Source organism: Oncorhynchus gorbuscha, linkage group LG24, assembly GCF_021184085.1.
Source record: "Oncorhynchus gorbuscha isolate QuinsamMale2020 ecotype Even-year linkage group LG24, OgorEven_v1.0, whole genome shotgun sequence".
Lineage (NCBI taxonomy): Eukaryota > Metazoa > Chordata > Actinopteri > Salmoniformes > Salmonidae > Oncorhynchus > Oncorhynchus gorbuscha.
The window spans coordinates 20,592,692-20,850,092 of NC_060196.1; the positions used below are offsets into that span (position 1 = coordinate 20,592,692).

General features: G+C 43.3%; 7 protein-coding genes and 1 pseudogene across 29 annotated transcripts in view; 3 read left to right on the top strand and 5 right to left on the bottom strand.

Annotated features, from left to right (window-relative positions):
* The window catches only part of LOC124012369 (IgGFc-binding protein-like), a 16,972-nt gene extending 14,001 nt beyond the window's left edge, over window positions 1-2,971 (bottom strand). Inside the window, exons 1-2 of the mRNA XM_046325916.1 lie at window positions 2,948-2,971; window positions 2,660-2,703 (exon numbers count right to left, since the gene is read on the bottom strand). Of these exons, the coding sequence (XP_046181872.1) occupies window positions 2,660-2,702 (43 nt within the window). The 5' untranslated portion in view covers window position 2,703; window positions 2,948-2,971. The remainder of the gene's footprint in view (window positions 1-2,659; window positions 2,704-2,947) is intronic.
* Window positions 2,972-25,793: 22,822 nt separating this feature from the next.
* Window positions 25,794-44,768, top strand: LOC124012612 (phosphatidylinositol 4-phosphate 5-kinase type-1 alpha-like). 4 transcript variants are annotated; one of them, XM_046326438.1, is made up of 17 exons: window positions 25,794-25,816; window positions 27,161-27,396; window positions 28,222-28,259; window positions 28,406-28,495; window positions 28,969-29,099; window positions 29,881-29,998; window positions 30,699-30,851; window positions 31,088-31,387; window positions 37,698-37,897; window positions 38,094-38,177; window positions 38,835-38,883; window positions 38,963-39,047; window positions 39,330-39,488; window positions 39,655-39,790; window positions 39,926-39,985; window positions 40,076-40,175; window positions 41,736-44,768. In XM_046326438.1, exons 2-17 carry the CDS (start codon window positions 27,351-27,353, stop codon window positions 41,736-41,738), a joined length of 1,752 nt encoding a protein of 583 aa, XP_046182394.1. In that variant the 5' UTR covers window positions 25,794-25,816; window positions 27,161-27,350; the 3' UTR covers window positions 41,739-44,768. The 4 variants fall into 4 exon arrangements, with proteins under 4 accessions (XP_046182394.1, XP_046182392.1, XP_046182395.1 ...); XM_046326436.1 differs by lacking the exon at window positions 25,794-25,816 and adding an exon at window positions 26,194-26,704; XM_046326439.1 differs by lacking the exon at window positions 25,794-25,816 and adding an exon at window positions 26,194-26,704 and having other exon boundaries at window positions 28,225-28,259.
* A 9,183-nt stretch (window positions 44,769-53,951) lies between these two features.
* On the top strand, window positions 53,952-65,470 carry LOC124012878 (zinc finger protein 687b-like). The gene is given in 11 exon segments (XM_046326897.1): window positions 53,952-54,060; window positions 54,605-56,992; window positions 57,197-57,492; window positions 58,150-58,334; window positions 58,765-58,941; window positions 59,254-59,416; window positions 59,560-59,638; window positions 59,641-59,897; window positions 62,755-62,867; window positions 63,143-63,239; window positions 63,447-65,470. Coding segments are annotated over 10 exon segments (4,329 nt in total). The 5' UTR covers window positions 53,952-54,060; window positions 54,605-54,618; the 3' UTR covers window positions 64,035-65,470.
* A 5,029-nt stretch (window positions 65,471-70,499) lies between these two features.
* LOC124012184 lies at window positions 70,500-72,975 on the bottom strand (annotated as a pseudogene).
* A 1,059-nt stretch (window positions 72,976-74,034) lies between these two features.
* On the bottom strand, window positions 74,035-88,589 carry LOC124012552 (HCLS1-associated protein X-1-like). Of its 3 annotated transcripts, none has more exons than XM_046326307.1 (7): window positions 88,361-88,589; window positions 87,738-87,994; window positions 87,137-87,369; window positions 86,918-86,981; window positions 76,036-76,166; window positions 75,632-75,746; window positions 74,035-75,321 (listed from the first exon to the last, which is right to left on the bottom strand). In XM_046326307.1, exons 1-7 carry the CDS (start codon window positions 88,432-88,434, stop codon window positions 75,248-75,250), a joined length of 948 nt encoding a protein of 315 aa, XP_046182263.1. In that variant the 5' UTR covers window positions 88,435-88,589; the 3' UTR covers window positions 74,035-75,247. The 3 variants fall into 3 exon arrangements, with proteins under 3 accessions (XP_046182263.1, XP_046182264.1, XP_046182265.1); XM_046326308.1 differs by having other exon boundaries at window positions 87,762-87,994; window positions 88,361-88,588; XM_046326309.1 differs by lacking the exon at window positions 88,361-88,589 and adding an exon at window positions 88,108-88,319.
* A 644-nt stretch (window positions 88,590-89,233) lies between these two features.
* On the bottom strand, window positions 89,234-176,337 carry LOC124013398 (ubiquitin-associated protein 2-like). 12 transcript variants are annotated; one of them, XM_046327714.1, is made up of 30 exons: window positions 176,195-176,337; window positions 169,816-169,962; window positions 159,303-159,380; window positions 154,718-154,828; window positions 154,314-154,488; window positions 153,966-154,061; window positions 150,670-150,724; window positions 146,481-146,525; window positions 143,668-143,774; window positions 137,317-137,379; window positions 137,144-137,196; window positions 134,551-134,636; window positions 132,300-132,483; window positions 127,147-127,339; window positions 126,600-126,892; window positions 126,184-126,356; window positions 125,881-125,989; window positions 125,643-125,679; window positions 125,110-125,308; window positions 113,046-113,112; window positions 112,569-112,890; window positions 109,143-109,243; window positions 99,670-99,723; window positions 99,405-99,486; window positions 98,761-98,972; window positions 97,054-97,159; window positions 95,323-95,448; window positions 91,226-91,296; window positions 90,851-91,054; window positions 89,234-90,730 (listed from the first exon to the last, which is right to left on the bottom strand). In XM_046327714.1, the coding sequence occupies exons 2-30, from the start codon at window positions 169,915-169,917 to the stop codon at window positions 90,635-90,637; spliced, it is 3,600 nt and encodes a 1,199-aa protein (XP_046183670.1). In that variant the 5' UTR covers window positions 169,918-169,962; window positions 176,195-176,337; the 3' UTR covers window positions 89,234-90,634. The 12 variants fall into 12 exon arrangements, with proteins under 12 accessions (XP_046183670.1, XP_046183672.1, XP_046183671.1 ...); XM_046327716.1 differs by having other exon boundaries at window positions 109,143-109,231; window positions 176,036-176,232; XM_046327715.1 differs by having other exon boundaries at window positions 90,851-91,051; window positions 176,036-176,232.
* A 12,455-nt stretch (window positions 176,338-188,792) lies between these two features.
* Window positions 188,793-191,570, top strand: LOC124012710 (protein C1orf43-like). Of its 3 annotated transcripts, none has more exons than XM_046326605.1 (8): window positions 188,793-188,905; window positions 189,042-189,260; window positions 189,689-189,803; window positions 189,956-190,064; window positions 190,179-190,232; window positions 190,350-190,516; window positions 190,591-190,649; window positions 190,800-191,570. In XM_046326605.1, the coding sequence occupies exons 2-8, from the start codon at window positions 189,250-189,252 to the stop codon at window positions 191,005-191,007; spliced, it is 723 nt and encodes a 240-aa protein (XP_046182561.1). In that variant the 5' UTR covers window positions 188,793-188,905; window positions 189,042-189,249; the 3' UTR covers window positions 191,008-191,570. The 3 variants fall into 3 exon arrangements, with proteins under 3 accessions (XP_046182561.1, XP_046182559.1, XP_046182560.1); XM_046326603.1 differs by having other exon boundaries at window positions 189,702-189,803; XM_046326604.1 differs by having other exon boundaries at window positions 188,878-189,260; window positions 189,702-189,803.
* Window positions 191,571-197,702: 6,132 nt separating this feature from the next.
* Window positions 197,703-246,866, bottom strand: LOC124012090 (tuftelin-like). Of its 5 annotated transcripts, none has more exons than XM_046325489.1 (11): window positions 246,734-246,866; window positions 207,894-207,999; window positions 207,717-207,799; window positions 207,406-207,480; window positions 205,363-205,458; window positions 201,304-201,414; window positions 199,371-199,594; window positions 198,936-199,041; window positions 198,452-198,535; window positions 198,236-198,336; window positions 197,703-198,021 (listed from the first exon to the last, which is right to left on the bottom strand). In XM_046325489.1, the coding sequence occupies exons 3-11, from the start codon at window positions 207,747-207,749 to the stop codon at window positions 198,006-198,008; spliced, it is 846 nt and encodes a 281-aa protein (XP_046181445.1). In that variant the 5' UTR covers window positions 207,750-207,799; window positions 207,894-207,999; window positions 246,734-246,866; the 3' UTR covers window positions 197,703-198,005. The 5 variants fall into 5 exon arrangements, with proteins under 5 accessions (XP_046181445.1, XP_046181443.1, XP_046181446.1 ...); XM_046325487.1 differs by having other exon boundaries at window positions 207,717-207,812; window positions 246,734-246,864; XM_046325490.1 differs by having other exon boundaries at window positions 207,424-207,480; window positions 207,717-207,812; window positions 246,734-246,860.
* Between the last annotated feature and the right edge of the window lie 10,535 nt (window positions 246,867-257,401).

Sequence of the window (257,401 nt, forward strand, 5' to 3'; positions counted from 1 at the left end):
TATACTGTACTCGATAACCATCTACTGTATCTTGCCTATGCCGCTCTGTACCATCACTCATTCATATATCTTTATGTACATATTATATTATCCCCTTACACTTGTGTCTATAAGGTAGTAGTTTTGGAATTGTTAGCTAGATTACTTGTTGGTTATTACTGCATTGTCGGAAATAGAAGCACAAGTATTTCGCTACACTCACATTAACATCTGCGTATGTGACAAATAATATAATAATAATAATAATAATAATAAATGCCATTTAGCAGACGCTTTTATCCAAAGCGACTTACAGTCATGTGTGCATACATTCTACGTATGGGTGGTCCCGGGGATCGAACCCACTACCCTGGCGTTACAAGCGCCATGCTCTACCAACTGAGCTACAGAAGGACCACAAACCGCAAATACACTTGATTTGATTTGAGGATAGACCATTAGACAGGTAGACTATAGTGAACTGTGGTATAGTAAAAGTTAGCACATGGAAAAGCGTAGTGCGTAAGGAAAGTACTAAACACCTTGATAAAGGGGAGGATCATGCAAGTAAACCGCCCCCCCCCCCCCCCCCCCAGTAAACAACACCATCATTAAGTTCACAGACGACACAACATTGGTAGGCCTGATCACCGACAACGATGAGACAGCCAATAGGGAGGAGGTCAGAGACCTGGCCGGGTGGTGCCAGAATAACAACCTATCTCTCAACGTAACCAAGACTAAGGAGATGATTGTGGACTACAGGAAAAGGAGGACTGAGCACGTCCCCATTCTCATCGTGGGGCTGTAATGGAGCAGGTTGAGAGCTTCAAGTTCCTTGGTGTCCACATCAACAACAAACTAGAATGGTCCAAAAACACCAAAAGAGGGCACGACAAAGCCTATTCCCCCTCAGGAAACTAAAAAGATTTGGCATGGGTCCTGAGATCCTCAAAAGGTTCAACAGGTTCACTGCCTGGTACAGTATTTGCTCGGCCTCTGACCATAAGGCACTACAGAGGGTAGTGTGTACGGCCCAGTACATCACTGGGGCTATACTGCCTGCCATTCAGGACGTCTACACCAGGCGGAAGGCCCTAAAAATTGTCAAAGATCCCAGCCATCCCAGTAATAGACTGTTCTCTCCACTACCACATGGCAAGCGGTACCAGAGTGTCAAGTCTAGAACAAAAAGGCTTCTCAACAGTTTTTACCCCGAAGCCATAAGACTCCTGAACAGGTAATCAAATGGCTACCAGGACTATTGCATTGTGTGCCCCCCTCAACCCCTCTTTTTTACGCTGCTGCTATTCTCTGTTTATCATATATGTCACTTTAACTATACATTCATGTACATGCTACCTCAATCACCCTGACTAACCGGTGTCTGTATGTAGCCTTGCTACTTTTATAGGCTCGCTACTGTACATAGCCTGTCTTTTTACTGTCGTTTTATTTCTTTACTTACCTATTGTTCACCTAATACCCTTTTTGCACTATTGGTTGGAGCCTGTAAGTAAGCATTTCACTGTAATGTCTACACCTGTTGTTTTTGGCGCACATGACAAATAAACTTTGATTTGATTTGGAAATAGCAATCTGTCCCTTACTATCTAATTTGTAGTATACTATACTACACACTGTAGTATCCCTCAATCATCTAGTGCTGTAGGGCAGCCCCCGAAGTGACTCTTCTTCTCAACACTCTTTGCAAAAGTTTTTATTGTCTTCTCAGGAATTCTCAGGTTGCAGAGGTTCTCCCCGAGTTGATGATCCATTTTACATCATGGCTACAATTGACCACATTTGCCAGTAGAAATGTGTTCAACATCCACTGAAGTAGCTAGCAAGTGTACTACCTACAGTAGTTGCCAAGGTAACCAACCAAACAGACTTCCTAGTTTAGTTAACCAAAACCATCAGACCGAGCGTGCTATTATGAAAATCAATTCAACAATACCAATACTATTTTCAATTCGACTTTTGCTTTCAAAAGCAGCTCAAACAAAACTTGTAAAAATGAACTATGGCCATTGAATTCTACTGTGCAAATATACAGGTAAATAATACATTCTATAGAATGCCCTTCAAGCCAATCAGAAAAAAGTATGCCACAATTCCATGGTATAATTAAGTGATAAGTCCCGAGAGGGTGTGGTATATGACCATTAAACCACAGATTCAAAAATATATTTGATTATTACCATGGCATTGTTGAATACTTATTTCTGATTGGCTTGAAGGGCATTCTAGAGCATGCAATATTTCCCTATAACGCACTGTATATTTGAACGGTAAACAATCTGGAAAATAATGCAATTCCTTGGATGTTGTTCATTATTTTTCGTAGAAGGCATAGCCCCTCGTTGATTATCCCTTACATATACCACGGCTAAGGGCTGTTGTTATGCACAACGCAACAAGGAGTGCCTGGATAAAGTAATTAGCCACGGTATATTGGCCAAATACCACACACCCCCGAGGTGGCTTATTGCTATTATAAACTGGTTGCCAACGTAATTAGAACAGTAAATAGTATATTTTGTCATTTGTGTATATGGTCTGCTATACCACGGCTTTCAGCCAATCAGCATTCAGGGCTCGAACCTCCCAGTTTATAACACAGTATCCTACAGTCATGTGCACAAAAAAAATAGCTTGCTTACTATCTAGTACTTACCACTAAGCAGCAGAACCGCAAAACATTGCAGCGACCCCTTCATCCTTACGGCCAAAAACAAATACAAATGGTTATCCCCTGACACTACATAACAACCTTTGTGAGATTGACAGGAATGTATAAGCAGTAAAACATCTAAAGGGCATGCCACATGGATTCTACATATGGTAGAATACATAACTTCAGAAACATCCCAAACATAGTATTGTCGAGGGAAATGAGTAATACAAAGATGTTTTTTTAGACCAACTAGTCAAAAAACATTTTAAAAAATCTGAAATCTCTTACCTGGATGACTGGCTTGATGGGTTCCTGGGTGCATGCCTTATATTTGGTTGGTCTTCCAGATTACAGCCAATCAGTACAGAGTAGAACCTTTATCAGGTGCCACCTGCCAAGACAGGTGTCACCTCTGTACATGACAAACCCTTCTGTCCAAATGTTATCACTGATCAGATCTTATATAGACATACACCCACACAGTCCGGATGCTTGGTTGCTGTTAATGTGTATTCTATTAGCAACTCAAAACCATTTGCTGTATCCACAACAATGCAGAGTTTAACGGTCCAATGCAGCCATTTTTATCTCAATATCAAATCATTTCTGGGTACCAATTAAGTACTTTACTGTCATTGTTTTCAATTAAATTGGTCAGAAATACAATTTCTTATTGGACTAAGACTTCATTTATTGCCTGGTGATGACACCAGGCTGGCAAAAAATGCCACAGGCTGAAATTTCAGACCGTCTTTTCAAGGAGATCTTACACTAAAAAGGCATTATCAACATTTTCACGATTTTATTCCAATCTCAAAGTGTGGAAGTATACACTCAATTTATTTGGTACACCCATCTAGTACCTTTGCCTCCGGAACAGCCTGAATTCTTCAGGGCATGGAAAAATTACTCAATTGGTATCAAGGGACCTAACATGTGTCAGGAAATCATTCCCCACACCATTACAACACTGGCAGCAGCCTGTACAGTTGATACCAGGCAGAATGGGCCCATGGACTCTTGCTGATTATGCCAAATTCTGGCTCTGCCATCAGCATGATGCAACAGGAACCGGGATTTGTCGGACCGGGCAATGTTTTTCCATTCCTCAAATTGTCCAGTGTTGGTGATGGCTTGCCTACTGGAGCTAATATGCTTCTTGTTTTCAGCTGATTGGAGTGGAACCTGGTGTAGTCGTCTGCTGCAATAGCCCATCTGTGAAAAGGACCGACGAGTTGTGCTTTGAGATGCCGTTCTGCACACCACTGTTGTGCTGTGCTGTTATTTGCCTGTTTGTGGCCCGCTTGTTAGCTTGCACGATTCTTGCCATCTCATCAACAAGCTGTTTTCGCCCACAGGACTGCCCCTGGCTGGATGTTTTTTGGTTGTCGCATCATTCTCAGTAAACTCTAGACACCTTAGCTTGTGAAAAGCTCAGGAGGCCGGCTGTTTCTGAGATACCAGCACGCCTGGCACCGACGATCACACCACGCTCAAAATCGCGTAGGTCACTCCTTTTGCCCATTCTAACGTTCAATCAAACAGTAACTGAATGCCTTGATGCCTTTCTGACTGCTTTATATAGCAAGCCACGGCCACATGAGCAAACCATTTTCGTGAATTGGGTGGTGGACCTAATAAACTGGCCATTATATAAGACACAGGAAAATCACATTTTTGACTGCATTGGGCGTTTAAGTAAAAAAATACTGATAAATATGAAATATAGATAAATTGATGACATTTGGTAGCTTCTGTGAAATGTTATTGTAATATTCAGTAGATGTAATGTAATATTCAGTAGATGTAATATCTAATGGCATATCATCCCCAACAAATAGATTGCAGTTGAGTTGGTCATCCAGCATCCTTATGGCATTCGGTGAAATTGATTATTGTTAAGTGTAGACCTATGTATTACCATCATCAAACTGCTGAAAGTGACCTGTCTTCACAAATTAAATGGGTTAGCCTAGTGGTGACAAGTGACAAGGTGAAAAATCTGTCTATGTGCCCTTTAGCAAGACACTTAACCGTAACCCTAATTTCACCATCCACAATGGCAGACCCTGGCTGTGACCCCACTCTCTGAGGGTGTCTCAGGGAGTAGGAAATGGGAAAAAAAACACAAATTACACACTTGTACATGTGAAATAGAAGAAAAAAAATATAGCACCCACCAAATGAACCTCTAGCTCTAGTTAGATCCCTGTAGGCCTACTCTGTAAAGGGTTCTAGCGTAGGATGGCTTATGGATGGGGGAACACTTTCAGCCCACCTTTACTTGGAGATACATCCTTCATTCTAGATTTGGAAGGCACCGGCATCTTATAAATAAAAGCCTGTTTCCAGTTGCAGATGGAACGACGATAACTAGGAAATAAATCAGAAAGACATTAAATCCACTTTTTGTACCGAGTGAGAAATGCCTCTTGTATGTGTGTATATCTTTCTTATGGCCCGCTGTGTGACTGAAGTGCTGTCATCATCTTCTACATGTGGCTGCATTGCTTAGAAATGACTATTTCCTTCAAAGATTTTTGGACATGCAAGATGTCCAGCAGCTAATATGACAGTTTAAAAACATAGCTTGTCCAAAAAATGTGGTCTCTTGGTGCAACTTACCTTGGGCATGAGGTACATTTACATTTACATTTAAGTCATTTAGCAGACGCTCTTATCCAGAGCGACTTACAAATTGGTGCATTCACCTTATGACATCCAGTGGAACAACCACTTTACAATAGTGCATCTAAATATTTTAAGGGGGGGGAGAAGGATTACTTTATCCTATCCTAGGTATTCCTTAAAGAGGTGGGGTCTCAGGTGTCTCCGGAAGGTGGTGATTGACTCCGCTGTCCTGGCGTCGTGAGGGAGTTTGTTCCACCATTGGGGAGCCAGAGCAGCGAACAGTTTTGACTGAGCTGAGCGGGAACTGTACTTCCTCAGTGGTAGGGAGGCGAGCAGGCCAGAGGTGGATGAACGCAGTGCCCTTATTTGGGTGTAGGGCCTGATCAGAGCCTGGAGGTACTGAGGTGCCGTTCCCCTCACAGCTCCGTAGGCAAGCACCATGGTCTTGTAGCGGATGCGAGCTTCAACTGGAAGCCAGTGGAGAGAGCGGAGGAGCGGGGTGACGTGAGAGAACTTGGGAAGGTTGAACACTAGACGGGCTGCGGCGTTCTGGATGAGTTGTAGGGGTTTAATGGCACAGGCAGGGAGCCCAGCCAACAGCGAGTTGCAGTAATCCAGACGGGAGATGACAAGTGCCTGGATTAGGACCTGCGCCGCTTCCTGTGTGAGGCAGGGTCGTACTCTGCGGATGTTGTAGAGCATGAACCTACAGGAACGGGCCACCGCCTTGATGTTAGTTGAGAACGACAGTTTGTTGTCCAGGATCACGCCAAGGTTCTTAGCGCTCTGGGAGGAGGACACAATGGAGTTGTCAACCATGATGGCGAGATCATGGAACGGGCAGTCCTTCCCCGGGAGGAAGAGCAGCTCCGTCTTGCCGAAGTTCAGCTTGAGGTGGTGATCCGTCATCCACACTGATATGTCTGCCAGACATGCAGAGATGCGATTCGCCACCTGGTCATCAGAAGGGGGAAAGGTAAATTGAGCATAGGAACAGGGTAAGCATGATTAGCCATTGGCTCAACATGCCCCTAGCCAAATGGCACAATTTACCCAAAAGCAACCTTTTTGACTATATTAGCCCACACAGCTACAAGGATTCACTTTCATGCTATTTTCAGGACCTCATATGCAGCTTATAGAGACCCCAACTGATGTATAAAACAGTCTTAAAACTATCTACTTTGGTTGAGTTACACTACTAGACCAAAAGTATGTGAAAACCTGCTTGTTGCACATCTCATTCCAAAATCATGGGCATCAATATGGAGTTGGTCCCTCCTTCGCTGCTATAACAGCCTCCACTCTTCTGGGAAGGCTTTACACTAGATGTTGGAACTTTGCTGCGGGGACTTTCTTCCATTCAGCCACAAAAGCATTAGCGAGGTCGGGCACTGATGATGGGCGATTAGGCCTGGCTCGCAGTCGGCATTCCAAATCATCCCAAAGGTGTTTGATGGGGTTGTCAGGGCTCTGTGCAGGCCAGTCAAGTTCTTCCACACCGATCTCCACAAACCATTTCTGTATGGACTTCGCTTTGTGCATGGCGACATTGTCATGATGAAACAGGAAAGGACCTTCCCAAAGTTGGAAGCACAGAATCGTCCTGAATGTCATTATATGCTGTAGCATTAAGATTTCCCTTCACACAAAACATGACAAACAGCCACAGACCATTATTCCTCCTCCACCAAACTTTACCGTTGGCACTATGCATTTGGACAGGTAGCGTTCTTCTGGCATCCGCCAAACCTGTATTCATCTGTCGGACTGCCAGATGGTGAAGTGGGATTCATCACTGCAGAGAACGCATTTCCATTGCTCCAAAGTCCAATGAAGGCGTGCTTAACATGACTCCAGCCAAAGCTTGGCAATGCGCATGGTGATCTGAGGCTCGCGTGCGGCTGCTCAGCCATGAAAACTTATTTCATGAAGTTCCCGACTAACGGTTATTGTGCTGACGTTGCTTCCGGAGGGAGTTTGGAACTACTGAGTTCCAAACTCCCTCCGGAAGCAACGTCAGCACGTTGCAACCGCTACGCACTTCAGCACTTAGCAGTCACGTTCTGTGAGCTTGTGTGGCCTACCACTTAGTGGCTGAGCCGTTGTAGCTCCTAGACTTTTCCACTTCACAATAACAGCACTTACAGTTGACCGGGGCAGCTCTAGCAGGGCAGAAATCTGACAAACTGACAGATTTAAAATTTGGCATCCTATGACGGTGCCACATTGAAAGTCACTGACCTCTTCAGAACGGGTTGTTCTACTGCCAATATTTGTCTATGGAGATTGCATGGCTGTGTGCTCGATATTATACACAACAGGTGTGGCTGAAGTAGCCGAATCCACTCATTTTAAGGTGTGTCCACGTGCTTGTATACTAAATATTTTGGACCTAACTTGCTTACCACAATGCATCTGCTCACAAATATGTTGTTAAACATAATGTAATGGTTACATCTTACTGTAATATGCATTCATTTCAAAGGATGTGGAACCAATGTTTGGTTCTATTTTTCTGCAATGTTTCCTGACTATTTTCACATGAAACATATTGGTTTTCTGAGCTGGTCTTCATAGACAGATGTGACTCATGGTTTTTAGCTCATTAGCTGCTGAGTAAATTGTATGTGATACTATTGAATAACAATTACAGTATTTATATTCAGGGTGGTGAATGAAAAAATTGTTTTAGACACACCCTACAGGAACTTTAAACTCAACACACACAAATGATCAAATGGATGGAGATTGTTTGACATTGTTAAGAGGAAAGATTAACATTGTGCAGAACACACATTTCATTGTTTCACAGATATTAGGTTGATAACAGAGAAAGTTACTGCAATTATGATCTACTTTCTCAGGTTGCAAGTTCAATATGGACAGGTAAAACATTTAACACACATTTCACTACACCTAGTGGTTAGAGTGACAAGGTGAAAAATCTGTCTATGTGCCCTTTAGCAAGACACTTAACCGTAACCCTAATTTCACCATCCACAATGGCAGACCCTGGCTGTGACCCCACTCTCTGAGGGTGTCTCAGGGAGTAGGAAATGGGAAAAAAAACACAAATTACACACTTGTACATGTGAAATAGAAGAAAAAAATATATAGCACCCACCAAATGAACCTCTAGCTCTAGTTAGATCCCTGTAGGCCTACTCTGTAAAGGGTTCTAGCGTAGGAAGGCTTATGGATGGGGGAACACTTTCAGCCCACCTTTACTTGGAGATGCATCCTTCATTCTAGATTTGGAAGGCACCGGCATCTTATAAATAAACGCCTGTTTCCAGTTGCAGATGGAACGACGATAACTAGGAAATTCAACATGAACAGGTAAAACAACACCTCTCCGGTGTATGTGACAGTAAAACATATATAATTTTATTTATTTGTATTTTGATACAAAGTTCTAACAAGTAGGCTAAATCACAATGTGCTTTCATACAGTTCAGCATAAATATTTGGGTTTGCAATACTGGTAACTTTTTTTTTAAATGAAAAAAATAACTGATGCCATTATGTGTTCTTGCCAGGATGTCAGTTTCTGAATGAGGCCTGTTGGATACTGCCTGCATGGAGACCATGTGAGTGTGCGAGTGAGTATGCTAGTGCTTGTTTAAGCTAAAGCCTGTGTGCTTGCCAAAGTTGTCATGGTACAATAGAAAACTGGGCATTTTGGCACAAAGTGCACATTTTGTTTTGTTTTAGGCGTATAATGACTGAATATTCTTGGAACAAAGTCAAGGAATGCTCGACTGACTAACGCTATAGGTGGGCCATAGAGCGTGTAATTCTGTGCTGTGCACAGCAACCTCCCCCAGTGTAATGGCTCTCGTTGGTGGTAGGAAGAGTGGACCAAGGCGCAGCTTGGTAGGCTTTTTATTGATGACACCAAAAGCAAAATAACGACAAAAAACAAAAGCGTACAGTTCTGTAAGACTAAGAAACTATACAGAAAACAAGATCCCACAATCTATTCAAATTTTATTTGTCACATACACATGGTTAGCAGATGTTAATGCGAGTGTAGCGAAATGCTTGTGCTTCTAGTTCCGACAATGCAGTAATAACCAACAAGTAATCTAGCTAACAATTCCAAAACTACTACCTTAGACACAAGTGTAAGGGGATAAATATGTACATAAAGATATATGAATGCGTGATGGTACAGAGCGGCATAGGCAAGATACAGGAGGCTGAAGAAATTTGGCTTGTCACCAAAAGCACACAGACTTCTACAGATGCACAATCGAGAGCATCCTGGCGGGCTGTATCACCGCCTGGTACGGCAACTGCTCCGCCCACAACCGTAAGGCTCTCCAGAGGGTAGTGAGGTCTGCACAACACATCACCGGGGGCAAACTACCTGCCCTCCAGGACACCTACACCACCCGATGTCACAGGAAGACCATAAAGATCATCAAGGACAACAACCACCCGAGCTACTGCCTGTTCACCCCGCTATCATCCAGAAGGCGAGGTCAGTACAGATGCATTAAAGCTAGGAGAGACTGAAAAACAGCTTCTATCTCAAGGCCATCAGACTGTTAAACAGCCACCACTAACATTGAGTGGCTGCTGCCAACACACTGACTCAACTCCAGCCACTTTAATAATGGGAATTGATGGGAATTGTAAAATATATCACTAACCACTTTAAACAATGCTACCTAATATAATGTTTACATACCCTACATTATTAATCTCATATGTATACATATATACTGTACTCTATATCATCTACTGCATCCTTATGTAATACATGTATCACTAGCCACTTTAACTATGCCACTTTGTTTACATACTCATCTCATATGTATATACTGTACTCGATACCATCTACTGTATCTTGCCTATTCTGCTCTGTACCATCACTCATTCATATATCTTTATGTACATATTCTTTATCCCCTTACACTGTGTATTAGACAGTAGTTTTGGAATTGTTAGTTAGATTACTTGTTGGTTATTACTGCATTGTCAGAACTAGAAGCACAAGCATTTTGCTACACTCGCATTAACATCTGCTAACCATGTGTATGTGACAAATAAAATTTGATTATGATTATGATTTTTGTTCAGTTTTAGGATTCAGAAAGTATTCCGACCCCTTCCCTTTTTCCACATTTTGTTACATTATAGCCTTATTCTAAAATAGATTTTTTAAAATGGCCTCAATCTACACACACACACACACACACTACCATTATGAGAAATTGAAAACAGGTTTAGAAATGTTTGCTAATTTCTTAAAAATGTCAAACAGAAATACCTTATTTACATAAGAATTTAGACCCTTTGCTATGAGACTCGATATTGAGCTCAGGTGCGTCCTTTTTCCATTGATCATCCTTGAGATGATTCTACAACTTGATTGCAACCCACCTGTGGTAAATTCAATTAATCGGACATGATTTGGAAAGGCACGCATCTGTCTGTATAAAAAGGTCCCACAGTTGACAGTGCATGTCAGAGCAAGAACCAAACCATGGGGGGGGGGGGGGGGGGGGGTCGAGCTCCAAGACATGGTTGTGTCGAGGCACTGATCTGGGGAACAGTACCAAAATATTGATGCAGTATGGAAGTTCCAAGAACACAGTGGCCTTCATCATTCAAAAATGGAATAAGTTTGGAACCAACAAGACTCTTCCTAGGGCTGGCTGCCCAGCCAAACTGAGCAATCAGGGGAGAAGGGCCTTGGGCAGTGAGGTGGCCAAAAACCCAATGGTCACTCTGATAGAGCTCCTAAATTCCTCTGTAGAGATGGGAGAACCTTCCAGAAGGACAACCATCTCTACAACACTCTACCAATTAGGCCTTTATGGTAGAGTGGCAGATGGAAGCCACTCTTCAGTAAAAGGCACATGACAGCCAGCTTGGAGTTTGCCAACAAAGGACACAATACACCAACAATTGGTCTAGGATTCTCTTGTCTGATGAAAGCAAGATTGAACTCTGTGACCTGAATGCCAAGAGTCACGTCTGGAGGAAACCTGGCACGATTCCTACGGTGAAGCATGGCGGTGACAGAATCATGCTGTGGGGATGTTTTTCAGCAAAAGCAACTGGGAAACTAGTCCGGATTGAGGGAGACATGAACGGCACAAAGAACAGAGAGATCTTTGATGAAAACCTTCTCCAGAGCGCTCAGGACCTCAGACTGGGGTGAAGGTTCACCTTCCAAGAGGACAACAACCCTAAGCACACAGCCAAGACAATGCAAGTGTGGCTTCGGGACAAGTCTCTGAATGTCCTTGACTGGCCCAGCCAGAGCCCGGACTTGAACCCGATTGAACATCTCTGGAGAGACCTGAAAATAGCTGTACAGCAACACTCTCCATCCCACCTGACAGAGCTTGAGAGGCTCTGCAGAAAAGAATGGGAGAAACTCCTCAAATACAGGTGTGCCAAGCATCATACCCAAGAAGACTCAAGGCTGTAATCACTGCCAAAGGTGCTTCAACAAAGTACTGAGTAAAAGTTCTGAATACTTCTGTATGTTTTTCTTTTAATTTGAAATAAATTTGCAAACATTTCTAAACCTGTTTTTTTTCATCATTGTTGTAACGCTCGAAGAGTGATGGGTGTGGAGTCTGGCGCAGATAGCAGAGGATTCGGGGAAAAAAACGCTTTAATGTCCAACAGAATATCGTACAACTGGTGACACCGAACATAGGCGTAATACACTCTACCCAAGTACAAACTGGTCACTCACCGGACAGCGAAAAAAAAAAAATTATAATCAGGAACACCTCTTCACATAACAGCAACAAGCCCGCACAAACACAGGCGGGCTAACCGAACTTAAATAACCCCAACAAGGAACAGGTGAAACCAATTAGACAAAACCAAACGAAAAGGGGAAAAAGGGATCGGTGGCAGCTAGTAGACCGGCGACGACGGCCGCCGAGCGCCACCAGAGCGGAAAGGGGGAGTCACCTTCGGTGATATTCGTGAGTTGTTATGGGGTATTGTGTGGTTTTTTAAATCCATTTTAGAATAAGGCTGTAACATAACAAAATGTGGAAAAAGTCAAGGGGTCTGAATCCTTTCAAAGGCACTATATTAATGTTGAAATAACTGCATCTAGCATTTGGATCAGTTATGGGTCTTTTCTAGTGAGTTTAGCCTACAAGGTCGAAGGCACATTAGCAGGCCAGTAATATGGTGTATTTTGTCAGGATATATCGGCTAACAGAAACATGCTAATGCTGGGATTTCTAGTGGCGCACATATTAATTATTATAATGCACAAACAGAGGAAATTGCATCCAAAGTTTTCCCATTTGGCTTCCGTGTTTTAAAAGCATTCCAAAATGAGGTGGATTTGTAAGAAAGCTAACACACACACTCCTTTAGGAACAAATGTAAAAAATAAAATACACATTTTAAGAGTGTAGTCCTGAATGTCCAGCAGGTATGAATGGCTAACTGGCTTCAGCTGATCATCATATGGCAAAAGGCCTACCTGTTATTTATGAAGTCATGCCCAAAAGAGAGGATTTGACATGGAAGAAAGGGTAACAAAGCAAACATTTAAAATGTAATCCAAGAGATCTATTTGGCAATTGGCCTATTTGACAATTTTGAGGAAAGACCTTGCAGCACTCATTTGATTAATGGTACTCATCTGTGATGTACTCGGTACATGCTCTCCTTCCTTTTCCAGTATCTACACCCTGCTCGTATCATTTCACATTCATGAGCCTGGCACGCCCCGGGAGATCTGTTGGATAAAAGCAGGTCAAAGATGAGGACAGTACATCTTGGACAAACGTGAAGGAAAGCAGAATATTAGGCAGAACCTCCTAGGCAGAACCTCACAGAAGAGGAGAACTGAGATTTTTACCAATAACAACATCAAACAAAACATGATTTCGGCTAGATTATTTACACGTTCATGGTTACTTGCACTGCAGACTCTAGATTATGCAAAACTTGGACGTATTGTGTAATGTTTTTAAAACATTTTAAATTTAGCAGGTGTGTGTGTAGGCTACTCATATCTATTATTTGTCTGCTATAAAACAGATTGTCTGAATGTATTATGTATTTTTTTCAAGGTCCCCCTCTTTTTCCCCACACAATCTTGCTGCTATAAATCACTATGGGCCGTGTCACACGCAGTATCCACCTAGCTTTTTTCCTCGCTCTGGTCTCAGGTTTTTCAGGCACTGTGGAAACGCAATCAATCGTTTAGTCTTTGTACAGCATGTGCTGCAGTGGAGAAGTCACCAAACAAAACGACCAGATCCTGTGCTGTTCTCAGTAAGCTGTGGGTCTATGATGTGTGTGTGCGTGTTTATTTTATATGAATATTGGATTTATTTTAAGTTATTCTGTACTTTTTCTCTCCGTCTCTGTCCTTGCAGTGTCAGAATGCACTCTCCAGGTTCTGAATCGAGGAGTTTGCCGTAATTACCAGGGAATACTCGTGCTGCAGGAAGAGTGGAGGCGCCAGATGGAGCTGCTTTGACAATGAACTCCCAAACCCCTTTCACGAGGCCACTGCAGACTACGTGGCCTCACAGATGACTCAGGAACAAGAGTTCACATGTTAGAGGCAACATGACCACAATAGTTTTTAAAACCTGAGCTTTAATGTAATAACAGTTAATGTTTCATATAATGCAGTGGTTGGAACAGAACCAGAACTGAGAACGAAAGGGATTTATACTGTTCTGGAACAGAATTGTTATTTTTAAAGCACGGGAACCAGTTAATCGATATTTTACCAGTCCCACAAAAGAAAATGCAACAAAGCTCCTATGCAAAGCACTCACTGTCACTCAAACTTATTCCAGTGTCTGCCTGCCAGCTGAAAATCTTTACCAGTGTGTAGGCTACATGCCCCTCCCCTCCCTCCAAAGCATGCATAGTCTACTGTAGCTACTAATATTACAGTGCTGATTCAGAAATTAGAGTGAGAGATTATTTTATTATTGAACAATGGATTCACTTTTTCAATACTAGTTAAGGATACTATAGTTCTCACGTTTCAAATTGGATTTATTAACTACAAAAAAGGTAAGGTGTTTTTATTTTAATGCCGCTCTGCACACACAAGGTTGTTAGCTAGCTAGCTAGCTTGTTAGCTAGCTCTGGTCTAGCTCTCAAACTGTAGGCAGCATTATGTGTAATGTAATAGAAAGAGTCAGTTAAAATGGATCTGACAGCATTTTAGCAACATGAAATCTTATAAAAATTTGTTCATATACACCCCCAGGAAGAATCTTACTTTTTTTCTGTCAAGTGAGCACTTCACACTTTCATAACTTCATAGAATTTTAGGGAATTACGTATACTAAGGAATTTGTGAAAATTCTCTAGCAATATAGAGTGGGAAAACAGCCGTATGTTCGATAAAATGAATAGACAGTAAATAAAACCTCAAAAACATCTATTGTCCAGGACCGAAGTTTAGACAGACCAGTGCGTCATAGCCAATCAGAGCTACAGTAGGCCTATATGCAATTTGTCACATGGGACTGCCATCATTCACATTGAACTGAACTGTGGGTTTACAGGCAGTAGCAACAGCGTGACTTTAGATCATTAGAGCGCAGTCGCCAAAAACACCTTATGGATTCCTGCAAATATGTAAATAGAACAGGAGTTCTCTTACATTTGGGAACTTCAGTTCTATTGATCAAACAACCATGAAAAGATAGGCAACTGGGGGAGGGAGCATATGTACAAACAACAAGATCAACAACTAATGAGAGCGAGATGAGCTAAATTCTAATATTAACCCTCAGACTTTTTCAGCTAGTTGGCTGTCAAATCACACTGATAAACAATGGGGAAAAGTAGCCTGCTCATCCTTCTGCAGCTTGCCTGCCAATACATTCTTGTACCAACCCACGTTTTGACAACTGAATGGGAACTTGCCTGCCTGTCAAATACATTTGATTGACAACTAGATATGCCAACCGAGGACAAGTCATTCAAGTTCAGTATAGCTAGCTAGCAAAGCGATTCACATTTCCTCTTAGCTCACCAAATGACACCTGCATCTCTAGCTGTAGCCACCAAAAAAACAAAGAGAGTAAAAAGTTGGTCATTCACCCAATCCTCCAATGACATGACATCCTCCCAGCAGCTAGCTAGCTAACGTTAGGCTCCATGTTGTTAGCTCGCTAAATCGCGAAATAGCTAGCTACATAAATAGATCTGCCAGGAGCCACATTGAGAGAAAAAAAAGAAGAAAAAAAAGAAAAAAAAGACCAGACATAACCTATTGTTTTACAAAGAAACGTGCAACTGTGACCCAAACTGGCTATTGTTTTATTAGAAAAATATTACACTTTATAATGCCCACTTATGCACATAGGATGCTGTATATAGCATTTAACATTTGCTGCTATGCTTGTGTGGCCGATGTGAAATGGCTAGCGAGTTAGCAGTGGTGCGCGCTAATAGTGTTTCAATCGGTGACATCACTCGCTTTGGGACCTTAAACTAGTGGTTCCCCTTGCTCTGCAAGTGCCGCGGCTTTTGTGGAGCGATGGGTAATGCGGTCCCAGACTAACCAGAGCCAGACCCAGAAACACTCCACCACTCCAGGCCCAACCCTGCCTCCAACCAAAATACCAAACCCTATCCAGGTAATTAATGTTAAGGATATCAGAGATAGTGACCAATTGCCGTATTGAAACTGGATATGACGGTAGGGAAAATATGTGATTGGCATACATGCGATATACTGCCAAGACATTACAAAGGAAGGACTGTATTATTTGTGGCCATGCTAGGCCTGTATTGGCTACTCATCCATTTGCCTTGGGAAAGGGGGAAGGACGGAGGTGTATACTGGAAAGTTCTTACCATGTTAAACCCAACCCTGACAGGTCAGCTCGGAAGCAGGAACTACTTCTGTCAGAGTATTAAAGATACCGTTAGGTTGTTGGCCAGTTCTCTGTTTGCCCTGCGAGGTGTGACAGAGAGCCCGTATATATACGAAATCCGCATTTACCACTTATTGCTTAGCTAATAAAAAGTACATAGTATACAATCGGTGACTCAGTGTCATACTTCGAATTGACTCAGCCCTTAACACTAGCCAGCCTAGGCTACTGCTAAAATAGTGCTGTAATAGGCCTACATGTTTCTCCTTTGTATTGTGTTTTGATGCAGATTTCTTTTTTTTGGGTTAGTCATTGTCAAATTTTCTAAACTGAAGCCAGACTGCAAAATTTTTGTAGCCTAGTAGACATGCCGGTGGACGGTGGCATGTGTCTGTATAGTGGACGGTGGCATGTGTCTGTATACTTAAACAGGACAAATGAAAGCAGCGCAATTGAAGTTTAATTCAGAGATGCAAGCTCATCAGGCTGTAATTTCATAAAGTAGATGACTCAACTCGCTTGTCTCCTATTTGACACAGATGCTAGCCTATTAGCCACGTTATGACACCCTAATACAACAGCAATCAGTCGATATAATCCAGAACTATCATCAGAAATCACGCGATATGAATCAGACAGTGGGGCGCCGCCTGCCCCACTAGTTGGTCAGAAGGTTCAAGTCAACGTTTCATATCGTGGTGTAGATGTACTGTATTGACAATGATACTATAGCGCAAGGTCACATTTCAAGCATAGCCGACAACCAGACCTATGAAGCAAAATTATAATTAATAAATAATAAGTAAACATTGAATTTGCAGCTTCTAAATTAATAAAAACATTTAAAACATCACCTCTGAACATTGGTAGCCTGTGGGCGTGTTGCAGGTCAACACGGGTGCATTTATTGCTAGGCAGTTTTTGAGCAGTGGCTTCTTCCTTGCTGAGCATTCCTTCAGGTTATGTTGATATAGAACTCATTTTACACTGGATATAGATACTTATGTACCCGTTTCCTCCAGCATCTTCACAAGGTCCTTTGCTGTTGTTTTGGGATTTGCACTTTCACACAAAAGTATGTTCATCTCTAGGAGACAGAACGCGTCTCCTTCCTGAGCGGTATGACGGCTGCGTGGTCCCATGGTGTTTATACTTGCGCACTACGGTTTGTACAGATGAACATGGTACATTCAGGCTTTTGGAAATTGCTCCCAAGAATGAACCAGTCTTGTGGAGGTTTACCATTTTTTTCTGTCTTGGCTGATTTCTTTTGATTTTCCCATGATGTCAAGCAAAGAAGCACTGAGTTTGAAGGTAGGCCTTTAAATACATCCACAGGTACACCTCCAATTGACTCCAGTGATGTCAATTAGCCTATCAGAAGCTGCTAAAGCCATGACATCATTTTCTGGAATTTTCCAAGCTGTTTAAAGGCACAGTCAAATTAGTGTATGTAAACTTCTGACCCACTGGAATTGTGATACAGTGAAATAATCTGTCTGTAAACAATTGTTGGAAAAATTATTTGTTTCATGCACAAAGTAGATGTCCTAACCGACTTGCCAAAACTATAGTTTGTTAACAAGAAATTTGTGGAGTGGTTGAAAAACTAGTTTTAATTTTTCCAACCTAGGTTTATGTAAACTTCTGACTTCAACTGTATATATATAAAAAATATATTTAAAAAACCTTTGAATGAGTAGGTGTGTCCAAACTTTTGACTGGTACTATATATATATTGTACCAGTCAAAAGTATATATATAGTACCAGTCAAAAGTTTGGACACACCTACTCATTCAACAGTTTCTTATGTTTTTACTATTTTCTATTAACTATTAAATAATAAACTGAGCAAAAAAATAAACGTCTTTTCACTCTCAACTGTGTTTATTTTCAGCAAACTTAACATGTGTAAATATTTGTATGAACATAACAAGATTCCACAACTGAGACATAAACTGAACAAGTTCCACAAACATGTGACTAATAGAAATGGAATAATGTCTCCCTGAACAAATTGGGAGTCAAAATCAAAAGTAACAGTCAGTATCTGGTGTGGCCACTAGCTGCATTAAGTACTGCAGTGCATCTCCTCCTCATGGACAGCACCAGATTTGCCAGTTCTTGCTGTGAGATGTTACCCCACTCTTCCACCAAGGCACCTGCAAGTTCCCGGACATTTCTGAAGGGAGTGGCCCTAGCCCTCCGATCCCAGACGTGCTCAATGGGATTGAGATCTGGGCTTTTCACTGGCCATGGCAGAACACTTACATTCCTGTATTGTAGGAAATCCTGCACAGAACGAGCAGTATGGCTAGTGGCATTGTCATGTCAGGATGGGCCTGCAGGAAGGGTACCACATGTGGGAGGAGGATGTATTCCCTGTAAAGCACAGCGTTGAGATTGCCAACAAGCTCAGTCCGATGATGCTGTGACATACCGCCAAAGACCATGACGGACCTTCCACCTCCAAATCGATCCTGTTCCAGAGTACAGACCTAGGTGTAACGCTCATACCTTTGACGATAAACGCAAATCCGACCATCACCCTTTGTCAGTAAAGGCTCATATGGATAGGATGATATTGAAAATGGCATGTTACAATGTATAGTTGTAGCAAACAGACCGAGAAGTGGCACGAATGAGAGCCATGAGCATACAGCCACCGCTTGCTCCTCATGGTCTCCCTACACTGCAGTGGCACGCATCAGTTTAATTTCAGATGATGTCAACATAATTTTACTTTCATGCATTGGAGTAGAATGTATTTCTACAAGGTCACCAGAAGTGACATCGTCACAGTCATTCTATATAAAAAATTTAAAACCAACCCAGGAAAAAAAACACCCCACCCATACCTTTGATTTAAAAAATCCTAGGGGAAACACTAAAGATAATAGGCCAATTTGCTTTATGACCTAAACAAAATCACATTTCAAAATGCAATTGTTGTGCGGGGGATTGTTGCGGTTTAAAATCTCTAGATTTTTTAATTGAGACAAACATGACGTTTTCCTGTAAACACCAGGGGCCTCATTCATCATTATTGCATAGTGATGGGTTTGGATTGCTGAACCACTATTATAACTAATGATTAATAACATTTAGAGACCTGAGGGGTGCCATAGCCGAGGGGCTACACCAGAGTTTAATGGTTATCTGTAGGAGGAAGGTATATGGTGGATGCAATTAAGCTTGGAATGTACAGAGTGTAGGGAAAACGATCACGTGGTAGGCATTGATAAGGGGAGAGCCATGGATTAGTTATGAAGGGGGTTGAGGTTTGGTCACATTAAGGGAGAAGGAAAAGTTTATGGCCTGTATCACTTAGTTTCCTGGCTTGCAAAAAAGATACAATGTTTAGCAAGGAGGAAACTCCACCCAAGGTGGGGTACATATACACCACTATTGTAAATATTTTTTTGTCTGTTCAGCTGTTAGATCCTTTGGGAAGAATAAACTTGGTTTAAGCTTTCATAGGTTCTAATTATCAGAGAATTCAACGGAAACTATCAGTAGAAACTACTCTAAAATACTACATACTAACGGAATTTGGAATGTTCGTACGCATAGAACAAGTGTGATTTATCAAACAATCCTACGAGCGCCATACGCACAACGGTAGGAGATAACAGTTGATAAATACTAATTGTTCTCAGCCTCAGTGCACCTGCACGACCTTGGCTATTTGTATTTCGAAATGCCCCTAATTAACCATATATGGTCAAAATCATCCCTTTAAACCTGTGAGAATATACAACACCGTACCATGAAATAGCCTTCAATGGAGCAACCAGAAAAAGCTTAAAATCGTTTTTTGATACCGCAATAGAGGTGCTGGTGTCAGAGACTGAGCACAACCAAAAAGGTTTTATTTGGCTCACTCAGTTGTAGTTTGACCAGTAAAAACATAGCTACAAAGAGAACCATGAGGACAATTTGAGGTTGCTGTAGCAAATTGACATCAAATGAGTCAAACACTCACCAATAAGCCATCCATCCTCAACAGCTCCCTCCTCTAGGCATATAAGCCAACATGATGTTCTGCAGAAAGAACCATTTGTGTTCTACCTGGCCACCACATTCAGCAGTGTTTTTTGCACATTACATGACCTATCAATTCAATTTGCTTTATTGGCATGATGTAACAATGTACATATTGCCAATATATCACCTGCACATTGAGTGGAAGCCTGTTTTGTACACATACACAAATTGACCAAAAGTATGTGGACACCTGCTTGTCAAACATTCATTCCAAAATCAAGGGCATTAATATGGAGTTGGTCCCGCCTTTGCTGCTAAAACATCCTACACTCTTCTGAGAAGGCTTTCCACTAGATGTTGGAACATTGCTGCGGGGACTTGCTTCCATTCAGCCACGAGCATTAGTGAGGTCAGGCACTGATGTTGGGCGATTAGGACTGGCTCTCCGTTGGCGTTCCAATTCACCTCAAAAGTGTTCGATAGGGTTGAGGTCAGGGCTCTATATAAGCCAGTCATATTCTTCTACACCGATCTCGATAAACCATTTCTGTATGGACTGTTCACAGGGGCACTGTCATGCTGAAATTGGAAAGGGCCTTCCCAAACTGTTGCCACAGAATCGTGTAGAATGTAATTATATGCGGTGGCGTTAAGATTTCCCTTTATTAGAACTAAGGGACCTAGCCCGAACCATAAAAAACAGCCCCAGACCATTATTCCTCTTTCAAACTTTACAGTTGGCACTATGCATTTGGGCAGGTAGCGTCCTTCAGACAGGTGTCCTTCAGACAGCTAGATGGTGAAGCGTGATTCATCACCCCAGAGAATGCATTTCCTCTGCTTCAGAGTCCAATTGCAGCAAGCTTTACACCACTCCAGCCGACGTTAGGCTTGTTTGCAGCTGCTCGAACATGGAAACCCATTTCATTAAGCTCCCGACGAACAGTTATTGTGCTGACGTTGCTTCTGGAGGCAGTTTGGAACTCGGTAGTGAAGGTTGCAACCAAGGACAGATGATTTTTACATGCTACGCACTTCAGCACTCACCGGTCCCATTCTGTGAGCTTGTGTGGCCTACCACTTCGCGGCTGAGCCGTTGTTGCTCCTAGTAGTTTCCACGTCACAACAACAGCACTTGCAGTTGACTGGCAGAGCTCTAGCAGGGCAGAAATTTGATTAACTGATTTCTTGGAAAGGTGGCATCCTATGACAGTTCCAAGTTGAAAGTCACTGAGCTCTTCAGTAAGGCCATTCTACTGCCAACATTTGTCTATGGAAAGTGCATGGCTGTGTGCTCGATGTTATACACCTGTCACCAACGGGTGAGGCTGAATTAGCCGAATCCACTAATTTAAACTTTGTACATAGTGTATTTCAACTGTTTTTATGATGGTGCTTTTATGGTTATGTGGGTGCTGTCTATTGCTCCGTTCGTATTTGGGAACCCATTGATGGCAAAGAAACACCTCTTGATTTCAACCTGTTGTGCGATGGTGTATGCGAATTGTATGTTACAGTTGGTTTTGCTGATGATTGATTCCAAAACATTGGCTCATCGAGGGAAGTGAGATGCCGATCGGAACGACCTTTAGATGCACTATTGTAAAGTGACTGTTCCACTGGATGTCATAAGGTGAATGCACCAATTTGTAAGTCGCTCTGGATAAGAGCGTCTGCTAAATGACTTAAATGTAATGTAAATGTAACGCTCCCGCTGTAAAGTGCCTGTTGCCGAGGCTGAAAAAGATGGCGGACTGAACACAGCAGTGTATATCACCTCAAGATAAAAACGTAATATTCAATATTGGTAAGTTAGATTAAATATTAGCATTTCACAAACTGGTCTAATCTAGATAACAAAACATATCATGAGGCTAGAGAAATGTGCCGACAAATATTACGAAAACAAGCAACACCCAAACATGATGGAGAGTAAAACTGGGGAACCAATCCCGGAAAGGAAACGTGACTCTTCGACAGACAGACAATTTAATATTTTCACCACCGGGAATGGTAAGGGTGGAAACCGATCTGTTAAAATCAATAAATGACAAACTGGGAATACTTTAATTAGTCAGTAAGGATATAAGAGGAGATGAAGGCAAACCTCGAGATGAGTGACGAGAAATCTGCGACATTGGAGAAAGATACAAACAAGCTAAAAGGGACAGTCAATAAGATTGAAACCGATTTTAATGAACCTAAAAATTGAGAACTTATTTCTGAGAGAAGCCTTACTTGAAATACTGTACAGACTAGATCCATGAGAGAAAATATGGTACTTACGGATATCCAATAGAAAGAAGGAGAAGTTCCTGAGGGAGTTCCTCTTTACAGGGAAGCTGTCGACAAAATCCAACTCGAACGTGTACACCGTTTTGGGCAGAGATATGAACGCCCAATCGTTTCCAAAGTTACTTTATGGTTAAAAGCTAGGGGTAAAAGACTTGCTGGCATGAATGATCAGTTCCCGAAAGAAATTGCAGAACGGCGCGAAGTTCTGTATCCAATCATCAAGAGAAATAGATTGAAAGGGAAACGTGTAGCTCTCGTAGTCGATAAACTGTATATTGATAACCAAATGTTCAGACACGAAGTCTACTCCATGGATATTCTAAATTACAAAGTACCCATGGAGGAGTCGAATAACACGCAATACTAGACATGGTAGAGATTGTAATAAATAATAAATATAGAAAAGCAATAAAATACAACAATTGTTAAAGAAATAAACTACACTATACCATTCTAGATGGGGAATGTTAGAAAATCATTCGTTTTAGACTTTCCATTTATAGTATTTCAGAAATTGATAAGACAGCATTATAGAAGACAGGATAATTAGCAAAATAATACATCTTCAAATATAAGGAACTGGAACACAAAAGTACTCAATCAACTCGGTAGAGATAACACAGAGGACATGCAAGGCACAGTATGTGGGTATGTACACATGTATTGTGATGGAAGATAGGGTGTGTGTTTTTGTGTTTGGAAAGTGTGGAGTTAAGTGAGTGAAAAAGGATACGGGTTGCAGAGCCATTGTGTGTTTGTGAGCAGGGGTTATAAGAGCAAGCTTTCAATTTTGTGCAGATGTAACGGGGCTTTTGCAGAGCAAGGGGAACTAGTACTTCAAGGTCTCAGAGCAAGTGACGTCACCGATTGAAACGCTATTTAGCGCGCATCACCGCTAACTAGCTAACTGTTTCACATCCGTTATACTCACCCCCCTTTTGACCTCCTCCTTTTCCGCAGCAAGCAGTGATCCGGGTCACGGCACCAATGTAACAGTATAACTTTAGACTGTGCCCTCGCCCATACCCGGGCGCGAACCAGGGACCCTCTGCACACATTAACAACAGTCACCCACGAAGCATCGTTACCCATCGCTCCACAAAAGCCGCGGCCCTTGCAGAGCAAGGGGAACTACTACTTCAAGGTCTCAGAGCAAGTGACGTCACCGATTGAAACGCTATTTAGCGCGAACACCGCTAACTAGCTAGCCATTTCACATCCGTTACACAGATATGGGATATACATTTTAAAATAAATGATTTATTTACTGTCCTATCATGATTGAACTGTTCCCAACCCTATACCCTAGTCACCCACCTGAGCGACCCATACACTAAGGTGAAGTCCTTATCTGTTTTATTGGCCAACTGTAAGTAGCCTATACACAGCCAAATCAGAAAGATTAATGTGGTCAGAGACCTACTAAAGCAGCACTGCCCCCTCAAGATTTTGAACCTGCCTGGCAGGGTTGGTCCGACAAAGCCAAAGCTCCCTGATGGGAGAGCATAATATACAAGGAAATTATCTAAGCTGCTAATGAGAACCTTGACGACCTTGTATCTAGCCGGTGGGGATTCCGGTCACACTCAGATGGAACAACTGTTGAGCATCTGAGTGTATGGTTGTTTGTGGGGGAAAGGGATTGAGTGTGTTTGTTGCTAGGGAGTAAACATGTTAAGGACAATATACAGGATGAATCACAATAATTGTTTGATAAAATAATAATTGCTTGCCAAATTGTAATTTTTGTAATGGCAATATTGGTAAGAGGCAACAATCCTTTTCTTAAACTACCTAAATTATTACAATGGTTAATTATGGAAATTAAGATAAGCAGGATTATTATCTACAGTGGGGAGAACAAGTATTTGATACACTGCCGATTTTGCAGGTATTCCTACTTACAAAGCATGTAGAGGTCTGTAATTTTTATCAAAGGTACACTTCAACTGTGAGAGACGGAATGTAAAACAAAAATCCAGAAAATCACATTGTATGATTTTTAAGTAATTAATTTGCACTTTATTGCATGACATAAGTATTTGATCACCTACCAACCAGTAAGAATTCCGGCTCTCACAGACCTGTTAGTTTTTCTTTAAGAAGCCCTCCTGTTCTCCACTCATTACCTGTATTAACTGCAAATGTTTGAACTCATTACCTGTATAAAAGACACCTGTCCACACACTCAATCAAACAGACTCCAACCTCTCCACAATGGCCAAGACCAGAGAGCTGTGTAAGGACAGCAGGGATAAAATTCTAGACCTGCACAAGGCTGGGATGGGTAACAGGACAGTGGGAAAGCAGCTGTGAGAAGGCAACAACTTTTGGTGCAATTATTAGAAAATGGAAGAAGTTCAAGATGACGGTCAATCACCCTCTGTCTGGGGCTCCATGCAAGATCTCACCTCGTGGGGCATCAATGACCATGAGGAAGGTGAGGGATCAGCTCAGAACTACACGGCAGGACCTGGTCAATGATCTGAAGAGAGCTGGGACCACAGTCTCAAAGAAAACCATTAGTAACACACTATGCCGTCATGGATTAAAATCCTGCAGCGCACACAAGGTCACCCTGCTCAAGCCAGCGCATGTCCAGGCCCGTGTGAAGTTTGCCAATGACCATCTGGATGATCCAGAGGAGGAATTTTTTTTTTTTTTTAATTTTACCTTTATTTAACCAGGCAAGTCAGTTAAGAACACATTCTTATTTTCAATGACGGCCTGGGAACAGTGGGTTAACTGCCTGTTCAGGGGCAGAACGACAGATTTGTACCTTGTCAGCTCGGGGGTTTGAACTCTCAACCTTCCGGTTGAAGGTTGAGGCATTTTTTTTTGTCCATTAAAATAACAAAATTGATCATTAATAAAAATGTAGACATTGCTAATGTTGTAAATGACTATTGTAGCTGGAAACGGCTGATTAAAAAAAATGGAATATCTACGTAGGCGTACAGAAGCACATTATCAGCAACCATCACTCCTCTGTTCCAATGGCACATTGTGTTAGCTAATCCAAGTATATAATTTTAAAAGGCTAATTGATCATTAGAAAAACCATTTTAACAATGCTTTTTTTTCCTGATAAAACTAGTTCAGTTTCATTATATTATCATATGTCCCAGCTGCCTGCCGTAGTTTCAGTAATTACAAAAAAACAAGACTTTAGGGCATTTTTCACCCTGCCAGTTCCTAAATAGTTCTATTGAGCACTGTGGCACCAATTTGCCTTCCGAACGTTCTATTCCCAGTTTATGGTTCTACGTCACAATACCCGTTTTGCTATTGTTGGCAATGGAGACCTGTCCACATTGTAGTTAAAATGTAAACAAATGACTCATGGAACTCTGAGGTCGTCCCATTGTTTACTATAGGGAAATATAGGTATGTATGTTTATTTCGCAATGTGTATATTTAGATGATTTTACATTGAATACCATTTTAATCATGAGAATATCCTCTTCTAATTACGTTATGCTGGGCAGTGTATTCCGTTGTCATCAAATGCTAGACTCGAAATACCTTTTGCCCTTGGAAAGCTGCGCTTCCCCCATTGTTTTCCTATGGAGAGTCATGCTTGTATATTTTGCCAAATATCTCAATGTGTATATTATATCGATTTTTTTTCAAGACTGACACCATTTTAATCATGATAATCGAATTATGTAAGGCTGGGCAGTGTATTCCATTGTCATCGATAGCTTGACCAGAAATAGTAAAAAGTTGCACCCCCCATACTTCCTCTTTATGTAGACATAAGCACACATGGCACCATCGAGGTGCGGGATGTTTACTTTCTACACGAGTTGTTTTTCAGTTTCGACCTAAGAACAGATTGTAGTGGTAAAATAAAAAGGGATTTTTTTTTGTGCCATTAAGGCTAAATTGAATTCTAAACGTCACCCCGGTCAAAACGGGCTCTGCGATGGGCCTGCGCTGGTGTTCCAGTTTAGCCAACGTTCTTTTGCAAATTTCAGCCTTGGGTGAATTTCGACTTGTTCTATTGTCCAGCCTCCCCCTGCACTTTTAAGACAGTCCCATAGCCGCAAGTGCATAATATTTCCCCCATTGAAAGCCAACGTAAAGTCACTTTTTGAAAACGGAGAAAATAAAGTTTATACCTTGCGCTCTACCATCGGAATTAAGATATCTCTAGGACCTTCAGTTGAAGATGTATTGACGAGCAAGCTCCGAATATCTGCCAACTATCCAAACTGGAAACAAACCTACTGCGGTGAATCTCGGCTGACATTAACTGGAAAACTACGCTAGGTTAGCGTAGCTGTTTGAAAATGATACCAACAAAGGTGAGATGGTGTCGGCAAGAGCAACTAGCTAGTAATTGTTGTAATGAAACAGCAGGTCGTTACATTATATTAAAAAGTAACGTGTTACTTAGTCAACATGTTATTTGTTTAAATTATTATTATCTAGCAGTTGCTCTTACCGACACCATGTCCCATCCTTAGCTAGTTAGCCATGTGAAAAAACAAATACATTTTCATTTGCTAGGATTCAGGAAGCCAACCTAGCTTGCAGTTAGAACCAACTAAAGTTAGCTAGTAGCTGTAGCTAGCTACGTGTTTCTGGATAAGCGCGTCAGCTAATTACTCAAATGTAATGTGAACGTTGGCTAGCAGTGACCAGCCAAGACCGGTGAATCTAACGTCAGTTTGTTAATGTCAGGGGCGTTATCTTGCTTGCTAGCTAACTATGTTTTCTTTTCAGCTGAGTAAGAAGGACCCAACCCCTCAGCTCATCCCAGCAAAACAAGTTTATTTGGCTTGACTACCCTGGATCAGAGCTGTGTTGAAACGCACCAGAACAATCGCTTCGACGAAAATAACGTTAACGCAAGGTATTGCGTTTTAGTCAGCTAGCTTGTTGAAGCTTAGCAAGAAAAGTGCACGTTTCAGAAATGGCCACAGCCGGAACAGTTAATTCCGGTCCAGCGAGTTCCACTGGTAAGTACACATTCTCTCTCATATCTATACACCAAATAGCTAAAGATACTCGTTTTGATGATCAGGTCTTTGAGACTCATCCAGTAGTATGTGGATTGCTCTTTATAAATACAGCCATGTGATAGAACCCACCTTTGCCAAGTACACAACTCCTTGTCCTAGGGTTGGCACTGTTCAGTAGGGCAGAACATATTAGCTACAAACAGGACCATAACCATCCCCCCCCCCCCCCCCCATGCCATCCCATCCCACCCCACAGATGTGCACACTCAGTTCTGAAGGAGGCTATCCTCAGAGGTACCAGTGTGTCTGTGTGAACTGGTTGACATGAACTATTCCGGTTCTGTCAATTTAGGCCTGTGAATGTTTGCATGCCTTGTTGTCTTGGAAACTGATTCAGCTGCCAATAGCTGTAATAATTGGTAACTGATGACATCCCATGTATGCATCTTACTCCTTGGGCAATGTCATTTTAATAATAATAATGTATTCTATTTCTATTGCGCTTTTCGTAACATCAAAGCACTTCAAAAGCAAGCAACAAACAAGCAATACGTCATCGTTAGTAGCCTAGCTATTTATTAATATTTTGTATTCAGAGTCTTAGGCCACAGAATGTGATGTCTTGACACCTTTGCATGTATTCATGGCCAAATCACCTTTGTATAAATTGGGTCTAAGGAGGTTTTTGTGTGTTTTTAGACTGGTTGTGATTGGCATGACCAGCAGCTCTACGATCTATTACACAGTGCTGTGTGTGCGGTAAACAACGGCACTCAACTTTTTTTCTTGTTCTTTCTGTCCCTCAACAACAAAAAATCTCAGTAGGCTCAACTGGGACTCAGAAGATAGCTTCTTTAGAGGTGAGATGATGTACATTGGTTTTCATGCCAATAATTTATGCCTTCAGTAATCCCACTCATGTATATGAAGTAGGCTCACCAAAAGGTTGTATTATGTCCTTTGTCTCTTCCTGTGACTCACTACTTGTCCTCTCTTCCACTCACAGGTTCTAGGGTCCTCAGGCTCGTCTCAAACTATAAAGAAGACGATTGGCCACCGTGGGCTTGACCCCACTGGGGAGACCACCTACAAGAAGGTCAGTTCTTGGTCAACTCCCATTCACACATTGTAACAGACCTCATCTTTCCTACTTAAATGTTTTTCTTATGAATGAACATATTCAGTCCCTTTTGTCAGTTAATTACATAACCGCCAATCATATGTTTAGTCTTGTGAAGATGCATCTGCTGGTTTAAAAATGTCTCATCTATTTATGTTTCCCCATTTGAAGAGGTCATAGCAGTGTATTCACTAGGAACTAAATGTGACAAAATGACTTATCTAAATTTGTCTAATAGGAACACTAGTTTTCATTATATGTGTGTGTATATATATATATATATATATATATATATATATATATATATTTGCGCTACGGTGTGCACCCCAGGCATGCACTTCAAACTCGGAGCACTCCTCTGCTGACTTTAACATGTGCATATGTTCAACCTGGGAAATACGTTCTCTTCCTTTCTATTCAATCTCGATCTCTGCTCTGCCCTCCTCCAGACTACCTCGTCTGCCCTGAAAGGTGCCATCCAGTTGGGCATCACACACACAGTGGGCAGCCTGAGCCAAAAACCTGAGAGAGATGTACTCATGCAGGACTTTGAAGTGGTGGAGAGCATCTTTTTCCCCAGGTGTGTGTGATTTATTGACAGGAAAGTATAGCGGGAGTATGTGTTTCTATTATGTTTTTATGTCAATATTTCAAGTTTGGAATTGTGACAAAGAAGTAGGTTAAATAATGCTCTTCTCAATTTTACCATGGCATTGTTAAATACTTGTTTCTGATTGGCTTGAAGGACATTCTAGAACTTGCATTATTTCCCTATAACACATGGTATATTTGCACGGTAGAATTCAATGGCTATAGTTCATTCTTACATACCCTGTTTGAGCTACTTTTGAAAGCAAAAGTAAAATTGAAAACATTGGCTTTGTTGAATTTTATTTTCATAATAGCAAGCTAGGATTCATGGTTTGGTTAGCTAAACTAGCAATTGTATGTTTACCAAGGCAAATACTATAGCTATTTAGTAAACTTGCTAGCTACTTCAGTGGATATTGAAAAACTTGCTAGCTACTTCAGTGGATATTGAACACATTTCTAGCGGCAAATGTGTTAAATTATAGCCATGATATTCAAAGGGGTATTCAACTCGTGGCCCTAAGCGCTTTCTGGAAAATAATGCAACTCCGTGGAAGGTTAGTTCCACTCTGTTAGCGGGTCGTGGAACATACCTCCCACTTTGTTTATTATTTTCCAAAGAATGCATAGCCTCTCGTTGATTATCCCTTAATGTTCTCTTCTGCTTTAATTTTGCATTCTCAACAAGTGTAGAATTGTGTTTATGTAAGTTCATGTTCTCTGTCTGCAGTCACTTGAGGTATTAATCGCACTCCTCAATTTGTCTTTAGTGAGGGCAGTAACCTGACCCCAGCCCACCACTACAGTGACTTCAGGTTCAAGACCTACGCTCCCATCGCCTTCCGCTACTTCAGGGAGATGTTTGGTATCCGACCAGACGATTACCTGGTACTACACTCCCTCAACCCACCTTGAAAGGCAATACTGGAAGTGGAATTGTCTATTTACCTACCGTAAAAATGTCAGTTGAAAGCCCAGTCTCGGACAGCCGCCTGTCCCTTTTTTAATAGCCGGGCAACAGCAGATATTTCAAATAAACGCCTGGTAAATTAATTTAAGATGATGGCATGAATTTTTTATATGGTTTAATGGTTGATTTGTTGCATTACATAATTCACTAGTGACTCCAAGAAATGATTGCAATCATCTGTTTTTATTGCCAGTAAAAAAACTGCTAGGCATTGGCTGCTAACTAACAGCTTCTGCTAGCTAGCTAACAGCTGCTGCTAACTTGCTGGCAAACACAAAAACACTCAACAACTTCGGAGCACAGACCCCCAGAAATTGGCTGATCGCCCTCTCGTGGCAAACGTAAGAACTGCATAAAATGCACAATCAACGAGGATAATCATTATTATTTTTCTCAAAATAGAGGCATACTAAAGACAAGAGAATGTGACACTGTGTCTAGATGATAACACATTAGTGCAGGAAATGTATTAAAAATGCAGGATTTAACAATGAATTATTAAGGAAATAGAAGCCTGTCTCTAAGTTCCAGTTGTGTCCAGTGATTTAATTAAATAGACTCCTGCCCTATTAATATAAGTTTGATGGTAACAAATAATGAGTACTGTTTTTGTTGCAGTACTCGCTGTGTAACGAGGAACTGATTGAGCTGTCCAACTCTGGAGCCAGCGGATCTCTGTTCTACGTCTCAAGCGATGACGAGTTCATCATTAAGACTGTGCAGCACAAAGAGGCTGAGTTCTTACAGAAACTATTGCCTGGCTACTTCATGGTAAGAGAGTGAGTGTGGGTACGCCTGTGCATGCAATAGTGTGTGTGTCTGTGTGATGTTCCATTGTGTACCCTTTTTTTCCCCTTTGAGTTACCAAGTTGACCTAGTAGTTGCTGCACAATTCAATCTTTGTCCTGAATGTTTCCTGATTTATTGCGTGTGTTGTATTCTATGCTATGAGTGGATTTGATTGACATAGTTGGACCCCAATCCTTTCCCCTCCACTCGCTCTCTAGAACCTGAACCAGAACAAGCGAACCTTGCTGCCAAAGTTCTACGGTCTCTACTGCATCCAGGCAGGGGGAAAGAACATCCGCATTGTTGTCATGAACAACCTGCTCCCGCGCGCCGTGCGCATGCACCTCAAGTACGACATGAAGGGCTCCACCTATAAGAGACGAGCCTCAGCCAAGGAGCGAGAAAGGGCTGTGCCCACGTTCAAGGATCTGGACTTCATCCAGGACCTTCCCGATGGTCTTCTGTTGGAACCAGACAATTACAACGCCCTCAGCAAGACCATCCAGAGAGACTGCTTGGTGAGAGGGAGGGAGAATGTGTCTGTAGAGGTGTTTGTGGGTGGTGGTGTATATTTTAGGGTCGGGACAATACCAGTATTGTGATTAGAGGTCAACCGATTATGTTTTTCCAATACCGATTATTGGAGGACCCCCAAAAAAGCAGATACCGATTAATCAGCTGGTTTTATTTTAATTTTATTTCATATATATTATAATAATAATAATGACAATTACAACAATACTGAATAAACACTTATTAACTTAATATAATACATGAATAAAATCTATTTTGTCTCAAATAAATAATGAAACATGCTTAATTTGGTTTAAATTATGCAAAAACACAGTGTTTGAGAAGTAAAAGCGCAATATGTGCCATGTAAAAAAGCTAACTGTTAAGTTCCTTGCTCCAGAACATGAGAACATATGAAAGCTGGTGGTTCAATATTTCCAGTTCTTCAATATTCGGGGTTAAGAAGTTTTAGGTTGTAGTTATTATAGGAATTATGACGCTTCGACTCTATACCATTTGTATTTAATATACCTTTGACTTTTGGATGTTCTAATAGTATTGCCAGCCTAATCTCAGGAGTTGATAGGCTTGAAGTCATAAACAGCGTGTGAATCAAGCATTGCTAAGGGCTGCTGGCAAATACAGTAAAGTTTGAATGAATGCTTATGAGCATGCTGCCACTTACCACCGCTCAGTCAGACTGCTGTGTCAAATATCAAATCGTAGACTTAATTATAATAAACACAGAAATACGAGCCTTAGCGCATTAATATGGGCAAATCCGGAAACTATGATTTTGAAAACAAAACGTTTATTCTTTCAGTGAAATAAGGAACTGTTCCGTATTTTATTGAACGGTTGGCAACCCTAAGTCTAAATATTTGTTACATTGCACAACCTTCAATGTTATGTCATAATTGTACAATTCTGGCAAATTAGCTCGCAACGAGCCAGGCGGCCCAAACTGCTGCATATACCCTGACTGCGTGCAATGAATGCAAGAGAAGTAAAATAATTTCCCTAGTTAATATTGCCTGCTAACATGAATTTCTTTTAACTAAATATTCAGGTTAAAAAAATATATAGTTCTATGTATTGATTTTAGTAAAGGTATTGATGTTTATGGTTAGGTACAATCGTGCAACGACTGCTTTTTTCGCGAATGCTCTTTTGTTCAATCATCCCTTGTTTGGCGCGGTAGGCTGTAATTCAATGACAAATTAATAGGCACCGCATTGATTATATGCAACGCAGGACAAGCTAGTTAACCTAGTAATATCATCAACCATGTGTAGTTAACTAGTGATTATGTGAAGATTGTTTTTTATAAGATAAGTATAATGCTAGCTAGCAACTTACCTGAGCTCCTTGCTGCACTCGCGTAACAGGTGGTCAGCCTGCCACGCAGTTTCCTCATGGAATACAATATATTCGGCGTCCAAAAATGCCGATTACCGATTTGTTATGAAAACTTGAAATCGGCCCTAATTAATCGGCCATGCTTAATCGATCAACCTCTAATTCTGGTACTTGTTAGTATCGTGGCAAGGAAACAAAACAAAAGAAAACAAAACAAAAGGAAACAAAACACAAAGTGTATTTAACCTCAAACTCTGACGCCGTCTCGTGGCATTTTCTAAACAGCGTTTAATATTGTATACTACGCTAAGTATATTTTGGTTTCAAAATGTAAGTCGATTTCCAAAAAGACAATAACTGTAGCTTTCATGGGAGGTTAACAGGCTAAACAATTGTTTAACCACTCAGCGTTTAACGGGTTCACTTTTTTAGGAAAACGAATCCAATTGTATTTGTCACATGCGCCGAATACAACAGTGCAGTTATTTTAAGTAAAAAATATTTGGTATAAAATAAGCTGAAGAAACAAAAAAAAGACACAAAAAATCAATACGAGGCTATATACAGGTGGAACCGGTACAGAGTCAATATGTGGCGGTACAGGTTATAGTCGAAGTAATTGAGGTAATAATATGTACAGTACCAGTCAAACGTTTGGACACACCTACTCATTCAAGGATTTTTCTTTATTTTTACTATTTTCTACATTGTAGAATAATAGTGGAGACATCAAAACTATGAAATGACACAAATGGAGTCATATAGTAACCAAAAAGTTGTTAAACAAATCAAAATATGAGTTTCTTCAAAGTTGCCACCCTTTGCCTTGATGACAGCTTTGCACAAGCTTGATATTCTCTCAACGAGCTTCACCTGGAATACTTCTCCAACCATCTTGAAGGAGTTCCCACATATGCGGAAAAACCCTTGAATGAGTAAGTGTGTCCAGACTTTTGACTGGTGCTATAGGCAGGGGTGAAGTGACTATCCATAGATAATAAACGGCGAGTTGCAGCAGTGTAAAAAAAGGGGGGTCAATGAAAAGTCTGGGGAACCATTTGATGAACTATTTAGCAGCCTTATGGCTTGGGGGTATGAGCCTTTTGGACCTAGACTTGGAGCACCTGCACCATTTGCCGTGCGGTAGCAGAGAGAACGGTCTATCACTTGGGTGACTGGAGTCTGACGATTTTTAGGGTCCTGGGTGGCAGGAAGCTTGACCCCAGTGATTTACTGCGCCATACGCACTACCCTCTATAGCGCCTTGCGGCCGGATGCCGAGCAGTTTCCATACCAAGAGGTGATGCACCCATCAGGATGCTCTTGATGGTGCAGCTGTAGAACCTTTTGAGGATCTGGGGACCCATGCAAAATCTTTTCAGTCTCCTGTGGGGGAATAGGTTTTGTCATGCCCTCTTCACAACTTTCTTGTTGTGTTTGGACCATGATAGTTTGTTAGTGATGTGGACACCAAGGAACTTGAAATCGCTCAACCCGTTCCACTACAGCCCTGTCGATGTAAATGGGGGGTATGCTCAGCCCTCCTTTTCCTGTAGTCCACAATCCGTTCCTTTTGTCTGGCTCACATTGAGGGTGAAGTTGTTGTCCTGAATCCACACTGCCAGGTCTCTGACCCCCTCCCTATAGGCTGTCTTATCGTTGTCGGTGACCAGGCCTACTACCATTGTCAACAAACTTAATGATGGTATTGGAGTCCTGCTTGGCTACACAGTCGTGGGTGAACAGGGAGTACAGGAGGGGTCTAAGCATGCACCCCTGAAGGGCCCTTGTGTTGAGGATCAGCGTGACAGATGATGTTGCATACCCTTACCACCTGGGTGTAGCCCTCAGGAAGTCCAGGATCCTGTTGCACAGGGAGGTGTTTTGTCCCCCCAGGGTCCTTTGCTTAGTGATGAGCTTGCAGGGCACCATGGTGTTGAACACTGAGTCAACAAACAGCATGCTCACGTAGGTGTTCCTTTTGTCCAGGTGTGAAAGGTCAGTGTGGAGTGCAATAGAGATTGCATCATCTGTTGGGATGGTATGCGAATTGTAGTGGGTGTAGGGTTTCTGGGATTATGGTGTTGATGTGAGCCATGACCAGCCTTTCAAAGCACTTCATGGTACATACATGAGTGCTACAGGTCAGTAGTCATTTTGGTATGTTACCTTGGCATTCTTGGGCACAGGGACTATGCTGGTTTGATTGAAACATGTAGGTATTACTGACTCGGTCAGGGACAGGTTGAGAATGTTCCTTGCTGCACACCCTGTTCTCTCAAGCGATCATATTTTCACTAATCAGACTATTCTCAATTGAATCTTGTCTTTATCTAATATGAAACATGTGTTTTGATTTAGAATGTCCCTTTATGAAATGGGTAAGAACAAGTGCAGGGCGGAAAATACATGTCATCTGTATGCACTCGAATACCAAGTGGAGGCCACTCGGTTTTATAGCAGAGCAGCTGAGAAATAAGTATAATGGCAGCTTGGATCCTCCTCTTTTTAGTGGCAGCCATCAAAACTCTGCTTTCACACGGGATTGCATTGAGAAATGTCTGACCTTATAAGAACACTTATTTCACTTTACGCATTAACCACTGTGCTTGAGGAGCACGCAGCCTTCCTTTGCGCAACAGGTGATATTCCGCCCAAACTGTATGCCACAGGCTTTCTAACCATGTTCTTGCAGCTATCCAATGCTTAATGGTGAAATCTGTTTGGGAACATCGATTGTGACATGTTTTCACAATGAAACATATTTCAACTGTTGACAGGCTCTATCTCTGCGCGCTCGAGAAAGGAATGAAGGAGACGGAAACGTATGGTGGTGAGATTCTGTAGCTAAAGGTATTGGGGCGGCAGCGTAGCCTAGTCGTTAGAGCGTTGGACTAGTAAACCGAAAGGTTGCCAGATCAAATCCCCGAGCTGGCAAGGTACAAATCTGTCATTTTGCCCCTGAACAGGGCAGTTAGGAACCCACTGTTTCTAGGCCGTCATTGAAAATAATAATTTGTTCTTAACTGACTTACCTAGTTAAATAAAGGTCAAATAAAATTGTCAGGCTGATAGTTATGAAAATATAAAAGCCCTATTATTCAAAATCAAATTCACTATAATTGTAAGCCGCCCTGCACAGCATTGCCATAGTTCCTATACGTTCTCTCTGACTCATGGACAGAACGTTTGTAGCGTAGCATGAGGTAACCAGTCCATCCAGTATGCATAAATATTTGGCAGCGATTACAGCCTCAAGTCTTCTTGATTATGATGCTACACGCTTGGCCCACCTGTATTTGGGGAGTTTCTCCCATTTATTTTGTGCAGAACCTCTCAAGCTCTGTCAGGTTGGATGGAGAGCGTTGCTGCACAGCTATTTTCAGGTCTCGCCATAGATGTTCGATAGGGTTGAAGTCCGGGCTCTGGCTGGGCCACTCGAGGACATTCAAGAGACTGAAGTCACTCCTTTGTCTGAGCTGTGTGCTTAGGGTCGTTGTCCTGTTGGAGGGTGAACGTTCATCCCAGTCTGAGGTCCTGAGCGCTATGGAGCAGATTTTCATCAAGGATCTCTATACATTGCTCTTTCTCTTTTCCTCTATCCTGACTAGTCTCCCTGTCCCGTCTCTGTAACACATACCCACAGCATGATGCTGCCACCACCATGCTTCACAGTAGTGATGGTGCCTGGTTTCATCAAGACGTGACACTTTGCATTCAGTCCAAATAGTTCAATCTTGGTTTCATCAGGGAATCTTGTTTCTCATGTTCTGAGAGTCCTTTAGGTGCCTTTTGGCAAACTCCAAGCGGGCTGTCATGTACCTTTTTTGCTGTGGCTTCTGTCTGCCACGCTACCATAACTGCCAGATTGGTGGTGTGCTGCAACGGTTGTCCTTCTGGAATGTTCTCCCATCTCCACAGATGAACTCTGGAGCTCACTGACCAAGTCCTTTCTCCACCGATTGCTCAATTTTGCCGGGCGGCCAGCTCTAGGAAGAGTCTTGGTGGTTCCAAACTTCATCCATTTAAGAATAATGGAGGCCGCTGTGTTCTTGGGGACCTTCAATGCTGCAGACCTTTTTTGGTACCCTTCCCCAGATCTGTGCCTCGACACAATCCTGTCTCCGAGATCTACAGACAATTCCTTCAACCTCATGGCTTGGTTCTTGTTCTGACATGCACTGTCAACTGTGGGACCTTATATAGACAGGAGTGTGCCTTTACAAATCTTGTCAATTGAATTTACCACAAGTGGACTCCAATCAAGTTGTAGAAAGATCAAGAATGATTAATGGAAACAGGAGCTCAATTTCGAGTCTCATAGCAAAGGGTCTGAATACTTGTGTAAATAAGGTACCTTTTTTAAAATGTGTAATACATTTGCAAAAATGTCAACTCGTTTTTGCATTGTCATTATGGGGTATAGTGTGTAGATTGAGGGTGGATAAGGCTGTAACAATGTGGAAAAAGGGAAGGGGTCTGATTTACTTTCCGAATGCACTGTATAAGCTCTAATATGGGTGTTCTACATGCAACGTCTTAAATGCTTTGAATTAATCATCACCTTAGAAAGCACTGTCCATTTCGTTGTTTGGCTCTGAAACACCCACAACCATGTTTTCCACTCAGTTTCAACCTGTTGAGCTTCTTTCTTCAAATTGATCATGGTAAGGTAATGAATGAAATGTAGCCTAACAGTGAGTTTTAAAAGCATGATACTGTTTTGATGTGATTTTCATTTGCATTGATCTCAGTGGTTAGAGGAACAATCAAGCACTGAGTACCAGGCCATCAGCGGCCTGTTGGTAGTTAGTGAGTTGGGTACTACCAACTCATGTCCAGAGTGCATAAGAGGAGATTACCGTGACACGGAATTTGACTGCGGTCATGACTGCCAGTGTGGTGGTAATACGGTCACCGCAACAGCCCTAGTCCTGACTCCTTTATCCCATGTAGCTGCTACAGAGCTTTAAGATCATGGACTACAGCATGCTGGTGGGGATCCACAACCTGGAGCAGGCGGCCCGGGAGCGGGCTGGAGAGGTGGCCGACCAGAGGCCCCCACCGTCTCAGGGCCAAAAGTCCCTCTACTGCACTGCCATAGAGGCCATCCAAGGAGAGGCGCACGGCAAGGGAGCAGTGGACACTGAGGACAAGTGAGTATTATGCATTCTCTTTTGTTTCAGGAGCGTAAACAAGGCCAGTGATTGGTTACCTTGTCCGCTACACATCTCAATTTGATCATTAGACACGTTACGTCTGCATATCTGAAGTAATAGGATATGTATTGTAGGCTGATGATGATAAGTTCATTTTTGTTAGTGTATTCATGTATTCTCTATGTCCTTGAAGCATGGGAGGTATTCCAGCACGCAATTCCAAGGGCAAGAGGATGCTGGTGTACATTGGTATAATCGACATTCTGCAGTCCTACAGGTAACGAACTACTGCTCTTATTGTACGTAGTGGTATATTAATAGTTTTGTCTGCATTTGTGTCTGTCTGAAGTATGTGTGAAACTATGAATACATTAGGCTGTCCCTCCAGGAATTTGCAATGGCAAGAGTTTTTGCAAAATCCACAATTCTCTGCATTTTATGCGAGGACTTACAAATTTGACCAATCAACGCACTATTACCGAATAAAACAGTCAACTTATAACTGTCCGATCACCGCACCACAAAGAGGGCTCTCAGTTTTAAACAATAGCCACACTTTTACATCATAAAATGGTTCAATCAAACAACACGTTAAATGTTTTCCCCCATCAGCCCATTTGTGACAAATTGGACAAAATCATTGCAAATTGCCTAGCTGAATATCTGAATTGCCTCTGCAAAATGAATCATTTTGGCCCACAACTATCGCCAAAAAACGCTGCAGAGTCCTGAAGGAATTGATTAGGTTGATAGCACGGTTGGGGTCAATTCAATTTCAGTAAATTCAGCAAGTATACTGATTCCAGTTCTCTTCAATGTTGTTCAATTGGGAAGAATTGGAATTTGGTTTTACTTCCTGTATTGACTGGAATTAAATTGCAAGTGACTCCAACCCTGGTCTATAGTAAGCAACCCATGTCTTGTGTTTGGTCAGGTTTGTGAAGAAGATCGAGCACTCCTGGAAAGCTCTGGTCCATGATGGGGTAAGAGTTCAGACACACTATCCTCTGTGGTGACCTTTTTCATAAGCTAACTGGTATTTTAAAACCCTCTTTCTTCCAGGATACAGTGTCCGTGCACAGACCAGGTTTCTACGCTGACCGCTTTCAGAAATTCATGTGCAACACAGTCTTCAAGAAGATTCCATGTAAGCGCTTGAGTGTTACTCTACAAAACCTCTACACAATGGCTGCGTCCTGATTCTCTACCCTTCTCTAGAAGTGTGCACTCCCCGTCATGTATTGATAAGGAATTAACTATTGTGTGGATTACGGTGGAAACTCCTTCCAGCCATGCTTGCACCAATACAATGCTTTTAAATACATAATGGGGCGTGACCGAGTGCACACTTGTTGAGAAGGGGAGTGAATCGGAACTCAGCCAGAGTAGCAGTCCTCTCACCACTCCTTCCTCTCCATTTCCCCTCCAGTGAAGACATCCCCATCAAAGAAGACCCGAGTGGGGACCCAGGCAGGCTTACGGAGGGCCAACACTGCAAGCTCCAGACCCTTTCCATTCCCCCAGCCCAGCAGTAGCAGCAGCCTAGGAGTCCCACACTCCCAAAGTACAGAGACTGAGGGAGTCAGCGGTGAGCAATGGGAGGAGGAAGGGAGGGAGGGTTTTGGAAGAACTTTAATGTGATTTTATAAATTTATTAAGGATATAGTTGTCATTGGAAGTTGCAGTTGAGAGCACGTATTAGTGGTTGAAACCTTTTACAAAACAAATGATTAATGTGTTGTCCCTCCTCCCAGTGGTGCAGTCACGATGCCCTGACATACCACCAAATACCCCCATACATGATGTTGTCACCAGTAACTCTGTTGAAACAACCCTCTTCAATTCCTTGTTGGGAAGCTCAAAGCTCGCTACCACAGCTCCCTCCGTCAGGTTTGTTTGTGTCTTTCGCCAAGCTGTCTTGTTATACTGTTGTATTGAGTAATTTCCCATGGTCTCATCACTGCATCACATCTGTGTCATGTTTATATGGTTGAATCATGTGTTTATTAATCTGTCCTCTCACAGATCTGTGGGAGAGGAGGTCCATGAGGCAGCCAGTACAGAGGACGCTAGCACCCCCAAAAGGTAAAGAAGGGAAATGCATTCCCAGACCTTTCCACTATAAGGTATATGCTCTACACACAAACAAATTATCAAAAAATCTCTTGTCCTCAGTTTTGAAGCAGTGACCTCAGTGTTGTCAGTTGATGAGTGCATCGGTGGATGTGACGTCATCTCACTCAGTGACATAGTTCCTCAGACAAGCAGCTGTCATGTAAGTATGCGATACGTTAACCGGTCAATACCTCAACCTATCAATGTCTAACTATGAAAATATTCAATACCTTAACCCTGGGGGGTCAAACTCATTCCATGGATGGCCTAGTGCAGTGGTCACCAACCTATTCTGAGACAAGATCACTTTCGCAGTCAAAAAGCAAGCTGAGATCTACTGCTCAGATTTGTTTTTTAAATATTTACATTAACCTCACACAAACAGTTTTGTAGGAATAAGGTTTGGGCAGTAGGCCTAATACATTTTCACAGCATATTGGCTATGTGATTGGCCTGCCAGTATTGTTAATCAGACCATATTTCAAAACTGGAGCATTTGATAAGAAAATAGATCAGTTGGTTTAGCACTTGTGAGGCACTGTGGAGCATGAATTGAAGTTAGCTTTTTTATTTTACTGGACTGATGGTACCTGCATCTGATGTCAAATCACGACGTCAGTGATCTTCAGGTCAAAAATTGGAGCTCTAGATGTCAGAGTTTGACTTGGAATTCCGAGCTGGATGACTGTTCAAAACAATTTTTCCCAACTGCTTTCTCCTTCCTTTCCTCTGGTGTGATTGACCAGAGAGAGGGGACACTGTCTTCCACCTCATGGTGAAACTTGAGTCGCACCGCATCTGACTCATGCACAAATTCATGTTGTTCCTATGACCAGACAAAGTTAAATGTTCCTTAATACAGCAGCGCTTTGCTGTATTCGTTGACAGTCTCTGGTAATGGTTTTAAAAGTTATTAAATTTAACGTAGGCTAGTAGCCTATTAAACTTGGCTGTGGCCAGGGAAGCTCTGTAGCCACGGTGATTTGAACTATCTGATTGGGCAGCGCAGTAGGTGCACTCGAATTTCCGGGTAGGTGGAGTTTGTCTCATGGGAACACCCTGCTTTCCCGGTGCGCAGGACTTTTGAATCAAGTGCACCTACCGGCATGATGGCTTTAGGAGCTTCTGATAGGCTAAAATCAAAAAAGGCAGGTGACAAGCTTAGGTCCAAAATAAGCCCATAAAAACGCATGGTGCTAATTTTGGACAGGTTTTGGCGAGTGAAACCTCTTGCTTTGCCTCTTCCACTGTTTACACTCAGACACCAAATTTGGAACAAAAATTGTGTTTTCATAGACTTGAAAGCCAGATGGGTGATTTTTTTATTACAAAAAAAGCAGGTTAAAATAGTTTGATCAAATTATTAGTGGGGCTTATATTTAGCCTAATTCCACGCACCCTGAAGTCATTACATTATTGCTGACTGTTTGAAATTCAGTGAATTTTACCTTTAATTGTACAACAAAGCTTCATTTAGAGAAAATTTAAAGATCCCCATAAGTTTGAAAAATTATTTTTAGGCCATATTGCCCACTCCTGCCTCAACCTCTGAAATACCTCAACCTCTCAGTACCAAACAATGAAAATACTAATCAGATGGCACACAGGGGTTGTCTTCTGAAGGTAAGTTCCATGATTGACTGGGAAAAGGCCAAACTGGAGTTCTTTTTTTGTTGTGGTTTGAAACTTATCTAAATCAACCTCTTTTCTTTTTTTGCAGTGAACTATTTACTGTGAAAGACTGAAATGGACTAATGTGAGGACAATTAGGTCAAAGCAAGTCAATGGATGGGATGAGTGTAAGATGAAAAACTTTTTGAAGGCCTTATGAAAGAGAAACAATGGAAGGATAATGCGACAGAGGTAAAGGAGGGAAACAGAGAAAAGAAAGACTAAGAGGACTACATTTGGAATGCTACACACTCCAGATGCTATTATGGGGACCATACATCCAAATTCCATTGATGGGATCCTTCTTGTTTGAACTTTCCAAACCCTGCACGGGATTAGGTAGTACTGTGTCACAGTGCATGGGTGCCTTTTCTATTAGACCACAGTTGGTGGTGTATTAGACAAGTACATCTAAGTTGTAGTTGTTGTGCATTGCATCTCCGAATGGGTGCCTCTGTCAGGACCTGCACATCTCTGAAACTAAGAGACTCCTAGTATTGTTATAGTCGAGGCAGTGGTAGACATGCTACATTAATAAGTTGCCTTATGTGAGAAGAGGCTAAACAAGCCTTCACAAAAGTGACCAAATGGCGTCAAGACTGTTTCTCCCTTTTGTGATTCATTCATCCTGCCTGTGAATTGGATTGCTGGAGATCTTCCATATTGAGCTTTCCTGTACTATCATTACGTTATATTGGTATATATTATTTTATTCCAAACTGTGGCACTATGACAGAATGCCACTATTGGTGTTCAGAAGGACTGTTTGAAGAATTTTTAATTTAAAAAAAAAATCCCTGTGACATATTTAGATGTTTGGCCTTGCTCCACAAACTCACTTCCTGTATGCTGGAATGGCTAGAATGTACAGTGTTTGGTAAACCCATTAAGAAAGCAATTTAGGGCATGAAGCAAGCAGGGCCTATAGTTTCTGGTGTGTAAAGATGGGTTTTAGCTAGCGCTTCGTGGCATGAGACAGTTGGGCTTATAGAACAACATTTTACTATGGAAAAGCACATATACAAGGATCAACAAATAGTTTCTCAACAGGATTATTTTTAGGGTATGAAAGAATACTTCTAATGATCCCCTATACATTTTTATAGCTCATTCCACAACCAGAATCAACATAGAATGATTTTACACCGTTATAATTCCTATGTATAATCCCTACCTTTTCTATAACGGGAAGCAGCCACAGCACTTCTGTAGGTGATACTTGAGGGTTCAGGTGTGGAATGTTGTCCCCTTTTGATGTTTCCATTGATCCCCCAATGACGAAGGTGTTATTTAAAACAATGACAGGTTCAGCCATAGAAGTACACTGAACACTAATATAAATGTGACATGTAAAGTGTTGGTTCCATGTTTCATGAGCTGAAATTAAAGATCCCTGAAATTTTCCATATGCACAAACCCTGTCAGTCAGCATTTCTCCTTTGCCAAGATAATCTATCCACCTGACAGGTGTTGTATATCAACAAGAAGATTAAACAGCATGATCATTACACAGGTGCACCTTGTTGGGGACAAAATACCACTCTAAAATGAGTTCTGTCACAACACAATACCACAGATGTCTCAAGTTTTGAGGGAGCTTGCAATTGGCATGCTGACTGCAGGAATGTCCACCAGTGCTGTTGCCAGAATTGAATGTTAATTTCTCTACCATAAGCAGCCTTCATCGTTTTTGAGAATTTAGCAGTACATCCAACCGTCCTCACAAACACAGACCACATGTATGGCGGGTGCCGTGTTGGTGAGCGGTTTGCTGATGTCAATGTTGTAAACAGAGTGCCCCATGGTGGATTATGGTATGGGCAGGCAAAAGCTACGGACAACGAACACAATTGCATTTTATCGGCGGCAATTTGAATGCACAGAGATACCATGACGAGATCCTGCGGCCCATTGGCATGCCATTCATCCGTCGCCATAACCTCATGTTTCAGCATGATAATGAACGTGTCGCAAGGATCTGTACACAATTCCTGGGAGCTGAAAATGGCCCAGTTTTTCCATGGCCTGCATATTCACCAGACATGTCACCCATTGAACATGTTTTGGATGCTCTGGATTGATGTGCACAACAGCATGTTCCAGTTCCCATTAATATCCTGAAACTTCACATAGCCATTGAAGAGTGGAACAACATTCCACAGGCCACAATCAACAGCCTGATCAACTCTATGCGAAGGAGATGTGTTGCACTGCATGAGGCAAATGATGGTCACACCAGATACTGACTGGTTTTAGTAAAGGGTCATGTTTCTTCTTTTTTAACTACTATATTCATTATCATTCTGCCAGACAATGCATTGTCCCTATATTAAAGAAATTAGCAAGCTATTTTAATATGCAGCTACATTACATTTGAAACCTCTAGAGTAACTATGACACACAAAAGCCTGTTTGTAAATATTTATATTTATTAATATTTGTCTTCTTCAAAATGCCTTCTCCAAAAATGTATTATGTACCGCAGTGATTGTATGCGATATTGAGTAAGAGGTAGATTGCATTTCTCGTAATGAAACTAACATTCAACTGTCAAACTTTTCTAATTTTTCTGTGCTATATTTTTGTAGTGACTATAATTAACATTCCTGTTAAAATGCTTAATGTCAAGAGTTCAACAACCTGGTATGATTGCTTTTCTTTGTATAAACTATGTGTGGGTGTGGGAATCACTGAAATGCCTTTCCATGTTCTTCAGGGCAACTGGCATGTTTTCATACTGTATTCCTACCTGAATTCATTAATGATCAAGAATGAAAAAATTGCCTTGTAAGTGAAATACTTTAGCAGAATTTACTGTGTGCGGTTTATTTTATTCAAAATGTTTGATCAATATGCTTTGTGCAATGATTACACATTTGGGTATCAGAAAAAATCAAGGGTCTTTGAGGTAAAGTGTGATCAAACGTACATCTTTTAGTGGGGTGCAGTGGCGGAAAAAGTAGGTAGAAAATAAATGGAGCCCACATACTCGAGCTTCACCACATACCTACTATTCAGTCCTTCATGTTGTGTTTATTAATAAAGGTATATGGTGTTGCTTGAATAAAGACAGCAGTTTTAACCCATCTTCATATTGTACTGTTTTAGCCCATCTTCATACTGTACAATAGCAATCAAATTTCGGGTGTGTTTGTAAATTCACTCTGGCTATCTACGATTCAGAGCACTCCCTTTTGAGTGTGCCAGAGTGCAGAATAACTAATGAATTTACGAACACACCCCTAGTTCCGGGTGGAGAAAATCGCATACTGTGCATGGTTATCTGCATGGTTGTGCTCTGTATTTACAAGTCGGTAATTGCATAATGTAGTTGACAGTACAATAAGGAGCCCAAAAAAATCTACTTTTCAATAATTAACCAGAGTAAATGTCAGAGTACTATTTTATGGTGTAATCTCAATTATCCGGTAGATGGTGATAGTGAGCCACTACATCCATGACCTGGCTATGCAAGGTCAGTGAGCCACATCCAAAACTGTAGTTCGCAATAAACAACGAGCAATAATATGATAGCCCAGGTGTCCCGAGTTTAGGAAACGCTGTATTAGCCTTTGCACTCATTCATAGATGAAGGATATTAGCCTGGCCCATCTCCCAGCTAGCCCAAAAGGTCCATCAGCCACTCCTTGGGCTACAATACCTATTTTGCCAATCGGCCTGGACCCCCGCCAACCCATCACGACTGGACTACCGATGTAATTCGCCCGAGGAGGTTTATCAACTGGCTCCTCCGTTGCGACATCCCTGAATGCCCATCTGCTAGCCGCGGCCCGCTAGCTGGGTAGAGCATATCGGACTGTTCTCTTAAGAGGACCATCGGACAAATTCTTTGGCCACTATACCTATTTTGCCAATTGGCTTGGACTCTTTTACCACACGAAGCCCTGCTGCTAGCTTGCTAGCCCCGGCCCGCTAGCTGCCTGTCTCCGGCCCGAGCCACTCGCTGGACTCCATGATCACTCCGCATGCCTCTCCCTAATGTCGATATGCCTGTCTTGGTTAGTAATTATTGCCTTATTTCACTGTAGAGCCTCTGGCCCTGCTCAATACGCCTTAGTTAGCCCTTTAGTTCCACCTCCCACACACACCTCACCTGGTTTAAATTATGTTTCTATTGACATTATCTCTCTCATAGGTTAACCGCCACTGTATTCACATCCACTATACCTTTATCTGTACATTATGCCTTGAATCTATTTACCGTGCCCAGAAACCTGCTCCTTTTACTCTCTGTTCCGAACGTACTAGACGACCAGTTCTTATATCCTTTAGCCGTACCCTTGTCCTACTCCTCCTCTGTTCCTCTGGTGATGTGGAGGTTAATCCGGGCCCTGCAGAGCCTAGCTCCACTCCTATTCCTCACCGTTGCCACTTGCCCCCAGCTGTGCCCTGGACACCATATGTGAATTGATTGCCCCCCATCTTTCTTCAGAGCTCGTGCTGATAGGTGACCTAAACTGGGGCATGCTTAACACCCTGGCCGTCCTACAATTTAAGTTTGATGCCCTCAATCTCACTAAAATGATCAATGAACCGACCAGGTACAACCCCAAATCCGTAAACACGGGCACCCTCATAGATATCATCCTAACCAAGCTGCCCTCCAAATACACCTCTGCTGTCTTCAACCAAGATCTCATCGATCACTGCCTCATTGCCTGCGTCCGTAATTGCTCTGCGGTCAAACGACCACCGCTCATCACTGTCAAACGCTCCCTAAAACACTTCAGCGAGGAGGCCTTTCTAATCAACCTGGCCTGGGTATCGTGGAAGGACATTGACCACATTCTGTCAGTAGGGGATGCCTGGTTATTCTTTAAAAGTGCTTTCCTCACCATCTAAAATAAGAATGCCCCGTTCAAAAAATGTAGAACCAGGAACAGATATAGACCCAGGTTCACTCCAGATCTGACTGTTCTTGACCAGCACAAAAACATCCTGTGGCGTACTGCATTAGCATCGAATAGCCACCGCAATATGCAACTTTTCAGGGAAGTTAGGAACCAATATACAGTACACAGGCAGTTAGTAAAAGCAAAGGCTAGCTTTTTCAAGCAGAAATTTGCATCCTGTAGCACAAACTCCAAAAAGTTCTGGGACACTGTAAAGTCCATGGAGAATAAGAGCACCTCCTCCCAGCTGCCCACTGCATTGAGGCTAGGAAACACTGTCTCCACCGATAAAGCCGCGATAATTGAGAATTTCAATAAGCATTTTTTTACGGCTGGCCATGCTTTCCACCTGGCTACCCCTACCCTGATCAACAGCCCTGCACCCCCACAGCAACTTGCCCAAGCCTCCCCATTTCTCCTTTACCCATATCCAGCTGATGTTCTGAAAGAGATCAAAATCTGGACCTCCTACAATTCAGCCGGGCTTGACAATCTGGACCCTCTCTTTCTAAGATGATTCATCGAAATTGTTGCAACCCCTATTACTAGCCTTTTCAACCTCTCTTTCATATCGTCTGAGATCCCCAAAGATTGGAAAGCTGCCGCGGTCTTCCCCCTCTTCAAAGGGGGAGACACTCTAGACCCAAACTGCTACAGACCTATATCTATCCTACCCTGCCATTGTTCGAAAGCAAAGTTAACACACAGATCACCGACCATTTCTAATCCCACCATACCTTCTCCGCTATAAAATCTGTTTTCTGAGCTGGTCATGGGTGCAATTGAGCCACGCTCAAGGTCCTAAACGATATCATAACCACCTTCGATAAGAGACAATACTGTGCAGCTGTATTCATCGACCTGGCCAAGGCTTTCGACTTTGTCAATCACCACATTCTTATCGGCAGACTGAACAGCCTTGGTTTCTCAAATGACTACCTCGCCTGGTTCACCAACTCCTTCTCAGTGTCAAATCGGAGGGCCTGTTGTCCGGACCTCTGGCAGTCTCTATGGGGGTGCCACAGGGTTCAATCCTTGGGCCGACTTATTTCTCTGTATACATCAATGATGTTGCTCTTACTCCTGGTGATTCTGTGGTCCACCATTCTGTATACTTCTGGCCCTTCTTTGGACACTGTGTTACCTAACCTCCAGACAAGCTTCAATGCCATAAAACTCTCCTTCCGTGACCTCCAACTGCTCTTAAACGCTAGTAAAATCAAATGCATGCTCTTCCCGCACCCGCCCACCCGACTAGCATCACTACTCTGGACTGTTCTGACTCAATAAAAACGCACGGTGCAAATTTTGGCGAATGAAACCGCTTGCTTTGCCTCTTCCTCCGTTGACAATCAGACATCAAGCCCCCCCCCCCCCCCCCCCTATTAGTGACTGTGCATTTTGCATGGTTCCGGATAAATTTGGAACAAAAAGTTTGTTTTCATAGACTTGAAAGCTAGATGGGTGATTTTTATGCCAAAAACGCAGGTTAAACTAGTTTGATCTAATTATTAGTGGGGCTTATGTTTAGCCTAATTTCACGCACCCTGAAGTCATTACGTTATTGCTGACCGTTTGAAATGTAGTGAATTTGACCTTTAATTGTACAACAAGGCTTAATTTAGAGAGAACATTTAAAGATCCCCATAAATTTGAAAAAACATTTTTAGGCCATATCGCCCACTCCTAGCCTGAAACTCTGAAATACCTCCTCTCAGTACCAAACAATGAAAATACTAATCATAGATGGCACACAGGTGTTGTCTTCTGAAGGTAAGTTTCATGATTGACTGGGAAAAGGCCAAACTTGAGTTATTTTTTTGTTGTGATTTGAAACTTATGTAATCAACCTCTTTCTTTTTTGCAGTGAACAATTTACTGTGAAAGACAAATGGACTGTAATGTGAGGACAATTAGGTCAAAGGATGGGATGAGTATAAGATGAAATAAAAAATGTGAAGGCCTTCTGAAAGAGAAACAAACAGAGAAAAGAAAGACTAAGAGGACTACATTTGGAATGCTACACACTCCAGATGCTATTATGGGGACCATACATCCAAATTCCATTGATGGGATCCTTCTTGTTTGAACTTTCCAAACCCTGCACGGGATTAGGTAGTACTGTGTCACAGTGCATGGGTGCCTTTTCTATTAGACCACAGTTGGTGGTGTATTAGACAAGTACATCTAAGTTGTAGTTGTTGTGCATTGCATCTCCGAACGGGTGCCTCTGTCAGGACCTGCACATCTCTGAAACTAAGAGACTCCTAGTATTGTTATATTCGAGGCAGTGGTAGACATGCTACATTATGGTAGACATGCAAATACTTATGTCATGCAATAAAATGCAAATGAATTACTTAAAATCATACAATGTGATTTTCTGGATTTTTGTTTTAGATTCCGTCTCTCACAGTTGAAGTGTACCTATGATAAAAATGACAGACCTCTACATGCTTTGTAAGTAGGAAAACCTGCAAAATCGTCAGTGTATCAAATACTTGTTCTCCCCCACTGTATATGATTTTATGGGGGACGACCGCGGCAGCTTTCCAATCTTTAGGGATCTCGGACGATACGAAAGAGGTTGAACAGACTGGTAATAAGGGTTGCTACAATGGAGGCGGATCATTTTAGAAAGAGAGGGTCCAGATTGTCTAGCCCAGCTGATTTGTACAGGTCCAGGTTTTGCATCTCTTTCAGAACATCTGCTATCTGGATTTGGGTGAAAGAGAAGCTGGGGAGGCCGGGGTAGGGGTATTCAGGAGGAAAGCATGGCCAGCCGTAGAGAAATGTTTCTTGAAATTATCGTGGATTTATCGGTGGTGACAGTGTTACCTAGCCTCAGTGCAGTGGGCAACTGGGAGGAGGTGCTCTTATTCTCCATGGACTTTAGTGGAGTTAGAGCTACAGAATGCAAATTTCTGTTTGAAAAAGCTAGCCTTTGCTTTCCTGACTGACTGTGTGTATTGGTTCCTGACTTCCCTGAAAAGTTGCATATCGCGGGGACTATTCGATGCTAGTGCAGTCCGCCACAGGATGTTTTTGTGCTGGTCGAGGGCAGTCCGGTCTGGAGTGAACATTTACATTACATTTACATTTAAGTCATTTAGCAGACGCTCTTATCCAGAGCGACTTACAAATTGGTGCATTCACCTTATGACATTCAGTGGAACAACCACTTTACAATAGTGCATCTAAATATTTTAAGGGGGGTGAGAAGGATTACTTTATCCTATCCTAGGTATTCCTTAAAGAGGTGGGGTTTCAGGTGTCTCCGGAAGGTGGTGATTGACTCCGCTGTCCTGGCGTCGTGAGGGAGTTTGTTCCACCATTGGGGAGCCAGAGCAGCGAACAGTTTTGACTGGGCTGAGCGGGAGCTGTACTTCCTCAGTGGTAGGGAGGCGAGCAGGCCAGAGGTGGATGAACGCAGTGCCCTTGTTTGGGTGTAGGGCCTGATCAGAGCCTGGAGGTACTGAGGTGCCGTTCCCCTCACAGCTCCGTAGGCAAGCACCATGGTCTTGTAGCGGATGCGAGCTTCAACTGGAAGCCAGTGGAGAGAACGGAGGAGCGGGGTGACGTGAGAGAACTTGGGAAGGTTGAACACCAGACGGGCTGCGGCGTTCTGGATGAGTTGAAGGGGTTTAATGGCACAGGCAGGGAGCCCAGCCAACAGCGAGTTGCAGTAATCCAGACGGGAGATGACAAGTGCCTGGATTAGGACCTGTGCCGCTTCCTGTGTGAGGCAGGGTCGTACTCTGCGGATGTTGTAGAGCATGAACCTACAGGAACGGGCCACCGCCTTGATGTTAGTTGAGAACGACAGGGTGTTGTCCAGGATCACGCCAAGGTTCTTGGCGCTCTGGGAGGAGGACACAATGGAGTTGTCAACCGTGATGGCGAGATCATGGAACGGGCAGTCCTTCCCCGGGAGGAAGAGCAGCTCCGTCTTGCCGAGGTTCAGCTTGAGGTGGTGATCCGTCATCCACACTGATATGTCTGCCAGACATGCAGAGATGCGATTCGCCACCTGGTCATCAGAAGGGGGAAAGGAGAAGATTAATTGTGTGTCGTCTGCATAGCAATGATAAGAGAGACCATGTGAGGTTATGACAGAGCCAAGTGACTTGGTGTATAGCGAGAATAGGAGAGGGCCAAGAACAGAGCCCTGGGGGACACCAGTGGTGAGAGCGCGTGGTGAGGAGACAGATTCTCGCCACGCCACCTGGTAGGAGCGACCTGTCAGGTAGGACGCAATCCAAGCGTGGGCCGCGCCGGAGATGCCCAACTCGGAGAGGGTGGAGAGGAGGATCTGATGGTTCACAGTATCGAAGGCAGCCGATAGATCTAGAAGGATGAGAGCAGAGGAGAGAGAGTTAGCTTTAGCAGTGCGGAGCGCCTCCGTGATACAGAGGAGAGCAGTCTCAGTTGAATGACTAGTCTTGAAACCTGACTGATTTGGATCAAGAAGGTCATTCAGAGAGAGATAGCGGGAGAGCTGGCCAAGGACGGCACGTTCAAGAGTTTTGGAGAGAAAAGAAAGAAGGGATACTGGTCTGTAATTGTTGACATCGGAGGGATCGAGTGTAGGTTTTTTCAGAAGGGGTGCAACTCTCGCTCTCTTGAAGACGGAAGGGACGTAGCCAACGGTCAGGGATGAGTTGATGAGCGAGGTGAGGTAAGGGAGAAGGTCTCCGGAAATGGTCTGGAGAAGAGAGGAGGGGATAGGGTCAAGCGGGCAGGTTGTTGGGCGGCCGGCCGTCACAAGACGCGAGATTTCATCTGGGGAGAGAGGGGAGAAAGAGGTCAGAGCACAGGGTAGGGCAGTGTGAGCAGAACCAGCGGTGTCGTTTGACTTAGCAAACGAGGATCGGATGTCGTCGACCTTCTTTTCAAAATGGTTGACGAAGTCATCTGCAGAGAGGGAGGAGGGGGGAGGGGGCAGAGGATTCAGGAGGGAGGAGAAGGTGGCAAAGAGCTTCCTAGGGTTAGAGGCAGATGCTTGGAATTTAGCGTGGTAGAAAGTGGCTTTAGCAGCAGAGACAGAGGAGGAAAATGTAGAGAGGAGGGAGTGAAAGGATGCCAGGTCCGCAGGGAGGCGAGTTTTCCTCCATTTCCGCTCGGCTGCCCGGAGCCCTGTTCTGTGAGCTCGCAATGAGTCATCGAGCCACGGAGCGGGAGGGGAGGACCGAGCCGGCCTGGAGGATAGGGGACATAGAGAGTCAAGGGATGCAGAGAGGGAGGAGAGGAGGGTTGAGGAGGCAGAATCAGGAGATAGGTGGGAGAAGGTTTGAGCGGAGGGAAGAGATGATAGGATGGAAGAGGAGAGAGTAGCGGGGGAGAGAGAGCGAAGGTTGGGACGGCGCGATACCATCCGAGTAGGGGCAGTGTGGGAGGAGTTGGATGAGAGCGAGAGGGAAAAGGATACAAGGCAGTGGTCGGAGACTTGGAGGGGAGTTGCAATGAGGTTAGTGGAAGAACAGCATCTAGTAAAGATGAGGTCGAGCGTATTGCCTGCCTTGTGAGTAGGGGGGGAAGGTGAGAGGGTGAGGTCAAAAGAGGAGAGGAGTGGAAAGAAGGAGGCAGAGAGGAAAGAGTCAAAGGTAGACGTGGGGAGGTTAAAGTCGCCCAGAACTGTGAGAGGTGAGCCGTCCTCAGGAAAGGAGCTTATCAAGGCATCAAGCTCATTGATGAACTCTCCAAGGGAACCTGGAGGGCGATAAATGATAAGGATGTTAAGCTTGAAAGGGCTAGTAACTGTGACAGCATGGAATTCAAAGGAGGCGATAGACAGATGGGTAAGGGGAGAAAGAGAGAATGACCACTTGGGAGAGATAAGGATCCCGATGCCACCACCCCGCTGACCAGAAGCTCTCGGGGTGTGCGAGAACACGTGGGCGGACGAAGAGAGAGCAGTAGGAGTAGCAGTGTTATCTGTGGTGATCCATGTTTCCGTCAGTGCCAAGAAGTCGAGGGACTGGAGGGAGGCATAGGCTGAGATGAACTCTGCCTTGTTGACCGCAGATTGGCAGTTCCAGAGGCTACCGGAGACCTGGAACTTCACGTGGGTCGTGCGCGCTGGGACCACCAGAGTAGGGTGGCCGCGGCCACGCGGTGAGGAGCGTTTGTATGGTCTGTGCAGAGAGGAGAGAACAGGGATAAACAGACACATAGTTGACAGGCTACAGAAGAGGCTACGCTAATGCAAAGGAGATTGGAATGACAAGTGGACTACACGTCTCGAATGTTCAGAAAGTTAAGCTACGTAGCAAGAATCTTATTGACTAAAATGATTAAAATTATACAGTACTGCTGAAGTAGGCTAGCTGGCAGTGGGTGCGTTGTTGACACTACACTAATCAAGTCGTTCCGTTGAGTGTAATAGTTTCGACAGTTTCAGATGAAACCATGGACAACCAGACAAAGACATGACACATATAGGGTTGACACTGACATACGGGAACACAGTTGGATGGACACGAATGCATGATATGACTTACTGATGATGGACTGTCGACAATATCCACAAGAAACCCACAAGCACACACAAATAGACCAGACAACAGTAAGACCAAACTGGGTTGCCACCAGTCTTTACTGCCATTCAATTGAATATGATCTTCTTATCTGCATATAATCTCAGTGTAATAGACATCATTTCTGGTTTCTCACTGATTTACCCTGTCCTAACTGACTTACTTGCCAACTGGCATTATAAGTGGCATTTAATGACAGGTCCCCAAGCTTGTAAACTAAACAGTATCCATCTTTCCTTTTTTTCTGTTGCAATAAAAAAGATGGATGAAGCTTGTTTGTATGAATGTTTTCTTTTATGACCCTCTCTACTCCATATAGCTAGAATAGGAACGTTTTAATAAGAGAACATGTTTCCCATGCCAATATAAAGCCCTTACATTGAAATTGAATTGAGAGATGTGTGATCTGTGGCAATAATTAACATATCTGGTTTTATTATATACAAACTGTAGACACCAGTTTAGTGTCCCATAGAAACGTTTTTGGCACCATTCCCTTGACAACTTATTTTTATGGAATCGGCAGTAAAAAAAGAAATTGCATCGATACAATGATCTGATAGGAGCTCTTTTCATCATGTGACGGGAAGTAAAGGGCTCTTCGTCTGGAGCGAGAGACTATAGTCGGGAATCACAGATCCAGGTAAACAATCAAAATGTGCAATTGAGATTGAAAATACCGGCCCCATCAATTGTCCACAGTGGCAATGATCAACCCATAAGATCACTTTATTGACAATAGTGCATGGTTATTCCCCAGTAACCCGTTATGAATGGATACAATGGCCTCCGCTAAAGAAACCCTCGCGCTGCTTGGGCTCATTGGCCAGTTAGCCTGGCTGAATATGATGAAGGGGAAGCCGAAAATAAACTCACAGCTGCAAGACGTTTGTGGTGTTAAATTATTCATCATTGTGAAGCCATTGTAGGTTATTCCATATATAAGGCATCTCAAAAGCTGCATTTAATGTCCTCACTCAGTGAACTATTAAACAGATCAACAGAAGTGCATTTCTTTCTTAGCTAGCTATAGGAAGCTAGCTATGTTGTAGCTTTTAGCTAGCATTAGCTAGTTGTTGACATAATCGTAGACAACACGATGTCTGTTTCAGAAACGGTATTGTGTTCATGGTACCTCGGCAACATAGCCCCCTACTCACAATGTTTACTGTATGCAATACTTTGAGAAGCTGGCTAGTAATCTTAGTGTCGAACAGTCGTAGCTACCACTGCTCGGGTCAAAGAAATCCTGCTCTGTTGTCCATCGACATGGATCTGCTGCTAACTAGCTAGCTTGCCTAAGTATTAACTAGGTAGCTAGTTATATTTACTGAACAGGAACATGATTGATTATATCCCTTTTTATTTAAACTTTTGTATACATGATTTCGGTACAATGAAAAACACAGGACGTTATCGTGCCATCATGTCACTCATTCGCTGTCTGCTTGGTGTACTCTGTCTTCCAGGAATAGGTCCCGGCATGGGAGACATGAAGACCCCAGATTTCGATGACCTGTTGGCAGCGTTTGACATTCCCGACATTGATGCTAAAGAGGCCATCCAGTCTGCTCCTGATGAGGCTGAGGGCCCACACGGGCCAGGCGGTGCTCCTCTGGGAAAGCCAGACAGTGGGGTTGGTGTAGGGCCGTCTCTGAGACCACCTAGCCCCCCAGACCCCCAAGCTGACACCCCTATTGTCAGCGTTATTGTAAAGAACCGTGTGCGACACGACACCATCGACGGAGGGGATGGGGACACAGACCAGGACACTATGGACAGCATTGCCGGGGTCGCTGTGGGTCCACGGCTCGGTGCCTGTACCCCAGGCATGGCGGAATCTGAACCACTCAACCACAATGGGTTTGGGGTCTCTGGTGTGACCCCGCCCCTAACCCAGGCTCATGCCCAATCTAATGGGGAGCCGTGGTCCGTGTGTAAACCCAAAACAGCTTCAGAGGGTGGAGGATGCGGTGCTGGATCAACTAAATCTGCTAAGCAGGTTGGCAATATATTCAACAGACTGAAGCCTCTCATGGTGCAGGGGTCGGGAGACCCTGTAGGGAAGGCGAGAAAGATGCAGCTTCTACAGCAGCAACACTACCAGCAGCAGCAGCATACACAACAAGAGACGGGCCAAGGAGGAGGAGATGAGGACAAAGCGTCGTTATCCTCCTCTTCATCTGTCGAGTCTGCTCCTCTTGTCCCAGCAGTGTCAGTTGGACTGTCCTCCCCTTTCTTCCCGCCTTCCAAGCCTCTGCTCCTGTCTCCGTCATCAGCCCTCTCTTCACACCCGCTGCACTCATCTCAGCCGTTTAACGGGGCACCTAAAGCTGGCCCGGCATTATTTAGTCCCCGAGACTCAGAGGAGGATGATTCCGATTCACCCCTAGGGCCCCCGCTGCTGATCCAGGAACCCCCTGACTCCCCCTCCCGCACCCCTCCCAAACTGGCACGTCGTTTTAGATCCCCTGCTGCCATCTCTGATTCCACCTATCCCATGGCCTCTTCGGCAGCTCACCCTAAACCAGGGGACACTCCCTCGGGCACTAGCGTGACCTCAACTCCCCAGTCAGGCTCCACCAAGAGTCCACCACAGGAAGACAAACACCCAGAGCATGTTATAGAAGAGCGGGACTCGCCTGAAAGTCCTGAGCCAGAGATACCCAAATCGGCAGCACCAGTAACTGCCAAGAGGTGCTCCAGCCCTGCAGTAGCCTCCACACCGCCCCCCTCAGACCTTCAGGAGCCTAAGGAGGAGGAGGAGGAGGAGGAGATGGAGTTGGGGAATGGAATAGAGAAGGCTATGGATGGCAAGGCAGATTTTGGAAAGGAAGAGGGTGCAAGAACAGGAGAGGAGAAAATGGAGATGGATGATGGCAAGTCTAAACCTCCAACCACCGAAGTTAGCACCTCAATTCCAGGAGGGCTTGCGGCTCCTGCCAGGCCCCTCAAAGTGCGGATAAAGACCATCAAAACCTCCACTGGTGGAATCACCAGAACTGTTACCAGGGTCGCACCCAAAGCAGGTGCTGCCGGAGCCAAGGGTTTGGACCCCAGCAAGGCTCATCAAGGGGGGCGCAAGGCCCCAGCCAACAGGTCCCGGAAGCCTGACACTCCCTCTGGTCGTATGGGAGCCTCCCAGACGCAGAAAGTAAAGAGCCTCAACACACTACCTGTGTCTACACTAGCAGCCAGTAGCGCTATGCTAGTTGCTGCAACCAAGGCTCAGAACAAGATGGCTGCCTCAGACAAAGCCATGGTATCTGCCACTGCTGTTAGCTTCACTAAATCTGCCGCCCTGCCTGCCGCTCCCTCTGTCTCCTCTCCTAAGTTCTCAGTAGCCACTGGTGGGCTGTGCGTACGTCCTGTCGGTGCTAAAACAGCTAACGGAGGCACCGCCAGCGTCCTAGCCGGCACTCACCAGCCAAACAAGCCTGCCTCCATCGTGAACAGTACGGGTGCCGTCATCTCCCGCAGTCAGTCTAGCCTGGTGGAGGCCTTCAACAAGATCCTCAACAGCAAGAACCTGCTGCCCAGTTATAAACCCGACCTTTCGGCTCCTCCGCCCCCAGAGTGGGGGCTTCCTCTACCTGCCACGGGTTACCGCTGTCTGGAATGCGGCGACGCCTTCGCCCTGGAGCGCAGCCTGGCCCGTCACTATGACAGGCGCTCGCTGCGCATCGAAGTGACCTGCAATCACTGTGCCAAACGGCTGGCCTTCTTTAACAAGTGCAGCCTGCTGCTCCACGCCAGGGAGCATAAAGAACGCGGGCTGGTCATGCAGTGCTCTCACCTTGTCATGAGGCCCGTCAACATGGAGCAGATGATTGGCCAGCAGGACACCACACCCATCGGTAAGGCATCTCTTTCGGAATAGTTTTTAGTGACAGTGGCTGCGTCTCGTAGGGCTCTGGACACAAGTAGTGCAAAAAAGTAAAATCCATTTAGGACGCATACAATGTGGCTTCACAAACGATGCTTTATTTCTGTCAGGATGTGGTCAGTAAGTTCAATTCACCTCCATCTTATTTGTGTTCTTGCTTTGCTTTGTTGACAAGGCATGCTCTCCCCTTCTTCAATCTCCTGTTCTCCCCCAGTCTCCTCCCCCACGTCCGGAGTCCCCGCCGTATCGTCCAGCTCCAGCCCACTGAAGGACACACGGTCTACCTCCGCCGCACAGCCGAGACCAGTCCGCCGCGCGCTCCAGAGCCCCCAGGCACTGATGCCTCTCCCTTGCAAGAAGGGCGAGGTGCTGCAGTACCACAACTTCAAGTGTCCCGAGTGCCAGGCCCAGTTCTCTGGCAAGGCCGAGCTGGTTGCCCACTTCCAGCAGATCAGAGCTACCCCCAACTCGGTGAGTCCTTTGATATAGAGCCTGAAGTATGGGTGTGCATTACTTACAGGCTAGTAACGAACTACTAGTGTCAAGCTTAGTCATGTATAATGACTGAATGAGTATTGACTAAGGTAAAGCAGGCCATTAAACATATTAAAGTGGTTTTTCAGACACCGATTAAGCCTCGTCCTGGGCTAAGAAACACTTTCAATGGAGAACCTCCACTGAACATGCCCTTTAGTCCAGGATTAGGCTTAATCTGTGTTTGGGAAACCACTTTAATATGTTTAATGGCCTGCTTTACTTTATTAGTCAATACTATTACAAAGTACTAGTGTTTACTATGAAAACAAGTCATTAGTAATTGCTCAAAATGGTTTTATTAAAACTCCCTCCCCTTCCAAGACATGTGGGTGTGGGTGATGACTGTCTTATTACGCAATACTAGTTTTAGTATTAGTAGAAGTTTTGCAGTATTAGAAGTAGTAGTGTATTCACAGTGTTATGCCGTAGTCAACTTTTATTATACCGTTTCTCCTCGCTATCCAAACATGTACGATGTGCTCCACTCCCATGATGCTGCTAATGTTTACTATGAAAACAAATTATGATTAATGCCTCTGTGTGTACTAAATGTCAATTGTTAAACCTGTTCCCGCTCATCTTCCTGCCCAGACCTGTACCCTGTGTTCCCCTCCCATGATGCTGCCTAACTGGTGCAGTGTGTCGGCTCACCAGAGGATTCATAAGAACCGGGCACCCCACGTCTGTCCAGAGTGTGGGGGCATCGCCCGGCAGGCCAGCTTCCAGACCCACCTGGAGGAGGCCTGTCTGCACTTCGCCCGCCGCATCGGATACAGGTGAAGAGATTGTGTCTGCACTGATAAGTCAGCAACAAATGTGATAGGTCTGCACATGAAGGATGTTGCAAAAAGTATTTTCACTAGCTTATACAGACGTTTCGGCTTAGCAGCCTTTTTCAGTGTGCAAGTAATCTGCACTGATATGCAAACGTACTACAAATACATGCATGTCTACATTCCACAAACTACTGCTTAGATGCAGCATTGTCAGGTGGATGTATGAGTGAGAGAAAACTACAATAATCAAATGCCAATATGTCTCAGATAACATTCTTTGTGAAAAGACACTTTTGTGGTTGAAGATTCTCGCCGTAGTTACATGACAATCAAGCCACCCAATTGTCAATGGACACTATATTAGCAGCATTGACAAGTGACTAAACCTATGTGTTAAACATTTTGTTTTTGTTCATATCCGTTTCTCCAGGTGCTCCAGTTGCCAGGTGGTCTTCGGGGGTCTGAACTCCATCAAGTCCCACATCCAGACGGCACACTGCGAGGTGTTCCACAAGTGTCCCAGCTGCCCCATGGCCTTCAAGTCTGCCCCTAGTGCACAGGGACACATCAGCACCCAGCACCCTACCCTCACCGGGGGACAGGCCAAGTAAGTGCCCCACAGTCACTGAATCATGTTATGTCTCTTTAGGTTTAGAGCAGTGTTTTCCAATCCTGGTCCTGAGGACCCAGAGGGGTGCACGTTTTTGTCCTAGTGCTCTAGCACTAACACACTTAATTCAACTGTGTTCAGGTGTATTAAAACAAAAATGTGCATATTTTGGGTCCCCAAGACCAGGATTGGGAAAACACTGGTTTAGTGTATTTTAAAGCACGTTTCGTCTCAGTTTTTGTCCAAATTTGAGCCCTGATAAAAACGTTACATTCACGCCACTATTTGCCTCTTTCTCTGTATTTGCAGAATGATCTACAAGTGTGTGATGTGCGATACAGTTTTTACCCAGAAACCGTTACTGTACATGCATTTCGACACCCACCTGGCCAAGCAAAAAGTGCATGTGTTCAAGTGTCCTGACTGCACCAAACTCTACGCGCAGAAAGGTTCCATGATGGAACACATAAAGGTTTGTTTAGTTACATTCTAACTCACAGGGAAACATATGATTGCAGTAAAGGAAAGTGATATGTTAGTTGTTCAATGGTATGGTAAATAGTCATTTATATTCGCTCATTTGACATTGGTCATTACTCTCACACTGTTGTCCAGACTGCTCACAGAGGGCTGTCAGTCAAACAGGAGGGACAATCCGATGCCCCCGCCCCTGCCACAGCCCCCACCAACCCCTCCCCCCCCCCCCCCAAAAATCTAAGCCCTCTGAAAAAACAGACAACTCAGATGGAGAGGACTGGGGTCGAGACCAAGAAGAAGAGGAGGAAGGAGAGGAAGAGGGGGATGAGGACTATGAGAAACCTGAGAATCAGTCTAGTTCTATGGAGGCAGGCAGCCATCGTGGGACCCCCTCAGAATGGAGCTGTCAGCAATGTCAGAAGAGCTTCACACAGAGCGACGACTACATCTCTCACATGAAAACAGAGCATGGAAAGGTAAGGTCATACAAATGTAATTAATTGTTAAAAAAGAGAAGAAATAAAATAGTTCATTTGATTCATGTCAATCTCTTTTATTAAACTATTTTGATTCGCTTCGCTATTGTAGTAGTTGGGATTCGGTAAGAGCTCAGTGAATTGAATCACGGGAATAAAAATGAAAAGGGATTTTTTTAGTAGCCCTCCTTTTGGATTATGTTGCTGTTAGACTTGTTTTGTAGATGCATTAAGTTGATTTGTGGGCATTGCTACTAAATAGATGCTAGTCAGCATGCAGTGAACACTTCTAAAGTCAGATAAATCTGACTAAACTAGAATCGGTACATTTCCTGGAGACAGGGTGTGCTTGCTTCTGCTGTCTAAAAATATTTGTATGATTACAGGAGTGGGAGATGTGTTAAATGTAGAATTCTAGCTAAATAAAAGCTGAAGCAGTTCGATATCGTAAAAATAATTCTGATTACTTTAGTAGAATTCTATACACTGAGTATATAAATCAAATCAAATCAAATCAAATTTATTTATATAGCCCTTCGTACATCAGCTGATATCTCAAAGTGCTGTACAGAAACCCAGCCTAAAACCCCAAACAGCAAACAATGCAGGTGTAAAAGCACGGTGGCTAGGAAAAACTCCCTAGAAAGGCCAAAACCTAGGAAGAAACCTAGAGAGGAACCGGGCTATGTGGGGTGGCCAGTCCTCTTCTGGCTGTGCCGGGTAGAGATTATAACAGAACATGACCAAGATGTTCAAATGTTCATAAATGACCAGCATGGTCAAATAATAATAAGGCAGAACAGTTGAAACTGGAGCAGCAGCACAGTCAGATGGACTGGGGACAGCAAGGAGCCATCATGTCAGGTAGTCCTGGGGCACGGTCCTAGGGCTCAGGTCCTCCGAGAGAGAGAAAGAAAGAGAGAATTAGAGAGAGCATATGTGGGGTGGCCAGTCCTCTTCTGGCTGTGCCAGGTGGAGATTATAACAGAACGTGGCCAAGATGTTCAAATGTTCATAAATGACCAGCATGGTTGAATAATAGTAAGGCAGAACAGTTGAAACTGGAGCAGGAGCATGGCCAGGTGGACTGGGGACAGCAAGGAGTCCTCATGTCAGGTAGTCCTGGGACATGGTCCTAGGGCCCAGGCCAGTTGAAACTGGAGCAGCAGCATGGCCAGGTGGACTGGGGACAGCAAGGAGTCATCATGTCAGGTAGTCCTGGGGCATGGTTCTAGGGCTCAGGTCCTCCGAGAGAGAGAAAGAAAGAGAGAAGGAGAGAATTAGAGAACGCACACTTAGATTTACACAGGACACCGAATAGGACAGGAGAAGTACTCCAGATAAACAAACTGACCCTAGCCCCCCGACACATAAACTACTGCAGCATAAATACTGGAGGCTGAGACAGGAGGGGTCAGGAGACACTGTGGCCCCATCCGAGGACACCCCGGACAGGGCCAAACAGGAAGGATATAACCCCACCCACTTTGCCAAAGCACAGCCCCCACACCACTAGAGGGAAATCTTCAACCACCAACTTACCATCCTGAGACAAGGCCGAGTATAGCCCACAAAGATCTCCGACACGGTACAACCCAAGGGGTGGGGGAACCCAGACAGGCCGACCACAACAGTGAATCAACCCACCCAGGTGACGCATCCCCCCCCAGGGACGGCACGAGAGAGCCCCAGCAAGCCAGTGACTCAGCCCCGTAACAGGGTTAGAGGCAGAGAATCCCAGTGGAAAACGGGGAACCGGCCAGGCAGAGACAGCAAGGGCGGTTCGTTGCTCCAGAGCCTTTCCGTTCACCTTCCCACTCCTGGGCCAGACTACACTCAATCATATGACCCACTGAAGAGATGAGTCTTCAGTAAAGACTTAAAGGTTGAGACCGAGTTTGCGTCTCTGACATGGGTAGGCAGACCGTTCCATAAAAATGGAGCTCTATAGGAGAAAGCCCTGCCTCCAGCTGTTTGCTTAGAAATTCTAGGGACAATTAGGAGGCCTGCGTCTTGTGACCGTAGCGTACGTATAGGTATGTACGGCAGGACCAAATCAGAGAGGTAGGTAGGAGCAAGCCCATGTAATGCTTTGTAGGTTAGCAGTAAAACCTTGAAATCAGCCCTTGCTTTGACAGGAAGCCAGTGTAGAGAGGCTAGCACTGGAGTAATAATATAAAACATTAGGAGGACTTGCACTTTCCATAGACTGACCAGGTGAAAGCTATGATCCCTTATTGATGTCACCTGTTAAATCCACTTGAATCAGTGTACATGAAGGGGAGGAGACAGGTCAAATAATAATTTTCAAGCCTTAAGACAATTGAGACATGGATTGTGTACAGTATGCGTGCCATTCAGAGGGTGAATAGGCAAAACAAAAGTGCCTTTGAACGGGGTATGGTATTAAGTGCCAGGCACAATACTTTCAACACCTGGAGTTCATGCTCTGATGAATTAAAGCTGTTCAGAAGGCAAAAGGGTGTGCAACTCAATATTAGGAAGGTGCTCCTAATGTTTTGTACACGGAGTGTATATTATCAATTATGGACACCAATGTAGTTAATTAGGAGCAGACCCAGATCTGACTGGGACTCAAACCTTGGTCCCCGTGACTGTCACTAGGCTAAAATCTCTTGCTGAGGTCACTAGGTGTTTGTACCAAGGTTGTTTAGTATTTTTTACGACTTCTTGATTTGTTTTTTTATTTTCTTCACTTGCCTCAATTTTGTGGCGAAACAAAATCTGTTATACAGTAAATAAAATGTGTATGGTTGAAGTGTAATGTCTGTGTACACACGGGGAGATTACGAAAGGACTCACCCTCTCTTATTTCCTTGTGTATCTGCCTCTGCAGGCTATGAAGAAGTTCCTGTGTCGTGTGTGTGAGAGCTCCTTCTGCACCTCTTCCAGCCTGCGGCGCCATGTACGCGTCATCCACGAGGGCAACAAGAGAGTCTTCCACTGCCAGTGAGTGAACCCCGTACTCATCTATACATCCACAAAAGCACCATATTTGGTTCCCTGTAGCTCAGATGGTAGAGCATGGATAGTGGGTTCAATTCATGGGACCACCCATACATTCTGCTAAATGGCATATATTATACTTGAAAATATCTGTAAGAGTGGATGGGACAAGACAATTAGCAGGGACATTGAGAATGTTATGTTCAGTCTAATATCAGCCCACCTCGGTAAAGTGTACAGCATCCTCAGAGCCTCTGTGTATACATGTGTGTTTGCAGATATTGCACTGAGGGCAAGCGGACCTTCAGCAGTCGGCTCATACTGGAGAAGCATATCCAGGTACATCATCACGGGGTCAGATCCACTGATGGACAGGTCAGTTAGTATCCATTCTTCTTTCCATTACTTGGTGGGGGTACAATTGGACAACTGTGCTCTTGTTTCCTGTGTGCTCTCTGCAACTTTGGTCTATAATGTTACCCATTGTGTGGTGACTCGGATCTGAATATGTTTAACCAAAAATCAAGATAATGCTTTTTGAACGTTCTCTCCTTTTCCAATCGCCCCTCTGTCCACCTGCAGGGCCCTCAGACCAGGAAGCGTTCAGCACCGGGCAAGGGGCCAGGCAGCTCGTCTGAAGCTGACGGGGAGGGGGGGCCACCAGGGGACGAGGAAGGGGGTGGCACGGACAGCGGAGAGGCCACAGACGAGGGGGGCGATGAGGGCTGCAGTCCCGTGAAGAGAACTCGCGCATCAGCGCCTCCCGAGCCCGAAGAGGCCGACAACGTGTTCCACTGCGTGCCGTGCGGCTTCGCCACAGAGGACGCCGCCGAGTTCCAGCGCCACATCCCACAGCATCGCGCCGATGCCGCCTCCTTCCAGTGTCTGCAGTGTGGCGTGTGTTTCGCCTCGGCCGGGTCCCTGGGACGACACCGTTTCATCACCCACCGCGTGAGAGACCCCCAGGGGGAGTCTGATCGCAGGCCGCCACGCACCCCTTCTTCCCCAGATGGCTCACCACCCTCCCCCTTGGAGGGAGAGGACGGAAAGGGGAGTATGAGCTGCAGGGTGTGCAGGCGGCGCTTCAACAGGGCCTCCGACCTTAACACCCACTTGAGGACCCACGGCATGGCCTTCATCACCGCCCACAAGACGGACAAGCCCCAGTAGGTTGAAGCTGCCCCTAGCTGCTGATCCTGGGTCAGTTTTGCATTTCCCCCACTAATGTTTAAGGTTAGGATTGGGGAGAGGAAGCTGATCCTAGATCTGTAACTCTGGGAAACTTCACCCCAGAGCTAGACAAGCCCCAGTATGGAGAGGGGTGAGGCCTCGGGGGTGACGGACAGGCCTGGGAGATGAGGGGTTTTGACTTGGAATCATACTTGGGTAGCTGAATTTGGATGGATAAAAGTAGACCCAGATCTACTTCTGTGCTGTTTTGAGCCATCTGAGCTCTGTGTTTCTTTGTCACTAACTGTGCAGTAAAACTTGCATGCTGACCATCATACTGAGCAGTGGACTGGACACGCATGGGGATGGGAGTTCTGAGGGTCAAGACCACCTGATCATAGCATTTACTTAAGCCATATGTGTCCATCATCGACTTATTATTTTTCTGCCTTTAATATTATTGTATCTTTATGTGAACCATACTATATTTTCTACATGCGTTTCCTTATGTATTGTATGTTTTTCACATTTGTCCATGTCTTTCTTACTAATTTCCTTATCCGAGCCATGTGTCTTGAAAGGTATTCTGTCTTGCATTGCATTGTCAAGCTCACATCCACACACACACTGTACAAAGAAAGCACTCCTTTGGTTGGTCCTAGATCAGTTTCTATGGGTCCATCTCTTTAGTGAGGGCTGGATAAAACTGTTCTCAAATCAGTAACCTTAGAGGTATCTGAAACAAAAAGGGAGTATTTGGAGAGTTTTAAACACTGATTAAGTACTAATAACATTGTTCTATTTATTTATATGAAACACATTGTTTGTGGGAGTCATTTGCCACCAATCTTATATCAAGATGAAATGGTAAAAGTAGTTTGAAATGGATGCCACAGACAGTGAAAGGTGAGATTTATATCTGTGTTCCATACACATTTCTGTAGGAGACGAGTTTACATAGATTATTGTAACCGGTCTTATTTTGAGTGGTACATTGTGTCGTCAATTGTAGCTAGGACGAGAGATTTTACCTGTGGTGCACATTGGTGTATGTTGCGCTGTAAATACATATTATACACTAAAAGAAAGCTTTTTGGTTTTAATTCTTATGAAAATGTGAAATTAAGTATAGTATTTGTACTCGTAACATTTTCTTTTTTTTTACCAATTTGAAATATTTTTATGGAAGGTAGCTAGCTATATTGTCACTCACAATTAAGCAGAGGGAAAGTGTGAGGGGCTGTAGTGTTTTTTGTGTGTATTTTTCTCCCCAATTTCGTGGTATCCAATTGGTAGTAGTTAGTCTTTTCTCCTCGCTCTGCAACTGACTCGGGAGAGGCAAAGGTCGAGAGCCATGCATCCTCCGAAACACAACCCAACCAACTCGCACTGCTTCTTGACACAATGCCCATCCAACCCGGAAACCAGCCGCACCAATGTGTGTACACCTGGCGACCGTGTCAGCGTGCACTGCACCCGGCCCGCAACAGGAGTCACTAGTGCGTGATGAGACAAGGATATCCCTGCCGGCCAAACCCTCCCTATCCCAGACGACGCGGAGCCAATTGTGCGCCGCCCCATGGGCCTCCCGGTCACAGCCGGCTGTGACAGAGCCTGGACTCGAACCCAGAATCTCTAGTGGCACAGCGATGCAGTGCCTTGTGTTGTGCCATTCGGGAGGCCCTGTATTGTGTTTTAATGATGTGTATGATTGATTTCTAACTGCAGAATCCATGCTTGCTGTACCCCACTTTCTTATGTATCCGTCTCAAACCTCGTCACGTGAAAGCCTTTAAAATTATTTTTTTTGATATATTTATATTAGAGAAATAATGATTCCACGAGCTTCATTTTATTATTTTCCATTATGACTGTAGTCTGCTTGCTGAATTCCCATACAGTTTTTGTGCCGTTTCAAAATAAATGTGTAAAGGAGAACTTTTACTTCTGTCCAGTCTTTTGAATAAGCGTTATAGAACTGTTTAGAGTATGGCATGAAATATTTAATTTAGACAAGTTTACATTATGTACAACAATTTTATACAGAAATACATCATTCCTCTGCTCATAATCTTGACACAAACATTATTACCTTTGCAAGACACTAATCTTATACTATAGTCCTTTGGGATATAACTGTTCAAAATCCCAAATGCCACTATTGGATTCTCCCCTTTCACATGGTCACATGGTTTTTTATTTTCTGGATGTACCCCCTCCAGCTCCACCATAGTACTACTTAATTTGTATTTTGGGGTATCTTTACTATTTATATTGAACAACCTTTACTTCACTACATTCCTAAAGAAAATAATGTACTTTTTACTCCATCGATGTTCCCTGACACCGAAATGTACTCATTACATTTCGAATGCTTAGCAGGATAGGAAAATTGTCCAATTCATGCACTTATCAAGAGAACATCTGGTAATCCCTACTGCCTCTGATCTGACGGACTCACTAAACATATACGTAGTTTGTAAATTGTCTGAGTGTGAGTGTACCGCTGACTATCCTTAAATAATTAAAAATAAAATGGTGCGGTCTGGTTTGCTTAATATAAGGAATGGGAAATGATTTATACTTTTGATACTCAGCTATTACATTTACTTTTGATACTTAAAGTATATTTAAAACCAAATACATTTAGACTTTTATTCAAGTATTATTTTACTTGGTGACTTTCACTTTTGAGTGATTTTCTATTAACGCATCTTTAGTCAAGTATGGTAGCTGGGTACTTTTTCCACTACTAGATTCTAGTATTGTAGATTTTGATATTCTACATTTTGTCCTTATTCCCTTACCATAGGCCGACGGTGGCAACAGCCATAAAGGTAGTATCTGGAAGAAGAGATAGAAAGGTAGGCATCCAAGGATGCCTGCCCTGAAAGCAGAGGCTGAGAGACACTGCAGGGTTCAGGAGAGCACCTTTGAGAAAACAATATACAACCACTATTTCAGCATGTATTAATCATTTTGTCATCTACAGTGCATTCAGAAAGTATTCAGACCCCTTGACTTTTTCTACATTTTGTTACACGACAGCCTTATTCTATACCCTATAATGGCAAAGCGAAAACAGGTTTTTAGATTTCTTTGGCAAATATATAAAACAAAAAGCTATACCTTATTTACATAAGTATTCAGACCCTTTGCTATGAGACTAAACATTTTGCTCAGGTGCATACTGTTTCCATTGATCATCCTTGAGATGTTCAAAGCTCATCACTAAGCTAAGGACCCTGGGACTAAACACTTCCCTCTGCAACTGGATCCTGGACTTCCTGACAGGCTGCCCCCAGGTGGTAACAACACATCTGCTATGCTGATCCTCAACACTGAGGCCGCTGAGGGGTGTGTGCTTAGTCCCCTCCTGTTATCCCTGTTCACCCACGACTGCGTGGCCAAACACGACCAACACCATCATTAAGTTTGCTGACGACACAACAGTGGTAGGCCTGATCACCAACAACGATGAGACAACCATGTTTTTCTACAAAAGATCAAAAACCCTTAACCCCAATATTTATCCAAGTTTTCACCATCATTGTGAAGCCCCTAGCTATGTTTTTGCTTTGACAGTCATTTCTGAATATTATTTATTTAATGTGCTTAGTGATTAATTTACATCTGTCCCTCATTTTACATCCAACCCTGCTATATGAAATATACTCAAATTTGAATATGGTGAAACTATTCCTTTTAAAATATTTTTTAAATAAAAGAAACACTTAACATATAATACTCAATCAAATGTATTTATAAAGCCCTGATGTCACAAAGTGCTGGATATGACCCCACCCACTTTGCCAAAGCACAGCCCCCACACCACTAGTGGGATATCTTCAACCACCAACTTACCATCCTGAGACGACGCCAAGTATAGCCCACAAAGATCTCTGCCACGGCACCACCCAAGGGGGGGGGGGGGGACAAGAAGAGGGACAGCATAGAAGAGCACCAGTAAGCCAGTGACTCAGCCCCTGTAATAGGGTTAGAGGCAGAGAATCCCAGTGGAGAGAAGGGAACCGGCCAGGCAGAGACAGCAAGGGTGGTTCGTTACTCCAGTGCCTTTCACACCTTCACACTCCTGGGCCAGACTACACTAAATCATAGGATCTACTGAAGAGATGAGTATTCAATAAAGACTTAAAGGTTGAGACAGTCTGCGTCTCTCACATGGGTAGGCAGACCATTCCATAAAAATAGAGCTCTATAGGAGAAAGCCCTGCCTCCAGCTGTTTGCTTAGATATTCTAGGGACAGTAAGGAGGCCAGCGTATTGTGATCGTAGCGTACGTGTAGGTATGTACGGCAGGACCAAATTGGAAAGATAGGTAGGAGCAAGCCCATGTAATGCTTTGTAGGTTAGCAGTAAGAACTTTGAAATCAGCCCTTGCCTTAACAGGAAGCCAGTGTAGAGATGATCAAATGTTTTGGTTCCAGTCAAGATTCTAGCAGCCGTGTTTAGCACTAACTGAAGTTTATTTAGTGCTTTATCTGGGTAGCCGGAAAGTAGAGAATTGCAGTTATTTAACCTAGAAGTGAAAAAATGGATACATTTTTCTGCATTATTTTGGACAGAAAGTTAGATTTTTGCAATGTTACGTAGATGGGAAAAAAGCTGTCCTTGAAGCAGTCTTGATATGTTCGTCAAAAGAGAGATCAGGGTCCAGAGTAAGGCAGAAGTTCACAGTTTTATTTGAGACGACTGTACAACCATCAAGATTGTCAGATTCAACAGAAGATCTCTTTGTTTCTTGGGACCTAGAACAAGCATCTCTGTTTTGTCCGAGTTTAAAAGTAGAACATTTGCAGCCACCACTTCCTTATGTCTGAAACACAGGCTTCCAGGGGAGGCAATTTTGGAGCTTCACCATGTTTCATCGAAATATACAGCTCTATGTCATCCGCATAGCAGTGAAAGTTAACCTTATGTTTTTCCAAATGACATCACCAAGAGGTGAAATATACAGTGAAAACAATAGTGGTCCTAAAACAGAACACCGACATTTACAGTTGATTTGTCAGAGGACAAACCATCCAGAGACAAACGGATATATTTCCGACAGATATAGATCTAAACCAGGCCAGAACTTGTCAGTGTTGACCAATTTCGGTTTCCAATCTCTCCAAAAGAATGTGGTGATCGATGGTATCAAAAGCAGCACTTGAGCATAAGGACAGATGCAGAGCCTCGGTCTGATGCCATTAAAAGGTAATTTGCCACCTTCACAAGTGTAGTCTCAGTTTTATGATGGGGTCTAAAACCAGACTAAAGCATTTCGTATACATTGTTTGTCTTCAGGAAGGCTGCGCAACAGCTTTTTCAAAAGATTTTGAGAGGAATGTGAGATTCGATATGGGCAGATAGTTTTTTATATTTTCTGGGTCAAGGTTTTACTTTTTCAATTCCTTTCAATTTTACTTTTTTATTACTACCACTTTTAGTGAGTTTGGTACACATCTGGTGGATAGAGAGCCGTTTATTATGTTCAACATAGGAGGGCCAAGCCCTGGAAGCAGGCTCTTTCAGTAGTTTAGTTGGAATAGGGTCCAGTATGCAGCTTGAAAGGTTTAGAGGCCATGATTGATGAAAATAATGTGTCAAGAGATATAGTACTAAAAAACTTTAGTGTCTCCCTTGATCCTAGGTCCTGGCAGAGTTGTGCAGACTCAGGACAACTGAGCTTTGGAGGAATACACCGATTTAAAGAGCAGTCCGTAATTTGCTTTCTAATGATCATGATCTTTTCCTCAAAGAAGTTAATGAATTTATCACCGCTGAAGTGAAAGTCATCCTCTCTTGAGGAATGCTGCTTTTTAGTTAGCTTTGTGACAGTATCAAAATTACATTTTGGATTGTTCTTATTTTCCTCAATTAAGTTGGAAAAATAGGATGATCGAGCAGCAGTGAGGGCTCTTCGATACTGCTGTCTTTTCCAAGCTAGTCAGTGGACTTCCAGTTTGGAATAGTGCCATTTCCATTCCAATTTTCTGGAAGCTTGCTTCAGAGCTTGGGTATTTTCTGTATACCAGGGAGCTAGTTTCTTATGACAAATGTTTTTAGGGGTGCGACTGCATCTAGGGTATTGCGCAAGGTTAAATTGAGTTCTTCAGTTAGGTGGTTAACTGATTTTTGTACTCTGACGTCCTTTGGTAGGCGGAGGGAGTCTGGAAGGGCATCTAGGATCTTTGGGTTGTCCGAGAATTTATAGCACAACTTTTGATGATCCTTGGTTGGGGCCTGAGCAGATTATTTTTTGCGATTGCAAACGTAATAAAATGGTGGTCCGAAGCTTGCATTCAATTGCCCCTCCCTATTCCACACAACAAGCTTCCATTCCCCCCTGTCACAAAGGGATTTATGGCTGAACCCTGTTACATTAATGCACTTACTATATTATTTATTTTTCTTGGTGGGAAAACGTTTTTTTTAATGAAGTTGAACATGTGCTCTTTATGACAATGTTAAAAGTATTTTTTTATTTACCAAGTTACACTACACAAAATGTACTCTATTTGTGAATCGACCCCTGTATGACATATCATTAATGTCGGTTGCCCTATAGTTCATCAATGCAGAAAGGTGAGGGGTGTTCTTTTGTTGTTGTAATCAACAGTATCGTTAAATGGAATAAAGTGATCTATAGATTGCTCAAGATCCAAATATTTCTGAAAATATATGGCTCTGTATAGTTGATAGATAATGTCATAAAGCAGTCTGTTACAAGTTCATTGCATGTCATTTTCATTATTTTTCAAAATATTGTATAAAGTCCCACAGTACCCTTCTATCAACACCAAAGGAAATGTATCTAATATTCTGAACACCATGTTCAGTTATTCAGATGGTTACTTTGCTCATAAAAAGGCTAAAGAATAGATAAAACAAGTATATCCTTCATCTGTACCACCAACTATAATCTCATCCACCCAGCCGGCACTCTCTGTGTAGCAATTGAGCCTGGGGACAAGGTCATGCCAACAAGAACTTGTGGGCCAGCTCTACAGCATTGTTGTTTTTGATGATTTCCATTTTTTTTATCCATGGTCTTGAACTGCAAGTCATTGGTTTAATTTATCTCAGTCTGGTAAGTGCCATTGGACGAAGACCAGGTAGAGCCCAGAGCCACGATTGGGACCCAAAACCAGTAGTTATAGCACCTGTAGGGTGAGAGAGAGTGAGGTTAGTTAGTGCAGATTAGGGAGGTTTTTCATTGTTATGTTGAGCTCTAGACTGTGCACATGGTATGTATATTATATGTCAAATGTATTTGCCCATAAGAGGTGCTGAACCTCCATGCGAGTCCCTTGATCTAAATGTTGCATTATCTAAATATGTCTCACTGCATCTCCTCCATTCTCCCTCCCCAAAGACACTCATGTGTAATCTCTTGTGGACAGACGTACATAAATGTATGTTACTTAATCGAGTAGCTGACATGAGATTTTGGTTCTGGGTTGCTGAGATTACTCACGTGAAGACCTCTGTACCCCATCCTGCGGTCAGAGTGAGGAGGCGTTGATCCCTCCCCCGCAGTTTGAAGACATGGACTGGGAGATCCCCGTGAGAACCACGGCGGTGAGAGGGGGGGGCACCAGGTCAGAAGGAGGAAGGCTTGTTCCGCCGTTCATCCAGGGGCTGGAAGCACATCATGATCATACCTGTGCCCACCAACTGAAGGAAACAACAGAAAGGTATGGATTAGTTACATTTCCAAATAGGTTTTATTTCCTGAGAGGGAAATAACTGTGCGTGGGGAAGGAATTTAACATAACATATAAAACTAAAAGCATGTACAGTGTAAAGGATTAGTTATGAAGTTAGACGTACAGATGTAGGATCTTAATTTGATCACTTCTGTTGCTGAGAATTTTCCTGAACCACAGGAAACACAGATGAGAGTCATGATTGACATAAATTAACTGAAAACACGCAATAACACACGGTTATATTAACAGTATTGCACTTTACATTTAGCCTACTTCTAACCACCAATAAAGCAACATGGACTAAACGTTCAAATCGTGTTGCTGCAGGATTATTTTTCTTGGTACAACACTGGTCAAATTAAGATCCATCTGTAAAATATCCTCAGAGGTACAATACCCACAATCCTCAAGAATGCATTACTGTATGCACTGATTATTTTCCCTCTCTCCTCCCTGGTCAAAGAAGCTGCCCCATAGAGAAGGGTAATCGATGGGTAGGTAGCAAAGATGGAGGCCGTTTCATTTAGGCCGTACAGTCAGGACGCCACCGCTGGAGTCCATAATAGCATATGGATAGAGGGACAGAGAGGGAAACCAAGAAAGAGAGTTAGAAATATCTAAGACAACTGTAATTTCAGCAGTGTTTCCTTCTACACGTTTTATCAGACCCACGATAGTACACGAAGACCACAGCAGCAGCTATATAGGCCCCCAGAACCTGAGACATGCAGTAGGGCAACAGTTTAGACTTAGCCTCCCAAGCACACAACAACTAAGGGAGACAGCTGGGTTCAGGTGGGCTCCTGAGAGAGGGGAAAGGAAAGAGGGAGGGAAGAAGAGGTAAGAGAAAAATCTGTATCTATTTGAAGATGATAAATAATCTGAGAAAGCACCATTTGCACTGTCTACCATATTGTTATGTATGGTACAATATTGATAACATTCAGTATATGTAGTGAGTCTACAGTATAAGGGTCAGGTTACAGAAGAGTTCAATGAAAATCAAGTCAAAGCAGTGAGAAAGTTATCACTACAATTTGGGTTCTCTGTCTTATACTTGGGAAGGGTTATGCATTTATGAGGCTACCGGTAGTTGTCTTGAATTACCACTTAGTAGAGACGCCCCTGGCAATGTACATGGCACTCATGACGCCCACTGAGAAGGCCATATTGACAGAGAGGTACTCGCCCTTGGCCCCTCGAGTCAACTTCACCTGGGCCATCGCTGAGGGCGAGATCGAGGAAGGAGAGAGGGACGGAGTAGGGAGAGAAGAGGAAGGGTGGACGAGAAAGGGGGAAGGGAGATCAAGGTCAAATTAGTAGTCACCATGCATGCTTGCCAAACATCTTCAAAAGACACTGATAAAGGAATAAAGATGAAGACAAAAATATGTAAATTGCAACAAGGTTGGTGAGAACTAAAAGCAGCACGTAGACTTTGTTGTTTTAGTTTTAATTTAACCTTTATTTAACTAGGCAAGTTCCTTGCAATGGAGGAGGTGATAGAAGAGTTAAGTACGTTCTAGAAGATTCCGTTTTAACCCAGGGTTGCTCTGTTCAGTTCCACGTTTCTGGATCTCATTCCAACTTAAGTCTTGACCGTGTCGAAACAAATCTTTGAATGGCCTATGGATTCGACGAACAGCTACTCTAGAGCATTTTGAATATGTTCCTCAATTGTGGTGAGGTAGCTTTTGCTCCCAAGCACTTTCAAACACAGAATAAACAAATTCATATGAGATTTAAGAATGCATAAAACAGTAACAACCCTTGATTATTGATAATATGAAGACATTTTGAGATGAAGTACTCACCATAAGGACGAACATAGCCAAGGTCTCAGCCATTAACTCCTTAAATGGCATATTCCTCACCCTCAGCCTTCCCTTCAGTACCTCTCCATCCTTCGTACCTATCTGTCCCAACTAAATCAATAACCCCCAATTGTTCTCTATCATATCAACCTCTTAGGTCTACGATTGTCTCCTGTCCTGGTGGTCCTGTGTTAAAGCAAAAATACTTACAACTAACTCTAGACTGGTAATCTGGGATTAAACCGGCTTGATTATGCCTGTTGTCATCCCCTTGAGCCTCAGTCTGTCTGTAGAGGCTCTGTCCAGATATCTCAGCTTGTCCATTAAATATGTCCCCTCTATGAACACAATAAGCAGGTTACTGGGAGTAGGAGAATCTAGCAAATAAAGTCTGCAACTATGCTAGATAAGTTATTTGCAGTAAGACAATTGACACTACTGTAGCCAAGCACGAGGTCAAAAACAAACTGCAGATTACATTTTTTATTTCTTAAACCAGTTGAGTCTCTGACCATATAATGGAACAGATTAGGTCAGAGGTGAGCATTTAGCTAAATTATGATAATCATCCATCATCAATAAGATGACCATCCTATCTTTTCTAACAGACTTTACTAGCTCTCTTGCTTCTCAAGAAATAAGTGTATGACTTAAAGTACATTTTAAATTCAGAAACTTGGACTGTTGTTTAACAGGCAACAGTTAACACCACACCTACAGAAGTATCTGGCAAAAACATACACCAGCCATACATCAGATTGTGTGTCTTTTGCAAAGCAAAAATGTGGTAGCAGGTGTCATCATGAAGATCACATTAAAGTTACCCCATATTACAGAGTACATGTAGCAATGCTTTTGTTGAAGGCAGGTCAACAACCTTCAAAATTAGGCAACAACAAAAAGGTACACGTTACGCTTGTTTTCTGGAAATACCATTTCATTTTTGCAAGAGCCTACTTCATTTTAATCTTACCTCATAGAAATGGCAAAACAATTTTTTGGTGTGATCTACAAAAAATGCAAATGCTTCCGAGTAGTGGGACGCAAATTGAGGCAATTGAAGCATTGTAATTTTATTAAAAAAACACTCAGTGTAAATATATTACGCTTCTATTGTTCAGGCATAAATTCACATTGCAGAATTTGAAAAGGACTTTACAAAAATAAAATATGCATATTGACAAGTCAGAATTTTCTTATGCTCGATTTAGGTTGAGCTGTTTCTGCAAACTATTCACAAAAGGGTTATTTCACTCTTCAATTTTGTCCATAATATTTTCTGCCTAGCTCACTTAGTGGGTATTGGTCAATTAAGAATCACACTGCAATGCTACATGTTTTACTGAACAGAAATACTCAGTTATTTTGGCAATCATAGTTGATTCTAGCGTGAGTGCCATTCTGTTGTACCATCATGCCAACTCCTTGTCACTCATTTGTCATGCCAAGTCATTTTTGGCTTGACAATGAGCAATGGAGTTGGCAAGAGCACAAACAGATCTGGGACCAAGCTTAGTTTATCCAGCCTGCCCATAGTTAAGAGAGAGGCAATAAACAACATTACATCCTCACTGAAAATATAACCAACCCTAAACATTACTTTACCACAATTTAATACAGTGAAATAATGTCTAGAAATTATTTGACATTTATTCTTCTTCCGAGCTCCCAATCGATAGGTTCACCTCCTGCCTCCAAAGAATTTTGAAAACAAGGAAAGATCATCGTGCATTTCCGAAAAGGGGTGTGTGCCACCTGGGGGGGGGGGGGGGGGGGGGTGTTTTAATATACTGTTAAGTCTGTTGTACAACGTTCTGTTGGAGGTTGAAAAGGCATTTTACGTATCATCACAAGATACAGTTTCCCCCATAAATACATGGCTGCCAACCATACATAACCATGTAAGGTTCTCAGTGTCAAGGTATTTTCACATACAATTGTGTCAAATCACATGTCTACGGAATTTAATATGATCTGCATCTGCTAAATGACATTATGATATGATACAGTAAACAGGGCATCAGTTTGGTGAATAGAAACATAAACCCTACTGGAGGACACTGACCTGGTGGTAAGAGCGGTCCGGCTTGATCATGTACCCCCTCGCGCCCCCCTATATAAGTCACTGTGGTTTCCTCGTTCCCCTGGCCATCTTGGACTGTGCGCCTCTCCTCAACACTCTAAACAAAACACATTCAAACAGACTGTCATAGAAACTCTATACGGGTTCTATAACTGCATGGTTCTGAACTGTGGATTGAACATGGTGTGCATCCCAAATGGCATCCTATCCCCTATGTAGTGCATTACTTTTGACCAGGGCCTATAGGGGCGCAGAAATAGAGTGCCTCCATATTGACCATCTTGGAAAAAACAGGGAGCACTTTACTGTAGACCAAGATACAACATTCAAAAATAAGTATGCATATTACTATAGTTTACCATTGCAAGGTGAACTGTATCTCTTACCCCATCAGGCTTCACCACTTTGGTGACAGTGACCGACTTGAAGTAAGAGCGCATCTTTGGCTGAGTGGAAGACCAAGCAGGTGGCGCTAGAATCTGATCGAGCCCTCCAAAGGAGACTTGCGAGTCCAGATCTGAGGAGATGATGTTTGGGAAATTGAAATGGAAATCAAACAAAAAAAAACAAGACAGGTAACTGTAGAGAAGGCTGCAGAAGTCAGATATTTTCATCATCTACCTACAGCTTCTTTTTTTTCCTTTTCGTTTCTTTTTTAATTTCACCTTTATTTAACCAGGTAGGCTAGTTGAGAACAAGTTCTCATTTGCAACTGCGACCTGGCCAAGATAAAGCATAGCAGTGTGAACAGACAACACAGAGTTACACATGGAGTAAACAATTAACAAGTCAATAACACAGTAGAAAAAAAAGAGTCTATATACATTGTGTGCAAAAGGCATGAGGTAGGCGAATAATTACAATTTTGCAGATTAACACGAGTGATAAATTATCAGATGGTCATGTACAGGTTGGTGTGCAAAAGAGCAGAAAAGTAAATAAATAAAAACAGTATGGGGATGAGGTAGGTAAAAATGGGTGGGCTATTTACCGATAGACTATGTACAAGCTGCAGCGATCGGTTAGCTGTTCAGATAGCAGATGTTTGAAGTTGGTGAGGGAGATAAGTCTCCAACTTCAGCGATTTTTGCAATTCGTTCCAGTCACAGGCAGCAGAGAACTGGAACGAAAGGCGGCCAAATGAGGTGTTGGCTTTAGTGATGATCAGTGAGATACACCTGCTGGAGCGCGTGCTACGGATGGGTGTTGCCATCGTGACCAGGGAACTGAGATAAGGCGGAGCTTTACCTAGCATGGACTTGTAGATGACCTGGAGGCAGTGGGTCTGGCGACGAATATGTAGCAAGGGCCAGCCGACTAGAGCATTCAAGTCGCAGTGGTGGGTGGTATAAGGTGCTTTAGTGACAAAACGGATGGCACTGTGATAAACTGCATCCAGTTTGCTGAGTAGAGTGTTGGAAGCAATTTTGTAGATGACATCGCCGAAGTCGAGGATCGGTAGGATAGTCAGTTTTACTAGGGTAAGTTTGGCGGCGTGAGTGAAGGAGGCTTTGTTGCGGAATAGAAAGCCGACTCTTGATTTGAGTTTCGATTGGAGATGTTTGATATGAGTCTGGAAGGAGAGTTTACAGTCTAGCCAGACACATAGGTACTTATACAGCGCCTTGCGAAAGTATTCGGCCCCCTTGAACTTTGCGACCTTTTGCCACATTTCAGGCTTCAAACATTAAGATATAAAACTGTATTTTTTTGTGAAGAATCAACAACAAGTGGGACACAATCATGAAGTGGAACGACATTTATTGGATATTTCAAACTTTAACAAATCAAAAACTGTAAAATTGGGTGTGCAAAATTATTCAGCCCCCTTAAGTTAATACTTTGTAGCGCCACCTTTTGCTGCGATTACAGCTGTAAGTCGCTTGGAGTATGTCTATCAGTTTTGCACATCGAGAGACTGAAATTTTGTTCCCATTCCTCCTTGCAAAACAGCTCGAGCTCAGTGAGGTTGGATGGAGAGCATTTGTGAACAGCAGTTTTCAGTTCTTTCCACAGATTCTCGATTGGATTCAGGTCTGGACTTTGACTTGGCCATTCTAACACCTGGATATGTTTATTTTTGAACCATTCCATTGTAGATTTTGCTTTATGTTTTGGATCATTATCTTGTTGGAAGACAAATCTCCGTCCCAGTCTCAGGTCTTTTGCAGACTCCATCAGGTTTTCTTACAGAATGGTTCTGTATTTGGCTCCATCCATCTTCCCATCAATTTTAACCATCTTCCCTGTCCCTGCTGAAGAAAAGCAGGCCCAAACCATGATGCTGCCACCACCATGTTTGACAGTGGGGATGGTATGTTCAGGGTGATGAGCTGTGTTGCTTTTACGCCAAACATAACGTTTTGCATTGTTGCCAAAAAGTTCAATTTTGGTTTCATCTGACCAGAGCACCTTCTTCCACATGTTTGGTGTGTCTCCCAGGTGGCTTGTGGCAAACTTTAAACAACACTTTTTATGGATATCTTTAAGAAATGGCTTTCTTCTTGCCACTCTTCCATAAAGGCCAGATTTGTGCAATATACGACTGATTGTTGTCCTATGGACAGAGTCTGGTCAGGCGTGCGGGTGCAGGCAGCGAACGGTTGAAAAGCATGAATTTGGTTTTACTAGCGTTTAAGAGCAGTTGGAGGCCACGGAGGGAGTGTTGTATGGCATTGAAGCTCGTTTGGAGGTTACATTTACATTTACATTTAAGTCATTTAGCAGACGCTCTTATCCAGAGCGACTTACAAATTGGTGCATTCACCTTATGACATCCAGTGGAACAACCACTTTACAATAGTGCATCTAAATATTTTAAGGGGGGGGGGGGGGTGAGAAGGATTACTTTATCCTATCCTAGGTATTCCTTAAAGAGGTGGGGTTTCAGGTGTCTCCGGAAGGTGGTGATTGACTCCGCTGTCCTGGCGTCATGAGGGAGTTTGTTCCACCATTGGGGAGCCAGAGCAGCGAACAGTTTTGACTGAGCTGAGCGGGAACTGTACTTCCTCAGTGGTAGGGAGGCGAGCAGGCCAGAGGTGGATGAACGCAGTGCCCTTATTTGGGTGTAGGGCCTGATCAGAGCCTGGAGGTACTGAGGTGCCGTTCCCCTCACAGCTCCGTAGGCAAGCACCATGGTCTTGTAGCGGATGCGAGCTTCAACTGGAAGCCAGTGGAGAGAGCGGAGGAGCGGGGTGACGTGAGAGAACTTGGGAAGGTTGAACACTAGACGGGCTGCGGCGTTCTGGATGAGTTGTAGGGGTTTAATGGCACAGGCAGGGAGCCCAGCCAACAGCGAGTTGCAGTAATCCAGACGGGAGATGACAAGTGCCTGGATTAGGACCTGCGCCGCTTCCTGTGTGAGGCAGGGTCGTACTCTGCGGATGTTGTAGAGCATGAACCTACAGGAACGGGCCACCGCCTTGATGTTAGTTGAGAACGACAGTTTGTTGTCCAGGATCACGCCAAGGTTCTTAGCGCTCTGGGAGGAGGACACAATGGAGTTGTCAACCGTGATGGCGAGATCATGGAACGGGCAGTCCTTCCCCGGGAGGAAGAGCAGCTCCGTCTTGCCGGTTCAGCTTGAGGTGGTGATCCGTCATCCACACTGATATGTCTGCCAGACATGCAGAGATGCGATTCGCCACCTGGTCATCAGAAGGGGAAAGGAGAAGATTAATTGTGTGTCGTCTGCATAGCAATGATAGGAGAGACCATGTGAGGTTATGACAGAGCCAAGTGACTTGGTGTATAGCGAGAATAGGAGAGGGCCTAGAACAGAGCCCTGGGGGACACCAGTGGTGAGAGCGCGTGGTGAGGAGACAGATTCTCGCCACGCCACCTGGTAGGAGCGACCTGTCAGGTAGGACGCAATCAAGCGTGGGCCGCGCCGGAGATGCCCAACTCGGAGAGGGTGGAGAGGAGGATCTGATGGTTCACAGTATCGAAGGCAGCCGATAGGTCTAGAAGGATGAGAGCAGAGGAGAGAGAGTTAGCTTTAGCGGTGCGGAGCGCCTCCGTGATACAGAGAAGAGCAGTCTCAGTTGAATGACTAGTCTTGAAACCTGACTGATTTGGATCAAGAAGGTCATTCTGAGAGAGATAGCGGGAGAGCTGACCAAGGACGGCACGTTCAAGAGTTTTGGAGAGAAAAGAAAGAAGGGATACTGGTCTGTAGTTGTTGACATCGGAGGGATCGAGTGTAGGTTTTTTCAGAAGGGGTGCAACTCTCGCTCTCTTGAAGACGGAAGGGACGTAGCCAGCGGTCAGGGATAAGTTGATGAGCGAGGTGAGGTAAGGGAGAAGGTCTCCGGAAATGGTCTGGAGAAGAGAGGAGGGGATAGGGTCGAGCGGGCAGGTTGTTGGGCGGCCGGCCGTCACAAGACGCGAGATTTCATCTGGAGAGAGAGGGGAGAAAGAGGTCAGAGCACAGGGTAGGGCAGTGTGAGCAGAACCAGCGGTGTTGTTTGACTTAGCAAACGAGGATCGGATGTCGTCGATCTTCTTTTCAAAATGGTTGACGAAGTCATCTGCAGAGAGGGAGGAGGGGGGGGGAGGGGGAGGAGGATTCAGGAGGGAGGAGAATGTGGCAAGGTTAGATAGCACAGTGTCCAAGGACGGGCCGGAAGTATATAGAATGGTGTCGTCTGCGTAGAGGTGGATCAGGGAATCGCCCCCAGCAAGAGCAACATTGATATATACAGAGAAAAGAGTCGGCCTGAGAATTGAACCCTGTGGCACCCCCATAGAGACTGCCAGAGGACCGGACAGCATACCCTCCGATTTGACACACTGAACCTTGTCTGCAAAGTAATTGGTGAACCAGGCAAGGCAGTCATCCAAAAAAACCGAGGCTACTAAGTCAGATTTCCAATTCTTGGGGATCTCAGACGATATGAAAGAGAGGTTGAACAGGCTGGTAATAGGGGTTGCGACAATGGCGGCGGAAATAGAGGGTCCAGGTTTTGCCCAGATTGTCAAGCCCAGCTGATTTGTATGGGTCCAGGTTTTGCAGCTCTTTCAGAACATTTGCTATCTGGATTTGGGTAAAGGAGAACCTGGAGAGGCTTGGGCGAGTAGCTGCGGGGGGGGGGGGGTGGCGGAGCTGTTGGCCGAGGTTGGAGTAGCCAGGCGGAAGGCATGGCCAGCCATTGAGAAATGCTTGTTGAAGTTTTCGATAATCATGGGTTTATCGGTGGTGACCGTGTTACCTAGCCTCAGTGCAGTGGGCAGCTGGGAGGAGGTGCTCTTGTTCTCCATGGACTTCACAGTGTCCCAGAACTTTTTGGAGTTGGAGCTACAGGATGCAAACTTCTGCCTGAAGAAGCTGGCCTTAGCTTTCCTGACTGACTGCGTGTATTGGTTCCTGACTTCCCTGAACAGTTGCATATCGCGGGGACTATTCAATGTTATTGCAGTCCGCCACAGGATGTTTTTGTGCTGGTCGAGGGCAGTCAGGTCTGGAGTGAACCAACGGCTATATCTGTTCTTAGTTCTGCATTTTTTGAACAGAGCATGCTTATCTAAAATGGTGAGGAAGTTACTTTTAAAGAATGACCAGGCATCGTCAACTGACGGGAAGAGGTCAATGTCCTTCCAGGATAACCGGGCCAGGTCGATTAGAAAGGCCTGCTCACAGAAGTGTTTTAGGGAGCGTTTGACAGTGATGAGGGGTGGTCGTTTGACTGCGGCTCCGTAGCGGATACAGGCAATGAGGCAGTGATCGCTGAGATCCTGGTTGAAGACAGCGGAGGTGTATTTGGAGGGCCAGTTGGTCAGGATGACGTCTATGAGGGTGCCCTTGTTTACAGATTTAGGGTTGTACCTGGTGGGTTCCTTGATGATTTGTGTGAGATTGAGGGCATCTAGCTTAGATTTTTGGAATGCCGGGGTGTTAAGCATATCCCAGTTTAAGTCACCTAACAGAACAAACTCTGAAGCTAGATGGGGGGCGATCAATTCACAAATGGTGTCCAGGGCACAGCTGGGAGCTGAGGGGGGGTCGGTAAGCAGGCGGCAACAGTGAGAGACTTATTTCTGGAGAGAGTAATTTTCTAAATTAGTAGTTCGAACTGGAAAGTATGACATTACTTTGCAGGCTATCTCTGCAGTAGACTGCAACTCCTCCCCCTTTGGCAGTTCTATCTTGACGGAAAATGTTATAGTTGGGTATTGAAATCTCAGAATTTTTGGTGGCCTTCCTGAGCCAGGATTCAGACACGGCAAGGACATCAGGGTTAGCAGAGTGTGCTAAAGCAGTGAGTAAAACAAACTTAGGGAGGAGGCTTCTGATATTGACATGCATGCAACCAAGGCTTCTTCGATCACAGAAGTCAACAAATGCGGGTTCCTGGGGTCATGCAGGGCCTGGGTTTACCTCCACATCACCCGCAGAACAGAGGAGGAGTAAAATGAGGGTGCGGCTAAAGGCTATCAAAACTGGTCGCCTAGAGCGTTGGGGACAGAGAGTAAAAGGAGCAGATATCTGGGCATGGTAGAATATATTCAGGGTATAATGCGCAGACGGGTATGGTGGGGTGCGGGTACAGCGGAGGTAAGCCCAGGCACTGGGTGATGATGAGAGAGGTTGTATCACTGGACATGCTGGTTGTAATGGGTGAGGCCACCGCATGTGTGGGAGGTGGGACAAAGGAGGTATCAGGGGTATGAAGAGTGGAACTAGGGGCTCCATTGTAAACTAAAACAATGATAACTAACCTGAACAACAGTATACAAGGCATATTGACATTTGAGAGAGACATGCAGCGAGGCATACAGTAATCACAGGTGTTGAATTGGGAGAGCTAGCTAAAACAGTAGCTAAAACAGTAGGAGAGACAACAACAGCTAATCAGCTAGCACAACAACAGCAGGTAAAATGGCGTTGACAAGGCAGGGAGGGTCGGATTAACTACACACAGAGCCTGAGTGCGGCTGGGGCCGACAGATAAAACATAAACAAGCAGAATGGAGTACCGTGATTAATGGACAGTCCAGCATGCATCAGCTATGTAGCCAAGTGATCAGTGTCCAGGGGGCAGCGGTGGATGGGGCAGGGAAGCTGGACTGGCGAGTATTATCCAGGTTTTAAAAAACTGGCTAGCTGTGCCAAAAAAAAGCCGCTAGCAGTGGCTAACAATGACTAAATAGCTTGTAGCTAGTTAGCTGGTTAGCTTCTGGAGGTTCTTGAGTGTGTTCTAAAAATAAAAAATAATAGCGATTCCGTATCACGTTGGGTGAGGCAGGTTACCGGAAGGTATAAACAGATTAAAAAGCGAAAAGAGATTGAAAGTAAATATGGGTCCAGTGAGTGTTTGAGACGCGGCGATTCAGACGGTTAGCAGGCCTGTTCTAACAAGCTAACAGTTAGTAGGCCGGGGCTAAACTAGGTAGCAGTTAGCGGACCGGGGCTAAGCAAGGTAGCAGTTAGCAGACCGGGGCTAAACCAGCTAGCAGGCCGAATTAGCGAGCAAGAAGATAGCAAGGGCTAGAAAGTTAGCCTTTGGGGGGCGTCGCGATGGGGTGAGTCTATGCCTCTTCATGCGGTGACATCGATAGACCGGTCGTGGGTCCGGATATTGTAGCCCAGGAGTATGCTTCGGTGGTAGCACAGGAGCTCTGGCCGGGCTAGCTTCAAGCTAAGTGGGTGGAAACGCTAGCCAGGAGTAATCATCCGGGATTGCGGTTAGCTAGTTAGCTAGTTGTGAAGATCCAGCTGAAAATGTTCCGTTTGCGGTGGGAATCCGGGGATAAAAAAAATAATAGTTCCGTTATGGTCTGGTTAGAGTCGCGTTGTTCGAACTGGCGAGAGCTTTCCGAGTTAAAGGTTAGCTGATGACCGGTTAGCTGAAGACCGCTAGCAATGGTTTGCTGACTGATAGCTGGTAGTTAGCTGGCTAGCTTCAGTTGAGGGGTTCCGGATCCGAAGTAAATATAAATACTTTACAAAAAAATAGCTACATTGGGTGCGGTGGGAGAGTATTTAGAAGTTGAGGTTTAGCAAAATGTTTTAAAAGATATGCGAGGAAAAATATGTTAAAAAACGTAAAAAAACGATATATACAAGGGACACGACATGACGTCTGACTGCTACGCCATCTTGGATCTACTTTATCAAACTACAGTGTTAAAAAGTTAGATATTTGCTAATATGATGAGTGTTATACCAGAACCCAAACCTAAAGCACTTTCAAGGAGCAGGACACTAATAAGAAATCCCACTACGCCCTCAGACGAACCATCAAACAGGCAAAGCGTCAATACAGGACTAAGATTGAATGTACCTATGATAAAAATGACAGAACTCTACATGATTTGTAAGTAGGAAAACCTGCAAAATCAGCAGTGTATCAAATACTTGTTCTCCCCACTGTATGTGAGAATGATGTTAATTGGACGACAGAACAGTGTTCCAACACCATAGTGCCCACAAAGCCCATTACTTAGCTAAGGACCCTGGGACTAAACACCTCCCTCTGCAACTGGATCCTGGACTTCCAGACAGGCCGCCACGCGTAAGGATAGGCAACAACACATCTGCCATGCTGATTCTCAACTCGGGGTCCCCTCAGGGGTGCGTGCTTAGTTCCCTCCTGTAATCCCTGTTCACCAACGTCTGCGTGATCAAGCGTGACTCCAACACCATCATTAAATTAGCTGAAAACAACAGTGTTAAGGCCTGATCACTGACAACAATGAGACAGCCTTTAGGGAGGAGGTCAGAGACCTGGCAATCTGGTGCCAGGGCAACTACCTCTCCCTCAACGTGTGAGCAAGACAAAGGAGATGATCATGGACCACAGGAAAATAAGGGCTGAACACGCCCCCATCCACATCGACGGGGCTGTCGTGGAGCGGGTTGAGAGTTTCAAGTTCCTTGGTGTCCACATCACCAACGAACTATCATGGTCCAAACTAACCAAGTCGTGAAGAGGGCACGACAACGCCTTTTCCCCCCCAGGAGACTGAACAGATTTGGCATGGGTCCCCAGATCCTCAAAAAGCTCTACAGCTGCACCAGAGAGCTACCTGACCGGTTGCATCACTGCCTGGTATGGCAACTGCTCTGCACCCAACCGTAAGGCTCTGTAGAGGGTAGTGCATACGGCCCAGTACATCGCTGGGGTCAAGCTTCATGCCATCTAGGACCTACAGTTGAAGTCGGAAGTCTACATACACCTTAGCCAAATACATTTAAACTCCGTTTTTCACAATTCCTGACATTTAATCCTAGTAAAAATTCCTGGTCTTAGGTCATTTAGGATCACCACTTTATTTTTAAAATGTGAAATGTCAGAAAAATAGAGAGAATTATTTATTTCAGCTATTATTTCTTTCATCACATTCCCATTGGGTCAGAAGTTTACATACGCAATTAGTATTTGGTAGCATTGCCTATAAATTGTTTAACTTGGGTCAAACATTTTGGGTAGCCTTCCACAAGATTCCCACAATAAGTTAGGAGGAATAGGCCAAAATTCACCCGACAGAGCTGGTGTAACTGAGTCAGAATGTAGGCCTAATAACCCGTACACGCCTTTTCAGTTCTGCCCACACATTTTCTATGGGATTGAGATCAGGGCTTGTGATGGCCACTCCAATACCTTGACTTTGTTGTCCTTAAGCTATTTTGCCACAACTTTGAAATATGCTTGGGGTCATTGTCCATTTGAAACCAAGCTTTAACTCCTGACTGATGTCTTGAGATGTTGCTTCAATATATCCACATAATTTTCCTGCCTCATGAAGCCATCTATTTTGTGAAGTGCACCAGTCCCTCCTGCAGCAAAGCATCCCCACAACATGATGCTACCACCCCCATGCTTCATGGTTGGGATGGTGTTCTTCGGCTTGCAAGCATTCCCCTTCTTCCTCCAAACAAAACGATGGTCATTCTGTCCAAACAGTTCTATTTTTGTTTCATCAGACCAGAGGGCATTTCTCCAAAAAGTACAATCTTTGTCACCATGTGCAGTTGCAAACCGTAGTCTGTCTTTTTTATGGCGGTTTTGGATCAGTGGCTTCTTCCTTGCTGAGCGGCCTTTCAGGTTATGTCGATATAGGACTAGTTTTACAGTGGATATAGATATTTTTGTACCCGTTTCCTCCAGCATCTTCACAAGGTCCTTTGCTGTTGTTCTGGGATTGATTTGCACTTTTCGCACCAAAGTACGTTTATCTCTAGGAGACAGAACGTGTCTCCTTCCTGAGCAGTATGATGGCTGAGATCTTGGCTGATTTCTTTTGATTTTCCCATGATGTCAAGAAAAGAGTCGCTGAGTTTGAAGGTAGGCCTTGAAATACATCCACAGGTACACCTCCCAATTGACTCAAATTATGTCAATTAGCCTATCAGAAGCTTCTAAAGCCATGACAATTTTCTAGAATTTTCCAAGCAGTTTAAAGGCAGTCAACTTAGTGTATGTAAACTTCTAATCTGTGTATGTAAACTAAATAATCTGTCAATTGTTGGAAAAATGGCTTGTGTCATGCAGAAAGTAGATGTCCTAACAGACTTGCCAAAACTATTGTTTAACAAGAAATTTGTGCAGTGGTTGAAAAATGAGTTTTAATGACTCCAACCAAAGTTTATGTAAACTTCCGACTTAATAATAATAATAATAATAATATATGCCATTTAGCAGACGCTTTTATCCAAAGCGACTTACAGTCATGTGTGCATACATTCTTCAACTGTATATACTAGGTGGTGTCAGAGGAAGGTCCCAAAAATTGTCAAAGACCAAGTCATAGACTATTCTCTCTGCTACCGCACAGAAAACGGTACCAGAGCGCCAAGTCTAGGTCCAAAAGGCTCCTTAACAGCTTCTACCCCCAAGCCGTAAGACTGCTGAACAATTAATCAAATGGCCACCCGGACTATTTGCATTGACACCCACCCCTTTTGTTTGTACACTGCTGCTACTCACAGTTCATTATCTATGCATAGTCACTTTACCTCTACCTACATGTACAAATTACATCGACTAACCTGTAGCCTCGCACATCGACTCGGTATTGGTACGCCCTGTATATAGCCTCATTATTGTGATTTTACTGTGTTACTTTTATTTGCATTTTTTTAAAACTTTAGTTGATTTATTTATTTTCTTAAAACTGCATTGTAGGTTAATTAAGGGCTTGTAAGTAAGCATTTCACGGTAAGGTCAACCTGTTGTATTCGCCACACTTGACAAATAAAATTTGATTTTACAGGACCTTGCGCCTAAATCCAAATAACTTGGCCGTTTGACAATAACATGCCCATACCTCTGTCTGCTTTCGGCTCCTGCTTTTGACCCCTTTGTAGCCTTCCTCTCCAACTATCATTGAACTGGAGAAAATAAAAGATAATCAAAGGACATGATTAATGAAGAGAATAAACTGTACACAAAAAGTTACCACCCGTAGGATGTGTAGCTCATAAAATTATTATTCAGAATGTACTATATTGTAATTTCAGATGATTGGGATAGATCTCTCCTATACCTTAGAAAAGGGTGTCCAGTAATCAAAGGGTGTGTTGGGGAAGCATGGGCCACCAGATGGAGGGTTCTTATCGACTCTGGGGCCTTCTGATGGTCCTGAGGGTAGCCCAGTCGACCCACACGGGCAGTCATTGGGGCCTTTCAACATGAAGTCCCTCAAGCAGTTTCCACTGGATCCTCCCCCACCTTTCTCTGACCTGTCCTGGGAAAGGGACGCCTCAATACTGGTAACACCTGGAATGAGGGAGAGGTCACAGAGATGGATAGTGTTTAGAATATGAAAAAGTAATTAGCGTAATTGTTTTATTAGACCAGTCTATTACAGAGATGATGCTCAGTTATGGTTATGGCAATCGGCAAACATTAGTGAACACATATTTCTTAGTTAAATAACTAAACCAGTAGTAACGACATGGCTCATCTATAACCATATATTTTTTAACCAGGGAATTTCCTTCACACTATACAGAATAAGCATTCCCCTGTCAATATCAATTTGGTAGGCATATCTGAAGGTTGTCTTGGTTTTGTGTCATACCAACTCTCCTTGTCATGACAAAAAAAATATTGAGACCAGGCCAAGGATGACTGACTGCTCCTACCAAACTGTCCTACTCCAAACTGACCATCGTATCGCCCTAGCTGTGAGAAGATCTCCATCTCTCTGAAGAACTGGCCAAACATCTCAGGCTCCTGGATCCTCACTCCGTTTGGGCCCATGCTGAACCCAAACCTCCACTGATTATCAAACAGGTCCTGCTGGCCACCACCACCCTGTGAACCATCAAAGTAGATTCCATCCTCCTCTTCATCATCATCATCATCATCGTCGTGGGTCATGCCATCGAAGAAGGGGTCCCTGAGCAAGATTAGGAAAAGTGAGCCAGGATAAACTTTAAAGACATGTCACTGTGCATCTTAGCAGCAGTGCTTGTACAAGAAAGTACCATTTAACCTACACTTTAGCCCCACCTGCTGGTCTCTGGCGCAAATGACACGTTACAAGTTATGTCAAATCCAATACTTCTTTCGCGGTAGAAGACAAGCAAATAAAATACGTAACACTAAATACCTAGCCAAACATATAGCTAGTCAGCTATACTAGTTACAGAGGTGGTTTAATTGGCTTCAAAGACACGAATTATGAAGCTGGTTATGCAACGCCATTTATGCTATCCAGTTAGCTAGTCAAATGGCTGAAGCTAGTTGGCTTTAGATATCTCACCTTCGGCCCTCACCACGATCATGGCCTCCTCTAGGTACCCAAAAAAATCCACGAAATAGATCAAATAAACTCATTTGAATCAAACGTTTGATGTAAATGTAGCTACTTCATGCTGAACTAGTCGAAGGACGACTTCAAGACTGCCGTAAAGCCAGACTTCCCTGAAGGATAAAGCAATCGACGGTTTTGGAACACACCGAACAGTTTACCGTAGGGCAATAGTAATGGCGTATTTTTGTAGGCACTAACTCCATGGTTCGCTTGGACAACGCCTATTGGGAAAATTAAGGGCGTTTTTGAATAAAGGACGAAAATAATGTGGCAAACACAGGTTTATGATATTTTTTATGTTTTGTTCTGCGATAATCTCAATTAGCAAACGTAATTTAGCTATGCAATAAAAAAAAAGTACAAAGGCTTCATAATGGTCATGTTAACCGACTTCTATTATCTTTTACCTCATTTTATTCCAAAACCATATTCGTTCCCCATTAATATTCTTTTCGCATAGGGGATGCTGAACGAACCAAAAGGTAACCAATTTCCGGGTTTTAAGGACTACAATCTGGAGACATCTTTTGTTGTACCTAGATCTCCACTTCAAGAGGACCAGCGGCAGCACTGAGTGAGTGAGTGAGTGAGTGAGTGATAAGTAGTCCCCTCAAAAGAATTGTGTAGCAAGTTAATTTCTTTCAGGTCAATACAATGGATTTATTTAACAAATTAGATGTGTTTTGAATTTGAAGTGCAACAGGTTAGTCTGCGAAGGAAATATCGATACACAAATTTGACTCAATGAAATTACTTGAAATGTTCCCTTCTAGCTCATCAAAATGCTATTTTTTTCTGGAAAAAAGACAATGATGCACCATGCAGAGTTCTACAGAGCAACAAATCACATAGTTTAGTTTTATTTGATACTGCTGGTCCTCCAAACCAACTGTAAGAACACAGCCCTGCCCACTGCACCTCCTTGGATGACTACAGAGCAGTGATGTCCAATCCTGGTAAATTTAGACGGTCCTTGAGGGTTTCCTTCAATCCAGGTCTTTTGAATGAGGTACTGTATTCAACCAAATGATATCAATATTGTTTGATATAGAAATGAGAAAGGGAAACTTGCAGAATGACTGCCCCAACCAAGACCAAGACTGGGCATCACTATGTTTAGCTGACTAAATTGAAGAAAAAAGACTGGTGTATTTACATGATAGAAAAATAAAGTTTCTAAAAAATAAAATAAGACATTCACATCCAAAATGATGAAAATGTATTTTTCCTGTTTTATTTACTTAATATTTATATATTTTTTACAAAAAAAAAAAGAAAAAAAAAGAAACAAAAACGCTAACAAGTGAGGATCTGAGAAAGGGGAGGGGGGAAGCCATTTAACAAACAAGGACTACAGTACTTGTTTTTTTTTATATATGTACAAGACAAGTTAAGCCACTTAAATATATTTTAACGCACAGTACAGAAAAAAAAAATCAGACAAAACCATAGTACAATTTTGTCCATCAGTAATCATTGCTGCAGCTTTCCTAATATATTGGGGGGGGGGGTTAGAAAAATAACTTCAACACATAAGTAGGTAAGGGTGTGCCCCTGGCCTCTAGTACGACATCATTTTATACTCCAGCTGTCTTGCAGAATAAGCAACAATCTACAAATGTTACATTTTTAATCAGTGGTAAAGCTATTTTACAACATAGGAAACATGGGAAATAATTTTACATGGTATGAGTGTGTAACTCACTGCGTTTGGTACTAACGAGAGGACCGGTACACAACCAAGGCCCACGAGTGTACACACAAACACTCCGCACATGTGCATACACACATATATAATGGTAAAAAATACACTTCACGATTCCTCTGCCAATTTAGAAAATCCATTCTTAAAACTAAAATGTTGTACAAATTCAATGGGAAACAAAGGAAAAAGTTAATCTGTCTGGGTTTATGGTGGGAAGGTTACATTTCGCCCAAGTATAAGGGGGAGAGGGTGAGAATATAAAACCAGCCCGTCTCCCACCTTCAACATTTTCTTTGTTCCTCCCATCAGTAAAAAAACAAAAAAAACATTAGAAAACAGCTCTATGTTACATACAACAGAACAAATTCCAGACACTCAATACTCTGCTCTTAATGGTCTGTTACTATAACCATTTAACTCCATGCCCCCCTTACAAGACTGCCTCTCAGCTCAGCAACACCCATGACAGGGGTGAGTACTGCCGGTGTGTCAGACTTTGGGACACATGGGGCCAGGTGTTAGTTGGCCCCCCAGTTGTAGCTGTTGTATGCAGACTTGTTGATCTGGGTTTTCTGTTGAAGTGAAGCATTCTGGCTGCGCTGTCCAGTGCCACTCTGTTAGGAGAGAAAATAGGAAGATTTTAGGCAAGGTATCCAGTGCTAGCTATTTCTCTCCAAGATACAGTGTGACACATGCACCGTCACAGAAACGCAGTCACAACACACACACCGTACCTGTCCGTCCTGCTGCAGATGGTGGTGCAGGATCTGAGAGAGGGGCTGCTGGTGTGGTGCCAGGATGTGCATGAAGGGGGCTGGAGCGTAACCAGCCGCGGCTGGGGGGTTGATGGGACCACCACTGCCCAGGGCCGAGGGCAGGCTGAAGGAAGTTGCAGGTGTGGTTGCATGGAAACCCTGCTGCTTCTCAAAAGACTGCTGCTGGAGGGTTAAACACAACAACGTTGGTCGCCCTGTCTTTACTAGTGTGCGTTTTTTACATTTGTTTGCGTACATACAACCTTTTATACAGACACTGGTCATAAACGTTCTGTATGTCTCGGAACAGATACATTTATTCCAGTGTTTGTACCACTGTAACATCGTTCTCACCTGCTGTGTCTTTGTGTAAACAGACCCTGAAATGTCTGGGACCCCTGTGTTGCTTGACGTGACCGAGACTCCTGCAGAGGAAACAAAGGGGTTCGGACATATTTACCTCACCATGTCTACAGGTCACAACCCCTGCAGAGGAGAGGTAGGGAAACCCCTGGGCGTCGGATCCACAGAATGGTCCGGGAGTAAGGCAGCCGTTTCCAGATAGAAAGTAATGCAGTCAAATGTACATCACATTCTAATGACTAGTTTTCATCTACATTATTCGTAGCAGTCTATTTACCACCACAAACCAATGCTGGCACTAAGACAGCACCCAACAAGCTGTATAAGGCCATAAGCAAACAAGAAAATGCTCATCCAGAAGCGGTGCTGCTAGTGGCCGGGGACTTTAATGCAGGCAAACTTAAATCAGTTTAACTCATTTTCACCAGCATGTCACATGTGCAACCAGATGAAAGACCACCTTTACTCCACACACAGACGCATACAAAGCTCTCCCTCGCCCTACATTTGGCAAATCTCCTGATCTCCTGATTCCTGCTTACAAGCTAAAACTAAAGCAGGAAGCACCAGTGACTCAATCAATTCGGAAGTGGTCAGATGACTCAGATACTACGCTTCAGGACTGTGTTGCTAGCAGACTGGAATATGTTCCGGGATTCATCCAATGGCATTGAGGAGTATACCACCTCAGTCACCGGCTTCATCAGTAAGTGCATCGTCCCCACAGTAACCGTATGTACATTTCCCAACCAGAAGCCATGGATTACAGGCAACATCCACTCCGAGCTAAAGGCTAGAGCTGCCACTTTCAAGGAGCGGGACACTAATCCGGACACTTACAAGAAATCCCGCTATGCCCTCCGACGAACAATCAGGCATCAATACAGGACTAAGATTGAATCCTACTACACCGGCTCTGACACTTGTCAGATGTGGCAGGGCTCGAAAAATATTACGGACTACAAAGCGAAACTCAGCCGCGAGCTGCCCAGTGCCTCGAAGCAAGCATGCATGAGAGCACCAGCTGTTCCGGACAACTGTGTGATCACGCTCTCGGTAACCGATGTGATCTTTAAACAGGTCAACGTTCACAAAGCCGCGGAGCCAGAGATTACTCGGACGTGTGCTCACAGAGAAACAAAAAGGCTTGTACATGATTTGCTCCTATACCATTATTTCCCCTACACCACTTTCAATCAAGATAATGTTTTGAGCCGAGACGGATCGATTGTCAGGTCCCTTACTCCCAAAATTGGCATACATTACACTCCTCACCACTCCATCATTATAGCCGATGTGTGGTGAGCATTCTGGCACAAAACGGTGGGTGTGCCAAATGTGTGCTACACATTGGTGGTGGAAGAGGAGTTGCACCCCCCCCTTACTATGCAAAGCACTTCGAGCACCGGAAAAGCAACATTATAAATCTAATCAATTATATACACCTTGGATCGAAACATTCTCAGTACAAGGCTGTAAAGGAGCAATACAGCACTTTCTAGAAGATGGTCACTAGATGCTAATCTAAAGTATTAGATGCATCAATGTCGGGGAAGGAGAGCAAAAAGAGCAGTGAAGGAATGACATGAGATGGCGCTGAGGAAAACAGAAGGGATAAAAAAAAATCAGTTCCAGTCATCCACGGCAAAGAAGGTCTGACTGCATCTGGTGGCGGCTACGTTTTGTTCTAGCACACGACTGTCCCCCTGCACCCTCAGCAGGTCAGTAGAAACCGGAAGCATCTCGTTCAGGAAAAAAATAGAGGCGAATTCTGAAAACCGGAAGCTTTACATTTTTCTTTCGACCATGCTCAGGCATTTCCTTTATGCCTGCTACATTTGGTATTTATTAGGATCTCCATTAGATACATGGTACAAAACATTATTAGTCAAGGATTGAAATACATTTTAAATGTCACACAGCCTATATATCAGCACATACACACTATCTTGGTTTAATACATAGTACAGTGCAAATTACAATACAATATATAAAATTGCTGTCTATTCAGTTCCCTTTGTGCAGTAAGGTGATATTTTATTAGGTTAGTCCCCCTGTATTGCCATGAGAAGATTAGACTCTCTCAGGGGACCCAATTTAAATTTTAGAGGACACCACATGATCCCAGACCCCAAGTTTGGGAACCACTACTACTAACCTCTCTCCCTGCTTGCTTCAACGATTCCTCTCTCTGTATCTCCTTTGCAACCTGACTCACTACTCTCTATAAAGAAAAGGTATTTTGTTATGAGAACTTAAGAGTAGTCCATCTTTTGATTTATAGCAAGCCTAATTTCAGTCAAATGCTCCTGCTGGAGGTCAGGCTCCGTTCAACGTTAGAAGCTAACTTAATCTTTCGAGCCAGCTATTTATAGATAGCTACCTGGCTAATAGCCAGAGCCCTTGAGCAACCTAGCTAGCTAGACATCTGACTGAAATATCTGTGACTATTTACCGGTTGAACACTCATTCTGAGAGTCACTTTTACTTTGTTTGGGACATGTCTGTTGACACGGCAGTAGTCTAGGGATGTAAAAAAGAAATCCACTGCCAGCACTGTCTCTGCTACTTGCCACTGTAGGTCTGGGCTACGGTAGTTACTTTCACCTCTCGTCGTGGGAACAGGCAAATCTGGGGGAGCAGGCGAAAATAACGAGCATACATGACTCATTCAATGTTTCCACTCGTTTGCAGAGGTAGGCACGGTTAGAACTCCAATCAAGAAGCCTTCTGTGCATTGATTAACGCTGGGAAAGCAATAAGTGGGTAAACAATAATTAACTAAATAAAAAGGTGAGTAAACACTTTCACAAACAAAGGTGCATAAACAGTGTTTACTCTCCACTAAATCCCTGGTTGTGTCTGGCAAAACCCATTCATAAACAATATCCTGCCAGACAGGATTTAATCTACATTTGCCCGGCATTTTAGCTATCGATGTGACGTTTGGTGGCGCCTAAGCAGTCAGTTCTTTACCTGCATGGCTGAGTGGCCGTGTTGGTAGAATGCGCGAGCTGTAAAATTCTGTACTCTGCCTGGAAATGAATTTGCAAGACCAATACATTTTTCTAATAGTTTTCAAATCAACGTATTTGATCATTTTCTGTTCTCCTCTCATTTTAATACAAGTACTTTACAAGTACGAACTTGAGAAAATGTGATTTAAGGCATTCCAGTACTTGAATTTTAGAGTGCCAGATTAAAGTACCTTAAGCACTTTGTACGAATCCTGTCAATCAAACTCAGGAAATTCACTGTTTATCTACATTTAAAAAATCCATTCCTTTTCATCTTCTGTAATTGAGAGAATACATTGAGTTTGAGGGACCTTATCACTTTAGAAACATGCTACTTTCACACCCCATAGTCTTAGTATCCCCATTTCAGTGCATGGCAGTTAAACCAGGCAGGACCTCCATTTTGTCACTCGTTACCCACCCTTGGGGTGTGTGTACATCCTGTCAACCGCACAGGCCAGCGGGCAGCAAGGTACTTCTGGCACACACTTAAGCAAGCACACCATGGGTGGAAAGATAGCAGCACAGTGTGTGAGGGGAGCATGGACCAGGGCTACTCATCAATTGTTAAATGGTTAGCAGCTACCTAGTTAACCCTCCTTTAGCTTCCCCTCACCGCTTTAGAAATGTAAGAATTGAACATAATTAGCTAGCCTCTATGGTAGCGTTTCCCAAACTTGTTCCTGGAGACCCAAAGAGGAGCACATTTTGGTTTTTGCCCTAGCATTACTCAGCAGATTGAAATAATCAACTCATCAAGCTTTGAATATTTTAATCTGAAATGCTAGAACAAAAACCAATGCTGTCCTATGGCTAAGGTATACGATTGACAGTGTTAATTCTGAGGACATTTGACCCTTCCTACAGCACCTTGGTGCCTAATGATGAGTAGTCCTGGGGGACAGAACAGAGGAGTAACAGAAGAATGGAGGCAGACACAGGGTGACGGTTGACTGCAAAACAGGTGTCCACACTTCTCTGTGGTGTGGATGGTAAGCAGCAATTAGGGAGAGGATGGAGGTGATGACGGAGCGAGGGAGGAAGGGAGGGTTGGTGTGTGGCGGCACTCACCGACTCCAGGCCCGCTGACAGAGCTGGCTTGCTTGCTTTGAGCAGAAGCGGCGGCAGCCACGGCAGTGCCATATCCACCCTTACAGAAATCCCCACTCCCCGAAGCCTGGCCCATATCCTCATAGCCTGCAACAGTCAGACACATAGCCGCAGCCCACAGCGTTAGACACACCAAGCAGGGTTAGGATGTGGGTGTTGGGGGGGGGTGGAGGCAGGAAGCAGTAGGTGGTGGTGTGGATAATAGATGCAGTGTTACCAGGTAGATAGAGGGAGAGAGGAATAGAGGAAGACTAAAGGATAGAGGTGGACAGATGGAGAGAGAGAAAGAAACAGGTTTTAAAATGACCTCATGGGATGGAGGGTGTAGCCGGAAACCCAACTCCACTTATTGAATGAGCACAAGCAAGCAATGATAGGCAATAGCAACAGAACACCCACCACCTTACTGCCCGTAATACATGTAGGAGGGCAAAGGAAATAGACAGTCCACTTTTCCAGTCCAAAACTACTAAAAATAGAACAAATTACTGTACTAACAAAAAGATAACTAGACCTCCTTCCCCATTCAAAAGAATGGTGAGTTGCACAATAATAAAACTACCATTTCCACTCCTATTTTAGACAAGTCTTCACGCAAACCCTGTAAACATTTTTATAAAATAAATTAAAATCACGAGCCTCAAAACTAATAATCTATATTGGGACCAGATAACTCTATTCTTGGGTTACGTGTTGTGCCACAATATTGTTTTAAACGTAAGTTTTAAGACTGATGCCCCACTGAGCGCTGATGAAGATTGTCTAAAGTGCATTACTGTGGCTTAAACACGATGACATTTCTAAAGGAAAATAATTAGTGCAAAAACCTTGTCATCATTTAAATTGCCAGATTGACAATCGATGCAGTAGGACGTTAGCTAGCTATGTAAGATTGAGGGGAGACCTCCAGATTTTAGCTAGCTAACATCAACATTGCTAGCTACTTCTGACACACTTTGCTACCTAATAACATTGCCATCTGTCTAAAGTAAATTTGACAACCTGATGGCAAAGTTGTTTCCTACTAAATATGTGCCTACTTTAGCAATGTCATCGTATTCCCAAACTCCTATAGTGTAATTTAGATGACAGTCATTAGACCCAGTTCCAAGTCATTAATCCCAGTTCTACTTTTGAACATCAATATTGCTGCAGCATCTGTAGAACATTGATAACAATGCGATCGAGTGACAGATGCAACCCATGAATAGCTGGCCCATATCAGACAGTGCACATGGTTGGTTGGTTGGTTAGAATAATTTGTTGGTAACAACGGCAGCAGGCAGTGTCTCCAAGCAACAGAAATCGCTGCATAACAGCTGGTCAACAACAGTGGCTGTGACTACGCGTGCCTGATTAGAAAGGTTGGAGTTAGTGCCATTTCATCTACTAACCATGTTGAAAAGCGGTTGATGTAGACCGGAAATGTGGGCAATGTCAGCCTTAGCAGGCTTAGGGCACAGGCAAATGTTAATGTCTCCAACTTGGTGTAACTGAAATTAGTTGCATTCAAACCCAAAAAACCTTTGAATGTGAGAAGCCTATTAAATATAAAAGTGAATGCAGGCAGTGTCGACTAAACTGACTTACAGTTGCATGCAGTGTTGTTGATAGCCATTCTATCAGTATGTACAGAGTTGAACTGAATGACCCCTGAACAGATGCTGTTCCACAGGGTGTGTTTAGTCTTACCAGTGTTGTAGCCATGGGAACCGTAGGCGCTGGCCTGCTGGAAGGCTGTTGCCGAGGCGTTGACGCCAACGTTCACGCCGTGCTGCTTCGACGAGGTAGGAGCAACCTGGAAACACAGACAGGTTAGAGGTGAAACTAATATACTTAGTTGTCTAAAGTATTTAACATATCAGCTGCTAACACATGCCATTTAAATTCCTTTTACAGCATACTGGATTCTCTCAATTGAAGCTGCATTAGAGGACATTTTGCCAAAAACAGTTTGCAATATATTTGTGTCCCCCAATTATAAATGAGGACAGTTTGCATGTCATACTACAAAATCAGTCCCTCCAGGATTCCGTGATTGCATAATTCAATGCAAAATCAACCAATCAGCGCATATTATGTGAGAGCTCGTAATTTTGACCAATTACTGCACTGTTACCGTGGAAAATGGCACAATTCAACCACACGGCAACAACGTGTATTCCCCCGGGCCTGTCAGCGTATTACATTTACATTTAAGTCATCACATACAATGAACCCAAATCAATCTCATTTGCAAACAAAAACAACAGCTAACAACCGTGCAAAACAATTTCCAAATGTTTTTGGACACTAGCGAAAGCCGACAATTAACAGTCACTTGGAATCAGCAAAGAATATGAGAATGTCAGAACAGTTCCCACAGCAGCGGAAGATCACCATGACTGAAGTGGTAGCAGGGAAGACTGGCAAGCGCTGAAAGAATCAAGGTGAGTGGCGTTTAACGCAACATTTTACTCCGCTAACCTTGGATTTAGTAGGGTGGTCAGCACTCTGCTCTTTCCAGTCTATCTATGGAGAGCACTGCTCAAAGCACTGTGTGCAATTTGTCAGCTTTGCCGCTTTAAACTCTGTAAAACTTCATACGGATCACGAAAGCACAATCTTTCTGGATTTTTTAGAAATGGAATAGTACATTTCAACAACAACTCTATATTTGTACGTTCTGTTCTTTATCTCTGTTGCGACCGTTTCAGAAAAGGAAAAAAGATCACAATCAAGAGTTTAAGACAATTTATTAGAAAGAAATCGATCCTAAAATTGAAAGTGATTGATCAGCTTTGAATCTGTTTTTTTTGAGAGTGAGAGAGCATGAATAGGAATGGGAGGTGCGGTGCATCTTGTGTTGATAGCAAGCCCCAAGCCTTTTTTTTTCACCTTTATTTTAAGGTGAACAAATTCTTATTTTCAATGACGGCCTAGGAACAGTGGGTTAACTGCCTATTCAGGGGCAGAACGACAGATTTGTACCTTGTCAGCTCGGGGGATTTGAACTTGTATCCTTCCGATTACTAGTCCAATGCTCTAACCACTAGGCTACCCTGCCGCCCCATGGAGAGGAGTGTGTGAGTGTTCAGGAAAATAAACTAAATTGAGCAATTTAGATGTTTAATGGTTTTTGTATTATGTATTCAGCTTAAAATCAATCTAAAACTGAGCACATATGACTTAAATGCTTTATATGAAATTAACGTGAAAAAACATCACAGAATTTCAGAAAAGCTGCAGCGAAATCAAGCATGTTTGGCTGCAAAAATTACACACAAAAAAAATTTGAAATCCTGGAGGGACTGCAAAATGCATGTGTACATGCATAACGAGAACATACCCTTGATAACTTCATAGAATTGAAAAAACATCCAAAATGACAATACCCAGACAAATCATGAGAAACCTCACCGGGAACATGGCAGGGCCGTACTGAAAGGTGTTGGGCAGGCCCGGCACGCCTGTGTAGTAGGGCAGGCTGGTGTAGCTGTAGCCGGGAGGCAGTGCGGGGTTGAGAAAGGGCTGCTGCGTGGTGTGGTGCGTCTGACTCTGCGTCTGCTGAGCCAACGTGGTGGCCGGAGCCGGGGACGACGCGTCACCTCGACCAAACTTTGATAAGTCACCTACAAGAGGGGAACGGGGGAGAGAGATTAAAGGCAAAGAAAAAGGGCAAGTGTGAAAAAAAAGTGTGAGAAAGGGGGATGAGTGGGAGAGAGATTAGCAAAAAGTGACAGAATAACTTCCGTTATGTTCAAGCAACAAGTAGGTGATTCTCAGAAATCTACTACACCAGAACAATGGACAATAGCGTTGAAGCAGCGTATCAGTTCCAGTCAGTCACGGCGATGAAGGTCTGACTATCTGGTGGTGGCTGCACATTGTTCTAGCACACCACTGTCCAGTTTCGCCATGGCGACGCAGGACAGGATCAACAGATGTGTTTGTTCCTAACACCAAACCCCTATCTTCACTGTGTTAGCATTCAGTACACAGTCCATAAAATAGGAAAGTAGAGTTAGTTATAGACCATAGATGGGGGATAAAATGGTGCTTACCAGAGTACGGGTTGTTGCTCAAACTGCCATCTCTGCCAGTCAGTGCTGTATTGGGGGTGGCAAATGGGATGCTGTAGTAATCCTGAGAAGACAGAAGAGGCTCAGTTCCTAGAAAGAAATTAGTTCCAAGAACAGTTTGGCTAGACAGCCAGTTCTTCCCTTCTTTAAAAATCAGTTTGCAGCTGTTGTTACTAGTAAATGCCAGAAGTTATATTTGGCCAACCCAATAAATGGATGGATTTAGATCCAGATAACTTAGACTCACCAGTGGTATTCTTGTCTGGAGCATCTGTAGGTCATCATAACCATACACCTGAGGCTGAGAGGCAAAAGGTAGTGAGACAAGACAACAGAAGGAAAATAATGTTTGCAATTCTTCTCCAATTGCAATATACAGTGGCAAGAAAAAATGTGAACCCTTTGGCAATACCTGGATTTCTGCATAAATTGGTCATAAAATTTGATCTGTATCTTCATCTAGGTCACAACAATAGACAAACAGTCTGCTTAAACTAATAACACACAAACAATTATACATTTTCATGTCTTTATTGAACACACTGTGTAAACATTCACAGTGCAGGGTGGAAAAGTATGTGAACCCTTGGATTTAATAACCGTTTGTGACCCTCCTTTGGCAGCAATAACCTCAACTAAACATTTTCTGTAGTTGTGGATCAGACTTGCATAACAGTCAGGAAGAATTTGGGACCATTCTTTTCAGTTCAGCAATATTCTTGGGATGTCTGGTGTGAACTGCTCTCTTGTGGTCATGCCACAGCATCTCAATCGGGTTGAAGTCAGTTCTCTTTCACTGGGCCAATCCAGGAGGCGTATTTTCTTCTGTTGAAGCCATTCTGTTGTTGATTTACTTCTGTGATTTGGGTCGTTGTCCTGGTGCATCACCCGACTTCTGTTGAGCTTCCATTGGCGGACAGATAGCCTAACATTTTTTCGACGATGATAGCAAGCTGTCCAGGCCCTGAGGCAGCAAAGCAGCCCCAAACCATGATGCTCCCTCCACCATAATTTACAGTTGGGATGAGGTTTTGCTGCTGGTGTGCTGTGTGTTCCTTCCAAACAACTCAACTGTAGTTTCATCTGTCCACAGAATATTTTGCCAGTAACACTGTGGACCATCCAGGTGCACTTTTGCAAACTTCAGACGTGCAGCAATGTTTTTTGACAGCAGTAGCTTTTTCCGTGGGGGTCTCCCATTAACACCATTCTTGTTTAGTGTTTTACGTGTTAACAGAAATGTTAGCATGTTCCAGAGATTTCTGTAAGTCTTTAGCTGACACTAGGATTCTTCTTACACTCATTGAGCATCATGCGCTGTCATCTTTGCAGTATGGCCACTCCTAGGGAGAGTAGCAACAGTGCTGAACTTTCTCAATTTATAGACAATTAGTCTTACGGTGTTCAAAGGCTTTTAGAGATACTCTAATAACTCTTTCCAGCTTTATGCAAGTCAACAATTCGTCTGATATCTCCTTTGTTCGAGGCATGGTTCACATCAAGCAATGTTTCTTGTGAATAGCAAACTCAAATTTCGTGCGTTTTTTTTAATAGGGCAAGGCAGCTCTAACCAACATCTCCAATCTCGTCTCATTGATTGGACCCCAGGATAGCTGACTCCAATTAGCTTTTGGAGAAGTCATTAGCCTAGGGGTTCACATTCATTTTCCAACCTACACTGTGAATGTTTAAATGATGTATTCAATATAGACAAAAACACAATTTGTGTGTTATTAGTTTAAGCACACTATGTTTGTCTATTGTTGTGACTTGATGAAGATCAGATCAAACTTGATGACCAATTTATGCAGAAATCCCAAAGGGTTCACATACTTTTTCTTGCCACTATACAATTATGAAGCTCTAAATCGCAACTTTTATAAACTGTAAAAATCAGAATATTGAACTATATGCCCATATAGGCAGTCAGTCACATTATATAGACTTCATGATTTCCATGACTTAACTTCTTGGATATAGGGGGTGCTATTTTAATTTTAGGATGATAAATGTTCCCGTTTTAAACAAGATATTTTGAAAATATGCTCGACTATGCATATAATTGACAGCGTTGGAAAGAAAACACTGACATTTCCAAAACTGCAAAGATATTGTCTGTGAGTGCCACAGAACTGATGTTACAGAAAAAAGAAAGATAAAAATCCAATCAGGAAGTGCCACATTTTTTAAAACTGCCTCATGCCAATGACTCCGTATATGGCTGTGAAGGAGCTAGGAGTCAGCTTACGTTTTCCCCAAGGTGTCTGCAGCATTGTGAGGTATTTGTAGGCATATCATTGGAAGATTGACCATAGACTACATCAGGTGGTCGCTTGGTGTCCTCCGTCGCAATTATTGCGTAATCTCCAGCTGCAGTATTTTTCCGTTTGCTTCTGATGAGAAGCCAACTGCCACCACTGATAGATTATCGAATAGATATGTGAAAAACACCTTGAGGATTGATTCTAAACAACGTTTTCCATGTTTCTGACGATATTATGGAGCTAATTTGTAAAAAAGTTTGGAGTTGTAAGTGACTGCATTTTCCGGTCTTTTTCTTAGCCAAAACGTGATGAACAAAACAGAGCTATTTCGTCTACACAAATAATATTTTTGGGAAAAAATTAACATTTACTATCTAACTAAGAGTCTCGTCATTGAAAACATCTGAAGTTCTTCAAAGGTAAATTATTTTATTTGAACGCTTTTCTTGTTTTTGTGAAAATGGCTAGGCTAGGCTATCAATACTCTTACACAAATGCTTGTGTAGCTTTGGTTGAAAAGCATATTTTGAAAATATGAGATGACAGTGTTGTTAACAAAAGGCTAAGCTTGTGTTTGAATATATTTATTTCATTTCATTTGCGATTTTCATGAATAGGAAATGTTGCGTTATGGTAATGAGCTTGAGGCTATGATTACGCTCCCGGATACGGGATTGCTCGACGCTATAGGCTAAAGACAGGTTTAGTTGACAGGGACAGTGAGGAGTACCTATGTCTTTCCTATAAACTAGAGTTCGAGTGAGGATTTCCTATGCTGGACTAGTGTAAAATTAAACATGGAATCAAATCCAATTTTATTTGTCACATACACATGGTTAGCAGATGTTAATGCGAGTGCAGCGAAATGCTTGTGCTTCTAGTTCCGACAATGCAGTAATATCCAACGAGTTATCTAACCTAACAATTTCACAACAATTACCTTATACACACACAAGTGTAAAGAAATGAATTAAGAGTATGTACATAAAAAATATATGAATGAGAGATGGTATAGAGTACAGTATATACATACGATATGAGTAATGTAGGGTATGTAAACATATAAAAGTGGCATTGTTTAAAGTGGCTAGTGAAACATTACATCAAGATGGCAAGGTGCAGTAGATGGTATAGAGTACAGTATATACCTATGAGATGAGTAATGTAAACATTTGTAATGTAAACATATGAAGTGGCATTTTTTAAAGTGGCTTATTATGGCTTATATTAATTACATCAAGTTGTCCATTATTAAAAGTGGCTGGAGTTGAGTCAGTAGGTTGGCTGCAGCCACTCAATGTTAGTGATGGCTATTTAACAGTCTGATGGCCTTGAGATAGAAGCTGGTTTCCAGTCTCTCAGTCCCAGCTTTGATGCACATGTACTGACCTCGCCTTCTGGATGACAGCGGGGTGAACAGGCAGTGGCTCGGGTGGTTGTTGTCCTTGATCTTTTTGGCCTTCCTGTAACATCGGGTGGTGTAGGTGTCCCGGTGATGCGTTGTGCCGACCTCACTACCCTCGTGCAGACCTCACTACCCTCAAATGAAGTTAGTTCAGAGCCATTGATGTGTCTGCTTGGGGGCCGGGGGGGGGGGGGGGTATATGCGGCTGTGATTATAATCGAAGAGAATTCTCTAGTTAGATAATGCGGTCGGCATTTGATTGTGAGGAATTCTAAGTCAGGTGAACAGAAGGACTTGAGTTCCTGTATGTTAATCATAAGGTATACACCCCCGCCCTTCTTCTTACCAGAAGGACGCTTGTTTCTGTCGGCGCGATGCGTGAAGAAATCAGCTGGCTGTACCGACTCCGATGGCGCGTCTCGAGTGAGCCATATTTCCGTGAAACAAAGAATGTTACAGTCTCTGATGTTTCTCTGGCGCGATGTGCCCGTCTACGGAGCCTGACCAGAAGACCGCTCCATCTGCCCCTTCTACGGCGCCGTTGTTTTGGGTCTCCGGCTGGGATCTGATCCATTGTCCTGGGTGGTTGGCAAAACAGAGGATCCACTTCGGGAAAATCGTATTCCTGGTCGTAATGTTGGTGAGTCGATGTTGCGCTTATATCCAATAGTTCATTCCGACTATGTAATAAAACCTAAGATTATCTGGGGGTAACAATGTAAGAAATAACACGCACACAAAAAAAACGGAACGCAAAGCGAGGCAGCCATCTCTGTCGGCGTCGGAAGTGTGTGGACTTGAACCCTGCAAGAATCCTGGATCTAGCCGTTGGACAGTTTTTTCTATAGATTTCAGAAATGCAGTGTAACATAAGATTTTGTGTCTCCTTATGTTACGAGGTGAACACAGTTTACGGGGCATACAAATACCCCAAAATGTATGCGATTGCAAAATCGAACCTTGGTAATTAAAACCTAAATCAATACTGTCCTTAACGAGGTTCTTCAAAAATGTTGCATAATACTTGTTGGATGCGAATTTGGGGTTGAGCTGTTTAATTACGCTGTGATATTTTCCCACATCTGAAAATATCTTCCTGGACCTGATTAATGACAGTCAAGTGACGAACAGCTGTTGTGATGGCACATGCAATGCAACAGCTCAAGAGCTGGAAAAAAGGTGTTTGTGAGGAATGTCCAGACTATTGGAATCTCATTCATTACGCCGGTGAGTACAGCTGTGCCTGGATCAACGTTGGATCTATTATCTCTAGTGAATTGATGTTAATCATCTGTCTGCTTGGTTTACATCAGGGTCTCGTGAAATTTAACAAAGAAAGAAAGCATCAATGTAATGAGTTCATGTGTTTTTCATATGTTTCTGTATCTCAGATTGGACAGTCTACTGTGAGCAATTGTATAGGATAGACCATTGCGCAACACCCGACGCTATATTCTTATGAATTAACCTGAATATATTGACAAATTACGTAGCCTTGTGGGCTTCTTCACAATATGATCTGGTAATAAAATAACAGGACACATCAATTTCTTTCCATGTTACACCTGCAATTTTAAACAATACAAATGGCTTGAAGCCACGCACTTGAATTTGGAGCTCAGAAGCACTGGAATAGGCAGACATTTCCTCAATTTACATACACTTAGGTTGGAGTCTTTAAAACTTGTTTTTCAACCACTCCACAAATTTTTTGTTAACAAACTATAGTTTTGGCAAGTCAGTTAGGACATCTATTTGGTGAATGACAAGTAATTTTTCCAAAAAAATGTACAGACAGATTAATTCACTGTATTACAATTCCAGTGGGTCAGAAGTTTACATGCACTAAGTTGACTGTGCCTTTAAACAGCTTGAAAAATTCCAGAAAATTGTGTCATAGCTTTAGAAGCTTCTGATAGGCTAATTGACATCATTTGAGACAATTGGAGGTGTACTTCAAGGCCAGTGCCTCTTTGCTTGACATCATCGTAAAATCAAAAGAAAATCAGCCAAGACCTCTGATTTATTTTTTGTAGACATCCACAAGTCTGGTTCATCCTTGGGAGCAATTTCCAAATGCCTGAAGGTATCACATTCATCTGTACAAACAATAATACGCAAGTATAAACACCATGGAACCACGCAGCCAGCATACGCTCAGGAAGGAGACGCGTTCTGTCTCAGAGATTATTAATGTACTTTGGTGCGAAAAGTGCAAATCAATCCCAGAACAACAGCAAAGGACCCTGTGAAGATGCTGGAGGAAACAGGTACAAAAATATCTATATCCATAGTAAAACGAGTCCCATAACGACATAACCTGAAAGGCCGCTCAGCAAGGAAGAAGCCATTGCTCCAAAACTGCCATAAAAAAGCCAGACTACGGTTTGCAAAGAAAGAGAAATGGAGAAATGTCCTCTGGTCTGATGAAACAAAAATAGAACTGTTTGGCCATAATAACCATCATTATGTTTGGAGGAAAAAGGGGGAGGCTTGCAAGCCGAAGAACACCATCCCAACCGTGAAGCACGGGGGCGGCAGCATCATATTGTGGGGGTGCTTTGCTGCAGGGGGGACTGGTTCACTTCACAAAATAGATGGCACCATGAGGAGGAAAATGATGTGGATATATTGAAGAAACATCTCAAGACATCAGTCGGGAAGTCAAAGCTTGATCGTAAATGGGTCTTCCAAATGGACAATGACCCCAAGCATACTTCCAAAGTTGTGGCAAAATGGCTTAAAGACAACAAAGTCAAGGTAGTGGAGTGGCCATCACAAAGCCCTGACCTCAAGCCTATAGAACATTTGTGGGCAGAACTGAAAAAGCGTGTGCGAGTAAGGAGGCCTACAAACCTGACTCAGTTACTCCAGCTCTGTCAGGAGGAATGGGCATGGGAGGAATGGGCTTATTGTGGGAAGCTTGTGGAAGGCTACCCAAAATGTTTGACACAAGTTAAACAATTTATAGGCGATGCTACCAAATACGAATTGAGTGTATGTAAACTTCTGACCTACTGGGAATGTGATGAAAGAAATAAAAGCTGAAATTGTTCTCTACTATTATTCTGACATTTCACATTCTTAAAATAAAGTGGTGATCCTAACTGACCTAAGACAGCGGATTTTTACTATGATTAAATGTCAGGAGTTGTGAAAAACTGAGTTTAAATGTATTTGGCTAAGGTGTATGTAAACTTCCGACGTCAACTATAATTATTGTAGCCAAATAAGTTCTCCTACATAATTATCAGAGAGAGAGTTGTGGCCACTTGCTTGTTCCCCGCAGCTTCAATTGAAGAGTGTTTTACTCTGAGGTAAAACCATGTGCGGTTTTCAATACAAATCCTTCCATTACACATTGGTCGCTTTCTCATTATAAAAACAGCAATGGTGACATTAAAATAGTGAGATTAATGTAACAGCTATTCATGACTTTATTATGTGTGCCTGCCTCAGCCACATAGGCTACAGAAATCACCATGAATGCATCCAATTCATTTAGGCAAGTGCATATTATTCCCACATTTTAGCATGTGATAATTTGAATATCAAATCATTGGCAATGCCTACAATTCATTATTCTTTTGACACTTCTTGCATGTAAAAAAAAAAAAAAGAGGTCCTATATTAGGTCCTTTAGGCCCATGAACAATTATATACAGTGCATTCGGAAAGTATTCAGACCCCTTCACTTTTTCCAAATGTTATTCTAAAATGGCTTAAATAGTTATTCCCCCCTCAATGCTTCAACAAAGTACTGAGTAAATGCTCTGAATACATCTCAATGTTCAACACTAAGCTAAGGACCTTGGGACGAAATACCTCCCTCAGCAACTGGATCCTGGACTTCCTGACGTGCTGCCCCCAGGTGGTAAGGGTAGGCAACAACACATCTGCCACGCTGATCCTCAACATGTGGGCCCCTAAGGGGTGCGCGCTTTTAGTCCCCTCTTGTACTCCCTGTTTGCCCAAACACGACTCCAACACCATCAAGTTTGCTGATGACTCAATGGTGGCAGGCCTTACCACCAAAGGAGGTGCAAGGACAAAATATTTTCTTAACTCTATTTTCTTACAAGTCCTTAACCAAAAATGCAGGTAAGAAAGAATTTCACGCTACACCTGCTGTATTCGGCGCATGTGACAAATAACATTTGATTCGATTGGACATATGTCTTATTTTTAATACATTTGCAAAAAGCTCTAAACCTGGTTTTGCTTTGTTACTATGGGTTACACCTTTGGCAGTGATTACAGCCTTGAGTACTGTTGGGTACAAGCTTGGCACACCTGTTTTTGGAGAGTTTCTTCCATTCTTCTCTGCAGATCCTCAAGGTCTGTCAGGTTGGATGGGGAGTGTAGCTGCAGAGCTATTTACAGGTCTCTCCAGAAAATGTTAGATCGGCTTCAAGTCCGGGCTCTGGCTGGGCCAGTCAAGGACATTCAGAGACTTGTCCAGAAGCCCATCCTGCGTTGTCTTGGCTGTGTGCTTAAGGTCGTTGTCCTGTTGAAAGGTGAACCTTGGCCCCAGTCTAAAAGTCCTGAGCACTCTGGAGCAGGTTTTCATCAAAGATCTCTCTGTACTTTGCTCCATTCATCTTTCCCTCGATCCTGACTAGTCTCCCAGTCCCTGCCGTGGAAAAACATACCCACAGCATGATGTTGCCACCACCATGCTTCACCCTAGGGATGGTGCCAGGAATCCTCCAGACGTGAATCTTAGCATTCAGGCCAAATAGTTAAATCTTGGTTTCATCAGATTCTTGTTTCTCATGGTCTGAGAGTCTATTAGGTGACTTTTGGCAAACTCCAAATGGGCTGTCATGTGCCTTTTACTGAGGAGTGTCTTCCATCTGACCACTCTACCATAAAGGCCTGATTGGTGGAGTGCTGCAGAGATGGTTGTCCTTCAGGGGAACTCTGGAGCTCTGTCAGAGTGACCATCGGGTTCTTGGTCACCACCCTGACCAAGGCCCTTCTCCCTCGATTGCTCAGTTTGGCTAGGCAGCCAGCTCTAAGGAGAGTCTTGGTGGTTGGAAATTTCTTCCATTTAAGAATAGAGGTCACTGTGTTCTTGGGGACCTTCAGCGATGCAGAAATGCTTTGGGACCCTTCCCCAGATCTGTGCCTTGTCTCTGAACTCTACTGACAATTCCTTCAACCTCATGGCTTGGTTTTTACTCTGACATACACTGTCAACTGCGGGACCTTAAATAGACAGGTGTGTGCCATTCTAAATCATTTCCAATCAATTGAATTTACCACATGTGCATTCAAATGAAGTTATTGAAACATTGAGGATGATGAATGGAAACAGGATGCACCTGAGCTCAATTTCAAGTCTCATAGCAAAGGGTCTGAATACTTATGTAAATAAAGTATTTCTATTTTTTCTTTAGAAATGTTTTCTAAAAACCTGTTTCGCTTTGTCATTATGGGGTATTGTGTGTAGATTGATTTTTTAAATGTAATCGATTTTAGAATAAGGCTGAAACTTAACAAAATGTGGAAAAAGTCAATGAGTGAATACTTTCCGAAAGCACTGTAAATTTTTATTATTATTTTTTTTTTTACTTTAATTTAGCTAGGCAAGTCTGTTAAGACTAAATTCTTATTTACAATGACGGCCTAACCCGGACGACACTGGGCCAATTTTGCGCCGCCCTGTGGGACTCCCAAACACAGCTGGATGTGATGCAGCCTGGATTCGAACCAGGGACTGCAGTGACACCTCTTGCACTGAGATGCAGTGCCTTAAACTGCTGTGCCACTCACACATTATACCATAGTATTACATTGAGGTTCTTTAAATTACAATTAAGCACTTGAAATGGTCCCTGAAAGTCTTTGAATTTGACTTGCCAATGTCTGTAAGTACTCTGCTTAAAAGATGTACAGTCCTAGGCCTACGTAGGTGGAGCTATGGGCCAATTTGAATATATTCCTATTAGTACACATGTGAAACTCCTTAAAAATAGTTTATTTTTATTTTTATGTTGATCCTAATGTCATACATTGGCCCCATTATTTATAGAAAGATCTACTTACAGGGTAAGCATGGAGTAGCCCGGGGGCCATGATGTACGGGTTGGGCAGCAGAGGCGGCACTCCAGGCGGAAGGTTTGGAGGTGCTTTCCCTGTAAAGAGACCAGCAGAAACAAAAAAAAAAAACATATGAAATAATAGGATGGAAATTATAGTATTAGAAAAAGCAAACACATAAAACACACTTCAAATTTACAACACGCTTATATCCCACATCTAAACCGGAGCGTCCCAAATGGCACCCTATTCCTTACACAGTGCCTTCAGAAAGTACTCACACCCCTAGACTTTTTCCAAATTTTGTTGAGTTACAGCCTGTATTTAAAATGGATTAAATTGAGATTTGTCGTCACTTGTCTACATATAATACCAATGTCAATATGTTTTAAAACAAAAAGATGAAATGCCTTCAGTCAATTAGCATTCAACCCCTTTGTTTTGGCAAGCATAAATAAGTTCAGGAGTAAAAATGTGCTTAACAAGTCACATAAGTTCCATGGACTTACTGTGTGTAATAGTGTTCTGCAGACTGCCCTATCCCATCTAGACAAGAGGAATAGCTACGTAAGAATGCTTTTCATTGACGATAGCTCAGCCTTCAACACCATAGTACCCTCCAAGCTCATCAATAAGCTCGGGGCCCTGGTTCAGAACCCCACCCTGTGCAACTGGATCCTGGACTTTCTGACAGGCAGCCCCCCAGGTGGTGAAGGTCAGAAACAACACCTCCACTTCACTGATCCTCAACACAGTGGCGCCACAAGGGTGCATGCTCAGCCCACTGCTGTACTCCCTGTTCACCCATGACGCGTGGCCACACTCGCAGTGGAGAAGGTGGAAAGCTTCAAGTACACATCACCATGACAATCTGAAATGGTCCAGCCACACAGTCAGTATGGTGAAGGCGCAACAGTACCTCTTCAACCTCAGGAGGCTGTGAGACACCTAAGACAAGACGGACAGCTGATCGTCCTCGCAGTGGCAGACCACGTGTAACAACACCTTCACAGGATCAGTACATCTGAAAATCACACCTGCGGGACAGGTACAGGATTGCAACAAAAACTGCCCGAGTTACACCAGGAACTCACAATCCCTCCATCAGTGCTCAGACTGTCCGCAATAGGCTGAGAGAGGTAGGACTGAGGGCTTGTTCTGTTGTAAGGCAGGTCCTCACCAGGCAACAACGTCGCCTAAGGGCACAAACCCACCATCGCTGGACCAGACAGGACTTGCAAAAAGGGTTCTTCACTGACGAGTCACGGTTTTGTCTCACCAGGAGTGATGGTCAAATTCACGTTTATCGTCGAAGGAATGAGCGTTACCCTGAGGCCTGTACTCTGGAGTGGGATCGATTTGGAGGTGGAGGGTCCATCATGATCTGGGGCAGTATGTCACAGCATCATTAGATTGCGCTTGCTGTGCGTTACAGGGAAGACATCCTCCTTCCTCATGTGGTACCCCTCCTGCAGGCTCATCCTGAGATGACCCTCCAGCATGACAATGCCACCAGCCATACTGCTTGTTCTGGGAGTGATTTCCTGAAAGACAGGAATGTCAGTGTTCTGCCACGGCCAGCAAAGAGCCCGGATCTCAATCCCATTGAACACGTCTGGGACCTGCTGGATCGGAGGGTGAGGGCTAGGGCCATTCCCCCTAGAAATGTCCGGGAACTTACAGGTGCCTTGGTGGATTAGTGAGGTAACATCGCACAGCAAGACCTGGCAAATCTGGTGCAGTCCACGAGGAGATGCATTGCAGTACTTAATGCAGCTGGTGGCCACACCAGATACTGACTGTTACTTTTGATTTTGACCCTCCCTTTGTTCAGGGACACATTATTCAATTTCTGTGGAACTTGTTCAATTTATGTCTCAGTTGTTGAGCGTTATGTTCATACAAATATTTACACGTTAAGTTTGCTGAAAATAAACAGTTGACAGTGAAAGGACGTTTTTCCCCCGCTGGGTTTATATACCGTATTTTAGTCAATGCCACTCTGAAATTGCTCATTTCTTAATTCCATTCTTTTACTTTCAGATTTGTGTATTGTTGTGATTTAAAAAAAATACTAATACACCGATGGAGCAAGGAATACAAGCATTTCGCTACGCCTGCAATAACATCTACTAAATGTGAACAATATAATTTGATTTCATGAATAATCTTTTATGACTACATCTCTGTAAAGTCCTTCAGTTGAGCAGTGAATTTCAAACAGATTCAACCACAAAGACTAACTAAGAAGGTTTTTCAATGACTCGCAAAGGACACCTATTGGTAGATGGGTAAAAAATAAAAATAAAGCTGACATTGAATATCCCATTTGAGCATGGTGAAGTTATTAATTACACTTTGGATTGTGTATCAATACAACCAGTCACTACAAAGATACATGCATACTTCCTAACTCAGTTGCCGGAGAGGAACTAAACCGCTCAGGGATTTCAGCATGAGGCCAATAGTGACTTTAATGGCTTTGACAGAAACTGATCCAACACTGTCACAGTACTAACCTAATTTACAGAGTGAAACAGAAGCCTGTACAGAATGAAAAAATATTCCAAAATGTGCATCCTGTTTGCAACAATGCACTAAAGTTATACTCAAAAAATGTGGCAAAGCAATTCCCTTTTTGTCCTGATTACAAAGTGATATGTTTGGGGCAAATCCAGCACAACACATTACCGAGTACCACTATCCATATTTCCAAGTATGGTGGTGGCTGCGTCACGTTATGGGTACGCTTGTAATCTTAAGGACTGGGGAGTTTTTCAGCTAAAAATAAATACATGGAATGGACCTAACCACAGGCAAAATCCTAGAGGAAAACCTGGTTCAGTCTGTTTTCCACCAGCCACTGAATTTGTCTTTCAGCAAGACAATGACCTAAAACACAATGCCAAATCTACACAAGTTGCTTACCAAGAAGTCAGTGAATGTTCCTGAGCTGCCTAGTTACAGTTTAGACTAAAAATCTATGGCAAGACCTGAACATGGTTGTCTAGCAATGATCAACAACCAATTTGACAGAGCATGAAGAATTTTGAAAATAATAAATGGCCAAATGTTGCACAATCCATGTGTGGAAAGCTCTTAAAGACTTACCCAGAAAGACTCACAGCTGTAATCACTGCCAAAGGTTTTTCAACAAAGTATTCACTCAGGGGTGTGACCCGTTTTTCATTTTCAATACACTTGCAAAAATGTCTAAAAAAAAAACTGTCATTGTGGTGTATTGTGTGTTGATGGGTGAGATCCCCATTTTATTTAACCCAATTTGAATTTGGGCTGTAACAACAAAATCAGGAATAAGTCCAGGGGTGTGAATACTTTCTTTTTTGGCTCCGGTCAAAAGTAGTGCACTATATACAGGGAATAGGATGCAATTTAGGACACACTCCCCTTAACCAAAAACCCATGTCTAACCTGAGGAGACTGCAGAGCTGCGTGAGGAGGCGGAGGAAGCGATAGCCTGGGCTTGGGCTGGAGTGGACATGGCTGCAGAAGCTATGGCTGAAGGTCCCATGTTGGCTGCTGTGTGGAGGCCCATAGCTACTAGGCTGCTGACGGGGCCCAGGCCCGAGGGGACCGACTGAGAAACTGTGTTCACTGAACAGGGCTGAGGGGCCCCCATGGAGACCTGCTGAGCTGCTGCAGTCACCGACAAGGAAGAGGGGACCGAAGAAGAGGACCCCGCTGAGACAGAGGGGAAGGTGGAGTGCAAGCTGGAGTTGTCTATGCTCTGGAGCTGTAAGGATGGATGAAGAGGGGATAGATGGAGAGAAGAGGGGATAGATTGAGATTATCATGATAAACAGGATTAAATCCCCACTAGGTTAAAGGATGCATCAATTACTACTTAATCCATCACAGGAAATTCTCTCTTCTCGCTCACACACTCACCATTAGACTGGCGTTGGATATGCAGACTTGTGACAGAGCAAGACTGTTCTGTTGTGTAGAAAGGGAACTGAGAGAGAACAAAAAAATCATCCATCAATTTAGTTGAATAACCATTATCCACTTGCACTACTAAAATCCAAACTTCAAATGTCACTCAAAATCATGATCCTGCAGCATTCTTTGAAACATTCTTCAACCTGTTCAGCTCATGTCCTCGCGCGAATTGACCTACAGATTGTGCACAGGTCAATCACTGTGCAATGTCTACGTAAGATTTCTGAGATTCCAAGACAAATAACACATAGTACGAGGGAAGGGCCATCTGAGCATTGAAAATGCACAGATCCGAATACTCGGTGGAGATTCAGAAGAGAAGCGCCTTCATGAACATAAAGAAATGCTTGTTCTTTGCATTCCACGGCTGAAGCCGCTGCCTTCCTAGGAGAGAATAACCTTACCAGGAAAGATACCGGGCCAAGGTAATACTACCAGGCCGTGCCCTATTTATTGAAACGATCATGAATCACAAAATGTACCTACTTTCTTTGTATTACGAAGGCGTTGTAAGTATAGAATATATTAATTATTCAGCTCTCAATTTTTTTTGACCTCATGGCTATGTGACCTATAGACCAGTGTGTGTGAACCCCCCCCCCCCCCCCCCCCGAACCAACCATAGGATCAGGCCCCACCCTGGACACCTCATTGGATCTGGGCCTGGGGTGTACATTATGTTCCAAAGCTGTCATCAAGGTAAAAGGGTGGCTACATTGAAAAATCTCAAATACATTTTAATTTGCTTAATACTTGTTTGGATACTACATGATTCTGTGTGTTATTTCATAGTTTTGATGTCTTCACTATTATTCTGCAATGTAGAAAATAGTAAAAATAAAGAAATTCCCTTGAGTAGATGTGTCCAAACTTTTGACTGGTACTATGCACACACACACACACACAATTTTTTTCAATTAACTAGTGTGCCTTGTTAAAAGTTAATTTGTGGAATTTCTTTCCTTAACGCGTTTGTGACAATCAGTTGTGTTGTGACGAGGTAGGGGTGGTATACAAAAGATAGCCCTATTTGGTAAAAGACCAATCTATATTATGGCAAGAACAGCTCAAATAAGCAAAGAGAAACAACATTCCATCATTACTTTAAGACAGTCAAAGCGGAAAAATTCAAGAACTTTTGAAAGTTTAAGTGCAGTCGCAAAAACCATCAAGCGCTATAATGAAACTCTCTCATGAGGACGCCACAGGGAAGACCCAGATAAGTTCATTGGAGTTAACTGCACCTCAGATTGCAGCCCAAATAAATCCTTCAAAGTTAAAGTAAAAAACACATCTCAACATCAACTGTTCAGAGGAGACTGCATGAATCAGGCATTCATGGTCAAATTGCTGCAAAGAAACCACTACTAGAGAACACCAATAATAAGAAGTGACTTGCTTGGGCCAGGAAACACAAGCAATGGACATTAGACTGGTGGAAAACTGTCCTTCTGTCTGATGAGTCAAAATTTTAAATGTCTGGTTCCAACCGCCATGTCTTTGTGAGATGCAGAGTAGGTGAACGGATGATCTCAAGTGTGGTTCCCACCATGAAGCACGGAGAAAGAGGTGTGATGGGGTGGTGGTGCTTTGCTGGTGACACCGTCTGATTTATTTAGAATTCATGGCACACTTAACCAGCATGGCTATCACAGCATTCTGCAGCGATATGCCAACCTATGTGGTTTGCGCTTAGTGAGACGATCATTAGTTTTTCAACAGGACAATGACACCTCCAGGCTGTGTAAGGGCTATTTGACCAAGAAGGAGAGTGATGGAGTGCTGCATCAGATGACCTGGCCTCCACAATCACCCGACCTCAAACCAGTTGAGATGGTTTGGGACCGCAGAGTGAAGGAAACGCAGCCAACAAGTGCTCAGCATATGTGGAAAATCCTTCAAGACTGTTGGAAAAGCATTCCAGGTGAAGCTGGTTGAGAGAATGCCAAGAGTGTGAAAATCTGTCATCAAGGCAAAGGGTGGCTACTTTGAAGAATCTCAAATATATTTTGATTTGTTTGCGTATATAAACTCAGCAAAAAAAGAAATATCCTCTCACTGTCAACTGTGTTTATTTTCAGCAAACTTAACAGTTCCACAGACATACAGTGACTAACATAAATGGAATAATGTGTCCCTGAACAAAGGGGGGGTCAAAATCAAAAGTAACAGTCCGTATCTGGTGTGGTCACCAGCTGCATTAATTACTACAGTGCATCTCCTCCTCATGGACTGCACCAGATTTGCCCGATCTTGCTGTGAGATGTTACCTCACTCTTCCACCAAGGCACCTGCAAGTTCAAGGACATTTCTGGAGGGGGATTGGCCTTAGCCCTCATCCTCCAAGTCTCAGACGTGCTCAATGGAATTGAGATCCGGGCTCTTCGCTGGCCATGGCATAACACTGACATTCCTGTCTTGCAGGAAATCAGCCATACTGCTCGATCTGTGTGTGGTGGCATTGTCATGCTGGAGGGTCATGTCAGGATGAGCGTGCAGGAAGGGTACCACATGAGGGAGAAGGATGCCTTTCCTGGAATGCTCAGCGTTGAGATTGCCTGCAATGACAGCAAGCTCAGTCTGATGATGCTGTGACATACTGCCCCAGACCATGACGGACCCTCCACCTCCAAATCGATCCCACTCCAGAGTACAGGCCTCGGTGTAACGCTAAATCCTTCGACAATAAACACGAATCCGACCATCACCCCTGGTGAGACAAAACCGTGACTCAACAGCGAAGAGACTTTTTGCCAGTCCTGTCTGGTCCAACAAGCCCTCAGTCCAGCTTCTCTCAGCCTATTGCAGACAGTCTGAGCACTGGTAGGGGGATTGTGCGTTCCTGGTGTAACTCAGGCAGTTGTTGTTGCCATCCTGTACCTATCCCGCAGGTGTGATGTTCGGATGTACCGATCCTGTGCAGGTGTTGTTACACGTGGTCTGCCACTGCGAGGACGATCAGCTGTTCGTCCCGTCTCCCTGTAGCGCTGTCTTAGGCGTCTCACATTACGGACATTGCAATATCTGCAGTCCTCATGCTTCCTTGCAGCATGCCTAAGGCACGTTCACGCAGTTGAGCAGGGACCCTGGGCATCTTTCTTTTGGTATTCAAAGTCAGTCGAAAGGCCTCTTTAGTGTCCTAAGTTTTCATAACTGTAACCTTAATTGCCTACCGTGCGTAAGCTGTTAGTGTCTTAACAACCGTTCCACAGGTGCATGTTCATTAATTGTTTATGGTTCATTGAACAAGCATGGGAAACAGTGTTTAAACCCTTTACAATGAAGATTTGTTTAGTTATTTGGATTTTTACAAATTCTTTGAAAGACAGGGTCCTGAAAAAGGGACGTTTCTGTTTTTGCTGAGTTTATACACACACACACACACACACACACACACACACACACACACACACACACACACACACACACACACCTCGGTGAACTAATTAATTGCTGAGGCAGTCAGAGGCTCCATGCCGAGGGTGTGACGCAATTGCCGAGCCTGTAGAGACATGCAGTGGCCAAATCGAGCTTTTAATGCATTCAATATTATCATTCCAGTCTTAATGTTCTCCTTTTCAGAGTGGACACATTGTTTGCAGTGTGCACAACCTGTGCTAAAATTGAGTAACACGTTTTGGTTTATTTCATTCCATTTACGAGTTTTGTCAATTTAGTAATTTTCTTTTGTTTGGAGCTCTCCTGTCAATGTTGAGTAAGGACGCGTATGCATAGAAGTAAGCCTATAGGCTACCTGGCCTGCGCACAAATGTAGGCATACAAAATGTGCCCATTTGGGGATCTGATAGTATTTTTGATTGACTTAACACACCACCACTAAATGACCTGTGGAACTTTTCAAAGTAATGTTTTCTTCACCTCAAACAGCAAACCGGAAGGGTTTGAGGGGAGGGTAATGGTGGACCGAAGACTGAAAGTCTAGACAGACGTGGTGGCTTGCATACAATTGGGTCAGCCTTAATGCCCACCATGAAGCCTTTAGACAGCACAGCTAGCGGTCTTATTCCTATTCCGCAACAACTATTGGTTCCGATGACTGTTAGGAACTGGAAAGGGAAGGCCATAATCGACACAGGGGAATTTTACACCCTGATGCAAGAGGCCCTGTGGCAGAACATGGCATTACCTCATGAGGAGCTACGAACATGGGAGGAGGGACCATTGTACTTGGCCAATGGAGAACCTACCACTCCCTTGGGCTGGATTAGTATGATAATAAAACTGCATGGTGAGACTATTAACCTTCCTGTGGCAATTCTTGCAGATTCAAGCCTTGCATTTGCTGTAGTCCTTGGCCTAGACTTCCTGTTCTTCAGTGGACTGACCATCTCTATGTCCGAACCCTCCTATCGGCTACACTATGACTATTCCCAGCCTCATCCATTTCCACCTGGTAATGCACTGATTTCAGGCCTGTTACATTATGCCGAGTCCGGACAAGGTCAAGTCAGAGACAGAGAAAATAGAAAGAGACAAAGACAAAAACATTTTCCACCAGTGAAGTCTGAGAACCCAACTATCACCCTGATTACCACCATACCCCCCCCTTCTATCCGAGAGCAAAAACAAACCTGATGCGGATTTCTACATCAAACAAGCATATCTGTCGGATGATGAAAGGTGGCAGCTCTCCCAGATGTTGGACGTGAACAGTGAGGTCTGTACTCTTACACTTGGCCGTACAACCGTCTTCAAACACAAAATCTATACCCGGCATGAGGTCCCCATTAAGCAGCGTCCCTACAGGCTGTCCCCCGCCAAACTGGCAATTCTCAATGAACAGCTCAAAAGCATGTTGGAGAATGGAATTGTGGAACCTTCTTTTTCTGAATGGGCTTCTCCGGTTGTCCTGATTCCTATGAAAGATGGTGGATATCGATTCTGTGTGGACTACAGGAAGCCGAATGCCATAACAGAAAGCGATGCCTACCCTCTACCAAACATAAATGACATACTGGAATCTCTGGCAGGGGCATCCATCTTTAGTATACTGGAATCTCTGGCAGGGACATCCATCTTTAGTAATCTGGATCTGAACAGTGGCTATTGGCAGGTGTCAGAAAGTTTCACAGTTGAAGTGTACCTATGATACAAATTACAGACCTCTACATGCTTTGTAAGTAGGAAAACCTGCAAAATCGGCAGTGTATCGAATACTTGTTCTCCCCACTGTAGTTGATTTTATTTAAACACATCGGGTGTGTCTACAGTGCATTCAGAAAGTATTCAGACCCCTTGACTTTTTCCACATTCTGTTACGTTACAGCCTTATTCTAAAATAGATGTGTTCTTAATCTCCACACAATACCCCATAATGACAAAGCAAAAACAGGTTTTTAGAAATTGTTGCAAATTTATAAAAATAAAATAAAAACACTTTACTCAGTACTTTGTTGAAGCACCTTTGGCAGCAATTACATCCTTGAGTCTTCTTGGGTATGACGCTAGAAGCTTGGCACAACTGTATTTTGAGAGTTTCTCCCATTCTTCTCCGCAGATCCTATCAAGCTCTGTTAGGTTGGATTGGGAGCGCCACTGCACAGCTTTTTTCAGGTCTCTCCAGAGATGTTCGATCGGGTTCACGTCCAGGCTCTGGCTGGGCCACTCAAGGACATTCAGAGACTTGTCCCAAAACCACTTCTGCATTGTCTTGGCTGTGTGCTTATGGTTGTTGTCCTGTTGGAAGGTGAACCTTCGCCCCAGTCTAAGGTCCTGAGCGCTCTGGAGCAGGTTTTCATCAAGGATCTCTCTGTACTTTGCTCCATTCATCTTTCCCTCGATCCTGACAAGTAAACCAGTCCCTGCCGCTGAAAAAGATCCCCAACAGCATAAGGTAACAGAAAGTGGAAAAAGTCAAGGGGTCTGAATACTTTCTGTACCAGGTTTCCTCCAGACGTGGCGCTTCGAATTCCGGCCAAATAATTCAATCTTGGTTTCATCAGACCAGAGAATCTTGTCTCATGGTCAGAGACCTTTAGGTGCCTTCTGGCAAACTCAGAGCGGCTTTCATGTGCCTTTTACTGAGAAATGGGTTCCGTCTGGCCACGCCTGATTGATGGAGTGCTGCAGAGATGGTTGGCCTTCTGGAAAGTCCTCCCGGAAAGTTCTCCCATCTCCACAGAGAAACTCTAGAGCTCTGTCAGAGTGACCATCGGGTACATGGTCACTTCCCTGACAGAGGCCCTTTCTCCCCCGATTGCTCAGTTTAGCCAGGCAGCCAGCTCTGGAAAGAGTCTTGGTGGTTCCAAACTTAATCCATTTAAGAATGATGGAAGACAGAATTTTTTTGGTAGCTTTCCCTATATCTGTGCCTCGACACAATCATGTCTTGGGGCTCAAATGACAATTTCTTTGACCTCATGGCTTGTTTTTTTTTCAGACATAACTGTCAACTGTGGGACCTTATAGACAGATGTGTGCATGTCCAATCAATTGAATGTACCACAGGTGGACTCCAATCAAGTTGTTGAAACAACTCAAGGATGACTACATATTGAGTCTCGTAGCAAAGGGTTGTAAAAATGTCTAAACATCTGTTTTTGTGTGGTCATTATGGGGTATTGTGTGTAGATTAATTCATGAATTTGGGCGTTTTAATCCATTTTAGAATAAAGCTGTAACGTAACAAAATGTGAAAAAAGTGTAGGGGTCTGAATTCTTTCTGAATGCACTGTATATATGGAAAAAGACAGATTGATCAAAATAACAGATAACGTCGGTCAACCAAGATTCCTTAGTCGGGGACAGCCCTATTTTTCCTTTTAAATGTTTGTACACATGACTTGCCATTTGTTGTACAGGAAAGTAAGATAATAGGCTTGCAAGGGGGGCCTAGGGCTCAACTGTATAAGTTTGAATGTCAAAGGAATTTTGAAATTTGTTAATGCAACAGGGTCTTGGGCACACTTACAACTTCAAGGCAAACATAGCTTTTTTTTTTTACAGGAAATATGGCTCTAACCAAATTACCATTTCATGCTTCATGTGGGACAGCCATTCTGATCAATCATAATACACATCTTACACTTTCCCAGGTTCTCAAGACATTAATGGTTGATCTATTGTGGTCTCAGAGACGCTGTATAATATACCTGTGGTTCTGGCAAATATTTAAGCCCCTAAGGTATACGATATAAACTTAATGAAAAATGTGTGCACTAAATTCCACAACAAGGCAATACACCCCCCCCCCCCAATTACATCTTGCAACAATGGTTTTGAATACTCTTGAAACTGTTGGGGGAAATATCTGGGTATAAGCTGAACCTGCATAAATGTGAAATGTCCACCAGTTAATCGCCATTTTAAAGGCCTCCTGAAGGCAAACTTTACAAAGTTATTAAAACATACTAAACCTGACTGAGCGCTGGTTGCTTCTTCCCCTCTATCTGGACGAATAAATACTTTTTTCTAAATCGTTCTATAACAATCTAGATCATGTCATTACCTCTCATTTGGAAGAAGAAAACCACTCGGGTACATCAAATATTCCTTCAAAGGCCTAAAAACCAAGGTGGCCTGGCATTATCCAACATGCAGTTCTACTGGTCTGCAAATATCAGAAATATGATATATGTACTGGCTTGACTCTCATAACTATTCAACCCTTTTGCACCCTTTTAGGTGCAAATTGAAGAATCAGCCGGTGAAACATCTTTATTCACCCTTATCTCAATATCCAATATCCAAGTATACAGGTGTTAATTTTATTTAACTAGGGAACCCAGTTAAGAACAAATTCGGACGTAAAGGATTTACACCAGATACCCGACCAGGCCCAAATCACCATCATTCGCATGAAGAGAGAGAATTTGTGAGAATTTGTCAGCGAGCAGTTAACCTGCCTATTGGCCAACGTGCAATCCTTGGAGAATAAAGTGGATGAGCTCCGTTCAAGACTATCCTACCAACAGGACATTAAAAACTAATATCTTACATTTCACTGCGTCGTGGATGAATGACGACACGGGTAATATACAGTAGGCAGATTTTTCTTGCATCGGCAAGACAGAACAGCTGCCTCCGTTAAAACAACGAGTGGTGGTCTGTATGCTCGCCTGAGGTAGAGTACCTCATGATAAGCCGTAGACCACACTATTTACCTAGAGAGTATCTATATTTTTCGTAGTTGCCTATTTATGTTGGCACTAAAACAGCACTCAACAAGCTGTATAAAGCCATAAGCAAACAAGAAAATGCTCATCCAGAGGAGGCGCTCCCCCTAGTAGTCGGGAACTTTAACGCAGGCAAACTTAAATTTGTTTTACCTCATTTCTACCAGCATGTCACATGTGCAACCGGGGGGGGGGGGGGTATATATATATATAAATAAATAAAACTCTAGATCACCTTTACTCCACACACAAAGATGCATAACAAAGCTCGCCATCCATTTGTCCATTTGGCAAATCTGACCATAAGCAGGAATCCTCCTTGACTCGATACGAAAGCGGTCAGATGCTGAAGGACTGTTGTGCTTGCACAGAATGGACTAGGTTCCGGATCTCATCCGATGGCATTGAGGAATATACCACATCAGTCACAGGCTTCATTAGTAAGTGCATCGGTGACATTGTCCCCACAGTGACCGTACATACATACCCCAACCAGAAGCCATGGATTACAGGCAACATCCGCACCGAGCTAAAGGGTAGAGCTGCCGCTTTCAAGGAGATGGACTCTAACCTGGACGCTTATAAAAATTCCTACTACACCCTCAGACAAACCATCCAACAGGCAAAGCATCAATAAAGGACTAAGACTGAATTCTACTAAACCGGCTCCAATGCTCGTCGGATGTGGCAGGTCATGCAAACTACATTTACATTTACATTTAAGTCATTTAGCAGACGCTCTTATCCAGAGCGACTTAAATTGGTGCATTCACCTTATGACATCCAGTGGAACAACCACTTTACAATAGTGCATCTAAATATTTTAAGGGGGGAGGGGGGTGAGAAGGATTACTTTATCCTATCCTAGGTATTCCTTAAAGAGGTGGGGTTTCAGGTGTCTCCGGAAGGTGGTGATTGACTCCGCTGTCCTGGCGTCGTGAGGGAGTTTGTTCCACCATTGGGGAGCCAGAGCAGCGAACAGTTTTGACTGAGCTGAGCGGGAACTGTACTTCCTCAGTGGTAGGGAGGCGAGCAGGCCAGAGGTGGATGAACGCAGTGCCCTTATTTGGGTGTAGGGCCTGATCAGAGCCTGGAGGTACTGAGGTGCCGTTCCCCTCACAGCTCCGTAGGCAAGCACCATGGTCTTGTAGCGGATGCGAGCTTCAACTGGAAGCCAGTGGAGAGAGCGGAGGAGCGGGGTGACGTGAGAGAACTTGGGAAGGTTGAACACTAGACGGGCTGCGGCGTTCTGGATGAGTTGTAGGGGTTTAATGGCACAGGCAGGGAGCCCAGCCAACAGTGAGTTGCAGTAATCCAGACGGGAGATGACAAGTGCCTGGATTAGGACCTGCGCCGCTTCCTGTGTGAGGCAGGGTCGTACTCTGCGGATGTTGTAGAGCATGAACCTACAGGAACGGGCCACCGCCTTGATGTTAGTTGAGAACGACAGTTTGTTGTCCAGGATCACGCCAAGGTTCTTAGCGCTCTGGGAGGAGGACACAATGGAGTTGTCAACCGTGATGGCGAGATCATGGAACGGGCAGTCCTTCCCCCGGGAGGAAGAGCAGCTCAGTCTTGCCGAAGTTCAGCTTGAGGTGGTGATCCGTCAAACTACTAGGGGCTACAAAGGGAAGCCCAGTGACAAGCCTATCAGACGAGCTAAATGACTTCCTATCCGCACTTCGAGGCAATCAACACTGAAGCATGCATGAAAGCACCAGATGTTCCAGACCACTGCCGATGTGAGTAAGTTTTTTTAAAGAGGTCAACATTCACAAGACCGTAGGGCCAGACGGATTACCAGGACGTGTACTCTGAGCATCGGCTGACCAACTGGCAAGTGTCTTCACTGACATTTTCAACCTGTCCGCTTCAACCTGTACCTACGTTTCAAGCAGACCACCATAGTCCCTGTGCCCAAGAACACAAAGGTAACCTGCCTAAATGACTACCGACCCGTAACACTTTGAAAGTGCGGTCATGGCTCACATCAACATTATCATCCCACAATCCCTAGACCCACCCCAATTTGCATACCACCCCAAAAGATCCACAGATAACGCACTCTACTGCACTGCCTTTTCGCACCTGGAAAAAGTAACACCTATGTGAGAATGCTGTTCATTGACTACAGTTCAGCATTCAACATCATAGTGCCCTCAAAGCTCATCACTAAGCTAAGGAACCTGGGATTAAACACCTCCCTCTGCAACTGGATCATGCATTTCCTGACAGGCTACCCCAGGTGGTAAGAGTAGACAACAACACATCTGCCATGCTGATCCTCAACACGGGAAACACTCAGGGGTGCGTGCTCAGTCCCCTCCTGTACTCCCTGGCCAAGCACGACTCCAACACCATCATTAAATTTGCTGACGACAACAGTGGTAGGCCTGATCACCGACAACGATGAGACAGCCTATAGGGAGGTCAGAGACATGGTCAGAGAACTGGTGCCAAGACAACAACCTCCCCCTCAACGTGATCAAGGCAAAGGAGAAGATCGTGGACTACAGGAAAAGGAGGGCCGAGCACGCCCCCATTCCCATCGACAGGGCTGTAGTGGAGCTGGTTGAGAGCTTCAAGTTCCTTGGTGTCCACATCACCAACAAACTATCATGGTCCAAACACACCAAGACAGTTGTGAAGAGGTCACGACAACGCCCATTCCCCCTCAGGAGACTGAAAATATTTGGCATGGGTCCTCAGATCCTCAAAAAGTTCTATAGCTTTACCATCGAGAGCATGACTGGTTGCATTACCTGACTGGTTGCATTACTGCCTGGTATGGCAACTGCCTGGCCTCCGACTGCAAGGCGCTACAGAGGGTAGTGCATACGGCCCAATACATCACTGGGGCCAAGCTTCCTGCCATCCAGGACCTCTATACCAGACTTGGCGCAAGTGGCACTGGAGCGCCAAGTCTAGGTCCAAAAAGTCTAGGTCCCGTTTATTATCTATGCATAGTCACTTTAACCCTACCTACATTTAACCCTACCTACATGTACATATTACCTCAATTACCTTGACAAACCTGTACCCCCGCACATTGACACAGTACCGGTACCCCCTGTATATAGCCACGTTATTTTATTGTTGCTCTAATTTTTTTTACTTCAATTTATTTATATAGTAAATATTTTTTCTTAAATTATCGTTTTTCTTAACTGCATAGTTGCTTAAGGACTAGTAAGTAAGCATTTCACGGTAAGATCTACAAATGTTGTACTCGGCACATGTGACAAATAAAATTTGATTTGGTGGCACCTTTTGGTCTACCACCTACTGGTTTAATGCTGTCCAGGCAGTGCAGGCTGCAATAATCTTTCTCTACAATCCATGCCAAGAGACAAATTCTTGAGTGGAAAGTGAGTGCAGTATTTAATTCATTTTTTAAAACTAGAAAATATATTATACTTTAAAAGGAAATTATTTATTTCATCCCACCTGGGGGGGGCCTTCATAGACCTACAAATGCCAGGCCCTCCTTTCGATTTATAAATTGCTTGACTGACGTTTCTTTTGTTGTCATTTGCACTCATTGTGTGGATGGCTTGGTACAGCTGAGAATCTGCTCCCATATCTGTCTGTATACCTCAGCTGGTGCTAGCCCTCGGGACTCAAACCTCTCATTGAGGTTGGGTGTATGAGGATGGTGCACCCTTTTGGGTCCCTGGGACCAAGCACTTCCTTCTAAAAATTTATAAATGTACATGACCCATCTAAAGATATGACTGTGTGAAGTAATCTGATATTGTAAGCCATGAAATGTACATTAAATATTTCTGAAAATGAAAGCTGAAAAAAGGAATATATATTGATATAAAAATGACACTCAAGCCCTTCGTTCAAACCATCCAGGGTACCCTCCTTACTTGCTGTGCTGAGACATGGTATTCGGGGGCAGGTCTTCATTGTGCCCCAGAGCGCTGAGTGACGATTGCTTTGATGTGGTCAACAAAGAGGCGGGCCCTGAGCCACTGTCCGTCAGTGTAGCCATGGAGACGGACACGGGTGCGGCCGAATCAGAGGCTGACTTCACAGACACTGCAGATCCTGCTGCAGGTGGGCAGACTGAACAGAGACAAGATGGAGGGAGAGATGGATTCTGGAATTAGTGCCAACCCAGAACGACAAAAGCTCTACAATACACATACTGTCTGATTGGGGAGATTGTCCATAGATTGCCATTCCAAGCTGTTTCCTCTAAGGGTTACTTTGAATGAATAGCCATAAAATACTAACCGAGAACCACAAAATAACAGGCCATGGTTCCAGAGTACTTAACCTACATCCAGGAAATGCATGGTAGCGGAGTACCACTTCACACAGTTGCCAGGACGGCCATAACTCCCATATATTCAGCCTTCCTTCACTGCAAACCCACACAACTACCAAAATGACTCACCTTCTACAGATTGCGTATGTACTGAACTGAATCCATTCTGAAAAAACAAGTTCAAGTGGGCTTGTTAGGGTACAGTAACATAGGGGAGACATTTCCATAGCAACAGTCCATTCAGTAACAGAGGGAGCTGTTCAAAGAAAAGTGAACAGAGCAATTTATTTTGTATTTATCTAGGAATAAACACAATATGAGTGGAGGAATGATACATGAACGGCGCAATGAATGAATGGAGGCTCACCTCAATGTCTTTCTGCGGGGAGGAGGCGGTGGGGTAGCGTCGGGCCTGAGGAGCCCTCTGGTCATACATGTCCATCTGGCTGGTGTTGGACAGGGAGGGAGTTGCCTCACTGGAGGAAAAGCAGGGTGATTATATAAAGCCAAAGGCTACTTTGAAAAAGGAGAAAGAGTCCAGTCTCAAAACTCAAGTGGAGCCAAGTGGCAAAAAATGCTTCACATGGGTCTGTTTGTGGTGTTATAGTTGTACAAGACTCCATCTTACACAAATTGTGCTGTGTCTGGTATGACTGAGATGAGTGCTCACCTGCTGGGGCTTGAGTAGAGGCAGTTCTGAACCTGGCAGCCTGGTGAGGAGGTGACGGGGATGATGTCATACTCCTGGAGTACAGGTTCAGAGCCAAACTGCAGCAATCCAAACTGCAGGTTGAGCCCAGAGATGTCTGCCGAGCCAGGCATCTCCACCGGCGTCGCTGGGATCTGGAATAAAATATAATAAATGGTTGATGTCAGTGACAGCAAGGAAATTAAGTTATGAAAAAGTAGGGAGAGGTAGGGATACATAGGTGTTAGGCAAAGAGTGCTGAAAGTAAAGTGAATTTGTGCTCACTGTTTGCTGCGAGTGAGCTAGTGTTACCTGAGGAAAATAGTTAGAAGCTGGGCGCAGCATGACCGGCCATTCACTCTCTTTACATAGTCTTTCTATCAGTGTTGAGCTGTTACCTTGGTCGTGATGGAGGTCCTCTTCTTCTGCTGCTTGAGCTTGTGCTGCTGCAATGGCAGGGGGCTGGAGCCCTGGGCGTCCGGCGAGCTAGGGGACACCTGCTGCCCAGGGGGCACCGTCATTTTGGGGAGGGAGGACACGGGGGGCGCCATGAGGGACGAGGGGGTGCTCTGTGGGGGCAGGGAGGAGGGGACAGAAGGGGGGAGGAAGGCATCCAACACGGAGGTGGATTGGTAGGGCTGGCGCTTTGTGAAGGGGCTATGGGCCGCAGGCTCCGGCTGGGCGTTCATGTCTGGGGAGGTGATTAGAGAAAGGAAGGTAGGGGCTACACCTGATGGCTATAAACTTAAAACAAATATCTGAATCTGAACGTTGCATAGGGCAATTAACATGTGTCCTCTTCATAAACAGAAATACCAGTCATGTAGGCATTTCTAACTCTCTCCAAACCAAAGTCAGTCTAGCCTCTATATATACCCCTTACTTTACTTGACAACCATCCAAACTGCCTCTATAGTCCCGGTATCTCCCTGAGTGTCCTCTTACCATACTGGCCCAGCGCTGCAGGGCTGGTGTCCCAGGAGGGGGAAGGCTGTCCTGTTTGGGAGTGCTGGGCAGCCAGCTGAGCCAAGGCCTGGGCAGTCTTAAACTGCTCCAAGAACTGGGAGCCGCTGGTCGTCCCTGTGCTGCCTCCTTTAGGGTCCCCTACTTCACCGAAGCCCTTGCTTAGCATGCTCACCTGCAATGGGAACAAAAGAAGAGGAACTGACAGTCTGCAAGTTTTAGGAATGAGTGTGGAACAGAATAGAACAGCTGTGCTGGTTTATTGCTTGAACACTTAAAGTGGAACTGACTGGATTTGAATAACATTGCCGTAAGTCTTATTCAAAGTCTTATTATGCATTTGGAAAGTAGTCAGACACTGACATTTTCCACTTAAAATTGTTTTTCACCCCCTCAATCTACACACAATACTCCATGACAAACTATGAAACTATAACACACATGTAATCATATAGTAACCAAAAAAATTGTTAAAATCAAAATCCATTTTATATTTGAGATTCTTCAAAGTAGCCACCTATTGCCTTGATAACAACTTTGCACACACTTAGAATTCCCTCAACCAGCTTCATGAGGTAGTCACCTGGAACACATTTCAATTAACAGGTGTAACTTGTTAATAATTTGTTAATAATTAATCATTTGTGTTGTGACGAGGTAGGGGTGGTATACAGATGATAGCCCTATTTGTTAAAAGACCCAAGTCCATATCATGGCAGCTCAAATAACAGCTCAAATAAGCAAAGAGAAACGACATTCCATCATTACTTTAAGACATGGTCAGTCAAATTTCAAGAACTTTGAACGTTTCTTCAAGTGCAGTTGCAAAAACCATCAAGCGCCATGAAACTGGCTCTCACGACGACCACCACAGGAAAGGAAGGCCCAGAATTACCTTTGCTGCAGAGGATAAGTTCATTAGAGTTACCATCCTCAGAAATCAGCAATTAACTGCACCTCAGATTTCAGCCAAAATAAATGCTTCAGAGTTAAAGTAACAGACACGTCTCAACATCAACTGTTCAGAGGAGACTGCATGAATCAGGCCATCATAGTCGAATTGCTGCAAAGAAACCACTAAAGGACACAAATATGAATAAGCGACTTCCTTGGGCCAAGAAACACGAGCAATGGTCATTAGACCGGTGTAAATCTGTCCTTTGGTCTGCTGAGCCCAAAAATGAGATTTTTGGTTCCAACCGCTGTTTCTTTATGAGACGCAGAGTTGGGGAACAGATGATCTCCGCATGTGTGGTTCCCACCGTGAAGCATGGAGGAGGTGTGATGGTGCTTTGCTGGTGACACTGTCAGTGATTTATTTAGAATTCAAGGCAAACTTAACCAGCATGTCTACCACAGCATTCTACAGTGATACACCATCCCATCTGGTCTGCACTTAGTGGGAATATAATTTGTTTTTCAACAGGACAATGACCCAACACACCTCCAGGCTATGTTAGAACAATTTGACCAATTTCACCCGACCTCAACCCAATTGAGATGATTGAGATGAGTTGGACCGCAGAGTGAAAGAAAAGTAGCCAACAACTGCTTTGCATATTTGGGAACTCCTTCAAGACTGTTGGAAAAGCATTCCAGGTGAAGTTGATTTATTTTGAAGAGTCAAAAATATAAAATATATTTGGATTTGCTTAACACCTTTTTGGTTGCTACATAATTCCATGTCTGTTAATTCATAGATTTGATGTCTATAATCAAAATAAAGAAAAACCCTTGAATGAGTAGTTGTCCAAACATTTGAATGGTACTGTATGTAAATACCACAGGAGTCCTCTTACATTTGGGAACTTTACAGTCCTATTGATCAAACAACCATAAAAAGGCAGGCCAACAAGATCAACAACTAATGCTAGCCAGAGGAAAATGAGCTAAAATCTAACGAAGGAACATTAGATAAACCCTCAAACTTTTTCTGCTAGTGGGCCATCACAACTGCACTAATAAACAATGGGGAATAAATAGTAAGTAGCCTGTTCTTCCTTCTGCAGCTTGCCTGCTAATGCATTCTTATCCCAACCAAGAACCCAAGCTAACAGGCTAAAGTTGGCTAGCTTGTTACATCCAGACACAAATGAGAGAACACCTCACTCTGACCATTTTACTTGCCATAGCAGAGCTGGTTAGGCTGTTTACATGTTATCTGGAGCGTTCGTGACTAACCATAACCTTTTTATTTTGCCTTTGTTTACTGACACCAGTCATATTCTGCAGGTGTTGCACGTTCGTAAATTAATCTGTTATTCTTCACTCTGGCACACAGATGAGTGCTCTGGATTCGGAGTTGATAGCATATATTGCATTCGCAAATGGACTCTGGCTTACTGGATAACAGTCGTTCAAGGTTCAGCATAGTGATTCACATTTCTGGCTAGCTAACCTAGCTGCACCTGCATCTCTAGCTGTGTAGCAGGTGAAAAATGTTATGAGGGGAAAAGTCACTCACTCACCAACTGCTCCAATGACATCCTCCTAGAAGCTAGCTATCGTTAGGCTCTGTGTTTTTAGCTTGCTCCATAAATAGATATGCTAGCCTATTAGCTACATGACTGACTTGTGATAATTGCCCTTGCTAGTTTGATTGTATTGACATTAGGGCTGGGCGATATGGCTAAAATATCATATCAGGTATAAAAAAATAAAAGACAATATTATGTTTTATTAATATGAAGTCATTTCAATGGGTCTTTCTCTATTCTGATTGCTTTATACTGTTCAATTCAACCGACAATTATCTTCAAGCATTATCAATCTCTGCATTTCCTGCACTCATTTGAGATCATTTTCACACTGTCACGTAGGGCTTCACAATATGGGAAGCATTATTTTTAACCAAATGTTGCAATTGCGATTTGAGCAAAACACTTGGGTGAACTGTAGGAATCATGGAAATGGAATTACTCTAAATCTATAGTTAGAATTTAAAAGTGGGCACTTTCAATACAGTCTGACATAACGAATGAAAATGCCAGTGAATAGTTATTGTGACAGGGTAGCAACCAAACTGTTGACAAGTGTTTCTTAGTGGACCCTGTAATATTTGGCTACATTGAATGTTCTCTCTTAGCTATTCATGTAGCTAACATTCATGCAATGCATATTCCTCTTTGATTTAGAAGATACTGTTGCACAAACATGCCGATTGGGTCTACACCATCACTGGTATTATCAGGCTGTATAGCTACCGTAATTTCCGGACTACAAGCCGCTACTTTATTCCCACACTTTGAACCTCGCGGTTTACACAATGACGCGGCTAATTTATGGATTTTTCCCGCTTTCACAAGATCCATGCCGCCAAAAAACTGAGCACCGTCACATAATGTGACGTAAATCGAGCGCGCTCAAACTTCCCATCATTCTGATTACGGTAGTAATTTTGTCACCCTCATGGCAAAGACACGGAGAAATGCATATGATGCAGCTTTCAAGTTGAAGGCAATAAATCTGGCTGTTGGAAAAGGAAATAGAGCTGCTGCATGGGAGCTTGGCCTTAATGAGTCGATAAGACGTTTGAAACAGCAGCGTGAGGAACTGACTCAGTGCAGAAAAACAACAAAAGCTTTCAGAGGGAAGAAAAGCAGATGGCCCAAAGTATTTGCAGCCACTCGACATCAGTGTAAATCGTGCATTTAAGGTGGCGCTCCTTGTTCAGTGGGAGGCTTGGATGACAAGTGGGGAGAAATCCTTCACTAAAACAGGCCGCAGGCGAAGAGCATCTTATGGTCAAGTCTGCCAGTGGGTCCTGACAGCGTGGAGCATTGTCAAAAAATCCACTATCATCAACGGGTTTCGAAAAGCTGGACTGCTGCGTGTTGAAGGGGCAGCATGAGCTCAGCGGGGTATTTGCCTCCGGATGAAAGTGACGAGAGCGACAATGAAAACGATCCAACATCGGATGAAGCAATTCTGAGGCTATTCAACTCCGACACCGAAGGAGATGACTTCAGTGGTTTCAGTGCACAGGAGGAGGAAGATAGTGACCAATGACTTTCTTGGTAGGCTAATGTTTTAATTTTTGTTACAAGCCGTGTTTCGTTAAAGCCCATTTAATTTTGTTACAAGCCGTGTTTCGTTTAAAGGCTGTGTAAAGTTAATTTGTTTCAATGTACCGGTAGGCACCTGCGGCTTATAGACATGTGCGGCTTATTTATGTACAAAATACATATTTTTTAATAATTCAGTGGGTGCGGTTTATATTCAGGTGCGCTTAATAGTCCAGCAATTACGGTAGTTACATTTGCTCTGATTCAGTACATTTATTAGCTAGCTAGATAGCCAGTCGGAATAGCGATTAGCGGCTAACACGATTTAGGCCCATCTTGCTAAGACAAACTAGCCATTTGCAGATGTAAGAAACACAAACTAATAGTGTAATTATAGAACGCTAGTGGATTTATATTAAGAAGCAAAGTGAAAACAGCATCGTTGTCATCATTGTTGCATGTGCTGCATTGACCACTGAACGCAAGTGTCTCTTGGTCGAGGAACATCAAATGAGCTCCTTGAGTAAAGAGGGAGGGGCTAGGTCTGTATGGAAAGCGGCATGGAGAAAGAGGACTCAAGTAGTGGAGTAAACTATAAAAATAGACATTACACACAGCATATCACATTTAGCAAACCAAACATTCAAATACCATTATAGAAGGTAAACAAACCAGTTTGTGCATCAATACCGGTATATTGTCAAATACAGTATACCCCCCAGCCCTAATTGACATTCCCAGGCTTAGTTACATTTGTCCGTTTTTGGCCAGAATATTGAGTCATTAAAACAAACAGCGCATCCTGAATGAAGGCAGCAAACAATGTACCAGGCCAACTGTGATTTACAACCGGATAGCAATATTCTCTGGGCTACAAAGAAATGGATTGGAGAATGATATTAATCATACACTGAACTGCAGCCATCTATTCTGCCAACAATGCCTTACTGTACATCCTGGAATGTTGAGTCAAATAGAACATATTTTTAGAACCTCAAGTTGGTTTGGTAGAACAAACTGTGAATTTGATATTTTTGGACAAAGTAGTTAAAACGCAGTCAGTTCCACTTTAAGTACAGTCAGTAAAAATATAGAATTGAGAAGAAGCCGTTGTGTGTCCTGTGGGCTCACCACGCTGTGCTGGTTGTAAGGGGTGCTGCTGGAAGGGGGTTGTGACAGCGGCACACCCTGCTTGGAGTTGCTGAAAACCAGTGACTGGGGGAGAGGGGGGGGCTGGCTGGCTTTCATGGGGCCCAGGGTCTCTGCCTCTGAGGAGGATGGGGGAGTCTTCCCCAGCAGCACAGCCAGGTCAATCCTGCAGGGGACAGAGGTCAGAAATCGTTAGTAATTAGCCTTGTCCAAGCCAGAATGGCCCATAGGGCAGTAGCTCATCTCTTGCTTCTGTAGCGCGAGTCAGCTTGATGTACAAGTACACCCCCTGGACAGAATGCTAACCTATTACAGGGTCTGTGCAACAGATGTTGTTCTGATTCATGTTAGCTAACCAATTGTATGTATGATAGTACATTTTGGGGTTGATGAAACCAGATACAGAGCTGAAAATCATAGGCATAACACAAGAAGTGCTTGAATCAATTTTTGATTTTCTCAGTAACTTTGGCCATATGACTAGACTGCAGTTTGGTGATGTTGAAGATTAATTGTTTAAATGGACATGAGACAAGATACACACACTTGCATGGCTTTCAGTGAGTGGGTGAGGAGTTCAGCCATATAAATCTTAGCCAAATACATTTAAACTCAGTTTAACAATTCCTGACATTAAATCCTAGTAAAAATTCCCCGTCTTAGGTCAGTTAGAATCACCACTTTATTTTAAGAATGTGAAATGTCAGAATAATAGTAGAGAATCATTTCTTTCAGTTTCAATTTCTTTCATCACATTCCCAGTGGGTCAGAAGTTAACATACACTCAATTAGTATTTGGTAGCATTGCCTTAAAATGGTTTAATTTGGATCAAACATTTCGAGTAGCCTTCCACAAGCTTCCCACAATAAGTTAGGAGGAATAGGCCAAAATTCACCCGACAGAGCTGGTGTAACTGAGTCAGGTTCCTAGGCCACCTTGCTCGAACATGCTTTTTCAGTTCTGCCCACAAATGTTCTATAGGCTTGAGGTCAGGGCTAAGTGATGGCAGCTGCAATACCTTGACTTTGTTGTCCCTCAGCCTTTTTGCCACAACTTTGGAAGTATGCTTTGTCCATTTGGAAGACCCATTTGTGACCAAGCTATAACTGATGTCTTGAGATGTTACTTCAATATATCCACATAATTTTCCTCCCTCATGAAGCCATCTATTTTGTGAAGTGCACCAGTCCCTCCTGCAGCAAAGCACCCCCACAACATGATGCTTCCACCCCGTGCTTCACGGTTGGGATGGTGTTCTTCGGCTTGCAAGTCTCCCCCTTTTTCCTCCAAACATAACAATGGTCATTATGGCCAAACAGTTATATTTTTGTTTTATCAGACCAGAGGACATTTCTCCATTTCTATTTCTTTGTCCCCATGTGCAGTTGCAAACCGTAGTCTGGCAGTTTTTGAGCAGTGGCTTCTTCCTTGCTCAGCGGTTTTTCAGCTTATGTTGATATAGGACTCGTTTTACTGTGAATATAGACACTTTTGTACCGGTTTCCTCCAGCATCTTCACAAGGTCCTTTGCCGTTGTTCTGGGATTGATTTGTACTTTTCGCACCAATGTACGTTCATCTCTGGGAGACAGAAAGCATCTCCTTCCTGAGCAGTATGGTGGCAGCATGGTCCCATACTGTTTATACTTGCGTACTATTGTTTGTACAGATTAACGTGGTACCTTCACACGTTTGGAAATTGCTCCCAAGGACGAACAAGACTTGTGGAAGTCTACCATTTTTTTTTCTGAGGTCTTGGCTGATTTAGTTTGATTTTCCCATGAAGTCAAGAAAAGAGGAACTGAGTTTGAAGGTAGGCCTTGAAATACATCCACAGGTACACCTCCAATTGTCTCAAATTATTTCAAATAGCCTATCAGAAGCTTCTAAAGCCAAGACATCATTTTCAGAAATGTTCTAAGCTGTTTAAAGGCAGTCAACTTAGTGTATGTAAACTTTTGACCCACTGGAATTACGATACAGTGAATTATAAGTGAAATAATCTGTCTGTAAACAGTTGTTGGAAAAATTACTTGTGTCATGCACAAAGTAGAGGTCTTAACCGACTTGCCAAAACTATAGTTTGTTAACAAGAAATTTATGGAGTGGTTGAAAAACACATTTGAATGACACCAACATAAGTGTATGTAAACTTCAACTGTATATGTGTGATAGCATGACTGTAGATTGACTAGCTGTTTGTGTGTCTGCATGCCGCATCAGGCCTGCCCACCGCTGTCCTGCAGTGATGGTGACATTCTCCCGGGGGAGTGGCATGGAGGCCACACTGGAGGCTGTGAAGATCTTGGTCTCTGACAGCTAGAGAGAACGACAGAGAAATGATTAAGATCAATGTATCAGCATTAAAGGGATCAAGCCATAACTAAATGCATTAACCTAAAACTACAAACAGAAGAACAAAGCAGATGGCTGGAGTATTTCAATCGGAGTGTTCCCTATATAACACCAGAGACCCTCTTTTAGATCTGTAGCTATTTGGGCATAAGCAACACCAAGTTTAGTGTTCAGGCTTATTTGAACATCTGGGTACATATGCAGCTTCCCCCCCTACTCACAAGGCAGGCAATACGCTCGACCTCATCTTTACTAGATGCTGTTCTTCCACTAACCTCATTGCAACTCCCCTCCAAGTCTCCGACCACTACCTTGTATCCTTTTCCCTCTCGCTCTCATCCAACACCTCCCACACTGCCCCTACTCGGATGGTATCGCGCCGTCCCAACCTTCGCTCTCTCTCCCCCGCTACTCTCTCCTCTTCCATCCTATCATCTCTTCCCTTCTCCAACCTATCTCCTGATTCTGCCTCCTCAACCCTCCTCTCCTCCCTCTCTGCATCCTTTGACTCTCTATGTCCCCTATCCTCCAGGCCGGCTCGGTCCTGCCCTCCCGCTCCGTGGCTCGATGACTCATTGCGAGCTCACAGAACAGGGCTCCGGGCAGCCGAGCGGAAATGGAGGAAAACTCGCCTCCCTGCGGACCTGGCATCCTTTCACTCCCTCCTCTCTACATTTTCCTCCTCTGTCTCTGCTGCTAAAGCCACTTTCTACCACGCTAAATTCCAAGCATCTGCCTCTAACCCTAGGAAGCTCTTTGCCACCTTCTCCTCCCTCCTGAATCCTCCTCCCCCTCCCCCCCCTCCTCCCTCTCTGCAGATGACTTAGTCAACATCCGATCCTCGTTTGCTAAGTCAAACGACACCGCTGGTTCTGCTCACACTGCCCTACCCTGTGCTCTGCCCTACAGACCAGTATCCCTTCTTTCTTTTCTCTCCAAAACTCTTGAACGTGCCGTCCTTGGCCAGCTCTCCCGCTATCTCTCTGAATGACCTTGATCCAAATCAGTCAGGTTTCAAGACTAGTCATTCAACTGAGACTGCTCTCCTCTGTATCACGGAGGCGCTCCGCACCGCTAAAGCTAACTCTCTCTCCTCTGCTCTCATCCTTCTAGATCTATCGGCTGCCTTCGATACTGTGAACCATCAGATCCTCCTCTCCACCCTCTCCGAGTTGGGCAGCTCCGGCGCGGCCCACGCTTGGATTGCGTCCTACCTGACAGGTCGCTCCTACCAGGTGGCGTGGCGAGAATCTGTCTCCTCACCACGCGCTCTCACCACTGGTGTCCCCCAGGGCTCTGTTCTAGGCCCTCTCCTATTCTCGCTATACACCAAGTCACTTGGCTCTGTCATAACCTCACATGGTCTCTCCTATCATTGCTATGCAGACGACACACAACTAATCTTCTCCTTTCCCCCTTCTGATGACCAGGTGGCGAATCGCATCTCTGCATGTCTGGCAGACATATCAGTGTGGATGACGGATCACCACCTCAAGCTGAACCTCGGCAAGACGGAGCTGCTCTTCCTCCCGGAGAAGGACTGCCCGTTCCATGATCTCGCCATCACGGTTGACAACTCCATTGTGTCCTCCTCCCAGAGCGCTAAGAACCTTGGCGTGATCCTGGACAACACCCTGTCGTTCTCAACTAACATCAAGGCAGTGGCCCGTTCCTGTAGGTTCATGCTCTACAACATCCGCAGAGTACGACCCTGCCTCACACAGGAAGCGGCGCAGGTCCTAATCCACGCACTTGTCATCTCCCGTCTGGATTACTGCAACTCGCTGTTGGCTGGGCTCCCTGCCTGTGCCATTAAACCCCTTCAACTCATCCAGAACGCCGCAGCCCGTCTGGTGTTCAACCTTCCCAAGTTCTCTCACGTCACCCCGCTCCTCCGTTCTCTCCACTGGCTTCCAGTTGAAGCTCGCATCCGCTACAAGACCATGGCGCTTGCCTACGGAGCTGTGAGGGGAACGGCACCTCAGTACCTCCAGGCTCTGATCAGGCCCTACACCCAAACAAGGGCACTGCGTTCATCCACCTCTGGCCTGCTCGCCTCCCTACCACTGAGGAAGTACAGCTCCCGCTCAGCCCAGTCAAAACTGTTCGCTGCTCTGGCCCCCCAATGGTGGAACAAACTCCCTCACGACGCCAGGACAGCGGAGTCAATCACCACCTTCCGGAGACACCTGAAACCCCACCTCTTTAAGGAATACCTAGGATAGGATAAGTTTCCCTCTCACCCCCCCCTTTAAGATTTAGATGCACTATTGTAAAGTGACTGTTCCACTGGATGTCATAAGGTGAATGCACCAATTTGTAAGTCGCCCTGGATAAGAGCGTCTGCTAAATGACTTAAATGTAAATGTAAAATGTGATTTTGGTGATATATTTTTTTAAATGGTCAAAAGAGGCATACAAATAGGCATACCACCAAATCAATAAATAGGCATAGTAAAAAAGGTACTCACGTCCTCATTCCAGTCCTCAGTACCCCACTCTTCTGTTGCACTCCTCCAGGCACCTATAGGAATGTAAAAGAAAGAAACAAACTGTACTGAGTACTAGGTTTCAAACCAACAGGCATCAAACAGAAAAGGAGATGCAATGTTTAGGGCCTCAGAAGATGGTGGTTCAATCTTACTAGGGACAGAGTCAAATTTGGGTTGGTAATTTGTTCCCTCTCCTCCCGCTGTGTACTCAATCCCTACAAGAAAGGAGAAGTGAGAGGTGAGACCTGTGATTGAGGAGTTAGCGAGAACTTTGGTCATCTCTCAGTTCAACTAGGGATAACCGGTAACACGAAAGTAGCTCACCTTTTAGCCAGGCAAATTTCTATAGCAACAAATCCTTCAGAACTAACCTGGCTAACTCCATTTATCCTGAATGACGTGTCTGAGCCGTGAGTTGAGGAGCAATGAAATCAGATTCCCTCTTTCTTGCAAAGACTACCTCCTCATGCCCTTTATTTGAGGAAAACTGATTAAAGATTTTATAAAAACATTGTGTATTTTCTTTTTTAAATAAAGGTGCAACTGTACACATGTTCATACCGGTTGGTCCAGTTGAACGGAGACCTCTGGTTGCGCTGAACCCAAATTAATACGTACATTTTTTTTTACAAAATAAAAACGCTAGACCTATAGGCTATGCCTACACTGCGTTGTAGGCCTGTGCCTCTTGAGTAAATCTGAGCTGAAAATATCATGTCAGGCTATTCAGTTATAACAAGAGCCTATGCAAACATTTATCAAAATTATAATCTTAATTGGTACATTTCAAACAGTCCATTAGTTAGGAGCAACGGGGAACTAAACTCAGCAAAAAAAGAAACTGATTTTTTTTCAAGACCCTGTCTTTCAAAGATAATTCGTAAAAATCCAAATAACTTCACAGATCTTCATTGTAAAGTGTTTAAACACTGTTTCCCATGCTTGTTCAATAAACAATTAATGAACATGCACATGTGGAACGGTCGTGAAGACATCAGACGGTAGGCAATTAAGGTCACAGTTATGAAAACTCAGGACACTAAAAAGAGGCCTTTCAACTGACTATGAAAAACACCAAAAGAAAGATGCCCAGGGTCCCTGCTCAACTGCGTGAACATGCCTTAGGCATGCTGCAAGGAGGCATGAGGACTGCAGATGTGTCCAGGGCAATAAATTGCAATGTCCGTACTGTGAGACGCCTAAGACAGCGCTACAAGGAGACAGGACAGACAGCTGACCGTCCTCGCAGTGGCAGACCACGTGTAACAACACCTGCACAAGATCGGTACATCCGAACATCACACCTGAGGGACAGGTACAGGATGGCAACTGTATCGATTTGGAGGTGGAGGGTCCGTCATGGTCTGGGGTGGTGTGTCACAGCATCATCAGACTGCCTGCAATGACAACAAGCTCAATCTCAACGCTGTGCGTTACAGGGAAGACATCCTCCTTCCTCATGTGGTACCCTTCTTGTAGGCTCATCCTGACATGACCCTCCAGCATGACAATGCCACCAGCCATACTGCTCGTTCTGTGCATGATTTCCTGTAAAACAGGAATGTCAGTGTTCTGCCATGGCCAGCAAAGAGCCCAGATCTCAATCCCATTGAGCAGGTCTGGGACCTGTTGGATCAGAGGGTGAGGGCTAGGGCCATTCCCCCCCAGAAATGTCCAGGAACTTGCAGGTGCCTTGGTGGGAAAGTGGGGTAACATCTCACAGCAAGAACTGGCAACGCTGGTGCAGTCCATGAGGAAGAGATGCACTACAGTACTTAACCTCTCTGCGCACGGAACCCGCTAGCAGGCTGAAATTCCACAACATACGGTGATCGCTACATAAATAGTCATATTAAACATTCATGAAAATACAAGTGTCTCACATGTTTCGAAAGCCTAGAATCTTGCTAATCCAACTGCGTTGTCAGATTTTTAAAAGGATTTACTGCGAAAGGATACGATGCGATTATCTGAGCATAGAGCCCCATAGAAAAATACAATTTTAAACAGCACAGGCGTAACATAATCACAAACTGCATTAAAATAAATGAATGATCTTTTGCTTGATAAAATCCGTTTTTATAGCCTAACACGAAACATTTTGTGAACCGCTTGTGTTGTGAATTCCATCTCATTCCATTTTCGACAACACATTCCAGTTAAATAACCCACACAGAACGTGACTTTTCCAGTCATGTTTGGTTTCACTGCAATCAACTGGTTTGTTTGTAACACAATCATTTCAGTATCGACTGAAAGAAACCAATTTGAAGACAACAAGTCATGACATCATTGTGCACCAATGATTTGCCCACTGTTTCGTTAAATGTAATGTAATGTAATGATTGACTGTCTTTTTTACATTACATTTACATTTAAGTCATTTAGCAGACGCTCTTATCCAGAGCGACTTACAAATTGGTGCATTCACCTTATAACATCTTTTTGCTTTTAACCCAATGACCACTGATTGTCTTGAAATCTCGCTGGGTAGATAGCCAATGAGCTGAGTTAAACGGCAATACGCCATGTTTATGTGTTGCAAGACCAACCCATGTAGTAAGCTTCAGCGTAAAGTGAGTAATTCGCTATTGAAGTTTCATACCGGAAGAAGCTACACATATTACGCACTGCAGTGTTTGTTGAATGCGCAGATTCAGCTGTTTATATATATCAATCATTATGGCGACTAAGTCAGGGAAAGCTAAATCTAAGTCTAGATATACAGATGTACACACAATTTTAGAATAAATTGATTGGGAAGGTGAGACAGAGATTGTTGTAGGACGCTTCATTTAGCGATTGTGGAGGAATATTTTTTGAATGGGAGATGACATCGTTTTGGACTGGTAAATTCTTATCATGCTAATGCCTTGTTTGAAATTAATAATACATTATTTGTGATTTAGAAGCAATATATAAACATGCAATGTCATGAAATGTGAGATGGGTGTGTCTGCCGCCCCACCCCAACCCACATGAAATAGCCTATTTGAGGTTGTTGAGAGGGCAGGACCACATCAATGGCCAAAGTGAAATGGAGACAGTAGATACAGCTGGTCTGTTGTAATATAATAAAGATAGTAGATCTAGCTGGTCTGTCATAATATAATAGAGACAGTAGATCTAGCTGAAATGTCATAATATAATAGAGACAGTAGATCTAGCTGAAATGTCATAATATAAAAGAGACAGTAGATCTAGCAGGTAATAATAATATATTCAACTTTCAACTCATATATATATATATATATATATATCTGTTTATTATACCTGTTGATACAGGGCTCATATGTGAAACTATTCTAACTGAACATTTTCTTTCAGTGACACTGACTCCGAATGGGAGTCTTATCCGGTGTCCTGTGTGAATTTAGGTATGCTCTCTAATTCTCTCATTCTCTCTCTCGGAGGACCTGAGCCCTAGGACCATGCGTCAGGACTACCTGGCATGATGACTCCTTGCTGTACCCAGTCCACCTGGCCTTGCCGCTGTTCCAGTTTCAACTGTTCTGCCTTCGGCTATGGAACCCTAAACTGTTCATTTTTACTCTTGAGGTGCTGTCCTGTTGCACCTTCTACAACCACTGATCTCCACCCGGCACAGCTAGAAGAGGACTGGCCAACCCTCAGCCTGGTTCCTCTAGGTTTCTTCCTAGGTTTTTGCCTTTCTAGGGAGTTTTTCCTAGCCACCGTGCTTCTGCATTGCTTGCTGTTTGGGGTTTTAGGCTGGGGCTATATAAATTGATTTGATAGAGGACTGAGGACTCGTCTTCCAAATATTGAAAGTGTGTAATGTTATTTTGTAAATGTATATATTTTATCAATATATACTTTTTTTCTTTATTCTTTGGGAGGGGGGGTGTTAGAACATCATTTTGGTATTTTGTATATAGTTATTTGTTTCAAAATGTATACCTTCACCAATTTGGCCACTTGGGTACATTTGAGCTACATGTGTGGGACACCTGGGTGACTTCATGATAAATTTCATGTAGCACACTCATTTTAGAACTTATCATTCTGAAACGTTGCACAAGTACTGTTGCCCTCTTATATTTTTCACTGAAATTGTCCCCATCATCCTATTGAGATGTTTGTTTTATCTTGTTCATTTTAAAGATACAATATATTTAAAAAATTCATTGTTTTATCTAAACCAGATCTATTGTGTGTTATTCTCCTACATTCAATTCACTTTTCCACAAACTTCAGAGTGTTTTCTTTTAAATGGTACCAAGAACATGCATATCCCTTGGTTCTGTGCCTGAGCTACAGGCTGTTAGATTTGGGTATGTCTTCAGGCGGAAATTGCACAAAGTAGGGGGGAGCTGCAAGAGGTTAATGCAGCTGGTGGCCACACCAGATACTGACTTATTTTTTTATTGACCCCCCCCCATTTGTTCAGGGACACATTATTCTATTTCTGTTAGTCACATGTCTGTGGAACTTGTTCAGTTCATGTCTCAGTTGTTGAATCTTATGTTCAAGATAGAAAAATTCTGCAGAACTATTTCTGCTTTTGTTTCATAGCTGCTTAATGCACAAAGAAATATAAATCCTATATAATCACCCCCTGCGCAGAAACGCTGCCTGGCAGGAGACCTGTGTGCAATGAGTGAAGTGTTAGTACATGTTATACAAGTTGGTCTAATTTACTCAAAAGTCTACAAAGTGAGACTGTCCTCGTTTTCATTTACATTGTTTTGTTCATAAACTCAGTTGTTCTCAACATTAGTTTTAGTCTGCTGCTTCAACTGGCTGGTAAAAAATCTGAGTGGCTGATATATAAAATGTATATGTTAGGCCCTGCTGTACTTTTAGTTTATGGTTGACACCATATGGTTTCTCAACGAGTTCAAATCACATGAATGCATCCAACTGGTATTTACTCCCACATGGTTACACATGCAGCATCAGAGTGGAAACTTGAGGCCCAACAGAATAATCCAGTCACAACAGACAATGCAAGGAACATTGTGAATGGCATTTAATTATCCCGCTGTATCGAAACGTGACCCCAAAACCTCGATACGTACCGAACCGTTACACCACTATTAAAATACCTATCACATTACACATTGAGTAATGAAAGAATGCATTTGAAACTTTGCACACAGTAAAACTTTTCTATGACTTAACTTCATTGGGATAGGGGGCAGCATTTTCACTTTTGGATAAAAAGCGTTCCCAGAGTGAACTGCCTCCTACTCGGTCCCAGATGCTAATATATGCATAGTATTAGTAGTCTTAGATAGAAAACACTGAAGTTTCTAAAACTGTTTGAATGATGTCTTGAGTATAACAGAACTCATATGGCAGGCAAAAACCTGAGAAAAAATCCAAACAGGAAGTGGGAAATCTGAGGTTTGTAGATTTCAACTCAGCCCCTATTGAAGATAACCAATATCCCACTATGTTGCACTTCCTAAGGCTTCCATTGGATGTCAACCATCTTTAGAACATTGTTTGATGCTTCTACTATGAAGGGGGGCTGAATGAGAAGGGAATGAGTCAAAGGTCTGGCAGAGAGCCAAGGGCTCATGACGCAGTCATGAGCTAGCTCTCGTTCCATTGCTTTTCTACAGACAATGGAATTCTCCGGTTGGAACATAATTTAACATTTATGATAAAAACATCCTAAAGATTGATTCTATACATCGTTTGATATGTTTCTACGACCAGTAATATAACCTTTTGGAATTTTTGTCCGACCTTTCCGCTGGAAGTTGCATGCGCATTTCGATTTGTTTACTAAACAGTTGATTTGTATTTGGCGCCCTGCAATTTCATTGGTTGGCGAGGTGTTCCACTAGCGTTCCCAGACAGGTTAATGAAATTACTTAAAAATCGATAGTAAGCAGAAAAAGGTGCTTGTGCATAAATAAGCACACCAGAGACGGCATTAACAATACAATAAAGACGGCACTTCTAACCATACGGCACTTCACACCATAGCTTGATGAATTTGCAAAATAGCTTTTATTTCAATTTGATTTTGGCACAAATTAAAAATTTGGCATTGAGTCGCCCATGGATTGATGTTTCAGCATTGTCTCAATGAAGAGTTTGGCGTTCAACTAGCCACGTGCAAAACGCACACGGGGTTACAAGTCTGCTAGAGTTAGAAGCAGGCGGACAAGCGATATCTACCGTTGTAGTACGGATGAAGCCTGAGCTGGAATGTGAAGCTAACTGACGCTGTCTAGCTTTAGAAAAAACTGAATAGATCTTGCATGCATCCTAGTACACCTCAGATCATTCCCAAAACGGGCAGATTAACCTCCATCAGATCCCAAGAAGTGTCTATCGAGTGTTTTTGATCAAGCAGTAGCTTGGTTTCTTAATGGCTCCTTCCTCTGGCTCTAGATAAGCTAGATGGATTTTCCACCATTTTGCTAACACTCACTTGCTAAAACACCATCTTGTAGATCTACAGTAAGTGTCTAGGCCTAGGTTGGGGTGGTTTTGGACTGGGGCTGAGCAGTAACTGGGTTCCTTACTGGCTCCTTCCTCTGGCTCCAGGTTGCCCGTGTTGTTCCAGGTGCTTCCCCTGCCGTAGCTCTCCTCTGTCTGGGTCGGCTCAGCGTAGTCTGCCGGGTTGAACGTTCTGCAAGAGAAGAAGCCGTGGTTTTGAGCACAACCACTTCCTATGGGTCTACCAATAGGAACATTTGACTGTGGGGAGATATACTTTAAAAAGGAGGAAGTAAGCAAGCAGAGCGATAGGAGAGGAAGTCTTTGAGGAGATCTGATGTGTCGCAGTTAGACAAAGTTCATCGGAGAAATGTCAGGCGAACAGATTCAAAGACTGGAGGACAACCAAGGAATGGGAGAATAATCAAGTCAGTGCTTTGTTTTCCTCAACTCTTTCTCTGGCACTCTGTGCGGTGGCAAAGTATTTCGACGCATATCACGTCATGGCTTCAGAGACAATTATAGAGCAAAATAAACAACGCATATCACGTCATGGTTTCAGAGACAATTATAGAGCAAAATAAAAAAGCACATCCTTAACTCTGTTCTCTTGCTTCTTTCAGGCTCAGGTACAGAAATGGTACGGCGCACCAAGTTGTACAGTGCACTACAACCTAGCGCAGTTTAGTAGACCGACTTCAGAAGTTTCCAGGATCTGACTGGAATGTAGACTACTCATGTTTGATGAGCTGCCAATGAGAACCAACAATAACAGGGGTGCTGTATATCGGCAGGGAGGGACTGTTGAGTGAATCACTGGTAACTCCTGTTCCACATAATGTATTTAAATACAGTATCCCCAACATAGCTTATTCTAATATTTGCACTACTGTACATTATTATACACTGCATATTTATTTACAGCGCATAGGAAAATATTCAGACCTCTCAACTTTTTCCACATTTTGTTACATTAACAGCCTTATTCTAAAATGGATGAAATTGTTTTTTCCCCCCCAATCTACACACTATATCCCATAATGAAAAAGCAAAAAAAAATACCCTATAAAATCGGTACTTTGTTGGAACTTTTAAGCAATTACAGCCTTGGAGTCTTCTTGGGCATGACGCTAAAAGCGTGGCACACCTGTATTTGGGGAGTTTCTCCCATTCTTCTTCTCTGCAGATCTTCACAAGCTCTGTCAGGTGGGATAGGGAGAGCCACTGCACAGCTTTTGTAAGGTCTCTCCAGAGATGTCCGATCGGGTTCAAGTCCGGGCCACTCAAGGATATTCAGAGAATTGTCCCAAAGCCACTCCTGTTTTGTCTTGGCTGTGTGCTTAGGGTCGTTGTCCTGTTGGAAAGTTAAGCCTTGCCCCAGTCTGAGGTCCTGTGTGCTCTGGAGTAAGTTTTCATTAAGGATCTCGCTGTACCATAACCAATAATCATTGTTCCCTCGATCCTGACTAGTCTCCCAGTCCCTGCCGCTGAAAAATATCCCCATAGCGTGATGCTGCCACCACCATGCTTCACCGTAGGGATGGTGCCAGTTTCCTCCAGATGTGACGCTTGGCATTCAGGCAAAAGGGTTCAATCTTGGTTTCATCAGAGAATTTTGTTTCTCATGGTCTAAGAGCCTTTAGGTACCTTTTGGCAAACTCCAAGCAGGCTGTCATGGCCACTATCATAAAACCTTGATTGGTGGAGGGCTGCAGAGATGGTTGTCCTTCTGGAAGGCTTTCCCATCTCCACAGAGGAACTATGTGGCTCTGTCAAAGTGACCATCGGGTTCTTGGTCAACTCCCTGACCAAGGCCCTTCGACCCCGATTGCTCAGTTTGGCCGGGCGGCCAGCTCTAGGAAGAGTCGATGGTTCCAAACTGCTTCCATTTAAGAATGGAGGCCACTGTTCTTGGGGACCTTCAATGATGCAGACATTTTTTGGTACCCTTCCCCAGATATGTGCCTCGACTATTGTGTCGAGGCACAGATATATGGACAATTCCTTCAACATCATGGCTTGGCGTTTGTTCTGTGTGTGTCTCCAAATCATGTCCAATCAATTGAATTTACCACAGGTGGACTCCAATGAAGTTGTAAAAACATCAAGGATTATCAATGGAAACAGGATAAACCGGAGCTCAAGTCTCATAGCAAAGGGTCTGAATACATAAGTAAATAAGGTATCTGTTTTTATTTTTAATACATTTGCAAACATTTCTAAAAACCTGTTTTCACTGTCATTATGGGGTGTTGTGTGTAGATTGAGGAGGAAAACAATGTATTTAATCCATTTTAGAATAAGGCTGTAATGTAACAAAATGTGGGAAAAGTCAAGTATATTGCAATTCCGGGAATGCACTGTATACACGAATGCACTGTATATACTGGATTCTTGACAAAGCTCACTAATACATCTACTGCTGTACATATTCTTAGTTCGGCTTGTGTAAAGTCCACCCAGTGTGCTTATGTAAAGATTGCATTTTGATACTGCTACAGTGCTATTTGGGTTAATTGGATTCGTCTTGCCATTCTTGATTGCTTGCTTTTTATTTAACATCCTTACATTTGGGTTCTTTGACATTCGACTTCAATGTTAGGAGCTAGTAAAATAAGCATTTTCACTACAGCACTATAACACCTGCTAAGCTGTGTACACAACCAATACACTTAAGATTTCTTATGGGGCTTGTGTGAACAGTTATACCCTCGATGTTCAAAAGACAGCTGCCATTTAATTCCATATCGTGTTACCAGGGTGCATGTCATTTTGGTTTAGTCTGCCCTGATACCCTGTTTCATGTGTGTCTGTCTCCATCCTTCTCTCTCGTGGCATTTGGCAGAATGTTCCCCCCCAACAGATAGCAAGATTGACACACCAGTGGCGGTGCACTCACCTCTCTTCTCCTGAAAAATCATATCTGGGCCCCTTATCAATCTGGCTTTAGAGGAAAAACAACAGCAACGATTACAAGCAGCACAACGGGGACAGTAGGGGATGCAGTGTGTGGTTTTAGAGTATTCATTATTTTAACAGAGGAATGTAAGGAAATCACATGCATGGTTAAGTCACTACACTCACACTTTTGCAACACACATTATCTGTGACCACTGCATTGTTGGGGCAGTGTCACTTTCTATAGGTGTAGCTGGTAGACTAAAAAAGGGGAAACATGGCTGCCAAACAAACACTCAAACTGAAAACTGTGTTCCATAAGTAACAATAATTGCATTATGATCAGGATAGGAAGCACAGTTAGAACCATCAGAACACACTCATGCAAACTGCAAACACAGGCTCCCAAAGGCCACACAAGAGCAGCTGCGGAAGCGACACACCCTATAAGAAAGAGGCATGTTGGGGACAACGCAACAAACTGCCTGGCTGTCCATCTATGCAAGCCTATGGCGCTGGCTCACTCATGCGCCAGGTTAGTTGCTATCCGGACCAAGCCAAACTTGCGGACACATACACAAGCCAGCTGACTGGAGCCATTCTGCCACAGCAAAGGCATTGCCCCCTCTCCACTAACGTCTCCCTATTAAACCGTAGAACATTAAGACATTTGTTTTACGTTGAAACAAGTTAAGGACCGACGCAGCTGAAGCAAATTATTATTTATATTTTATGATCATCTCATTTTTCTTTCATGTCCCACAAACCAGGTGCCTCAGAAATAAATCAGTGTTAATTATTTGAAAGAGATGGAATTAACATGCAGGTTTGTCTGAGGTAGGGCTGGGCGATATATATAATTCATTTGAATGTCTGTTTCAGAGCAATGTTTCTAATGCCTGTATCACAAGAGTAAAGGTTAAAAAAAACTAACAGTTTTTATGAGCGTGTCTTTTTGGGCTCATCTCCTTCGGTCCTTCTGTGCGGTGTGCACCTTCCCACTTGCACACAGACTCCAAGTCTTTCCCTCTGCCCCCCACAACAACAAAGAAACTAAAGATCACTTCTTCCTCTCAGACAAGCGATTTCAACTCGCTATTTGCATTTGAGGTTCGGTCCAACAAAATCGGTCATATAGAAACCGAAACACATTGAGACATTTTACTGTAATAGAGGAAAATTTAACCTTTGTAACAATACCCTTTTTAGGTCTCAACTCCCACATTTCAGAACTTCGCAGACTGTACTTGGGAGTAACAATGAAGATGAAATGTATGCTCAGTTTGTCAAGCGCGGCATTGCAGTACCATGTATGCTAGCAGCATTTTAGCCACAGACTTATGTGCTAGCTGTCTAGGAGTTGGTCCTCCCCTTTGCTCCTATAAACAGCCTCCACTCTTCTGGGAAGGCTGTCCACCAGATGTTGGAGCTTTACTCAGCACTCAGTTGTCCCGTTCCGTGAGCCGTTGTTGCTCCTCAATGTTTCCACTTCACAATAACAGCACTTAGTTGACCGGGGCAGCTCTAGCAGAGCAGAAATTTGGCAAACTGACCTGTTCGAAATGTGGCATCCTATGACGGTGCCACGTCGAAAGTCACTGAGCTCTTCAGGAAGGCCATTCTACTGCCAAAGTGTCTATGGCGATTGCATGGCTGTGTGATTGATTTTATACACCTGTCCGCAATGGGTGTTGCTGAAATGGTCGAATCCTCTAATTTGAAGGGGTGTCCACACACACATATACTCTATCTATATACACACACACAAAAATCGCCCATAAGTTTGAAAAAAATATAGATGTGATTTTTAGGCCATATCGCCCAGCCCTACTTTGAGGAAGCATTTAAACCTGCTGCACCCCCTGGGAAAGAGCCCAACCTATCATCGCCCATTCATCTAAACCCCACAAAGCCCGGTCTTTGACAACCCTAGAAATAGTAGACTGTCATCTCATCTCGCTTAATGCTAGTCATAACACCCAGGACGAATTATATAGCCAACTAAGTGTTAATTATAATCCAATACAAAGTGACATACAGTGGGGCAAAAAAGTATTTAGTCAGCCACCAATTGTGCAAGTTCTCCCACTTAAAAAGATGAGGCTTGTAATTTTCATCATAGGTACACTTCAACTATGAGAAAATCCAGAAAATCACATTATAGGATTTTTTATGAATTTATTTGCAAATTATGGTGGAAAATCAGTATTTGGTCAATAACAAAAGTTTATCAATACTTTGTTATATACCCTTTGTTGGCAATGACAAAGATCAAATTTGTAAGTCGCTCTGGATAAGAGCGTCTGCTAAATGACTTAAATGTAATGTAAATGTAATCAAATGTTTTTCTGTAAGTCTTCACAAGGTTCACACACACTGCTGCTGGTATTTTGGCCCATTCCTCCATGCAGATCTCCTCTAGAGCAGTGATGTTTTGGGGCTGTTGCTGGGCAACACAGACTTCCAACTCCCTTCAAAGATTTTCTATGGGGTTGAGATCTGGAGACTGGCTAGTCCACTCCAGGACCTTGAAATGCTTCTTACGAAGCCACTCCATTGCCCGGGCGATGTGTTTGGGATCATTGTCATGCTGAAAGACGCTGCAACGTTTCATTTTCAATGCCCTTGCTGACGGAGGGGGGTTTTCACTCAAAATCTCACGATACATGGCCCCATTCATTTTTTCCTTTACACGGATCAGTCGGCCTGGTCCCTTTGCAGAAAAACAGCCCCAAAGCATAATGTTTCCACCCCCATGCTTCACAGTAGGTATGGTGTTCTTTGGATGCAACTCAGCATTCTTTGTCCTCCAAACACAACGAGTTGAGTTTTTACCAAAAAGTTATATTTTGGTTTCATCTGACCATATGACATTCTCCCAATCTTCTGGATCATCCAAATGCTCTCTAGCAAGCTTCAGACGGGCCTGGACATGTACTGGCTTAAGCAGGGGGACACGTCTGGCACTGCAGGATTTGCATCCCTGGCGGCGTAGTGTGTTACTGATGGTAGGCGTTGTTACTTTGGTCGCAGGTCATTCACTAGGTCCCCTCGTGTGGTTCTGGTATTTTTGATCACCGTTCTTGTGATCATTTTGACCCCACGGGGTGAGATCTTGCGTGGAGCCCCAGATCGAGGGAGATTATCAGTGGTCTTGTATGTCTTCCATTTCCTAATAATTGCTCCCACAGTTGATTTCTTCAAACCAAGCTGCTTACCTATTGCAGATTCAGTCTTCCCAGCCTGGTGCAGGTCCTTTGACAGCTCTTTGGTCTTGGCCATAGTGGAGTTTGGAGTGTGACTGTTTGAGGTTGTGGACAGATGTCTTTTATACTGATATAAGCTCAAACAGGTGCCATTAATGCAGGTAACGAGTGGAGGACAGAGGAGCCTCTTAAAGAAGAAGTTACAGGTCTGTGAGAGCCAGAAATCTTGCTTGTTTGTAGGTAACCAAATACTTATTTTCCACCATAATTTGCAAATAAATTCATTAAAAATCCTACAATGTGATTTTCTGGATTTTTTTTCTCATTTTGTCTTTCATAGTTGAAGTGTACCTATGATGAAAATTGCAGGCCTCTCATCTTTTTAAGTGAGAGAACTTGCACAATTGGTGGCTGACTAAATACATTTTGCCCCCCTGTACAAGATACACTAATATGTCTTATGTTGAGTGAATTTGATACTACATTATCAAAGCTGGTTTAAAATCTCAGCACTGTGATCATCTTCAAAGCAATTGAAAGGCCTAACCACTTCCTATGTGATGACATCTAGGGCACTCAATGACCAGGGTTGGGTGAGACGATGCATACTGACAGACAAAACACACAACTCACATATACAAACCTGTGCCCCATTTAACCCAAAGGGAAGGGACAAGGAACTAGAACACACCATATGCCACAGACCCAGAGCAGAACCCTATGTCCAACAATCTCAATGCCCACCCATTGAGTTACAGATATGGTGTGGGTCTATCTATATTTGACTTTAATGCAAATCAGTTAATCAGAGACAGAAGAGCTCAGTGGAGTTACATAAGGGTTTATGTACAGCCCCGCATTTCAACTTGATTTGGCCGATGTATTAAGCCTTAACAATAGGCTGAGGTCCTGCTCTCTGGTGACCATGGCAACAGGTATGCGGGAAAATAAATCCCTCTGTGAGCAGCACAGGTGTTCACTTACCCCATGCCCTGTGCTGAAAACCTGCTCCCTCGCCTGCCTCGCTCACGCTCTTCCCCTAGAGAGAGGGACAGTCAAGTTACACTATTGAAAAAAACATAACACTACAGAAAATACAATGCATTGTCCTTGTGGAACATTTGCCTGCTTGAATGCATATTCAAATTTTACTGCGTGCCCTACAACAGATGGAGCCCTGCATTTTGTGACCCTTTAACTTGGCTGTAAGAGTAAAATGTTTATTTGGTGGAATCGGTGCAAGCTGCACATTCTACCTAGTCACCGCATTCCAAAGTCATGTTTTTTGGGTGGCTAAAACCATGATTTGGTGAAACAGTAAAGTGCATTATTGTCATACGTCAATATTGAGCTAATAGGGCACAGTTTTACAATCGAGATATCTGATATGGCATTGAGCTACGGAGCATCCAAAATGCACACAGGCCATTGCGAGTGCATATAAGCCTCATTGCCTAAATATAACAGGCCTCAAATTTACTATTAGATTAATACATGGCTACTAGCAGTAGGCATTATATTTAGAGTTTACAATCTAGCTAATGTGTTTTGAGTTTACTTTCTCAGGTGGTGAATTAGCCCCAAATGAATGAGCCTGTCATATTAGTGCACATAAAGATGGATGCTAATTAATCTAATATATATTTATTGTTTAACATTTTGGGGCCCTATTTTGACAGTAAAATGTAAGAACCTAATTGTCAACCCAAAATGTAATGACAATCATGAGATTAGGGTGAACATAAAAATATCTTGACTCATGCATTCCTGCTTGGACGTTAGGGAAAAAAACACATTTCTTGAATACCATCTCAGTAGTCTATTTACACTTTATAAAGATCTGGGAGTGACTTTATGAGATGGTAACCAATTATTTATATTGCGTGACAACAAGAAACATATGTTTGGTGCTATAAAATCATGGGCTGGTGCCACCAAATGAAAACGTTAGTGGCACCAGTGCCACAGGGTAAAAGGTTAGTCTGGAGCCCTGGAATGCTATGATATGTTTGTTTTGACACTCTAGAGGGGACATTAACCTTAGTTTATGTTGAGACCTTAGCTGTGTTTCAATACATATTAACATAATGAGTATACACTACATACTATTAGTTCATTTTATTATTCTGTAAACAAACGATATCCTTTCAGTTGAGAGTACTAGCACCTTGCCTGTCAATCAGCAGTTGATTCTGTTGCTATGCAACCTCTTGCTAGCTTGTTAGCATAACAAATTACTAGCTAGACTTCAGGTCTGTTCGCAAATTCAAATCTGGAATGCCAGAGTGCGCTCTGAGCATTCATAAATTCAGGGTGTTGTCAGATTGTCCGTTCTTAAATTCAGAGCGCACACTTGACACTATGGCTGTGGAATAGGGTTGATCTGAGCGTTCTGAACTCACAACGGCTATCAAGCACCCAAGCTAACTGGCTAACATCTCAAGCTGACCATTTTACTCGCCTTAGCAGAGCTGGTTAACCTGTTTTCATGTTATCCAGAGCGTTGGTGACTAACTGTGATGCTGCCAACAATTTAATTACTCTTTTTGCCAATGTTTAATGACACCAGCCACATTCAACAGGTGTTGAGCGTTTGTAAATTCAGTTATTCTGCGCTCTGCCTCTGGTAGTCAGATGAGAGTGCTCTGAAATCTGGGTAGATAGCCAGAGCGAATTTACAACCTGTACGACTATACCATTTAGCTAAGCTATGAATGATGTGAATAATCAAGTAAATAAAAGTTGAGTAGTTAGTTTGATAGCATAAAGAAAATATACTGGCAAGTTTGTTGTACGAGCAGCCTACTAATGTTACAGTAGGTAACTAACATACCTGGTACATACTGTTGTAATTATATGCTGTGCAGTTCATAAGGATAGCGTAGCTAACAAATTGTCAACCAACATAACGCGTAACATAAATTATTTGAAAAGACATTACTTAATTACATTGCTCAACATTTTGTTAACATTTGTCATAATTAGTTAAAGCAACAAATTTGTATCCGCTCTCGTCGGCTGCATATTTTCCGACATTTCTTCCAATCTGAAAACGTTGTGAAGCAATGCCCATTTTCTGAAGAATTACATTATGGACCCAAAAAGCACAGATAGTGCCCACTGCGTGTATACTTCATATTTTGGCAAATTTAGCACGACATCCGGGAACTTATTTACATAAGTATTCAGAGCCTTTGCTGTGAGACTCAAAATTGAACTCAGGTACATCCTGTTTCCATTGATCATCCTTGAGATGTTTCTACAACTTGGAGTCCACCTGTGTTAATTCAATTGATTGGACATGATTTGCAAAGGCACACACCTGTCTCTATAAGGTCCCACATTTGACAGTGCACGTGAGAGCAAAAACCAAGCCATGAGGTTGAAGAGATGCCAGTAGAGCTCCGAGACAGGATTGTGTCGAGGCACGGATCTGGGGAAGGGTACCAAAACATGTCTGCAGCATTGAAGGTCCCCAAGAACACACTGGCCTCCATCATTCTTAAATGGAAGAAGTTTGAAACCACCAAGACTCTTCCTAGAGCTGGCCGCTCGGCCAAACTGAGCTATCTGGGGAGAAGGGCCTTGGTCAGATAGGTGAACAAGAACCCAATGGTCACTCCGACAGAGCTCCAGAGATCTTCTATGGAGACGGGAGAGCCAGAACCCTCAAGGACAATAATCTCTGCAGCACTCCACCAACCAGGCATTTATGGTAGAGTGCCAGACAGAAGCCACTCTTCAGTAAAAGGCACATTACAGCCCACGTGGAGTGATTCTCTGATCTGATGAAACCAAGGTTAAACGCTTTGGCCTGAATGCCAAACGTCACATCTGAAGGAAACCTGGCACCCTCCCTACGGTGAAGCATGGTGGTGGCAGCATCATGCTGTGGGGATGTTTTTCCAGCGGCAGGGACTGAGAGACAAGCCAACCTGACAGAGCATGAGAGGATCTGCAGAGAAGGGGAGAAACTCCCCAAATACAGGTGTGCAAAGCTTGTAGTGTCATACCAAATAATACTCAAGTCTGTAATCGCTACCAAAGGTGCTTCAACAATGTGCTGAGTAAAGTGTTCAAATACTTCTGTAAATGTAATATTTTTTTAGCAAACATTTCTAAAACCCTGTTTTTGCTTTGTCATTATGGGATAGCGTGTGTAAATGAGGGGAAAAAAACTTATTTAATCAATTTTAGAATAAGGCTGTAACATAAAATGTGGAAAAAGTCAAGGGGTCTGAATACTTTCCGAATGCACTCTATGTAGTGGAGAAACTTACCTCTTCCTCTGCCTCTCCCCCTGTGGCCTCGCTCGGTGCCCCTGTCTGCTATCCCAGCAGCCTTTCCGCCATCCAGACCATTCTCCTGTCCACGGACTGAGAGGAGAGGGAACACGCATGAGGTAGTGAGGGAAAACAGATGCGTGTGAAGTCAAAAATTAGGTTTGAAGTTAAAATGTCGGTTAAGTCGCTACAATGCGGGAATGTTTTTTTCTTCAGAAATCTAAGGTGAGAATATTTGTGGCACACACTGCCCCTCCATGACAACGGCAGGAGCCACAAAGGGTCTACACTGGAGTGCCAGTGTCACTTCCCAGGACAATGCAAAGGTATGTGATCTCTACTCACACTCTCGTCCCCTGCTGGCCCCTCGGCCCCTGCGTGGGGCCCCACCTCTACGACGTGCCACTTCCCTCTCTGCTCCCCTCTCCCTGTTATCCTTTCCTTCCTCTCCGGTCTCGGCGTGGCCAGGCTCCTTCTGACCAGACACTCCTTTCTTCTTCCCCACCATCTCCCAAGAGTCCTGAGGAGACCAGTGAGGTGACCGACAGGGTTCAGTTTGATTATGTTAGGCAAACTAACTTCCACTTAAGTCAAATTTGTACGTAGTCTCCCACTGACATTAATGCAAGACTAAATGAAAATTGACTAAAGTGGAAGTTAGGATTCGCCCTGTAGTAAGCTAGATGGGTAACCTTGTTAACTCCCTCCCTTTGGTCCAACTCATAAGCCCTGACAAAGGCAAAACTCACAGTATCTGGGCTACCCTCCAGCAACACATTGATGGCTCTGTTGACATCTCCGTTGCAGTCGTGCAGCGCGATCATGGACTCATCCTGGTCCTTGCCTGTGATGTCAATCAGCTGGACGGGGGAAACGGATGATTATCTTCAGTGAGTATATTGCCATGTAGCCCAATCCACTCGTACCGATATATGGGTTGAAAATGGCAGATTTGGTCACTGATAAGCGCCTAAATTGGAACGCAGCAACTGTACAATAACATGCTATAAATTACGTCAGAGCTCAGGCTCTGCGCTTCACAGTGCTATATGGATTTTGATTGACAGCCGTTCTGAACTTGAACACAGCACATGACAAGAAGTTGCCCACATCACTCCTCCTAATTGGGCAACTTTGGCAACAAAAAAAATTGACTGGGAAATGCTGTAAATTAAGAGGACTCTATGTATTTTGAAAGATGAGACTATTTTAACAAATACCACTTTGATGTCAAACAAGCCAAACACCCTTCCAAATGTGCACTTCACATTTCTAAATCATATAGTGTCAACATTTATCATTACTATGTCTGATGTAGTTACAAGATGAGATGGCATCATACCCTGGGATGATCTGAACAGAATGAGCCCGTTTGTCTATTGTGAAGTAACACTCACCTGAATGCACTCATGACTCCTATGCACACCAAAATTACAAATAAAGTATCTCTGAATTGCTTTGTGAAAGCCTAACACTAAGATTGTATTTTATAACTTAGCTAGTCATGTTGGCAATAGAACAAGCTTTGAAATGACGCCCACCTGACCCAGTTTGTAATTTAAAATGGTCCGTTTTTGGATTGCGTAAAAAGTAATAGGTGCAATGGCGGGGATGTAGTGTTGTAATTCCGAACAAAACTACAAGTGTGCCTGCTCTAGTCCCGAAACCACACAGCTAGGTCAGCTAAAAAAAAAGCACCTTGTAGTTGAACACAGGTCACTGACCATCTCGAATCCCACCGTACCTTCTCCGCTGTGCAATCTGGTTTCCGAGCCGGTCACGGGTGCACCTCAGCCACGCTCAAGGTACTAAACGATATCATAACCGCCATCGATAAAAGACAGTACTGTGCAGCAGTCTTCATCGACCTTGCCAAGGCGTTCGACTCTGTCAATCACCATATTCTTATCGGCAGACTCAGTAGCCTCGGTTTTTCTGATGACTGCCGTGCCTGGTTCACAAACTACTTTGCAGACAGAGTGTCAAATTGGAGGGCATGCTGTCCGGTCCTCTGGCAGTCTCTATGGGGGTGCCACAGGGTTCAATTCTCGGGCAGACTCTTTTCTCTGTATATATCAATGATGTTGCTCTTGCTGCGGGCGATTCCCTGATCCACTTCTACGCAGACGACACCATTCTATATACTTCAGGCGAGTCCTTGGACACTGTGCTATCTAACCTCCAAACGAGCTTCAACGCCATACAACACTCCTTCCGTGGCCTCCAACTGCTCTTAAACGCTAGTAAAAACCAAATGCATGCTTTTCAACCGGTCGCTGCCTGCACCCGCACGCCCGACTAGCATCACCATCCTGGATGGTTTCGACCTAGAATATGTGGACATCTATAAGTACCTAGGTGTCTGGCTAGACTGTAAACTCTCCTTCCAGACTCATATCAAACATATCCAATCTAAAATCAAATCTAGAGTCGGCTTTCTATTCCGCAACAAAGCCTAATTCACTCACACCGCCAAACTTACCCTAGTAAAACTGACTATCCTACCGATCCTCGACTTCATCTACAAAATAGCTTCCAACACTACTCAGCAAACTGGATGCAGTTTATCACAGTGCCATCCGTTTTGTCACTAAAGCACCTTATACCACCCACCACTGCGACCTGTATGCTCTAGTCGGCTGGCCCTCGCTACATATTCGTCACCAGACCCACTGGCTCCAGGTCATCTACAAGTCCATGCTAGGTAAACCTCCGCCTTCTCAGTTCACGATGGCAACACCCACCCGTAGCACGCGCTCCAGCAGGTGTATCTCACTGATCATCCCTAAAGCCAACACCTTATTTGGCCGCCTTTCGTTCCAGTTCTCTGCTGCCGGTGACTGGAACAAATTGCAAATGTACAACTGCAGCTGTACATAGTCTATGGGTAAATAGGCCACCCAATTTTACCTACCTCATCTCCATACTGTTTTTATTTATTTACTTTTCTGCTCTTTTGCACACCAATATCTCTACCTGTACATGACCATCTGATCATTTATCACTCCAGTGTTAATCTGCAAAATTTTTATTATTTGCCTACCTCCTCATGCCTTTTGCACACTATGTATATACTATTTTCTACTGTGTTGTGTCTAATTGTTTACTCCATGTGTAACTCTGTGTTGTCTGTTCACACTGCTATGCTTTATCTTGGCCAGGTCGCAGTTGCAAATGAGAACTTGTTCTCAACTAGCCTACCTGGTTAAATAAAGGTGAAATAAAATGTGGAGGCAATTCTTTTAAAAAGACTTCATAGGTGCGTGTGAGTTTCCTACCATTTCTACAGTTCAGTGTGCCAGGTATGATTTTCATATGCACATTTTCGTGGAACAGTTTCATTTCAATAATAACGTTTTATTTTCTCAAAATCATTGCCACGTGGTTAATCATAAAAATCTGAATCTAAATGATACAAATCTAAAAGTCAACTTATGCGAGATCACCAGCCATATAGACACATTGAGACATTGTGATCCATTGGCGGCTAAAGATAAGTGAATGGAAACACAGCAGTAGGCCTACAACTTCCATTGCCCTTTCACACTGAGGATGGGTGATTAGAGGGGGAGATTGTTGTAAAGATTTTTCTAAAAACTTACTGTGAGGAACTATAGTTTCAATATAGAATTCGCAATGGATGGAGAAAAAAAACGCTTTCCTACATTTCCGCACAGCAGGTCAGGTACTTCTATGCGTGTTCAGCTGCACGCACTCCCTCAACATTATCAGGACAGAGAAAAAACAGACACTTGCACATTGCTCACATGGCGCACTCAAAACAAAAGACAATGAAATAATTGACAAATCTCGTAGATTATGGTTATGAAATAAACCCAAACTGGTTTATCGCATGTGCAGCAGGTTGTGAACTCTGCAAACAACATTTCCACCCAGAATGATAACTGTAATTGGCTAATTAACATGCATTACACAAATGTTATGTAACCAAATGATGGGGATTAACAACATATTTACTACTGGTGAAATATGTAAATGGAGAATTGACAAAAACAAAACAAAGGGCTAACAATTCACACAATGAAACAATTCCAGGCTATATCACAACTGGCCGTGATTGGGAGTCCCATAGGATGGCGCACAATTGGACCAGTGTTGTCCGGGTTAGGACATCATTGTAAATAAGAACCATTCTGTCACACCACTCCCCTTCTTGTCTTAACATTTTAAATTATACTCAAGACATTATCAACACACAGTTTAGATGTTTTTCACTGACAGTCACAACTCAACCAGCCAGGCCTATTGCCACGTGCGCTGCTTAAAGTGTGGGCTTGCCAAACAGTCATAGACCTACGGCTAGTGATTTCAAACAATCCACAGCTATTTTTTATAGAAGCTAATGATCCTCGATTCCTCTGTGGCTAAGACATGCTTTCTGGTGAAGTATTTTTAATGATTATTTCTGTATAGACTGGAGTAATTACATAATTTTGGCAACAGTACTTCCATTACTTCCCGATTGGACTCATAGCTATGCCATTTCTCTCCTGTTCTATTGGTTCTTATCAAAGAAATGTCATTGTCTAGAAGCCAAAGACACAAGCCTAGTCGTATTAGCAACCCATCCTAGTTGTTGCATCTTAGATTCCCCCTCCATCTAGGTTACCAACAGCGATTTTCTTCAGGCACATATGGAACGCTATCAGATGCGCTGTTTCGAATGGTGTTTTCCCAGGTGAGCTGTTCTCCCCCGCAAATTGAAATTTGTCAAATGTTTGAAAGTGATGTTTTATTGGCTGCTTCATTACATGAGTTGCATGTTCTGTTAAGATGCATTACCATAATCTAAATGTGATTTCCGTCATTCTAAGCACAGTGGGCGGACTCATTAATGGGCTGTGCACCAAATCAAATCACATTTTATTGGTCACATACACACGGTTAGCAGATGTTAATGCAAGTGTAGCGAAAGGCTTGCCTCTAGTTCCAACAGTGCAGTAATATCTAACACGTAATCTAACAAATTCACGACTATCTGATACACACAAACGTAAAGGGATGAATAAGAATATGCACATATAAATATATGGATGAGCGATGGCCATGCAGCATAGGCAAGATGCAGTAGATTGCATAGAATACAGTATATACACATTAGAGATGAGTAATGAAGGGGCATGGTAAATTTCTCAAATGATTAGTAAATTAACATTTTCCCGGACACGTTGGCTGGCGCCAAAATTTCCTAAAGGGAAACCCTGGAACAATACTAGATCTCTTTGAATGTACATCAATGTAACGGATCTCCCTTCAGGCAGCAAAAAGGGTAGTGGGATGCTACATGTGATGAAGGGAAGGCTAAGTTCTCACCTGCTTGACTTTCTCTTCAAAGTCAGCATCATTGTGGTCCGAAATCATCTGCGCGAGTCGGATCTGCTCAGCAGTGGCCTGTGTGGAGAAAGGGTGGAACATCAACTTCTAAGTCACCACAAAGTTGTTTAAAGGGGTCTCTTATGTCATCTCAATGACAATCGTTTATCCACCCATTAAGAATTGGTTCGGTACTACGTGTAGCTTTTCCATCACTATTAAACAAACAATTAAAGGGTCTATTCAATCCAGCAAATGCTGCATGACTGCTCAATTGGAAATTACCTTTGCGCAATAGAAATGTAATCTAACGCTTCAGCGATACAGATTGGATAGAGCCCCAAGTCAAAAAATAAAAGTTGTCCGAGCCCTATCCACTAGAAGGAACCATACGCATCTCCTAGCTATCTATTGTTAGGACAGGTGTCGCCCTGTCAGTCATCAAGCGAGTGATGACAGAAAAACACTGCTGGTTTGACAGGTTTTTGCAAATTTATTCAAAATAAAAAACAGAAAAACCTGTACATAAATACTCAGCCCCTTTGCTATGAGACTTAATTGAGATCAGGTGCATTGTGTTTCCATTGATCATCCTTGAGATGTTTCCACAATTTGATTGATGTCCAACTCTGGTAAATTCAATTGACTGGACATAATTTGGAAAGGCACACACCTGTGTATATAAAGGTCAGGGAGGTGACCAAGAACACAATGGTCACTCTGACAGAGCTCTAGAGTTACTCTGTGGATATAGGAGTACCTTCCAGGAAGACAACAATCTCTGCAGAACTCCACCAAATCAAGCCTTCATGGAAGAGTGGCCAAACGGAAGTCACTACTCAGTAAAAGGCACAGGATAGCCCTCTTGGAGTACGCAAAAAGGAACCAAAAAGGACTCTCACTCCTGTAGCATCATACCCAAGAAGACTCAATGTAATCGCTGCGAAAGGTGCTTCAACAAAGTACTGAATAAAGGGTCTGAATACTTAGTTGAAAGTCAGAAGTTTACATACACTTAGGTTGGAGTCATTAAAACTCGTTTTTCAACCACTCCACAAATGTTTTGTTAACAAACTATAGTTTAGGCCAGTGGTCACCAAACTACGGCCCGCGGGCCGGATACGGCCCGTCAGCACATTTGGCCCGGCCCTCTGAACAATACCAGAGACGCTATCGAATTTTTTTCCTATTTGGCCTCCAGAAAAAAAATCCTAGGCCCGGTCCTGTCAAAGAGAGAACGGAATAATGGCGAAAAGGTTAGGTAAGAGAAAAATTGATTCAGAATACAGGGTATTTAACCTGCAGTGGACAAACGATTATTTTTTTGTTCAATGCAAAGAAAAGGCTGTTTGTCTCATCTGTCAAGAGACTGTGGCGGTATTCAAAGAATACAATCTTCGCCGACACTATGAATCCCGTAACAAAGACAAGTACGATAGCTTGCAAGGCCAAATACGAGCAGACACACTCTCAAAGCTAAAAAGTGGACTACTATCTCAGCAGAATACATTTGTACGCCAAGCTCAGCTGAACCAGGCATCCGTTCGGGCCAGCTTTCGGGTTGCTAAACTGATAGCAAGAAGCGGTAAGCCTTTCACTGACGGAGAGTTTGTTAAGAAATGTATGGATGCTGTCGCGGAGGTGTGTCCCGAGAAGAAAGATGCATTTAATGCCGTAAGTCTGTCGGCGAGTACAATCACCAGACGCGTTGAAGAAATCGGGAGTAATGTATATGCCCAGCTGCAGCAGAAGACGAAAGAATTTGACTTTTTTTCATTAGCACTGGATGAGAGCACGGACGTGCAAGACACAGCGCAACTGCTCATTTTTATTCGTGGAGCGCAAACTTTGAGATATGCGAGGAGCTGGCAGCCCTCCAAAGTCTCAAAGGGACTACAACGGGAGAAGATATTTTTGACAAAGTGTGCCAAACCATGGAGAAGTTGGACCTGGACTGGTCAAAGCTAGCTAGCATCACGACTGACGGGGCTCCTAGCATGGTGGGCGAAACTTGCGGTCTAATAGGACGCATGAACCGGGAGTTGGAAAAAAGGGGTCTCACCGCCCCGCTACGAGTCCACTGCCTAATTCACCAGCAAGCACTGTGCTGCAAAGTGTTGACGTGGGATTCTGTAATGAAGGTTGTGGTGTCGTGCATAAACTTCATCAGAGCAAAGGGACTTAAACACAGGCAGTTCCAAGAATTCCTGTCTGAACTGGAGTCTACGCACGGAGATGTGCTGTACTACACAGAGGTCCGATGGCTGAGCCGGGGCAGAGTTTTGAGGCGTTTTACGAGCTGCTACCCGAAATTAACGCATTTCTTCATTTAAAAGACAAAACGGTCCCAGAGCTGATCGACCCAGAATGGAAATGGCACCTCGCATTTTTAACAGACGTGACAGAAATACTTAACAGCCTTAACTTGCAGCTACAATGCGAGGGGAAACTCATTTGCGACATGTATTCACACATAAAAGCATTTGAGGTGAAATTAGCGCTGCTTTTGGAACAAGTGAAAAGCGCAACTTCGTCCATCTTCCTGCTACCCAAAACCTGTCGACAGAGAACCCAGCGGTCCCGTTCCCAGCTGAAAAGTGCGTGGAAGCACTGGAAATGCTGAAGGCGGAGTTCGGTGTGCGATTCAGTGAACTACATGTTCATGCAAAAGAAATCCGTCTTTTTCAGAACCCCTTTGTTGCCGACATTGATGAAGCCCAGCCTTCATATCAGTTTGAGTTGGCTGAGTTACAGAACTGTGATGTTCTGAAAGACGCATTCAAGCCCAACAGTCTCATTGACTTCTATGCCGCCCTCCCAAACGACACATATCCAAACATCAAAAAACACGCAATGAAAATGTCCACAGTTTTTGGCAGCACGTATATCTGCGAGAAAACCTTTTCTCGCATGAAACTGCTGAAAACCCCGATGAGATCAAGATTGACAGATGAACATTTGCATCAGTGCTTGAGACTGGCTGTAACTAGAATGGAACCTGATATTCAACTTCTCACCAGCCAGATGCAGGCCCACAGTTCACACTGATGAACATGCATAGGTAAGCTCACTTTTCTGACTTGAATGAGTCATTCTGAGCATAAACAAATATAATCATAATAAAATCTACTGGGATAAAATCCATCTTTACAACCATACTGGTAGTGAAATGTATTGTGCTGTGTAGGTGCTGTATGACTTAGTTCAGTTTCTCAACCTGCTTCTTTTGTGGTTTTCACAGGGAAGTTGATGAGAGAGCTGCAAACAGCGGTGTCTACAAGCCTACTGGAACCTACAAAAGGATTATAAGGAAGGAACACAAGAACTTTAAGAGACTGCTCATATGTGTCAGAGAGATTCTGCTCTGACAACTGAGCTGAACTTTTATCTGTTAAGATTGTGCATGGCACGACAGAAAGTTAATGTTCCATGGCTTTTTTTTCTATGAAGAACCCAGAGAGAGTTATTTAGTTATTATTTATTTCCTGTTTTTTCTGTGAAGAACTCAGAGGGTTATTTAGTTATTATTTATTTCATTAATAGTGTTATTATTTGTTTCCTGACTTTTCTGTAAAGAACCTGGAAAGGGTTATTTGGTTATGTGTGGCTTTCTGGAAAACAATACATTTTTTTAACTCCCCTACGATCGTCACACTTTCTGTTACAAACTGACACCGGCCCCCCATCAGAGAAGGGAAAAGTTATGTGGCCCTCACAGGAAAAAGTTTGGGGACCCCTGATTTAAAGGCAACGCTACCAAATACTAATTGAGTGTATGTAATCTTCTGACCCACTGGGAATGTGGTGAAAGAAATAAAAGCTGAAAAATCATTCTCTCTAGTATTATTCTGACATTTCACATTCTTAAAATAAAGTGGTGAACCTAACTGACCTAAGACAGGGAATCTTTACTAGGATTACACGTCAGGAATTGTGAAAAACAGAGTTTAAAATATATTTGGCTAAGGTGTATGTACACTTCCGACTTCAACTGTATGTAAATGTGATATAATTGTTTTTATTTCAAATACATTAGCAAAAATGTCTGTTTTTGTCATAATGGGATATTGTGTTTAGATAAATGTTTTAAATTATTTTTTAAATCCATTTTCAAATAAGGTTGTAACTTAAAATGTGGAAAAATTAAAGGGGTCTGAAAGCTTTCCGAATGCACTGTATAGGCCTTAAAATGTGTGCCAAATGATTTTTTTGTTGTTATTTCTTATATTAACGTTTGTGTCATTCCACACAACCTGAAAGAACCACTGGATATCAGAGGGGCGTTAACTCACCAGCATTCCGACCAGAAACATGACTTTAATGAATTGGATCATTTGTACATACTCCTCAAGGAAATTGAACTTATCCCAGAGGCTGCTACAAGACGCCGCCGGTGGAGAAAAGGTTTAAGGAATGGACTTCTAGTCTGAATCCAGGAGGCGTGCACACCATCCACCGATTCCGAGTATATTACTCGCTAATGTTCAGCCCCTGGTTAATAAAGTAGATGAGCTCAGGGCCCGGATCTCCTTCGAGAAAGACATCAGGGACTGTAGTAACATACTGTTTCACAAAATCATGGCTCTCTCCGGATGAACTGTCACCGTCCATAAGGCCAGCTGGGTTCTCAGTACATCGCACAGACAGGAATAAAGAACTCTCCGGGAAGAAGGCAGGCAGAGGAGTGTTTCATGATTGACTACTCATGATGTGATTGTGATAACGTACAAAATCAATTCCTTTTGTTCAAACGACCTAGAATACCTCAATAGCCCTCAAGGAATTACACTGGACTTTGTGCAAACTGGAAACCACATATCCTGAGGCAGCATTTATTCTAGCTGAGGACTTAAAATAAAATCTGAGTAAAACGCTACCGAAGTTCTGTCAACACATTGCCTGTAGTACTCAAGCTTCAAAAACTCTCAACCATTGTTACTCTCCCTCCTGGCATGGCTACAAGGCCCTCAATCTTCCCTTATGCAAATCAGATCACAACTCCATTCTGCTTCTCCCTTCCTAGACAGAAACACAAGGTACCCGTGCTAAGTAGGGATGCATAATATATCGGTGAACTTATCAGAATCGGAGGATATTAGCTAAAAATGCCAACATCGTTATCGGCCTATGTCTAGTTTAACGCCTGATGTGCAAAACCGATGTCAAAGCTGACGTGCTTACCTATATAACGAAGGTACATGACGTAATGACGCCACATAAAATGTTGTAAAGCATTCCTAAACTAGCCCACAATGTGTGCTGTGTGGATTAAGCAGTCAACAAGTCAAGGAGTCATTTGAAAGAGTAACAAAATGTCAGTGAGAAAACTCAAAAGGCGAAATCCATTAACCCGTTACTCCTACCCCCTACTTTTTCGAACATTCTGTTAAAAATCGCGCAACATTTCAGCGCCCTGCTGCTCATGCCAGGAATATAGTATATGCATATGATTAGTATGTGTGGATAGAAAACACTCAGACTTTTATAAAACTGGTTAAATCACGGCTGTGACTATAACAGAACGTGAGTTTCATCGAAAAGCGCAGGAAAATCTGATCACTGAAAATGGAAATATATATCCATCCGCCACTTCAACCCATTGATAAAGGCGAACCACAATAAATGGGGCTGAGGTTGCAATACCTACAGCTTCCACACGATGTCAACAGTCTTGTCAGTTGCCTAGGCTTTGTTTCTTGGTCAAACGAAGAAGAGACAAGCCATTTCTTCAGGTCTCCGACCGGATATTTTGGTTGAGATTTACCCGGACATTATTTCCAGACAGACAGCTAAAGAATATACATCGCCTCGTGATCAATTTGGTCGCTTATTAACGTGTACTAATACCTAAAGTTGCATTACAAAAGTATTTCGAAGTGTTTTGTGAAAGTTTGTCGACTTTTTTAATTTTAAAAAATGACGTTACGTTATAAGACGCTATTTTTTTAGTTTATCACAGTCTTCATAGATCGATATCTAGGCTATATATGGACCGATTTAATCTATAAAAAAAAGACCCAATAGTGATTATGGGACATCTAGGAGTGCCAACAAAGAAGATGGTCAAAGGTAATTAATGTTTTTTTATTTTATTTGTGCGGTTTGTGTAGCGACGACTATGCTACTTATTTTGTTTACGTCCCCTGCGGGTCTTTTGGGGTGTTACATGCTATCAGATAATAGCTTCTCATGCTTTCGCTCGAAAAGCATTTTAAAAATCTGACTTGTTGCCTGGATTCACAACGAGTGTAGCTTTAATTCAATACCCTGCATGTGTATTTTAATGAACGTTCGAGTTTTAACTAGTACTATTAGCATAGCGCGTTTGCATTTCCAGATGTCTAGATGGGACGCCTGCGTGTCAGGTAGGAGCAAGAGGTTAAAGCCAAGAATGGAATTCATTGCCATTGACAATCAACCGCTCTCTGTCGTGGGTGATGTTTGCTTTCGCCGACTGGTCTAGCACCGGATAAATCTACCAAGTGCGCTATTTTTCCGATGTTGTCCTACCAGAGTTACACAGTAATAGCATCACGGTAATTAGCTTCACGGCATACATACTATGGAACACAGTATGGGTCTTTGCGTGTCAAAAAAGATATATTAGCACGGTCAAAGCTGTACAAAAAAAGTCAGCAAACACCGGCCTCGAACGATGTGTTTACAATACCGCGATGGTAATACAGCATCATTTGTTCGACCGCAACTTCTGGGGTAGCTAGCTTTAGCTTGGTACCTAGCTAGCACCAATACAACTAGCCTGAAAACAATGACCAGTAGAAACTGCAGTTATTCATTATTCTTAGCAATGATTTAGGAATCCTTGTGAGTAAGTATTAGCTAGGTTGCCACTTGTTGTTCACCTAGTGAAATTGAACTTCAGTTCATGAAAATAAATAGTCAGCTACTTAACCCTGTTGCCCAAAGCTAACGGTATAAGCAGCTAGCGTCATCTGGCTAGTGAGGGGTTATGTGTTGTGAAGCTAGCCACAAAAAGGATTAGGCACAATAGCGGAATTTGCAGTTTGCCTTCAAAATACAAGTATGTAGTTGACAGTGATGCAAATTAATACAAATAGTAAAATTATGCCATAATTTTATTTTGAAGGCTAACCTCAAAGTCCACTATTGTGGCTAATCCTTTTGTGGCTAGCTACAACATAGATGGGTCCAACCACAATTAATCAAATAAGAACTGTCTTATAAATTAGGATTATTTTAGATGACACCTAGCTATATAGTCAGCTAGTTAACTGAAACAGATTGTTTGCATCCATGAGCTGGCTAGCTTTATTTATGACCAGTACTCTAGGTGCACGAGACAACTTCACCAGCATCATAGCATACGTATCGATGAATCGTTATGACATCTGAAATACGAGTGAGTGTAATCAATGTGTAATAACTACGTAAAAAATGTATGAACACGTTAAATTGTGACGCGCAATCATATTCAGGTCCTGATTGGTCAACAATCTTATTTGACATGTCAAATAGTAAATTTTTTGACACGCAAAGACCCAAATGGCCTTCCATAGAAATCCTGGTTGAGAATGAAACGACTGAACAACGAAACAGCACAGCAAGTAAGTGAAAAATTGGTTTTGATTCGGCCTGCCCCGGTCAAACCAGGACGGTGCTGGGCCAATTATGCGCCGCCCTATGGGACTCCCAATCCCAACCGGATGTGATACAGCCTGGATTCGACCAGGGACCGCTGCTTCCATTTGTGTGTTAACTATTTAACTGTACTAGAATGCTTAAGAGGGAGCGAAATTTTAAATATCGGTATTGCTTTTATTTGGCATGGAAAATATCAGATATTGGTATCGGCCAAAAATGTCATATCGGTGCATCACTAGCGCTAAGGTCTATTCAACACTGGACTGACCTATCGGAATCCATGCTTCAAGATTGTTGTGGTCGGTCGGCCTCCCGGGTGGCGCAGTGGTTAAGGGTGTACTGCAGCGCCAGCTGTGCCATCAGAGTCCCTGGGTTCGCGCCCAGGCTCTGTCGTAACCGGCCGCGACCGGGAGGTCCGTGGGGCGACGCACAATTGGCCTAGCGTCGTCCGGGTTAGGGAGGGCTTGGTCGGTAGGGATGTCCTTGTCTCATCGCGCACCAGCGACTCCTGGGGCGGGCCGGCCGCAGTGCGCGCTAACCAAGGTTGCCAGGTGCACTCTCCGACACATTGGTGCGGCTGGCTTCCGGGTTGGATGCGCGCTGTGTTAAGAAGCAGTACGGCTGGTTGGGTTGTGTATCGGAGGACGCATGACTTTCAACCTTCGTCTCTCCCGAGCCCGTACGGGAGTTGTAGCGATGAGACAAGATAGTAGCTACTACAACAATTGGATACCACGAAAATAGGGGAGAAAAAGGGGTAAAATTAAAATTAAAAAAATAGATTGTTTTGGTCACACAGACTGGGACATGTGCCAGGTAGCCTCAGAAAAACATTTGATGTATACACGGACACAGCGACTGAGTACATCAGGAAGTATATAGGGGATGTTGTTCCCACTGGGACTATTAAAACCTACCCAAACCAGAAACCGTGGATAGATGGCAGCATTCACGCAAACCTGAAAGCGGGATCCACCGCATTTAACCATGGCAAGGTGACTGGGTATATGGTCAAATACGGTATGGTTCCCTATGTAAGGCAAACAAATAGGCAAAAAGTCAGTAGACACACAAGACAAGCGGCAAGGTCTACAAAGGGAAATCGTGCTGCAAGTCCTACCTCTCCCATCTCATTGGTTATACCCACTTGGGTGACTGAAGACGAACGAGGTCAGTGGCGGAAATGCACCGAATTTATGAAAGTTTCCAACCGCAATATAAAGTCACGAGAAGAAAACGTCTGGAAGAATGAGAGATGACTAGAAACGAGTCAGTTGGCCGTTTTATGTATGGATTTAGAGCAGAGTTGGTGGAGTAGAGGACCTTGTGCATTTCAGGTAACATAACTTAATGTTTATATCCCAGGACAAATTAGCTAGCAACAACAAGCTAGCTAATTACGACAAATTAGCTAGCCAGTGCAAGCTAGCTAGCTAAATTGCCATAAATGTTTAATGCATTTTGACCTGCCCCAAATTAATATAATTGATTCAGAGTTTTTGATATTTTAACCGGTGTGTCGTGATCGTGTTTGGTGTGGGGGGACACAATTAATTTATGCGCGATGGTGCACGAGCACAGATGGTTTGGGTTCCATGTCAGAGCATGCGCAGACCAGCTGGCTGGAGTGTTAACGGCATGTTCAATCTCTCCCTATTCCAGTCTGCTGTCACAACTTGCTTTGATATGTCCACCATTCATTTCTTGGGTACAGGTACAGGAACAAACTACCGATTAATCGGTATCGGCTTTTTTTGATCATCAAACAAATTTGTATCGGCATTGAAAAATCATAAATCGGTCAACCTCATGTATGCATGTATGTATACACACACAGTGGGGAGAACAAGTATTTGATAACCTGCAAAATCGGCAGTGTTTCCTACTTACAAAGCATGTAGAGTTCTGTAATTTTTATCATAGGTACACTTCAACTGTGAGAGACGGAATCTAAAACAAAAATCCAGAAAATCACATTGTATGATTTTTAAGTAATTAATTTGCATTTTATTGTAATTCATTTGCATTTTATTGTATGACATAAGTATTTGATCACCTACCAACCAAGTAAGAATTCCAGCTCTCACAGACCTGTTAGTTTTTCCTTTACCTGACTTGCCTAGTTAAATAAAATATCACAACATTTCTTAATCTGGGAGGAAAATTTGATAAAGTACTCAATCATTTTGCTGTGTATTTCAGATGGAAGCATTAGAATGTACCAGAGGCACCAAAATATGGGTCAGGCGGCAAAAAATGTTTTTGCTCAGGGGAGGCCTGGCTGGTTACTTTTTTAAATTTGGCTGGCAACTCCAGATACCTGTGGAAAACACTGAGTACTACTTCCAACTAAGGCATTGCACCATGAAAACTAAAGCGTCTGCTGTTGGGTCAGTGTGTGCTCCCCGAAATGGCACCCTATTCCTTAAAATGGTGCACTGATTTTGACTAGGGCTGTAATTGCAATGTTTTTTGCATGGCAAAAATGAAGACACGAAGCAGACCAGTCTCTTCGGTCTTTTAAAAACCTGCTGTATGTAAAGAATTGTGTGCTATAGTTTGGATGACAACATGTTTGTTTCAAACTTTAGGGCTGTTTTCCTTAAGAAGATCAATCTGCTTTGTGTTGTGATTCCTTGCCATGATACTAATGCGTATCACAATACTGGTTTTGTCTTGGCCCTACTTTTGACCATAGGGCTCTGGTCAAAAGTAGTGCACTTTAGGAAATAAGGTGTCATGTGGGACACACCCCAATGTAAAATCATCCAGAACCACTTCCAATGTGTTTCACCATGAAAACGAATGCATCAGCTGTTGGGACAGTGTGTGAGGTGACTAAGTGCATGACATCCTGTGTGGGCAGCAGGGTCGAGGGCCGGGTACCAACCTGAGGCCTCTGCTTGTGCTGTGTCTGGCCTGTCTGCGTCTGGCCTGTCTGCGTCTGCTGCTCCCAGCTGCCGCGGGCTCGGTTTCCGCCCACTGGGGTCATAGTTTACAGTATATACAAATAACAGTATTTACAAAGGAATAACACCTGCGAAAGAAAAATGGGAGAGTGAGGTTCTGTGGCAAATAGAAGGGGTCCAGGGTCCTCTCAGACTATGAAGCTCAGTTCTGGTGACTTTAAAAGGACATTCCTCAACCTAAATGAATGAAACATGATTTCTACAATAAGATGGCAAAAAAATCTTAATATACAGGACCATGCATATAGCTTATACTATCAGGTATGCTATTAGCAATAAATATTATCACATGTAGTCCAAATGATGCAGCATAGTGGCTATAAATAATTTGCCTGAAGCATGGGGCTACATTTACCCTATTGGGCTAATCATTAGCTAGATCCCAAAAGTAAATATTTTAACTAATCAGCATCCTATTGATGAATTGTATGTCCCAAAAAACTTGCATAAACATTGGAATATAATGTAGGCCTAACTCTTAGGGTAACTTGGGGTAATCAGCCACAGGGTAATGCGCACCCTGCCTGTACTTCTCACAGGAACAACTTCATGCCCCCCCCCCCCCCACAAACGGTTTGACAAACTCACAGTAAATGCTGTCCAGTGGGGCAAAAAAGTATTTAGTCTCTGTCATTGCCAGCAAAGGGTATACAACAAAGTATTGATAAATAAGTATTTGGTCAATAAAAGTTTTCCACCATAATTTGCAAATAAATTCATTATAAATCCTACAATGTGATTTTCTAGATTTTTTTCTTCTCATTTTGCCTGTCATAGTTGAAGTGTACCTATGATGAAAATTACAGGCCTCTCATCTTGTTAAGTGGGAGAACTTGCACAATTTGTGGCTGACTAAATACTTTTTTGCCCCACTGTATATCGGGATACTATTTCAAATATATATATATATATATATATATATATAGTCTCATTTTTGTAATATCACAAAACAAAAAAATGCACAAGTTTCCTGTTCCAAAAACCTCTATTTTTCCTTCATAGTTTGTCCACCATCCTTTTAAATAGGAAGCCAATTTGTTTTCATGACAGTTCAAAACTCATTCTCATGGCTCTCTTTACCCTTTGCTGCATATGGTGAGCAATCTGTTTGGAACATTAAATAGCCATAAAAATACTGTTCAAAAATATAAAAATGCAACATGTACAGTGTTGGTCCAATGTTTCATGAGCTGAAATAAAATATCCCAGAAATGTTTCCAATGCACAATAAGTGTATTTCTCTCAAATGTTGTGCACAGATTTGTTTACACCCATTTTAGAGAGCATTTCTTCTTTGCCAAAATAATCCATCCACCTGACACGTGTGGTATATCAAAAAAATGATTGAACAGCATGATCATGACAGAGATGCTCCTTGTTCTGGGGACAAAAGGCCACTAAAATGTGCAGTTGTAACAATACAATGCCACAGATGTCTTAAGTTGAGGTAGTGTGCAATTGGAATGCAGAGACTGCAGGAAAGTCCAACAGGGCTGTTGCCAGAGAATTGAATGTTAATTTCTCTACCATAAGCCGCCTTCAATATTATTTTAGAGACTTTAACAGTACGTCCAACCAGACACACAACCACTACCACGTGTAACCACACCAATCCAGGACCTCCACATCCAGCTTCTTCACCTGCAGGATAGTCGGAATGAGGTGGAGTATTTATGTCTGTATAACGTCCTTTTGTGAGGAAAAACTCATTCTGATTGTCTGGGCCGAGCTCCCCAGTGGGTGGGCCTATGCATTCCCAAGTCACCATGGCTGCGTACCTGCCCAGTCATGTGAAATCCATAAATTACAACCTAATTAATTGAATTCAATTGACTAATTTCCTTCTTTGAACTTGTTGAATCTTACGTTGATATTTCTGTTCTGTATAGAATCGTGAGAATAGCAATACATATCGTTCAGGAAAATGAGGGGGGAAAGCGCTCTCAGCCTATCCGGAAGGCCAAAGTTAGTTAGTTTAAGGAGCAGTTCTCTCTCTGTGGGACTAACCCCAAGAAGTTCTGGAAAACGGTTAAAGACGTGGAGAATAAACCCTGCTCCTTACAACTGCCCATGTCCTTTAATGTTGATGTGGTTGTTACTGACAAGCACATGGCTGAGCTTTAATCACCACTTCATTAAGTCAGGATTCCTATTCGACTCCGCCATGCCTCCTTGCCCATCCAAAATTTCCTCATCCCCGTCCAACATTTTCTCATCCTCCACACCTTCTAATGCGACTATCCCCGATGCTGCTCCCTCTTTTTCCCCTGCCCCGCAACAAAGTTTCTCCCTGCAAGCAGTCACTGAGTCCGGGGTGCGCAAGGAGCTCCTGAAACTTCACCCCCAAAAAACATCTGGATCAGATGGTTTAGACCCTTTCTTTAAGGTTGCTGCCCCTATCATCACCACGTCCATCTCTCCTTTCTGGGGAGGTTCCCATTGCTTGGAACGCAGCCACAGTTCATCCTTGATTTAAAGGGGAGATCAAACTGATCCTAACGGTTATAGGCCTATTACCATTTTGCTCTGTTTATCAAGTGTTGACCAAACTTGTCAATAATCGACTGACTGGCTATCTTGATGTCTATAGTATTCTCTCTGATATGCAATCTGGTTTCCGCTCAGGTTATGATGTGTCACTGCAACTGTAAAGGTCCTGAATGATGTCACCATTGCCCTTGATTTTAAGCAATGTTGTGCTGCTATTTTTAATTGACTTGGCCAAAGTTTTTGATACGGTAGACCATTCCATTCTTGCGGACCGGCAAAGGAGTATTGGTGTCTCGGCAGGGTCTTTGGCCTGGTTTGCTAACTATCTCTCTCAAAGAGTGTAGTGTATAAAGTCAGAAAATCTGCTGTCTCAGCCTCTGCCCGTCACCAAGGGAGTACCCAAAGGCTCGATCCTTGGCCCCATGCTCTTCACAATTTACATCAAAATAGCTCAGGCAGTAGGAAGCGCTCATCCATTTATATGCAAATGATAGTCTTATACTCAGCAGGCCCTGCCCCAGATTTTGTGTTAAATACTCTACAACAAAGCTTTCTTAGTGTCAAAAACAAGCCCTCTCTACCCTTAACCTTGTTATGAACACCTCCAAAACAAAGGTTATATGGTTTGGCATAAAGAATGCCCTTCCCCACAAGTGGGATCTGAGGGTTTAGCACATGGTAGTCACCTCATACAAGTACTTAGCACATATCAAAGCTGCAGGCTAAAGTTAAATCTAGACTTGGTTTCCTCTATCGTAATTGTTCCTCTTTCACCCCAACTGCCAAACTAACCCTGATTCAAATGACCGTCCTACCCACGCTAGATTACAGAGAATTTATAGATTGGCAGGTAAGGATGCTCTCAAGCAGACAGACGTTATTTACCATTCGGCCATAAGATTTGCCCTCAATGCTCCTTATAGGACACAATCACTGCACTCCAGTGATGGGCCGTCAGGGCCAGCAAGGCCTTCTCTGCTGGCCTAAACATCATCAGAATATATATATTTTCCCACAAATATGTATTAAATTATTCCCCAGAGTAAGAGTTACACTCTTCATTTCATAGCGTTCCTCTTGGTTGAACTGCTTCCAGCCCCAGGTTGAGATTGAGGGGTGGTCTTTATGTTATATCTTTTATCCAATCATATTCAGCCATCATGTGTTGCCAGGGGTCTAAAATCTTCCCTCAGGCCTTCAGAATCAACAGTGCGGGCGCTTGTAGCTTAAAGTGAATGGAAATTCAAATTTAGAGTCAACCAATCAGCTTTAGAGTTGGCTATTGTACGCCTGCTGGTTGGCTCCAGTGTTACACAGGAGCCAGCTAGCAGGCGTAGTGCGTGCACATCTTTTGATTGGATTACCAATATTGAGAGGCAGGTCCTATATGGACAGGTCTCAGAACTAGGAAACTGAAATTGATCAACAAATTAATTTGCGTACTACTAAGCTGTTTTTTAGGTAGACGTTTTTAGGTAGAGGTTGACGCTACAAAGCCTGTCACAGGCGGGAAAGGGGTTCGTTCGCAACTTTCAATTATGGGCGCTATCCATGACTCACAGGCTCCGAGAAGCACTGCAAACTGTACTGCTGGGAATGCCTATTATTTGCAAGTGATCGATTTGGTGTTTGGAGCCACACTGGCTTTGCAAACCTGAGTCGTCTAACCAAGGCAGCAACGAGACACCAAAGTACGGCTGGGCACTTACAAGCAATGGTGCTTTTGAAAACTTTTGGGGACACCCGAGTGGATCTACAGCTCAACGAACAAGCGTGCAGGGCAACGAAGCTGCACAATGAAAAGGTATTGTACTCTTCCCCTGCAATTCTCTGAATAAAAATGTCAATTTCAAGGTGACGCAACGCCTCGTTATACTGCGTTTCTGTCTAAATGTATAGTGTCTAGAGCCATGGCATCATAATGATGGTAATAAGAGGTGGATTAATTCAGGTGGGACTGTGTAGGACTTCACTGAAGGCCCAGGCCCCAGAACCACGGCACGCTACTGCTGCACTCTATACTCCTCTGGAAGCTGGTCATCTCTTTATACCTATCGCAAGACAGACACACGGTTGATGCTCATTTCTAAAAACCCTCAGAGGCCTCACTCACCCCTATTTGAGACACCTACTACATACAGCCCTCATCCTCTACATACAACACCCGTTCTGCCAGTCACATTCTGTTAAAGGTCCCCAAAGCACACATTCCTGGGTCGCTCCTCTTCAGTTTGCTGCAGCTAGCGACTGGAACAAGCTGCAACAAACACTCAAACTGGACAGTTTTATCCCACATCTCTTTATTCAAAGACTCAATCATCGACACTTACTGGACAGTTCCGTGGCTGCTTTGTGTGATGTATTGTTGTCTCTACCTTCTTGCCCTTTGTGCTGTTGTCTGTGCCCAATAATGTTTGTACCATGTTTTGTGCTGCTACCATGTCATGTGTTGCTACCATACTGTGTTGTCATGTGTTGCTGCCTTGCTATGTTGTTGACTTAGGTCTCGCTTTATGTAGTGTCTCGTGATGTGCGTTTTGTCCTATATTTATATATATATTTTATTTTTAATCCTAGGATGAGGCCTTTTGGTAGGCTGTCATTGTAAATATGAATGTTAAATAAAATGTTCAATTAAATCGTAGTAGCACTTAAGAACCTGAGAATATCGTATCATGGCAATTCCCAGCCCTAATTTTCATTAGTGAACTTGTGGAAATAGACATGGTTTATGACTTTGGTTGTGGTAACGACCCATACAAAGTGATGGTTAACTAGCTAACGTTCACTCATTTTAAACAATTTGGTTGTAACCAAGTTAGCTGTCCAATTAGCTAACGTTAACTAATTCACTTTAATTGGGAAACGTTAGATAACTCGTATATGCAAATGCTGTCCGATGAAATGAGAGTTCGTTAACTAATTGAGACCAGACAAATTACGTTTGTCCCACATTTGCTGGGAAGTTAGCTAGCTAACGTCAACTAAAAATAACTACTAGGTAGCTTGCTAGCTAACTTAGCATGTTTTAATGGTGTCTACTAGCGAACGATGCAACATCACTACGGATATATTCTCAACATGTTTTTATTTAGCTGACGTTAGCGCGCTAACTAGTTATTGGTGTCTTTGGCTTAACTAGGCTAGCTGACGTTACATAAACTCCATGAATATTATTTAACTAAAAACCATGAGTTAGTCAACATCAGGTATTTCAAGAAATATAATTGTTTCGAAAACATTGACTAACATTTAGCTAGGTAAGATGCTGTCGTTTTTTAGGGGATATCCAGCTAACGTTGGCTTTATCGAAGTTGTCGATGAGATTCCGTTCTTCTCAACCTCGATGATGGCGAAAATAAGACTTATTAACAATCAGCATTGCAACTAGCTAACAACATTGTTGTTCTCAACCACTCAAATCATCACCGTTAGCTTAACTTATCCACACGTTCATTCGTACCGCATGCTAATTGAGCCCAGACGCATAGGCCGCACATTAACGTGGTAATTAACGCACAAATTGCACTATGCAGAACCAAGACACCCCTTTAGAAACGCTACCGATGTGTTCTTGTATATACACACACGACACAGAGGCTCTAGGTAGGCCCGTAGGCCCAACATAATGTAAATAAATGATATACTGACCAGAAACCCAGTTGAAGTCTGATTCTGCAACACAACCGACCAAGCGGTCTCTCTGTCGGAATTCGACTAAATAAAACCTCTAGAGTAATACACGTATCTATGTGAGTAATTATGCCGAACCGACTCGCGCAGACAATAAGCGAGGGACTTGGAATTTACCTGTTTCTTTTCCACTCTGTCGCTACATATAGCTCCGTCATGTGGTTGACTGGGCGCTTCAAGGAAGCGAGACATTCGACACGTGGTCACCCACCTCTAAGAACTGCAATAAAATAGATAAACTAAAATATTTATAGTGATTGCCTATCCTAGACTGTCCGATTAGTCTTATTGATTGGGTGTTTAGCAGGACCACTAAGGCTAATATACAGTACCAGTCCAAAGTTGACACCTACTCATTCAAGGGTATCTTTATTTGTACTATTTTCTACTTTGTATAATAGCGGAGAAATCAAAACCATGAAATAACAGATAGGGAATCATGTGGTAACCAAAGGTGTTACAGCAAAATATATTTGATATTCTTCAAAGTAGCCACCCTTTGCCTTGACAGCTTTGCACACTTCGCAAGTGTGCACAAAGCTAATTTGTTCAACACTTTTTTGGTCACTACATGATTCCATGTGTTATTTCATATAGTTGGTCTTTACTATTATTCTACAATGTTGAAATAAACAAATAAAAATCCTTGAATGAGTAGGTGTCCAAACTTTTGACTCGTACTGTACATGGAGTATGAACAGATCATTCAAACCAGCGGCAACAAGCACTGGGGCAGAACACAAGTGTCTTCACATTCTCAAAAATGCAACTTGACATATGTCCAACCAAATATACTGCACCTAAGCCTTAATAAGGATAGACCCCTTTTTTCCCAATTTTTGCCTAAAATGACATACCCAAATGAACTGCCTGTAGCTCAGGCCCTGAAGGTTAGCAGCAACATTTTGCAACAGATATAGGGTTTCCTTTACTCCCGTAAAGCACAGCTCATTAGCTATCTAGCTTTGTTTGACACCGATTGGTGCTTTTTTGACGAAGTTAGTTAAGTTTAGACCGGCCGCGTCATCGGCATGCCATGAAAGGCTTTGCTCTCTGACCAAATTTGGTGTCCTATAGGATATACTACACTCCTAATGATATAGTGAAGTCTGGTTACGTTCTAGGATCTCTGAGGAATGAACACAAACATGATTTGACTGGTTGAAACATTTAGGGTTAGATTCACTTTCTTTGCTAAATGAACACGTGGAAATACAAAATCGATCGTGCATGCTATATGGACCTTTTCAGGATATGAAAAAGGATTTTATCTCTGGGACCCTTTGGATGACAAATCAGAGCAGGATTTCAGAGGTGAATTTATCAAACCTATCACGGTGAAAAAAAGTGGTTTGTTAGGAACTCTCAAACAAAAGCATGGCATTTTTTCTCTGTAATAGCTACTGTAAATTGGACAGTGCAGTTATATTTAAGAATTCAAGCTTTCAGCCGATATACACTTATACAGTGCCTTGCGAAAGTATTCGGCCCCCTTGAACTTTGCGACCTTTTGCCACATTTCAGGCTTCAAACAAAGATATAAAACTGTATATTTTTGTGAAGAATCAACAACAAGTGGGACACAATCATGAAGTGGAACGACATTTATTGGATTATTCAAACTTTTTTAACAAATCTAAAACTGAAAGATTGGGCGTGCAAAATTATTCAGCCCCCTTAAGTTAATACTTTGTAGCGCCACCTTTTGCTGCGATTACAGCTGTAAGTCGCTTGGGGTATGTCTATCAGTTTTGCACATCGAGAGACTGAAATTTTTTCCCATCCCTCCTTGCAAAACAGCTCGAGCTCAGTGAGGTTGGATGGAGAGCATTTGTGAACAGCAGTTTTCAGTTCTTTCCACAGATTCTCGATTGGATTCAGGTCTGGACTTTGACTTGGCCATTCTAACACCTGGATATGTTTATTTTTGAACCATTCCATTGTAGATTTTGCTTTATGTTTTGGATCATTGTCTTGTTGGAAGACAAATCTCTGTCCCAGTCTCAGGTCTTTTGCAGACTCCATCAGGTTTTCTTCCAGAATGGTCCTGTATTTGGCTCTATCCATCTTCCCTGTCCCTGCTGAAGAAAAGCAGGCCCAAACCATGATGCTGCCACCACCATGTTTGACAGTGGGGATGGTGTGTTCAGGGTGTTGATACTCCTTCAGGGTCTGATACTCCTTCCATTTCAATATTATCGCTTGCACAGTGCTCCTTGGGATGTTTAAAGCTTGGGAAATCTTTTTGTATCCAAATCCGGCTTTAAACTTCTTCACAACAGTATCTCGGACCTGCCTGGTCTGTTCCTTGTTCTTCATGATGCTCTCTGCGCTTTTAACGGACCTCTGAGACTATCACAGTGCAGGTGCATTTATACGGAGACTTGATTACACACAGGTGGATTGTATTTATCATCATTAGTCATTTAGGTCAACATTGGATCATTCAGAGATCCTCACTGAACTTCTGGAGAGAGTTTGCTGCACTGAAAGTAAAGGGGCTGAATAATTTTGCACGTCCAATTTTTCAGTTTTTGATTTGTTAAAAAAGTTTGAAATATCCAATAAATGTCGTTCCACTTCATGATTGTGTCCCATTTGTTGTTGATTCTTCACAAAAATATACAGTTTTATATCTTTATGTTTGAAGCCTGAAATGTGACAAAAGGTCGCAAAGTTCAAGGGAGGCGAATACTTTCGTAAGGCACTGTATGTACCTACATTTGTTGTATCTCTAAAATCTGCGATCGTGACACGGCGCTGCATGATTTACAACTGCCCCGTTGACGGGACTCCTATCCCTAATAACCAACCATAATCGAGAAAATGCATAAGCTCCTTCATAGTCATGGGATGGGACACTGCTCAACAGCTTCCACTTTGGCATGCACTGGGCGAACCACATTCAGACAGACCACTTTGCCCAGATAAGTGCAAACTCACATTTGGCCAGATTAACGATCAAACAGCGCTTGTATAGATTGGACACGCAGAGACCAGGTGTCACTATAAAATGACCACATTATCCAAATACATCCCACATCTGTCCAGACCAGAGACACGGTTCATGAGGCCCTGTGCAGAAACCACTTGATCAACACAATCCTCAATACGAGGAAGAGGAAAGGAATCAGGCTTTGGAATGTTGACTTCACGATAGTCTGCATGGCCTAAAATATGCAGGCTTCTTGACTAACAGACAAGGTGAAGCCCAACTGGAACGAGAAGAATGTTCAGTAATATTGTTACCCATCATGCACTTAAACTCAGAAGTCAAGTGCTTGCGCTTGTCAGGAGAAACATGGTAGAAGCAATGCCTTATTGGTTGAGCATCTCCAACATCATGGTCAATGAGATGAGTACGAAAGGGCGTATCAGAAAATGGCACAGGATAACTTTCAATGTGTTCAACCAACTCCGTATGTTTACCATCATCCAAATGCCGCAGAGCATGCAAATTCCCCAACCTGAACGTCTCAAACGGCCTTGCAAAACAGCATCAGGAGCTGAACTCTCCTCATACAACGTACTGAGAATGCAGAAAGAGCAGAACTAAGTTAAATAATCACCTGACTTAACAGGAGTCGATGCACAAGAGTACTAAGGTTTCAACAACCCAATTTCACATTAAAAAGTTGGGTGGCCTTCCCTGCGCTTAGGAGTTGCAATCCGTTCTGTTCAGACGCTTTGCGCACCACCATGGAAGGACCAGTAAACTTCACCTGAAAAGGATAACCTACAATAGGTAACAGCTAAAACCTGGAAACCAGGGCTAAATTGTCTACGTTCAGACCAACAGTCATTAATATGCTTTATCTTTACTTGTGCACTTTAGTTTCTCTTGCCATTTCACCAGCAGAGAACAGTATATTACCAGTCTAAACCACACAGAAGAATACATTTAGTGGTGGCTCTGTTCCCCACTTGTCCTGCAACACAGCCAGAGGGTCACACTGAATTTCCAAAAAACCGATCAGTCAGACTAAATCTTATTCTCTCCTGGACAACTTCTCTAGCTGCCAACAGTAACCATGGCAAACCTTCCCAATCCCGATCTAGCTCTGTATGGTATGCACAGGAGAGACTTCAGGGTTTGATGAAAACATTAGTGCACCCTAAGACTGTGCATGATAGGCAGAGGACTGTTACACTTGACACAAAGCTGCTGTAGCACTTGTGCAAGCATGTGTGAGGTAAAATTAGAGCCTTTGTCACTCTGAATGAATACCAAATACAGAAATGAACTGAGATAAAGCCTTCACAATATACTTGGTAGTTAGTGAGTAGCAGATAAGCAGCAGGGTACCTGGTTGCAAGGCACATAACTAAGCAAATAGCTACTGCCAGACTTAGAGCGGGGCAAAGGACCAACAGTTAATGACCAAATGTTCAAAAGGCTGACCAACGGCAGGAATATCAAATCCATTTTATTTATATAGCCCTTCGTACATCAGCTGATATCTCAAAGTGCTGTACAGAAACCCAGCCTAAAACCCCAAACAGCAAGCAATGCAGGTGTAGAAGCACGGTGGCTAGGAAAAACTCCCTAGAAAGGCCAAAACCTAGGAAGAAACCTAGAGAGGAACCAGGCTATGTGGGGTGGCCAGTCCTCTTCTGGCTGTGCCGGGTGGAGATTATAACAGAACATGGCCAAGATGTTCAAATGTTCATAAATGACCAGCATGGTCAAATAATAGTAAGGCAGAACAGTTGAAACCGTTAGAATAGGAAGCATGGCCAGGCTGACCGGTCAGTTAAAACTGGAGCAGCAGCATGGCCAGGTGGACTGGGGACAGCAAGGAGTCATCATGTCAGGTAGTCCTGGGGCATAGTCCTAGGGCTCAGGTCCTCCGAGAGAGAGAAAGAAAGCAAAGCACAGCCCCCACACCACTAGAGGGATACAGAGCAGCAAGTTTAATTGACTAATTTGGCTTACCAGTCAACTAGCATGTGTGACATGTTTTAACGTATGCAGAGATGTCACATTTAAACCTTAGACAGAAAAGTAATGCAAAATACAGTTAATATTCCTAAATCCCAAATGTCCAGCAACATGATCATGGGAGTTTTGAAGCATTGTCTGGCAAAACTTAGAGGGCACTACAATCTGCGTGGTGGGATCACCTACAAAGTTTTCCCCATGAAGCACCGACCTGCTAGCTAGCATACTGTTCTGAATCGAGTAACCTTGTGCAGAGCTTTCCATCCTATCAGCTGGGAACACTTAAATAGCTCCTTCAAAGAGGAGTCATCCTGATGTTCCTTCTCCAAATCACCACGAGAAGCTGAGGCAAAGGCGAGTCAAGCGGATCTATAACAGACATAGAATTTTGTTCAGTTGCTGATAAGCTGGATAGATAACTGGACTGTCCGGAGAGTTCTCTAACTCAGGAGCAGGGATAACAGGGGTTTGCTGTATAACCACACAACCTGATGGCACCCCAGCCCAAACCTGTACACCAGCTAGCTGGTTACCCAGACTAAGCTCAATAGCCTCAACTGGTAGATGAGGGGACACCAACCTTTCCTTTCACAGGATCTGAGTCAAGTTGCAATGTATGCACAGGAAAAACAAACCCCATCCCACAAATTAGTATAGAATCACCTGCATCTGAACGGCAATACGGATTCAGAAACAAATTACTCCACAGAGCATGTGTCTCAAGATTTTGACATGCATCCTCATCACATCCTACCAGGGAGATGGAATCCTCAGAAATGTATGCAGCACAGTCAAAGGCCCTGGCTTACATGGATTAAGTGACATAGCTAGGCCAGAAAAATGTACTTTTGAGTTGCCACCAGAATTTTTTGCTTTGAGGACAGGATATTCATTTTCCAATGTCCCTTAACTCTGTTCAGATCATTTCCATCTCGTACGGCACGATCAACGTTAGAACATTGATCTGCTCTCAGCTTTAAACTTTTGGCGAGGGGTGGCATACTCCTTAAGGGCAGTTTTAGTATGACTACCAGGATCCATTAAAAAAAAGCTTTTACAGGTCAAGACACTCATCTGAGAACTGCTGCCACACTAGGAGTTCACCTTTTGCTCACTAATATAAAGTTGCATCACACTGGTACTGAATTCTTGGCTTTTAGACTAGTCTTCATAATGCCTTTCAATTGCTTATTATCCAATATTGTAGCGCTCAGCAGTCTGTGCTATCTGCTCTTTAGTGCACTACTCCAAAAGTGCTTCAGACGGGCAATCAATTTACTAGCCATGATAAATGCAAATAAAAGAACCAATTTAGACGGAGACAAAAGACAACATAACTAGTGTTGGTATATAGTGTACACTGATAATGTGAAGGGCAACCAAGACAAATGGTACTGCCCCAGCCCTATTCTAACTAATAAACCTAACTGACCATATAATTGCAACCCTAGTCTTCGTGCAGATACCGCCAGGGGGTATTTATTTATGCACTGGTTCCATCAGAAAGGCAACAGAAAATACAGTGACTGATCTGAAGCCAAGGAAGTGCTCCCAAGGCAATGTATCACAAATTGACTCTACCTGCAGTATCCACCACACTAGAGAGAAAACAAAATGACTTGATCTTAAAAGGAGATCAGTTCCTGAAACCTACAAGGTGATATGTGGTTCCTACCAACTGAAATAGACATCCTTACCAAAGCAATGTAACACATGTACCAGCACCTAAAACACCAATGGAAATAGAAAACAATGGCTTTGTAGACAAACACTGGGGACAAGAGCTGCTTCCCTTCCAGCATCCACCAAAACCCCTAAAGCTTCCACAATCAAGGAAAAATCCTGAGACAAATCAGTGACATGCCCAAACTTTGTTTAACAAAGATTGCCAAACAATGAACCACATTGCATTCTACGAACTACAGTAACACAGCTGAACCCAATTTGGCCCCAATTTACTACCCCTACACAAAACAGGGTCCAAACCAAATGCCAACCCAATTAAATTAGCAAAATGTACAAGTAACATACTCCCATATAACCAAAGTCTCCAATTGGACGAGCCCCCACAGTGTTACGACCTGGCTCACAACAACCTGGTTCACAACAAAGTGAGACCACACATGACCTCAAGGTAAAAAATGTATACATTTATTAAACTAAATAATAAATACAAAAATGTAACATAAGCAGTGGATGTCTGTATCATCAGTAGTGTATGCAGTGTGTGGGTGTTGTGGAAACAGACCAAAAAACCTAAAGGAGATGGAAGCCAGCCTGCCAGTCAGGGAAGATAGAGAGTGTTGGCTGATGTGGCCACCCTTTATAGCCTGCAGGCCAAGCCTGCCCAGGTGCGCCACATCAGCTGACGATCCTCCCAGCTCTATCCACTGGCCTCCTGCAACAAGCAGAGTACCAAACAGGAAATCCCAGCAGACAGATTGGGAAAGACTTCACAAGGTTAACGCATACAAAGCAGAAAGAAGACCGATTCCAAATAATCTGTCAGACAACAAAAAATGTTTTATATCAAAGTCATTTGTCTGATCGTAGGGGGATCAGATGGTGACAGGGGTCTCAACAGGGTCAGGCAGCCAGGGAAGACCAGTCTGTGATGGAGGTGAGGTGAATTCTTGGAGATACAATACTTTGTTCTCTCTGTGCAGTAAACACTGGACAAGACAGATGTTATTTTAAGGCAGTCTGACAAACTTCCAAAGTTGATTTCAAAACTTTATCAAGGGTTGATAGAGGCTTTTCCCGATGACACAAAACATGTAAAACAAAAATGTGAGGAAGACCTGGACCTGGAAGCTATTGATAGTGATGAATGAATACAGATCAGATATGTTAGAATGTCCAGTCATATTCATATCATCTCAGACATAAATTACTGCCATTTAAGACCATCCATAGAACATATATGCCAGTGAAACTGATTATCAAGCACTGAGAAATGTAATTCCTCTGCCGGAGGTGTAAAACACAAAACGGGACATGTATACACACTGTATATTATGGTCTTGTGAAGGCTGGCTGAATTCTGGCAAAGAGTATGTTATTTTATCTCAGCATGTCTCCCTTCTCCCTGTTTTTGTTTGCTTGGAAATGCTGATACTGGAGACTGTTATTTGAAGAAACTGTGTAACCAATTAACAGCCTAACACACCCGTAACCAATAATGAATGTTCACTAAGATCCTAAAGCTGAGTGGGATGTGTTGGGTTGGGGCACTGCAGGGTGGTGGACCCCTAGGGTCAGGACGGGGCTACTGAGCTATATTGTGTCCAAGTAAAAAGAGCTATACAGTACTATTAGTCATATGAGATTAATTATATGGAGGATTTGTTGTTTCTGTGTGTTAATGTATGAGGTGTAGAGTTTTTTGTTGTTGTTTTTTCAAAATCTTTCCCTTGGGAATAAAACAAATTGAAGGTGTGTTTGGAGAGAATTGAGTTATTGACTAGACTGGTGGGGGTCGGGCGTGCAGGCGGCTCGGGCTGGCTGGTCGGTCTGGCTGAAATTTGATATAGAGGACGTTTTACGAAAGACAATCAAAAGTCTTTGTATTTTTTCAAGAGTTCTTCATATGTTAGGCTATTGGTTAAAGGTGCAACACAATATTTATTATTGAATTACCTTTGATCTTGTTCAGTCTTATGAATCACTTAAACATATTTAGTAATTATATTTTACCTAGCTTGATGACTGTGGGCATTTTTGCTTACTTTTTGTTCTAGAGATGCCATATTGGAATGTGTAAAATTTCTGAAAATTAGCTTTAGATACCCAAACAAATTCTGGGGGAGAACACCCTACCTCTAAAACCAAAGTGGCGCCCCTGAGGATAAGTGCTGTATTATCATGAGAAGCATACTTGGATTACGGAAGAGGAATGGAGGGGAAAAGAGAGGCAGAGGAGGTTGAAGAGAGGAAGAGGGAGGAAGAGGGTGAGCTTGAATTGGTTAAAAATTGAGGAAAAAGGGGAGATGGTTGGTTGAAGAAGAATGTTAGAAAGTGTAAGCAGAGTGAGCTGTACACTGGATCGAAGAGATGAGGAGAAATGGAAGTAAATGAGGGCGAAGTATCAGAGGTGGTTGGTGTGGTAAAGTTCTTGGAGCCCGAGGCTTGCACCGTCAGGATAAAGATGAGTCTGTGACAGTAGTGACAGTTTTGGAAAAAGTGGACCCTTGCCTTTTGTCTGATTCATTTGTGGTTTCAGGGTGGGTGAAAACGTAGTTAAGTGCTGTGGAATCGGTGCAGGTAACCCAAAGCATAGCCGTGGGAAGTAGGGGCGCTGAGGATGCTGCCACACCCCCTGAAAAATCTGAATAAAAGAAAAATATGTACAGTTGAAGTCAGAAGTTTACATACACTAAGTTGACTGTGCCCTTAAACAGCTTGAAAAATTCCAGAAAATTATGTCATGGCTTTAGGAGCTTTTGATAGGCTAATTGACATCATTTGAGTAAATTGGGGGTGTACCAGTGGATGTATTTCAAGGCCAACCTTCAAACTCAGTGCATCTTTGCTTGACATCATGGGAAAATCAAAAGAAATCAGCCAAGACCTTGGGAAAAGAATTGTAGACCTCCACAACTGGTTCATCCTTGGGAGCAATTTCCAAACACCTGAAGGTAGCACGTTCATATGTACAAACAATAGTATGCCATGGGTCCATGCAGTCATCATACAGCTCAGGAAGGAGACGCGTTCTGTCTCCTAGAGATGAACGTACTTTGACGGCAAAGGACCTTGTGAAGATGCTGGAGGAAACAGGTACAAAAGTATCTGTATCCACAGTAAAACGAGTCCTATATCGACATAACCTGAAAGGCCGCTCAGCAAGGAAGAAGCCACTGCTCAAAAACCGCCATAAAAAAGCCAGACTAGACGGTCTGCAACTGCACATGGGGACAAAGATCGTACTTTTTGGAGAAATGTCCTCTGTTCTGATGAAACAAAAAGAGAATTGTTTGGCCATAATGACCATTGTCATGTTTGGAGGAAGAAGGGGAGGCTTGCAAGCTGAAGAACACCATTCCAACCGTGAAGCACGGAGGTGGCAGCATCATGTTGTGGAGGTGCTTTGCTGCAGGAGGGATTGGTGCACTTCACAAAATAGATGGCATGATGAGGCAAGAAAATTATGTGGATATATTGAAGCAACATCTCAAGACACCAAGTTAAAGCTTGGTCGCAAATGGGTCTTTCAAATGGACAATGACCCCAAGCAAGGCTTAGGGACAACAAAGTCAAGGTATTGGAGTGGCCATCACAAAGCCCTGACCTCAATCCTATAGAAAAAAATTGTGTACAGAAATGAAAAAGCGTGTGCGAGCAAGGAGAGCTACAAACCTGACTCAGTTACACCAGCTCTGTCAGGAGGATTGGGCCAAAATTCACCCAATTTATTGTGGGAAGCTTGTGGAAGGCTACCCGAAATGTTTGACCCAAGTTAAACTATTGAAAGGCAATGCTACCAAATACTAATTGAGTGTAAGTAAACTTCTGACCCACTGGGAATGTGATGAAGGAAACCAAAGCTGAAAAAAATCATTCTCTCTACTATTATTCTGACATGTCACATTCTTAAAATAACGTGGTGATCCTAACTGACCTAAAACAGGGAATTTTTACTAGGATCAAATGTCAGGACTTGTGAAAAACTGAGTTTAAATGTATTTGGCTAAGGTATATGTAAACTTCCGACTTCAACTGTATTTTGGGTGTTTAAAGAAAGGAAAGGGGAAATCTACAACTGAATGGATTCAACTGAAATGTGTCTTCCACATTTATCCCAACCCCTCTGAATCAGAGAGGTGTGGAGGGCTGCCTTAATCGACATCCACGGCGCCCAGGGAACAGTGGGTTAACTGCCTTGCTCAGCAGCAGAATGACAGATTTTTACCTTGTCAGCTCGGGGATTCAGTCCAGCAACCTTTCGGTTACTGGCCCAACGCTCCTACCCACAAGGCTACCTGCTCCCCACCAATAGTCCTGTATTAGCGGACCCATATAGCCGAATGCAGCGCAGGCAAAAACTCCCCAAGTAGCACCTCACCCCAAAACTACTTCCCCACTACTATGACCCGAAAGTGACCTTGTGATAATTGTTTGTGTTTCTGTTGGTCAGAGGGTGCAGGTGCTCCGTATCAAACGACTGGGGACAAGAGATGTGAATTGTTTTGTGCTCAAGAAAAGAGTGCCATTGAAAGGAGGTGATTACTGGGGTAGCGGTAAATATAAAAGAGGATCAACTGAAGAGGAAGATTCCTAGTCTTCTTGATGCTCATCGTTTGGTGCAACGGACAGGGTGGCGTGAGTGGAGAAACAGAAGAGTCTTTGTCTGTTCTTTTGAGTTTTGATGTTGAGTCTTTGCCTGACAAAGTGATGCTAGGATATATCAGTTAGGAGCAGTGTGAATAGTAGATATGTACCAGTACAGAGGGATAAGCCAACAAGTGATATGCTGTATGCTTCAGTAAGATTGGATTTTTTGAGTTTATAGCAATGGTTATAAACTATGCTACAGGGATGGGACGTTAGTCGCAGACAATTGAGGTTGCGGTGGCAGCTGCAGAGAACTATTTGGATGTACAAGATTTGACGTCAGAGGAGTTACAGAGTGTATTAAGTGGTAGTGTCCCGTCCTTTCAGGCTGGTGGCCTGAGGTACGACTAGTTAGATTTAGTGGAGTAGGGTGGTGTTTTTTTTGTTTTGTTGTTTGGTACTTTTACCAAACAAGGTCAAGGGCCATGCGTCCTTCGGAACACGACCCTGCCAAGCAACACAGCTTTTTGAAACACTGCACGTTTAACCCGGAAGCCAGTCGCACCAAAGTGTCAGATGAAACACTGCACAACTGGTGACCGAAGTCAGCGTGCAGGCACCTGGCACGCCACAGATGTCGCTGGAGCGCAATGGGACAAGGAAATCCTGGGTGTCAAAACCTCCCCTAACACGGACGACGGTTGGCTAATTGTGCAGCGCCTCATTGGTCACCTGACACAGCCGGCTGTGTCACAGCACGGGATTGACCCCGGGTTTGTAGTGATGCCGCACACACTGCAGTGCATAAGAGCGCTGCGCCTCTCTGGAGGCCCAGGGTGGAGGATTTTTAATGAGTGTAGGGTTAGATGACTGGTAAAATATATATATATATACATATATGTATTCTTATTATTTTCATGCAAAGTATAAGGGAGTTATACTCCAGTCTAGTTGGTGGCGGTAATGCAACATTTATTGGATGCCAAACGCCATTAAACCAGAGTAGGCTCCCAAGTGGCGGAGCGGTCTTAGGCAATGCAGCTTGGTGCCAGAGGCATCACTACAGTCCCTGGTTTGAATCCAGGCGTATCACATCCGGCTGTGATTGGGTGTCCATTATGTCTGCGCACAATTGGCCCAGCGTCGTCCGACTTTGGCGCCATTGTAAATAAGAATTTGCTCTTAACTGGCTTGCCTAGGTTAAATAAAGGTGTAAAACCTTTTTATTTTATTTTAAACCGCATCGAAGAAGAACATCTCTTTTTACACAATTCTAGCTAGCTATGTGTCTTCTTCACAATTGTTATTTGATTGAATGTGTAGCTAGCTTGACTCAAAATCAATACACTGTTTCGTTGGAATATCACTCATACATTGGCTCAAAGTTTGATTCACTGTCTCCTGGGATCAAGCCAGCCAACCCTTAGATCTAGTATCTAACGCAAAAATATGAGAAAAGAGGAGATAGGAATCCCATCCGCAATATATGGACCTACGTATAACGCCCCACCCAGCAGACTGTCGACCAATCGTGTTCACGTTGTCATGCTGCGTCGCTCAATCCCTTCTCAAAGTCGGGATATGAGTTGATTAGCCTGCTATTTTCCTCGAAAGTACGTAATGGCATGATTCCAAACTTTAAGATATTACAGAGAAAGTTAATTATCTCACATTTCTGAAAATATTTGTAAAGTTGTACTTCTTGTTCACGAAATTGTTGTAGCTAGCGCTCCCTTTCACCCCTTGCAGGAGCGCTCCCCCTTGTCCCAGAATCGCCCGGAATGCACTGCGCGGCCCATTGACGACGCCTGTGCGTTAACACGATTTATGTGGAGTTTCCCATCTCCTCAAAAGTATATCTGGGTAATGTAGCAAACCCAAGAAACCTCTGAAGAAGGACATCTCAGAATGGCCGAGTCACCTTTGTCCGGTGTGAATGTAGTGCTAGTTATGGCATATGGCAGCCTGGTAAGTGATATTTTAAATGCATTACTAGGCGCAATCAATGATTTAGCTATATGTACACATCATTGGGTGCAATCCGTGAGAGATGTACCGCTAGCCAGCCAGCTAAGCTATGCATACAAATAGCCCCTGATGAATAGGTTAACAACAGTTAGCGGTCTAACGTTAATGTTACAGCTTCTTTGTGATATATTGTTGCATATCGCATGCCTTAGACCAGGGGTCTCAAATTCTGTTCATGGAGAGCTACCTTCAGGACGGTAGCTCTCAAGGAACAAGGTTGGAGAGCCCTGCCTTAGACATTCGGGGTATATTTCACTACTTAAAATTACTTTTAATTAGCACAAAATGGTATGAATTGTGCTTTTTTTTAAAGTAACCTATACTAATATTGCTTATTGCTAATAGTCTTGACATTCTGACTTGGATAGTTTTTTTGCACAGGTGTTTGTATTGCTATTTATCTTCGTCAAGCGGCAGATCATGCGTTTTGCTATGAGGTCCCGCAGAGGACCCCATGCCCCTATTGGACACAATGCACCCAAGGCAAGACCCTCAGCTGTCAGAGACAAACCTCTCGGTCATCTCTCTCATTTACGATTATCCTACTCTATGCTGCAATCAATCAAACAGATTAATACCATAGTATGTGTTATCTTTGTATGTTGATGATTTGAGCCTTGTTGGTGTTTCTGCAGGGTTTGCGGGAAGAGATTGACGCACGTCTGTCCAAGGTTCAGGAAATCCGCTTCGAGCCGCGTCTGCTCTCTGAGGAGGATGATAGGCTGAAGCACGGGACACAGTTCAGTAAGTCACCATTCAAATGTATACATGCAACAAATTTGTTCTCTGTAGTGGACAAGATGTTGTGTTTTTATAGTACTGTAATAGTGTCATTAATGACCTCCATGATATTCTCAGGTTGCTACAACTACCTGTACAGGATGAAGGCTTTAGATGCCATTCGGGACTCGGGTAAGAGCCGATAGTAGAGAGATTTTAAGATGCCTATTGTTTAAAGCATGGCTGTACATTCCAATTGGCATACGTTATTCTCTTTCTTGTAATTATCTGTCCCCTCTCCAACCCCAGGGATCCCGCTGCAGGAGATGGGCCGCAACCCGAACGCCATCACAGGACGCAGTTTCCGCAACTGGCTGCTGGATCTGCGTAACTCCCACTCTCTGATCAAGAGCAGCCGTAGCACCCTCATTGACAACCTGTTGGAGGGATATGACAGTGCACGTCATGGCACAGGGGTTTGTGGTTTTTGTGAATTGACTGTTTTCATGTTGACAGTGTTCGTCAGTGGAAGTGACTTTCTGTGTTTTAGGTATTTGGGGAAGAGGAATATATGAAATACCAGGATGCTCTGAATGAACTGGCTGATGTGTAAGTATTATTACAAAAAGTAATGTGTTTGCTCAACAAATAAATATCAGTAGGAAGAGATGTCTTCCATCATGTCACAGAAATCTTCACTCTCACGTTATCATGCCATTTAATTTGAGTTTGACACTACCTTCTCTCTTCTCTCCTCAGTGTGAAAGCCTACTCCAGCACCACCAGTTTGGACCAGCATCACCAGTCAGCAGCCAAGGACCTGACCGGTTCCCCAGCCCGCAGAACCCCGCCCACCATCCAAGTTACCTACCTGCCCTCCACCAGCCAGCGCAGCAAGAGGCCAAAGCACTTCCTGGAGCTCAAGAGCTTCAAGGACAACTACAACACACTGGAGAGCACCCTGTGAGAGGTGACTGTTGGGTCAGTTCGATTTCAATTCCTGCTTGTTGAATCGATAGGAATTGTATTCAATAGCAATAATTGGAATTGTGATGGAATTGACCACAGCTTTGCTATAGGGACTACCAAAAACATCGTAACATATCAAGCATGTAGTGTATATACTAAAGCTTGCGGAAGATCACATTGCATGTATGTTTTACTTTATTTCCATTGGCAATAAGGAGAATTGTCCCATAATACAAAGCATTTGAATAGTCCTATTGTCATATCAGGGTCTTTATCCCAGGAATCTACTATGAGTCTATGGTACTTCAATGTATTGGTGCTGACACATACACTAAGGACAAAGACCATTGTACAACAGTTATGCATTACAACTGTTAGTTTCCCCTACACTTGAATTGTAAACTTCACATGTATGTATGTGTTGATTGGTTGTTTGTATAGATGAAGAAAATATATTTATATTAATTTCAAAAGCTTTTTTTTTTACATGTAGAATCTGAACTGTGTAGTTATGTGATCTTGTGTTGAGATTAAAACATGGAATGGAGCTAAATTACTCTCCATCAGTGTGTTTTAGATTTTTCCACTAGATGCCATTAGCAAGTTGGGGAGCAACATGGTCCACTGCAGTTATTCAAGGAACAGTGCTTACAAACTATGGATGGTGATCATTGCCGGTTAGAAAATGCAAAGCTTAAATGCTAAATAGGAATGTGAAAATAGTATATATACATTTTATTTTCATATCAGTGTATGATTCATGCCACAATTCCAAATTTAAAATTAAATGTGAAAATGGTTAAAAGAAAAAGCCAAATGGTAAACAGAAAATCAAAGGCAAATTGAAAGTGGCTGTTTTCATTTTACAACTACCCAATTAATAATTTTCTCTTTTTCAATTTTAATTTTCAAAGTGTATGCATATTATTTCTTGGAGGTGTGAACCAGGAGAGCAACACCACACCCCCATGTGGGCTCTCTGTACATTGATTTTAGACTAGAGTAACCAACACACAGAGTGAGAACCCAGGTCTCCTGCGCACCAGAAAAGCATAGGCCTGCTAAGCTGAAGCCTAGGCATTGACTCAGGGAGCCAATGCAACTCTTCAGATCTCAGGCAAGGTTAGGCCTAGTCATCATGTCTGGTAACTAAACCACCTGAGTTACAATTCACCATCCTTTGACCTCTTCCTCCTCACAGAGATACATCTGAGCCACAGCACAAATATGACAAGGGATTTTCTGCCATTGGAATCCACCTAAGTATAATGGTGTAAATAAATGTAGAAATTAATTTCAGAATGGAAAAATGCATTCAGTGTAAACCAGATATAAAGTATGTAGAAAGGAGAATGTACCTACAGTTCCGACCATTTATATGGTCAGACTTGCATTTTTCTTTAACAATTCAGAGCGAAGAGTCCAGATTTGAATCCCATCCATAACCTGTGGCGAGAGATGAAAACATCAATTGGTGGAGGGCACCCTTCAAACAATTTGGCCCATTCTTCAGCAGCAAACTTCTCTAATTCTTCATTGTTTGAGAGGTGCCCTCCACCAATTGCTGTTTTCATTTCTCGCCATAGGTTATGGATGTGATTCAGATCTGGACTCTGCTGGCCACTCCAGAACAGTCCAGTGTTTTTCCTTGAACCATTCCATGGTGCTTTTTGATGTGTGTTTGGGGTCATTTTACTGCTGGAAGACCTACAGCTTTCAATGGACACCCATTTTTTTTGGAACCTGGGTTGAACATTGGACTCAAATACCTGATAATCTGCTGATTTCATGATGCCTTGTGCACGTTCAAGGCCCCGAGTACCAGAGGAAGCAAAGCAACCACACAGAATCTTTAAACCTCCCCGATTTTTGATTGTAAGGATGGTGTTCTTTTCCTTGACTGGTTGTCGGTAAACACAGCACTGATCTATACTGCCAAATAGCTCAAACATTGGTCCACAACATTTCACCTGGGATTTAGGGTTGTTTGGGTGGGGTTTTGACAAGTTTATTCAGGTTTTCTAGTCTCCTTCAGCAGTGTTGTCTTCCTATGTTTACCAATGACCAAATGAAGCAATAGACGTATAGTGGACATCACGCCTCAAACATTGAAGACTTAGAACAGTTTGCTGCTGAAGAGTGGGCCAAATTGCCATTTAAAAGGTGCAGCAAGCTCATTGATGGCTACAAGAAGCCTGGAGTGTTCTTGGCCGAAGGCTATGCTGTACTAGCTCCAGGGTACATATAATTTTGTCCATGACATTTGTCTTTATAAAAATAAAAAATAAATGGAAACTTAAGTTGACAAAAATCCAATTGGTTCCTCAATGTTGAAAATCTACTACCAAGGTGTTTATTAAGATTATTATTATTTGAGAAGAAATAGCGAATCATTTAAAAGTTAAAGGGTGCGCTCATAATTGGCCAGAACTGTATATATTGTAAGTGTGATAACATAATCTTTGAGAACTAACAATCACCAAAATAAAAGCTAGACGGTCAAGGAGAATTTTTTTTAAATCCTAAAAACAATTAATTTGGCAGTATTGATATTATGTTTTAGTGAAAAGAACAGGATTAGCCATAACAAAATGACCTTGCACATGTGATAAGTAACTTTGCCTGAGACCAAAAAAATTGCATTGGCTCCCCAAGATACATTTCTTAGGCTTTGGTTTAGCAGTCTAAGTTGTTCTTCTGGTGTATAGGACACAAGGTTCGAACCCTGTCATTTACTCTAGTTTAAAGTCAATGCAATGAGTGTCACATGGCTAAGATGTATCCCTGCATGGTGATTGATGTCTTGTTGCTCTCCTGGTTCACACCTCCAGGAAGGAATTTGAAAATAAAAAGTAAAAATGCTAAATTGGGCAGTTGGAAAATTAAAACAACTACTTTCCATTTCACTTTGCATTTACAATTTTCCCTTAATCATTTGCCATTTTCTGTTTACCATTTTCATTTAGAATTTCCGTTTACCGTTTCCAATTTTCAAGCAGCCATTTTATTTTAACATTGAAAATTAATTGGTGCAAGAATCATGAACATTGATAAGAAACTATAAACACATAATTTTCGCATTTCAATTCAGAGTCTAAGCATTGAATTTTGAATTGGCACTGATCACCCTCCATAATAAAGTGTCTATAATGCTTTTTTGATTTCTCTAAAGACATCTAACATGGGATAGAAAAAGGAGGGAACAACTTTTTTTTCAACTACTTTAAATAAGCTTTATTTTGACAAACAAAGACAGATAAAAGTACAAAGACCTCATGCACAAAGCTACTGCACAACTTATATCTACAATAGACAGAGGGACGGTTTTCACATTAAATATGTTTGGTTTGTAAAAGGGCCCATAACTGTAACAGAAAAAAATATTTTGTTTCACAAAATAAGAGCTCTTAAACCAGACAGCAAAATTGGTACTAACGGTATAGGAAAATACCACACAATGGTTGCATCCCAAATGCAACCATAATCCCTATGTAGGTCACTACTTTTGACCAGGGTCCAAAAGGGGGAATAGGGTGCCATTTGGGGGACACACTATAATCATCAGAAGTTATATGCATGTAGGGTGTAATGATAGTGCGTTAAACTACCTCCTTTGAAATTATACCATCAATGGGGGCCTCCCGAGTGACGCAGCGGTCTAAGGCACTGCATTCAGTGCTAGAGGCATCACTACAGACCCGGGTTCCATCCCAGGCTGTGTTGCAGCCAGCCACGACCGGGAGACCCATGAGGCGGCGCACAATTGGCCCAGCGTCGTCCAGGTTAGGGGAGGGTTTGGCCGGCCGGGATGGCCTTGTCCCATTGTGCTCTAGCGACCGGGCGCATGCAAGCTGACTTCGGTCGACAGTTGTACGGTGTTTTCTCTGACACATTGGTGCGGCTGGGTCGCGGGTTAAGCGAGCAGTGGGTCAAGAAGCAGAGCGGCTTGGCAGGGCCGTGTTTTGGAGGACGCATGTCTCCCGACCTTTGCCTCTCCCGAGTCCGTGCGGGAGTTGCAGCGATGGGACAAGATTGTAACTACCATTTGGATATCACGAAATTGGGGAGAAAAAAACTATACCGTCAAGGTCATCTAATTTCAGACAAAACCAGGTAGATGAAATCAGAGACATCTTATTGTTAACATGCAACTGCAAGCAACTTTGTGTGTAAGGTGCACTGCAAACACAGGAATGTGACCTATGGACCCTGAAGCAGAGGTATCCTGGTTAAATAGGTAACGGAACTGGGTGCTGAAAACTCCCCCAGTGTGTGTGAGTAACTGCTTTGTCTTGATTGTCTCTCCCAGGGGTTAACTAGAAAACACAGCCATCAACTATTTTAGAAGGTGTCAATTGAGCACCGACTTGAAAATGAGCTCACTCTTTCTTATATCAAGTCATACCATATATAGGCCAAATTCCCAATTCAAGATACCAATTCTAGATATCAATTTTGGGAAAAGTTGAGAGAGACAATAACGCACACATAAAAATCAAATGCATAAAACTCAAATGCGGTTATGCCTCAAGCAATAAAGTAATGATGGAACTGGGCCTGTCACTGTAACCAGAATGCTTTGTTACCATCGGGTTTATCTAGAGTATGTCAGACATCAAATCACAACGAACCAACAGATATCAGTATCAATTCTAGGAGCTGGCTATATAAATATATATACAGTGCCTTGAGAAAGTATTCGGCCCCCTTGAACTTTGCGACCTTTTGCCACATTTCAGGCTTCAAACATAAAGATAAAGATTTTTTTGTGAAGAATCAACCAGAAGTGGGACACAATCATGAAGTGGAACGACATTTATTGGATATTTTAAACTTTTTTAACAAAAATTGGGCGTGCAAAATTATTCAGCCCCTTTACTTATGTTTGAAGCCTGAAATGTGGCAAAAGGTCGCAAAGTTCAAGGGGGCCGAATACTTTCGCAAGGCACTGTATATACACACACTACCATTCAAAAGTTTGGGGTCACTTCGAAACGTCCTTGTTATTGAAAGAAAAGCACATTTTTTGCCCATTAAAATAACATCAAATTGGTCAGAAATACAGTGTAGACATTGTTAATGTTGTAAATGACTATTGTAGCGAGAAACTGATGATTTTTCATGGAATGTCTACATAGGCGTACAGAGGCCCATTATCAGCAACCATCACTCCTGTGTTCCAATGGCACGTTGTGTTAGCTAATCCAAGTTTATCATTTTAAAAGGCTAATTGATCATTAGAAAACCTTTTTGCAATTACTGTTGTTCTGATTAAAGAAGCAATAAAACAGTCCTTCTTTAGACTAGTTGAGTATCTGGAGCATCAGCATTTACGTGTTCAAATACAGGCTCAAAATGGCCAGAAAATAATAACTTTTTTTCTGAAAGTCGTCAGTCTTTTCTTGTTCTGAGAAATTAAGTCTATTCAGTGCTAGAAATTGCCAAGAAACTGAAGATCTTGTACAACGCTGTGTACTATTCCCTTCACAGAACAGTGCAAACTGGCCTCTATAGAAAGAGGAGTGGGAGGCCCCGGTGCACAACTGAGCAAGAGGACAAGTACATTAGAGTGTCTAGTTTGAGAAACAGACACCTCACAAGTCCTCAACTGGCAGCTTCCTTAAATAGTACCTGCAAAACACAAGTCTCAACGTCAACAGTGAAGAGGTTACTCCGGGATGCTGGCCTTCTAGGCAGAGTTCCTCTGTCCAGTGTGTGTTATTTTGCCCATCTTAATCTTTTATTTTTATTGGCCAGTCTGAGATATGGCTCTTTCTTTGTAACTCTGCCTAGAAGGCCAGTATTGTACTTGTCCTCTTGCTCAGTTGTGCACCGGGGACCTCCCACTCCTCTTTCTAATATATTTTAAATGGACAAAAAAATGTGCTTCTTTCAAAAACAAGGACATTTCTAAGTGACCACAAACTTTTGAACGGTAGTGTATACAGTTGATGTCGGAAGTTTACATACACCTTAGCCAAATACATTTAAACTCAGTTTCTCACAAGTACTGACATTTAATCCTAGTAAAAATTCCCTGTTAGGATCACCACTTTATTTTAAGAATGTGAAATGTCAGAATAATAGGAGAGAGAATGATTTATTTCAGCTTTTATCTCTTTCATCCCATTCCCATTGTGACCCAGAAGTTTACATACACTCAATTAGTATTTGGTAGCGTTGCCTTTAAATGGTTTAACTTGGGTCAAACGTTTCGGGTAGACTTCCACAAGCTTCCCACAATAAGTTGGGTGAATTGTGGCCCATTCCTCCTGACAGAGCTGGTGTAACTGAATTAGGTTTGTAAGCCTCCTTGCTGATGCACACTTTTTCAGTTCTGCCCAAGGACGAATCAGACTTGTGGTGGTCTCCAATTTTTTTTCTGATGTCTTTGCTGATTTCTTTTGATTTTCCCATGATGTCAAGAAAAGAGGCACTGAGTTTGAAGGTAGGCCTTGAAATCCATCCACAGGTACACCTCCAATTGACTCAAATTATGTTAATTAGCCTATCAGAAGCTTCTAAAGCCATGACATCCTTTTCTAGAATTTTCCAAGCTTTTTAAAGGCACAGTCAACTGTGTATGTGTACCCACTGGAATTGTGATACAGTGAATTATAAGTGAAATCATCTGTCTGTAAACAAATGTTGGAAAAATTATTTGTGTCATGCACAAAGTAGATGTCCTAACCAACTTGCCAAAACTATAATTTGTTAACAAGAAATTTGTGGAGTGGTTGAAAAATGACTTTTAATGACTCCAACCTAAGTATATGTAAACTTCCGAATTCAACTGTATATACACACACACACCAACCAGCTGTCTCGCTCATTTTATCACTTCCTCTATCCATCTCTCTTGATCTTCATCTCCCTCTGCTCAGGACTTGATCTCGATCACTCAGATTGAAGGAAGTGACTTATTTCCGTGCATTGATGAAGGTGGCCAAAAGAACAGAAATATACCAACTTCCTTGGCCCTTCTATCCTGGAACATTATACTGTGTTGCTGCTGTGTTGTTCATGAAGATAACCACACATTAATTGATTTGATTTTTGTGTAAATATATATATATATATATATATATATATATATATATATATATATATATTTTGACTCAATGAAAAATCTCCATTACAATAGCTTTTTAGTCCTGGAATAGGTTTGATCTGTGTCCGGGAAACCGGCCCTATAGAGATAAGAGACAGGAAGGAGTTGTTGTCACCTGTAGATAATCTGGGGAGTGGGTTTGCATTCTTTGGTGGGCGGAGAAGCAGGCTTCTGACCCGCCAGGAAGTACTCTATCTGGTCACGCATCTCTGTGTTCTGGAGAGGAGAGGGGTCAAAGGTCATTCAGACAGAGAGGGACCTAACACAGGGCCCCCTATCCCTCAAACACACATACACACACCACAACACAAATAGCTGTATGAGTACTGACCTCAGCTTCCAGAAAAGCCACCTTCTCCTCTAGATCCCTGATCACTCTCTCTCTCTCCTGTATTACTGTCCGTGAGTTCTGCAGCTGTAACACACACAAAACAAATACACTTAGATACTACAGAGGAAAACCAACATTCACTCGAACTTCCACAGAAGCGGATGCTTCATCACTTATTCATGATGAGTGTTCTGTTTCAGCAAACAGTTTAGCTTGGCTTACAGTAACTCCCCTGTTGCCTTTACAAACCAAAGCAATTAGGAACCCTCTAATCCCTCCTTTTCAATATCATTTTCCCATTGATGGCTGCTACGCATGCAGGGTTTGTGTGTGTTTGTGTTTGTGTATGATTGTGTGTGTATGTGCTTGTATGTGCATGTCTGCTAAATGACTTAAATGTAAATGTAAATGTACGCTCCGTGCACATCCACCTGTGTGTATCTGCCGCATGTGTGTACGTGCGTCCATATGTGTGTGTTCTCACCTGTTCGATCATGTGGCGGACCTTCCTCTGCTGGCTCTTCAGCATGTCGTCCAGGTGATGGATTTTCTCCTTCAGGACAGCCAGCTCCTTCTCCAGCTCCTCAGTTCTGACAACACACACCACAACCCACTGGTTACATAAGCATAATTACCATAATATTTACATTATATATAAACTTGCCATATTTATGGGTCCAAAGTTTAAAGAGAGTATACAGTATCCTTTTAAATATCTTGGATAAATATGGCAATTCATTAACGATGTAGTCCATACAGTAGCAATGCCTGCTGCTGAGGACTGTAATGATTGTATAGTATCTCATATACAACTCATGTACAGTAGTGTAGGAGTTGTATATGTGATACTATGTGCAGACAATCTACGTTTCAGTTTTATGACTGATTTGTAGTCGTTATGGTGACAGAGCCTCTTCACCTCTGCTTTTTCTCCTGCACCCCCTCCTTGGCTGCTCTCAGCTGCAGCAGTTCAGCCTCACTGGCGGCTATTTTGCCCCTCAGGACAGCACCCTCCAGCTCCATGCCCCCCAGCAGCCTCTGCAACTCCTCCACCTTCTGACCTCGCTCCCCCGCCTCCCCCTCCACCCACTGCAGGTGCTTCGACTGCTCGTCGAGGCGCCGGCTGAACTCATCGCTTTCAGCCTGCAGGGAGAGCCAGATAAGTAAAGTTCCCAATTAAATCTAGTTACAGTAATGGTCAGGAAATAGTTAAAATGTGTTACATGATCAGTGGATATTCAATTGTGGACTGGGATGGCTTAAATGCAAATACCAATACTAATATCAAAGATGAATAACTGAGCACTCAGTCTTTAGGGGTCAACAATAATACTTCTAGGTCAATCGTACCAGTCAATCTACAGTACCAGTCAAAAGTTTGGACACACCTACTCATTCAAGGGTTTTTCTTTATTTTTTACTATTTTCTACATTGTATAATAGTAGTGAAAACATCAAACCTATGAAATAACACATATGGCATCAAGTAGTAACCAATAAAGTGTTAAACAAATCAAAATATATTTTACATTTTAGATTATTCAAAGTTGCCACCCTTTGCCTTGATGACAGCTTTGCACACTCTTGGCATTCTTTCAACCAGCCTCACCTAGAATGTTTTTCCAACAGTCTTGAAGGAGTTCCCACATATGCTGAGCACTTGTTGGCTGCTTTTCCTTTACTCTGCGGTCCAAATCATGCTAAACCATCTCAACTGGGTTGAGGTCGTGTGATTGTGGAGGCCAGGTCATCTGATGCAGCACTCCATCACTCTACTTCTTGGTCAAATAGCCCTTACACAGCCTGGAGATGTGTTGGGTCATTGTCCTGTTGAAAAACAAATGATAGTCCCACTAAGCGCAAACCAGATGGGGTGGCGTATCGCTGCTGTGGTAGCCATGCTGGTTAAGTATGCCTTGAATTCTAAATAAAGCACAGACAGTGTCACCAGCAAAGCACCCCCACATCATCACACCTCCTTCTCCATGCTTCACGGTGGGAACCACACATGCGGAGTTCACCTACTCTGCGCCTCACAAAGACACAGCAGTTGGAACCAAAAAGCTCAAATATGGACCAAAGGACAGATTTCCACCTGTCTAATGTCCATTGCTCGTGTTTCATGGCCCAAGGAAGTCGCTTCTTCATATTTGTGTCCTTTAGTGGTTTCTTTGCAGCAATTCGACTATGATGGCCTGATTCACACAGTCTCCTCTGAACAGTTGATGCTGAGGTGTGTCTGTTAGTTTGTGAACTCTGTGCAAATTCTGAGGCTGGTAACTCTAATGAACTTATCCTCTGCAGCAGAGGTAACGCTGGGTCTTCCTTTCCTATGGCGGCCCTCATAAGATCCAGTTTCATCATAGCGTTTGATGGTTTTTGTAACTGCACTTGAAGAAACATTGAAAGTTCTTGAAATTTTCTGAATTGACTGACCTTCTTGTTTTAAAGTAATGATGGACTGTAATTTCTCTTTGCTTATTTGAGCTGTTCTTGCCATAATATGGACATGGTCTTTTACCAAATAGGGCAGTCTTCTGTATACCAACCCTACCTTGTCACAACACAACTGATTGGTTCAAAAAACTTTTAACAAGGCACACCTGTTAATTGAAATGCATTACAGGTGACTACCTCATGAAGCTGGTTGAGAAGAATCTCAAATATAAAATAGATTTTGATTTGTTTAACACTTTTTTGCCAGTTACTAAATTATTCCATGTGTTATTTCATAGTTTTGATGTCTTCACTATTATTCTACATGGTAGAAAATAGTAAAAATAACTATTTATTTTTTCTTAAATGAGTACGTGTGTCCAAACTTTTGAGAGAGAATCTATCCATACACTGACCTGCATTCTGTCTCTCTCCTCCTTGTGTCTCTTCTCTGACTCCTTCAGCTGGGCATACAGGCGCTTGCTCACCTCCCTTATCTTTGCACTGTCCTCTGAATTCTCCCTGACCTTTAAAGAGAGAGACATAGATTAGGCTAAGTACAAGCTCAATGAACTTAAACACAAAGTAAACACAAACATACAGAGTGCTCGGTGCTGACATGCCATTTGCATACCATTTCCGCATTTGCTTGAGGTAAAAAGGCCACCTAAATCAGGTAAATGTCAGGTGTCTGCCAGCTAAACACACTGGTTTTCCCAATAAAATACCACACCATGTATTGTGTTCCCTAACATTAACACAGTTTAGAATGGCTAAGAAGGCCAAAAAGATCATCAAGGCCACTGCCTGTTCACCCCACTATCATCCAGAAGGCGAGGTGCATCAAAGCTAGGACCGGGAGACTGAAAAACAGCTTTTATCTCAAGGCCATCAGACTATTAAACAGCCATCACTAGCACATTAGAGGCTGCTGCCTACAGGCACAGACTAGAAATCACTGGCCACTTTAAGGAAAGGAACACTAGTCACTTTAATAATATTTACGTATCTGGCATTACTCATCTCATATGTATATACTGTATTCTATACTATTCTGCTGTATCTTAGTCCGTTCCGCTATGACATCGCTCGTCCTTTTGTATATAGACTTAATTAATTCCTACTTAGATTTGTGTGTATTGGGTATATGTTGTGTAATTTGTTAGATATTACTTGTCAGATATTACTGCACTGTCAGAGCTAGAAGCACAAGCATTTCGCTACACTAGCAATAACATCTGCTAATCACGTGTATGTGACCAATAAAATGTGATTTGATTTAATCGGAAGGTATCGTAACAAGACTCTAACCAAAGGACAGGTCATATAATACAGTCACTGTCCAGACATACAGTGCATTCCCTTAGAATGTATTGTTATTCCTACTAATGCGGAGAGAAACTTAGTGAACTCTTCAGCATTTTCTGTATTTCTGCATAGATTTCACATAACATGTGATCAGCTATCTATGTCCTAATAATAAATCAATGCAAATAGTCCCGGTAGCCATTTGATTAGCTGTTCAGAAGTCTTATGGCTTGACAATTTTTAGGGCCTTCCTCTGACACCGCCTGATATAGAGGTCCTGGATGGCAGGAAGCCTGGCCCCAGTGATGTACTGGGCTGTACACACTACCCTCTGTAGTGTCTTGCGGTCGGAGGCCGAGCAGTTGCCATACCAGGCAGTGATGCAACCTGTCAGGATGCTCTCGATGGTGCAGCTGTAAACCCTTTTGAGGACCTGAGGACCCATGCCAAATATCATGAGGGGCAATAGGTTTTGTCGTGCCCTCTTCACGACTATCTTGGTGTGCTTGGACCATGTTAGCTTGTTGGTGATGTGGTGCTCGGTCCTTCTTTTCCTGTAGTCCACAATCATCTCCTTTTTCTTGATCACGTTGAGGAAGAGGTTGTTGCCCTTGCACCACATGGTCAGGTCTCATCGTTGTCTTCTGTTGTGTCATCAGCAAACTTAATGACGGTGTTGGAGTAGTTTGCAAGCCTTGCCACATTCGAATGAGCGTCGGAGCCAGTGTAGTATGATTAGATCTTAGTTCTGTATTGACGCTTTGCCTGCTTGATGGATCGTCAGGAGGGCATAGCGGGATTTCTTATAAGCTTCCGGGTTAGAGTCCCGCTCCTTGAAAGCAGCAGCTCTACCCTTTAGCTCAGTGCGAATGTTGCCTGTAATCCATGGCTTCTGGTTGGGGTATGTGCGTACAGTCACTGTTGGGACGACATCCCCGATGCACTTATTGATAAAGCCAGTGACTGATGTGGTGTATTCCTCAATGCTATCGGAAGAATCCCGGAACATATTCCAGTCTGTGCAAGCAAAACAGTCCTGTAGTTTTGCATCTGCTTCATCTGACCACTTTGTTATAGGACAAGTCACTGGTGCTTCCTGCTTTAATTTTTGCTTGTGTAAGCAGGAATCAGGAGGATATAATTATGGTCAGATTTGCCAAATGGAGAGCGAGGGAGACCTTTGTACACGTCTCTGTGTGTGGAGTAAAGGTGGTCTAGCTAGAATTGTTTCCCCTCTGGTTCCACATTTAACATGCTGATAGAAATGAGGTAAAACTAATTTAAGTTTCACTGCATTAAAGTCCCTGGCCACTAGGAGCGCCGCCTTTGGATGAGTGTTTTCTGTTTGCATATGGCGGTATATACAGCTCATTGAGTGCGGTTTTAGTGACAGCACCGGTCTGTGGTGGTATGTTGATAGTTACAAAAAAATACAGATGAAAACTCTCTAGGTAGATAGTGTGGTCTACAGCTTATCATGAGATACTCTACCTCAGGCAAGCAAAAACTTGAGACTTCCTTAGATGTCGTGCACCAGCTGTTGTTTACATATATGCATATGCCCCTGCCCCGTATCTTACCCGAGGCTGCTGTTCTATCCTGCTGATAGAGTGTATAACCTGCCAGCTGTAAGTTCTTAATGTCGTAGTTCAGCCACGACTCGGTGAAACATAAGATATTACAGTTTTTAATGTCCCGTTGGTAGGATATACGTGCTTTCAGTTCGTCCCATTTATTTTCCAGCGATTGAACGCTAGCTAGCAGGACGGAAGGCAAAGGCAGATTAGACACTCGTCTCCTGATCCTCACAAGGCACTCTGATCTTTTTCTGCAAAATCTCTGTTTCCTTTTCTAGAGAATGACGGGGATCTGGGCCTGGTCGGGTGTCCCTCCCATCCGACTAATTGAAGAAAAACTCTTTGTCTAATCTGAGGTTAGGAATCAATGTTCTGATGTCCAGAAGCTCCTTTCAGTCATAAGAGATGGTAGCAGCAACCATGCAAGAACAATGCAAGAAACTAACAAAAATAGCATGGTTGGTTAAGAGCTGTTAAGATAAAGTGAACCTGATTAAATTACTTTTATATTTATTTATTGAGCAAATTGATCCATCATTCAATGTCTTTGTTGGAAAAAGCATGTGAACCTCTAGATTAATGAGCTCAATAAAGTCATCAACATTTTTGTATTTGTTCCCATATTCCTTGCATGCAATGACGACATCAAGTTTGTAACTCTACAAACTCGTTGTATACATTTGCAGGTTTTTTTGTGTGTGTTTTGGGTTAAGTTTTTCCCAACCTGAACTGAATGGTGAATAATGTCTTGTGGCATTTTGGAGTCAGTTTTATTGTGAGTAAGAATAGAAGATGTTTCTGAGCACTACTACAACAAAACATGTTAACATGCTGTCTTACAATAAAAGTGACTCCAAAATGGACATTTTTCACCATTCACTATTCACCATTCAGTTCCGGTATTGGGCAAAACATACTGTAACCCCCAAATGCAAATGCATACAACGGGTTGGTAGAGTTACAAGCTTCATGTAGTCATTGAATGCAAGGAATAAAGGACCATATACTAATCTTTTGATTACTTTAATACACTTAATTGAGCTCGTTAATTTAGAGGTTCATAAACTTTTTCAGACAAAGAAGTTAAATGTTGGATCAATTAAAAAGTACAATTGATTTTTGTTTAATCAGGTTAACTTGATCTATTATTTAGACTAGGTCAAATCTATGCAGAAATACAGTAAAACTCTGAAGGGTTTACAGACGTTCTCTCACCACTGTAGGTAATCACTGTCTGGTGTCCTTTTACAGGATGCTATGTTGTGATGCACTGAAATTCGATATGTTGTTAGCGTGTGTGTGTGACCTCTCTGTGTGTGGTCTTATATCACTATACTTTTAAAATGGAGACCAGCAGCCATTTTAAAAAACAGAGGGATGTAGTTTGTGAAAATGTATGTTTTTAAAAGTATTTTATAATATGAATATAAATGTAATTTTCAGTTCATATACACATTCCTATTCAAATTGTCTACACAGTAGTTAAATACTTTTTTTCTATAAAGCACTAATGTGGAACTGATGCAAACAAACAAAATATTTAAGAGAACAAAAGTTTGAGTAAATGTTGATATGCAAATAAGGTCTTACATTTGTTTCTGACTCAGTCCCAACAATTTTACAATTGGTGACAATTGCTGGGTTGGTAGGCAGGGTGACACTGACTTTGTAACCGTTGGCTGGAAACTGAAGGATAGAGCAGGGGTTAGTGGAGTTATTTCATCAGTATTTGTATCTATTTGTTTGTATTTGAGTATTAGAATGTATAAGAATGAGTTAAATAGCTACAGTGCCTTCAGAAATTATATCTATTTTTTCCCACTTGTTGTTACAGCCTGAGTTTAAAATGGATTCAATTGAGATTTTGTGTCACTGGCCTACACACAATACCTCATAATGTCAAAGTGTAATTCTGTTTTTAGAAATGTATTCAAATTAATAAAACATGAAAGATGAATTCTCTTGAGCCAATAAGTATGGACCCCTTTGTTATGGCAAGCCTTAAAACCTAAAGGTCAGGAATAAACATGTGCTTAATAAGTCACATAATCAGTTGCATGGACTCACTCTGTGTGCAATAAGAGTAAGGTTTGACTTTGGAGACGAGAAGCAAGTACAGGGAGTGAACATTTGACGGAAAATGGACATCAAACAAAACAAGAACAGCGTCTGGACGGGGGAACAAAACATCATTAAGACAAAAATGCTGACAGGGGGAACAAAACTGAGGAACAGACAGATATAGAGTGGGCAATCAACAACGTGAAGGAGTCCAAGTGAGTCCAATGAGTGCTGATGCGTGTAATGAAGGTGACAGGTGTGTGTAATAAAAGGCAGCCTGGCGCCTTCGAGCACACAAGAGAGGGGAAGCGGGAGCAGGCATGACAACAATAGTGTTTAACATAATTTTTGAATAACTACCTCATCTCTGTACCACACGCATGCAATTATCTCTTAGGTGCCTCAGTCAATAGGTACATTTCAAACACAGATTGAATCACAAGACCAGGTAGGTTTTCCAATGCCTCGCAAAGAACGGCACCTATTGGTAGATGGGTAAATAAAATAAAAGGCAAACATTGAATATCCTTTTAAGCATGGTGAAGTTATTATGCTTTGGTTGGTGTGTCAATACACCTAGTCACTACAAAGATACATGCGCCCTTCCTTATTCAGTGGCATGAGAGGAAGTAAACCGCTCAGGGATTTCACCATGAAGTCAATGGTGACTTCAATACAATTACAGAGTTCAATGGCTGTGATATGGGAAAACTGACGATGGATCAACAACATTGTAGTTACTCAACAATACAAACCTAACTGACAGAGTGAAAAGAAGGAAGCCTGTACATAATATAAATATTTGAAAACATGTATCCTGTTTGCAACAAAGCACTAAAGTAATCGTGCAAAAAAATTGGCAAAATGTTATGTTTGGGGCAAATCCAATACAACATATTACTGTGTACCACTCTCCATATTTTCAAGCATAGTGGTGACTGCATCATGTTATGGGTATTCTTGTAATCGTTAAGAACTGGGGAGTTTTTTCAGAATAAAAATAACCAGAATGGAGCAAATTCCTAGAGGAAAATCTGGTTAAGTCTGCTTTCCACCAGAAACTGCGAGATGAATTCACCTTTCAGCAGGACAATAACCTAAATCCCAAATATACACTGGAGTTGCTTACCAAGACAACTTTGAACGTTCCTGAGTGTCCTAGTTACAGTTTTGAATTAAATCGGCTTGAAAGTCTATGGAAAGACTTGTAAATAGCTGTCTCGCAATGATCAACAACCAACTTGACAGAGCTTGATACATTTTTAAAGAATAATGTACCAATATTGTACATTCCAGGTGTGCAAAGCTCTTAGAGACTTACCCAGAAAGACTCAGCTGTAATCGCTGCCAAAGATGATTCTAACATGTATTGACTGAGGGGTGTGAATACTTATGTAAATTAGATAATTCTGTATTTAATTTTCAATTACATTTGAAACATTTGATAAAAACATGTTTTCACTTTGCCATTATGAGGTATTATGTGTAGTTGACTTAAAAATAAATATTTTATTCATTTTGAAACCAGGCTGTAACACAACAGAATGTGGAATAATCAAGGGTTATGAATACCTCCTGAAGGCATTGTACCTTGTTATTCTGTCTGGTGGCCATCTGTTCCCTCAAGGTCTTCAGACAGTACCGAACCTAAAGAGAGACAACACATAACACACATTATATATTTTATTTCCACTACACCAGCTTGCACACACACACACTAGAAGGACTTTACATCAACAACACACACCCTTCCTCTGTACACTCAAACCACCCATTAATTTCCCTGTCCTTCAACAGAACCCCACCCACTGTGTGATGTTGAGTCATTCTCCCATATTGCTGGTGCAGAGAAAACTAAATCAAGATGGGCAGCACTCACTGACCTCCTGTATCTGAGACACCTCGTCTGTCAGCATCTTGACACTGCTGGTGTTTTCCTTCTCTGTTTGTGGGACTCGAGATACACCTGTACAATAGAGCTGGGGTATTCTGTTAGTCAAGGGAAGCTCTGAAATCACATACACACCAATGCACACAGGCTTAAACTTGCTCATACACACCTTAAGGACCTCTACTTTCTCTTCCCGAAGGTCGGATCAGATTTAGCCTCTGGCTAGTCTGGTATTCACTGGTTGACTGGTATTCACTGTTTGACTGTGGCTGTGACTGTGAAAAATAGAGTAAGAATACAATACAATATAATCATGATTATTATTTAGTAATAGTGAGAAGAAAAAGAATGATCAATGTACCTTGTTCATGAACTGTTCTGATGACTGGGTTGACTGATTCTGTGCTTGTAGAGTGAGTCTGAGCAGCCTGCACCTAATTTGAAATCAGAGGCAAGAGGACTAAGCACCTCTCTGTCTCTGTATATGTCTGATGTTGTCTTGTCAAAAAGATTATGACATTGTTAACGCCCATAGCAAACCATTTCATATTTAGCTTACGTTTAATTGGATTCAATTGTTTTGGTGTCTTTTAGTTGTCACTGTATTAGACTAAGAATCGGTGATTGGATGATGTTGAAGGTGAAATGGTGCTGAAATGGTGTTCCATTTGGGACGCAGACACTGACTGTCTGTTGTTTCCACCGCACCACTTTTCTAATCCAACTCTGTATCTGACCTGAAGTTACAGTAACTAAAAGTCAAACCAGTCCAACTAAGTACTGTAGGTCCTTAAATAGCAACACATTCCACATTAGGGATGGCTGTCATTTCACAGTTGTGTCCCGTCCCTTTGGCAATACCAGCAAAATGTTGACAACATAGCCATATATACTGTTAATAGACTATTTGTTCTCTACTGTATAGACTGAATATGAAAATGTGTACTTTATCATAAATAAGGCATAGATTTCAATGTGCTCAATATACCTGATACAATATGTGAAATAACTCAGGTGGATCCTCCTTATATTATTTACAATTAAATAGACAATGCTTAAGTTATTGAAAAAGAATGGTTGAGTAACAATGGTATATTCTGGAATCATCCCACTGGCCAAAGACTGGTCGAATCAACATATCAAGGCACAAGGTGAGACCCAGATGCAGACACAGGAGGCAGATGGTTGGAGTCTTACAATGTTTATTAATCCAAAGGGGTAGGCAAGAGAATGGTCGTGGACAGGAAAAAGGTCCAAACCAGATCAGAGTCCCAGAGGTACAGAGTGGCAGACAGGCTCGTGGTCAAGGCAGGCAGAATGGTCAGGCAGGCAGGTACAGAGTCCAGAAACAGACAAGGGTCAAAACCAGGAGGACTAGAAAAAGGAGAATAGCAAAAAGGAATACAGGAAAAACATAAATTTGCAAAAAGTCATCAACGTAAGGAGATTTGGTATTTTTCCCACAAACCTTTAACCTAAATCCAATGACATGGTGACATTTTTTGTTGATTTCTCATTGAATTCACGTTATTTGGAAAATCAACCAAATCACATCTGGCTGTGATTGGGAGTCCCATAGGGTGGCGCACAATTGGCCCAGCGCCGTCCCGGTTTGACCGGGTTAGGCCATCACTGTAAAGAAGAATTTGTTCTTATATATATATGCCATTTAGCAGACGCTTTTATCCAAAGCGACTTACAGTCATGTGTGCAACATTCTACGTATGGGTGGTCCCGGGGATCGAACCCACTACCCTGGCGTTACAAGCGCCATGCTCTACCAACTGAGCTACACAGGACCATCTTAACTGACTTGCCTAGTTAAATAGAGGTTCAATAAAAAAGGAGCCTTATCAAATGAGTTTTAAACACTTAGCTTCGAACTTTTGATGTTTTAAATCATTTTTCATTCTATGGCCTTAAACATGTGTCATTTAATTGTCATAAGGTTACAGTCTTTCCTCAAAAATAAACAAACATTCTCTTTTGGGGAAAAAAACCTTTTTAATAAGGGAGGTTAACTGCTTTAGCATCAGTCTGAATGGGAAGATTAAACACTCTATAACGGCAGTTCCACATGAATTAAGAGAGTGAAGTCTTCGGAGAGGTGGTTTAGGCGTTACGTAACATAACTGTAAAGGCAGCTTCTCTAGATCTGATCTGATCCTGCGTCTATAGAGAGTTTCAATGCAGTTAATCCATGTTTATGTTATTTATACTGAACCTTCCTGAACTTGTGGGTACAGAGAGGTGAAGAGGTGTGTTTGTGTGTGCCTGCATGTGTTCCCTTACAAGCCTGAATGTGTTTGTCTGACTGCCTCTATACCCGGCTGTCCCTTCATCCAGCTCAGTATAGACCAGTGGAGGCTCTTCAGAGGAGGAAGGGGAGGACCATCCTACTCAGTGACTTTCATAAAAATGTAAATTGTAAAACATTTAGAAAGTTGCATTACTGCATGAATGTATTGGGTTTACTAACGTGTTAGTTCAATTAGCTATGCTGACTATGATGTTACTTTAGCTAATATCGAGACAACAATCTAGGCTGTGTGTAGTGGTTTGGTTTGGAAAGGTTATTTAACCTGGTCACATACAGCTGATGTGTCATGCATTGAAGTCTACAAGTGAAGGGAAGAGGTGGGAGGAGGAGAGCGCATGAATGCGAGAAGGAATACAACGTGGCTGCTGTGAAAATGAACTGTGAACTGAAAATGAAATTTACGCGTGATAAGGGGTGTATTCTTTCTGTCGATTTTGTTGAAAAAGTTTCTTAAACGGAAGAAAATGGTACAAAATGGGGATAAACATACCTGAATTTGTCCAATAGAAACTCTCGTTTGCAACTGTTGGACTAATGATTACACCCATAAGTATCAGCTAGATGCAGGCAAGTGTGCAAGGCAGTACTGCATGTCACTGTCTTTCCATATGTCACTGTCTGTCACCTCAAATTTGTCTCTCAACCTGTTTGCACCCACATTGTAAACTTTCATTCATAGGCAAGGTTGTAGCAACCTCATGATGGGTATAAGGGAAATTCGAGTATCATGTAGTAGCCTAAACCTATCGCCGTTGAGAGTCATCCAATATGCTGTAATAGAAATAAGGCCATGCTCGTGAAAAAAATGGCCTCCCTAATTTCAAACGGCCCTGACAACCACTGATATAGACCCCATTTGCTCTATGTACACTGAACAAAAATATAAACGCAACATGTAAAGTGTTTAATTTTATTTTTATATTGTGGATAGCTTGTTACTTCCATCAATGTCTGCATCATTCCAATCCCCCATATATTTTTTTTTGCTATACATATATATATATATATATATATATATATATATATATATATATATATATATATATATATATATATATATATATATATATATATATATATATATATATACACATATATATAAATATACATATATATATACACATATATATAAATATACATATATATATATATATACACATATATATATATACACATATATATATATATATATATATATATATATATATATATATATATATATATATATATATATATATATATATATACATACACACATCTATATACAGTGGGGCAAAAAAGTATTTAGTCAGCCACCAATTGTGCAAGTTCTCTCACTTAAAAAGATGAGAGAGGCCTGTAATTTTCATCATAGGTACACTTCAACTATGACAGACAAAATGAGAAAAAAAATCCAGAAAATCACATTGTAGGATTTTTAATGAATTTATTTGCAAATTATGGTGGAAAATAAGTATTTGGTTACCTACAAACAAGCAAGATTTCTGGCTCTCACAGACCTGTAACTTCTTCTTTAAGAGGCTCCTCTGTCCTCCACTCGTTACCTGCATTAATGGCACCTGTTTGAACTTGTTATCAGTATAAAAGACACCTGTCCACAACCTCAAACAGTCAGACTCCAAACTCCACTATGGCCAAGACCAAAGAGCTGTCAAAGGACACCAGAAACAAAATTGTAGACCTGAACCAGGCTGGGACGACTGAATCTGCAATAGGTAAGCAGCTTGGTTTGAAGAAATCAACTGTGGGAGCATGTATTGGGAAATGGAAGACATACAAGACCACTGATAATCTCCCTCGATCTGGGGCTCCATGCAAGATCTCACCCCGTGGGGTCAAAATGATCACAAAAACGGTGAGCAAAAATCTCAGTACAACACGGGGGGACATAGTGAATGACTTGCAGAGAGCTGGAACCAAAGTAACAAAGTCTACCATCAGTAACACACTACGCCGCCAGGGACTCAAATCCTGCAGTGCCAGACGTGTCCCCCTGCTTAAGCCAGTACATGTCCAGGCCCGTCTGAAGTTTGCTAGAGAGCATTTGGATGATCCAGAAGAAGATTGAGAGAATGTCATATGGTCAGATGAAACCAAAATATAACTTTTTGGGAAAAACTCGTCGTGTTTGGAGGACAAAGAATGCTGAGTTGCATCCAAAGAACACCATACCTACTGTGAAGCATGGGGGTGGAAACATCATGCTTTGGGGCTGTTTTTCTGCAAAGGGACCAGGACGACTGATCCGTGTAAAGGAAAGAATGAATGGTGCCATGTATCGTGAGATTTTGAGTGAAAACCTCCTTCCATCAGCAAGGGCATTGAAGATGAAATGTGGCTGGGTCTTTCAGCATGACAATGATCCCAAACACACCGCCCGGGCAACGAAGGAGTGGCTTCCTAAGAAGCATTTCAAGGTCCTGGAGTGGCCTAGCCAGTATCCAGATCTCAAACCCATAGAAAATCTTTGGAGGGAGTTGAAAGTCCGTGTTGCCCAGCAACAGCCCCAAAACATCACTGCTCTAGAGGAGATCTGCATGGAGGAATGGGCCAAAATACCAGCAACAGTGTGTGAAAACCTTGTGAAGACATACAGAAAACGTTTGACCTCTGTCATTGCCAACAAAGGGTATATAACAAAGTATCGAGATAAACTTTTGTTATTGACCAAATACTTATTTTCCTCCATAATTTGCAAATAAATTCATAACAATTCCAAGATGGCGTACCAGTCAGACGTCTTGTCCTGTCGTGTCCCTTGTATGTATCGTTTTTACATATTTTTCTTTGCATATCTTTTAAAATATTTTGCTAAACCTCAACATCTAAATACTCCCCTGCAAACCGCCTCACCCTATGTAGCATGGATCTGCTTTTTTTCCTTATAAAGTATTTATATTTACTTCTGGAACCCCTCAACTGAAGCTAGCCAGCTAACTACCAGCTATCAGTCAGCAAACCATTGCCAGCGGTCATCAGCTAACCTTTAGCTCGGAAAGCTCTCCCCAGTTCGAACAACGCGACTCTCACCAGAGCATAACGGATCTATTATTTTTATCCCCGGATTCCCACCGCAAACGGAACATTTTCATGTAAAGTGGCTGTTCCACTGGACGTCATAAGGTGAATGCACCAATTTGTAAGTCGCTCTGGATAAGAGCGTCTGCTAAATGACTTAAATGTAATGTAATGTAATGTCTTCACAACTAGCTAATCGCAACCCCGGATGACTACTCCTGGCTAGCGTTTCCATCCACTTAGCTTGAAGCTAGCCCGGCCAGAGCTCCTGTGCTACCACCGAAGCATACTCCTGGGCTACAATATCCGGACCCACGACCGGTCTATCGATGTCACCGCATGAAGAGGCATAAACAGACTTAACCCCATCGCGACGTCCCCCAAAGACTAACTTTCTAGCCCTTGCTATCTGCTTGCTTGCTAATTCGGCCTGCTAACTGCTAGCCTGCCCCGGTCTACTAACAGCTAGCTTGTTTAGCCCCGGTCTACTAACTGCTAGCTTGTTTAGCCCCGGCCTACTAGCTGTTAGCTTGTTAGCACAGGCATGCTAAATGTCTGATTCGCTGTGTCCCCAGCTAGCCCAACCACTCACCAATAATATATAATATAATAATAATAATAATATAACTCACCAGACCCATATTTATTTTCAATCTCTTTTCAATTCGATTATACCTTCCGGTAACCTGCCACACCCAATGTGATATGGAATCGCTATTATTTTTAATTTTTAGAACACATTCAAGAACCTCCAGAAGCTAACTAGCTAACTAGCTACAAGCTATTTAGTCATTGTTAGCCACTGCTAGCGGCTTTTACCTTCTGCTCAGCCAGCCAGTTTTTTTTTAGCCTGGATAACTGTCTCTCCACAACAACGCCGGATTCCTGCCGTAATCCCTGGACCACTACTTCTGATCTTCACCGCTAGCTTGCACGCAGTACCGAAGATATCCTTGAGGCCCACTTCCCGGCCTACTCAGCTGTTCACCCGAACCACACTCATACACGGCTAGAGCCCAATACTCCACCGGATCCTTGCTGTAAACTTGGCTACATAGCTGATGCTTGCTGGACACTGTGATCACTTGGCTACATAGCTGATGCCTGCTGGACTGTCCATTAATCATGGTACTCATTTCTGTTTGTTTATGTTTTTATCTGTCGGCCCCAGCTGCGAACTCAGGCTCTTTGTGTAGTTAATCCGACCCTCTCTGCCTAATCAACGCCATTTTACCTGCTGTTGTTGTGCTAGCTGATTAACTGTTGTTGTCTCACCTGCTGTTTTAGCAAGCTCTCCCAATCAACACTGTATGCTACTGTATGCCTCGCTGTATGTCTCTCTCAAATGTCAATATGCCTTGTATACTGTTGTTCAGGTTAGTTATCATTGTTTTAGTTTACAATGGAGCCCCTAGTTTCATTCTTCATACCTCTCATTTGTCCCAACTCCCACACATGCAGTGACCTCACCAATTACAACCAGCATGCCCAGAGATACAACCTCTCTTATCATCACCCAGTGCCTGGGCTTACCTCCACTGTACCCGCACCCCACCATACCCCTGTCTGCGCACTATGTCCTGAATATATTCTACCATGCCCAGAAATCTGCTCCTTTTATTCTTTATCCCCAACGCCCTAGGCGACCAGTTTTGATAGCCTTTAGCTGCACCCTCATACTACTCCTCCTCTGTTCCACGGGTGATGTGGAGGTAAACCCAGGCCCTGCATGTCCCCAGGCACCCTCATTCGTTGACTTCTGTGATCGAAAAAGCCTTGGTTTCATGCATGTCAACATCAGAAGCCTCATTCCCAAAGTTTGTTTTACTCACTGCTTAAGCACACTCTGCTAACCCTGATGTTCTTGCCATGTCTGAATCCTGGCTTAGGAAGGCCACCAAAAATTCTGTGATTTCCATACCCAACTATAACATTTTCCATCAAGATAGAACTGCCAAAGGGGGAGGAGTTGCAGTCTACTGCAGAGATAGCCTGCAAAGTAGTCATACTTTCCAGGTCCATACCCAAACAGTTTGAACTACTAATTAAAAAAATGACTCTCTCCAGAAATAAATCTCTCACTGTTGCCGCCTGCTACCGACCCCCCTCAGCTCCCAGCTGTGCCCTGGACACCATTTGTGAATTGATCGCCCCCCATCTAGCTTCAGAGTTTGTTCTGTTAGGTGACCTAAACTGGGATATGCTTAACACCCCGGCAGTCCTACGATCTAAGCTAGATGCCCTCAATCTCACACAAATCACCAAGGAACCCACCAGGTACAACCCTAAATCTGTAAACAAGGGCACCCTCATAGACGTCATCCTGACCAACTGGCCCTCCAAATACACCTCCGCTGTCTTCAACCAGGATCTCAGCGATCACTGCCTCATTGCCTGTATCCGCTACGGATCCGCAGTCAAACGACCACCCTTCATCACTGTCAAACGCTCCCTAAAACACTTCTGCGAGCAGGCCTTTCTAATCGACCTGGCCCGGGTATCCTGGAAGGATATCAACTTCATCCCATCAGTTGAGGATGCCTGGTCATTCTTCAAAAAATGCAGAACTAAAAACAGATATAGCCCTTGGTTCACTCCAGACCTGACTGCCCTCGACCAGCACATAAACATCCTGTGGCGGACTGCAATAGCATTGAATAGTCCCCGCGATATGCAACTGTTCAGGGAAGTCAGGAACCAATACACGCAGTCATTCAGGAAAGTCAAGGCCAGCTTCTTCAGGCAGAAATTTGCATTATATAGCGCTAACTCCAAAAAGTTCTGGGACACTGTAAAGTCCATGGAGAACAAGATCACCTCCTCCTGGCTACTCCAACCTCGGCCAACAGTTACCCCCCCCCCCCCCCCCCCCCCCCCCCCCGCAGCTACTCGCCCAAGCCTCTCCAGGTTCTCCTTTATCCAAATCCAGATATCAGCTGTTCTGAAAGAGCTGCAAATCCTGGACCTGTACAAATCAGCTGGGCTTGACAATCTGGACCCTCTATTTCTGAAACTATATGCCGCCATTGTAGCAAACCCTATTACCAGCCTGTTCAACCTCTCTTTCATATCATCTGAGATCCCCCAAGGATTGGAAAGCTGCCGCAGTCATCCCACTCTTCAAAGGGAGTGACACTCTAGACCCAAACTGTTACAGACCTATATCCATCCTGCCCTGCCTATCTAAGGTCTTCGAAAGCCAAGTCAACAAACAGGTCACTGACCATCTCGAATCCCACCGTACCTTTTCCGCTGTGCAATCTGGTTTCCGAGCCGGTCACGGGTGCACCTCAGCCACGCTCAAGGTACTAAACAATATCATAACCGCCATCGATAAAAGACAGTACTGTGCAGCAGTCTTCATCGACCTTGACAAGGCTTTCGACTCTGTCAATCACCATATTCTTATCGGCAGACTCAGTAGCCTCGGTTTTTCTAATAACTGACTTGCCTGGTTCACCAACTACTTTGCAGACAGAGTTCAGTGTGTCAAATCGGAGGGCATGTTGTCCAGTCCTCTGGCAGTCTCTATGGGGGTGCCACAGGGTTCAATTCTCGGGCCAACTCTTTTCTCTGTATATATCAATGATGTTGCTCTTGCTGCGGGCAATTCCCTGATCCACCTCTACGCAGACGACACCATTCTATATACTTCCGGCCCGTCCTTGGACACTGTGCTATCTAACCTCCAAACGAGCTTCAACGCCATACAACACTCCTTCCGTGGCCTCCAACTGCTCTTAAACACTAGTAAAACCAAATGCATGCTTTTCAACCGTTCGCTGCCTGCACCCGCACGCCCGACTAGCATCACCATCCTGGATGGTTTCGACCTAGAATATGTGGACATCTATAAGTACCTAGGTGTCTGGCTAGACTGTAAACTCTCCTTCCAGACTCATATCAAACATATCCAATCTAAAATCAAATCTAGAGTCGGCTTTCTATTCCGCAACAAAGCCTCCTTCACTCACGCCGCCAAACTTACCCTAGTAAAACTGACTATCCTACCGATTCTCGACTTCGGCGATGTCATCTACAAAATAGCTTCCAACACTCTACTCAGCAAACTGGATGCAGTTTATCACAGTGCCATCCGTTTTGTTACTAAAGCACCTTATACCACCCACCACTGCGACCTGTATGCTCTCGTCGGCTGGCCCTCGCTACATATTCGTCGCCAGACCCACTGGCTCCAGGTCATCTACAAGTCCATGCTAGGTAAACCTCCACCTTATCTCAGTTCACCGGTCACAATGGCAACACCCACCTGTAGCACGCGCTCCAGCAGGTGTATCTCACTGATCATCCCTAAAGCCAACACCTCATTTGGCCGCCTTTCGTTCCAGTTCTCTGCTGCCTGTGACTGGAACGAATTGCAAAAATCGCTGAAGTTGGAGACTTATCTCCCTCACCAACTTCAAATATCTGCTATCTGAGCAGCTAACCGATCGCTGCAGCTGTACATAGTCTATCGGTAAATAGCCCACCCAATTTACCTACCTCATCCCCATACTGTTTATATTTATTTACTTTTCTGCTCTTTTGCACACCAGTATCTCTACCTGTACATGACCATCTGATAATTTATCACTCCAGTGTTAATCTGCAAAATTGTAATTATTCACCTACCTCCTCATGCCTTTTGCACACAATGTACATAGACTCTCTTTTTTTTCTTTTTTCTGTGTTATTGACTTGTTAATTGTTTACTCCATGTGTAACTCTGTGTTGTCTGTTCACACTGCTATGCTTGATCTTGGCCAGGTTGTAGTTGTAAATGAGAACTTGTTCTCAACTAGCCTACTAGCCTATCTGGATTTTAGTCATAGTTGAAGTGTACCTATGATGAAAATTACAGGCCTCTCATCTTTTTAAGTGGGAGAACTTACACAATTGGTGGCTGACTAAATACTTTTTTGCCCCACTGTGTGTACACACACACACACACACACACACACACACACACACACACACACACACACACACACACACACACACACACACACACACACACACACACACACACACACACACACACACACACACACACACACACATATATATATATGGTGAGGGTAGGCAACAACATCTCCTCCCCGCTGATCCTCAACACGGGGGCCCCACAAGGGTGCGTTCTGAGCCCTCTCCTGTACTCCCTGTTCACCCACGACTGCGTGGCCACGCACGCCTCCAACTCAATCATCAAGTTTGCGGACGACACAACAGTGGTAGGCTTGATTACCAACAACGACGAGACGGCCTACAGGGAGGAGGTGAGGGCCCTCGGAGTGTGGTGTCAGGAAAATAACCTCACACTCAACGTCAACAAAACTAAGGAGATGATTGTGGACTTCAGGAAACAGCAGAGGGAACACCCCCCTATCCACATCGATGGAACAGTAGTGGAGAGGGTAGCTAGTTTTAAGTTCCTCGGCATACACATCACAGACAAACTGAATTGGTCCACTCACACTGACAGCGTCGTGAAGAAGGCGCAGCAGCGCCTATTCAACCTCAGGAGGCTGAAGAAATTCGGCTTGTCACCAAAAGCACTCACAAACTTCTACAGATGCACAATCGAGAGCATCCTGGCGGGCTGTATCACCGCCTGGTACGGCAACTGCTCCGCCCTCAACCGTAAGGCTCTCCAGAGGGTAGTGAGGACTGCACAACGCATCACCGGGGGCAAACTACCTGCCCTCCAGGACACCTACACCACCCGTTGTTACAGGAAGGCCATAAAGATCATCAAGGACATCAACCACCCGAACCACTGCCTGTTCACCCCGCTATCATCCAGAAGGCGAGGTCAGTACAGGTGCATCAAAGCTGGGACCGAGAGACTGAAAAACAGCTTCTATCTCAAGGCCATCAGACTGTTAAACAGCCACCACTAACACTGAGTGGCTGCTGCCAACACACTGTCATTGACACTGACCCAACTCCAGCCATTTTAATAATGGGAATTGATGGGAAATGATGTAAATATATCACTAGCCACTTTAAACAATGCTACCTTATATAATGTTACTTACCCTACATTATTAATCTCATATGCATATGTATATACTGTACTCTACATCATCGACTGCATCCTTATGTAACACATGTATCACTAGCCACTTTAACTATGCCACTTTGTTTACTTTGTCTACACACTCATCTCATATGTATATACTGTACTCAATACCATCTACTGTATGCTGCTCTGTACCATCACTCATTCATATATCCTTATGTACATGTTCCTTATCCCCTTACACTGTGTATAAGACAGTAGTTTTGGAATTGTTAGTTAGATTACTTGTTGGTTATCACTGCATTGTCGGAACTAGAAGCACAAGCATTTCGCTACACTCGCATTAACATCTGCTAACCATGTGTATGTGACAAATAAAATTTGATTGGATTTGATTTGATTTGATATATATATATATATATATATATATATATATATATATATATATATACAGTATATCACAAAAGTGAGTACACCCCTCACATTTTTGTAAATATTTGAGTATAACTTTTCATGTGACAACACTGAAGAAATGACACTTTGCTACAATGTAAAGTACTGAGTGTACAGCTTGTATACCAGTGTAAATTTGCTGTCCCCTCAAAATAACTCAACACACAGCCATTAATGTCTAAACCGCTGGCAACAAAAGTGAGTACACCCCTAAGTGAAAATGTTCAAATTTTTGTCGCTTAGACCCCATTTCATCTGAGGCTTTTGTCTTGTGCCCATTGGTTGAGACACAACATGCTCTTGAATACAAGGGTTGGTGTCATTTCAATCATATAAATAGAATTAATAGAGGAATGGACTTTTCCCTTCAACATTGACATTTTTATTGAATTGAAATTTTAACTTATAACTACTACCACAAAGATGACCGCCAGTACCACCCACTGTCGAATGTCAACTTAAACAGTCATGTATATTCTATATTTCTATGATTTCAATAGGTTTCCTATGGATGATTGACAGTATAATTGAAAACAACAGATATTCCCATTCAAGCCAACATTCTCTAATGTGTGGACCTCAAACCATCTTTGAGGTACCATTTGAAAGTTTATTAGCCCAAACATGACATCCATCCTGTATTCAAGAGCATATTGTGTCTCATCCAAGTGGGCACAACACAAAAACCTTACATGTAAATAGGGTGTGAACTACAACATATGAGATTGTGAGTTTAAGTATTTTTAGATAACTTACAGTTGAAGTCGGAAGTTTACATAAACTAGTTTTAATGACTCCAACCTAAGTGTTTCAACCACTCCATACATTCCTTGTTAAGTCGGTTAGGACATCTACTCTGTGCATGACACAAGTAATTTTTCCAACAATTGTTTGCAGACAGATTATTTCACTGTATCACAATTCCAGTGGGTCAGAAGTTTACATACACTAAGTTGACTGTGCCTTTAAACAGCTTGGAATATTCCAGAAAATGTCGTCATTGCTTTAGAAGCTTTTGATAGGCTAATAGCCGTCTTTGTATCAAAGATAATTGCGTAATTATCGTATTTCGCCGTCCTAACGTAGTCTTCACTAGCCAGCTAGCTAACGTCCACTGATTAGCTGCACTGAGAAACTTTTACACTCAACTGAACGACTTGATTAGTTTAGTGTTAGCTACCTACATAGCTGTCTTTGCTGTCTTCGTATCATCGTATCATCGTATCCAAGATAATTGTGTTGTTTAGGTTTAGAGTGTGTAGTCTTAGAGTGATTATCTTAATTTACCGAGGTTAGCTAGCCAGCTATTTGTCGTCCTTAACGTAGGTGACTCTGCTAGCTAGCCAACAGCTAGCCAACGCTAGCCAACGTCTTCTGTATAGAACTCAACTACCCGGTCGCATTCACAGGTTGTATCACATTTTCACTTCATTTCATTACAGTACAACGGTTTGATTTGTTTGATCGTAGCTAGCTACTTAGCTAGCTACATAGCCGTCTTTGTATCAAAGATAATTGTGTAGTCTAGAGCGATTTTCTAGGTTCGCTAGCCATCTATTGTCGTTCTTTTAACGCAACGTAACGTAAACAACACTGCTAGCTAGCCTGCTAGCCCCGAATAGCAACACTGCAGAAACTATTACACTCAACGGAATGACTTGATTAGTGTAGTGTCAACAACGCACCCACTGCCAGCTGGCCTACTTCAGCAGTACTGTATCATTTTAATCATTTTAGTCAATAAGATTCTTGCTACGTAGCTTAACTTTCTGAACATTCGAGACGTGTAGTCCACTTGTCATTCCAATCTCCTTTGCATTAGCGTAGCCTCTTCTGTAGCCTGTCAACTATGTGTCTGTTTATCCCTGTTCTCTCCTCTCTGCACAGACCATACAAACGCTCCTCACCGCGTGGCCGCGGCCACCCTACTCTGGTGGTCCCAGCGCGCACGACCCACGTGGAGTTCCAGGTCTCCGGTAGCCTCTGGAACTGCCAATCTGCGGTCAACAAGGCAGAGTTCATCTCAGCCTATGCCTCCCTCCAGTCCCTCGACTTCTTGGCACTGACGGAAACATGGATCACCACAGACAACACTGCTACTCCTACTGCTCTCTCTTCGTCCGCCCACGTGTTCTCGCACACCCCGAGAGCATCTGGTCAGCGGGGTGGTGGCACCGGGATCCTCATCTCTCCCAAGTGGTCATTCTCTCTTTCTCCCCTTACCCATCTGTCTATCGCCTCCTTTGAATTCCATGCTGTCACAGTTACTAGCCCTTTCAAGCTTAACATCCTTATCATTTATCGCCCTCCAGGTTCCCTCGGAGAGTTCATCAATGAGCTTGATGCCTTGATAAGCTCCTTTCCTGAGGACGGCTCACCTCTCACAGTTCTGGGCGACTTTAACCTCCCCACGTCTACCTTTGACTCTTTCCTCTCTGCCTCCTTCTTTCCACTCCTCTCCTCTTTTGACCTCACCCTCTCACCTTCCCCCTACTCACAAGGCAGGCAATACGCTCGACCTCATCTTTACTAGATGCTGTTCTTCCACTAACCTCACTGCAACTCCCCTCCAAGTCTCCGACCACTGCCTTGTATCCTTTTCCCTCTCGCTCTCATCCAACACCTCCCACACTGCCCCTACTCGGATGGTATCGCGCCGTCCCAACCTTCGCTCTCTCTCCCCGCTACTCTCTCCTCTTCCATCCTATCATCTCTTCCCTCCGCTCAAACCTTCTCCCACCTATCTCCTGATTCTGCCTCCTCAACCCTCCTCTCCTCCCTCTCTGCATCCCTTGACTCTCTATGTCCCCTATCCTCCAGGCCGGCTCGGTCCTCCCCTCCCGCTCCGTGGCTCGATGACTCATTGCGAGCTCACAGAACAGGGCTCCGGGCAGCCGAGCGGAAATGGAGGAAAACTCGCCTCCCTGCGGACCTGGCATCCTTTCACTCCCTCCTCTCTACATTTTCCTCCTCTGTCTCTGCTGCTAAAGCCACTTTCTACCACGCTAAATTCCAAGCATCTGCCTCTAACCCTAGGAAGCTCTTTGCCACCTTCTCCTCCCTCCTGAATCCTCCGCCCCCTCCCCCCCCTCCTCCCTCTCTGCAGATGACTTCGTCAACCATTTTGAAAAGAAGGTCGACGACATCCGATCCTCGTTTGCTAAGTCAAACGACACCGCTGGTTCTGCTCACACTGCCCTACCCTGTGCTCTGACCTCTTTCTCCCCTCTCTCTCCAGATGAAATCTCGCGTCTTGTGACGGCCGGCCGCCCAACAACCTGCCCGCTTGACCCTATCCCCTCCTCTCTTCTCCAGACCATTTCCGGAGACCTTCTCCCTTACCTCACCTCGCTCATCAACTCATCCCTGACCGTTGGCTACGTCCCTTCCGTCTTCAAGAGAGCGAGAGTTGCACCCCTTCTGAAAAAACCTACACTCGATCCCTCCGATGTCAACAATTACAGACCAGTATCCCTTCTTTCTTTTCTCTCCAAAACTCTTGAACGTGCCGTCCTTGGCCAGCTCTCCCGCTATCTCTCTCAGAATGACCTTCTTGATCCAAATCAGTCAGGTTTCAAGACTAGTCATTCAACTGAGACTGCTCTCCTCTGTATCACGGAGGCGCTCCGCACTGCTAAAGCTAACTCTCTCTCCTCTGCTCTCATCCTTCTAGATCTATCGGCTGCCTTCGATACTGTGAACCATCAGATCCTCCTCTCCACCCTCTCCGAGTTGGGCATCTCCGGCGCGGCCCACGCTTGGATTGCGTCCTACCTGACAGGTCGCTCCTACCAGGTGGCGTGGCGAGAATCTGTCTCCTCACCACGCGCTCTCACCACTGGTGTCCCCCAGGGCTCTGTTCTTGGCCCTCTCCTATTCTCGCTATACACCAAGTCACTTGGCTCTGTCATAACCTCACATGGTCTCTCTTATCATTGCTATGCAGACGACACACAATTAATCTTCTCCTTTCCCCTTCTGATGACCAGGTGGCGAATCGCATCTCTGCATGTCTGGCAGACATATCAGTGTGGATGACGGATCACCACCTCAAGCTGAACCTCGGCAAGACGGAGCTGCTCTTCCTCCCGGGGAAGGACTGCCCGTTCCATGATCTCGCCATCACGGTCGACAACTCCATTGTGTCCTCCTCCCAGAGCGCCAAGAACCTTGGCGTGATCCTGGACAACACCCTGTCGTTCTCAACTAACATCAAGGCGGTGGCCCGTTCCTGTAGGTTCATGCTCTACAACATCCGCAGAGTACGACCCTGCCTCACACAGGAAGCGGCGCAGGTCCTAATCCAGGCACTTGTCATCTCCCGTCTGGATTACTGCAACTCGCTGTTGGCTGGGCTCCCTGCCTGTGCCATTAAACCCCTTCAACTCATCCAGAACGCCGCAGCCCGTCTGGTGTTCAACCTTCCCAAGTTCTCTCACGTCACCCCGCTCCTCCGTTCTCTCCACTGGCTTCCAGTTGAAGCTCGCATCCGCTACAAGACCATGGTGCTTGCCTACGGAGCTGTGAGGGGAACGGCACCTCAGTACCTCCAGGCTCTGATCAGGCCCTACACCCAAACAAGGGCACTGCGTTCATCCACCTCTGGCCTGCTCGCCTCCCTACCACTGAGGAAGTACAGCTCCCGCTCAGCCCAGTCAAAACTGTTCGCTGCCCTGGCCCCCCAATGGTGGAACAAACTCCCTCACGACGCCAGGACAGCGGAGTCAATCACCACCTTCCGGAGACACCTGAAACCCCACCTCTTTAAGGAATACCTAGGATAGGTTAAGTAATCCCTCTCACCCCACCCCCCTAAGTTTTAGATGCACTATTGTTAAGTGACTGTCCCACTGGATGTCATAAGGTGAATGCACCAATTTGTAAGTCGCTCTGGATAAGAGCGTCTGCTAAATGACTTAAATGTAAATGTAAAATAATTTGAGGTGTACCTGCGGAAGTTTTTCAAGGCCTACTTTCAAACTCAGTACCTCTTTGCTTGACATCATGGAAAAATCAAAAGAAATCAGCCAAGACCTCAGAATAAAATTGTAGACCTCCACAAGTCTGGTTCATCCTTGGGAGCCATTTCCAAAAGCCTGAAGGTACCACGTTCATCTGTACAAACAATAGTATGCCATGGGTCCATGCAGTCATCATACAGCTCAGGAAGGAGACGCGTTCTGTCTCCTAGAGATGAACGTACTTTGGTACGAAAAGTGCAAATCAATCCCAGAACAGCAGCAAAGGACCTTGTGAAGATGCTGGAGGAAACAGGTACAAAAATATCTATATCCACTGTAAAAGTAGTCCTATATCAACATAACCTGAAAGGCCGCTCAGCAAGGAATAAGCCATCATGTTGTGGGGGTGCTTTGTTGCAGGAGGGACTGGTGCACTTCACAAAATAGATGGCATCTTGAGGCAGAAAAATTGTGGATATATTGAAACCTCAATATAAAATCTCATGACATCAGTCAGGAAGTTAAAGCTTGGTCGCAAATGGGTCTTCCAAATGAACAATGACACCAGGCATACATCCAAAGTTGTGGCAAAATGGCTTAAGGACAACAAAGTCAAGGTATTGGAGTGGCCATCATAAAGCCCTGACCTCAATCCTATAGAACATTTGTGGGCAGAACTGAAAAAGCATGTGCAAGCAAGGAGGCCTACAAACCTGATTCAGTTACACCAGCTCTGTCAGGAGGAATGAGCCAAAATTCACCCAACTTATTATGGGAAGCTTGTGGAAGGCTACCCAAAACGTTTGACCCAAGTTAAACAATTTATAGGCAATGCTACCAAATACTAATTGAGTGTATGTAAACTTCTGACCCACTGGGAATGTGATGAAAGCAATAAAAGCTGAAATAAATCATTCTCTGTACTATTATTCTGACATTTCACATTCTTAAAATAAAGTGGTGATCCTAACTGACCTAAAACAGATCATTTTTACTAGGATTAAGTGTCAGGAATTGTGAAAAACTGAGTTTAAATGTATTTGGCTAAGGTATATCTAAACTTCCATCTTCAAAAGTATGTTAAAGGTAAAAAGGACATTTTTTATACAAAACTTTTTCCACAGAAATGACTTAATAGCTTGAAAGCCCTATTTGTAAGCTTTTAAATGATATCAAACTCAACTGTTTATTTTCCAGTGATAAAGACATGCATGTCTCATGTCTCATTTGAGCACCTTGATAATAATACTAATACATTTCCTAAATGTCTATAGTGTTTTTCATAAGTCTCAAAGTGCTTCAAAAGCAAAAAACAAAGAAGTAATACATCATCATAGTTAGGTTAACCAATAGATGCCAAGTCTTTTGAGTGCAGGCATCCTCCAAAGAGAGGGACAGTTCATGACTTGATTCTAGGAAGTTGGTCAGGGAGATACTTGATGAAGAGTCTGGTGATGATCATGTAAAGGGCTACTTTGGGAACCAGCCTGAGTCCTATAGCTACTGGACTTATCCTTCACAGAGTATGCCACCCACTTGGGTGATGCCTCAGCAGCTCTTGGCACCAGAAAGGTCACCACACACAGTTTATCTCTTAAAATGTATTGGCGTTCAGGTCCAAAAAGTTACTTTCTTGGCACTACTACAATGGGCAAATATGTACGGAAATTTTCATTCAAATCAAAAGGGTTGCTGTGAAAAATTGATTGAATTCAAATGGATCGACTCTATTATACGTTTGATATCTGTATCCAGCCAAGCTAAATGTGTCTTGGTTACCCTAGTTTCCATTGGCTTCTTTCACACACAGATATTTTTCAATAGGCTTCTTTTACTCACAACAAAGCATTTTCATAAGTGTCTTAGGACAGGTGTGACTCTCCGACTACGTCCAAAGGCAAATAGCTTTGGAGTCCGATAAAGTGCCTTAAATAAATATCTTTATCCTTTTTCAGTTTTTTTTACCATGTTAAATATGATTCATTTTCATGTGACAGTCATCACAGTTGTAATGGTAAAATCACAAGACAACAGAGATAGATTTCATTATCAACATCTTTGAGCTCATTATTTTCCAATATACAAAAATGTCCCCCTAAAAAATATATACTGTACATACACATCCCTAATTGTTTAGCGTGAGTGCAACAGCTGTGATTACAGCACAGTAATCATAATGATAGTGTCAGGCTCTGACAACACCTTCCCAGCATACCAATCTGTTACCAATTAGGAGTGGAGGAGGACATACCAGTAAACAACACACGTAAAACAAAACACTGACTGCAACACACACAGCACGAGGACGTATTGCAGTGATACTAAGTACTGTAATAGTCTAGGTCCTAGCGCAAATCAAAGTTACAATAATGTAACTATGGTAAAGAACAGACATGTTTGTTTAAAAAGAGGGAGAGTGGGATCACGCCGAGTCACTCACGCTAAAACACCCTGCCTGTCTATGTAATAATATAGCCTAGTCATATCGCAGGCATTTACAGTTAACACTCATAGGCGTACAGGAATCTAACCCCCAATTCTGATGTAACAAGGACTTTGCACCCCCCCAGTCCTTTTCAAACCACATCCTGCAAATGAGTGGCTCCATATCTGCAGATCCTCTGAGTGTAATAGGGAAGCCAGTCAAGCAGTGGCTTGTCTGCACGGGAGCATTCTGCCTTAAGTGGAATAGGCTGGGGCATCATCCACCCATATAGGGTAGAAGAAGTGATGGATAAGAGTGAAGACAGGAGATGAGTCCATCTGACTCACCATGTGAGCCGTGATAGAATATCCAGCTGTAATAAGAGATGCCTGATAAGGGTGGAGCACTGCATGTGGCGCCGCCCAAGGACAGGGATATTAGCTATCAAGATACAGTGTGACGACTACTGAGAAACAGCATGTACTACAGTAAAATGTACATAGGAATGTGACCATTTGCATGCATGTGAGGATAGAGTACAGTACATGCATCGATGTCATGTGTATTTGCATAGTTATGTTTGTATCAGGGTGTGCACCATTTTGAGTGTACTGTATTTACAGTATTTGTGTGGTGGTTGATTAAGAGTCCTAGATTGACGTTGGCAAGCTAGATTAAGTTGTATAGCGTGTACCTTAATGATTTTCTCCCTCTAAGAATGTATTGCGTGTAATGGCAGGGCTTGTAAAAAACACTAAACCATCAGTTGTGGTTGGACCAGCCAGCTCCCTGCACTATGAGAGTTTGAGATCACAGGGAGCAACAGCCTCAGGGCTGATCTCAGTCAGAGGCACAAAGACAGATGAAGAGAGAGAGCAAGAGAGAAAGAGAGCAAGAGAGAGTGTATAGCCACACCACACCCATGGCTCACATGCCCCTAACACAGAGACAAAATGTTCTCTTCCTTCACCACACACTCCTTCCCTGGCTCTCTCACAGTCGTTGCATGGCAGAGATACGTTTTAGCGTTCCAAATTCTGCGAGGGGGGTTTTGTGTGTATGACTTGGCTGTCTGACAGAATCAACAGGAGTTTGTGCTTGGTTGTTACAGTTTTTACTGATAATGAAGCACTTTTAGTTTGATTATGGTGATTAACTCACACATACAGGTCCACGAACATTGCTTACAGGCAAACATGAAAAGCATGTGATACAGAAGAACATCCCATATCCATATATGCTCGTATCCAAGATGGCGTAGCAGTCAGATGTCTTTGTCCTGTTGTGTCCCTTGTATATATCGTTTTACATATTTTTTGTCTCATATCCTTTAAAATATTTTGCTAAACCTCATCATCTAAATACTCTCCTGCAACCCGCCTCACCCAATGTGGTGTGGATCAGCTTTTTTTTCCTAAAGTATTTTTATATGTATATTTACTTCGGATCTGGAATCCCTCAACTGAAGCTAGCCAGCTAACTACCAGATATCAGTCAGCAAACCATTGCCAGCGGTCATAATCTAACCTTCCGCTCGGAAAGCTCTCGTCAGTTCGAACAAGGTGACTCTAACCAGAGCATAACGGACCTGTTATTTTTATCCCCGGATTCCTACCGCAAACTGAACATTTTCATCTGGATCTTCACAACGAGCGAACCGAAATCCCGGATGACTACTGCTGGCTAGCGTTTCCATCCCAGAGTAAGCACCAATTTAGCTTGGAGCTAGCCTGGCCAGGGCTCCTGTGCTACCAACGAAGCATACTCCAATATCGGCCTGCTTGCTACCTAGAGCTACTTGGAACCCTACTAATTCCACGACTGGTCTATCGACGTCACCGTACGAAGAGGCAAAAACAGACTTACCCCCATCGCGACACCCCCCCCAAAGGCTAACTTTCTAGCCCCTGCTATCTGCTTGCTTGCTAACCCGGTCTGCTAACTGCTAAACTGCCGGGCCCTGGTCTGCTAACTGCTAGCTTGCCTGCCCGGTCTGCTAACTGCTAGCCCTTGCTAACTGCTTGCTTGCTAACCCGGCCTGCTAACTGCTAGCTTGCCCTGGTCTACTAGCTGTTAGCTTGTTTAGCTCCGGCCTACTAACTGTTAGCTTGTTAGCCTGCTAACTGTCTGAATCACCGTGTCCCCAGCCACTCACTGGACCGATATGTTCACTTGGCTACGCATGCCTCTCTCTAATATCAATATGCCTTGTCCATTACTGTCCTGGTTAGTGATTACTGTCTTATTTCACTGTAGAGCCTCTAGCCCTGCTCAATATGCCTTAACCAACCATGTTGTTCCACCTCCTACATATGCGATGACATCACCTGGTTTAAACATCTCTAGAGACTATATCTCTCTCTTCACTACTCAATACATAGGTTTACCTCCAATGTACTCACATCCTACATTACCTTTGTCTGTACACTATGCCTTGAATCTATGCTATCGTGCCCAGAAACCTGCTCCTTTTACTCTATGTTCTGAAAGTGCTAGACGGCCAGTTCGTATAGTCTTTAGCTGTACCCTTATCCTACTTCTCCTCTGTTCCTCTGGTGATGTGGAGGTTAATCCAGATCCTGCAGTGCCTGGCTCCACTCCCACCCCCAGGTGCTCTCATTTGTTGACTTCTGTAAACATAAAAGCCTTGGTTTCATGCATGTTAACATTAGAAGCCTACTCCCTAAGTATCTACTGCAAAGATGGAAAGTAATACAGAACTCTGCAGGCTAAGTCTGTACCCAAACAATTCGAGCTTCTACTTCTAAAAATTCACCTTTCCAGAAACAAGTCTCTCACTGTTGTCGCTTGCTATAGACCTCCCTCTGCCCCCAGCTGTGCCCTCGATACTATATGTGAACTGATTGGCCCCATCTATCTTCTGAGCTGGTGCTACTAGGTGACCTAAACTGGGACATGCTTAACACCCCAGCCATCCTACAAACTAAGCTTGATGCCCTCCATCTCACACAAATTATCAATGAACCTACCAGGTACAACCCCAAATCAGTAAACACGGACACCCTCATAGATGTCATCCTAACTAATTCACCATCCAAATACACCTCTGCTGTTTTCAATCAAGATCTCAGCGATCACTGCATCATTGCCTGTATCCGTAATGGGTCTGCAACCAAACGAGCACCCCTCATCACTGTCAAACACTCCCTGAAACACTTCTGCGAGCAGGCCTTTCTAATCGACCTGGCCGGGGTATCCTGGAATGACATTGACCTCATCCCATCAGTAGATGATGCCTGGCTATTCTTTAAAAGTGCCTTCCTCACCATATTAAATAAGCATGCCCATCTAAAAAAAATGTAGAACTAGGTATAGATATAGTCCTTGGTTCACGCCAGACGTGTCTGCCCTTGACAAGCACAAAAACATCCTGTGGCGTTCTGCATTAGCATCAAATAGCCCCCCGTGATATGCAACTTTTCAGGGAAGTTAGGAACAAATATACACAGGCAGTTAGAAAAGCTAAGGCAAGATTTTTCAAACAGAAATGTGCATCCTGTAGTACTAACTCAAAAAAGTTCTGGGACACTAAAGTCCATGGAGAATAAGAGCACCTCCTCCCAGCTGCCCACTGCTCTGAGGCTAGGAAACACTGTCACCACCGATAAATCCACGATAATTGAGAATTTCAATAAGCATTTCTCTACGGCTGGCCATGCTTTCCACATGGCTACCCCTACCCGGGTCAACTGCCCGGCACCCTCCACAGCAACCCGCCAAAGCCCCCACCATTTCTCCTATACCCAAATCCAGATAGCCAATGTTCTGAAAGAGCTGCAAAATCTGGACCCCTACAAATCAGCCGGGCTAGACAATCTGGACCCTCTCTTTCTAAAATTATCTGCCGAAATGGTTGCAACCCCTATTACTAGCCTGTTCAACCTCTCTTTCGTATCGTCTGAGATTCCCAAAGATTGGAAAGCTGCCGCGGTCATCCCCCTCTTCAAAGGAGGTGACACTCTAGACCCAAACTGCTACAGACCTATATCTATCCTACCCTGTCCTTAAAAGGTCTTCGAAAGCCAAGTTAACAAACAGATTACTGACCATTTCGAATCCCACCATACCTTCTCCGCTATGCAATCTGATTTCAGAGCTGGTCATGGGTGCACCTCAGCCACGCTCAAGGTTCTAAACGACATCATAACCGCCATCGATAAGAGACATTACTGTGCAGCCGTATTCATCGACCTGGCCAAGGCTTTCGACTCTGTCAATCACAACATTCTTATTGGCAGACTCGACAGCCTTGGTTTCTCAAATGATTGCCTCGCCTGGTTTACCAACTACTTCTCTGATAGAGTTCAATGTGTCAAATCGGAGGGCCTGTTGTCCGGTTCTCTGGCAGTCTCTATGGGTGTGCCACAGGGTTCAATTCTCGGGCCAACTCCCTTTTCTGTATACATCAATGATGTTGCTCTTGCTGCTGGTGATTCTCTGATCCACCTCTAAGCAGACGACACCATTCTGTATACTTCTGGCCCCTCCTTGGACACTGTTAACTAACCAGCAGGGTAGCCTAGTGGTTAGAGCGTTGGACTAGTAACCGGAAGGTTGCGAGTTCAAACCCCTGAGCTGACAAGGTACAAATCTGTCGTTCTGCCCATGAACAGGCAGTTAACCCACTGTTCCTAGGCTGTCATTGAAAATAAGAATTTGTTCTCAACTGACTTGCCTGGTTAAATAAAGGTAAAATATATATATTTTTTTAAACCTCCAGATGAGCTTCAATGCCATACAACTCTCCTTCCGTGGCCTCCAACTGCTCTTAAATGCAAGTAAAACTAAATGCATGCTTTTCAATCGATCGCTGCCCGCACCTGCTCGCCCGTCCAGCATCACTACTCTGGACAGCTCTGACTTAGAATATGTGGACAACTACCAATACCTGGGTGTCTGGTTAGACTGTAAACTCTCATATTAAGCATCTCCACTCCAAAATTAAATCTAGAATTGGCTTCCTATATCGCAACAAAGCATCCTTCACTCATGCTGCCAAACATACCCTCGTAAAACTGACCATCCTACCGATCCTCGACTTCGGTGATGTCATCTATAAAATAGCCCCCAACACTCTTCTCAACAAACTGGATGTAGTCTATCACAGCGCCATCCGTTTTGTCACCAAAGCCCCATACACTACCCACCATTGCGACCTGTACACTCTCGTGTTGGTTGGCCATCGCTTCATATAAAAATCGCCAAACCCACTGGCTACAGGTTATCTACAAGTCTCTGCTAGGTAAAGCCCCGCCTTATCTCAGCTCACTGGTCACCATAGCAGCACCCACACGTAGCACGAGCTCCAGCAGGTATATCTCACTGGTCATCCCCAAAGCCAATTCATCCTTTGGTTGTCTTTCCTTCCAGTTCTCTGCTGCCCATGACTGGAACGAATTGCAAAAATCTCTGAAGCTGGAGACTCACATCTCCCTCACTAGCTTTAAGCACCAGTTGTCAGAGCAGTTTACAGATCACTGCACCTGTTCTTAGCCTATCTGTAAACAGCCCATCTACCTACCTCATCCCCATACTGGTATTTATTTATTTTGCTCCTTTGCACCCCAGTATCTCTACCCACACATTCATCTTCTGCCGATCTACCATTCCAGTGTTTAATTGCTACATTGTAATTACTTCGCCACCATGGCCTATTTATTTCCTTATCTTACCTCATTTGCACTCACTGTACATAGACTTTTTGTTTTCTTTTGTTCTACTGTATTATTGACTGTACGTTTTGTTTATTCCATGTGTAACTCTGTGTTGTTGTATGTATTTACTACATAATTATGTAGTATACTATACTACACACTGTAGTATCCCTTGATCATGTTTAGTGCTTACTATAGAATGTTGTAGTATACTGTAGAATACTATAGTATTATCAAGGAGAAAGCCTGCACCTCTATGTCAAATATGGTAAAACAAAAACATAGTAAATACTACAGTAATGTCCGCAAAAAACATTGCAATAAATACTACAGTAAATATTACAGTATACTACAATCTGCAAAAACACTACATTCATTACAATAGTGTATAAGGCAAAGTGCAGTATCTGCAAATTATGTCAAAAATATTTGATATTTTGTAAGGTCCGTGTGTAATATCTAATTCATGTGGAATTTAGTTTCCTGACACAAGAACAAGCCAGACTTTCAGAATAATTCATGAAGTACCAAAAATTACTCACTTTGAAGTCTTTGATTTTGAAGTGAAATTTTGACTTTGATTTTGAAGTGAAATATTTTATGTAGTTCCTGCACTTTGCCTTTGTAGGGTAGTACAGTTATTTTACTACACTATTTATAATATAGTTACCTGTAAATTCTACAGTATACTGCAGAAAATACTAGAATTCACTGTAGTGTTTTTGCAGACTTTACTGTGAATAGTACAATAAATTCTACAAAAACTAATATATACACTGAACAAATATATAAAACGCAACAATTTTAAAGATTTTACTGAGTTACAGTTCTTTGCTTACCGCCCCAATAGCTCCACAGACGATGCAATCGCCATCGCACTGCCCTATCTCATCTGGACAAGAGGATACCTATGTAAGAATGCTGTTCATTGATTATCGCTCATCAGCATTCAACACCATAGTACCCTCCAAGCTCATCATTAAGCTCAAGGTCCTAGGTCTGAACACCGCCCTATGCAACTGGGTCCTGTACTTCCCGACGGGCCACCCATAGGTGGTGAAGGTAGGAAACAACACCTCCACTTCGCTTATCCTCAACACTGTGGCCCCACAAGGGTGCTTGCTCAGCCCTCTCCTGTACTCCCTGTTCACCCATGACTGCAATGGCACGCACGCCTCCAACACAATCATCAAGTTTGCAGACGACAACAGTAGGCTTGATTAACAACAATGACGAGACAGCCTATGGGGAGGAGGTGAGAGCGCTGGGAGTGTGGTGCCAGGAAAATAACCTCTCACTCAACGTCAACATAACAAAAGAGATGATCGTGGACTTCAGGAAACAGCAGAGGGAGCAACCCCCCTTATCCACATCGACGGGACAGTAGTGGAAAAGGTGGAAAGCTTCAAGTTCCTTGGCATACACCTCACTGACAAACTAAAAAGATAATCAAGGACAACCACCACCTGAGCCACTGCCTGTTTACCCCACTATCATCCAGAAGGTGAGGTCAGCACAGGTGCATCAAAGTCTGAAAAACAGCTTCTATCTCAAGGCCATCAGACTGTTCAATAGCCATCACTAGAACATCCATATATTTCTATATTCTTAATTCCATTCCTTTACTTAGATTTGTGTGTATATGTTGTGAAATTTATAGATATAACTTGTAAGATATTACTGCACTGTCGGAGCAAGAAAGACTAGCATTTCTCTACACCCGTAATAACATCTGCTCAACACGTGTATGTGACCAATAACATTTTATTTGATTACAGTGCACTCGGGAAGTATTCAGACCTTTTGTTACGTTACACCATTATTCTAAAATGGATTAAATATTTTTTCCCCCTCATCAATCGACACAGAATTCCCATAATGACAAAGCAAAAAGGTTTTGCAAATTTGTAAAAACCTATGAAGTGAAATCTCACATTTACATAGTGTATTCGGAAAATAGTCAGACCCTTTGACTTTTTCCACATTTTGTTACATTACATCCTTGGTCTAAAATATATTAAATAAATAAAAAAATCCTCAAATCTACTCACGACAAAGCGAAAACACGTTTCTATAATTTTTTTGCAAATGTATTCAAAATAAAACACAAAAATAATTTATTTACATAAGTATTCAGACCCTTTGCTATGAAACTCGAAATTGAGCTCAGGTGTCCACCTGTGGTAAATTGAATTGATTGGGCATGATTTGGAAAAGGCACATACCTGTCTATATAAAAAGGTCCCACAGTTGACAGTGCATGTCAGAGCAAAAACCAAGCCATGAGGTTGAAGGAACTGTCCGTAGAGCTCCAAGACAGAAATGTGTCGAGGCACAGGTTTGGGGAAGGGTATCAAAAATGTCTGCAGCATTGAAGGTCCCCAAGAACACAGTGGCCTCCATCATTCTTAAATGGAAGAGGTTTGGAATCACCAAGACTCTTCCTAGAGCTGGGCCCTGCGAAACTGAGCAATCGCAGGAGAAGGACCATGGTCAGGGAAGTGGCCAAGAACCCAATGGTCACTCTGACAGAGCTTAAGAGTTCTCAAGAGTATGGAGATGGGACAACATTGCAGAAAAACAACCATCTCTGCAGCACCAAACAGGCCTTTATGATAGAGTGGCCAGGCGGTAGCCATTCCTCAGTAAAAGGCACATGACGGTCCGCTTGGAGTCGGTACCTGTCCACCCGGCAAGATCAGGCCCCAGTCGTGAACCAAGGTCACCTGAGCCACAAACAGAGGTTGTGTTGGCCCCCCTGCTGGCGGGGCCAGCCCCCAGTGGTGGACAGAGGTTGGTAGCTGGCCCACCATGGCGCAGGAAGCCTGGAGGTTGACCTTTTTTTTCTTTATGATTTTTTAAATGTATTTCATTTTAAGACTGTACATTGGAAATACCAAGGTCATTTATTTTTATTTTTATACGATACAGTTGAAGTCGGAAGTTTAAATTTAAACAGAGTTTTTCCCAATTCCTGACATTTAATCCTAGGAACAATTCCCTGTCTTAGGTCAGCTAGGATCACCACTTTATTTTAAGAATGTGAAATGTCAGAATAATAGAGAGAATGATTTATTTAAGCTTTTATTTATTTCATCACATTCCCAGTGGGTCAGCAGTTTATATACACTCAATTAGTATTTGGTAGTATTGCCTTTAAAATGGTTTAACTTGGGTCAAACGTTTCGGGTAGCCGTCCACAAGCCTCCCACAATAAGTTGGGTGAATTTTGGCCCATTCCTCCTGACAGAGCTGATGTAACCGAGTCAGGTGTGTAGGTCTCCTTGCTTTTTCAGTTCTGCCCACAAGTTTTCTATAGGATTGAGGTCAGGGCTTTGTGATGGCCACTCCAATACCTAGACTTTGTTGTCCTTAAGCCATTTTGCCACAACTTTGGAACTATGCTTGGGGTTATTGTCCATTTGGAAGACCCATTTGCGACCAAGCATTAACTTCCTGACTGATGTCTTAAGATGTTGCTTCAATATATCCACATCATTTTACTGCCTCATGGTGCCATCTATTTTGTGAAGTGCACCAGTTCCTCCTGCAGAAAAGCACCACCACAACATGATGCTGCCACCCCCATGCTTCACGGTTGGGACAGTGTTCTTCAGCTTGCAAGCCTCCCCCTTTCTCCTCCAAACATAACGATGGTCATTTTGGCAAAACAGTTCTATTTTTGTTTCATCAGACCAGAGGACATTTCTCCAAAAAGTATGATCTTTGTCACCATGTGCAGTTATAAACCGTAGTCTGGCTTTTTTTATGGCGGATTTGGAGCAGTGGCTTCTTCCTTGCTGAGCGGCCTTTCAGGTTATGTCGATATAGGACTCGTTTTACTGTGGATATAGATACTTTTGTACCCGTTTCCTTCCTGCATCTTAACATGGTCCTTTGCTGGTGTTCTGGAATGGATTTGCACTTTTCGCACCAAAGTACGTTCATCTCTAGGAGACAGAACGCGTCTCCTTCCTGAGCGGTATGGCCGCTGTGTGGTCCCATGGTGTTTATACTTGCATACTATTGTTTGTACAGATGAACGTGGTACCTTAGTGCGTTTGGTTCATCCTTGGGAGCACTTTCCAGAGTTGTGGAGGCCTACAATTTTTTTTCTGAGGTCTTGGCTGATTTTTGATTTTCCCATGATGTCAAGCAAAGAGGAACTGAGTTTGAAGGTAGGCCTTGAAATGCATCCACAGGTACACCTCCAATTGACTGAATTGATTAGCTTATCAGAAGCTTCTAAAGCCATGACATCATTTTCTAGAATTTTCCAAGCTGTTTAAAGGCACAGTCAACTTAGTGTATGTAAACTTCTGACCCACTGAAATTGTGATACAGTGAACTATAAGTGAAATAATCTGTCTATAAACAATTGTTGGAAAAATGACTTGTGTCATGCACCAAGTAGATGTCCTAACCGACTAACCAAAACTATAGTTTGTTAACAAGAAATTTGTGGAGTGGTTGAAAAACGAGTTTTAATGACTTCAATCTAAACTTCTGAATTAAATTGTATATCCTAATTGTAGAGGTCGAGTATACAATGACTTAAAAACTGTTATATAGTGCGTCCCTTGTTCGCACTATACTAATCGAAATGATTAGCTTTTAATATACAACTTAATAAATATGAATAGATGTATTATATGGCTAGGATAAAGGATTATATAACTAAAAACTTGCCTAGGTTCTCTATTGGAATAGGCCTCTATGATTCAAAAATAATTGCCCTTTCACATTTTAAAAACAATTAATCTCAACATAAAAAATGTAAGATATGATCATTCTTCTGATACACACAGGCAAATGGATGGATTAGGTATTGTCAACCGGGTTGTTGTCTCTCGTGTGCGTGGGCTGGTTAACACTGGGATAAAGTGATTCAAGTTAATGGTAATTGGCTTATGGAAGCACTTCTCTAAGCGAGAGAAAGGTATATTATATATTTCTATATAAGATAGTTATGCTACCTTCTATATTCTTGATCCTAATGATATAGGCCTAGCTGTAAAACAGCTAAGGTGATAGAGCAACAAACCCTGGAATAAAAAAACAATGTGTAGGGTGGAGAGAGGGTTGGTTTTACAGGTTTACTCGCTCTGGATTGTCAGTACTGCATGGGTTCTTGGTTGTCGTGGTGTGGCTGTGTCGGAATTGTGAGTTGAACTTGTGAGTTGAACTTGAGTTTGCCTTCACATAAGGGAGTGCCCGGGGTTGAGTTGCGGTCAGCTCTGGCACAGCCATCAGCTTTAGGTATCCTCATAGATAATTATGTTATCATGGAACTGCCCAAATTTTCCTCAAGCCAACACCAATTGGCTGCCAAGGGTTTGCCTTAGGATGCAAAGGTGCATCATGAGTCAGGGAGATGGTCTGATGGTCTTAGTAACAACAGACCTAGATATGGGGGAGGTTTTAGTGTGTGGAATATTAGGACAATTGGAGGTTTACAAAGTTGCAGCTACAGTATGCTTAACAGTGGAAACGATTATGGTACAGCAATATTGACACTTAAATCATCGTTGTGCTTTTTAATGGTAAGTTTACAAACATTGGTTGTGGTAAGTATAATTGAAACTGGGTATCATTATGGTAAGTGGGGAAATAAGTATAGCAAGTTATGAATGTAATGGCTTAGCAGCATACCACCCTGCATCCCACGGTTGGCTTGCTTCTGAAGCTAAGCAGGGTTGGTCCTAGTTGGGAGATCAGATGGTGTTGGAAGGCCAGTAGGAGGCACTCTTTACTCAGGTCTATAAAAAATGCCCCAGGACACTGCCCTGTGTAGGGTGCTATCTTTCGGATGGGATGTTAAATGGGTGTCCTGACTCTCTGTGGTCACTAAAGCTCCCATGGCACTTATCGTAAGAGTGGGGATGTTAACCCTGGTGTCCTGGCTAAATTCCCAAGCTGTCCCTCATACCATCATGGTTACCTAATAATCTCCAGCTTACAATTGACTCATTCATCCCTGTAACCATACCCCGGGGTTGTTGCTGTAAATGAGAATGTGTTCTCAGTCAACTTACCTTGTAAAATAATGGTTAAATAAAATATACATTTTTACATGGCTAAAAGAGAGAATATAATATATATTGTTTACAGGAAACTCATTCAACAAATATAGATGAGTTTGGATGGAAAAAGACTGGGAAGGAGAAATATATTTTTGTCATGGTCAAAGAAACTTAAAAAGGGGTGATTATACTAATTATTATACATTTTGATCCGAATGTGCAAACTGTGCAATCTGATCCGCAAGGAAGATGGATTATTTTAAAATATGCTATTGGATCAAAACAGATCTGACTAATTAATCTATATGGGCCAAATAATGATGATCCACACTTTTTCGAAAATATATATAATAATCTATTGAGCTCACAAGCAACGGAAGAATCTATTATTATGGTGGGAGATTATAATACGGTTTTAAGTACCTCAATGGATCGTAAAGGAAATCATTCTACAAACTATCACCCTCAAGCACTTAAGGAGATAACAAAGATCATGGATACATTAGAACTTGTGCATAAACAATTGAAAAACCATGACCTAGATATACATGGAGGAGGCTTAAATCAAGCTAGCCGTCTTGATTACTTCCAATCTCGTTCTTGCTGGCATCAAACATTTTTTAAAAGTATTATTAGGAGACCAAATGCGATCGGACCACCATCTAATTGGCCTCCATATAACTATTACAGAATTTTAATCAAAGCCTATTGGATGACAATATGTTCTTAACTAAGACAAAATAATTCAGAATTTAATTTGTTTGGACAACATAGGTACAGCAGATCCCCTTATTGTATGGGACACTTTCAATACAATACTCATTAAAACAAAAGCAGTTTAGGTCAAAAGAGACTAATAAAGGAAATAGAGGAAGTAACAGTGCAGGTAGATGGTAATGGAAACTGTACTATAGAGGCACAAAATAGGTTAGAGAAATAACAAAAAGAAATCGAGGTCCTTATTCAAGAATGATCAAGTGTAATGTATTACAAAAATAAAGCGAATTGGATAGAAAAGGGGGAAAAATTTGAGGCATGTTTTCTTTTCAGTCTCCGACATTTTCACTGAATGATTAATTTTATTTAACTAGGCATGTCAGTTAAGAACAAATTCTTATCTACAATGACAGCCTACACCAGACGATGCTGGTCCAATTGTGCGCTGCCCTATGGGACTCCCAATCACAGCCGGGTTGTGATACAGCCTGGATTCGAACCAGTGTGTCTGTAGTGACGCCCTAGAATTATTTTCTTAAGTACACAATGCCGTTGTCATGTTTTGTCTTAGATTGTCTTGTCATTATGCTTTCCCTTCTGTTCGTTTCCCCCTGCTGGTCTTATTAGGTTCGTTCCCTTTTTCTATCCCTCTCTCTCCCCCTCCCTCTCTCTCCTCTCTCTATCGTTCCGTTCCTGCTCCCAGCTGTTCCTATTCCCCTAATCATCATTTAGTCTTCCCACACCTGTTCCTTATCTTTTCCCCTGATTAGAGTCCCTATTTCTTCCCTTGTTTTCCGTTCCTGTCCTGTCGGATCCTTGTCTATTGTTCACCGTGCTGTGTCTATGTATTGCCCTGTCGTGTCGTGTTTCCCTCAGATGCTGCGTGGTGAGCAGGTGTCTGAGTCTGCTACGTTCAAGTGCCTTCCCGAGGCAACCTGCAGTTCTTGATCAAGTCTCCAGTCTGTTCTCGTCATTACGAGTAGTATTATGCCTTTTGTTTGTAAAGTAACTTTACTGGATTAAAAACTCTGTTTTCGCCAAGTCGCTTTTGGGTCCTCATTCACCTGCATAACAGAAGGATCCGACCAAGGAATGGACCCAGCGACTACAGATGCTCGTAACACTGCCGTCGAGATCCAAGGAGCCATGCTCGGCAGACACGAGCAGGAATTGTCTGCTGCTCGCCATGCCGTGGAGAACCTGGCCGCTCAGGTTTCCGACCTCTCTGGACAGTTCCAGAGTCTTCGTCTCGTGCCACCTGTTACTTCCTGGCCTGCCGAGCCTCCGGAACCTAGGGTTAATAACCCACCTTGCTACTCCGGGCAGCCCACGGAGTGCCGCTCCTTTCTCACCCAGTGTGATATTGTGTTCTCTCTCCAACCCAACACATACTCTAGCGAGAGAGCTCGGGTTGCTTACGTCATTTCACTCCTTACTGGCCGGGCTCGAGAGTGGGGCACAGCTATCTGGGAGGCAAGGGCTGATTGTTCTAACAATTACCAGAACTTTAAAGAGGAGATGATTCGGGTTTTTGACCGTTCAGTTTTTGGTAGGGAGGCTTCTAGGGCCCTGGCTTCCCTATGCCAAGGTGATCGATCCATAACGGATTACTCTATAGAGTTTCGCACTCTTGCTGCCTCTAGTGACTGGAACGAGCCGGCGCTGCTCGCTCGTTTTCTGGAGGGACTCCACGCAGTGGTCAAAGATGAGATTCTCTCTCGGGAGGTTCCTTCCAGTGTGGACTCTTTGATTGCTCTCGCCATCCGCATAGAACGACGGGTAGATCTTCGTCACCAAGCTCGTGGAAGAGAGCTCGCGTCAACGGTGTTTCCCTGCTCCGCATCGCAACCATCTCCCTCCTCTGGCTCAGAGACTGAGCCCATGCAGCTGGGAGGTATTCGCATCTCGACCAAGGAGAGGGAACGGAGGATCACCAACCGCCTGTGCCTCTATTGCGGATTTGATGGACATTTTGTCAATTCATGTCCAGTAAAGGCCAGAGCTCATCAGTAAGCGGAGGGCTACTGGTGAGCGCTACTACTCAGGTCTCTTCATCTAGATCCTGTACTACTATGTCGGTCCATCTACGCTGGACCGGTTCGGGTGCTACATGCAGTGCCTTGATTGACTCTGGGGCTGAGGGTTGTTTCATGGACGAAGCATGGGCTCGGAAACATGACATTCCTTTCAGACAGTTAGACAAGCCTACGCCCATGTTTGCCTTAGATGGTAGTCATCTTCCCAGTATCAGATTTGAGACACTACCTTTAACTCTCACAGTATCTGGTAACCACAGTGAGACTATTTCTTTTTTGATTTTTCGTTCACCTTTTACACCTGTTGTTTTGGGTCATCCCTGGCTAGTATGTCATAATCCTTCTATTAATTGGTCTAGTAATTCTATCCTATCCTGGAACGTTTCTTGTCATGTGAAGTGTTTAATGTCTGCCATCCCTCCAATTTCTTCTGTCCCCACTTCTCAGGAGGAACCTGGCGATTTGACAGGAGTGCCGGAGGAATATCATGATCTGCGCACGGTCTTCAGTCGGTCCCGAGCCAACTCCCTTCCTCCTCACCGGTCGTATGATTGTAGTATTGATCTCCTTCCGGGGACCACTCCTCCTCGGGGTAGACTATACTCTCTGTCGGCTCCCGAACGTAAGGCTCTCGAGGATTATTTATCTGTGTCTCTTGACGCCGGTACCATAGTGCCTTCTTCCTCTCCGGCCGGGGCGGGGTTCTTTTTGTTAAGAAGAAGGACGGTACTCTGCGCCCCTGCGTGGATTATCGAGGGCTGAATGACATAACGGTTAAGAATCGTTATCCGCTTCCCCTTATGTCATCAGCCTTCGAGATTCTGCAGGGAGCCAGGTGCTTTACTAAGTTGGACCTTCGTAACGCTTACCATCTCGTGCGCATCAGAGAGGGGGACGAGTGGAAAACGGCGTTTAACACTCCGTTAGGGCATTTTGAGTACCGGGTTCTGCCGTTTGGTCTCGCCAATGCGCCAGCTGTTTTTCAGGCATTAGTTAATGATGTTCTGAGAGACATGCTGAACATCTTTGTTTTTGTCTATCTTGACGATATCCTGATTTTTTCACCGTCACTCGAGATTCATGTTCAGCACGTTCGACGTGTTCTACAGCGCCTTTTAGAGAATTGTCTCTACGTAAAGGCTGAGAAGTGCTCTTTTCATGTCTCCTCCGTTACTTTTCTCGGTTCCGTTATTTCCGCTGAAGGCATTCAGATGGATTCCGCTAAGGTCCAAGCTGTCAGTGATTGGCCCGTTCCAAGGTCACGTGTCGAGTTGCAGCGCTTTTTAGGTTTCGCTAATTTCTATCGGCGTTTCATTCGTAATTTCGGTCAAGTTGCTGCCCCTCTCACAGCTCTTACTTCTGTCAAGACGTGTTTTAAGTGGTCCGGTTCCGCCCAGGGAGCTTTTGATCTTCTAAAAGAACGTTTTACGTCCGCTCCTATCCTCGTTACTCCTGACGTCACTAGACAATTCATTGTCGAGGTTGACGCTTCAGAGGTAGGCGTGGGAGCCATTCTATCCCAGCGCTTCCAGTCTGACGATAAGGTTCATCCTTGCGCTTATTTTTCTCATCGCCTGTCGCCATCTGAGCGCAACTATGATGTGGGTAACCGTGAACTGCTCGCCATCCGCTTAGCCCTAGGCGAATGGCGACAGTGGTTGGAGGGGGCGACCGTTCCTTTGGTCGTTTGGACAGACCATAAGAACCTTGAGTACATCCGTTCTGCCAAACGACTTAATGACCGTCAAGCTCGTTGGGCGTTGTTTTTCGCTCATTTCGAGTTTGTGATTTCTTACCGTCCGGGTAGCAAAAACACCAAGCCTGATGCCTTATCCCGTCTGTTTAGTTCTTCTGTGGCTTCTACTGATCCCGAGGGGATTCTTCCTTATGGGCGTGTTGTCGGGTTGACAGTCTGGGGAATTGAAAGACAGGTTAAGCAAGCTCTCACGCACACTGCGTCGCCGCGCGCTTGTCCTAGTAACCTCCTTTTCGTTCCTGTTTCCACTCGTCTGGCTGTTCTTCAGTGGGCTCACTCTGCCAAGTTAGCTGGTCATCCCGGTGTTCGAGGCACTCTTGCGTCTATTCGCCAGCGCTTTTGGTGGCCGACTCAGGAGCGTGACACGCGCCGTTTCGTGGCTGCTTGTTCGGACTGCGCGCAGACTAAGTCGGGTAACTCTCCTCCTGCCGGTCGTCTCAGACCGCTCCCCATTCCTTCTCGACCATGGTCTCACATCGCCCTAGACTTCATTACCGGTCTGCCTTTGTCTGCGGGGAAGACTGTGATTCTTACGGTTGTCGATAGGTTCTCTAAGGCGGCACATTTCATTCCCCTCGCTAAACTTCCTTCCGCTAAGGAGACGGCACAAATCATTATCGAGAATGTGTTCAGAATTCATGGCCTCCCGTTAGACGCCGTTTCAGACAGAGGCCCGCAATTCACGTCACAGTTTTGGAGGGAGTTCTGTCGTTTGATTGGTGCGTCCGTCAGTCTCTCTTCCGGGTTTCATCCCCAGTCTAACGGTCAAGCAGAGAGGGCCAATCAGACGATTGGTCGCATACTACGCAGCCTTTCTTTCAGAAACCCTGCGTCTTGGGCAGAACAGCTCCCTGGGCAGAATACGCTCACAACTCGCTTCCTTCGTCTGCTACCGGGTTATCTCCGTTTCAGAGTAGTCTGGGTTACCAGCCTCCTCTGTTCTCATCCCAGCTTGCCGAGTCCAGCGTTCCCTCCGCTCAAGCGTTTGTCCAACGTTGTGAGCGCACCTGGAGGAGGGTGAGGTCTGCACTTTGCCGTTACAGGGCACAGACTGTGAGAGCCGCCAATAAACGCAGGATTAAGAGTCCAAGGTATTGTTGCGGCCAGAGAGTGTGGCTTTCCACTCGCAACCTTCCTCTTACGACAGCTTCTCGTAAGTTGACTCCGCGGTTCATTGGTCCGTTCCGTGTCTCCCAGGTCGTCAATCCTGTCGCTGTGCGACTGCTTCTTCCGCGACATCTTCGTCGCGTCCATCCTGTCTTCCATGTCTCCTGTGTCAAGCCCTTTCTTCGCACCCCCGTTCGTCTTCCCTCCCCCTCCCGTCCTTGTCGAGAGCGCACCTATTTACAAGGTACGTAAGATCATGGACATGCGTTCTCTGGGACGGGGTCACCAATACTTAGTGGATTGGGAGGGTTACGGTCCTGAGGAGAGGAGTTGGGTTCCGTCTCGGGACGTGCTGGACCGTTCACTTATTGATGATTTCCTCCGTTGCCGCCAGGATTCCTCCTCGAGTGCGCCAGGAGGCGCTCGGTGAGTGGGGGGTACTGTCATGTTTTGTCTTAGATTGTCTTGTCATTATGCTTTCCCTTCTGTTCGTTTCCCCCTGCTGGTCTTATTAGGTTCGTTCCCTTTTTCTATCCCTCTCTCTCCCCCTCCCTCTCTCTCCTCTCTCTATCGTTCCGTTCCTGCTCCCAGCTGTTCCTATTCCCCTAATCATCATTTAGTCTTCCCACACCTGTTCCTTATCTTTTCCCCTGATTAGAGTCCCTATTTCTTCCCTTGTTTTCCGTTCCTGTCCTGTCGGATCCTTGTCTATTGTTCACCGTGCTGTGTCTATGTATTGCCCTGTCGTGTCGTGTTTCCCTCAGATGCTGCGTGGTGAGCAGGTGTCTGAGTCTGCTACGTTCAAGTGCCTTCCCGAGGCAACCTGCAGTTCTTGATCAAGTCTCCAGTCTGTTCTCGTCATTACGAGTAGTATTATGCCTTTTGTTTGTAAAGTAACTTTACTGGATTAAAAACTCTGTTTTCGCCAAGTCGCTTTTGGGTCCTCATTCACCTGCATAACAGCCGTATCTTAATTTGACCCAGTTTTTCACAGCAGGAAATTGGAATTATGTGGATTATAATTCATGGATTTTTTTTGTAGGGGTTGATACATTTTTTGTTAGAGCAAATTAAGTCTGAAATGGATGATCAAATTAAGATACCGCATCTGTATTATCAGAACATTCAGCTTAGCCTGTCTAATACTACTTTGCTACTGGGTCGTTCCATACTTGCGGGTAGTAGGGGTGCTGAGGTTGCAGCAACCCCTGAAAAAGTAGTGCACTCGTCCTGTATTAGCAGACCGATATAGCTGTCTTTAGCCCGGGCAAAACTCCCCCACCCCCAAACGTAAGTGTAGTTGGAATGGATGATCTCCGCATGTGTGGTTCCCACCGTGAAGCATGGAGGCGGCGGTGTGATGGTGCTTTGCTGGTGACACTGTCAGTGATTTATTTAGAATTCAAGGCACCCTTAACCATCATGGCTACCATAGCATTCTGCAGCGATACGCCATACCATCTGGTTTGCCCTTAATGGGACTATCATTTGTTTTTCAACAGGACAATGACCCAAAACACACCTTCAGGCTGTGTACAGGCTATTTTTACAAAGGATGAGAGTGATGAGTGCTGCATCAGATAACCTGGCCTCCACAATCACCTGACCTCAACCCAACTGAGATGGTTTTGGATGAGTTGGACCGCAGGTATAAGGAAAAGCAGCCAACAACTGCTCAGCATATGTGGGAACCCCTACAAGAATGTTGGAAAAGCATTCCTCATGAAGTTGGTTGAGAGAATGCCAAGTGTGTGCAATGCTGTCAACAAGGCAAAGGGTGGCTACTTTGAAGAATCTCAAATACAAAATATATATTGGTATGTTTAACACTTTTGGTTACTACATGATTCCATGTGTTATTTCATAGTTTTGATGTCTTCACTATTATTCTACTATCTAGAAAATAAAGAAAAACCTTTAAATGAGTAGGTGTGTCAAAACCTTTGACTGGCACTAATATATATACATATATATATAAACTCTCTCTCCTGACAATGGATACAATACTTGGGGAAATTCAACAGAGCCACATTGACTAATCCCATCTATACACATTCTGGTTATGGAAACAAAATTAACTCATCATCATACACTATTTTCAACAATCCCAAAATGTTAGCATTGCTGCTTACATTAGAGGAACTTCTTATATGACAACTCAGCATTAAAATATGCTCTGTCACAGGTTAACACGATTACTGATATATGAAGTCAATATCAAAGACCATTGTCTCCTTGTCTAAGAGCAATCAAACATTGACATACTTTGAAGAGAATAACTGTAATTTATAATCTCTCACCACTACTACAATAATAAGTACCTTTACATCTAAATCACAAGTTAACACTATTACTGTAATACAAACAGCAATCAAACAACGCTTTATATAGAAACACACCAGAGATCTACTTTAAAAACTGTGTCAGCACACTAGTCTGGAGTAGCTTTACCTCTACCTGTCTCACAAGCCCACATGCCACCCATTTTCAATGTACCTGTATCAGAGCAGTTGTCCGTGGGCCTTCCTGACGATGATCTGACTGTTGCGACTGTGTGTCTGTCGGTGTGTGAGAAACTCAGTATGGGAACCTACTGTCTTGCCTTACATGGCAGGGCGAGGCTCAGTCACCAGCCCAGCCCTATTCCACCAGCCTATGCAGCTCCCACCTACAACCCAGACAGGACTAGCTCCCCCTACAGGGAGAAGAATGACGGTGCACTGGTGAACGCAGTAGATGGGAGAAGAAATAGCCAGCCTCTTAAGGATCGGTGTCCCACCCCCAGGACGGTTGAGCTAACGTGCACTAACGTGATTAGCGTGAAGTAACAACAACATTTCCCAGGACATATACATCTTATTTGGGCAGTAAGCTTAGAAATGTAACTGCACTGTCCAATTTACTGTAGCTATTACAGTGAAAACATACCATGCTATTGTTTGATGGGAGTGCACAGATATGTACTTGAAAATGTATATATTGACTAATTAGGCACATTTGGGCAGTCTTGATACATTTTGAACAGAAATGGTTCATTTTTACAAAATTGAAAAAAAAAGGTTCCTATCCTTAATAGGATTTAACGTGGTTATAGACTGGCCATATTCAGATTGACCTGGTAAAGATATTGATGTGAAGGAGTGTGTAGGTGCCTTTGTTTGAGAGCGTCTGTGTCTCTTAAAACGTCCCTTGAAACAAGCTGTAAATTGGGTCGTTAGGCTGTTTTCAGTTGTTATACCTGGTAAAGGAAGAGTTCAAACGTGATCAAATCAAAAGGTGTTCCATCGCTACATGGTGGCAGTGGTACCGCCATGGTGCAGAATGTGGTTCTGTTACATACGTGATTAATGAAGCATATTTATATAATAGCCCTCTGTCGTAAGAGATGTGCAGTGTAAACAGGACTGTGCAAGCAAAAAAAATGCACGGTGTCCAAGAATGTGTGTACCAGTATGTGAATTTAATTAGACTGTCTATGCGTGTGCATATGAGTTTTCCTTAGTCTCCGAGTCGGTGTTGAACTTTCCATTCCTGCATGTCTGCGTTTAAGCATTTTATCACTTGTTAACATTTTAGCCGACTACACTCACCATCCGACTACATTGAGTCGCTGTCAGTCGATAATTTTAAATATTTCCATTATTTAAAATGCTTTCCTTGTACCCGTTTGTCCTGTGTAAGTGAAAGCTTTTCTTTGGGTGCTAAAATCCGTAGTTCAGAAGACAAACGGCACGTAGAAATATGTTCAACCATTTATTCAGCAATAAACAATGCAAGTCTTGGCGATACAGGCTTTTCACATTCATGGTAACTCGCTGCAGTGGGAGCGGTAAACTACACCAATCTCCCAAACAGCAGAACCTTACATCAGGCGAATATGTGTAGCTACGGCAGAAGCTGTCATGCAGGTGAAAGAGGACCCAAAAGCGACTTAACAGAAACAGAGTTTATTCAAGTCCAAACAGGGAATAACAGAAATCCTCTAGTCTGTAGAGGGGAATAACAGGAGAAGCGGCCACAGACTGCAGGTCGCTTCGGGTAGGCGCAGGCCGTAGTTGACAGAGACACCTGCTCACACGCAGCATCTGATGAAGGCAAAAAACACGACAGGACAGGGCGATACACAATCACAGCAAAAACACGACAGGACAGGGCGAAACGCAATCACAGCATGGTGAATACTAAACAAGGAACCGACGGGACAGGAACGGAACACAAAGGAATAAATAGGAACAGCTGGGAGCAGGAACGGAACGATAGAGAGAAGAGAGAGCGAGAGAGTGAGAGAGGGAGGGGGAGAGAGAGGGATAGAAGGAGGGAAAGAACCAAATAAGACCAGCAGAGGGAAACGAATAGAATGGGGAGCACAGGGACAAGACATGATAATAAATGACAAACATGACAGTACCCCCCCACTCACCGAGCGCCTCCTGGCGCACTCGAGGAGGAATCCTGGCGGCAACGGAGGAAATCATCGATGAGTGAACGGTCCAGCACGTCCCGAGACGGAACCCAACTCCTCTCCTCAGGACCGTAACCCTCCCAATCCACTAAGTATTGGAGACCCCGTCCCCGAGAACGCATATCCATGATCTTATGTACCTTGTAAATAGGTGCGCTCGACAAGGACGGGAGGGGGGAGGGAAGACGAACGGGGTGCGAAGAAAGGGCTTAACACAGGAGACATGGAAGACAGGATGGACGCGACGAAGATGTCGCGGAAGAAGCAGTCGCACAGCGACAGGATTGACGACCTGGGAGACACGGAACGGACCAATGAACCGCGGAGTCAACTTACGAGAAGCTGTCATAAGAGGAAGGTTGCGAGTGGAAAGCCACACTCTCTGGCCGCAACAATACCTTGGACTCTTAATCCTGCGTTTATTGGCGGCTCTCACAGTCTTCCCCGCAGACAAAGGCAGACCGGTAATGAAGTCTAAGGCGATGTGAGACCATGGTCGAGAAGGAATGGGGGGCGGTCTGAGACGACCGGCAGGAGGAGAGTTACCCGACTTAGTCTGCGCGCAGTCCGAACAAGCAGCCACGAAACGGCGCGTGTCACGCTCCTGAGTCGGCCACCAAAAGCGCTGGCGAATAGACGCAAGAGTGCCTCGAACACCGGGATGACCAGCTAACTTGGCAGAGTGAGCCCACTGGAGAACAGCCAGACGAGTGGAAACAGGAACGAAAAGGAGGTTACTAGGACAAGCGCGCGGCGACGCAGTGTGCGTGAGTGCTTGCTTAACCTGTCTTTCAATTCCCCAGACTGTTAACCCGACAACACGCCCATAAGGAAGAATCCCCTCGGGATCAGTAGAAGCCACCGAAGAACTAAACAGACGGGATAAGGCATCAGGCTTGGTGTTCTTGCTACCCGGACGGTAAGAAATCACAAACTCGAAACGAGCGAAAAACAACGCCCAACGAGCTTGACGGGCATTAAGTCGTTTGGCAGAACGGATGTACTCAAGGTTCTTATGGTCTGTCCAAACGACAAAAGGAACGGTCGCCCCCTCCAACCACTGTCGCCATTCGCCTAGGGCTAAGCGGATGGCGAGCAGTTCACGGTTACCCACATCATAGTTGCGCTCAGATGGCGACAGGCGATGAGAAAAATAAGCGCAAGGATGAACCTTATCGTCAGACTGGAAGCGCTGGGATAGAATGGCTCCCACGCCTACCTCTGAAGCGTCAACCTCGACAATGAATTGTCTAGTGACGTCAGGAGTAACGAGGATAGGAGCGGACGTAAAACGTTCTTTTAGAAGATCAAAAGCTCCCTGGCGGAACCGGACCACTTAAAACACGTCTTGACAGAAGTAAGAGCTGTGAGAGGGGCAGCAACTTGACCGAAATTACGAATGAAACGCCGATAGAAATTAGCGAAACCTAAAAAGCGCTGCAACTCGACACGTGACCTTGGAACGGGCCAATCACTGACAGCTTGGACCTTAGCGGAATCCATCTGAATGCCTTCAGCGGAAATAACGGAACCGAGAAAAGTAACGGAGGAGACATGAAAAGAGCACTTCTCAGCCTTTACGTAGAGACAATTCTCTAAAAGGCGCTGTAGAACACGTCGAACGTGCTGAACATGAATCTCGAGTGACGGAGAAAAAATCAGGATATCGTCAAGATAGACAAAAACAAAGATGTTCAGCATGTCTCTCAGAACATCATTAACTAATGCCTGAAAAACAGCTGGCGCATTGGCGAGACCGAACGGCAGAACCCGGTACTCAAAATGCCCTAACGGAGTGTTAAACGCCGTTTTCCACTCGTCCCCCTCTCTGATGCGCACGAGATGGTAAGCGTTACGAAGGTCCAACTTAGTAAAGCACCTGGCTCCCTGCAGAATCTCGAAGGCTGATGACATAAGGGGAAGCGGATAACGATTCTTAACCGTTATGTCATTCAGCCCTCGATAATCCACGCAGGGGCGCAGAGTACCGTCCTTCTTCTTAACAAAAAGAACCCCGCCCCGGCCGGAGAGGAAGAAGGCACTATGGTACCGGCGTCAAGAGACACAGACAAATAATCCTCGAGAGCCTTACGTTCGGGAGCCGACAGAGAGTATAGTCTACCTCGAGGAGGAGTGGTCCCCGGAAGGAGATCAATACTACAATCATACGACCGGTGAGGAGGAAGGGAGTTGGCTCGGGACCGACTGAAGACCGTGCGCAGATCATGATATTCCTCCGGCACTCCTGTCAAATCGCCAGGTTCCTCCTGAGAAGTAGGGACAGAAGAAACGGGAGGGATGGCAGACATTAAACACTTCACATGACAAGAAACGTTCCAGGATAGGATAGAATTACTAGACCAATTAATAGAAGGATTATGACATACTAGCCAGGGATGACCCAAAACAACAGGTGTAAACGGTGAACGGAAAATCAAAAAGAAATAGTCTCACTGTGGTTACCAGATACTGTGAGAGTTAAAGGTAGTGTCTCAAATTTGATACTGGGAAGATGACTACCATCTAAGGCAAACATGGGCGTAGGCTTGTCTAACGGTCTGAAAGGAATGTTATGTTTCCGAACCCATGCTTCGTCCATGAAACAACCCTCAGCCCCAGAGTCAATCAAGGCACTGCATGTAGCACCCGAACCGGTCCAGCGTAGATGGACCGACATAGTAGTACAAGATCTAGATGAAGAGACCTGAGTAGTAGCGCTCACCAGTAGCCCTCCGCTTACTGATGGGCTCTGGCCTCTTACTGGACATGAATTAACAAAATGTCCAGCAACTCCGCAATAGAGGCACAGGCGGTTGGTGATCCTCCGTTCCCTCTCCTTAGTCGAGATGCGAATCCCTCCCAGCTGCATGGGCTCAGTCTCAAAGCCAGAGGAGGGAGATGGTTGCGATGCGGAGCAGGGAAACACCGTTGATGCGAGCTCTCTTCCACGAGCCCGGTGACGAAGATCTACCCGTCGTTCTATGCGGATGGCGAGAGCAATCAAAGAGTCCACATCTGAAGGAACCTCCCGGGAGAGAATCTCATCCTTAACCACTGCGTGGAGTCCCTCCAGAAAACGAGCGAGCAGCGCCGGCTCGTTCCACTCACTAGAGGCAGCAAGAGTGCGAAACTCAATAGAATAATCCGTTATGGACCGTTCACCTTGGCATAAGGAAGCCAGGGCCCTAGAAGCCTCCCTACCAAAAACTGAACGGTCAAAAACCCGAATCATCTCCTCTTTAAAGTTCTGGAACTTGTTAGAGCAATCAGCCCTTGCCTCCCAGATAGCTGTGCCCCATTCTCGAGCCCGGCCAGTAAGGAGTGAAATGACGTAAGCAACCCGAGCTCTCTCTCTAGAGTATGTGTTGGGTTGGAGAGAGAACACAATCTCACACTGCGTGAGAAAGGAGCGGCACTCAGTGGGCTGCCCGGAGTAGCAAGGTGGGTTATTAACCCTAGGTTCTGGAGGCTCGGCAGGCCAGGAAGTAACAGGTGGCACGAGACGTAGACTCTGGAACTGTCCAGAGAGGTCGGAAACCTGAGCGGCCAGGTTCTCCACGGCATGGCGAGCAGCAGACAATTCCTGCTCGTGTCTGCCGAGCATGGCTCCTTGGATCTTGACGGCAGTGTAACGAGCGTCTGAAGTCGCTGGGTCCATTCCTTGGTCGGTTCCTTCTGTCATGCAGGTGAAAGAGGACCCAAAAGCGACTTAACAGAAACAGAGTTTATTCAAGTCCAAACAGGGAATAACAGAAATCCTCTAGTCTGTAGAGGGGAATAACAGGAGAAGCGGCCACAGACTGCAGGTCGCTTCGGGTAGGCGCAGGCCGTAGTTGACAGAGACACCTGCTCACACGCAGCATCTGATGAAGGCAAAAAACACGACAGGACAGGGCGATACACAATCACAGCAAAAACACGACAGGACAGGGCGAAACGCAATCACAGCATGGTGAATACTAAACAAGGAACCGACGGGACAGGAACGGAACACAAAGGAATAAATAGGGACTCTAATCAGGGGAAAGGATCGGGAACAGGTGTGGGAAGACTAAATGATGATTAGGGGAATAGGAACAGCTGGGAGCAGGAACGGAACGATAGAGAGAAGAGAGAGCGAGAGAGTGAGAGAGGGAGGGGGGAGAGAGAGGGATAGAAGGAGGGAAAGAACCAAATAAGACCAGCAGAGGGAAACGAATAGAATGGGGAGCACAGGGACAAGACATGATAATAAATGACAAACATGACAGAAGCATCATTTAAATATGATCGAATGACCACCTAAAGTAAACGTATCATGCAAATGAATTCGATGTAGAATGTTAATCTTGGCACGTGACGATATGCCACGAAGCAGTGTAGACCCAGCCACCCTAAAGAAGCACCGCCGAGTGCTATCACTGAACTCTATGACAAGTGTAATCATCTGTTGCCTACATTAAATATCTACTATACGCAACCTAAGCATCCAGCCAACCACCTGTGCTAAAATGCACTGACTTTTAATACCAAAGCAATGCTATTGATTGGAGGCTGAATGCTGATGTAGCGAACTATATAATGCATGTTACTCGCAGATTAACATCACTTTTGGAATAAATAAAGAAATCTCATTGGCCCCACGAATTTAGGGACAGATAGAGAAGCCGTCAAAGCAGCGCCGATGCGAAATGAATGGCTGCGTATAGCTCAGGAGATACCCCGCAGCGTTAGCAGAGACGGAGCTGTGGAGGAAACCAGTATCTCGCCTGACGTGACCAGCGGTCGCCATTGCAGGTAGCATAACATGGAAGACAGGACAGAATGCATTGGTAGTTTGAGCAATGATAGCTGGCCTACCTTTACCCTTCCCATTAGTTTGGGAATGCTTTACTAACAATGTGAACATGCGAGTGGCCATAATTCAATAAAAATAAATTGCGAGATCATGCAATTATTAAAGATACATGAATATGAATTGCATTCCCCAACCGTAAAATACATTGAGAAAGCCATAAACAGCTGCTTCTAAATACAATAATTGTACGAGCCAAAACGCCCTTCCCTAAACATTATTATAATATTTTTTTTTGCATAGAGTGAGCGTGATAGGTAACCTTTTGTCATTGCCTGAAGATTGCAATTTTGAAGCCCATAAGGCGGGAAAAGCTGTCATCTTAGTGTATGAGGATATTCTACCTATGCAAAGTAGCTAATGGTCCACTGGCTGACATAATCATGATCATATAGCAATAATGCAGGAATTCCGGTAGGTTTCGCAATCCTCAGAATAAATCAATTGTAGCAGTAGAGGATCAGAGTGAAGAAATGATCCATTGAGGAGCAGTAGCAGTGCAGAATTAGCAGCGTTGACGAAGGAACCAGAGCCGTGATCTAGTATCTTGTCATTGGCTACCAGCTTCAATCTTGGACAGAGGTTCGCCGGGTGCTGCCCGTGCTCAGCATACAGGCAGCATAACATGAAGCTAAAGCAGTGTTAATTCTGGTGATGACAATGTTCCACATGTGAGAGGCCATAATGCAAACAGAATTTAAAAGATCATGCAAAATAAAAAAGGGAAGGAACATTTAGTGTATTCAGACTGAGGAACACCCAGCCATCATATGGACCGCCTCTGGAAAAGAGTCATGTAAACCCAACACCGTTGCCTTAACATGAACTCAAACTTGATACTCTGATATACATGTTCGTTCCTTCTCCGTAGGCCATGAAGAGTAGGCAGGCAGATGGATTCTTGAGCAGACTGCATGCTGAAGGGTCCTGACGCCCAATATGAACTGAATCCCTGCTATTTGAGCCTGATAAGGCATCATTTGCCTGACTGAAATTGGAATAGAAAACAGCCGCCATAGTACAGAGAAGACCATACAGTAGACTGCTGCAGAGCGGGACAGCTCAGCCATGATCTACCATCACATGGTAATAATGTATGTTTTATGCTAACAAACTGAAATTGCTCAACAGTAGCAGATGCATCTTCAGCATGCACAATGAGAGTGACCGATTAATCCAAACCTAGACCTACAAATGGTCTACTTGAGCTAAAGGCTCATGTCTACCCCATAGATTACTAGATAAGCTTGCATATAAGAGTGTCTGAATAAGCTCTAATGTTGATAATGGGATATGTAGATAGGGTGAGTCAGTCAAGGATCGATTCAGACAAGGTGGTAAATTGTATGACAAGCGACAGTTTATTCAGAGTAAAGATATCTGGTACAACATATACGGGCTCATTCATTCGGCTCACAAGGAACCAGCAGAAAGAAGCCCCAATAACAGATTGCAAGCATGTTATGTACAGTACAGAAAGTAGGTTGAGTCTGGAAGTCCTGGTCTTCTGGTTGGCCCTGTTGAGGTGTTGTCTTCTTGGATTGGTCCTGTTGAGCCGTCCGTCATTCCTCTGAGTCTCGTCGTGCCGTTCTCAGTCACACAATGTTTAGCTAAGAAGGAGATTATGTGTGTGTGTTTGTCTCTGTCTCACATTGTTCAGCTAAAAGGGAGGATTGGGTGTGTGTGCTTGTTCGTTCCTGTTTCTCAAGGTCGGGTGTATCAATGCAGCTGGTGTTTGTCACGATATACTGTTATCAGTGCTCAGTAGTAAGCCAGAGTGTTATAACAGCTTCATTATTAATAAGGCTAATATATTGCCAGGCATGCATCAAGCTAGAATTTCATATTATCCTTACACTAACAGAGCTTTCCATAAGAGTCAATGAACGCTTGACCGCCAACACTGATCGCCCTGTGGGTTTTTAGCAAGCCCACCACATGCTACTGTAGGCAATGCTAGTATCAACAGCCCATCCAACACGCTGAAACTATAGTAAGCCTTGATTAGTCATCGAACAGCTATATGCGTCAGCTTCCCCACTAAGGTCCAGGGTAATAACTAAAATATGCTAGTCATAAAAAGATCCAGTAAATGTTTATCCGACGACAGACTAACACCATTCGAGTAGCACAAGATATCACGCAACTTGACTGCTGAACATTTCATGTAGCGCCCACTCATTTGGACCAGCACAAGTTGGTAGATATGAGTCAGGCTCAGTGTGCTGCATCAGGATATAAGATGCCTGCACACGCACTGTACAAGCATGCATGATGAACGCACATAAACTTTCTTTCAACTCTCCTAAAATTATGTGCTATCGTACTGCAATGCTCCAGCATATGCTAGCATATGATATCGTTTAGTACCTTGAGTGTGGCTGAGGTGCACCCATGACCAGCTCAGAAACCGGATTGCACAGGGGAGAAGGTACGGTGGGATTCGAAATGGTAGGTAATCTGTTTATTAACTTGGCTTTCGAAGACTTTAGAAAAGGCAGGGCACGATATAAGTCTATAACAGTTTTTGTCTAGTGCGTCACCCCCTTTGAAGGGGGGTGACCGCTACAGCTTTCCAATCTTTAGGGATCTAGAAAGAGGGTCCAGATTGTCTAGCCCAGCTGATTTGTACAGGTCCAGGTTTTGCAGCTCTTTCAGAACATCTGCTATCTGGATTTGGGTGAAGGAGAAGCTGGGGAGGCTTGGGCAATAGCTGCAGGGGTTGCAGAGCTGTTGGCCGGGTGTGGGGTAGCCAGGAGGAAAGCTTGACCAGCCGTAGAGAAATGCTTATTGAAATTCTTGATTATCAGTGGTGACAGTGTTACCTAGCCTCAGTGCAGTGGGCAGCTGGCAGGAGCGGCTCTTGTTCGTCAAGGACTTTAGTGTTCAAAAACTTTTGAGTTATAGCTACAGTATGCAAATGTCTGTTTGAAAAAGCTAGCCGTTGCTTTCCTGACTGACTGCGTGTACTGGTTACTGACTTCCCTGAACAGTTTCATATTGCGGGGGCTAATTCAATGCTATTGCAGTCCACCACAGGATGTTTTTGTGCTGGTCGAGGGCAGTCAGGTCTGGAGTGAACCAAGGGCTATAGCTGTTCCTGGTTCTACATTTTTGAAAGGGGCGTGCTTATTTAAGATGGTGAGGAAATTACTTTTAAAGAACAACCAGGCATCCTCGACTGATGGGATGAGGTCAATATTTTTCCAGGATTAGAAAGGCCTGCGCGCAGAAGTGTTTTAGGGAGTGTTCGACAGTGATGAGGGGTGATCATTTGACCGCGGACCCATAGTGGATGCAGGAAATGATCACTGAGATTCTGATTGAAAACAGCAGAGGTATTTGGAAGGCAAGATGGCCAGGATAATATCTGAGGGTGCCCATGTTTATGGGTTTAGGGTTGGACCTGGTAGGTTCCTTGATAATTTGTGTGAAATTGAGGGCATCTAGCTTAGATTGTAGGACGGCCGGGGTGCTAAGCATATCCCAGTTTTGGTCACCTAACAGAACAAACTCTGAAGATATGTGAATTGATTGCCCCTCATCTATGGTGTCCAGGGCACAGCTGGGAGCTGGGGGTGTCTATAACAGGCGGCAACAGTGAGACTTATTTCTGGAGAGAGTAATTTTAAAAATTGGTAGCTCGAACTGTTTGGGCATAGATCTGGAAAGTATGACAACTTTGCAAGCCATCTCTGCAGTAGATTGAAACTCCTCCCCGTTTGGCAGTTCTATCTTGATGGAAAATGTTATAGTTGGGGATGAAAATCTCAATCTTTGGTGGCCTTCCAAAACCAGGATTCAGACATGGCAAGGACATCAGGGTTGGCTGAGTGTGCTAAAGCAGTGAGTAAAACTAATTTAGGGA

Excerpts from the sequence above, each read along its gene's own strand:
- LOC124012710 (XM_046326603.1), top strand. The coding sequence starts at position 189,201 with ATGGCCGAGTCACCTTTGTCCGGTGTGAATGTAGTGCTAGTTATGGCA. Across the intron at positions 189,804-189,955 it reads TTGGACACAATGCACCCAAG|GGTTTGCGGGAAGAGATTGA; the intron begins GCAAGACCCTCA and ends GTGTTTCTGCAG. Across the intron at positions 190,517-190,590 it reads GTGCACGTCATGGCACAGGG|GTATTTGGGGAAGAGGAATA; the intron begins GTTTGTGGTTTT and ends TCTGTGTTTTAG.
- LOC124012612 (XM_046326438.1), top strand. The coding sequence starts at position 27,351 with ATGGCCACAGCCGGAACAGTTAATTCCGGTCCAGCGAGTTCCACTG. Across the intron at positions 28,260-28,405 it reads AGAAGATAGCTTCTTTAGAG|GTTCTAGGGTCCTCAGGCTC; the intron begins GTGAGATGATGT and ends TTCCACTCACAG. Across the intron at positions 38,178-38,834 it reads GACATTCTGCAGTCCTACAG|GTTTGTGAAGAAGATCGAGC; the intron begins GTAACGAACTAC and ends GTGTTTGGTCAG.
- LOC124012090 (XM_046325489.1), bottom strand. The coding sequence starts at position 207,749 with ATGCTGACAGACGAGGTGTCTCAGATACAGGAG. Across the intron at positions 201,415-205,362 it reads GGACTGAGTCAGAAACAAAT|GTCAGGGAGAATTCAGAGGA; the intron begins GTAAGACCTTAT and ends CTCTCTTTAAAG. Across the intron at positions 199,042-199,370 it reads GTGCAGGAGAAAAAGCAGAG|AACTGAGGAGCTGGAGAAGG; the intron begins GTGAAGAGGCTC and ends GTGTGTTGTCAG.
- LOC124013398 (XM_046327714.1), bottom strand. The coding sequence starts at position 169,917 with ATGACCCCAGTGGGCGGAAACCGAGCCCGCGGCAGCTGGGAGCAGCAG. Across the intron at positions 112,891-113,045 it reads TATCCAACGCCAGTCTAATG|CTCCAGAGCATAGACAACTC; the intron begins GTGAGTGTGTGA and ends CCATCCTTACAG. Across the intron at positions 109,244-112,568 it reads CAGCTCTGCAGTCTCCTCAG|GTCTCTTTACAGGGAAAGCA; the intron begins GTTAGACATGGG and ends TTGTTTCTGCTG.
- LOC124012552 (XM_046326307.1), bottom strand. The coding sequence starts at position 88,434 with ATGAGTTTATTTGATCTATTTCGTGGATTTTTTTGGGTACCTAGAGGA. Across the intron at positions 86,982-87,136 it reads ACTGGACACCCTTTTCTAAG|TTCAATGATAGTTGGAGAGG; the intron begins GTATAGGAGAGA and ends TATTTTCTCCAG. Across the intron at positions 75,322-75,631 it reads CGGACCGCTCTTACCACCAG|GTGGCACACACCCCTTTTCG; the intron begins GTCAGTGTCCTC and ends CCCCCCCCCCAG.